This window comes from Vulpes lagopus, chromosome 1 (assembly GCF_018345385.1).
Source record: "Vulpes lagopus strain Blue_001 chromosome 1, ASM1834538v1, whole genome shotgun sequence".
In the NCBI taxonomy this organism is placed as follows: Eukaryota; Metazoa; Chordata; class Mammalia; order Carnivora; family Canidae; genus Vulpes; species Vulpes lagopus.
The window spans coordinates 67910009-68131465 of NC_054824.1; the positions used below are offsets into that span (position 1 = coordinate 67910009).

At 41.1% G+C, this 221457-nt stretch overlaps 3 protein-coding genes and 1 pseudogene across 12 annotated transcripts; 2 read left to right on the forward strand and 2 right to left on the reverse strand.

Annotated features, from left to right (window-relative positions):
- Positions 1 to 22531: 22531 nt before the first annotated feature.
- On the reverse strand, positions 22532 to 30954 carry MAPK13 (mitogen-activated protein kinase 13). 2 transcript variants are annotated; one of them, XM_041746753.1, is made up of 12 exons: positions 30752 to 30954; positions 29940 to 30069; positions 28681 to 28739; positions 25602 to 25710; positions 25391 to 25420; positions 24961 to 25008; positions 24731 to 24845; positions 24528 to 24599; positions 23720 to 23799; positions 23369 to 23447; positions 23080 to 23275; positions 22532 to 22868 (listed from the first exon to the last, which is right to left on the reverse strand). In XM_041746753.1, the coding sequence occupies exons 1-12, from the start codon at positions 30868 to 30870 to the stop codon at positions 22574 to 22576; spliced, it is 1332 nt and encodes a 443-aa protein (XP_041602687.1). In that variant the 5' UTR covers positions 30871 to 30954; the 3' UTR covers positions 22532 to 22573. The 2 variants fall into 2 exon arrangements, with proteins under 2 accessions (XP_041602687.1, XP_041602718.1); XM_041746784.1 differs by having other exon boundaries at positions 22644 to 22868; positions 23099 to 23275.
- Positions 30955 to 49217: 18263 nt separating this feature from the next.
- On the reverse strand, positions 49218 to 124892 carry MAPK14 (mitogen-activated protein kinase 14). Of its 3 annotated transcripts, none has more exons than XM_041739947.1 (12): positions 124360 to 124887; positions 99566 to 99695; positions 92311 to 92369; positions 77636 to 77747; positions 76694 to 76723; positions 76309 to 76356; positions 75045 to 75159; positions 74408 to 74479; positions 58367 to 58446; positions 55951 to 56029; positions 52608 to 52781; positions 49218 to 51584 (listed from the first exon to the last, which is right to left on the reverse strand). In XM_041739947.1, the coding sequence occupies exons 1-12, from the start codon at positions 124473 to 124475 to the stop codon at positions 51517 to 51519; spliced, it is 1083 nt and encodes a 360-aa protein (XP_041595881.1). In that variant the 5' UTR covers positions 124476 to 124887; the 3' UTR covers positions 49218 to 51516. The 3 variants fall into 3 exon arrangements, with proteins under 3 accessions (XP_041595881.1, XP_041595800.1, XP_041595937.1); XM_041739866.1 differs by lacking the exon at positions 58367 to 58446 and adding an exon at positions 62457 to 62536 and having other exon boundaries at positions 124360 to 124885; XM_041740003.1 differs by lacking the exons at positions 49218 to 51584; positions 55951 to 56029; positions 58367 to 58446 and adding an exon at positions 62457 to 62536 and having other exon boundaries at positions 52620 to 52781; positions 124360 to 124892.
- A 2324-nt stretch (positions 124893 to 127216) lies between these two features.
- On the forward strand, positions 127217 to 211450 carry SLC26A8 (solute carrier family 26 member 8). Of its 7 annotated transcripts, XM_041760009.1 has the most exons (20): positions 127217 to 127600; positions 134506 to 134692; positions 140424 to 140563; positions 152638 to 152754; positions 154191 to 154372; positions 162194 to 162358; positions 163252 to 163401; positions 169026 to 169108; positions 185827 to 185974; positions 187605 to 187718; positions 193400 to 193477; positions 196157 to 196252; positions 197386 to 197492; positions 197574 to 197643; positions 198063 to 198155; positions 198304 to 198435; positions 201264 to 201635; positions 204554 to 204608; positions 204702 to 204886; positions 210009 to 211450. In XM_041760009.1, the coding sequence occupies exons 2-20, from the start codon at positions 134508 to 134510 to the stop codon at positions 210435 to 210437; spliced, it is 2901 nt and encodes a 966-aa protein (XP_041615943.1). In that variant the 5' UTR covers positions 127217 to 127600; positions 134506 to 134507; the 3' UTR covers positions 210438 to 211450. The 7 variants fall into 7 exon arrangements, with proteins under 7 accessions (XP_041615943.1, XP_041615903.1, XP_041615928.1 ...); XM_041759969.1 differs by lacking the exon at positions 152638 to 152754; XM_041759994.1 differs by lacking the exons at positions 152638 to 152754; positions 201264 to 201635.
- LOC121471834 lies at positions 176701 to 182970 on the forward strand (annotated as a pseudogene).
- Positions 211451 to 221457: the final 10007 nt, after the last annotated feature.

Below are 221457 nucleotides of genomic sequence, written 5' to 3' on the forward strand. Positions count from 1 at the left end.
AGGGCATGATCCTGGAGTCCCGGGATCGAGTCCCACTTTGGGCTCTTGGCATGGAGCCTGCTTCTCCCTCTGCCTGTGTCTCTTCCTCTTTCTCTCTCTCTCTCTCTCTCTCTCTCTCTCTTTCATGAATAAATAAAATCTTTTAAAAATAATAAAAGAAGATAAAAGACACTAAAATAAAATAAAATATGCCATTAAAAAACCCTAAATCAGAATTACAAAAACTCAGAATAAAGTGACAGAGTTCAAGAAGTAATTAAAAATAATTAAGATGTAATTAAAAGAAACACCAGAGCATAAAAACACAACAAATGAAGCTTTAATAGTGGTAAAAGGTGAAATGAGACAAAATTTTAGTATTGAAATAAATGAAAAAAAGTTAAAAAATATTTAAGAGAAAATAGCAAATATTGAGGATAGGCAAAGAAGAACCAACATATGTGTAATAGGGTTCAGGAATTTTTTTTTATTAGAGAATAAAGCAAATACTAAAACTATAATTCAACAAAATATCTTTGATATTATTTTTTAAAGATTTAAAACTATATATTGAAAAAGCCAACTTCTCCACATCATCTTGTACCTCTTCCAACCTTATGTTCTACATTGCAGCTTACCATGTCTTTGGAAATTCCTGAGGCATGCTTTATTCTCATGCCTCTGCCATTTCTTGGACCAGTCCTATGCCTAAAATGTCTTTCTCTATTTTTTCACCTGACACACTCCAATGTGTCCTTTAAGACTCAATTCTAAAATCCCTGTCTCCATAATGTACTACCTGAATCCCCTTTTCCTACCCCATCTCCAGTTCTCAGTTATAACAACCTGTAGATATGTTTTCAGGTCTGTGTCCACCATATTTTAACCCACACAAAAAAACTGTAATCGTGTCTGCATTGACTGTGTCCATTCCCTGTCCTCTGACTGTAAGTATTCCAGGGCACAAACATGTCATTTTTTAAAAAGATTTTATGTATTTATTTGACAGAGAGAGAGACAGCACAAGCAGGGGGAGCAGGCAGAGGGAGAGGGAGAAGCAGGATTCCTGCTGAGCAGAGTCCAATGTCCAGCTCAGTCCCAGGATGCTGGGATTATGATCTGAGCTGAAGGTGGATGCTTAACCAACTGAGCCACCCAGGTGCCTCACCAACATGTCATTTTTGTCTTTAGATCCTCTTTATCTGGCACAGTATAAGACAGTCTTTCATATACATACAAAATTCAAGGATGAATTTTATATAAGTTACTATTAGAGAGAAGAAATAGCTTAACTACACCTTTCATTAATTTAAAGAGGTATGAGAGAAGAAAGCATCAGCCTATTATATTTTCAAGGCCACTATCATTATACTAGGAACATTTTTTTGCTCTAATTTAGCAAGTAGTAATGCCATGATAGCATCTTATCAGAAAAAAAAAGTCTTAAGTAAAAAGACAAACTTATGATTATAAATATGAAATTTCAAACAATAGTGAAGTAAGAAGTACGCATAAACCAAAAGAATGGATATTTCATTTTAAAAAGTATTTTATTTATTTATTCATGAGCGACACACAGAGAGAGGCAGGGACATGGGCAGAGGGAGGAGCAGGCTCCCTGTGGGGAGCCTGATGTGGAACTCAATCCCAGGACCCTGGGATCACACCCTGAACTGAAGGCAGACGCTCAACCATTGAGCCACCCAGGCATCCCAAGAATGGATATTTTAAAAAAATATTTGGCATTGATGTTTTATCAAAGGTCTCTACTCTCTGTGTTGGAAGTGTGAGAGAAGAAGAAAGCATCAGCCTCTGACTGACTCTATCCTGTGACACTTGAAAAGGAGCTGATCAGGTGAGCCACAGGCAACATGGATAACTCTCTTCCAGTTAGTCAGTTATAGTTCACCTCAAAAATGGCAGAAAGACTCTCATGTCCCATGTCTTTGTATTGTGAGTGACCTTGTCAAATGCCTCTTAACAAAGAAGGAGCTAGATGTTGATGTTTGTAGTCATTTAGGTACAGACCAAGTCATGAAGCAGACAGATCTATTGTCTGTGTTTGTTTGTTTCTATAAGTGTCACCTGGGGTATACACAAGAGTCTGGGGAAGCTGGAAACCCTTATTTGTAATCCATACTAATGTACTTACATTTTTTCATCAAGAATTTGTGTTTGTGGCTGCTGGGAAAAAAATGACTGATGCTCAGCAAGGTTGAAATCAGTAAAAAGATAAAAATAAAGTTATATATCTTTGTACACCTGAGTCATGACTATAATTTTCTCTTTTTTTAAAGACTTATTTATTTATTCATGAGAGACACACAGAGAGAGGCAGAGACACAGGCAGAGGGAGAAGCAGACTCCTTGCAGAGAGCCCGATGTGGGACTCAATCCCAGGATCCCGGGATCACGCCCTGAGCCGAAGGCAAATGCTCAACCACTGAGCCACCCAGGCATCCCCATGATTATAAGTTTCAAACATGGTACAGTAGGACAATGTTTTCTTTTGTCCAGGATTCTTCTTGGTCATTCACAATAATGTATATCTCACTAAAGTGATTTCTTTTTTTTTTTTTTTTAAGATTTTATTTATTTATTCATGAGAGAAACAGAGAGAGAGGTAGAGACATAGGCAGAGGGAGAAGCAGGCTCCCCACAGGGAGTCTGGTGCTGGACTCAATCCCAGGACCCCAGGATCACAACCTGAGCCAAAGGCAGATGCTCAAACACTAAGCCACTCAGGTGCCCCACTAAAATGATTTCTTAATAAAATAATCAGTTATGACTGCAAGCTGTTTTCTCATCATTAGTAGTAGCTTGGGATCATAATTCTCACACTTCATTGATACTATTTCCCTCACTTTGTATTTGCTCATTTTATAGTTCATTTACTAACATTCTGGCCAATTATACAGCTTCATGACACTTTCCTATAGTCTGTCCCCTCTTGCTTGACACATGATTTAATGTTATCTCTAAACTCACTTAACTTTTCACTCTTTCCCCAAGATTTATGAAAAATAATATGATTATATCTGCATTAATTCCTAGGAAACAACACTGAAACGTCTCCATTCACTCCTGCCTACTCTCTCCTCTCCTGTACTCTACACTGGCTCTCCCATAATTTGAGTCAAAGTGCCTTTACATTTTAACTCTTACAGCTTGGCATTTCCTTATAAAGTTAAACATAGAACTACCATATGATCCAGAATTCTACCCCTAGTTATATACCCCAACGAATTGAAAGCAGATACTCAAAACAAATCTTTGTACGCCAATGTTCATAGCAGCACTATTCACAACAATTGAAAAGTAGAAATAACTCAGATGTCCATCAATTGATAAATGGATAAACAAATTGTAGTATATCCATATGATGGAATATTGTTCAGTCATAAACAAAGAAATGAAGTATTGACACATGCTACAATATAGATGAATCTTAAAAGCATTATGCTAAGTAAATGAAGCCAGACACAAAAGGTCACATATTGTAAGATTTTATTTATCTGAAATATTTAGAATAGAAAGCTTGGGTTTGCCAGGGGCTAGAGTTAAGAAAGAATGAGGAGTGATTGCTCAGTGGGCATGAGGTTTATTTTGGGGTGGTGATTTTGGACCTTGATAGAAGTAGTGGTAGCACAGCACTGAGTATGCTAAATGTCACTGAATTATTTACTTTAAAATGGTTAATTTTATGTTATGTGAATTTTATCTAAAAAAGAACCCTTCTTTGCATAGCTTACCTCTATCTCAAAGATGTTCTCTAAAATTTCAACAAAGAATATTCTTTTTCTTTTCTTTTTTTTTTTTAAGATTTTATTCATTTATTCGTGAGAGACACACAGAGAGAGACAGAGACATAGGCAGACGGAGAAGCAAGCTCCCTACAGGGTCCCAGGTGTGGGACTCAATCCCAGGACCCTAGGATCACGACCTGAGCCAAAGGCAGACGCTCAACCACTGAACCACCCAGGTGCCCCAAGAATATTCTTTTTCAAGGTAATCATGAGGGAAGGTCCAAAATGGAAAGGATACAAAATATTTTGCTGAGTAATAAACAAGACCTTCATGAGAACATGGATTCCATTTCTGAGTAATTCTACTGTATCCATTAAACAACAATAAGAGAGAAAACTAAGGAGTATAAATCCTGGGAAAGAAGGAAACTTTATCATTATTCATAAATGGTATAATTATTCAACTGGAAAGCTTAAGAATAACAATTTAAAACTACCCTCAATAATAAGAGACTTTAGACAGGTGACTAGATACAAAATTAATATTCAGGAATCAGTAGGTTAATGGAAGAAGAGTTTTTTTTTTTTTTTTTTTTTTTGGAAGAAGAGTTTTACTTACAACTGTAACCAAAAAGATAAAAATTTCAGGAGTAAGTTTAACAAGAAATGGGCAACTTACTGAGCAACAGAAAATACTTGAACAAATGAAAAGTCATGCCTATCACGTCATTTGGATTTGATTTATTCAAAAATAAAAATACACAATATTTTGGTGAGGATTTAAAGTTCAAGGCACTTGGCAAAGCATATCGAGGTGTGATATGATATATACTTTCCTATGTTTGGATTAGCAGTATGAGTCAGTGGATGAACTAAACATTTTGTGTAACAAAGGGGAGAGTAAGCATTGGGGAGGATTGCATTGGGAAACAGGAAATCTTCACAATAAAATGATAGGTAAGGAATGGATGAAAAAAAATCTCTACTAGAGCTGATAAGTAAATTTGAAAAATCTGTCAATTCAAGAGATGATATTTTATTGATATTGTAGTTGCTTAATAGCATTTGACATTTAAAACCACACTCACTGTAATCCCCAACCCTGTAAGAGTTGAGACACCACAAGACCAGAGGGTTTCAGCCTCAGCTTGTCGATCACACTCAGAAGTCACAATATGCTCATGCAGGCTGAAGGTGATTAGCTTTAGGACAAGATACAGAGCAAAGAAGGCAGCACTATGCACACCATGCCTTCACAGACACTGGTGACACCAGAGGGGGATCCTAATGGCTCCGATTGCTGCACGGCATGTGTCATAGTCATAAGGAATGACAAGAAAAAAAAAAAAAAAAGGAATGACAAGAGCTATATGCATATGGGTCACAGTTGATCAGGGAAGCCATGGTTCTATAGTCCCTGAGCATATAGAGCCTTCTGGTCACCTAGCACCTGGAAGGAGTGTATGCAGTTCCCATTCCTTAGTGCACTGCAGCTGCTGTCTTCAATTAACAGTGTGATATGAACCAACAACCAAAGACTGTGTGTCACTGGGGTGTCCTTGGATTAGCAGTCTGTACATAGCAACTCCAGCTAAACTATTTTTTTCTCTTTCCTGGGTAATCACTTTGCTTGCAAATGTAAGAAGTTCCTCTCGAGGTCAATCAAATTCATCCCTCAGCTGGAGGAAAAGATTCGTAGTCTGGCTCACCCTTTCCCTCCAGATAATTCTCAACAGACTCTGAGTTCTTTCTCCCTTGGTCTACCAGGTATTTTGAGTGACATGATAACACAGCCAATGCTATTTGAGACTTGAGCCTATGGTTGAGGGAAATGCCAATCTACAACAGAGATGAGAAATGTCTACCAGACTCTTGAGCAATCCATCATGAAGCAAACCAAAAACAAGGAAAAAATGAAACAAAAATTAAAGTATGGTGGTTATGTTGCCTTTTATAACTTGGTCAGTGGCCAGTTTTGAGACCTAGTCTCTTGTGTCCTACTCATGTTGAGGTGTGATTGGTTTGGATTTAGCTTTTACTGCCTTACTCCCTCTATTTTCCTTGTTATTCTTTTCAGGACTGAAGTCAAACATATTTAGATCCTGTTTCTCTTAGGAGGTTTAGAATAGACATCTTTTCCTGGAGTAGCCCTTCTTCTAAACTGTAACCACACCCCTACCTACCCATTGTTCTCCTAAGGCAGGTTTTTGTCTTGTGTGTTCTTTCTCTTCAGGGTATCTCCTCCGAAATTGATGTTTATAGCCTAGGCCTACAGCATGAACTCTGGTGTGGATTAAATTGTGTTCTTCAGAATGATATGTTGGCATCTAATCCCTGATACCCGTAACTGTGGCTTTATGTGGGAAAAGTTATTTGCAGATGTAATTAGTAAGATGAGGTTATGTTGGAATAGGGTAGGCCCTAAATCTGATGACTGGTATCCTCACAAGGAGGATTTGGGGAGACACACAGGGGGAAGATGGTCATGTGAGGATGGAGGCAGAAGCCAAAGTGATGTGCCTGTAAGCCAAGGAGTGATATGGATTCCCAGCAACCCCTAGAAGCTAGGAAGAGGCCAGGAAGGATTCTTCTTCCCCCAGAGTCTTCAGAGGGAGGATGACCCTGCTAACATCTTGATTTCAGACGTCTGGTCTCCAGAAGTGTGAGAAAACAAATTTTGATTGTTTAAACTCACTCGGTTTGTGGAAACTTGTCACAACAGCCCTTGAAAACTAACACAAACTCTTTGTCTCAGTTTGGTTAAATTAAACATGTAAGACAGGCATCCTGGGAATGGTTTCGTGGGTTAACTATATAAGAAGCATGCCTAATCAGAACGGGCAGTCATTTATAAAATCACTTACCTAACAAGTCCCTCGAACACGTTTCTTCTTACTGTTTCTGAATAAAATAAAGGTATGATCGTTAGAAACTTTAGGAACTTAGGTTATTCAATCATGAAAGAAAAAGGCAAGTAAGAAACGAGCTAGTTTTTCCTTTCTGATATAAGAGATATTATCAGTGTAAATTCTGTCACTGAAACCTTTTCTTCTAGGAGTTTTCTTGCTAAAGCTGTAAGGAAAATCAATAAAGAAGGCTGTTAATTAACAAGTGAGCACTGCATATAAATTTAGATCAAACAGGCTGGAATTACAAAGTTTGGGAAGTGTTTTCTTTTTTATCTCCTGAGGCTGGTTCTGGAAAGGAGTAAATGCTACTACCTCTTTATCATTTGCTTCCCCCTCCTCCCCCTTTTTTTTGACCTTGGTGGCAATGTTTTGAGGATTAAAGAGTGGAGTGATCACTCTCCAGAAGTGAAAGAACACAGCTTTGTGACCAGAGACACTGGAAAACTGAAAAAATAGTGAACCTTTATTGACCCAGGGAAGAAAACTGGTCTCTGAGAAATGAGGGATTCAGCAACGGGATTGCTAAAATAGAAACAGCTAGAATGAAGGGCTCAGAGACTTCTGAATCAAAGGCAAAAGAGAATTATACCATGAAGAAGAATGAAAAGCCAAACATTTCAGATCAGACAAGCATAAAACATAAGAGAAAATCTAGGTGGCCTTGGGTTTGGCAATGAAGTTTTGGTGTTTGTTTGTTTTTTAACATTTTATTTATTTATTTATTTATTTATTTATTTATTTATTTGAGAGAGAGAAAGAAAGCAGGAGGGAGAGGGAGAGAGTCTCCAAACTGAGCACAGAGCCCAATGTCAGGTTCCATCTCACAACCACAGGATCATGACCTGAGCCAAAACCAAGAGTCAGGTGCTCAACTAACTGAAACACCCTAGTGCCCTGGCAATGAATTTTTAATACAGCAAAACAACACCCAAAGCATAATCCACGAAAGAAAGAACTAGTCAGTTGGACTTCATTAAAATTAAAAACGTGCTCTGCAAGAGATACTATTAGGGGGATGTCTGGGTGGCTCAGCAGGCAGTTAAAGTGCTTGCCTTCGGCCCAGGGTGTGATCCTGGAGTCCAGGGATCGAGTCCCATATCAGGCTCCCTGCATGGAGCCTGCTTCTCCCTCTGCCTGTGTCTCTGCCTCTCTCTCTCTCTCTGTGTCTCTCATGAATAAAGAAATAAAATCTCTAAAAAAAAGAGAGAGAGATACTATTAGGAGAATGAAAGGGAAGTCACAGAAGAGGAGAAAATATTTGCAAAACACATATCTGACAAAAGACACACATCTATAATATACAAAGAGCTCTTAAAACTCATAGAATAATAAAACAAACAACCCAGTTGTGTGTGTGTGTGTGTGTGTGTGTGTGTGTGTGTGTTTTAGGATTTTATTTATTTATTCATGAGAGACACAAAGAGAGAGGCAGAGACACAGGTAGAGGGAGAAGCAAGCTCCCTTCAGAGAGCCTGATACAGGACCTGATCCTCAGACCCTAGGATCATGCCCTGAGCTGAAGGCAGATGCCCAACTGCTGAGCCACCCAGGTGTCCTGTAACCCAGTTTTTTAAATGGACAAAAATCTGAACAGACATCTCACCAAAAAAGATACCTCGTGGAAAATAAGCATATGAAAAGATGATCAACATAATGAGTCATTAGGGAATTACAAATGAAAACAACAAGATATCATTACACAACTATTGGATTGGCTAACATCCAAAATACAAACAACACCAAATGCTGGTGAGGATGTGGAGCAACAAGAACTCTCATTTATTGCTGGTAGGAACGCAAAATGATGCAGCCACTTTGGAGAACAGTTTGGTAATTTCTTTTGAGGTTAAATAGAGGCTTACCCTACAATCCAGCAATCGTGCTTCTGAATATTTAAAGATCTGAGTTAAAAACTCATGCTCATACAAAAGCTCAGATGGATTTATAGCAGATTGATTCATAATTGCCCCAAGCAGGAAGTAAGAAGATGTCCTTCAGTAGGTAAACAGATAAACACACTGGTGCATCCAGACAATGGAATATTATTCAGTGCCCAAAAGAATGACCTATCGAGCCACAAAAAGACATGGAAGAACTTTAAATGCATATTGCTACATGAAAAAACTAGTGTGAAAAGGCGACCAACTGTATGACTCCAACTATACAACATTCTGGAAAGGGCAAGACTACAGAAGCAGTAAAAAGATCAGTGATTACCAGAGGTGCAGCAGGAGGGTAAGAGGAATGAATAGATGGAGCACAGAGGGCAGTGCAACTCTTCTGTATAATCCTGTAATGGGGGATTATATATGGCATTAGGCATTTATCAAAATACACAGAACTGAACAGCATGAACAACGAACCCTAATGTAAACTATGTACTTTAGTTAATAAGAGAATATCAATATTGGCTCATTGAATGTAACAAATGTGCTACAAGATGTTAATAATAATATAGAAGGGCACCTGGGTGGCTCCATCAGTTGAGCAAGGGACTCTTGATTTCCGCACCAGTTGTGATCTCAGTGTCATGAGATGGAGCCTCACGTTGGGCTCCGTGCTCAGCAGAGATTCTGCTGGAGATTCTCTGTCTCCTTCTCCCTACGCCCCTCCCCTGACTCACACACTCTAAATAAATGAAATCTTTAAAAAAATATCAATAGGGGAAACTGTTGAGAGGGAGAGAGCAAGTGTATGGAAGTCTCTGTACTTGAGGCTCAACTACACTATAACCCAAAACTCTCTAAAATGTAGACTCTATTTTAAGGAATCATTAGCACCCATATCATGTTCTCTCACATAATGCAATTGAGTTAGAAATGCATAACAAAAAGATACTTTTTAAATCTCAGAGGTTGGGGATGTAAAAACTTATTATAAATAACTTACTGACCCAAGAAGAAATCATAATGAAGATTTGAAAAAAATGTTTAAAACTAAATAGTAATTAAGTTAAGATAATTAACATGTCGAATCTTATGGGAGGCAGCTGAGAAGTAAATTATGGCCTTAAATGTATGTATTAGAAAAGGAGAAAAATTGAAAATTAATGAGCTGAGCATCCAACTTAACAAGTTAGAAAAAAGAACAGTAAGATAAACCTAAAAGAAGAATGAAAGCCGAGAGCAGAAATGAATTTGTTTAAAAGAAAATACAAAATAAATATATAAATATATCAACGAAACCAAAAGTTTCAAAAAACTAATAAAGTAAAAAAGCTCTGGCAAAACTGAGAGACAGAGAATGCCAAGTGCAATATTAAGAAAGAAAAGAGAGACATAACACAAATCTGAAAATCCTTCGAGAATACTATGACAATCTTTGTACTGATATATTAAAATCTTAGATGGTATATATAACTTCTTATGAAATACATAGTATAATTTCCTACAAAATTGTACTTTACCAAAACGAATTGACAAACACTATCCTTTGTTCCCTCTTCAACAACCATGTTTACAGATACAGACATGCACGTGCATATGCGTGCACACAGAACTCCAATTTAATTAAATAGCAGGTAAAAAATCTTTGATCTCAGAAAGGATCAGTCCCAACTCGGACTGCTGTCCCAAATGAAAAGCCAAAGTTTCCCAGGTTGTCCCTGTTTGGATCCACATGGTGCCCAGAGATGCTGTAGCCAACTGGAGAACATGAAGTGATAAGCTAGCAGCTGAAGATAAGGGAGTGAGGACATTGAAGGAGCCTGTGTCCTTGAATATGTTCTCCAGCCTTGGAACACCTCCTCTTCTCTCTGGTTGTGTGAAAGAGGAGGATGAGAGGACTTGTTACTTAGGCCACTGTTACATTTTTGGTCACTTTCTGCCAAAAGTACCCTAATGCTTTGACACAATGTGAAACAGAAAATTTGAAGAATGGGACACCTGGGTGGCTCAGTGGTTGAGCATCTGCCTTTGGCTCAGGTCATGATCCCGGGGTGCTGGGATTGAGTCCTGCATGGACTCAATAAAATCTTTAAAAAAAAAATTTTTTTAATAGACCTACAACCAATAAAATCAAATCAGTTATTAAATACCTATACACACACAACCAGTAGGCACAAAGGGTTTAAATGTTTCGAACATTTAAATATCATTTCATTCTAATACAAATATAGAAACTCTTCTAGGGAAGAAGAGAGAGAGAGAATTCCCAAAGTCATTTCATAGATTAAAATAAACTTATCATTAATCAAAGGAAACTAGTGGGAGAGAGAAAAATTGCACACCAACCTCACTGATAAACATAGCACCTGTGTGTGTGTATGTGTTACGACCAAGAAGGATCTACCGTGGGACTCTAAAGATAGTTTAACCTTGGAAAACCTGCTAATATATACAGCATATTAACAAATTTAAAGAGGAAAAAATATATAAATATATTTTTTTAATTTTATTTATTTACTCATGAGAGACACAGAGAAAGACAGAGACATAGAGGGAGAAGCAGGCTCCCCTCCAGCGGGGATCCCGGGGAACTGGCATCCAGCCCTGCTAGGGCTCCCTGCTCATGAAGAGTCGGCTTCTCCCTCTCCCTCTGCCTGCCACTCCCCTGGCTTGTGCTCTCTGTCAAATAAATAAAACCCGAGGGCAGCCCGGGGGGCTCAGCGGTTCAGCGCTGCCTTCAGCCCAGGGTGTGATCCTGGAGTCCCGGAATCGAGTCCCACATCAAGCTCCCTGCATGGAGCCTGCTTCTCTCTCTGCCTGTGTCTCTGCCTCTCTCGCTCTCTGTGCCTCTCATGAATAAATAAAGTCTTTTAAAATTTTTTTTTAAAATCCTTAAAAATAAATAAATAAATAAATAAATAAATAAATAAATAAATAAATAATAGCAAGCCTCTTTGAATCCTTCCTTTCTTGGATTTCTCTTCCTTCCCATTCTCTAACTTGTCAAACCAGTAAGACTAGTAGATTTACACTTGAATTATGGCCATCACATGCTACATATTCTACATAATGCCTTCAGGCAAAATTTTTATAATCACAAATTTTACGCACTGCACTGCCCTTCTACCAATGATTGACTGCCCTCCACTTTCTGCCTGCTTTTCTCTCTAGTCTCTTTAAATTATGTGTATGTGTGTGTATGTGTTTAAAGATTTTATTTATTCATCTGAGAGAGAGAACGAAAGCACAAGCAAGTGGAGAGTCAGCAGGAGAGGGAGAAGCAGACTCCCCACTGACCCAGGAGCCTAATGTGGGATCATAACCTGAGTCAGAGGCAGATGCTTAACCAACTGAGACACCCAGGTGCCCAAAATTGTGTGTTTTTAAAATTTTTGTCCAGAGTCCAACCACTACTGAAAAGAAAAAAAAAACCTCCCATTTTTGTTTTAAGACACATAAGTGAAGATGTTGCCTTGTCTGAAATTCTCAGGGAAGATCAAAGATCACAGGGAAGGGGATCCCTGGGTGGCTCAGCGGTTTAGCGCCTGCCTTTGGCCCAGGGCGCGGTCCTGGGGTCCAGGAATCTTCCCGCGTCGGGCTCCCGGCATGGAGCCTGCTTCTCCCTCCTCCTGTGTTTCTGCCTCCCTCTCTCTCTCTCTTTCTCTCTGTGTCTATCATAGATAAATAAATAAATCTTTAAAAAGAAAAGATCACAGGGAAGATCATAGCAATATGCATGTGGTATTCATTGTTGTCTTGGTGATAGTTAAAGCCATGAGAAGAGATGAGACCACTAACAGATGAAGATAAACAGAAGAGGACCCAAGAACAGAAAGAGAGAGGTTTTTTTTATTAAGTTAACATAATCCTGTTGAAATTAACAGTAATTACAGATGCCACTTATTGAACCTGGTTCCATGGATCTCCCTGAATTCATCCAACAGGATCACAAGAAAACTGAGGCCCAGAGCAAGTGGTTTGCTCATGGTCACAGGGAAGTGAATGAAGAGAGGAACTTTAGGAAGAGATGGGAAGAGGTGAATGCTCAGGGTGGTTGAGATGAGAGAAACTAGTGAAGGAAACTACTGAAAAGGAGCACGGTTTGCACGTAGAGGAAAACCTTGAGGAGACTTTTTTCAATTCTCACTCAGTTTCCACATCTGTAAGATAGGAATAATAATTGCTTTATCATTAGTGTGAAGATTAGAGATAATGTATTTATAGTACCCAAAATAGTGCACCTAGAAAACTAGCAATCGAAGGAAAGCTATAATGCCTGTGAATGTTATTTATTATACTTAGTCCTCTTCTCTCTCTCTCTCTCTTTTGAACATTTTATTTATTTATTTATTCATGAGAGACACAGAGAGAGAGGTAGAGACACAGACAGAGGGAGAAGCAGGCTCCCTGTGGGGACCCCAGGATCATGACCTGAGCTGAAGGCAGATGCTCAACCACTGAGCCACCTAGGCCCCCCAGAATTTAGCCCTATTTTGTCATGCAAATAAAATGAAAGTCCCCTCCCTCCTCCAAATCCTTACTAGGCATAGGTGGACAGAGGGATGGAAAAGATTAGGAGGAGCAATGAGAGTGAAGATGTATAAGAGAGGAAGTGCCTGCAGGATGTCCGCCATCCAAGATGAACTTTATGGGTGACCAGCGAAAGGAAGAAGCGAAAAATGTTTTCCATGATCCCTAGGACCTCACATGTTTGCACGCTTGTTGAGTGGGCTCTCCTCCTGGCTGCAAGCAGTATCTCCAGATCCTTTTAAGGATATGGGCTCAATCCCCATGGAAGGAAGAAAACCCATAATGAAGTCAAAAGTAAAGCTTTTGTTATCTATTCTTAATTATTTTTATTTTATTATTTATTATGTGAAGTATAAAAATATAGCAATGAGTCCACGCTGATGTAAATAAATGGAACACATCTCTCATACAGAAGAACTCCAAATCATTTTTTTAGGTATTCTCTCGTCAAGGAAGTGAAGCATAACTGCCCCTCCTTAAGTGTGGGGTATTCTTAGTGATTTGCTGCCAAAAGGAATATGAAAAGGGGGTAAATGTAGTTTTACAGTGGAGAAATCTGGCAAACACAACTTCAGCTAGGCTCTCAAGGTTGACATCGACAGAGAGAAATCATGTTGATAGTATGTATGTTGATACAACACAATAAGAACGGCATTTTGCCCCTGTGGCCTTCATCCCCCAAACACATGATCCCATTAGAAGAACAGCAGACAAATCCCAACCAACAGACATTTTGCAAACCACCAGCATTCTTCCCAACTGCTCAAGTCACTGGAAACAAGAAAAATTTGAGAAATTGTCACAGCCAAGAGGAGCCTCAGAAGACACGTGAACATCCCAAATGGGATCCTGGGACAGCAAAGAGCATTAGGTAAAAACGAAGGAAACCTGTATGAAGTATAGACTTTAGTTAAGAATAATATATCGATATTAGGGGTGCCTGGCTGGCTCAGTTAGAAGAGCATGTGACTGTCGATCTCGGGGTTGTAAGTTTGAGCCCCATGTTGAGTGTTAGAGGTTACTTAAAACATAAAAATCTTTCACAAAACAAAACAAAGCAAGAACAATATATCGATATTGGTTGATGAGTTTTAACAAATGCACCATACTCATGTAGGATAATAACAGGAAAACTGGATTCCAGGTATATGGGAGTTCTCTGTATTCTCTCTGCAGCTTTTTTCTGTAAATCTGAAACTATTCTGTAAGTAAAAGTTTATTTTATAATTATGTGTATACATATTTTTACAGGTAAAATACATGTATAGAGAGACAAAGCACACACACACACACACATATGTATGGATGTATATATGTATATATCCCCCCCGCCCAGCTACAGCTTGATACTGGACATAGAGAATGTTTTTATTCCTGAATCTGAGGGAGGTGGCTGAAGTCATGTTTTCACTGTAAAAGAGCGAAGGAAACAGTGGAGGACCGGCATGGACAAAGGCATGCGGTTCCTGGACAAGCAGAGGAGGGTGCCAGTTAGTGGGAACAAGGGAGAGGTGTCAGAGAGAGGCAGAGAGACCCATGTCTCATCTCACCTACTTTTAAAAACTCATGCCTAGCCTGAACATACTAGAAGTAGTGCAACAGTGGGCAGCACTAGCTTAAAAAATGAAGGAAGGGAGGGAGAGAGGGGGAGAACAATCGAGAAAAAGGAGAGAGGGAGAGAGAGAGAGAGACAGAAAGAATTTCCTTTTTAAAAATAACTCTCACTTAAGACAACTTTCTGGAATGTTAGCAGTATTTCACAATGCAGACATCTCAGTTGGCAGCTTGATTGATTTCCTGATTTCCAGGAAAACTGAGCTGTCATCTGGTTCCAACTAGGCTATGTAGCCTCATGAATATGCAGTTCTTACGAAATGTGAGCTGGTTGCTGAAGAAAAGAAATTGAATGCTTCTTGACGTATTGCTTCAAGCCCTCCACGGTCTCAAAGATGAAGAAAACTGGTGGGAAAACTTGCCTCCTTTCCACATAAACAAGAGAGCAAAGAAGTCCTGAAGATCCATTTCTGGGGGAGTTTTCACATCACAGAAGGTTCTGGACCCGCCTGCTGGGTGAGGAGTCAGATGGGCATAGCGCACCTCCGTGGTTTTGTATGATACCTACGCAACCTACCTACCAATATACCTACTGCGGCTTGTAGTTCCTGGGGTCCCCAAGAGTATTGCCATCATCAACATGCGTTTTTGAGCCCAGGTCAAACAGTGAAGAAGACTAACAGTTACTGTGCACCCTGTGAGCACTTAGCCCTCACCGGTCCTACACGTTAGGCTCACTCTCTTATTTTTTTAAAGATTTTTTAAAAGCTTATTTATTCATGAGAGACACAGAGAGAGAAAGGCAGAGACATAGGCAGAGGGAAAGCAGGCTCCCTGTGGGGAGCCTGATGTGGGACTCGATCCCAGGACCCCAGGATCATGACCTGAGCCAAAGGCAGATGCTCAACCACTGAGCCACCCAGGCATCCCTAGGCTCTTCTCTCATTCCACTTTAGACAAAGGAAAATGAGGCTCGGGTGCCCCCGACACCCTGTATGATGGCTAATTTTGTCTTTCAACTTGACCAACGTATATGCTCAGTTGTTTGGTTAAATACTAGTCTAGATGATGCTCTGAAGAATTTGTAATTTTTTAAATTACATTTTTGCTTATTTACTTATTAGTTTTCTAAGTAGCCTTTACACCCGATGTGGGACTCGAACTCATGACCCCAAGATCAAGTCTCATGCTCTCCGACTGAGCCAGCCGGGTGGCTTTGCCCCTGCTTGGAGGACTTTTTAGATGTGGTTAACATTTATTATCAGTTGGCTTGAAGTAAAGCAGATTTCCCTCTGTAATGTAGGTGGGCCTCATCCAATCAGTTGAAGGTCTTCAGAGCCAAAATGAGTTTTTTTATTCCAGACTTGCCGACACTACTCCCTCCCCATCAAGTGAACCAATCCCTGAAATGCTCCTTTCTCTTAACCCCAGGGTTTTTTGTGTGCAAAGCCCCTGTTCTCACTTCCACGCTCTATGCCTTCCAGACCCCAGAGTCATATTAAAGCCAGGTGTCACTGGGGCCTGGTCTCTTGAGGACCTACTGAGGGACAATCTGATGTGGGGGAGACCAGGTGAGCCAAGAAAAGTGCTGTTGAGGAGGAAGGGAAGATGTCAGGAAGATGGAGTCAGCAAGGAAGAAGGAAGACGTGGTAGGAAAATATACTAAAAATAATGCTTAATGCTCCACGAGTGCCTCCTATGTGTCAGGCACTGTTCTGAGTGCTTTACTTATATTAACCTCATTTCACAGGGGAGGAAACTGAGGCCCAAGCTCACCTGGCTGGTTCGTGGCAGAGCAGCAGGCAGTGTTGCCTCCAGCGCCCAGTGCTTAGCTCCTGTTGGGCACAGGGAAAGGACAGCGTTCGAAAGAGGTGCTGCTCCTCTGATGGAGGATAAGAAGGAGGGGCTGGATGGAGCTGGGGCTTCTAGAGCCAAGGCCCTAAACCTACCGGGCTGGAGGAAATCCAACTGTAGTCTTTATTGGGCTCCTCCTTAGAATTACACAGTAGTTCTAGGATCTTATGGATCCCAAGACACAAGGAAAACACCTCTGCTCATCAGTCCATGCTGAAAACCACTGAGATGTTGCATTAGGTAAAAATGTGCAGCCTATACATAGGAGAGTGTCTGAGTGATAGTGCCCTGGGCTATTTCATGTTTCATGTGAGAAGAAGCCTGGAGGTGGGCAGTCCCTGGAGTGGTTTCACAGCCTCCTGGTGTCTCCAAGAAATCTGGATCTTGTTATTCTTATATTTTATCATCCCCAGTGTGTGGACTTTTTACCCTTAAGCTTGTTTCCTCATAGTCACAGAATGGCTGCCAGAGCTCACAAAACCATCTTCAGGGCAGAGTAGGTACAGGCCACCTGGATCTCCTTCCCAGACCTCCCCTAGGTCCTCTTGGTCGGAACTGAGTCCTAAACCAGTAAGTAGCAAAGAGAACATCAGCTCACTTGGTGCAGAACAATCATGGGTCACCCCCTGGGCTGGAGAAGAGGACCACTTTCTGGGGCAAGTTGCAGTCTGAATAAAATATGGGTTCTTCAAGGAAGAAGTAGGAAACCAACTGTGTCTGTAACAGAAGAACTCTGTCCCAGTTCGCTGGGCTCTTTCGGGTCCATGATTCTGATGCCACAGGACACACTCGGGACACAGCCAAGATGAGGAGCCCTGTGTCTAGGGTCCAGGCACCCTGAGCACACTCAGCAGCCTCCTCCTGAGCTTAAGCAGGGTGTTGATAGGGAGCTGGTCATAGTCTCCAAAGAATATGGGGACTAACAGGCCTCTACCTCTTTCTGTTCAGGAGAAGCCACACCACTTCGCAGGTATACTTCCCTCCCAACATTTTCTCTTCCCAGAATCCTAGCAAACTGTTCTCAAAGATGAGTCCTTTGGGGGAAAAAAGAGAAAAACAAACATTTTTCCGGTAGCTTCTTCTCTTGACCAATGAACACAAACCTGCCTCTAGCCCAAGCTGTCTTTATGCCTGTGGTGGCTGGGTGGACAGGGATGGTTAATGCAGACGTCAGCAAATCATCATGCCTCTTTCGCAGTGGTGGGTAGGAGGCCTGGGCCCCGATCTCTCCTCTGGGCCCCAATGTCTTCATCAGTAAAATGGTTTAGAGCAAATGCTGTGGAGCGAGGTTGTGTAAACTCCATGCAGTCCGAGAGGTATATAGCGAGGCCTCTGCAAATCCCCTAGCAGAATGCCCCGGGGAGACCCATTCCTACCCGGACGCTGCGGTTGGGAGACACAGGGAAATGGGGCAGGGGATATGTATTGTAGGCTATCAGGTGAGGATGTGGGTGTTTTAGACCTGGCTCTGTGACTATGCAAGAGGGAGGATGGGGTGCCGGGGAGCGGGCAGGGGAGGGCTGGGGGTTGGTTAAGGGATAACAGAAGGCACCCAAAGTCACATTTTCATATTGAGAACAAGGGTTCTTCCCTGGGGTGCACCCACCACAGACTGTGCACGGTCATTCAAAGCCCAAGAAGTTGGGCTGAAAAAATATTACCACTTTCCTTCCAGTTGCGGCCTCCCCGGTTCTGAGCCAAGGCCGCAGACAATGGCTGTAGCAGCAGCGCCAACAGGGAGCACGGAGCTTTTCCACTTCCCTTTACGGTCGCTGTAGTTATCTTGAAACATCGTTTTTGCTCATTTCTACTTCAGATCTGTAGTTTCTCAGGCTCCGAGCCTGACCCTGGTATTTAACGCGTTCATGCAGAACCCTGTGAATCGCAACATCACACACTTCAGTGTTTTCACAACGGTATTTCAACATCACTAGCTTCCTTTGTAATCCTGTGCGTTTCATTATATGCCCAGGAAAATATTGTTCTGAGACATGATCCGAGGCACAGAAAATGGTGAGGAGCCGCCTGCCCAGAGGGTCCTCATTGACACTGGCCCAGAACAAGAGCAGACAGTCAGCTCCTGCAGGAGGGAGCAGATGAGAATCCCACCAGGCACTGCCCCTGCTCCGAGAAAGCTCACGAGGACCTCTCACTGAGATCTTCAATTTGACTGAAAGGTGTTGGGCCTCTGCTGCCCAGAGTGGAAAAGGAGGAAGTCCTGGGATCCCTGGGTGGCGCAGCGGTTTGGCGCCTGCCTTTGGCCCAGGGCGCGATCCTGGAGACCCAGGATCGAATCCCACGTCGGGCTCCCGGTGCATGGAGCCTGCTTCTCCCTCTGCCTGTGTCTCTGCCTCTCTCTCTCTCTCACTGTGTGCCTATCATAAATAAATAAAATTAAAAAAAAAATTAAAAAAAAAAAAAAAGGAGGAAGTCCTTTGCTTCTTTCCTTAAATCACAGGAGGATTTGGGAGGATGAGGACAGAGCCCCAAGCTCACTGTGGCATGAAGGGAGGGGGAGCATCCCAGCCTTGGTTCTTAGGGAGTCTTTTCAACTGGATTTAAGGACACAAAAGCCAAGAGTGGGAAGAAGAGGCGGGAAGAGAATCCTCCCTCCTCCGTAGCCGGTTTTCCCACACCCTGGTGGAGAACAAGCGGTAGGTCACTGTGCCAGGCAAAAGTTGAGCCATTCCCCCTTTCAAAGAAGCCTCCAGGCTGGCAGGCAGTGGGGCAACTGTGCCCACCAGACTCTTCCTTGCAAGGACAGTTCCTCTGTCTCTGCTTCCCATGAGCTGTCACCCCTAAGGCACCAGGCAAGCCCCGCTCAGGTGACATGGGTGGCCAGGCCCCAGTGTAGACCCCAGTGGTCTTGGGAGAAGAGCTACACCATTGTACAAGGACATCGTTTATTTCACAAAGGAGGAAATCCAGGACACAGATGCTGTTACTCAACTGTCCCCAGGCCCAGTTTAGCTTCCTCGTCTCTGTGAAGACCTTCCAAGCTTCCTCACCTGTCGCAGGACCAATCCCACCCTTGTTCACCAACGGGAAGGTGGGACACAGGACTCACTTGTTAGAGGTCCCCCAGGCCGACTCTGAGAGTAGCCGAGCCCAGATCCCCCAGGCAGCCTATAATTGGACTCAGTTCCTGTCACTCTGGACGTGTGCCCATCGGGTGAGGCCAGAATGCACAGACTCCCTCCCACTGCTTGGCAGCTTCACCTCCCTATGCAGAAACTTCCCGGGCTTGAGAGAATTATAGGGAAAGGGCTGTAATGACACATAGAAGTTTAATTCTGGGATGGGAGATGGGCTAGAGGACACTGCGGGGTGTTGGGGGAAAGGCCTGGGAGTCTGAAACCCTAGACATTTTCATGGGAGCCACTCAAAGATACAGGCCCGGGCCACCCGCCTTCTGCTTCCTGCTGGGTTCCCCCCTGCCCTCAATACCATGCAGTCTGGTCAGGGCGGAGACATGATCACCAGGACCCCAGGACATCATCCATTCATGCACTCATTCTTCCATTCACAGAGATTTCTTCCAAGCAGGGGCTCACAGTGTGCAGTGGGGGAGGGGAGCAGAACCACACACCCTGTAAATGCTGTCCACAGGGGCCTTGGGGCAGAGGGAGGGAAATACCCATTCTCAGGAGGAGGATTGTGGAGAACTGCTTCCTCCATGGAGGCCTGAGGCAAAGTCTTGAGGGATGAGGAGGCTTTTCCTACGTGAGGAGGGGGATGAAGGGCCTCCTTAGACCTGGAGGGCTCTGAAAAGAAGCTCCAGGCAAACCTGGAGAGTCCTGGGACTTGTGCCCTGGGCTGCACTGGGCAAAGAGAGCTCTGTGTGTGATGGCTCTCAGGAGGAAATGGGGTCCCGTGGTTAGGTACACTTGGGAAGTTCTGCATTAAACAATGTCGAACAGGGATCCCTGGGTGGCGCAGCGGTTTGGCGCCTGCCTTTGGCCCAGGGCGCGATCCTGGAGACCCGGGATCGAATCCCACGTCGGGATCCCGGTGCATGGAGCCTGCTTCTCCCTCTGCCTGTGTCTCTGCCTCTCTCTCTCTCTCTCTCTGTGACTATCATAAATAATTTAAAAAAAAAAATGTCGAACAGACCTCTTTATGGCAGGACTTGTCAGAATCTTTAACTTATTCATGTGCAGAGTAAGCCTTGTGGTGTATCCCAGGACCAGCATTCTGGTAGACCATGCTGGGATCAGGAACATGGGAGGTAGTGGGGGTGTATGACGTTAGATCAGAGGCAAGGGGCTTTGAGTGCCAGGCCAGCGAGACTGGACTTTTTTCTTGGAACCAGTGAGTAATCTCAGAAGGCTGAAGGATTTCACTGAGGGATTTGGACTCGGCTTGGGCAAATTGGTAACCAGCAAGGACAGGGCTATGGTAGGACATGGCTGGCCCCTCCCTCCTTGACAACAGGGTCACTTGGTGGGAGAGGAAGCAGGATCCATGGACATAGGCAGCAAAGGAGCTCAGTGAGGCAGGATAGAAGGCACAGAAGGCGGGGCCACCGCTGAATCCAAGTTGGTCAAGGCTGCTAGGTTCAAATCTGGCTTCCACCACTTCCTAACTGTGGGTATCTGACCCCATCTTCCTGGGGCCTCCTTAAGCTTTTCTAAAAAATAGACATTCTTTTTTAGAGCAATTTCAGGTTTGTGCCAAAGGACAGAAGGTTCCATATGCTCCCTCCCCAACACAGCTCCCACCCCCAGACTCATAGTTCCCCCATTGACATGTTACAAGTGCTGAACCGATACTGATACATTATTAGTAACTAAAGCCCGTGGTTAACTAGCGCCTAATGTCATGTAGTCACCATTAAGGTGTCATACAGCAGAGTTTCACTGCCCTCAGAGTGCCCATGTGAGCCTCAGTTCTAACATCTGTAAAACGTGTGAAGCCCATGTGGGCCCCCCAGACTTCCGTCGTCAGCTGCTGATTTTGGCCTCTTGGCAAATAGGACTGACATCAGCCGAATGTTTTTCTAAATATGGTCCGATATCCATCAGAGTCCCTGGGCTTGGGTGAGCGGGTCTTCATTCAAATGTTCTCAGGCCTCGCCCCCGTACCCTGCTAAATCAGAATCTCTGGGGTAGTGCCCAGGAACCTGCATTTTTGAGCCAGGCCCCCGGTGCCCAGGGCTGGAACAATGGCGGGGGGAGAGCCGGGGGCAGGTTCCTGGCTCCTTCCCTGTACCTGGGAATTGGTGCTACTGAAGCTTTTTGAATGCAAACAGAAAAATCCTAGCCCTTGTCAGGTTAAAGCCCAGGAGAGACATGCCATTCCTGAGAGGAGGGAGGAGTAGAGCCATTTTTCCATAAAGCCTGGAAAAAGCCCATTTCTGCCTTCCGCAGCTCCCAGCCCACAAGCCTGCTATTGTTTCGTATCCTGATTGCTTATCACTCACCCAAAATACCCTGCGTGTAACGTCTCACCAGCTGCAGCTCTCTCTGCAATTCCCTTAATTTAGCAGCCAAACACGTTTGGTTCTGCAGCAGAGCCCAGGGCCCCGGAAGGGGCCCCTCCCTCGTGGCCATCTGTAGGGGGTTAAATGGTGTCCTCCCCAAATTTGTGTCTGCCCAGAACCTCAGAATGTGACCTCATTTGAAAATAGGGTCTTTGCGGATGTAATAAGTAAGGACTGAGATGAGGTCATACAGGATGCGACGAGCCCTAAATTCAATCTCTGGTGTTCCTATAAGGACAGGCGAGGACGGACACAGCTGCACGGAGGCCAGAGGGCCATGGAGAGCCAGCGACCGGCCCAGGCACACCAAAGGGGCCAGGGGCCACCAGAAGCTACACAGAAGCCAGGAAGGATTCTGCTCTAGAACCTTCAGAGGGAACATGGATGGCCCTGCCGACGCCTTGATTTCGGACATCTGACTTTCGGGACTGTGAGAGAACACAGTTCTGTTGTTTCAAGTCATCTGGTTTGTGGTGATTTGTCGCAGCAGCCTTAACAAACCAATCTGCCATCAGTGCACAGACCCCTGGCCCGGCTCGGCCCACCCCTCAGCCCCGCTGTGGCCCCAAAGGAAGGACCCCACACGTGGGCAAGCCTCCAGATGTTTTAATGTGGCTCGTTCGTTGCTATCAGTTACTTTGTCCCACCAACATCTCTGAATTCTGCAGCTACGAGGCCTGTTTCCTGCCCCAGGACAAAGCCCCTCTTCTCCTCCGCCTGAAAGGCTAAAATCCCAGAAGGACTGGGCCTGTCGTGACAAGCAGATCTCATCCTGGGGGCAGTGTATCTGGCAGGGGGTGCCTCGAGGGGGTCCCTGGGCTCAGCCAGGGTTCTGGCTAGATAGATCACTGCAGCTTCATGCCGCTCCGGCGCCGTGAGTCCTTCCGGGCAATGGGGCTGAAGTTCACGATCTCCTTGTAGATGTGCTCTGCAAAACACAGGCTGGCTCGAGGCGGGTAGGGGCTGCGGAGCGCGGAATACGGCCTCCCTCCCCCGAAGGAAAGCGGAGCAGGAGTGGGCACAGGGAGAGAGAAATGCACGCAGGAGACAGTGTCTGCTCCAAGAGGAGCTCCGGGAGGGCAGCGGGCAGGCTGAGGGCGGGCACAGAAGCAGGGCGAGCAAAGGAGGGAGGCCCGTACCCAGGCCTCCAGCTCTTACGCTTCCATTCATCCACCGTGAGTTTCTCATGTTCTAAGGAATCATTAAAGGGCTGCGAGGCCTCTGTCTCCTCCTCAGGGTCTCGGAAGGGTTCAAAGAAAGGGTGGGCGAGGGCCTGCGAGGCCGTCAGGCGCTTGTCCACGTCCAGCTCCAGCATCTTCTCCAGCAGGTCTGTAGCTGCAGCGACAGAGAGCACCTCACATCCCAGGCCTGGGAGAGCCGCCCGCGGGGACGAGGGCGGGTGCCCGGAGGGGCAGCCCCAGGACTCACCCTGGGGGCTGGCGCGTGGGAAGAGCTGAGAAAAGTCCTTCTTGGGGCTCTGTGGCAGGGCCTGGATGTAGGATTTGGCCTGGAAGACAGAAGAGTTGTGAGTGATCCCCAAGTGTCAGCCCCTCAGGCCTCAGGCCTCAGGCCTCAGGGTATAGGGCAGGGACTCCAGAAAAGCCCCAGAGCTGGGCTGATGGCTCAGGTCAAAGTCCAAAATGGGATGAAGGCCAGAGCACCTGCCAGGGCAAAAAGGAAAGGATGGGTAAACCCTCCCTCCCAAAGGCCCAGAGCCTGCGTGACCCCTGGTTAGCCAAGTGCACAGCCGAGCCTGGTCTAGACCCATCTGCCACTCACTGCTTTGTCGTTCAACTTCTGCACAAATTCTGCACCCGGGACCCCGGTCACTTTGAGGATCTGGGACAGCTGGTCTAGGTCTTGGCAGCAGGTTAAGGCTCGGCCTCATTCTCTGCTGGTGGATCGGGGCTGCCCTTCCTGGTGCCCTTCCATCACTCCCACCCAGGCACTGGGGCAACCATCCAGGCACCAGACATGCTCCCAGGAGGGGGTGCAGGTCTCTGGGAGGCTTCCCACCTGCCAGGCTGGGTTAGGGTCCTCCCCACAGATGCTCCCGGACAGGCCGCCTTCCCAGCTCCCATCCCAGCTGGCCTCCATCTCTTTGTCACCTTCCCCCACCCTCAGGCCAAGGTGGGCAGCGCAGATCCCACATATGCCCCTCAACGCCCACACAGCACACGCGGCCGCTCAATTAGTACGTGTGGTGCCAAAATGTGAAGTATTTTCTACATGGTGGTAGAATGGCAGGTGACTGCTTTCCAGCAATTCCCTTATCTGCATTTTAAAATTGTTCTACAGTGAGGGGCGCCTGGGCGGCTCAGTCATTTGACTGTCTGACTCTTGGTCTCAGCTCAGGTCTCATCCCGGGGTCGTAAGTTCAAGCCTCACATTGGGCTCCATGCTGGGCGTGGAGCCTACTTAAAAAAAAAAAAGTAATCAAATAAAATAAATAAATAAAATTGTTCTACAGCGAGCGTGTATCACTTTCCCATTAACAAAGAAAACGAAAGAAAGAGTGAGATTTAATAAGGTGTCTGTTGAAGGAGTGAATCCCCAGATAGAGTCTGGCTTTTCCAGCAAAGGATACAATCTTTCCCCTTGAACAGAGTTTTTCCTGTCAGCATCTCTGCCATGATGCAGCCCACAGACCAGATGTCCACTGCAGAGGGAGGGGGGAAGCATCACCTGGACCAGCTGACCTCGCAGGCAGTCAGCCCAGAGGAACCACAATGGCCTTTGAGGGGCTGTCAGGGAAGGCCCCTGGCCCTCCCTGGGTGGCTGGCCACTGACCAGTCTGGTTGTAGTGCATCCAGCTGAGGATCACCTCGGGGGCCCGGTACCAGCGGGTCACCACATAGCCGGTCATTTCAGCATCCGCATGCCGGGCCAGCCCAAAATCCAAGATCTGTGACTCAGGGGACACAGGGAGAGAGTTGCTGCGGACAGAAGCAGCTTCTGGGGGCTTCCAGGGGACGGGGGCCCACCCTGTGCCCAGGCTGACCCTGCCCGCGCCCACTCACCTTCAGCTCGCAGTCCTCGTTCACGGCCAGGTTGCCCGGCTTCAGGTCCTACATGAGGGAGAGAGTGAGCACTGGGCTGAGAGGCTGAGATGGGAGCTTGTCCCCCTCCTCTTTCTGGGTGTCAGTCTCCTCGTGTGTAAAATGAGGGCTGGACCGGGTGTCCTGTTGGGCCTGTCCAGCTCTAAAATATCTTTGATTCTTGGAGCTGAAACACCTAGCTCAAGGCTCGCTTTGTTTGTAGCATCCAGAAAGTTCCCCAGAACACAGCATTCTTCTGAGCAGGGCCTTTCTAGGCCAAGGCTGGGTCTGAAAAATCCATATTCCAGGCTCCAGAGGATTTTCGCCTCCCACTCCTTTCCTCCTTCCTGACTGTGGAGAATCCCTTCAGGGTGGAGGAGCCTCGGAGGACCATAGAAGACAAAGCACTCACCCTGTGGACGACCCCAGCTGAGTGGATGTACTGAGAGAGAGAGAGAGAGAGAGAGAGAGATGAGTCCAGCGGCCAGCTTTGATCCCGAGTGCTTCAGGCTGGCTCCAGACTCCTCCACCCTGTCCCACTGTGCTCTCCCAGCCCCCATGGCCTCAGTTCTCCACACCAAGGCACCACCCACCCCCCAGCCACCTTCCCAGCCCCCATGCACCTTGAGACCCTTGAGCATCTGATACACCAGGTACTGGATCTTGTCTTCACTGAACTCCATCCCCATGATCTTCTGCAGGTCTGTCTGCATGAAGGGCATCACCAGGTAGCTGCAAAGCACAGGAGCTTTGTGACAGTCCCCAGGCCCACCCAGCCCCGGTCTGAGCTCAGAGGAGGCACAGGGGCTGGGGCAGAACAGACAGGCCTCAGGGGCAGCCTCTGCCTGCAGTCACCAGCCCCTCCAGGGCCACGGCCAGCCAGACCCCCACACGGGCCCCCTGGCTTCTGGCTTCCAGCCTGGCTACGCTGGCTGCCCCATTGGCAGCACTCTGGGCAAGCATTTCAGCTGGAGCGTGCCCAGGAAAACCAAATGGAGCTGTGCTCCCTCTCTTCAAAGGTGCCCTCTCCTCGCCCTCCTCCGCGCCCCACAGAAAGCTGGAGCTGTGACTTAGAAACACCTGCCAGCATTTCCTTCTGCTTCCGTCCAAACGTTTTCTCCCCCAGAGGGTCATGCCCAGGCTGGGAGAGCTCCACAAACAGCGAAGAACGTCTGCCCTTCCGAGAAGGCGGTAATCAAACAACTTCCAGGAGGACAGGAGGAAGGAGTAGCTGAGCCACTGCGCTCTCCGAAGGGATTGCAAAACAGGTCAAGGTCAGCAAAATATAGCTGTTCCCGAAAGTAGTAATAGCAAAGTCCAGAACAAAAGACGATAGACTTAGAAAGGACTATTTACCAAAAAAGAAAAAAGAAAGGATATGGTGGAGGCCGTCTATATGAGGCTGTGATTTCCTTTTTTTTTTTTTTTTTTTAAGATTTTATTTATTTACTTGAGAGAGAGAGAGAGAGAGAACACGCTGGAGAGAGAGCACTAGGGAGAGGGAAAAGCAGCCTCCCCGCTGAGCAGAGAGCAAGACTGACATTGTAGTGACTCAACCCCAGGACCAGGGATCATGACCTGAGCGAAGGCAGACGCTTAACCCACTGAGCCACCTGGGCACCCCACACCTGTGATTTTCTGAAGCTTTCTTCTCTCTGATCATCCCCTCTCCCCCACAGGGACCTTGCTCCATGCACAGCCCTCCCCAGTGTCGTCCTTCACCTCCACATGGACCCTGGTTCCTTCTTCTCTGCTGACAAATTTGCTGAAGTGTTGCTGTGCTTGAACCGCCTTGCCTTGACTTGTTTGTTTGAATAACCACCCCTTTTACCTCTTTCCCTCCCCAACCGAACTTCTAGAGAGAGTAGTCCATACCTCCCAACGCACTGCCTTAACTTCCAATCCCCGGACAACCTGATGCCTGCTCCCACCCCTTCAAACTGCTCGGATCAAGGTCACTGAGGGCTGCCCAATATACACACCCGTGCCTCCCTTGCTTCCTATGGGACCTCTAGCAAAATCGGACACTCCCTCAAGATTCTCTGTTGACCTCTTAGCAGCAGCACATCATGTTCCACCCAAGCTCAGATCCCCCGGAGCTCCACATTTATTTGCAACTGCTGATTAAATACCTCAACACTGATAAGCTCCTCAAAAGTCATGTCCCAAATGGAATTTGTTATGTGCCTCCCAAGATCTGTTCTTCCTCTACCTTGTATTCCAGGCCCGAGCCTGGCTTCCTGACCTATGCCCCCCTCCTGGCCACTGCATCTCCCAACAGATATGACCTTTAGATGGTCCTATCTCCTGATGGGCCTCAAGTCTGCTCTCGGCCTCCCATCACCCCTGCCTTAGTTAGCTCAAGGTCTGGGTCTGGGACACCACTCACCAGGCTTTCTCTGCTCCTGGAGCTGCTCCCTGCTATTTCCCTCCTGCCAAAGTATACCCCCAAATCTGATCTGTCCACATCACCCCAATGTTCGAAACCACCATGGACTCAAGGCTGCCTATGGATTAAGTCTGAACTCTTCCAATGACCAAACCAGCCGCTGGTCTTCACTAGCCACATTGAACCCACCAATATTCCCCTAACAGTCCCGGCTCATGCACTGTGGCCTTTCCTTTGTCCACACAGTTCCTTCTACCTGAGATGCTTCCCGCACCTTTACCTCCAGCAAACCCCTCCTCATCCTTTGGGGGCTGAGCCCCCCGAGGCAGCAGGCAGTCCCCAGCACCAACCACACTACTGTGACTATGCATTTAGAAGCTGTACTCCCACCCTGTCTGGGGCCGGGGGGAGGGGGAGGGCTGGTCCACTTTAAATTCCCAATGCTGGGGCTCCCTGGGTGGCTGAGCGGTTTAGCACCTCCCTTCCACCCAGGGAGTGGGTGATCCTGGAGTCCTGGGATCAAGTACCACGTTGGGCTCCCTGCATGGAGCCTGCTTCTCCCTCTGCCTCTCACCCTCTCTGTGTCTCTCATGAACAAATAAATAAAATCTTTAAAAAAAAAAAAATTAATTCCCAATGCTAAGCCCCATAGCTGGCTTTAGAGGAAAAAAAACAAAACAAAACAAAACCTTCCTTCAAAATCACCCCATTAAATTTAAAACAAAAGCATCCTAAGCAGGGACCTTCGGCTGCATCTGAAATAAGGATGGGGGAACAAAAGGAAAACGAATCCACCTTCCCAAAGGTTTCCTACGTTTTAAGACCAGGCACTTGGGGAGCAAAGCCATGCATTTAACAACTATAATCAACTACTGATTTCTGGTTCTGTGTGACTCTGTCAAATACCCCACCAGCCAGAGGTGGCCGGGACTTCCTGATCCTTGCTTCCTGCCAGGAAGAGCCCCAAGGTCCAGACCCACACCGGGGACCCTGCAGAGTTACGAGGTAAGTTGGTACAGATGCTGTGAGGACTGCCAGTGAGGTCCTGGCTGGGATGACAGAGGGCAGTTAAGTGCAGCAGCTGAACAGACAGTTCTGGTCAGGCAAGCACCCCACAAAGCCCCCCTGCCTGCCTGCCTTTCTCTCCATCCCCAGCTGAAAGAATCTCCAGAGAGCATCACACATGGGGGGCAGGTACAGCCGGAACAGGAGGCCCTGCCCAGAGAGAGAGTCTGGGCTCGCCCCACTGGCTCCCAAGCAGAGCAGCGAGTGAGGCCTGCGAACGCCCTGGAACCCAGTGCAGCCCGACTCACAAGTCATGGAAGTTGCGCAGGGAGGAGGCTGGGGTGAAGACATCCAGGAGCCCGATGACCTGGGAGAGAAGGTTGCCAGTGAGGCTGGGCAGCACCACAGCCCTCTCCCCCTGTCCCTTGCAGCCCCAGCTGCACCCACCACCACCCACACTCTCTGAATAACCATCCCGGCAGAAGGTAGGTTCCCAGCCTTCTGGGGAGCAGAGAAAAGGGCAGAGGCAGAAGAGGAATCCCCTTAACTGGGAGGGAGCTTGCAGGGCACAGTGATGGAATGTCAGGCTGGGGAAAAGGGGAGGGGCCATCCCTGTGTCTACCACCCCCAAGTCTGGGGTTCAAGGTAGGCCTGCAAATTCACCCTCCACTCAAGCAGGGAACCACAAGTGGTGAAGGGAATCAAGGAGGGAACAAGGCCTGGTTCGGAGCCAGGGGCAATGTCACCCTGGTGGGGGGTGGGGGCTATGGGGAGGGGTTTGCTGAAGAGGGACAGGGCTTCCTACTTGCCTACCATATTTTGGAATCATTATTTTACCAATCTACGTATCCTGGAGCAAAGCCCAGTTGTTAGGCCCAGCCCTGGGGCGCTAGTCTTCCCAGGGGTTTCTAACAGACAGGATCTCCAGTGGTTATGCACTAAGGCCTGGTGCCAGGCTGCCTAGGTTCACATCTCAGCTCTGCCACTGACTAACCATATAACCCATTAGTCTTTCTGTGCCTCAGTTTCCCCTCCTGTACATGGAAGTAATAGTACTCCACTCCCGTGATATTGTGAGGATTCACAAGTTAGTTTACGCAAAGCTCCGAGGACAGCACTTGGCACATAGAGGGCTCAAGGAACCCTGGTTGTCGTTAGCAGAGCCATGTGTGGAAGCCACAGTAACCAGGATGCTGGGCACCCTAGCTCTGAGAGCTAGAACGAACTACGAGGTTCCTCTGTGTGCATTTCCTTGTAATGTGAAACAGTAAGTTTGCACCTCACAAAGTTCATTTTGCTCCACTGCCAAAAACACATTTTGCACCCTTCCTGGAAGTAGGCAGGGCAGGTCCTGGCACCTCATTTTAATGAAGTGAGGAACAGGGGTGGGAGGGGCAGGAGGAGATTCCCCTTCCCCTGTTCCCCTCCTGAGCCATCTGTACTCTCACGGCCTTCTTGCCATCTCCCCTACACTCAAAAGTGGGGGAGGAAGGGTGCACCTAGTCAGGACGCTTGGGGGCCCCGCCCCCACCCACTCCCACCCGCCGGTCCCCCAGGCCCAGCCTACGTTTTCATGCTGCATGTGCTTCAGCAGCTGCAGCTCTCGGTAGGCACGTTTGGCAAAGATCTCAGACTGGAAGGGCCGGCTCAGCTTCTTGATGGCCACCTTCTCCCCGGACCGCTTGTCGATGGCACAGCTGCAGGGCACGGGCAGAGGTCCCGGGGGCTGTGGCTTTCTTTCCACGCCAGCAGCCCCCACACCACATCCTGGATGGCATCTCCCAGGCCACTGCGGGGAGCCCAGGCCATCCTCACCAAAATCCCTCCTGGCCAGCAGGCTGGGCTGCGCCCACGAGCTGCGAGGTGAGGGGGCAGCCCCCAGTGCCCTCGGGGGCGGCAGTGACTGAGAGGGGTGCACTGCGCCGGGGCAGACCCAAGTTCATGAACCGGATCCAGAGCCCGGAGGGAAGCTCACTCTTTGCACCTTGGCAAGTCGCGCTTCTCCCTCTTTGGGTCTCGGTGTACCCACTTGTAACCCGGATGAACTCTGGGGTCCCTTGTGGGATTCAAGCGCTGGGGACCCAGACCCCCAGTCCTAATTGAGCCCCGGAGACCCCACAAAGCCGGTGAGAACAGTGAGGGGGCGCCTGGAGTGGCCGAGGCCAGCTCCTGCCCCAGCCTGAGGCCCGTGGCCTCCTCCCGGCTCCAAGCGCCGCAGGCACAGCCCGCAGGACCCTGGGCCTGCCCCCCCCCAGGTGCGCGCGCGGCCCCGAGCGCCCAGCAGGGGCGGGGGCGCCCCGAGGCGGTCCGGGAGGGGGGGCGCGGGCCCGGCTGGTCGGGAGGCTCCACCCGCCCCCGCCCCCGCGCCCGGGGTCTCACCACACGGCGCCGTAGGCCCCGCTGCCTACGTGCGTGGGCGACACGTAGGTCTTGGGCAGCTCCCAGGCGGTCCCGTGCACGTCCTGCCTGTAGAAGCCCTTTTTCCGGGTGAAGCTCATCCCGGGCGCCCGACGTCCGCGGCCCCAGCGCGGCGCCTGCGATCGCCGCCCGCCGGCTCCCTGCCCGGTGCCGCCCGCCGCCCGCGCGAGGGCGGGGCCCGGGCCCGCGGCGCGTCCCACCTGCCGGCTCGCCCAGGTGCGCGGGGCGCGGCCACGCCGGACCTGCCCACAGCCCCCGCGCGTGGGGCCCCGCGGGAGCCCGGCCGGCAGGTGAGCAGCGCGGCGGGAGCGGGTGCTGGGGAGGCCCGGGGGGCTCCGGCCGGGGGCGGAGGCGGGGAGACAGGGCTCCGGGGCCGCGGCCCGAGACGGGGGGGGGGCTTGCGCGGGGTTGGTGCTGGAGCTGGTGGACACGATCTTGGAGAAACAAAACCCACAACTTTTGATTATGGCAAGTTGCGAAAAGGTACGAAAGTAGACAGACGAGACCGGTGATTCCCACGTTTGAACGTGCCCTGAATCCCCTGGGACTTGTGTTTGCTTAGAAAGACCGGGGGGATCCCGGGGGGATCCCGGGGCGGGTCCCGGGGCGGCTCCGCGGTTTAGCGCCGCCTTCGGCCCAGGGCGGGATCCCGGATCCAGTCCCGCGTCGGGCTGCCTGCATGGAGCCTGCTTCTCCCTCTGCCTGTGTCTCTGCCTCTCTTTGTGTCTCTCTTGAATAAATAAATAAAATCTTAAAAACAAAAACAAAAACAAAAACAAAAGAATGCAGACTCTGGCCCAGTTGATCTGGGGCGGAGCCAAGATTGTGCATTTCGAACCCGCTCCGGGTCAGAGACTCTCGGGACCTCACTTTCTGGCGATCGTGACCCCAGCCCCGCAGCTTCAACAGTTTTATCAACCCTTAGCTGATTTTTTTTTTTTTTAATTTCTTTCTTTCTTCATGAGAGAGACACAGAGAGAGAGGCAGAGACACAGGCAGAGCGAGAAGCAGGCTCCATGCGGGGCGCAGACGCGGGACTCCACCTCGGATCTCGGGATCCCATCCCAAGCCTAAGGCAGACGCTCACCCGCTGAGCCACCCAGGCGTCCCTACTCTCAGCCAGTTTTGTTTCCATCATTTTGAAGCAACACCAGGCATCATAAAATTTCATCCATAAATATTTTTTGTGTCTCTAAAAGCTAAGGACTGCTTTTAAGACATAACCACAATGTCATTTTTACATCAAAATTACCAACAGTGATTCTATAGCACCAACTTTCCAGTCCAGGCCCAGATTTCCAGTTTTGAACGTTTTTTTGCTGGCATCCTAATGCCCCATGAGGGCAATGACGGGCCAGGGCCTTCTGCCACCTGTGTCTGGTGGCTGATTCTGTGCTCATATTAAATCACGGAGGCCTCCCAGAAAGGGGGGTGGGGTGGGACAGAGAATGGCCACAAGAGGTCCTCATGCCTGGCCTGCCCTATCTGACCCTTCACTGGCCCAGGGAAGGGGTCGTGGAAGGGGTGGGGACCACTCACTTCACTTAGTCAAAGGGAGAGAAGAGATCTTGAAGAAGGCAAGGAACTTGCTTGTGGCCCAAGCCCTGGGGCCTGTGGCCCAAGTGTTGTTCAGCATCAGGCACAGTCTGGAGACCACTGCAGGACGGGGGCGGTGCGGGGATCCCACAGAAATGCCCAGCAGGCATTACATTCCGGGACCCTGCCTTATTCATATCTGGCACACAGTAGGATGTCAAAAACTGTATTGAGAATGAATGGAAGAGTCGGCCCATCCAAAGTGGCGAACTATTTACTGAACACTTGTGTTTGCCATGTGCCAGTCATTATTCCAAGTGTTTTACATATACAACTCCCTTACTCCTGGTGAGAGATCTATGAGTCAGTACTATTATTATCCTCATTTTAGAAATGAGGAACCTGGGGTAGGGAGAGGTTAAGTAACTTGCTGCAAGTTGCATGGCTGCTAAAGGGCAGAGCTGGGTTAAAAATGGGAGCATAGCCTGGCTCTAGAGGCTGTGTTCTCAGCTGCAAGCCTATGCGATGTCTCTGGATTGAAAGGCCTTAATTCTTAAAGGAAATGGTCTGTATTTCAAACCAGCCCCCTTCCTCACATCATGAGGACATGTCTACTGATCAAATCGTGTCTCCCTCTGCACATCCTACACTAGGGCATCTGGCATCTTCCCTGCCCCATCCTCTACTCCAATCCTAGGACCCTGTGGGAGGAAAAGTGAAGGGGCTATGTGCCTGCAAGGGCTGCAGGAGATTTGGACCTTTGGGGTTGGTGGTGCCAGGGGAAGGCATCCTAATTCTGAAGCTGGGGTGAGGTCCTGGGAGCCGGAGTTCAGGACCAGGTGCAAGGCAAGATAGAATGGTCCAGAGACCTCGGGTTGAATATCCAGTTCCCCAAGGCAGGGACAGGGCTTCTGCATCTTTGTCGTATGTCTCAATAACCTGAGCATGGGCAGAGGTGAGCCCAGAAAGCACCTGTCCAAGTCCTGTGAGGGCATGAGCTGGCCACTCAGGCTGTGGCGCTGGATGCCTCTTAAGCAATGGTCAGGAAGTGACTCAGGCCTCAGTCTGATGACACTGACCCCGCCTTCTCGGGCCTCAGCTGGTCCTGTGTTTACTCAGAAGCCACACATCCTCAGAGAAGAATCCCTTGGAGGATCCAGTCGGGGAAGTCACGGTTGGGAGAGGAAGCATAGGAAAGCATAGGGGGTCCCTGAGGACGTCCTGGGTGTGCCCCTTCTGTAGCCCGAGGCTTCTCTTTCAGCTCCAAGACCCTCTGCTCTTCTCCCAGATGCTGGCCCAATGTTGTCATGTTGGCTTCTGCCCTGGAGGCAAGGTGGAGGCAAGAGGGTTAGGAAACCAACTTTGGAAGGGGGCCGAGTTGCCACCCTGACTCTGCACCACTCGCTGTGTGGCCCTGAACAAAGCTACTGCCCTTCTCTGCAGAAGTCTCAGTGACACCTTTGTAAAGTGGAAGTGATAGGAAAGCAGGGCAGATGTAACTAAAGAGTCCTGGGAATGTGTCATCCCTAGGGTAGTACAGCAACAACCCCACGAGGTAGGGCCTGTCAGTGCCTCCAGCCAAAGGTAATGTGAAGCACACCTGTGAGTGAACAAGAAGGGTTCATTGTTCCTTGCAGCCAGGAATGTGCATGAGGGGGATCCACAGGCGTCTTGGTAACAGGGTGCTAGAAAGGACTTGCTCTAATGTCTGCATTTGTGTTAGGTGATCGGCGAAGGGTTTAAGGAAGCAAGATTTTGATCTGGATTAGATGCTGTCAGGAAGTAGAGGCGAGGCCGGGCTGGGTATCTTAACTCTTACCTAGAAGGAGGGCCAGCTGGAGAAAGGAGAAGCCGTAATTGGTAGAGAAGCAGCCTTTACTCAGATTAGCTCTGCAGGGGATGATTGGTCATTTTTGTGGTCTGGACAAGATTCATGTTTTGTCTGTTTCCAGACGTGATTATGGAATGGTCTTGTTTTTATCTTGATCTATCACGGTCACAGATGGCCTTATCTGTGTGCAACAGGAGCACACCAAGGGGGAGCTGTGCCAGGCCAGCTCTGAGCAACACCAAGGCCTGGCTGAGAGGGCCAGGCAGCTCCGGGATGTCAGAGCTGCTTTGTTTTGTACGGAGGCTATTGTTCCCCTAGGACAGATGGAGAGACCATAGCCCAGAGGTGTTAGGTGATTTGCCCAAAGTCACACGAGACCAAGAAGTTGGTGGATGTGATTTTCCAGCCTGTTGTCCTGCTCCAGAATCTGCACTTTTAACCAAGTAGGCAGCCCAGCACCCAGCAACCTCTGGGAGGTGACTATTGTCGTGTTGTCTTGCTAGTGATATCAGAGGGCAAGGGCATGGGTTTTGAGGGTACTGATGACTGGTTTCTTAGGACAGAGACAAAAGCCTCACAAAACAACGAGGCTGGCTGCCCATGCCCTCCACCCTGGCCACCCAGACTCCAACTTGCCTCAGGAATCTGACCACTTTTCAAACACTACAGCTCTCCCTGTCCCAAGCGCAGGGCCAGCCACTCACATCCTCACCACAATTGGCCAGGAGGCCGCTACAAAGGCAGAAAGCATGATGTGCCTGGGGTCTCGTCAGGACAAAATGGAAAGAGAGCTCTGGTTCCAGCTCTGAGAGACTTCCCTGCTCCTTAAGGGCTTTCAAAACTCCACAAAACAGTCAAAATTGAGAGGAGGTAGGGAAGTGCAGAGGGAAGACCGCGCCACGTGTGGTGGCTGCCCTGTGCCTTGTTAACTAGGGGGGGAGACCACACTCCCTGCAAGGAGCTTGATGCAGGACCCTGGGATCATGACCTGAGCCGAAGGCAGATGCTCCATCACTGAGCCATCCAGGTGCCGCACTCTTAAAACATTTTTTAAGTTTTCATTTAAATTCCTGTTAGTTAACATAGAGTGCAGTATTAGTTGCAGGTGTACGATAGAGTGATTCATCACTTCCACACATCACCTGGTGCTCATCACGGCCAGTGCCCTCCTTAATCCCCATCGCCTGTTTCCCCCATCCCCCCACACCCCCTCCGGTCACCATCAGTGTGTACTCTGGAGTTAAGAGTCTGTTTCTTAGTTTCCACCCCGCCACCCCCAACCTTTAACCCAGCATTGCGCCCATCCACTCACTGTTTATTGAGGGTCTACTGCACGCCAGGGACTGGGCCAGGTGCTGGGGATGTAACTGAAATGTGGCAGATAAAGACCCCACCCACCCACCCCCATCCCTTCATGGAGCTGACCTTCCTGCTGCGGAGGCAGCTGGAGAACCACTGAACAAATCGGTGGCGTTAGGTTGAGCCACATGAAATTGCTGATTTCAGATGATTCAAGCAAATGTCAGTCAGGCAGGGTTAAGCACTGAAGAAAATACTGCCAGGTAAGGCGACGAAGGACGAGGAGTGCTCCTTCAGACAGCCAGGGCAGGCCTGTGCGTGGAGACAGATCTGTGAGCAGCACCTCACTGCACAGGGGTGGGAGCCGTGCAGGTGTGCCCGGGGCGGGGGTGGGGGGAGCAGTGTCTGCCTTCCCAACTTTTCCACTGGGTCCCCCCATCTGGGCCTACCCCTCCCCCCCACCCCACCCCCACCTCATTCTTCACTCCAGCCAGCTCTGCTCAGCCCCACAGAAGAGCAGCTCACCAGCCTCTGGGTACTGGGCCCTGTTCCCCAGCACCTCTTCCCCTTCTAGGGAGGCTGGGGCCAGTCCACAGACTCGGTCTGAGCAGAACATCCATCCCAAGAACAGAATATCGGGCTCCCCCTTCTCACAGGTGCCCCTCAACTGCATGAGCTTTCTCTCTCCTTTCCTCCTTCTGCCCAGGTCCTCTCCCTGCCCTCAGCTGGGGCACCCTCTGGTGGAGGACGGGGTTGGGGACAGCTCTGCCGGAGTGGTCGCTCCCAGCTGGCTTTCGGGGACCCAGAGGTAAACTTCCCCTCCTCACACCATATAGGTTCTATTCCTTGCTCTGCCCTGCATCCACCCCAACACCCACCTGTCTTTGCCGGGCCTGCAGAGACGGGCCCCTTGGCCCAGTCCTGTGAAAATGTGGCCTGAGGTGAGTCTGGTGAGCTACTCCAGGGATAGCGCGGACGCTGCTCCATTTGATCTGCTTTGTCCTCTGTGGCATTTCCTCAGAATCATAATTAATCTGCACTGTCCTCCATGAAATGTCTGCCTCCACCACTGGACAAATGACTCAGTGGTCCTTGGTCACTGCTGAGGCCCCCCACCCCGCCGCCTCCCCCATCCCCCGCCCCTGGCACTGTGCGTGGCCCACAGTAAGTGCTCAACAAATACTTAGTGAATGAATGAACCAAAGATTTTTGTCTGTTGTTGGTTCAAGAGGCAATGAGAGGTATGGGATTTGAAGAGCCAAATGGTTGAGCTGAGGGAGCAGGGTGGGGGGTGGGGGGCACGTGTGGTCTCTGGTTGGACACAGTCTATCCTGGAGGCTGTTTAGTCTTGTACTGTTCCATTGCTCTCTGAGGCAGGGCCTATGGGCGTCATGCTCCTCTGTGTGATGGTAAAAGGCTTTTGATTAAGAACCGGGCACGCGACCTGAATTTGAGGACCTCTTCTCTCACTGAGAATTTGCACTGAACTTCCATCGTAAAGCGGGTGCCTCCCTGCCTACGCCTTCACTGTTCCCACTGACCCTGTGGATAAGCCAGACCCTCCAGCTTTAGAATTGCCCTTCCTTCCGGATCTTGAAAATTCAGCTCTTAACCCAGCTCTTCAAGGAGGTGTTCCAGAGTGAACTTCAGACCTGCTCACCTCAGTCGCCCAGGATATACCCTCCCAGCCCCGTGACCCTGGCTGCCCCCACCCAACACACACACCCAGGCTTTGTGATGACCCCAGTGTCCTTGGGCTACTCTGGGGAGTAACAAGGACTGGGAGGCAGAGCTGGGTTTGAATCTCGTGCCAACACTTATGGGCCGTGTGACCTCGAGCAGGTGAATGCATGCCTCTGAGCTTCCTCATCAGTAGATGAGGGAGCAGGAGGGTTTCATGAAACTATGGACGCATGGTTGCTCACTCACATCCTTCAGGACTGCTCATATATCACCTCCTCTGAGTGTCCTTCCTGACCCCATCGCCAGCCATGCCCCACCTGCTTCTCCCGGCCCCCTCTTCCTTTAAGACCCTCAGTTTACTTGTTTGTCATCTGTCTGTCTCTCCTGGAACATCGGGTCTACAGGAAGAGGGGCTTTGACTACTTTGTTCATTGCTGAATCTCAAGTGCCTAGAACAGTGCCTGCGTGTGGTGACTGACCGAGCTGCCGGTATGTAGAGGGAGCACTCAACAAAAGCATCTCTGTCTTGTTTGCAACTCATAGGTTGGCCAACTCCCTTCAGGCCCGGGGCCATCCCAGCTCAATGACCTGCCAAAGTGCAGTAATAGGTCAGTGTCCTGCCTGGGATCCTGGGTGCCCCAGTCCAGGCCAAGGAGGCTGTGCACCCCAGAGGGCATCTCAACAACCTGCCCTTCCAGGGCAGAGGCCACTGCCTGTTCCACCCTTTCTATGTAAACATCCAACACCAGACACATGAATCATCATCCCCAGGAGCCCCACAATCTTTATGCGGGCCAAAGAAAGCCAGGTAAGACTAGTAGGACCATCCGCCATGGCAGACGTTTGGGCTCTGATGCCAGCTCTGCTGCTCATTTTCTGTGTGACCTTAGGTAAGTCACACTGCCTCTCTGTGTACTTCTGTTTTCTCTTTTGTGTATTTCACAAATATTGGTAAAGCACTGATTTCTTGCCAAAAATTGTTCTAAGAGCTTTATGTCCATCTAAGTCATTTCATCCTCTTAAGGACCCTATGAGATGCGTTAATAATACACTCCATTTTTCATATGACAAACATGAGGCACAGAGAGGCAAAGTGACTTGCCCAAGGTCACACAGCTAGTGCGGAGCAGAGCCAGGATTCAAGCTCGTGCAGTCTCAGGTGCACTCAGTGCTGGCGACCACTACGCTCAGCTGCATGGACCGCGCCCCTGGAGGCCCAGCCTTTGCCTTCCAGGAATCAGAGTTCACTTCTCCGGATGGTGCCTCCATTATTTGGCCACACACTTATCTTCCTAAAGTTTCCATCTGGCTTCCCTAAACAAGAATCTCCCTTCCCATCTTTCCCCAAATCTAACTGCAGAATCCATTTCTAGAAGGAAATAGCCATTGGTGCGTTGGAAAACTAGCGCTGGGGGACAGAGAGTCCCCATGTGTAGTGCATAGCGATTTCCATGGTGCAAATACTTCCACCGGGGCCAAGTTCAAGCTTCCAGCTTGTTGTCACTGAACATGCAGTTGAGGAGAGAGGCACAAAGTCAGCTGTCAAGAGTCACCGCGAGTGGGCTCCGGCGCTGTCAGCCCACGCCTGGATATGGCAACAGGGATCAGCGGGTTACTTGGTGCAGGTGCCAGCGGGTCCTCTGGGCCCCGGGGACTGTGCCTCTCCCCGCCTCACAGGCCCCCCTGGCTCTCCTCTCCTGTCCCTCCCGGGGGGCCACCCTTCCTCACCCAGGGCTGGATCTAGCTTTGGGTGCCTGCAGAGGGGGGCCTGGCGGGGCAGCTGGCCAGCGAGCCCAGTGCAGGTGCACCTGCCCAGCGGCCCAGCTGTGACAGATCTGCCCGGTTAGAGTGGCCTTTCTTCCTCTACCTCCCCATCCCTGTTAGCTCCCTTGTGCCTCCAGGAAAAAGCTCAAACTTCTTAACCTGTTGGATAAGGCTTGCCCCCGACCAGGCACCACCTTCCGTGCTAATCAGATCCTCCTCAGGCGTCTGTGTACCAATGACCTCCGTCCTGTCTCACAAACATGCCTTACTCATCCCTGGCACCACCCCTTTGCTTGAGCTGTTGCCCTTCTGGAATGCCATTCCTCTGCTTTTCCAAGGATGGGGAGGCCCCTTGTGCCTCAAGACCTGGCTCAGTAGCACTTCCTAGACCACTCCTACCCCTGTGGCCTCTCTCTTCTCTGATGCCCGTAGGACACAGCAGACCCTCACACTGGAATTGTCGGTTGACACACAAACAAAACTACTCTGGGAGTTTCTTGAGGATATGAGTGACAATCTGTCCTCTGAACCGATTTCACAATGTAAACCAAAGCCTTAGTCCTTTTGACCAGATTGTAGGTTGAAGCACCAATCAAGACATGGAAGACACACAGACCAGGGTCGCCAGCCCTGTCCTCGAGAGGCTCATACCCGAGTGAAGGAGGCAGAGCAAAAAAGGAAATGACAACTGTCACCTGCAGGTGGGAATGGAAATTGGCACAAGCTTTTAGGAGAACCGTTTTAACAATATGTTATCACAACGGTGAAAACGCGCACCTCGTTTATCCTGAGAATTGCATTGCTATCAATTTAGTCGACATAAAACAGACAAGGGGGCACACACCTGTCACTACTGTTTATCCTCTATGTCAGTAAAGAGACCTTTCCGGCATCATGAGAAAAAAATAAAAGAAAAAAAAAACAGGTCTGGATGGATCGTTCCAGATTTGCAGAGTGGGTGTGCATTATTCCCATATGTGATTTTTACTTGTGCTATATATGTATCTGTAAAAATATCAAACTGGATCATTCTGCAACTTCCTTTTTTCACTCAAGATTGCTGGTGGGATCTGCCCCTGTCAATTCAGGCTCACTCGAGATTTTTCAACCTTAGCACCGAGACACTCAGGGCCTAATAATTCTTGGGGTTGGGAGGCTGTCCTGTGTATCATAGCAGCAGCCCTGGCCTTTACCCACCAGATGCCACACCTCAGCCCTCACCCTCCGAGTTGTGACAATGAAAAATGCCTCTAGACATCGCTCCTTGTCTCTGGGACACAGACTGAACCTGGAGGGGAGGTGAGTCCTTCCAGATCGTGTGTCCTCACTGCTGTGTCGGATTTTGTAGTCGCAATGCACTACAGCTATCTTCCTATCCTCCTATTGATGGACTTGGAGGTGTGCCTCAGTTTTTCTTCTCTTTTAAAATTTTTTTATTTTTAAGTGACCTCTCTCCCCAGCGTGGGGCTCGAACTCAGAACCTGAGATCAAGGGTTTGATGGACACTTTACCAATGGAGCCAGCCGGGTGCCCCTCAGGTTTTTTCTGCTCTTACAAGTAATGCTGAGTGAAAAGTCCCCGGCGTTTATTCCCTTGAGCCCAGTGGGAAAGTTTCTGGAGAATGTGGAGTCGTGAGGTGCATGCAGCTTCCCCCCACGCTAAATCCTGCCAAACTGCTTCTAATGTACGAAGTTTTACGGTCTCTATGTAGTCCAATTAGCCTTTTCCTTTATGGTTTCTGGATTTTGTGACATACTTCGGAAGCCCTTCTCCTTTTAAATCTTTGCTTTATCTGGAAATGATTGTGCCTAAGGAGGAAAGTAACTGTCCAGCTGTTTCAGTGCCATTTATTGACACAGACGGCAGGTTAATGCACATTCGTTTCAATGGAAGTTAACGTATTTTTGCAGATTTCGAAAATCTAGGGGTTGAGCCACCCTGTCAACAGCTATTATTTCTAGGGAGTGGGTTAATGGATGTTACCTTGCTACACCGAAATTTTTTTCAACAATAAACATGTTTTGTGCTGTGGAGGAGTAATAGTAGTTAGAAAAAGCAACCCGGTCGGTGCTTTGATGCTGGAAAGCCTGGTGCAAGTTACAGAAACACCTGCAGTGGGGGCCACCTGGGTGGCTCAGTCGGTTAAGCACCTGCCTTTGGCTCGGGTCATGATCTTGAGATCCTGGGATCGAGCCCCACATCAGGCTCCCTGCTCAGTGGGGGGCTCTGCTTCTCCCTCTCCTTCTGCTTCCCCTGCTCCTGCTCTCTCTCAAATAAAATCATAAAAACAAAACACACACCTGCAGCAGGCAGGTGAAAACTGGGAGAAGCTCGGTGCGGTGGCTGTGGTGTTTCCTAGCTGGGGAGCGGGTGGGGTTTGTTAGTGGCAGGACAGCCTCCAGATGGGGACACTCCCCACCACAAGCATTTGTCAGCACCCATCATCAGATAGTCACTGCCTCTTCACTGGACGGAGCCATGGGTGTGAGGTTTTGCTACAGGGCCTCGATCATCAGCTGTGTCATACCTGAGCAATGGCCCAGGGGAAATGGATCTTTGTGTAATGGCAGCAGGTGACGACTTTACACCTCAGAACCAGAAACAGGTGACTACATTGGCAGCCCTGCAAGTGGAGCCAGCTGATCAGGTCAAGGACACAAGGGCCTAGGACTCCAATGACAAAATCCCAGTCTGGCAGCTGAGTGCCAGGGAGGTGTATCCAAGGTACCCTTGGCCCTGAAATGGACCCCAACAATGAGCACTCAGAGCTTCTGTTCTAGGAGTGCCAGGGAAATGGTACAGTCATTGTTTGCTACTATCTTCCCCATTAAGAATGTTAACTCAGAGAGGGCAGACATCTTCTTTTCCCTCCATGTTCCCAGTGCCTGACACAGAAGTTACCCAACAGGTGTTTGTGCAATGGTTGAATGAGGGAGCAAAAATATCATAATGACTTCCAGTTTCCCCTTCTTTTTCCCTGGGATTTTCATTTTCAAGTGGCAGATGGATGGGGAAACAGTAGGCATTACCTGGATCGTGGCCATCAGCCACCTTCAATAATCTTTTGATTCTTGTTCCAAGTCATTAAATTGCTGTGCATCCAACTCAAATTACACAGCAAGATGTAGCCAAGAGAATCAGAATCCAATTGTCCTAACGCTTGTCTCAAACTGGCGACTTCTGCACAGCACCAATTCTTTGGGCAGATAATCTGTACATATTTGGTTTCTTTCTTTAGAGGGCCTTTGCTTTTAAAGATCGTTGATTATAAAAACAGGAAGCAGAGGACAAGATGGTCTGCAAGTGATTAAAAGATGATAGTCATTCACTTACTCAGTCAACAAAGGTTGGCTGCCTACTGTGTGCCAGGTCCCATGCTGGGTGTTGGGACACAGTCGTGAATAAGACAGTCTGTGCCCTCAAGGACGTACAGCCCTGAACTGACATTTATTGAGTATTTAATGTATGCCACTGGCTTTACCTGCCTTGACGCATATAATCCCCGCAACAACCCTATGAGGTAGATTCAGAAAGATAAAGTAATTTGCTCAGGATTGTACCACTTGGAGCTAGAGGGGTTAAGACTTGGACCCAGGCACACTGTTTCCGGGGCCTGCATCCTTAACCTTTGTATGTTTTTCTCTTGAGCAGGTGATAAACACCAGGCAATGACAAAATAGTAATGACAAAGTGCTGAGAGCGTCACCACCGATGGATGCAGACAAGTACAAGAGGTACACAGAAGGGACCCTGAATCCCAGCTTGGGGATGGCCAGGGAAGGTTTACAGAGGGGGGACAGAGCTGGTTAGCCTTGAGGAGTGAGGAAGAAGGCAGGGGCTTCTGCACAGAGGGAATGCCCCACACAAAGACCAGAAGAGAGAAGGCTAAAACACATGGTGGCATTCTGCACATAGAGCCTGCCAGAGGGTGCGAGCTGTGAAGAGAAGCATTGGAGGAGGACATGGGTAGCTGCTTCTCTCCTGAGGACTGGGGGTGCATCTCCATCCCTGGTGAGCAAGGAGGCAAGAGAGAGGGGCTGGGACCTGGGTGTGGCCCTGCACCTAGTTAGGGCTAGAAACAGCCGGCAAGGCCTTAGGGAAACTATGCAGAATAAATACATTTTTCTTGATTTTCTTTCAAAAACCAAGAAAGGCGTGTCTAACATCAATGCGGTAAACCTCCATGGAACTAGAAGTCCTTCAGTGTCGATTCCAGGATGGTCTGTCGATTCCAGTCTTGGTTATGTGACTCTGGACGAGAACTTGAGCCATGACTTGTAGAGCATACGTAGGGGTTCAATAAAATAACTACTTTTTGGTAGGGAAGGAGGGAAAAGGAGGAAGGGGTGGGGGAAGAGGAAATCAGATCTGTCCTTCAGTTTGGAGGCTTCAGTCCACAGCCCCCTGGGCCATTTCTGTCTACGTCAGCAGTTCTCCAAGGGTGAACTTGGGAAGTCATGGGGTCATTTATGGTTGTCGCCATGACCAGGGTTTTCTGATATTTTGCATGCAAGGGGCATGGTGCAGAGTGAGATTCTCAACAAGAATTGCTTCATTTAACAAAATACGTCCTGCTGGACATACACGTAGGTGGAAAAACCTGTTTATCGTTATCCGAGCCTAGACTATAACTTGATTTTATGTATAAAACACAGGTTGGTATTTTTGTTGTGTATATACTTAAAATTTCCAGGATCACAACTGAGTAAATAAAAAGAAGATGATACTGTTTCATTTGAAATTTATTGTGCTGTCTGAGCTGCCAAGACAACATGATGCCGTGGTCACATTCAAGACAATTCTGTTTAGGTGCAAGCATCTAACTCCTTCACTATGTCTTTTGTGTATTTATGCTTGAGCATTTACATATTGAAATGTATCTTTTTTCTTTATCCATCATTTATATTAGATCATTTATCTCCTTTGGAATCCTGTGAGTCCATGTATGCTATCTATGAATTTCACTTCAGGATCCTAAAGTGGATGTTTTGAAATATTAGTTACACAAAAGCATGTTGGATCTGATAGATTTGAGAACTCTATCAGAGTTCTCGGTCAAGGGGATAGGCTACATTTTTTTTTTTTTTTGTCCTCCTTCTCCAAAGGTCGTGGTATATATAGATTTTCTTCATTCCAAAACTGGATTTAAGGTTACTTCCTCACTTGACTTCTTAGTGACTTCTAGATAAAGTACATTCTCTAAACTGAATGAATCAAGCTTTGCAGTAAGGGCACCTGGGTGGCTCAGTCTGTTAAGCATCTGCCTTTAGCTCAGAGATCATCTCAGGGTCCTGGGATCAAGCCCCACATTGAGCCCCACATCAGGCTTCCTGTTCAGCTTCTTTCTCTCTACCCTTCCCCTTGCTTGTGCTCTCTTTCTCAAGTAAATAAAATCTTTAAAAAGTCCCTCTGGCTGTGCATACTCAGACCACAGACTCTGGCCTTGATAATGGAAGTTGTCCAGAAACTGCACTGGAGCTCGGTCCTGGACTATCTTGTCCTGGGAGCTCTCCTTCCACATGGTTTTAGAGGCTCACACTGGAGGGAGGACACTCCACACTCACCCTGATAGCAAAGCCTCAACCCCCAGGGTCAGCCCCAGTGAGATACAAACTAACCAGTGCCTCGGGTGCCCACAACATACGAGGCACACAGAGGTTTATTTCATTTAATCTTTATAATCACTTGGAAACCAATAAACTATCCCAGTGTCACATGCCTGACAAAGCTTGAGTCAGGATTTGAACCCGGGATTTATTATGACTTCAAAACCCAGTATTCTTTCCACAGTTACCCATCACCTGCCTAAGAAAATCTTGCAGTCATACCCCGGCTTAATTACTAAATGTTCTGGCTGTGGCAATGGCCCATACGCTTCTGAACAAAGAATAATTTTATTCATTTGACACCCACTTCCTTTTTCTTTTTTTGAGAAATGGAATAGCCTCAATCCAGTATCAAGCATACTTTCTTCTGAACTAACATCTTTTCTCCAAAGAAGATATAGTCCCACCTTTAAAAAGGCCTTTCCTATTTCTTTAAGTGAGAACAGGTTAGTAGGTGTTAGTCTTCAATTATTTCTTCAATTCTTTGCTATTCTTCAAGACTACAAGTGTCTCCACTTTATTATTTAAAAAAAAAAAAAGAAAACAAAACTTCTTTAAACAGCAGTTCTATGCCCAACGTGGGGCTTGAATTCATGACTCCAAGATCAAAGAGTCACACGTTCTACTGTTGGAGCCAGTAGGGCCCCCTGAGGGGTCTCAGCTTTAGACCAGTGATTTTCACTCAACTAGGGACAGTTTTGCAGCAGGGCACATTTGGCAATGTCTGGAGACATTTTTGGCAACCAGAACTGGGAGAAGGGAGTATGTATGCCACTGTCATCTTGTGAGTAGAAGTCGGGGTGCTGCGTAACAACCCCATGCAGGTCAGCCTCCACATGTGACCCCCCCAGCCCAAGATGTCAAGAGTGCCAAAAGTTGAAAAATCCAGCTTCAGATCCCTCAAATACACTCTTCTGGGGAAGAAACTACCAAGCCCTCCCAGCTGCGGGGAGAATCCTGCTACAAAGGAGTGATGGTGTTCTGCTTTTCAGAGGCCCAATAGCTAGGTGCAACAACCCCTTTCCAGCATGTGTTCTCCCGTCTTGGAAAGTTGCACTCTAACACTAGCAAAACTGAAATTGGGGAATGGTTCCCCCAACTTCATCTGGACAAAATAATCTTACTAAAATTTTTTTAAAGCTTTCAGATTACAAAAGAAATTATTCAGTGTTTTTTGTTGTTGTTTTACAAAACACAACAAATCACACAAATTAGAGCCTTCTATAATTCTACCTCTCAGATACAATTGCTGAGTTTGGTGTGGGTTCTTCTAGGGTCTTCCTGGCCATATCTTTCTATCAGTAAAAAGGGAGGACGGCATATGATACTTTGCCACTCACTTTCTCTCCCTCCTATCTTGCACATGTATCCATGCCTAGATATATGGTAGTCCACTGTAACATGACCATGGTATTTAATCAAGTTCTCATTGACAGATATGTGGGTTACTTCCAATATTTTGCTATTATAAAGAACAAGACCTTGGGGTACCTGGGTGCCTCAGATAGTTAAGTGACCGACTCTTGATTTCAGCTCAGGTCATGATCTCAGGGTTTTGAGATCACCCCATCAGGCTCTGTGTTCAGCCAGGAATCCGCTGGAGATTCTCTCTCCCTCTGCCCCTCCCCTTACCCACACTCATGCATGCTCTCTCAAAAAACAAATTAAAAACAAAATAATAAAAAGGGGCGTCTGCATGGCTCAGTCAGTTAAGTGTCTGACTCTTGATTTTGGCTCAGATAATGATCTCAGGGTGGTGGGACTGAGCCCCACGTTAGGCTCTGCACTCAGCACAGAGTCTGCTTGTCCCTCTCCCTGTTCATGCTTGTTCTGTCTCTCCCAAAAACAAATAAAATCTTAAAGAACAAGACCCTGAATAACCTTTTTACTTTTCCATTCATGTACTTGTGAGGTCTCTAAGTCCTGAAAAATGTAAATGCTAAGTTCAAAGTATATGTGTATTAAAACATATCTGTATTGGGATGCCTGCGTGACTCAGCGGTTGAGCATCTGCCTTTGGGTCAGGGTATGATCCCAGGTCTGGGGCTTGAGTCCCGCATGAAGCCTGCTTCTCCCTCTGCCTGTGTCTCTGCCTCTCTCTCTGTGTGTGTCTCTCATGAATAAATAATATCTTAAAAAAGAAAAATCTGTACTATAAATTAAAAAGGTCTTCATTTGCATATTTGTTGGCCAAGTCCTCTTAGCTATTAGATCGTGCAGAAAAGTGAAAGTTGTCACACAAAAACATTCACTAATGAATGGACATTAGTCCCTCCTAGCTTTATTAGTATCTGAACCCAGAGCATCTATTCTATACATTCTAGTCCTCTGTTGGTCTCTGTATTATAGGCATAGGACCAATGACACAAATATAGTGCAGATTAACTGCAATAATCGCAAATCTTGCAAAAGATGGTCAGTTTGATGAACTTGATAAATAATGCTAGAAAACTGCTTAGCTCTCAAAAATGTGGATCTGGCAGGCTCAGACCAGACACCAAAAGGGAAAGGTTGATAAAGTGATCACCAAGATAACTTGTAAAAAAGAACAATGGAATTATCAAAAGATTGAGGCCCTTAGGAAAATGCAGGAAGACCTCAAATATTTTTGCAAAGATTTCCTCTATGATGATGCTACAAAAATCAAAACGGGAAGGATATTGCAGCCTATGAGACATGGTGTCACTTGAGAAACACAGCATTTGCTCTTTCTTCATTACAAAAGTGGATCTGAAATTATGAATATGCTTTTATCATTTTTTTCAGTTTTTACAGTAGTCCCAGTCAGACTTCCTCTAACCTCCAACCCCCAAAACATACTATTCAATTCTGGTCCCCATTTTTTAGTGGATTCACTTAAGGTGAGCTTTTTTCTGGTGTCAATTCTCCTTGAGCTAGTAAACAGGGCCTCCACTCAGAAGCCCGGAAGGTTGTGTCACAGCACTCATGCCTGGTATGTGAAGGCAAAATATTTCCTACAACTCTCTGATCCTTACAGGGGCTGATAGATCATGTGTGACAACTGGGTCCCTTTTCTTTTACTCTCTGAAGATAATGAGGACAGGATGAAGAAAAGAGTCTGTGCTTAGTTTGCCTTCTGCCATTATTCCCAGCTGCCAGCCTGGGACCAGACACCACAGGACAAAACACCCAGCTGCACACTCTCCGTATCCTCACAGGCTGGGCCTCACAATCCACCTGGGACACCTGTTAGCGTTCTGAGGCCACTGAGAAAGGAAGCACACCAACATAGGCCCTGAAAACAGCCATGAGACCTTGTGGCCCTTTAATCTTGTGGTGTAATTCAGTAGTTTTGAAGAATATTGTTGGGCAGCCCTAGTGGCCTAGTGGTTTAGTGCCGCCTTCCGCCCAGGGTGTGATCCTGGAGACCCGGGATCAGGTCCCACGTCGGGCTCCCTGCGTGGAGCCTGCTTCTCCCTCTGCCTGTGTCTCTGCCTCTCTCTCTCTGTGTCTCTCATGAATAAATAAATAAAATATTTAAAAAAAAAAGAATATTGTCAAGGGCGGTAAGATAAAAGAGTAATGAAACACATTTGCTTAAAGGTCTACAAACAATGTACATATGTATGCATACAACCTTCTCTCTGGCAATTTTCAAATAAAAATATACTTTCTACAGATAGCTTAAGATGTCAAAGCTGAAAAGAATCCAAACAACTATTTAAACAAACTTTATCTTAGGGGTGCCTGTGTGGCTCGGTCGGATAAGTGTCTACCTTTGGCTCAGGTCATGATCTCAGGGTCCTGGGATCAAGCCCTGTGTTGGGTTCCCTACTCGGTAGGGAGTCTGCTTCTCCCTCTCCCTCTGCAGCTCCCCACCGTTCATGGTCTCTGTCAAATACATAAAATTTTTAGGGATGCCTGAGTGGCTCAGTGGTTGAGCCTTTGGCTCAGGGTGTGATCCCAGAGTCTAGGGATTGAGTCCCACATTGGGTTCCCCAAAGGGAGCCTGCTTCTCCCTCTGTCTGTGTCTCTGCCCCTCTCTTTGTGTCTCTCATAAACAAATAAAATCTTTAAAATAAATAAATAAAATCTTAAAAAACAAAACTTCATTTTACAAAAGGAAACTGAAGTCCCGGGCCAGGAGTCGGCAAACTTTTCCTGTAAAAGGCCAGAGAGTGCAATAGATTAGATTTTGTAAGCCACATGGTCTCTGCTGCAACTATTTAACTTTGTCACTAGCACAAAAGCAGCCATAGACAATACATAAACAAACGTGTGGTTGTGTTCCCATAAAACTTTATTTATAGACATTGAAATCTGAATTTTACATTATTTTTCACATGCTACAAAAATACTGTTCTTTTGATTTCAACCATTTAAAAATGTAAAAACCATTTTTAGCAGGCTATACAAAAACAGATGGTAGACGGGATCTGGCTCATGGGCCATAGTTTGCTGACCCCTGCCCCAGGCCACTCTGACATCCAAGTGTCGTGATACTTTGCAAGCTATGTTTATGCCTTACTTGCTATTTACTCTACCCATCTACATCAAAGACTCAGATCTGCTTCACCATAAAGTGTACAATTAAAGAGCTCTGTTAAAAGTGTTTTCTAAATTTTAGGAGCAACATTAAGGTCTACCAGAAAACATATGCCAGGCCACAATTGAAAAAATGCCATATTGTGCACTAAGTAAAAAACAACCAACATAAAAATATAATAAATTTGAGAAACTCACTAAATTTGAAAAATAGGCTTTATTTTAACCAGTGGTATTGTATGACATCCTATATGGCATAACTGATTACAGCCAAGTTCATGAATACAAATAAAATAGCAATTTCCCTCATTCTCTCTTTTGCTAGTTCTGTTCAGAGAAATCAGGAGATGGGAGCACAATGCTCAGAAACCAAGGAGCTCTTACATGGGCTCCAGCTGAGTCCAGGCTCCAAGAGCATTCAGCCTCCTAACGCATATACAATCACATGTGCAAAGACCTTTATGAAAAAATATTCAGAGCAGTATTTCTGTAGGAAATCATACTAGCATTTACAACCAAACGGCTGATGAAATTCATCTTGCTGTGGATGGTGAGGATTTGAACTGCATATAAAGGAGATGAAGCTTTTGCGTTCATTTTCCTTTAAAGAGGGGTAGGATCCCGGGTGAGGTGCAATCACCATCAGCCTGCCTCCTCCCTTCTTGCTCCAGCTGGCTCAGGGGTCCCACCCTGTCCCTCCAGAATTCAGGTACCACTGCGCTGTGATAGAGAAATGGATACGCCTTGTCCCAAATACAAGATTCTATCACACAGCCAATAGTAGAAGCGGCTTCACACTTGCTTATTTCACAGGGGGTTCAAACACATGGGCCCTTTTGTAGCACAAGACACCTGAAATTCAGAAAATTATGAAAACAATTCTTCTCCACCCCTGAGGATATTTCATCTTTATAAAGTTGAGAATACAAAATATCAGAATAATTTGCCCTTTCTCCCCATCAAAAGGAATCACATTCTCAAAGGACTCCTGCAATATACAAAATTCTGAAACAAAATTTATTTCTCCCTGAACCAAGACCAAGAAGTCAATGTTAAGCTGCCAAGAAGACCCTCTTCCAAAGAAGAGTGGAAAAGACACCTCATTACTTTTTTTAATAACCATGTTTAGACAAAGATAGCAAAAGGAGTTTCTGGCCTCATGAGCAATTTTTATTGTTCTTAGCATTTGATTTTAAGCATTTCTTAGCATTAGCTACTGGGAGTGAAGAGAACAATTGTTTTCCAAAGTCTGAGATATTCCCGAGAAAAGCCCTGATCTTTCCCATGATGGCTCCCCAAAAATAGTTTGTCGAAAACCAGATGGCAAGAATGAAAATGCTATACACTCATCTGTTCCATTTCTTCATAGTTTTCACATCAAAGCACCTAGAGTATCAATTGTGTTCAACACAAAATAGCACTGGGGCTGGAGAGAGGATGAGGTCACCTTCCCGTGGCATCAGCCGAGGTGACATGGGCTCTGAACTACCCAAGAAGTCTTCACTGGCAAACCTGCCTGGCACCAGGGCCTCCCAAAGAGAACAGACAAGCAGCTGTGCATGCTCAAATAGCAAGACATGCAAAACACATCGTCACTCTGCTGGGAATAAAGAGCACACAGAAAGTACAATGACAGCAAGAACTGGCTTCTGCCTGCTGGGGCTAATACACAAGAAACCTCTGCACTGTAGGTGGGGGGCGAGCAGAGAAATAGCAACCCCTGCGGTGTGGGGGGTGTGAAGAGAAGCACACATATGCATGCGCACACATGCACACACAATGCCTCCAGGGCTCCCTGGTTACTTCAGGTTCATGAGCAGCCTTCCAACAACCTGACTACTTGCCTGGCTCGGCACTTGGTCTGCTGTGCTATCTCACCTATCTACGCTTTCTTCTCTCCTCTTAAGGCACAAGCATATTTACAGTTTCGGACACACCTGCAGAGTTCTGAGAATCGTACTAAACAAGTCAGTCACAGACTAGTGCACAGAAGCCAGTTGGTCCTTCTTGGCTGCGAGCGATGCTGAGGGACAGCTTCTGAAACAGCCAGAAAGTGTGAGCCATCTCTGTGCTGCTACAGGATGTAGGCGACTCTCCCCCCTCCCACCCCAAGCCAGGGCCATGGGAGAGGCCAAAAGGGCAAAAGCATGACTGGGATCTGGGCCGTTTAATATTTTTTACTTTGCATTTAACAAACCCTAACAAGATGGCAGCTCTTGCCTGCCTGAGCTGACTCTCACAAAGAGCAAACAGAGGCTGCCACAGGGCTTCTGTAATTCCACGTAAAGTCACTGTGATCAGAGTTTGCTCATATTCTCTTACCCTCCCACACAGACAGACACATGCACAGGAGCACACACATACACACACACACACACAAACCCCTTCCACCATGGAGGAAATCTTTGCAACAAGAGGCACTTGAATGATATTTGGAGAGTTCCCATGAAAAGGCCTTCCCCTCACAGTGAAGTGGGATCAACAAAACAGAAACCAGGTGCTCAGGACTCCATCTCTTCTTGGTCAAGGGGTGGCGGCACAAAGCTGACGACTTCATCATAGGTCAGGCCTAAAAATCAGAAGAGAGAAAAGTCGGATGTGAGAGTTGAGACTATTCTTGTAGGTGGACATTCTTAACTTCGAAGCTCAAGATCCTTCCCTCCTGTCCAGGCCAGTGATTGGTTGGACGACTTCAAATAACCACTCCATTGCTTACATGTTATAACCTAAAGGAACATGTGATTACACAGAAGTTCAAGGATACACAAAAAGAACTATTTTTACTTATTTGTTTCATTCCACCGTGCCTCCTCTTTTAAGCTCTCCGGAGAAGATGCTCGAGAATAGCAGAGCACTTCTACAAGCTACGGAACAGATCATTTTGCCTTTGGGGATCTACCTGGAGTTCAGAATGTGTTTTTATGGAAATAATTTGAAGTTGGGATATAGGGGAGACCTAGGTTTCATTTCTGGCTGTGTCCCTAAGTAGGTCCAAGGTAACAGACAAGATACAGACTGTCTATCGATTATAAAACTATAGGGGCACCTAGACGGCTCAGTGGTTGGGCATCTGCCTTTGGCTCACGTTGTGATCCCGGGGTCCTGGGATCGAGTTCCACCTTGGGCTCCCTGCAGGGAGCCTGCTTCTCCCTCTGCCTTTGTCTCTGCCTCTCTGTGTCTCTCATGAATAAATAAATAAAATCTTCCTAAAAATTATAAAACTATAATTCTAGAGTTTTATCAATCGTAAAACTACAAAAATACCTTATTCCCTACTTCTCTCAGACAGACATTGTAAACGCAGATTCTGAGAACCTTGAAGCTCTATACAGATGTAAGGGGGGGGGGGGTTGCACAAAATCAGACCAGACACAAGCACCTCAAAGGTCCAGAGAGTGTCATCATCTACAACAGACAGTTTCCATCAGAAGAACATATCCATCCTGCATCAGACACACTAGTTACAAGTTTTAACAAATTGATTATAACCAGAAATTTTATTTTCCCACAGCTTTTGGTTAGTGGCTCACCTAAGAAACATTTTAAAATCTAAGTTCCCACACTAGATGTTAATCCTGCTCTTATGACTTACTTTTCCATTCATCTATAAGGAGGTCCCTGCTTTCAAAGGACTGATCGTAAGGATCAGCCACTGGTTCATCATCTGGATCATGGTACTGAGCAAAGTAGGCATGTGCGAGGGCTTGGGCTGCTGTAATTCTCTTGTCTGAGTCCAATACAAGCATCTTCTCCAGCAAGTCGACAGCTATCAGCCCCACAGATTGGAAGGAAAAAAAAAAGTTTTTAACATGTCACCAAAAAAATCAGGCCTTATTAAGCAAATACACAGTATTGAGTCTTCATATGGAACAAAGAATTCTCCCCCCATGTGTCTGTTCTAAGGAACATGATCTCTTTTCTTCTTTATGTGTAGGTATGTCTAGGGATGTTTTGTATTAAGAATACGTTACTAAAGAACAAGTTTTAAAAATAACCGAGACTCTGTATGAACAAACTTTTGTAGAATGTCAGTGTCAAACAGCTACGACTGTACTCAAACTGTGTCAAAAGGAAAACTTATAACCAAACTAATCTAGAAAAGGTAAGCAGGGATTTTTTGATTTTTCACTTTTTTGTCTCCCTGTGCTGTTTATTTACTAACATAAGGCAATGAATATTCATCAAACGGATCTTCCAACAATGAACAAACTGAGGGTTTTACATGGGTAGTGTGGGTGAGACATGGTATTTGGATAAAAGAAATATAAAATTTTCACTATGACAAATTTCAATATACAAAACAATAGTATACTGATTACTCATATGCCTACCACCCATATCCAACAATTAACATTATTTCTTTTTTTTACCTATCTATTTGGATCTTTTGCTGGACCATTTTAAAATAAAATGATAGACATGACACTTTACCTCTAAATATTTCAGCATAAATACATCTTTCTATATAATCACAAAACCATTATATATGACAAATAATTCTCAAATATCATCTAAAAATCCAGTTTATGTTAAAACTTCTCCAATTATCCCAAAGTTGTCTTTTACACCTGGTTTGTTCAAACCGGGATCCAATTAAGAACCACACATTACATCTGACTGAGGTTCGTAGGGTGAAAAGAACCATGTCCTGATAACCAATACCTTGATGAGGAATAAGGTCAGGGGTAAGGAAAAGGTTCCTCTAAGATCTTGACAGATACAAACACACACTATATCAAAGGTCAATTCAACTTTTAATTCGTGTTTTGAGAATAATAGTTGAACATGAAGTCAGTGACTGACAAAATACAGCTGTCATTATTTACATCATCGGTGTGTTCCTGCTCAGTTAATATGCTGGGCACAAGTTCGTGGTCAGTAACACCATGTTCTGTCTGCAAGAAGAGACTCTTTGTATGACGTCACTATTTGGCAATGAGCTATCAGGCATGTTTAGATTCTGAGAACTGCCGTGCTGAGCACCAGATGGCCCAAAGCCTCCATTCAACTCATTGGCAGTCTGTATTGCTAAGTGGTATCCAGTTCTTTTGAATGTTTAAATGTCATGATTCCAGAGAAAGATGGATGTGACCTAAATAAGCTGTGGGGACACACACATACTCCCCACCCCCTTCTCTCCCTTCTCTAGAAAAATGAGTTAACAAATCCCTTGGAGTTGGCTAATAGGAAGTCAAACAGTGAGCACTGCCAGGTCTGAAACATGAACTGATAGGATGAAAATACATTCAAAACAGAATGACAGACAAGAAAGCTACCAGCATCCAGCATAATTTCCCAACATCCTGGAGTCTTTATTACTTGAATAGAGCTTCTCATAGATCCTTGAACTTGATAATATAACTCAAATAAATCCTACAGAGCCAAGGGGAGCAGATCGGGGCAGATGCAAACCTGAACCAATGGCATAGAATTCTGTATATAGCCCTGACGAGTTTGTGGGCTCATTTTTGGATGGGAGAGTAGCCCCGCTGAGATCTCATATACTTACAATCTCCAAGGTTGACACAGACTCACCCAGAACTGCCCAACATTTCGAAGAATGTAAGCATCTCTGCTATTGTAAAAATTATCACAGGAACACTGAAATCACTCTCAACGAGCACTGTGGACAAAGTACTTAAAAAGGGGAAACCACTTAGCCTTCACGACAACTTCTGAAGAGGGTGTCATGACTATCAGCTCTCAAAGGGCAAAACAACCTGAAGTACAGCTGCTGGGACCAAGCAGAGGGATGACCCACTGAGAGATTTTTTTTAACATGCCAATATAACACAATCTTCAGGAAAGTGAGAAGGTCACTTATACTATTATCATGGCATGGCTCCCTTCCCTGTCACAGGAAGGCCTGGTCTGATTTTTCCCTGTCTCCTGTTAAATGGCACTGTCCACTGCACAATCCTTGATTCAGGGAGGTAGGGTCTCAGGCAATGCCACTTTTAGGAGCCAACCAAAGCACATAATAACGCCAACTTCAAGGAAGAAATCAACTTTCATTTTAGCCAAGGCAGTACATATCCTGCAGCTACCACTGTTACTTCCCTCTGCAAAGGATCCTGGAAGTGATAGTGGCAGGAAGGAATGTGGAGCCATTCCTTAAAGTCTGAGGTGGCAAATTATCTCCACAAAGAAGACAGAATGGGGGGGGGGGGCGGCGGGGGGGGGGCAGGGAGGGGCATATAGAAGAAGAGAAGAAAGGAAAAGTGCACAAGGATAGCAGGACCTGTAGCACTGGGAAGCTACAGGCAGTGCAGGGCAGTCTGCAGGGAGCTCCTGGGGCTCCTCTAAACACCTATCTGTGCTTCAGCTGTTTTCACCCTTGGTTTGGGACACCACACAATGGCAGCAGTTGCGAAGTCATAGGCTTTCCTCTGTACCTCCTTCTTCCTGCACCTCTCATCTCTCCTCTCAACATCCCCACTATTTGCTCTCCTGTCTTCACCATACAAGCCCATTCCTCCTACCACATTCTAGGATCATATAAACATATAAGCATATCATGTGATTAAAAAACCTAACAACAACAACAACAAAAAAAAAAAAAAAAAAAAAAAACCTAACAACACGAACATAGATAACAAATGGCCTGGATGCCTGGGTGGCTTAGTTTGTTAGGTGTCTGGTCTTCGGCTCAGGTCATGATCCTGGGGTCCTGGGATTGAGCCCTGCATCAGGGCTCCCTCCTCAGTGAGGAGCCTGCTTCTCTCTCTGCCCCTCCCCCCGCTTGTGTTCTCTCTCTCTCTCTGTAAAATAAATAAAATTCCCTCCCCAAAAAACCCAAACAGCATTACTTACCACCTTCCAGGATTTAATTAATGGTACCCTGTTTAATCAAAAGGGGAAAAACTCTCCTTTAAATCCTTAATTTATGTCATTAACAATTCAATATTCATGAGGTAAGGATATGATCAACTTACCCAAGGGATTGGCACCAATAAATACATTTGCAAAGTTCATTTTCGGCATCTGGGTCAAAGACTGAATGTAGTTTCTTGCCTGTAAAAATAAGAGGTTTTCAAAATGGCTTTGTTCAGTAATGTTACTGCTCCCAGAGAGTCTCGATCCTGCCAAAGAACAAGTGTTAACTGACAAAGTGTGCTAGCTTCAATGTTTACGACTGTCTTTGATAGTCAGTTAAAGATTTCTCTTACTGGCATCCTAACGCCCTTATATGTGATCAGCACCTTTGTTTATTTCAGTTATCTCTCACAGTTCCATTTCCAGTGAAGGAGAATGCTAAGCAACTAAGTCCCCTTTTATTAGCTTTCTAATCAAAGGATCACAAGTAAAATAAAAAAGGAGGCCAAGATATCTAAGAAGCTCTCCTTTCTGAGATAGCCTTTCTAGAAACCTATAATTAGCACAGGGATATGTACTCCTAAAGTTGAGGACCAGCAATCCTCTGATGGTGCTGATCTCAGTACGTACTCCTAGTTCATAAAAAGGGCATCAGTGTTAAACCTTGCTAACAAAGTAATGTTGGTAACAAGGAAGTAAACATAAGCTTACTGTATTATTCTAAAAGTCCTGAACACATTTTAGAAATACTAAAGCAACTTAGAGAAATGAAGAAGAGTGGATTATAAGTTACATGGCCTACACAGAAATCTTTCCCCTACCACTTAGATGCTACATCTTCTTTCATAAGTCTCAACTGACATATCGGTGACCTCTTCTGCAAAATATTAGTATTAGATATTAGTATTTGGCTTGCCTTTATCATACAGTTATTGTGATATTCAAATTAGATAAAACTTATGAAAGAGCTTTAAACTAAAATTCTGACACAAACAACATTTATATTACCAATATAGTTTTAGAAGTTTGGTCCCTATGGTGGAACGGGCTTGAATCTTGACTTTATCACTTTGGGCAAGTTACTTATTCTCTTTAAGGCTTGAGTTCCTTTTCTATAAAAAGAGATTAACAATGTCTACCACACAAGGCTGCAGTGAGAATTGGAGATAACAAACCAGTACTTCCTTAGCACAGTACTTGGTGCAGAGTGAGAGCTCAACAAACATGAGCTGTTCTCCCTGTTGCCTTTAGAAAGTTTGCTCTCATTCTCTAAGGGTGTTTCAACTTCACAATTTCCAAACTCCACTGGAAGGAACTTTCGGTGCCGGATACTTTTAAGGACTGATAGCTCTATGAAGGCAAACCAAAAACTGGTCTTGAGATTAATCATGTAAATATAAATGTAACTCATAAATGTGTGCTTTAGATATTAGGTATTAAGCTGTGTCTGTGACCTTCCCAGTTTCAAAAAAATAAATCCCACTCTCAGTCCATCTGAAAAGATGAGATAAAACTTCTTTGAATCTAAACCACTTCCTTAAAATTGCTATTTTAATACAGCTCAACAGTAAAGGTGTGTGTGTGTGTATTTCCACACACAAGCTTAGAAAAAGTTCTGGTTACTAGGGCAACTTCACCTTCTTAGTCATTGTACGTGGACCAAGTAGAAGAGGTCCACTTTGCAAAGCTGTTGGGAATCTTTCCAATTTGAAAAGAGAGTTCCAGGAATTGAATATCCATATGTCTGTAATCCCTTCCTACTTGAGGATGAAGGGAAGACAGAGGTAAGAGAGACCTGTCTTAAGCAGAGAACAGTCATCCCTCTAATAAGTTACATAAAGGTAAATTTAAAAACTACCTGCATATAACTGAAATAGAAACACTGCTGCTGCAAAGGGCCTCTGTGATGCCAACCTGGCTCCCAAAAACATTAAAGACATCTTAGAAAGAAGTGCCTCAACCATCTCTGATAATAAAACTAGCATTAAAGATTAAGTAGTAAGAATGGTAAAGAAGACACCTAACCCTATAGAAGTGTTCATATTTATCCCATGTTATTTGTATATTTCCTTTTAAATATAGTACTTATCAGTGTTGGATATTTTATAGATTTGGTTTTTAACTTAAGGGAAGAATCTTCTTTTGGTCATTATAAAAAACTGATGAATAGGAAAGCATCCTAATGGCCCTCAGTTAAATACACTTCCAGGCTACAGTCATCAGATGCTAACGTACCCTAACTAGGAAAACATAATGGCTTCTCGAGCACTAAATTTATAAAACCCAAATATAAAAGTAACATCATTTTCTATTTACAAGCCTATAAATTATATTCTCAACCCATAGGATTGGATGACATTTTATCCCAAATGTCAGCATCCTGCCATAGCACATACGCACTCATCACCTTAGTAGCCCCTCAAGGCACATGCAAGCACTCAGTGATATTAAAAACTGTGTTGGTTATACAGTGGCAATAAAATGAGAATGTGGCCTTCTGAATTGGCTATTCCTATACAGTCTGTTTGTTCTCACCTCATGGCTTGGCATCCTGTTAATGAGATAAGCAGGGGGGGTCCCCGTCAGACGCATAATCTGCTGAAGCTGGTTAATATCTTAGATGCCTAGTCAAGGGCATTGTTAAACATACAGTGCAAAAAAATAACTTTCAACTCAAGTTCTCAAGAAGGCCAAAAAAGCCACCCCAAATGAACAAAAAATCAATTTCCCACCCATCCCATCCATCCCAGGCCAGAGCCCAAGGCTGCATGTGAACGCACGCTTCTATGGAATGGCATGAGAATTATTAGGCATGCAGCCAGGAACTGGCCATGCAGATAAGAAAAATTACTTCTCTTTTATTTTAGCATCATCTTTAACATGAAATATTTTAGGCTCCCTGGAAAGGGACTGCCCCTTGATCCAGGATGCCAGCCGGAGAATGGTTTTCAAATATTGATGGCCAAAACCTGTTTGCTTGGGGGGGGGGGGGGGGGGGGGGGGGGGTAAATGGAGATGATTCAGAAAATTTTGATTCAGCTTTGGACAAAACAAAATTTTCAATATATCCATTCAAGGAAGTGGTTAAATTTTTGTGGCACAGGTTCTGGTAACTCTCCAAGGCACCACCCCTCCAAATGTAAGACATTGGTGGTGTGCGAGCTGATAAGCAATGCCAAGTTTCAAAGACATTAGTAGTGGTACATTTATAAAACATGCCAAACACACAATGGTGATGAAGAAAGAGGACATACAGGGCAAAGTTAGAAGCTAATGGCAAAGACAAAATAGAAGTCACAGGCTGCTGATGGTATTATAGCATGCCACAGTGATTTCCTCCACAAGTTTCTAACAGGTGAATAGGCTGACTTCACTTGGTAAACAGCTGGGAAGAAGTCTGCAAAATGTTCTGCAATGATCTGACAAGGACGAAACTAGTAGGTCTTCCATATGCACAAGCACACATGGAAGTGGCATGTCAAACTTCGCTTTTCTTGCTGCCCCATCAACTTTAACACAAGTCCCCCTCCTCCAAAATGTTACATGAACTGTTAGTTTATCACATGTTCCTATTAAAGGAGTAGTGATGGGATTTTTAAAAATCAACTGCAATTCAATAAAAATCTTTGTCTATTCTTTCTTTGTAAACTATTAATTCCCCCATCCCCACCCCTGGTTATAGCAGCATCTTCAATAAGCACTCTGGTCAGGCAATTACACTTCTTTGTGGCTTCCTTCACTAATTTTTCACATTACCTCATCCTCAGAACTCAAATTCCCTAGTGGTCAAGGGACTGCAAATATATGATAAGGAGAGAGCTGGGACATGTGCTGCATCCTGCCTTTCATACTCCTTATACCCAAGGACAGAGGCCAGCAAATTTAAAAGGTGGCATGAAGCCCTTTTAACATTCTCTCAACAAAGTTTAGATTTGCCTTTAAACAAATGACATACTAACAGTACTTTGCATGTGAAGAAATACAATAAAAATGGCTCATTAAGTAAACCAGGAATAGTAGAATACCAATTGGGTTTTAAAATCTTTGAATCTTGCCACCTCTCTCTTCTTTCTTAGGAACAATACTTGGCCTGTGCAATTTCTATTTTTGTCTCCTTTAGTCAAATGCATTATTATATCCCCTTCCTGTCAGGAGGTTAGCAAGAATATATTTCTAGGGAAAAATGGGAGTCAGTGAAAGGGCTTTGGTTTCTTTATATGACTTTTTGTTCTTTCACTGATTACTATAGGTACTGGGTCACTAAGCAAAACACTCCTCTCTCCTTAGCTGCCATGACCCATTTATCTCCTTTCTTACAGCACATCCCAACTTGTTCTCAATCAGCCCATCCATTATTGCATTATCTTACAATGTCCTAATATCCGTTGATTGGATTTCTACATAAATGATGGTATCTGTATGTTAACTAACTAATTTAAATAAAGACTTGAAAAGAAAAAAATATGGCATCACCACCTTACTACTTTGCAGGAGTAACGAAAATAGCTATTGGCTTTCTTTTATTACATGCCTTCACTAATGAACTTTTCCTTCAATTTTTAAAATTCTTAAAACAATTTTACTCACCTGGCTTTGTTATTTACACACCATGCGTCTCACACACATCATGTGCTTTTAAGATAAACTGGTACTTGGGGCATTATTACTAACGTCAAATTAATCTTGTCTACCCTTTTGAATGTTTAAACCCTTTTTATCCATTCATCATAACCATGTGGGGGGAAAAAAAGCCTCTCTTATTCCCATACTCAACACACTATTATTGGAGTACGTTCTGCATTCTGGTAGATAATTTTATTATGTCCAACTCTAGAGCTGTTTAAATGTATGATGTGCCCTATTTCACATAAGATAAAGACATCTCATTATTAGGTTGAGCACTTGATTTTGTTTCTTTCTTAACAGTAAATGATGGATTAATAATAGGTAAATATGATATTACCCATGCTTTTTCTTTTAAAAATCTTGTGACTAGCTACACATATCTATAGGGCAGATTAGGGACTGAGAAAGAGCTGCTAGTGACCATTCCCAGACAGAGAATGAATTTACTATCTTAGTCTCATTAGTACTATTGGTAAATAAACTGAACTTTCTCCCACCCCCACTCCCTTGCCCCCATGTCTTCTCTATTACCAGTCTTTCTAAGTACATGCATTTAAAACAAGAAAGCACCATTTCTTATCTTCTTTGATTCACTCTATCCAGCTTCCCCACTCCTTTGGGTTGACACAGTGGTCAGTCACTTTGACAAATGACTTTCAAAATAGTGTGCAATTGCATGAGATTAAAGTTTAAAGATGAGGTTATCAAAAAATAAAAAATAAAAAAATAAAGATGATGTTATCAGAACATCTGAGATCTATGCTCAGCTCTGCCAAGTGACTCAGTGCATGACTCAGGCAAGTCACAGCTTTTCTGTGCTTTTCCTTCTTCATCTTAAATAAATAAATGAAACCAAATAATAGAGCCAGCACAGTATCTTACATCTCTCAGAGTGGAAATTCATAAATACACTGGACTTTGTGGTCTGTTAGTAGAATGTACCAGAAACATACCAGATGACAATATTCTTTATTTTGTAAGAGAGATGATGCACCATTCAAACTCACCTGCTCAAGCCTGCCTCAAGCCACCCAGCATTCCTTCCAGTTGGGCAAAGGGACCCCTTTAGTCAGAATGCTGGGAGGAGAATTCAGGAAGGCACAATTGGAGCTTGGCTCCACAGTTCTTTTTCCCTTTTAGTCAACTGCCTGGCAGCAGACAGAGGAGAAAAGGGAGAAAGGCTGAGCTTTCATGATTTCTCTCTTGCCTCTGGTCCCAGAAAATGACCAACAGCAGGAAATTGAAGCCAAAGTAAGCCAGAGTCACATTCCCATGGCTTCTCTCTAAATCCCTGCTTAGAGGCAGGAAAGCATTAGCGCCAAAGCTTTTTCTCAGGTTATTGACTTGTAATTACAAAGGGAGGCTGTGGGAGGAAGGATTTACAAGTCTACTCCAGAGGATGTGAGTTACCAGGACTGGTCTGGAAACAGGGTGGAGAGGTGCCCTTGTTGGGAACAGACAACTTATACAAGATATGCGAGTTGTCTATTCTAAAGCAGTAAAAGGCAGTAACTTCTGGAAAAGGGCAGTAGTGTGAACACAATGCACACTTCATTCTTGTAGTGAAGCTACACTAATATGTGGTAAAGCTCACGCTCTGAGAACAAACACTAACCAAAACATAAAAAGAGCTTAAGTGCATGTAAACTTCTGAGAAAGATGATGTCAGGGCTTGATAATGGAGACAAATTTTCTTTAATTTCATGGAATGAGTTACAATCTCAAATCATGGATACTACTGCCCAATACAAGCTCTCATGATCTAAGTACATACTCCAACAGAGAATAAAACACACTCATGCATGGGGGCAGATGAGTGCATGTACACACAGACAGACAGACACACACACACACACACACACACACCCCTCATCCTGAAAGTCAGCACAAAAGGGCACACATGCTTACAAACATACTCAGGGCAAAGTACAGACTGATGGAAGGCAAGTGGCAGAGGCTCCCAAAAGGGCAGATAATTACAATCAAAGCATCAACTCACAGACTCTGAGGAGATTTTCTTCAAAAGATCAGCCCCTGGGGTTCCAACGAGTCTTAAAATGAGCTTCAACTGATCAATATCTAATGGTGGACTATAAAGGAAAATGTTGGGACAAAATAAAAATAAAAAACAAACAACAACAAACAAAACAAAACAAACAAAATACCCCAATAACAAAAATTTAAAACCCCAAACCAAGCCAGAATGGTGAATTCATCTGGATCAAGGCTTCTGCACGATGGTCACTTCAAGTAGAACATGCTCCTCCTGTACAAAGACTCAGAACGCTGCCACACACATCACCAATTTATATTCATTTTGTGTATCTGTCAACGTCACTTATCAGTAAAGCAAAGTGACATTAGCTGGGTACTTAGCTGCTAAAGACAGCCCATGAAAACACAAAAGCTTCACTCTGTCCACACCCACCTCTTCACCTTCTACCAAAGCATGAGTAGCCAGTTAAACGAAGAGCACTGGTAAGCAGAGTGCTACAGATACAAAAAAAGCAGCAGAGCATAGGAGCTAGAGCTAGCTGTGGCCACCTGTGAATATTCCCCCCGAAGGCTTATCCCAAGGGGCTTGTAATACGACAGGGGCCTTCAAGCCTCTGCCTGGACGCAGGCTATGGCAGGCGGACAAGAGTGGTGAGTGACAGTCGACCAGCAGAGGGCCCCACTCCCTCACCGCATCCACATGTTCTTCAGGAGCGCCATAGTGTAGCAGAACGCCAGAGGTTACCACCTCACAAAAGCAGTGACAAACCTCACACACCCCAGAGGCTCTGAACAATAGGCTACAATGTCCAAACCTTAATTCTGGTAGCCAACTCTTCCATGCACACTCAGAATGTATGCGCATGTGTTAACCAGAAGACAAAAAATTTTCAGTTGTTCTTATTGCCTCTAGCCTTGCCTTAAAAAGGGAAGTTAAAAGGGGAGAGGAAAAAAAATCATATAAAATAGCTTTTAATATTCTCTACGAAAGTGTGAATAGAAAAAAAAAAAAGAAAGTGTGAATAGTTTATCTGTGTCTACACTGACATTGAGGGGATAAAGGAGGGGAGGATGACCATCTTCTGATGCTAATACATGAAAAACCTGACAAATCCCGTCAGGTTTTTCACATATTAGGTCCTTCTCAACTTCAGGTCTCAGCTTAAACTCACTTCCTCAGAGAGGCCGTCCCCAACATAAAGAAGCCCCCTCTTCCCTGTATTCTCTACCTCAGCACAATGCTTGCAAACATTAAAGTGCTTATCACAATCTAGAATTATTTTGTTTGCTTCCCGTCTGTCACCTCTGCTGACCTGTGGCTCTATGAGAGCAGGAGCCACCCTGACTGTGCCACCTATTCCCAGCACCTAGCCTGCCATCTGCTCCATGGTGGGCTCTCAGAATATTTGAGGGGTAGAGAGAGCAGGATGGAAAGGAGGACAGAAGAAAATATTTCTGCCTATGATTACACATATGAAGGTAATATGGTGTAACTTAAAAATAATGGCCTCTGCAAACCATAGTTGCCCAAGTTACAGGAATTACTTATGCAATAACACTGGCATCTTGCCCTGTTCTTTTTTTTTTTTTCTCCTCCAGATATGAAATTGGCTTAAATGAAGAAAATTCTAGATAGGAGTCAGCAAAGACCAGCCTGCTGCCTGTTTTGAAAATAAAGTTTTGTTGGAACACAGCCATGCCTGTTCGTTTATGTACAGCTTTCACCCTATACAGCAGAACTGAGTGAGTACTTACTACAGAAACCATACGATCCCCAAACCCTAGAATATTTATTATCTGGCTCTTTAAGTAAAGGTTTGCTGAACCCTATTCCAGACCTAAACAACTTGTGTTCCATAGAAAACAAGGATAAATTAGAAACAGGTCCACTCACACAAATTACTTCTAAATTAAGAATTAGTAGAAAATTTTGTCATCTGCAAATGGCAAAAATCAATGTATTCTGGAAATTAAAATTTCAATACTGATTCTCAGTTCAAAATGCCGACAAGAAAAAAATCTAAAGTATGCATTAATGGGGACAGAGTGGGGAGGGCAGATGATTACTGTCTTGCTCTAAAATAATCAAATTAACTATACAACAGTAGAATTTGTAGAGCATCCCCCTTTGCTCATGTAAAATGATTCAGGATTCAGTTTACAAGTGTTACTTCCCCTCACACTCTTCTGGAACAAATTCAAGTGGGTAGCTACCCCACCTCACAAAGCATATCATGTATGGAAACCAACTAAACTACTTCAACTCTCAAGCAGGTAGTTTTACAATATATGTATCAAAACTACTCTCTAGAAATAAAGCTGTTGAGATTGGTACTGTCCTTTAAGAGACTTCTGACTACTAAAAGGAGTCAAGTTGTATAGTCTCTCCAGGGACGGCAGCAGACTCTGGGCTGAGCTGCTTAACTGCCCTAACTTCACTTTAACATACCTGAAGACTGTGCCACCCCCACTGGCCACGGTGGCTCACTACACCCATGAGTGGGGGATCCCATGTGCCTCTCTCCTGCTTTTGCAGGTACGAATCAATCACAGGCCTGATGTATAAAGCCCCAAGTCCTCAGCCCCTCATGGCCCTCCCTGGTTTGGCATCAAGCTTCTTTCCTGACTCTGTCTCAAACTATTACTCCTTAATGTACTCAATGCTTCAATGCATGCCAAATCTTTTAGGCACTGTAAAGCTTCTAGCTTTTCATTTATCCAAGTCAAACAGAAATACCCTCTACTCTCCCCTCCTACCAAGCTTGTTCTTATTTTTTTTTCCAGAGTCCAACTCAAACCATGAATCTTAGGCTCAAATTAATCTCTACTTCTTCTCAATAACTTAGTTATACCTCTGTTATAGCATTATTATCACTGTCTTATTTTATAATCAGAGAGTAGACATTTGTTCCAGTAACTCCTGTAACTTACTTTCCACTGATTATGATCATTCTGTTTTTGGCGATAGCTGCTCCTATCTCTAGCACCTTCCACGGAGTAGTCTGATAAATGTTGGTTGGCTTAAAAAGACTTGCTGTAATATGCTTTTAAACTCAGCTCTATCCCCTCCACCTTGCTCTCAAAACCTATAATGACCATACTCTATGGGAAGTCTCAATACAAAAAAGTTAAGAAAAGTCATTTCATTTAATATCAGGCCTAACAAAGTTCTCAAACACTCCATCTGAAGCATTTACACCATAGAGAGTATACAAATATAGTGCCAAGAGTGTGTAAGGGCCATGGACAAAGAGAGTTGGTACAGCACAGTAGCCAATGCTTAGGAGATTAGTAAACACACAATGCAAAATAAAAACCTACTTAGTAGCGAAAAGCACTTGCATGAAAGAAGTCAAAGCATGCAGACCTCAGAAGAAATCACCATACGTTCTCCAACAACTGGCAAATCCATAGAAATACAGGTCAGTCTTCCAATAGTACCAGCTACTAGAATTTGTCCAGGCAGTTAAGGCCAGAGGGCGCTTCAAGTAGCTACATAAGCAGAGCAAAGCAAAATTTACCACATTATGACAATTAGTTATTTCCACAACAAGCCATCCTTCATAACTGGTTTAACCCCTTTTTCCCCCTAGATAGAAGAAATTTTTACTATTAGGTAGAAACATATTTTAACAGTCCTGATCAAATCATCAAAATTTATTTTTTTTTAAATTTTTTATTTATTTATGATAGTCACACAGAGAGAGAGAGAGAGGCAGAGACATAGGCAGAGGGAGAAGCAGGCTCCATACACAGGGAACCCGACGTGGGATTCGATCCCGGGTCTCCAGGATCGCGCCCTGGGCCAAAGGCAGGCGCTAAACTGCTGCGCCACCCAGGGATCCCCAAATCGTCAAAATTTAAATCATAGATCTCCTGGTTCTTTCTAAAACAACCACTGAGGGCTAAGATTATTCTTTAGGTAACATAAGTAAAAGGTAGAATGAACAGATAAGGAAATCAATCTAAGGATTCTCTGTAACATAAGTAAAAGGTAGAATGAACAGATAAGGAAATCAATCTAAGGATACTGGATCATAGGGAAATGAAGAGAGGAATATTCTATTCATTTCTAAGTGTTTAGGCAACTCCTAGAAGGTGTCCACAGGCCAGAGAATTGAAGATGAGGAAGGGAACAGGTGCAGGATATCCCTGCAACTAACTGCTGCATGTGACCCACAGTTTTCAATGAAACAAAATCCAGAATATTAATGTTTGGAGGGTAGGAAATCCTCCTGGTGACAGTATTGACAGTATTGGCTATGAGAAGACCTACCCTACTTTCTTCTCTTTTTGGTTGTCAGAACAGTCATTTTCACTGTCACACACACACAAATTCTTAAGGTATTCTAGGTTTGTGGATACAGATGAAAATTCCAAACTTTTCTGGGAGAAAAAAAAATCTGTATTTTCAAGTTGGAGAAGAAAAGGCAAATAGTCTAGTGAAATATTCTTCTTCTTCAACATTTATTAGGAAAACTGCTTTTTTTAAAAAATAAGAGAGAACAGGCGTACCTGGGTGGCTCAGTTGGTTGAGTGCCCAACTCTTGGTTTTGGCTCAGGTCATGATCTCAGGGTTGTGAGATTGAGCCCCGCATCAGGCTCTGTGCTCGGCAGGGAGTCTACTTGAGATTCTCCCTCCTAAGCAAATAAATAAATTCTAAAATGAGAGAGAACAAGGGTGCCTGGCTTGCTCAGCTGGTAGAGCATGCAACTCTCGGTCTCAGGGTTGTGAGTTTGAGCCCCCTGCTGGGAGTAGAGCTTACTTTTAAAAATTTTTTTAAATTCAGGACAGCCCGGGTGGCTCAACAGTTTAGCACCACCTTCAGCCCAGGGCCTGATCCTAGGGTCCTGGGATAGAGTCTCGCGTCAGGCTCCCTACATGGAGCCTGCTTCTCCCTCTGCCTTGTGTCTCTGCCTCTCTCTCTCTCTGTCTCTCATGAATAAATAAATAAAATCTAAAAATATTTTTTTTTAATTCAAAAAAATAGAATAAGAGAATATTTGAAACTAGTGACTACAAGTGAGGGGTAAATGTGACAGGAAGGGGTACACCAAAAATTTTTAGCTCTATTGTCATGTTTTATCTCATAACCTGAGAGCTATAAACATAACCTGAGAGCATATAAACATAGAGCTATAAACAATGTAATGTATAAATATTACATTATTCTTTGCCTTTTTGTAGTATTTCATAAAATGTTTGAAAAAAAGGAAAAAAATGAATAAAGAAGAATTAAGGAGCAAATTTAATATACTAAGGAAATTCATACAGAGTAAGGCAGCAGCTAATGGCAAGTGGGTTATAACTCAACAGCTCCATTATCCTCTAGTTAATATCTTAAGAGTACCACTTCTATTAAAATAAAAGAAGGAAAAAAAGTTTTACACATTTAGGAAATTCATTTGATTACTTAGGAAAAGAAAACCACAGCAAGCAAATGCTGTGACCTCTGGAAGAGAACACAGTATTTGGCGTGTACAGGGCTGGGAAACTTACCTCCTCTCTTCCTTAGGCTACCGACTATTAAGTGTTAATAAAACCATTTTCTAACTGGTCACTCTTCTCAAAACGATTGGCATTTGAAATAAGTTAGCACTAGACCTAAAGAGACATTCTATATCCTCACTCTCTCCTAAATATGAAGTTCCACCAGCCATGTCCACTTGATATACCTAGTCAACTGGACTTGGAAGGCAGTGCTTCATTCCTTAAAAAAATAATACTGCTTTTGATCTACCTGGAAGAGGGGTTCTACATAGTCATAAATGAAAATAAAAAGCTAATAATGTATAATTACCTTTAAGAAAAATTAGTATTTCTTACACCTTTAGGGAAACTCCAAGGATTATTAACAACCAGTACTAAAAGAATCTTTCAAGGAGACTGACAAAAAAAAAAAAAAAGAGAGAGAAAAAAGCAGAATAGGAACAAGAATTGTAGAGATCTAAAACTTCCCAATGCAATACCGGTAATCACATGTGATTAATTAAATTTATATGTAATCTATATAAAATCTAATACATTTTAAAATTCAAATTAAAAACACTCATAAAACTATGAAGACACAGGAATTTTTGACATGATGTTTCATTGACATGATAAAGAGCATTTATGAAAAACACAAAGCTAAAATCATAGTCAATGAAGACTGAAAACTTTCCCTCTGATAACGAAACAAGGATGCCCACTTCACCACTGTCATTCATCACTGTACTGGAAGTTCTAGCCAGAACAACTGGAAAGAGAGAAGTAAAACCATCTCTATTTGCAGATGACATGATCCTATGTATAGAAAATACCAAAGAACCTACAAGAAATCTACCAGCGCTAATAAACAAATTGAGTAAAGATGCACGGTACAAAATCAACAAAAATCAGTTGTGTTTCCACACACCAATAATAAACAACCTGAAAAGGAAATTAAGAAAGCAATTCCATTTACAATAGCATCTAAAAGAATAAAATGCCTAGGAATATATTTAAGCATGAAGGTGAAAGTTTTGTCCAATGAAAATTATAAAACATTGTTCAAAGAAATTAAGAAGTAAAAAATGGAAAGACATCTTGTGCTCATAGATAGAAGACTCCATACTGTTAAGATGTCACTATTACCCAAAGTGAACTAAAACATCAACACAATCTCTACCAAAATTCCAATAGCCTTTTTGGCAGAAATGTAAAAGTCCATCCTCAAATCTATATGGGATTACAAAAGACCTTGAAAAGAAAAGAAAAAATACTCCTAAAAAAACAAACAAACAAAAAAAAAAAACAAAACAAAAAACACTTGATAATGAGAACAAAGTTGAAGGACTCACACTTCCTGAATTCAAAAACTTAGAGGAATCAAAGTTGCCCGAATCAAAACAGTGTGGGACTGCTATAAAGATAGATATGCAGATCAGTGGAATAGAATTACCTTTGCCAGAAGTGCCAGCCCCATTCAGTGGGGAAAGGACAGTCTCTCCAACAATTGGTGCTGAGACAACTAGATTTCCACATGCAAAAGAATAAAGTTGGACTACTAATCTGACATCATATACAAAAATTAACTCAAAATGGATCAAAGATCTAAGAGATAAACCCTTACAATTCTTAGTAGAAAACACAGTAAATCTTCACGACCGCAAATTTGATAATATATTCTTAGATATGACAAGAGCAACAAAAGAAAAAAACCAATACATTGGAACTTCATTAAATTCAAAACCTTTTCAAAGGACATTATCAAGAAAGTGAACAGCCCACAGAATGGGAGATAATATTTGCAAATCATGTATCTAATGAAGGTTTAATATCCATAATATATAAAGAACTAAAAACTCAACAAAAAGACAATCTAATTAAAAAGATGGATAATCAACTTGAACAGATATTCCTCCACTGAAGATATACAAATAGCCAATATACACAGGAAAAGATGCTTAACATTATTGGTCATTAGGGAAATACAAATTAAAACTACAAAGAGATACCACTTCATACTCATGAGGATGAATTAAACAAACAAAAAAAAGAAGATAATTTAAAGAAAAGAAAAAATCAGAACAAGTGTTGGTGAAGATGTGGAAAAATTACGCATACATCATTGGTGGGCAAAAACGGTGTAACTGCTGTGGAAAATAGTTTGGTGGCTCCTCAGAAAGCTAAACAAAGAATTACCACATGACTCAACAATTCCACTCCTAGACATACACCACAAAGAACTGAAAGCAGAGATTCAAACAAATAGCTGTATGCCAATATTCATTGTAGCACTAATCACAATTGCCAAAGGTGAAAATAACCCAAATGTCAATGAACAGATGAGTGCATAAACAAAATGTGGCATACACATGCAATGGAATAGTATTCAGCCATAAAAAGGAATGAAGTTCTGGAAACAAGGATGAACTTGGATGAACCTTGAAAACATTATGGTTAAGGAAAATAATCAAGAAACAAAAGAACAAATATTATGGGATTCTACTTACAAGAAATTTCTAGAATAAGCAAATTCAGAAAATAGAAGAAAGGAAATCAGAGGCTATAGGAAAGAAGAATGGAGAGGTACTGTTCGATGGGCACAGAGTTTTGGTTTGGGGTGATAAAAATGTTTTGGAAATACAATAGTGGTGATGGTTGCACAATTTTGTTAATGTAATTAGTGCCCATGAACTGTATATTTTAAAAAGGTTAAAATGGGAAGTTCTGTTAGGCATATTTTACCACAATAAGAAAAAGTTAAAACGGCAAATTTTATGTTAATACATTTCACCACAGAAATATTTTTAATCAGCTCCCAAGTTTCACTAGCCATATTTTAAGTGCTCAGTAGCCACATGTGGCTGTGGCTACCAACCACCACAGTGCATAGCACAAATAGAGAACATTTGCAACACCACAGAAAATTCTATTAGATAGCACTTATCTAGAAGCTAAAACCACAAGTATCTCTAAATACAAGATAGTTAATAAATGAGAAAAATAGGGAGAAAAAGGCACTCAAATAAAGAGCATGCTCTAGAGGTTGCCGCAGCATTCAGTTGCATTTAAAAATCACAAATAAGCAGTAGCTGCATGCTTTTCTGGGCAAAGAAAGACTGTGCGGGGACGGAGGAGGAGGAGGAGGAGGAGGAGGAGGAGGAGGAGTTGTTCTAGAAATAAGAGGAATAGGCAACAAATAAAATAATGCTAAGAAACTGTGACCTGAGTCATAAATAACAGTTCTGGATCTATCGTCTCTGGGTCTTGGTTTCCTCTCATCTATAAAAAACAGGGAGTTCAATTAGAGGTTTTCTAATATCCTTCTCGACCTCTTAGGTAAATAAGTCTCAATTCTAAACTTTCTGATCTCCTTGGCATGGAAAGGAAAGAGAAGAAAGATAAGAAAGATGAAAAGAAAGAAAGGAAGAAAAAGAAAGAAAGAAAGAAAGAAAGAAAGAAAGAAAGAAAGAAAGAAAGAAAGAAAGGAAGGAAGAAAGAAAGATTGCCTAATTAAATGTTTTTTTAGGATCAGCCTAAAAAGTTAAAAGTAAGACTCAACTGAGTTAAACTCTAGTTGTGCTTAACAACTATTATACACTAGAATCAACTGGGTACTTAAAAAATATGCCAAAGCCTGTGCTTTCACCCCACATAAAGTGTGGGGTTGAGTCTCTGGGGTGGTGTCCCAGAGTATTTTGCTCCCCTAAGTATTTTGATGAAAAATGAGAGTTAAGAACCATTATGGTAGACTATAAGCAATTGCACACTTCAGGCAAGAAAAAAATAATAGACAACACTTTCCTCTTTCCTTGTCAGGCCACCAAAGCTACATCTACACAGATGGCAACTGACAAGATGGGGGTTATGTATATTAAAAATACAAATCTTCTGAATTTGATTTTTATGATCCAGGAGAATATCTGTCTCAAAAAAGAGCCAAGTAGAAAAGAAATGGTGCTTTACTAAAATAAGAATTTTGTGGATTTTTTTTTTAATAAAGATTTTATTTATTCACAAGAGACACAGAGAAAGAGGCAGAGAGAGGCAGAGACATAGGCAGAGGGAGAAGTAGGCTCCAGGCAGGGAGCCTGATGTGGGACCCAATCCCAGGACTCCAGGATCACGACCTGAGCCAAAGGAAGATGCTCAACCTCTGAGCCACCCAGATGCCCCTAAAATAAGAATTTTGAAATGAATTTTCATGTATTAAAAAAAAGCCCATTGTAAAAAGTCTAAATGCTAGGTTTTCTACCTAAAGTTCACAAAAGGAAAAAAAGGAAGACTTCTTACAGGTTTAAAGTTAGCTTTATTTTATTTTATTTTATTTTATTTATTTCTCAAGAGAGAGTATGTGCATGTGCAAGAGTAAGGGAGGGCAGAGGGAGAGGAAGAAGGAGAGGGGGGAGAGAGGGAGAGGAAAAGAGAAAGGGAGGAAGGGAGGGAGGGAGAGGGAGAGAGAGAAGGGGAAGGAGAGGGAGAAGGGGAGGGAGAGGGAAAGGGAGAGAGAGAAAGAAAGAGAATCTTAAGCAGGTTCCATGCCCAGCAGAGAGCCCAATGTAGGGCTCAATATTACAACCCTGAGATCATGACCTGAGCCGAAATCAAGACTCAGATGCTTCACCGACTAAGCCACCCAGGTGCTCCTGAAAGTTAGCATTCTAAAAGAGTCAAGCCATCAGGGAGTAGACAGCCATCTGTGAGATAAAACCATAATGATTCATAGGTAGACAAAAGAGTGGGAAGGTAAAGGGAATAACTGTTTCCCAAAAGTCACTAATGAAGATGATGTCTAACATTTCCTGGCAGGCTCTAAGTACTTTCCAGATACTATCTCACTGAATTCTCACAGTCACTTTGTGAGGTATTTACCATTAGCATTTTATGTTTAAGGAAACCAGGAGATAGAAGTTAGAAAACGTACTCAAAGTCACACAGCTGGGAGTAAAAGAGGTAGGACCTATAAACCCAAGTAGTCTGATTCCAGAGTATTTGCTCTCCACGAGTATACCCTGCTGTCTGTCTGTCTCTCTCTCCACCACTCTGGTTATCTCTGTAGGCATGAGTGTCTGCTGCTGACCGAAGACAGATAAAGATAGAGAAGAGACGAAAGGAAGAGGGAAATAGAGAAATGCATCACAGTAGTGTGCTTGGGAAGACAGGCTAGAGGATGAGACTCTGAGACATGTAACTGAGGAAAATGGGAAATAACACATTTTCCCTCATTTTCTTAGCCTCAACTGTAATGTATATACCACATTTCTAAGACGCAGACATAAGGTGAATGAAACAAAGGACAAAGGAAAAACACTAGTTTTTTAAGAATCTGGGAATGAAGAGCAGTAAATATAGGGAGACAGAACTCTGTACCAATGCAGAAATATTCAGAGGGAAAGAAACAGCTTTGCCTCAGGGGCAGACGTTTTTCAGTTCAGTAGGAAAGTACTTTTTCTCTAGCAGAAGATAGTTCGAACATGTGGATAGACAACATGAACATCACAGTCACCATGGAAGTATACCCCAAACTGTTAGCAGTAAACTAATTATAAACTCAATGAGAGTTTGCCTAGGTGAAGGGCTGAAACAGCTTTTAGGTCTCTAAGCATGATAGAACACATTCACAGCATAACTGCAGCATCTCTAAAGCTCAACCAAACCCACTATAGGCTAGTCAGATGAATTTTACAAAAATCTTCAAACCTAATCCTAGACACGTAAGTCAACATTCTTTCCCACCTGAATGTTTTCCCCAAGTGCAAGTAATGGGACTTCCAACAAAAACCACATTTTGCTGATATTATTTCTAAACCATGAAATGGGCATGCAGCGGATAGGAAAGGACCTAAAATAAAAGGGCTGTGATAAGCCGTAAACTAGATAACAAATCTGGAAGTAAATTAAGGTTTGGCTACATTCTAGGATAAAAACAAAATTGTGCTGGAAAAAAAAAAAGGCACACATCAGGATGACCTTATCATTTCTTGTTTTTATTACTTGTTAAACAACAAATATAAAGACAGTCAGCAGGTACATCATTATAGGGACCAAATATAATCTTTTAAACATCCAAACCAAACATGTAAGCTAAAGATACCCCTGGTTTATAAATGGGTACCTTGTGCTCATTAAGCGTTGTACAAGCAGACTAACCCAGTCATTGAGATCTGGAGCTTCTCGGGAATATGCTCAGGTTGCAGAACTGCTGTGGGAAGATTAATATAATAAGGGACTCAGTGCAAAAGGATGACATGTGAAAGATGTAAAGAGTTCTCTAGCTTATGAAGAATTTTTCTAATTCCCACAAGGAAATTGAAGCCTCTCTCTTGACAAGGCAAGGTACTCAGCCAGAGGGTAGATCTCGTAACACATATCTGAACCATATAAGCAAGTAACTGAGAGCCTTTCCTAGAGACAGATAAAAGTAATATACTTCCATGGACACTGGAATACAGATAAGAAACAAGAATCCAAAACTTTTTAAAGGATACGGTCTGTACCAGGAAACAACGTTCTTCCAGTCAACAGTTCGGCCATTATGCATCCCACTGACCAAATATCAACTGGTAAAATTAAACAGAAAAGGCATACAATGTCACTACTAACATACTTGACCTGAAAGAAGCTATAACTAGAGGTGAAAAATTATAATATACAATATATTTGAGGTGCAACAATTATACTCTTCTTTATAGAAGTAAGCTTATTAAGACATGTACCCCACTAAAGGGCTCCATAGGTGGGATGTCAAAACATAGCTAAGGCAAGAGAAACAAGCTGTCTATAAAGGGGCAGAGATCCTTATTGGTAGAAATGGTAGATTCTCCCAAGTATTGTTGAGAGGTTGAAATTATGAACCCATTGTCTTCAGATAGAAGTACTCACAGAATATGTTGGAAATCTAAATAAATAAGAACCCAACTACTAAATCACAAAGTTTGAAAGCTGGGTATAAAAACACTACTTTCTCTATCTGAGCAAGTGAAATATTTCCTGTCAATTTTAAAAGGATCACTGAGGGGGGAAAAAAGATGTTTCCTCCCATTCCCACCATCTCCACTCCTAAGAATCCCAAATACACCCAACATGGTGACTAATAAGGTGCTCAAAAACCAATAAAAGCAATACCTGTCTGGTTGTAATGCATCCAGTTCAGCATGATCTCAGGAGCCCTGTACCACCTGGTGGCCACATAGCCTGTCATTTCATCATCTGTATGTCGGGCCAGTCCAAAGTCCAAGATCTAAGGAGAGAAGAAAAATCAGGCACTGGAATAGTCAAACTCCTAAGACTTATAAAGCAGGAGGGGAAAAAACTCAGTGCCTTAGAAAAAGGCAAAACAATATAGCACTTTCATAAACATACTTTCTAGTCCATGCTAAGAACACACGATAAACACAGCAGGAACTTTAAGAGTGAAATTACAAAAAGCACAACAAAAAATGCTATTCCTAGGCATTTACCCAAGAGCAATGGAAACATACATCCACACCAAGGCTTGCATGTGAATATTCATAGCAACTATACATAGCCCCAAACCAGAATGGAAGCAAATGTCTATCAACATGTAGATGGATAAACAAATTGTGGCATATTCGTAAAATGAATACTACTCAGCAATAAAAAGAAATGAACTACTGATATGGCACAGAGCTTAAAATATTATATTAAGCATAAGTTAGACACACACATACAGAAATACTGTATGATTCCATTAATACAAAATTCCAGAAAAAATAAATCTATTCTATAGAGTCAGTAAGCAGATCAGTGGTTGTCTGAAGCCAGGATTAGGGGTAGAGGGGTGGGGACTGGCTAGGAAGGACCACAAGCCAACTTTCTGAAGTGATAAAGTGTTCTTTATTTTTACTGTGTTTGTGCTTAAATGGATATAAAAATTTTGTCAAGAGTACACTTGAAATGAAACATTTTACTGTATTTAAGTTTAAAAGACAGTAAAAATGAAAAAAAAAAAAAAAAAAAAGACAGTAAAAATGAGAAAAAGAATACTAGAGCTGCTTACTCTCTATAAACTACTTATCTCCTATTTGAATTATTTTCTCTAAGGAAACTAATTTAGTAATTATCTCTTCAGGATTGCTTATTTGATATTCAGACTAGAATTTTCCTTTATTATAACTAATAAATTAAATATCTATTTTAACTTTATTTAAAAATGCAAACAAGACCCCTGATGCCACCTTCAATATCCTTTAAACTAAAACTTACATAAGTCTGTGGTTCAAGTTTCAAAATCTGATATTCCTAAGAAAATGAATTTTCAGATAAAAAGTTATGGTTTTACAAATCCATCTGTTCATTAGTCTGCTTGGTTAGTCAAACGTATAATTACACGTTGAAACAAACAATTACCAGTGTCTCTTCATCTCACCTTCAGCTCACAGTCTTCATTCACAGCTAGATTGCTAGGTTTTAGGTCCTAGGAAGTAAGTACAGAGGGGACATGATCAATTTCATGATGCATGGTACATTGTCTCCCCACAGGTAATGATGAAGATCCAAATATAAAGGTAAGATTTTATCCAGTTATCAGTGATCTCCATCTATAGTCACTATCTATCCTAATTAGCTTTAAATAACTAAAAACTATGTATCTTCTTTCTTTAATCAGTTTAAACTTAGAGCAAAGTTACAATCAATCAATAGTTCAACAGCTAAAGTAAGTGTAGATTAGGATCTTGGCTGAATTCCAGTCCTCTCCACTTTAGTATCCCGCCTCCTCCCCAAATAATTTAATCAAAATCACAATACATTACCCTGTGAATTATGTCAGCTGAATGTATATACTGTGAAAGAGAAAAAAGTCAATTAAATGAAAAAGTCATCTCCAACCTCTATGATCATATGACATAGTTGAAGTATATTTTTATGAACCAGTAAGAACTGTTAGTATTATATAGTGGGATTAAAAGTGAGAACAAGTAATTAACAGTAATCTGTACATTTATCATAACTATGATTTCTATACCATCAACTCTACTCAGAGTTGAGCTATGAGTTAAACAGAGCTTTCAACTTGTTTTCTGATTGGTTTTGTGGAGTTCAATAAGGACTCAAAGCTGCTAAATGTCAAAGGTGTTTTAATTTTAAAACATTACTTATCTGCCCCTCCCACAAATAAATTAGGCTCCTTGAGGAGGTTTTTAAAATTTCAACATGACACTAACCAGATATTAGATTATATCAAGAAATTATTACTACTCTTCAGATGTAAGAGTGAAGAATCTTGAGCTCTTAGAAATACATACTGAAATATCTATGAGTGGAACAACATTACATCTAGACTTGCTTTAAAATAATCCAGGGCTTGGGGAATACAAAGGAAAGATTGGTCCTATGTTGGAAATTGTGGTCACTGTGTAAACGTAGGGGTTCATTACACTATGATTGTATTTGTGATTCTGTGAGTGTTCGAAATTTTCCATAAGAAAGGTTTTTTCGGGATCCCTGGGTGGCGCAGCGGTTTGGCGCCTGCCTTTGGCCCAGGGCGCGATCCTGGAGACCTGGGATCGAATCCCACATCAGGCTCCCGGAGCATGGAGCCTGCTTCTCCCTCTGCCTGTGTCTCTGCCTCTCTCTCTTTCTCTCTGTATGACTATCATAAATAAAATAAAATTTAAAAAAAAAACCTAAAAGAAAGGTTTTTTCTTTTTTTTTCCTCTTCCTTTTCTTAAGCTTTGGAAAGAGGAAGAATATACCTTGAGACCTCGGAGAATTTGGTAGATAAGGAACTGAACATGGTCATCCGTAAGCTTCTGACATTTCACAATGTTGTTCAGATCTGCTCCCATAAGATGGGTCACCAGATACCTAGAAATTAATGGGAGAGTTACACGATAATCCAGGGTCCCTATGAAAGCTCTTATTTTCATAAGGCTTCTAAAAGTTGTTTTTTTTTTTAAGATTTTATTTATTTACTCATGTGAGACAGAAAGAGAGAGAAATGCAGACACAGGCAGAGGGAGAAGCAGACTCCATGCAGGGAGCCCGATGTGGGACTCGATCCTGGGTCTCCAGGACCACGCCCTGGACTGAAGGCAGGCACTAAACCGCTGAGCCACCCAGGCTGCCCTAAAAGATTTAAGAAAAGGCCATCCCTAAAAGGCAACCTACTAAATAGAAGATATTTGCAAACAACATATCTGATAAAGAGTTAGTATCCAAAATATATAAAGAACTGATACAACTCAATACCCAAAAAAACAAATAATCCAATTAAGAAATGGGCAGAAGAGGGGATCCCTGGATAGCTCAGCAGTTAAGTGCCTGCCTTCAGCCCAGGGCAGGGTCCTGGAGTCCCGGGATCAAGTCCCACATCAAGCTCCCTGCATGGAGCCTGCTTCTTCCTCTACCTGTGTCTCTATCTTTCTCTGTGTGTGTCTCTCATGAATAAATAAATAAAATCTTAAAAAAAAAAAAAAAGAAATGGGCAGAAGAGATGAACAGACATTTCTCCAAAGAAGACACACAGATGGCCAACAGACACATGAAAAGATGCTTAATATCACTCATCATTAGGGAAATGCAAATCAAAACTACAATGAGGTATCACCTCACACCAGTCAGAATGGCTACAATGAAAACAACCAGTGTCGGTGAGGATGTGGAGAAAAACAAACCCTCTTGCACTAATGGTGGGAATGCAAAATGGTGCAGCCACTGTGGAAAATGGTATGGAGGTTCCTCAAAAAATTGAAAATAGAACTACTCTACAACCCAGTAATCACACTATTGGGTATTTACCCCAAAATAAAAAAACACTAATTCAAAGGGATACATGTAGTACCCCTATGTTTTTTGTAGCCCTAGTTACAATAGCCAAACTGTGGAAGCAGCCTAAGTGTCCATTGATAAATGAATGGATGAAGATAAAGTATATATGTATATACAATGATATATTACTCAGCCATAAAAAGAACGCAATCTTGCCATTTGCAACAACATGGATGAAGCTAGAGAGTATAATGCTAAGTGACATAAAGGCAAATATCATATGATCGCACTCATATGTACAACTTAAAAAAGAAAAAATTGAACAAAGGGGGAAAAAAACAGAAAGAGAGAGACAAACCAAGAAACAGATTCTTAACTATGGAGAACAAGCCAAACTATACAAACCAGGTAGGAGGTCAGTGGAGTGATGGGTGAAATAGGTGATGGGGATTAAAGAGTACAGTTATCATGATACACAAAAGAAAAAAAGAAAAGGCCACCCAGTAAGTACCACAGTGATAACTAAACACCTAATAACTACACATGGGAGGCTCATTTGCAACACCCCTATTGTAATTTTACAACCTCCCATCTATTTTTCGAAAAATTTCTATACTCGTTCCTACTTGATGTATCTTTTCCTAAATTTTCTAAAGAAAAAAAAGTAAAGATGAAGATTAGAATGATGTATGTGTTCATATCAGTTCTTTAAAAAAATTCTGTTGCATGTGAAATACACAGTGCAACTAAATGCACTGCCAAAATAAAGTATCTTGGATTTTCCAATCTATTATTATATTTTCACCTTATTATAAACCAAGTTGTAGAATCTAAAATAGGATTGTCTTTAAATTTTCAAATTATAATCTCCTTTGTCAGGTTTCACTGGTAAAAGGATATTGTTCACTGACAATATTCCTGCATTTAGTATAAAGGAAGGAGGAACATAAGTAAGTAAGATGGGGCATTCCAGAACCTCTCCTCACAGGTGTGGTGAGATTAGGAATGATTACATTCAAGTCCAACAGGTTCACCATAGATATTCTAGATGCAATGCCTTACCCATTCATTACTGTGTTACACACAGTTATGGGAACATAAAAACCAGATCAGTACTAAAAAGGCTGAATTTAAAAAAGCAGGTTAGGTTTTATCTATTGTAAAAGAATCACTATTCATTCCTGATGCTGAATAATAATGTATACCAGTTGAGCTATAAAGAATGCTGATTTTATTTCATTTCTATTTTTATTTTTTTATAAATTTGGAGGGAAAGAAGCCAGGCCAGTAAATTTAAATCTACTATTAATGTATTGTATAAATAAATATGTGTATGACCTCTCTTCACACACTCTTACACACATAAACACACACTATTATTACTTTCTTTCCTTAAGGAGGAATTGAATTTTTTTTCTGTTTCATAATTTCCCTGTTGGGATGATATCATCAATTCCCAATTTCACAAAGATCAACAGAACTTGGCCTACATGTAAAATTAAGATTTTTAGCATTTCATTTTTTTTTTTTTTTTTTAGCATTTCATGTTTTTAAAAGCTTGCACAATTATACTGCCTTAAGGAAAGGACAGACTCTAACCTAACTTAAAGAATAAATTGGATTTTTTGAAATGTTTCATAAAGATAATTCTCTTTTAAGAGATGTTCCAAACTCAATATAACATAACCAAATGCAGTCAGTGCTTATTTTGTGCCAAGCACTCTTTGTTATGCCTGTGTCTCATGTACTCTTCCTGACAATTCTGTAACGTAAGTCCCATTAGTTTTCCCATTTCACTGATGAGGAAACAGAGGCAGAACAAGGATATGTAACCTGCTCAAGGTTAAAGGAGTGGTAAAGTCAGGGGTTGAATCAGAAAACTGCTCTCAGGACCATGCATGATCTTAATCACGGCACACATTGTCTCCAATTCTTCTAGTTGACTTCAAATTTAAGTCAAGAGAATGCGGGATCGAATCCCACTTCAGGCTCCCGGTGCATGGAGCCTGCTTCTCCCTCTGCCTGTGTCTCTGCCTCTCTCTCTATCTCTCTGTGACTATCATAAATAAATAAAAATTTAAAAAAATTAAAAAAAAAAAAAAGAAAAGGGATCCCTGGGTGGCGCAGCGGTTTGGCGCCTGCCTTTGGCCCAGGGCGCGATCCTGGAGACCCGGGATCGAATCCCACGTCGGGCTCCCGGTGCATGGAGCCTGCTTCTCCCTCTGCCTGTGTCTCTGCCTCTCTCTCTATCTCTCTGTGACTACCATAAATAAATAAAAATTAAAAAAAAGAAAAGTCAAGAGAATGATCTTTTTTTTTTTTTTTTTTTTTTTTTTTTTTGAGAATGATCTTTTTAAAAAAGTTTCATAAGCATCACAATAACCAGGGAAGCAGCATCTCCAGATAATTTCCATAATAATTCTCAATACTTACTATCAAAGTTAATCTTTAATGAAAGAAGAAAGCTGGCAAAAGCCTAACAATATTCCATCTTAATCACAGTCACTGAATTTTTTAATACCAACTGACACATATTCTAACAAATATGAGAATGTTGTCAATATTTTGAAATCAGGATTTCTCCCAGAAGATCTAGTGTAATGGTTGCTATATCCATAATATCAATTATGATAAATTGCAAGGCTCAGGTTGAGGAAGAGAGAATCCAATTTCTATTTTGTCAGTTTGTTTTGCAAATAATTACATTTTATGACTTTAAAAAATAATTTTAAAGAGAAAAAGAGAAAAAATTTTAAAGAGAAAAATAATTTTAAAGAGAAAATTTCTCTTTTAAATTTAAAAGAGAAAGAAAACATTATTCTAGATGATTCCACATAGAATCTATCTTAATTTGTCATGAAATAAAACCAAAAAATCAAAACTAATATGTCTGTGCTAGTTTACAAAGATGTTAAGCGGGATTACCAATGCAACCATAGTAATTTCCAGTATAGCTATTGTGTTTAAATGGTTACCAGTGACTTAAGAAATCCTACACAAACAGAAGGCCACTGACTCCCAATCTGAGAGAGAAAGAGCTTATGCTTTGAATTAGGATATTCCACTACTGTCCTCATCAGAGACCACATCCATTTTATCACTAAAATTTCCAGACAGAAGGTGAAACTCAAAACATTATGTAAATATATAAGATTAATTAGTCTAAGTAGTAATAACTAACAAGCATTGATGCCAGGCTACAATTAGGTAAACTGAAAAGCATTATTTGTGGCAGAAGTGTCTTGCAGAAACTAACCTCATCACTGTGTATTGTTTCCATGAACCTCAAAGACCAATCTACAACAACCAATTGTCAAATTCCAATTCATGGTATAAAGGAAGGTTTCCAAAAATAAGTCTTCCAACAGTGGACAAAAGCAAGCATCATGCAAAGCTACTGAATGTTTATGGAAATGGTATAAACTTTTAAATAAACAAGAGAGTGAAAGGAAAATGTAGATGAGCACATTTTAAATAAGTCAATTCCAAAAGGAGCATTCATGGATAACTACATAATTTCTACAGCATTTGTCCTTGCACATTTAATTACATTTTAGTAAAGATACAACTACTATTGTCAGTGTTCCTAACACCTCAAATAAATTAATGGAGGTTTGGCTTGGGAACAGCTGGAATGCTATCTAGTTCCCCAATCTTCTTTTTCCTCCTTGTTTATTTTTAAGCTAGAAAGAAAAATCAAATGTTGAACAATTATGATGGACTTTTTGAATACCACAGATTTGGGACCCAAGCCTAGTCATGATTCTAAAATATCTAGTTTCTTCAACTCTAGTTGGACAAAGAAATATATTGAAAGTTTTCTTCCAGAAAAGGAACATTTGATAATATTAAAAAAAACATTTATTGGGGGGTAAGAGAGAGGTTTTTCTCAAATAACAAGATGAGTTATAGCTACCCTATTTCAATAATTTATAATTTAGCCAGTCACAAAGAATGAGGACTATAATAACCATTTCTCTAAGTGAGAAGCTGGGACACAAGTGGTATGGAGTAGAAAAAATATGATAAATCTTAAAAATTCAAATGACGAGTTCCTTTTGGCTAGAGAGTGAGAAAAGAGATACTACACAAACTCCAATTGTGCAGTCTGTAAAGACAGTGATAAAGTGACTACTTCACAGATGAAGATAGACAACGTGCTCTTGGACCAATACAAGGGAACCTCCTGCATGTAAGAGGGAAAGGAAAGAACATATTTTTAGCATAATATGTAGTTGCATTTACACCTAAAGAAAGGCTCTCAAAATGAATATTTGAGCAGTTCACCATGGTAACTTTAACGAGTCTACATTTCAGCTTTGTGTCCTCAACACCCTCTATCTACAGCTATCACGCACACAGCGCTGCCAGCCATGTCCACAAATTCCTGATGTCCCAGCTGAGTGCAAAACACCCCCAGCTTGACAGTGATTAACCATATCCAGAAGCCTCTGGATGAGGTCTGAAAGGCAACAGGACTGATGCTGCTGATAAGAGGCCTCTTGTTGGACTGGAGACCAGGAGCCCAAATAATGTCCAGAAGAAAAAATCCACTGGTGTGTCAGCCAAGCAGGATGCTTGGCCATTCAGCTTCATCCTTCCTCCCCGCTGAATTGTTCTGAGGGCTTCCCACCACAGCTGCAGGCCACTAGACCAGAGAGATGATGTAGGACAGAATGACCAGGCTAATGATGGCAAAAATATCAGAATGAAAATATCCAGCATAATGGGGTCCTTAGCTGAGGAGGTCTCTGGATTCTGGGCAAATGTGAGCTGTGAACACAGAGGCTGCAGCCAATGGAAACAAATGACTCCCTCTTTTCCCTGCCCTAGTTCTCTTATCTTTAAAAATATATTAAGTAGGGGCCCCTGAGTGGCACAGTCGGTTAAGTGTTGGACTCTTGGTTTCAGCTCAGGTCTTGATCTCAGAATCCTGAGGTGGAGCCCCATGTCAGGCTCTGCACTCATGAGAAAAGAATAACTGCTTTAGATATTCTCTGCCCTTCTCCTTTCGCCCTCCATCTCAATTAATTAATTAATTAATTAAAAATTAATTAAGTATGTAGGACTTTATTAGTCTAAAACTGAAAAGACAATTACATGGCCTAATACAAATCTCGCTTTTCACTTTTCTTGTGAAGACAGTCTCCTTTAAATTTAATCAAATGTAAGGAGCATAAATCATTTCTCAAAGTGATTCATAAGTAAAATCTACTGTACAAGCAAAAAAGGCACAATTCTACAATAAATGGTTTCAGTACTCTAGACAGCACTCCATCCTAGAGCTTCGTTTATTAAGCACTTCTTGGACAACACCCAATTGTCAAGATTCTTTCCCTACCACCTTTCTTTTTAAAGCATTATACAGAAAAAAAAAAAACCAATGTAGGAAAAAAAGTCTTTTCTACGTCTATAGATTGACATGTTTACTACTGTCACCTCTATTTGATCAAGCAATGATCAAAAGACAAAAACATTTCCATATTTAAACAAAGTATTTAAAATAATCACAGAGATTAACAGTTTGTAACCACAAGCCTCTGAAATGCATCCAATGATCCTTGGGACTTTGCTACAGTCTATTTGCAACACAGCAGCAGAGTAATTCTTTAAAAATAAATAAAATTCTTTAAAGAAAATCAGATCGTGTCACTTCTCTCCTCAAAAAACTTCCCTTTTCATTTAGAATAAAGATAAAAATCCCTTCAACGGCCAATAAAGCCTTATTACATAATCCAGTACCCTGTCCCCAGTTATCTCTCTGATATCATCATCCACTTCTCTCCCCGCTCCATTCTCATTTAGCTCCATACTGGCCTCCATGTTCCAGGCACACAGACCCCCTGCTGCCATTCCAATTCAGCAGTCTTCCACCTCAGGACTTTTGCATTCCTCGTTTCTTCTGCTTGGAATGCACTTCTGCCTAGAATGCTCTTCCCCCCAGATATCTGTGGGTCTAATTCTTCTATTCCTTCAAATGTCTACTCCAAAATTCACCTTCTCAATGAGGCCAATCCTTGGCCACCCATTTAAAACTGCATCTCACCCCCTGCTCTCACACTCCTAATTCCCCTTCCTTACTTTACCTTTTCTTTTTTCATCCATAGCATTATTGCCTGCTAATATACTATCTAACTTTTTAAATGCTCAATGCTTATTGTTATCTATCTGTACAATGCTCAAGGGGACAAAATTCTTTGTCCTTTAAAGGAACTAGAATGGTGTCTGGTAGATAGTAACCACTCAATTACTACTGAATGTAATCGAATGACCCAGGACAATTCAAATAGAATTACTAGTAAGACCGAGCAAGAGAATTTTATTGAAATATACCAACGAGAGATCCCTGGGTGGCTCAGCAGTTTGGTGCCTGCGTTTGGTCCAGGGCGTGATGCTGGAGACCCGGGATCAAGTCCCACATCAGGCTCCTGCATGGGGCCTGCTTCTCCCTCTGCCTGTGTCTCTGCCTCTCTCTCTCTCGCTGTGTCTCTGCCTCTCTCTCTTGCTGTGTCTGTCATGATAAATAAATAAAATCTTAAAAAAAAAAAAAAAAAAGAAATATACCAACGATCTCATCTGGTCAGCAGACCAGAAAGTTCTAATGTAAGAAGTAAAGGCACCATTTAGCACCCAGGTAGACATATTATTTCACAACAAACTATTCTCATTTGAAACAAAGATTACTGAGAGGTGGTGCCCTCTAAATTACCTGCATTAACCAAACTAGACTCAATCTTCTACCATATGGTCTACATTACAGGATAAAAACAAAAAAGCTAGTTGAAAGAGAATGCACTGAGTGTACTACAGAAAAATTAGGTCATCAACCAGTTATAAACAAGACAGCACAAGGTCATTTCTTCAATCACTCCACCAACAAATATTACCTGTTGAGCACTGGGGATGCCATGACGAAAAAGATGAAAGGAAGACATATACAAATAGAAAATCATAATACAGCATGATTAGAACTATTAAAGGGAACATCAAGGTGCTAGAGAACATAGAGGAGAGGGCCCCAACCCAGACTTAGGAAGGAGTTAATGAGGGAAAGATGGCTTGAAATCACCTCATCTGACAAAAAAGAGGCATCTTACTGACATGTCAGACAAAAACTCAATGGTATTTTCTTAAAGGATTTGTAATTTATTCAGTTTTCAAGTGTAAGCCAGGGAAGGCATCTACAAGGAGCCTCACCTCCTTCATCTTTCTCCTAGACTACTTCTCTTCTATTACCTATCTTGGGCACTCAGCCTATTTTCAAAGAATGAAAGTATTTCTATAAGCCCAAACAACAAGACTGGGTATTTCTTTCACAGCTATGGAAGAAAGCATTATTTCCAAGTAGATAATGCTTATTTGCTAATTTAGTACACACTTTTTATCCAAATATAAAAGAAAAATCAATGATTATCTACTCCTTTAATATTCTCCATTCAATTCTAATCTCTTTTTCTGTACACTTTACACATTTCCTTCATTTCTTTGGGATAAATTTCAACTATGCCCCATCCATAGTTATCTGTTTCTTCAAATATAGTTATTACCTTCTACAGAGGCTTTCCTCCACTAAGTTTCCTTCGTATTCTGATATCACTGAATACCCTATGTGTTGCCTCAACATTACAAATTTGACTTGATCGTTAGTTGTTTTAGGCAAACAATTATGCTTTCTCTCATGAAAAACAGGTACCACATTGCAACTGGAATGCCTTTCGTTTTGACAGCTTACATAGAATCGATCACAGTATTTACTCAATAAGAAGTGTTAGCAGACTTTCAAATAATAATCGTAGCCCTGGATCAAGGAAAATGTGATCAGAAATAGATTTAGCCAAAGACACAGTAACAAACATAGGATGTTAAAATCTGCTAAGAACAGAATGGAGTGAGGAGCAGACACTGACAGTGGAGGCAGATTGCAGCTATGGTGGTGAGGGGGAAAGAGCTTGTGGTAAAGAGACCTTTGAGGAGAGTCCTGAAAGAAATGGAGGAGCCAGTCAAATGGATATGGCAGGGAGTGTTCAGACCCATGTTTGAAACCGGGGCAAAGGTCCTACTGAAAATGTAGATGTCTGTACTCAAGGAAGAACAAAGCGGCCAGAGTGGCTAGAATGTAGAGAACGAGTGGAAAGAACATAGATGAGATCAGAGAGTGCACAGGAACAAATCATGTAGGATCTTCCAGAACTGACCACCCCGTCTTTTGTTTGGTTATTTAAAATATTCTTTTCTCTCATTAGGAGTCTCACCTCTATTATTAGGGATCATGTTTACATCCCCCAGAGACTAGTCCTATGCCCAGTATAGGATGAGTATTCAAATATTGAATGAAGTCAGGTTAAATGTAAATCCAGAAACTCCCTTTACCTATTTGGTATGCTTAGCAACTTTTATACTGACAAAAAAAGGCTGCTTATTGGTTAGACGATCATTTTTATCAATTGTAACCCTAAACTAGGTGATAATCTGCCCACTGGTTTCCACTAAAACAATGGCTGCTGACCAACCATATTGTAAGGTCTTCTGCTAGATCATAGAAGAATCTAAAACCACATTTTCGTTTCCTTCTTCAAGAACTAAGGAGAGATAAGCAACTCAGGTATGAGAAACCTGCAATATGAAATTGTTAAAAAAAAAAAAAAAAAAAGGAAAAAGGGGTAAATAGGGACTGCTTTCCGCTTACCATGACAATTCAGCTTTCCTGAAATTTGAGGAAATTGCTCCAAGCCCAAAAACTCTTCACTACCTAAGCTTGATCAGAGAACCACTATAACTAAGAAAAGGCAATACTGTTCCACAAAGGTGCAGCTTACAATAGGGGTTAGGTTCTAATACTGGCCATTTAAAATTTTTGGACTTCTACTGGTAACTAAATATTTACAGCATGAGTGTGCATATGTATATGCCACTTCCTGTCAATAGCATCAAGAAACCAATAGGAATGTCCAAATGATTTCCAATCATTTAAAAGGTCTAGATATATCTCTATAAAATTTTGCCATCTGTGCAACCACATCATATGGCAGTCAAGAACAACTTGATATACTCATCTTTTAATTCCACATTTTCCAAAGAATATCTCTGTTAGAGTCAGTAACTGCACATTGTTCCTAATGACCAAAACTCACTATCATTCTTCTCTCAAAAGTAAGAGTCTTACAAATGAAGTATGCACAATGCTTATTAACCAAGAGGTTAAAAATTCAGTAAAAATTTTAATTGTATGATAAAAGTGCTAACTAAAACCTAAAGGCACAAATACACATAACACATGATTAAAAGCTGACTGTTAATATGAAAAGTAACTAGAGATTTTATTAATTAGCACGAAAAATTCATGTTCAAAATTATAGCCGGCTCTAGACCTGCTAACCTGTAGAACCACTCTAGCCTTCAGCGTGTTGGATTTGGCCAGAATACTGGGGTTTTTGTTTGTTTGGTTGTTTTGTTTTAATGTGAATTTGATTGCTTTAAGAAAGTACGAGTATTCTGTTTTACCACAGATCCTACCACTCCCAGTTGTAGAATACTGAGCCTCATTTATGTTATTTATCTGGCCCAAAAGTTATTTAAATTAGCAAACCTTGCAATTGTAAGTGAAGATGTCTGGTCTCTTATGCAAAGTCTGAAATGACTTTGGAAAACACTGAAATAACCACAGTCCTGGACAAGTACTATTTTTTTTTTTCAGTAATACAAACATCATAGAAAAACAAACAATGAAACATTTTCCAAAGGCAAACTTAGGTTCATCATTCTATCTTCAGAGGTTCTTCAGTATTAAAATCACTTCAGAAATCTACCACCCCAATTTTCATCATTTGCCTATGAGGCTTGATTAGAGAACCACTGGAGTCCAGAGAGGCAAAGTGGCTTGTCCAAGGTCTTACACCCAATTGGTAACTCGGTTACAAAAGCGTTTTGAATTTACTTCCTTCCCCAGTAAGATTTTGATTTCATTAAGGGGAAAGAGTGGTGTTTCCCATTATCTGGAGGCTTTTTCTAACACTTTGTTCAGCAAACATTCAACAAGTGGTACTGAGATTTGCTCCCAAGAGATGAACTCAGTTCTTGTTTTGTAAATAATCAGAACCCAACTTACACAATGTTCTATGTAACTATATCAATAAAGTTGGAAATAGGGATCCCTGGGTGGCGCAGCGGTTTGGCGCCTGCCTTTGGCCCAGGGTCAGATCCTGGAGACCCAGGATCAAATCCCACGTCGGGCTCCCGGTGCATGGAGCCTGCTTCTCCCTCTGCCTATGTCTCTGCCTCTCTCTCTCTCTCTCTGTGTGACTATCATAAATAAAATAAAATTTAAAAAAATAAATAAATAAAATAAAGTTGGAAATAAATAAACAAATGGCCAAAACCCAGGTACAGTTAAGTAGAAAGAACAGATTCCTACTCCGCAGCAACAATACCTGCTGAGTGGATGAAGAAATAAATGCGACTTTAGTTCAGTGAGTATGCTTGTAGTCAGTGGGCCTTCAAATGGATAAAGGACCCAAAGGCACAACAATGGATAAAACTTCACCTTTCAAATAGACACTAGCCTTAAATAAGATCTTTTCACATGGAAAAAAAAACACAGGTTCATAATCCAGTTCCAGAATGCCTGATTAAACTAAAATACAGCATTTTCCCAGGTTGGCAATTCACCAACTCCTTTGTTAAATAAATCCATCCTCATGAGACCCAAAATTTTAGAGTATAGCTCAGACTTGATTTAAATGTTTTCCAGAGGTATTCACGAATACATTACTTCAGCTTCAGCTTTTCTTCCACATCTAGGGAAAATACCAGAACCCATCATTCTTAGGGCAGTGAAAATACACTGTACAATATTAAATGTTAACATGTCATTACATGTTTGTCCAAATCCATAGAATTACAGCACTAAGGTGAGCCACATGACATATCACGAAAGAAAGAAAGAAAGAAAGAAAGAAAGAAAGAAAGAAAGAAAGAAAGAAGAAAGAAAGAAGAAAGAAAGAAAGGAAAAAGAAAGAAAGGAGAAAAGAAAAGAAAGGAGAAAAGAAAAGAAAAAAGAAAAGAAAGAGAAAGAAAGAAAGAAAAGAAAAGAAAAGAAAAGAAAAGAAAAGAAAAGAAAGAACAAACGAACCATTCTGAGGAGTGATATTGACAAGGGGGGAGTCTATGCATGTGGGGGGCAGGGGTGTATACAGGAAATCTGCATTCCCTCTAAATTCTGTTGTAAAGCTAAAGATGCTCTAAAAAAATAATTTTCTTTTTTTTAAAGATTTTATTTATTCATGAGAGACACAGAATGAGAGGGAGAGGCAGACACATTCATGAGAGAGAGAGGCAGAGACACAGGCAGAGAGAGTAGCAGGGTCCATGCAGGGAGCCCGATGAAGGACTCAATCCTGAGACTCCAGGATCATGCCCTGAGCCAAAGGCAGATGCTCAACCCAGGGAGGCTGCTTTTCCCTCTGCCTGTGTCTCTGCCTCTCTCTCTGTGTCTCTCATGAATAAATAAATAAAATCTTAAAAAGAAGGAAAAGAAAGAAAGAAAAGAAAAGAAAGAAAAGAAAAGAAAAGAAAAGAAAAGAAAAGAAAAGAAAAGAAAGGAAAGGAAAGAAAAGAAAAGGAAAGAAAAGAAAGAAAAGAAAAGAAAGAAAAGAAAAGAAAGAAAAGAAAAGAAAAGAAAAGAAAAGAAAAGAAAAGAAAAGAAAGAAAAGAAAAAAAGAAAGAAAAGAAAAGAAAAGAAAAGAAGCAGTCATGATCTGCAATTCTGTTTTGTTTTTCACAACAGTAACCCTTTCCAGGTAGGAATTCCAAAATATCAACCCAGGCGTCCCTAAAAAATAATTTTAAAGGAAAAAAAAAAACCATTATTCTGCAATATTCTTTTCCAAATATAGCCTGCAGCAGGGCTCAACAATCTGCAACCATGTGCCCTGGCTGGGTAGCATCTGATAATCTTTGGAAGCCTCTATATTCCAGGGCCAAGCAGAGCTCTATGTTCTTGGTTATTACCTATTTTTCCCTTTTAAACTTCATTAGCAGGATCAAGGTTAATGTGGATAGAAATTCTCATACTTGGGCTAGATTCTGCACTTTCATCTTCTACTCTCAGCCATATTATCTTCCAACTAAGTTCACAAGACGGGGAAAAAATTTTGCTACCTTTCCTGCTTCTTTTTACATTTCATATTCTACATTTCTTTTCATCTTTTTTCTTTCACCTTTTCATTAGACAAAACACACAAGCTCAAACATATCCTGCTTGTTCTCTGTGAAAAGAGCAAATGATGCTTGCACTCAGCCTGGGACAAATAAAGGTAGGAGAACTGGACACAGGATAAGGGTAGGGAGAAGCCAGTTAAGTTCAGGACTGGAGACAACAGTGGGGCGGGGGTAGAGGTTAAGAAAGAAGCAGCTATGGGACGCCTGGGTCAGTGGTTGAGCATCTGCCTTTAGCTCAGGGTGTGATTCTGGAATCCCAGGATTAAGTCCCACAACCGGTCCCCGAAGGGAGGCTGCTTCTCCTTCTGCCTGTGTCTCTGCCTCTCTCTCTGTGTCTCTCATGAATAAATAAATAAAATCTTTAAAAAATAAAAGAAAAAGAAAGAAAGAAGCAGTCATGATCTGCAGCTCTGTTTTGGTTTTCACAACAGTAACCCTTTCCAGGTAGGAATTCCAAAATGTCAATGTACAACTCTGAATTTAAGCTATTCCTTCTCTGTTATGGTAGAGTATATCTGATGGGAGGGAGGCCTGCTAATTCAGATACTGGGAAAGCTACAGTGATGGCTCCTACATGCATGAGAGCATCTGCTGGAATCTATCTTGTACTCACACATCTCACACATGTGCAACCTGGGCATGAGATGGCATTAATGCCCGCTGGAGCAAACCCTTGCCAGTGGGGTCAGGGTCAAGGGATAAATGCTCCCTATCTGAGGTGCATTCACACTGTTTCCTACAAGATCCTGGTAGTTTTCAGCAGTCACCCACAATGGTTACCTACTAAATAAACATCCTCATAGCTGCTTTCTCTCCTGTTTCATTTTCCCAAACCTCCACTACTGGTTCCTAAGACTCTCAGGTTAGCACTGGGAGAACTAGCACTATGTAAGTAGCTTTCTTAATACATGAGACCTGCCCTTTGTCTCAAAACAGAAATCTATTACTTCAAGGAAGAGCATGCAGGTCTAGTACCATTTCCACACATAACTAGGACAAAAGAGAGAGATGAATTTATATGGAACCAGGGCGTGGCTATATTTCTTGATGTGAATATAATGATGTGAAGTGTGAAAGTGTCTCTTTAAAAATGGGGACAGGCAACTTGAGGACAAAAATCATAATCAACACTCCCTACGCTCCTTTCCATGGAACCCCTGCAAGGACTCACCGCTGAATCTTCACAATGTGCCTGAAATGATGAAAATACTAATACATAGTTGAGCCTTGAACAATGCAGGGGTTTGGGCGGCCACCCCTCCCATGTGGATTTACACCACACATAATATAGATCTCTGTATCCATCCCCATTCCCTAGGAGAGTTGGATGGTAGGAATAAAGAATTTTTTCAAGTCTGTATACTGCAAAATAGTGCAGGAATAAAAGTGGGCTGCTAATCTTCATTATCCAGCTGAGGAAGGCAAATACAAAAGATTCACTCACACATCATTGAATTCCTCCAGAGACCTTGCAGGTGTAAAAACATCCAAGAGACCAATCACCTGTGAGAAAATAGAAAAACAGTAAATAAATACAGAACTGTAGTACCCATCAGGTCTTAGCCGTTTTAATAGGAAATAATTTCAAATTCTACAATCTCAGTTCAATGACATCACAGCATCATACACTTAACTATAACTTACTCTTTTATCTAAATTATGCTTTTGACTTTTACTTGTTAACATCAATTCCCATAATAACATATTTTACTTTTAAAGACATCATCTCTTTAGAATTTGCTCACATATAGCCATTTATCAGGAAGCAGGAAGATTTAGGGCTCTTGACTTACATAATGTACCAACAGTCTAATGATTAACAAGCAGGAAAAAGTCACACTTCTACAGCTACTACTATAGTATCATTTTTCTTTCTTAAGTAATATTATTATTCCATGAAAATTTTTCCATATGTAGTCTTCAAGATTGATATTTTTTTGGTCCCAAAACGTTCTCTTAGTTTATTCTTGGTGTTATTCTTATAATATTCTTTCTTTTTAAAGATTTTATTTATTTATTCATAAGAGTCACAGAAAGAGAGGCAGAGACATAGGCTGCAGGAGAAGCAGGCTCCTTGTGAGGAGCCAGATGTGGAACTCGATCCCAGGACCCTGGGATCATGACCTGAGCCAAAGGCAGATGCTCAACCACTGAACCACAAGGCATCCCTTCATGTAATATTCTTAATATTCACTTTTCTTAATCATTATCAGGTATTTAGATCAGACTATTTAAAAATGAAAAGATAAAGGCTATGCTTATACAAGGAGAAAGCAAAAACTATTTAATACTCAGTTATCCATGATATTTGAGCAGTTTTTCTGATCATGGATAAATACTGGATAATCCATATATACACTACCATTCCTCAACCACTGCCAGTAACTCCTAAAACCAGACTTAAAATATCTGGAAATGATGGGGTGCCTGGTGGCTCTGGATTTCAGCTCAGCTCATGATCTCGAGGTGGTGGGATCAAGCCCCGCATCTGGCTCTGTGCTCAGCATGGAGTCAGCTTCAGATTCACTCTCCCTCTCATTCACTTTCTCTCCCTCTCTTTTTCAAATAAATAAATAAAATCTTAAAAAAAAAAAAAGAATATCTAGAAATGAAACCAAAGCTAAATGGCCTTCATGAACACCAATCCATGACTGGGCCTCATCAGCATGCTGCTCTAACCTAGCAAGTTAAACCACCTGAAAGTAAAATATACCACTGCTCAAAACATTATCATGAAAAAGAACACTCTTAGTTAGAATGTTACTCCATTTATCTATCAGACTTTTATTTATTTTTTAATAAAGATTTTATTTGTCCATTCCCGAGAGACACAGAGAGAGAGAGAGAGAGAGGCAGAGACGGAGGCAGAGGGAGAAGCAGACTCCATGCAGGAAGCCCGATGCGTAACTCGACCCCAGGACTCCAGGATCATGCCCTAGGCTGCAGGCAGGCACTAAACCGCTGAGCCACTCAGGGATCCCCTATCAGACTTTTAAAAGCAATTTCAATTATACAGCCTGAACCCAAAAGGCAAACAAGACCCAAAAAAGGCCTTGGAAGTCAAAGAGAATAGCTTTTCAAGACTTTGCATCTTATTCCAAAAGAAAAATACAGTTACCCATAAGATTATTACCCAGACAACTGTATACAAGAAAATCAAAATTACTTATAATTGCGCTAACCTATTATAACTATCATTAACATTTTGAGATATTTCCTTTGATTTTTCTGATGTACATAAGTTAAAGTTGGGGTTATTCTCTGCACACAGTTTTGTATCCTGCCTTGTCACTTACTATAGAATGACTATATCTTCAAATATTTTTCATGCTCTACCACTTATATATACCCTAATTTAACCAATTTCCTATCTTTGGACATTTAAGGAACACTGCAAGTGTGTATGCATACAAGTGTGCATATGTGTATATATGTATATGTAATACATATTTTGCACATCTTGTATTTCCTTTCAGAAAATAAATTTGAAGAAATAGAACTACAGGGCACCTGGGTGGCTCAGTTGGTTAAGCATCTGCCTTTGGCTCAGGTCATGACCCCAGGATCCTGAGATCAAGTTCTGCTGGCATCAGGCTCCCTGCTGCTTCCTCTCCCTCTGCCTTCCTCTCTCCTTGCTTGTGCCCTCTCTGTCAAATAAATAAATAAAATCTTAAAAAAAAAATAGAATTATAGCATCAAAAGACACCAATATATTTAAGGATCTTAATATTGTCAAATTGTTCTACATAAAGGTGAGGTCAACTTACATTCCTACCAACAGTGTATCCCTGACTTTAGAACAGGTCTGTATAGTGCTTTAAACTTAAGTCAAATCATTTTCTTTTACCTTCCCCATCTAAACCATAATTATTTTCACTGAGTTTGATATAATTCTGGCTTAAGGCCTCTGTTCTTTTTATTACTATCCCCATCCCCACTTGTACTTTAGGTAACTGAGATCCAGAAACCAATTTTTTTCTACTGTTCCAATATTTTCTAACCATTGGTTCTTATTATGTGCGATGCTGCAACTCCCCAAATACAATAGGAGTTTAAAGCAATATACATTGTTTTATGTTATTTCCATTGTGCTGTGAAAATTCTCAGATAAAAGTAAGAGTAAATCACTAGATATCAATTTACACAGGATTCTTCATGTAAGAGTTACCTTGAAGACAAAATAAAGTAAAACAAAGTAAGTCCAGAACATCTTCAAATAACAGCTCCAACTTCAATGTGAAAACATAAGCATTTTGGAATCAAACAGCTTTAAGTCTGGACTCTACAGTCAGTTTGTGATTTCCTGGACCCATGAACTTACATTCCAATAATCCAGCACTTGAAATATGCCTGGCATACAGTACCTCAATTATTAAGTAAATGAAAGAAACACATCTTCTTTGAGCCTCACGTCCTTATATGAAATAAAGGAAGATGCTTATTTTTATCGCATTGTGGGGAATACTGAGTAGACAATATAACTGAAGGTGCCCAGTCCAAAGGACTGACCCTCTGTTGATGACCAAAATAAGTGGTGATCACAATCCTTAGAGTTTTATAAAGAATTACAGAATACAAATCACAGAAACAAACTCTCTGAAGCAGCTACCTCCAGTAACAAAATTTGAGATACAAAGCTAAGCTAAATTATTAAGATGATTAAGAAGCATGACTGCAAGCAGCACAATAAACTAATTTGGAAAATAATAATAGAACCAGCACGTTAGTAAATAGCCTATCAAATTTTAATTTCCTAAAAAAGGACACATTGTATGAGATTAAAACTACCCATGTTACATCAAGCATCTTTAATTTTTTGTGGCCTTTTACAAATATCCCTTCTCCATCAATTGTATTTATAGAGTATTCATCAAAAGGAAAATACTGTAAAAATAAAAGTTTCCCACCATTAAAATAGGTCTGGGAACTTTTAGGAATATTCCGTAATCTACTCATTTCTCATTTCTTAAATGGAATTTTCCTTCTAATTCAAGTTATGTGCTAACCTATTTCTTTATTTCTTTCGCTTCCATTATATGCTTTTAGACACCCCAAAGTAACCCAGGAGTCAGTTATTTAGATAAGACATTTAGATGTCTCTGATGACTATCCTATAATGGTCCAAAAACCGACAGACATAAAAGTCATATGATTTTACTAATTTGGCACTTATTCAAGAAAAAAACCCACTTTAGCTCAGTCACCAAAGACAAGTGCACCAAAACATTGACTTAGTTTGGTTAGTACAGATCTCCAGGCCCTTAACTCCGGGCAATTTTTGCAGTACCTACCGAGAAAGCAAAAGGATGTAGCTGGCAAGATGCTTCCCTTTCATCTTTCCTTAGAGCAGGTGTTAATAAGATCAAGGTCACAAATCCAATCAAGAATGCACTAGCTAACTCTGTTCAGAGAATAACTCTTACATCCACAGAGGGACATACCTTAGTTCCTATTACTCATCTGGTAAATGTGTGTCTGTCATTCATTATCACTAATGAAATAATTTAAGATGAGCCATTGATTCTGAGTCAGGCATTTTTGTGTAAAACATGACATGTGCATTTGGCACCCAGAAATCATATTTGTTTCCAGTACTTAATATTGTCAAGAGTTTTAAGCTGCTATTTTTGGAGGCCTCATGGCTAGTTAAAAATTGTACAGTGGCCCAAAAGAGTCACTCATTCATTCATTCGTTTTAAAGATTTTATTTTTAAGTAATCTCTACACCCAACATGGGGCTCAAACTCACAACCCTGAGATCAAGAGTCATATACTCTACTGACTGGGCCAGCCAGGCGCCCCTCCCCTCCCCGCCCCAACAGAGTCATTTTAAAAAAAGAGGAAGAGAAAAAGGAAAATGAAGGAGAGGAATTCCTCTTAAAATCCTCAATTAAATTTGTTTGGAAGTCTTGGATCTTCCCTAGGTAAAACCACCTTGACATGGAGAGCTCCTAAAAAATGTTTGTGGAATATGCTGACATTCAGGAATTTTCCTATATTGAGTCAAAGTCTGTTAGCCCCTAACAGAACAGAGAACTATAAAACATTCAGCCATATGCCTTCTTTTGTTCAAAACCAAATCACCAATATTTAAGTACAGATGACCCTCTACACTGATACTGCTAAAATCTAACTTTTTCATGTTAACATGAAAAGACCAACTGCTATTAATATTAAGCAAGCTGCTTATGAAACAACTTATGTAAGTTAAAATCCTGTTTTCCTAATACTATCAGCCCTCTTTAAAAAAAAAAAAAAAGACTTAACCATTCATTTGAGTGAGAGAGACAGAGAGAACAAGCGCGATGGGATGGGGCAGGAGGAGAGGGAGAGACAGTTCCAAGCAGACTCCACTAAGCACAGAGCTCAATCCCATGACCCCAAGATCATGACCTGAACCAAAACCAAGAGTCGGATACTCTACTGACTGTGCCACCCAGGCACCCCATCAGCCTGCCTTTTTTTTTTTTTTTTTTTTAAGATTATTGTATGGGACACCTGGGTGGCTCGGTGGTTGAACATCTCCCTTCAGCCCAGGTCGTGATCCCAGAGTCCCTGGATGGAGTCCCACATCGGGATCCCTGCATGGAGCCTGCTTCTCCCTCTGCCTGTGTCTCTGCCTCTCTCTCTCTGTGTGTGTCTCTCATGTATAAATAAATCTTTAAAAAATAAAGATTCTTGTAGCCCTTCCTAAATTAGAACAATTGTATCCCATCAGTGTGGCATCTTCATTTCTACAAATAGAGAGTGACCCACACGTAACCAACCTAATACCACAGAAGGCACATTTTGAAGTTATCTCATTACAGAAAATTAGAGCATAATAAACTAAATAAGGTTGTTTCTTATGATCACTAGAAAAGCCAAGGCATGGATTCAGATAACCCAAAATAATCTTTGCCCTAAACATTGGCTTAAATGGTCTATGAAGAAAAGCAGAACAATAAAGTATAGTGCTGGTAATCTAAACCAGATGTTTGTAAATGAGCACTGGCAACATCAGTGGGAACCCAGGGCCTCCTGAAAGTGCTTTGGGGTTCCATAAATGTTTCGCTTGCATTCCATTTTCAAAGTTTTCTGTATTTAAAAAGCTATGATAATGTCTTTGTCACATTTATTAATGTGTAATGAAAAACAGCATACACACTCAACTGTGTTAAAAACCAAATGTAAACACATCAGTTAAGCTACCAGGCCACCTTGATTGTATGCAGACCTTGGAATAAAGCTTCTCCTGCTAGCTTTTACCATATATCTCAACTTCTTGTAAACATGTCACTGATTAGGAAGGCTGCAGCTCTACTGAACTTTTTAAAAACTCAGCTTTGCACATGAATGCACATAAAAATTATACCTAGGTATAAAGGTTACCTGTGAAAAACAGAATTTGCTCAATAGTATGCAATTAAAATAAACCATGAAAATAAAAAAGGTACTCCTGTGATTACAACACCATTTCTGTAATCCAATTCTAAATTCAAGTCTCAAGGGGCAGCCCGGATTGCTCAGCAGTCTGGCACCGCCTTCAGCCCAGAGCCTGATCCTGTAGACCCAGGATCAAGTCCCACGTTGGGCTTCCTGCATGGAGCCTGCTTCTCCCTCTGCCTATGTCTCTGCCTCTGTGTGTGTGTGTGTGTCTTTCATGAATAAATAAAATCTTTAAAAATAATAAATAAATAAGTAAATAAATAAACAAATAAATAAATAAATTCAAGTCTCAATGCTCCCAATTTAGAAAAAATTTGTACCTTGTGAAACAACTGTATATTAATAAAGTATCATTTATCTATAATTTAAAGATATTCTTAAAAGTTTAATTATTAAAACAGAAAAGATCTGAATAGCCAAGTAATAAATTTACACATTTTGAATATTTTTTCTATACAGTAACAATCAATAGGGTCAAATGACTCTAAAATCTCTATGGTCATTGTTTCTACAATGCTACAAATTTTACAGTTTCTTTCATACAGCAATCAAATAAATTCTTTTTAACTTGATTTTGAAATTTAGGAAAGTAAGTATCCTTTGTCAACTGTCTTTTCACTTTCAGCTATTATTCCAATTGCATCCCTTTATATACTGTATTAGGGTTTTTTTGCAGGATGGCATTGCTCTCAAATTTTCAAATTGACAGAAAAGAAAAGGTTATATTTAACTTAAACAATGTCTTTGTCACAGTTATTAAAATACCTGACTCTGGAAAAGCTATACTGCAAAAGATTAAAAAGGAAAATTATATCAAATCATCCATAAATTAATAATTACCTTTGATAGGGCATTCAGTGGGCCTAAGGCAAGTTGTCTCAAACTTCTCTACTGAAATAACCCATTAAAACACAAAACAACCTTAGACTTCCATATTTGGACACTACAACATTAAGTAAATCTGGTAAAGAATGCAAAATTATTTTTGTAATATTTTCTCTTAAAAATGCTTTTATTTTAAAAAGTTGGCTAATGCTTTCCCTCTAAAACTGTCCTAGTAAAACTCAAACTCCAGGAAGATGTACCCATGAACTCCCAAGGCTTTGGATGGCTACCTGGCATAACACAGTGGCCACAAACACCCTGGTACCAGAAGAATGGTCCAAAGTTCGATGCATTCTCATGTATTCTCATTTGCAGTAATCAGAACACATTTTTTCCCCCAGTCTATTCAAGAGCAGCATTTATTCTTCCTTGTATGAATAACTTACATTTTCATGTTTCATATGTTTCAGTAACCGCAGTTCTCTGTAGGTCCTTTTGGCATGAATAATGGACTGAAATGGTCTGGAGAGCTTCTTCACTGCCACACGTAACCCAGTTTTTGTGTCAAAAGCAGCACTAAGGAAAAAAAAGCACATATAAAGAATTCATCAAGGAATGTGCTCTAAATACCTCAAAATTAGTATTTATAAGGAAGGCTATTTTGTTTCCAAGTGAAATGGGTATACAATAAAATACAAAGTATAAAATAAATAAATAAATAAATAAATAAATAAAATAAAATACAAAGTATAAAGATTAAAAACTAAAATGACCTATAATCCTGCTATCCAAAGTAACCATCTGTTGTTTTTGGTGTTTCCTTCTCATTTTCTTTTCGAGGTGCCTAAATCAGGGGTCAGAAAATTTTTTCCACAAAGGGCCAGAGAGTAAAATATTTCAAACTTTGTGAGGCATAGGGTCTTCAGCACAACCACTCAACTCTGTGGTTATAGCCAGAAAGCAGCCAGACAATAAATTTTAAAAATGGATGTAGCTGTGTCCCAGCAAACACAAAAACATGCGGCCACTTGATTTACAGGAGCCAACAGACCAATATACAAAGACCTGGATTCTGTCTGCCTCAGGCCTATCACCTTGCCACCAAATGTTGATCAGAATGGAGGGCTTGGAATGGTTTCAGGACAACAAGGTGGCACAAAAACTTCTTGAGCGCCTACAAAGTATCTGCCACTCTTCAGAAGCTAAAAATCTAATAAGGAACAAGTCAACAAATCCCTCAGGGGATGGGGGAGAGGGAATGAGCTGAATAATACAATAATTTCAAATAGTGATGAACACTATGATGAAATAAAACAGAATAATGGGACAAATGAGAGAAAGCCAATGGGGTTTTGCTACTTTAGCTAGGATGTCTGAGCAAATAGGTTCAAGCTGACAACTGAATGATGAGAACGTAGCAACCATGTAGAGGTATAGGGAAAAAGAGCTTCAAACAGAAGAAAAAAATTGTATTAACATTTATTGAGTCTTTATTGCATACCAGAAGCTGTTCCAGGCCCTAACTGTTAATTTTTTTAATTAAAATAAATTTTAATCCCCAACACCCCTATGAAGTAAATGCTATCATTCCCCCACTCAGAAATGAGGAAACCAAAGCACAGACAAGTTAAATAACTTGCCCACAATCACAAGACTTGAAAGTGTCAGGAGGAGGGAATCTGGATCCACAGCTCATGCTATTAACCATTTTGCCATGCCACCTCTCAGAAGAGCAAGTACAAACAAAGCAAAGAAGAAACAGGTAGAGAAAAAATATGGCATGCTGGGGGGTATAAAGATGGCCTGTGTAGGTGGAACACTGGGAGCACGGGGAGAGTAGAAAAGAATGAGGTCAGAGGTATGGGCAGAGGCTAGATGCTGTAGGACAACTGCAGCAAGAAACCTGATGTGTATTTTAATTATTTTTAGAGACTGGGCTAATCTGATCATGCCTCATCCTCCTGTTTATCTCAGTCTCGAATGGGCATCCAAGACTTCTGGATCATCTATCATGACCAAACTCTTTTCCCATGTGACTCTGTACTTCCAGAAGTTCCCCTCCTTTCCCTCACAAATCCTTAGACTAAGTCCTTGCTCTTCAACTTCCAATTTGTTACAAATTCCTATAAATCTCCAACCCCCTTTCTGAGCCTCACCTCCACCTCTTTAATTGAAACTAGGCTCTACCCTGAAGACACTACTCTTACAGCCCTGCCCTTAGAGGGGATTCTCTCTATTCTAGGTACCTCGTGGCTAGCAGGTGGGGCAAATGTCCTCCTCGCCAACCATTCCTACTTCCAGACTATAATTCTTCATTTGTTTTACAAAAGCCCCTGCTCACAGCTATCACTACCTCTCTGCTGCTGTAACCCACTGACCTGGAATTTTCCATTATTCACTGAAAAGTTAGTTCCTATCTCAAAGTCTCTCTCCACTCCCAATTTCTGTCATCATTCTTGGCAAGTTCAACACCCAGGTGGAGGACACATCCAACATCCTGGCCTCTCAATTTCCTGACCTCTCCAGGAAACTCCACCTTACCCAGCCACCTCCATGGTCACACCCTGGACCTCTATCACCATCAAAAGCTGCCCCACCTACACAGTTTTGAATGCCAGCACCCATTTTCCATCACAAACCTGTGCCTTTTAGTTTATTTCTAGTTTACTTCCAAGTATGTATGACTACAACGATTTGTGGACCTCATCATCATTGGCTAATCCTATCCATCCTTCATGCCCTCTCCCATCTTCATTTATTTCCCTTCTTGCCTGGCTCAGATTATATGCTCTCTTGCGTCTCTGTCTTTGCCTCTGCCTCCTACACCCACCTAATAAAGTCTAACTTTGGGTGATCTCAACTATTTAATTCTCCTTGTCTGAATCCAAAAACTAATTCAGGTTGAAGAAAAACTAATGTGCAACCATACAGACTGGTTTCACTCTTAATTCCTGACCTTAACCTCAAATACAGCTCTTAAAACTACCGCTTTTTTCTAGGAAGCTCATTTTCTTACTCAAAATCATCATTTGACATGGTCTTTCTCCTCAAACCTCCAATTCACCCTCTTCTTTCCAAAGCTGCCCTTGCCTTCATTGAGAAAATAGAAACCAGCAAAAGGAAGCTCCATTTATCTACCAGTAAATGTACAAACCCGTCCACACTTGATTCTATCTTTTCTGCTTCCTCTCTCACTATAACTAAGGACACATGCCCTTTCTTACAAAAATCAAGACCTTGGGCAGCCCGGGTGGCTCAGCGGTTTAGCGCTGCCTTCAGCAGGGTGTGATCCTGGAGTCCTGGGATTGAGTCCCGCATCAGGCTCCCTGCATGGAACCTGCTTCTGCCTCTGCCTGTGGCTCTGCATCTCTCTCTTTCTCTCTCTCTCTCTCTCTCTCTCTCTGTCTCTCTGTCTCTCATGAATAAATGAATAAAATCTTTAAAAAAAAAATCAAGACCTCAATTCATGCTCTGGAGCCACCTCCCTCATCCTCTCAAGGACTTCTCTCCTTCATTCTCTTTCTCTCTCTACCTTCTGAGTTTCTCCATATCTTCTGGATCGATCATTCTCATCAACATAAATAAGCTAGAGTTAGTTATTTCCCAACCTCAACAAACAAACAAATCTCCCCTGAAAGCTCCCCACTACAGTTAAAATTCTCCAATGGTCCTCAAAGTATGGTTCCTAGACCAGCAGCATTGGTGTTACCTGGGAACTTGTAAGAAATGCAAATTCTCAGGTGCCACCCCAGACCTACTGAATTGAAAACTGAAGTGCGTCCAGTAATCTGTATTTTATCAAGCCTGCCACATAATTCTAACACATGGTGAAGTCTAAAAACCTCTCTTCTACCTGTTACTCCATGAACCAGCAGCACTGGCATTATCAGAAGCTCCTGAGAAATGCAGAATCTCAGGCCTTAAAGTAGAACCTACATTTTGACCAGACCTCCAGGTAATTCATATGTATCTTAAGGTGTGACTCATTTCCTCAGCTCCAATTCGTTCCTCAATCCATTATACTGAAACTGCTCTTCTCAGGTCATTAATTACCTGTTACTAAATCCAGTGGCCACTTTTCTGAATTACCAACTGACATGGTTAACATTTCCCCTTTCTCTAAACACTCTCCATTCTGGAGTCCATATCACACATTCTACTGCTTTTCTGTGACCTCTAGGGAAGCTCCCTCTCTGACCCCACTGTATGTGGTTCCTCTGCTGGAACAGTTCCTCAGGGCATGACACTGGGTGGGCCCTCTTCTCTCCCACATTTTCCAGATCATCTCATCTATAACCAAGACTTTAAATTAAATGCCATCTTATATGGAAAACTTGTAAATATGTATCTCTCACTGAAATCTCTTCTCTGAGCCTGACTGCCCACCCAACAATCTCCATGTAAAAACCACATAAGCACCTTAAAACTTAGCAAGTTCAAAACACCTAGAACTATTCCTCTCCCTGTCTCTTGTATCTCAGGAGACGGACTTTCCATCCGATTGCTCAAGCCAGGCATTTGGGTATCATCCTTGATTTTTCCCTTTCCTCCAGCCTCCTGGCCCCCATCCAAATCTATCAGCAAGTCTATAATTTCCATTTCCAAAATACATCTCTAATTCAACTTCTCTTCATTTCACTACTACCATACTAGTCCAAACCATCCTCATCATCAGCCTGCCTTCTTAGACTGGTCTCCCTGCCTCTTGTTTTGTTCCCTTCTCATATACTCTCCACAAGCATCCAATTCAATCTTTTAAAAATATGTTAGGGGCAGCCTGGGCGGCTCAGCGGTTTAATGCCGCTTTCGGCCCAGGGCGTGATCTTGGGAGACCCGGGATCGAGTCCCGCTTCGGGCTCCCTGCATGGAGCCTGCTTCTCCCTCTGCCTGTGTCTCTGCCTCTCTCTCTCTCTCTCTCTCTCTCTCTTCTCTGTGTCTCTCATGAATAAACAAAATCTTAAAAAATAATAATAAATAAATAATAAAAAATGTTAGATGACAAAACCCACTGCCTCAAATCCTTCAAGTAAATTTCCATAGCATATAAAATAAGATGCAAATTTCCTATCACAGTCTACAAGGCTCAGGTGATCTGATCACCAATGACCGCTCACCCTGCTCTTGTGTCCTTCCTTCCTTTCCTGCAGCCACTACGTTTTGAACATGCTGGCTCCTTTTAGCTCTTCAGCAGGCTGTTTCTGATTCCTCAGCTGCTCTTCTATTTCATCTCCACTCCATGCCAAGCTGAATCCTCATCCTTCAAGCACTGGCTTAAATAACCATCCCTCTCAGAAATTATCAGCAAGTCTCAGTAGTTGTCACAACATCCTTGTTTCCTTCCTTATCCTACATAAAGGGAGGAGGAGGTGTTCTCTTCTCTCCCACTGCTGTTCCCACAAACCCATAAAATAATAACCTCTTCCCTCTTGGAAGTACCCAGTAAATGTATATTATTCTCTAAACCCATCAATGGCTCTAGTGAGACAGAAAATGGCCATTGCCCTGTGACCCATCCTCCTCAACTCTCCACTTCAGTTTGCTCTGCCCACCTGCATGCAGGCTAAGCATGTTCTCCTTTCCTCCACCAGTAAGCCCTTTGCGATCTCCTGGAGCAAGGAATGCCATCAGGTTTCTAGCTGACCTGCCCGTGACTGAATGTGCAAGTTCATTTCAGTGGGGAAGAAATAAGAAGTCCGCTTGAGATGCCTGTCCACGCCATTCTCCATGCCAGCTTTGCAGTAATAAAGTAGATATTTTTATCTCTGACTCCTATTAGCAAAAGGTAGGCTAGGATTAATCAGTACCCTACCTCAATAATCACAATTTATTACTCTGTTTACTTACCACCCAGCAAAGTGGTTAAATGAAGGCTGGGGCTTTGGTATTAGTCTATCTGGATTTTAATTTCAGTTCTGCCACTTAGTAGCTGTATAATCTTAAGAAAGTTAATTAAATTCTCTCAGCCTTATATATAAAATGAGGATAAAGTATGTATCTAATAAGGGGAAAGTTAGAAATAAATGTGATAACTTTTGTGGGTAGTTTTAGCAAAAGGGCTCAGCCCATAGTAAAGCTTAATTATTAGACATTAATAATGTCTGTCTTTCCCACTCATCATGAGCACCTTGAGGACAGTTAGTGTTTTCTGTTTTATTCACTACTATATTCCACAGGACTTAGCATAATGCCTGGCACATGCACATTCTCAAAAAATGGTTAACGAGTATTTTGTGATGTGTTATCTGAAACATGAAAGAAAAAACAATTTTATTATTTGGCTCTCAATTCTTATAAATTCAAGGGCATGCAGGGGTGCCCAGCTGGTCAGTGGAGCATCCAGCTCCTGATCCTGGGGTTGTAAGTTGAAGCCTCGTATTGGGTATAGATGTTATTTAAAAATAAAATATTTTAGGGATGCCTGGGTGGCTTAGCGGTTGAGCACCTGCCTTCAGCTCAGGGCGTGATCCTGGAGTCCAGGGATCGAGTCCCACATCGGGCTCCCTGTACGGAGCCTGCTTCTCCCTCTGCCTATGTCTCTGCCTCTCTGTGTCTCTCATTAATAAATAAATATCTAAAAAATAAATAAATAAATAAAAATAAAAAATAAAATATTTTAGGAAGGCTTGGGTGGCTCAGCAATTGAGTGTCTGCCTTTGGCTCAGGGCCTGATCCCAGATTCCCGGGATCAAATCCTGCATCAGGCTCCTTGCAGGGAGCCTGCTTCTCCTCCCTCTGCCTGTGTCTTTGCCTCTCTTTGTGTCTGTTATGAATAAATAAAATCTTAAAAAAATAAAATAAAAAATAAAATCTTTTTAAAAATAAATTCAACAGCATCCAAGAAGAAACTAACATTAATGTTAAAAACTATAATAATTGAGTGCTTACTATTATAAGGCACTGTTTTTTAGATCTTTTCATGAATGAGCATCTTTATCACAACTTTATAAAAAGACATGATTTCCATTTTACAGATGAGAAAACTGAGGCACAAAGAAGTAATATGCCCATGATATAGAAAGAAAATCACAAAACGGAGAGTCAGATTCAACTGGTGTGTTTTCAAGCATTAACTCTTAATGGATGCCATTAAATGTATCCTCAATAGATCTCTAAATAGAACTCTTAATGGATAATCAAGTCTAACTTTACAAAAAGTTCTGCCCATTTTAAATATATTCTAACTGTATGAACTCTGGTTTTCTAAAAGGCTTCTCACTATAATTAATTGCATTTCATATGGGAAAAGTTTTTCTTGTAATTTTATATTGAACTCAGGATTGTATTAATGAAAAGTATTTCATAAGAAATAACTTTCACTCTATATGCATTACTTTATTTAGGGGAAGTTTTTCTTTTCTTTTTTTTTTAAGATTTTATTTATTCATTCACAAGAGAGACAGAGAGAGAGAGGGAGAGACATGGGCAGAGGGAGAAGCAGGCTCCCTGTGGGGCCTGATGCGGGACTCGATCCCAGGATCACGGCGTCCCCGGCCTGAGCCAAAAGCAGATGCTCAACTACTGAGCCACTCAGGCGCCCCAAGGGGAAGTTTTTCAATCCTTAAAGTTCTACTACTCTCTGTGAATCTAGAACACTGGAGGAGGCAATGATGTGATGACCTTACAAAGACCAAAATACCATTTCTGAGTATTTACTGAAATAATATCCTTTATAAGATCCTTTGTGAATATAAAAGAAACATTAAACATCGCACCTGATGTCCTAGAACCTACCATCTAACTGAGATGATGAAAATACACATGAAAGCAAAGAATGCCTAATAATATAGTGCAACTATATACAATTGACTACTTTTTAAAAAGCTAAGTTCAAAAATATGTAAATTGTGTTTAAAAATTTACATATAAAATATGTAACTTGGGTTCAAATATATATCTACATATATATATATATGTTTATTGCAGTCTGTTCATAAGAACAAAATCAGAAATGACCTTAATGTCCAAGGGGAGAATTTAGATTATGGTACATTCCCCCATATATATTGAAGCCATTAACAAGAACCTCCATATAGTACTAATATGAGAACAAGTTTCAGAAATAATGATCCTATCTGTGTGGAAAAATGTATATTCATACATGTATATATAAACATACACAGAAAATACTTAATATATTAAGAATTCTAACATTTTTATTTTATATTTTTCTATCCTCTGATTTTTCAAAAAATGAGCTTGTATCTTTTAATAAGGTTATTGGTAAAATAAAAGCATAAATCATCTATATTGTTACGTTTAAACAAAAAATAGGTACTAACTTTAATAAAACAATTAACATTTTCTTCAAATAATACTTACATAGCTATACTCATAGTACATAAATTTGTATCCTCTATCCTTAAGCCATAAGCATTTTCCATTTTATTAAGCATTTACAGTAATTTCATTAAATATCTGCATCAATCTACTCAACTATTCTCTTTATTGATGGACATTATAGCCATTCCATTTATTCATACATACAAATACAATAAATACTAATACAATGGACATCTTAATTCACACTGCTTCTCCAATAATTGCACAACTTCCTGAGAACAAATAATCTTTACTTCAAAGGATATGCACTTTCACTTTTTAAAACATATTTTGGGGGCACCTGGGTGGCTCAGTTGGTTAAGCATCTACCTTTCGCTCAGCTCATGATCCCAGGGATGGAGTCCTGCATGGGACTCCCTGCTCAGCGGGGAGCCTGCTTCTCCCTCTTCCTCTGCCACTCTCCCTGCTTGTGCTCTCTCATTGTCTGTCAAATAAAATCTTTTTTAAAAACAACAACATATTTTGCTTACAAAAGGGAGCTAGCAGGAATTGTTCAGAGAAACTGTTTTCTGCTTATCAGTTAATGATCCCTCTAGCAAAGCTGCTGAAGCAAGGAATATAGGATCCATCCCCAACACTACGTTTTTAAGCATTTAACTGCTCTGACCTGGCCTCCTGTTACTATCATTAATCAAAGCAGTTTTTGGAGAGAGGAGAAACTATGCATTTCATCCGAAATTGGACATTGTGATTACCAAAAGCAGAAGTTAATAATAATTTTTAAAATCACCTGATAAAACCAATTAAATATTCAGAGGAGAAGAAATTCAAATTTACTGAATACTTGATAATGCCACATATCATTTGGGAAATGTTTAATGTAATCTTTAAAATAACTTTTTGAGATAGTTATATTGACTTTCCAAGATAAGAAACAAATGGTCAGAAACATTAACAACTCATTCAAGGTCATATAACTCCTATTCAGTGGGATTCAAAAACACAAATTGGTCTAATTTCAATGTTCACTCTTTTTCCAGAATGCCAAACTGCCCAGGATAAGGGCAACACTAGGAGCAGCTATTGACTTTGCCTTTATTATAATGATTCACTTACTAGTATTACCAGTTGGGCTTCTTAATCACATTTTTTAAATTATAGCTACAAATAAAACCTTGTTTTCATGAACAGCATCATAAAATGGAATTATCTCTACAATGATTAAGTTCTCCAAACTGAAATTCAGGATACATTAATAAGGTTTTCTTCCAATTGTAAACTCACATGAAGTTTCCCAAAGTTATAAAATTAACTCACATTTTATAAAATCACTGATATGGTAAAGAAAAAAATTAAAGGAAAAATATAAAATTCATTAAAAGTAGTGATTATAATACAGGATGTTGCAGTCACTCATCTACTGCTATGAATCCAGTGCGTAGGAGACAAGAGTCACTAAATAAAACTGAATGTTTTGTTACACATTCAAACTTGCCCCTTCTTTCCCTCCAAAAAATTGGCTTATTAGATTCTTAATATATCCTAATATAATTCTGCTTAACTTCTAAAATTTATCCCACTTTATTCCATAATAGATTTAAAGCAGTCTGGAACTATATATAACTTGAAGTAAGAGTGATTATGGGAAAATAAGAAATTCCATATGGGTGAGGTTAATGTACAAAGGATTATGATGAGGTCCTTCTAAATACCCATTAGAGGTGGGCCTCAAATTTGGCTCTGAGCACTAAAGCCATCACGTGACAGGAGAACACAACCAGTTAAGACATAAGTCACAAGAACCATATAATAAAAACAAACTAGGCACTCAGGAGAACTGAAGAGAAGCATAATTATTACTGTAATAAAACAAGAGAAGAGTTCCTCCTGTGTATGTTTATGAAGGAGACACTGTATAACATGGTAAAAATGTCCTAATCAACATTCTTACACAAACATAATTGTGGGTTTCAGTTGATTCTTTTCTTCAGAGTATCCATCAGCGGAGACTGTTTCATAAAACTAAAATACAGATCATTATTAGCAAAGGTGAGGAGGAGAGTACATAATAGCATAGCATGCTGCTGCTCTCTGACAATCTAAGAGGAAATCTTAAGTGTGTTGAGAAAAAAAGATAAGCTCCATGTTCCTCACATTATCCTCCAAAGACAGATTTCTATCAACTGAGCTTTTGATAAGTATCAGGACACAGAGGCTTTGTATTTCTGCTCCATGGCTGGCACCTGGCTTGCAGATTTTCTGTGCAGCAAGATAGAGACAGATCGATATGCTGTAACAGTCAGGTGAGTTGCCAGGTAGAGGAAAAGAGACAACCTTTTAAGAAAGGTGAGGTGCTGCCTACCCAGGACAAGTGCTCACAACCACAGAGCATGGGAGGACAAATGATTGCACCAGGTTTTTCCTCAAAAAAGAATTTGGGTTTTCCCCAACAGAATGAAGAATGACCAATCACCTGACAAGTCTCTGAGTAATTTGTGGGGATCAGAGACAGTTTTACAATTTCTTTCAATAGTCACAGATGACTTCTCTAATCCCCGAATGATGTTAATGAGAAAAAAAATGAACCCTCAATAATGGTTAAAACAATAATTTATTTTGGAAATTAATGGAAAATTTTAACTATATTAAAATTTGTAGTTACACTGAATTAACAAATTCTCATTAATACATCAAATTAATTAAAATATCTAAGGCGAAGAAAAAATTTGCAAAAACAGGACATCTCTTCTCCAGATCATACAATTTGAGGCTTTTTTCCAACTGAGTTCAGGTTAACTGATAAGAGCCTTTAAAATGTACCTTCTAAATAAGTAATTTATACTACTAACTTGGAACTTTCTCTTTACCTATAACACCTGATACAAATTTCAATAAAGATCATACTAAAAACATTTTTCAGCACATATCTCCCTCTACTACAGAAACCTACTTTTTCTTCCTTCTAAATCCAGACAAATGTGTAACCATAACTGTAGTTTTTAAATTTATTTTTATGGTCTACCCCTCCATTTTGGAAATAATGTCATGAAAATAAGGCAAACTTATGCAAAAACTAGAACTCGAGTTTTGATTTTAGAAACCTCAAAAAATAGTCTTCAGAGCAGTAAGGGACTTAAAACTGACTTTAAAAACTCATCATGGGCAGCCCGGGTGGCTCAGCGGTTTAGCACCGCCTTCAGCCTAGGGTGTGATCCTGGAGTTCCAGGATCGGGTCCACGTCGGGCTCCCTGCATGGAGGCTGCTTCTCCCTCTGCCTGTGTCTCTGCCTCTCTCTCTCTTTCTCTCTGTCTCGAATGAATGAATGAATGAATGAATGAATAAATAAATAAATAAATAAATAAAACTCATTTGAAACATTGTTAGCTTTCTTTTAATATCTTCACTAACTCTCAAATACTTTGTTTCAATGTTTACATAACACTTTTAAAGAATCACAAAATGATTTGACTACTGCAATTATATATAGTATTTTTTAAATATTTATTTATTTATGAGAGTGAGTGGGAACATGAGTGGGGGGTGGGGAGAGGAAAAAGCTGGCTCCTCCTGAGCAGGGAGCCAGTCAGGAAGGAGGCTTGATCTCAAAAAAAAAAAAAAAGGCTGAATCTCAGGGCTCTGAGACCACCACCCGAGTCTAAGGCAGATGCCCAACCAACTGAGCCACCCAGGCGCCCCTATATAGTATTTTTATGTGGACTTTCATTTCATACTTATGGGAAGAACATCAGATGTCATTAACATAACTGTTACAAGTGTGTACAATACAACGGATCCTCAACTTTTCAGTTTTTAAATATTCCTTTCAAAGAGGCTCAAAACACAAATGCATATAAAAAGCTCTAACAGTAGATTAGAATGGAAAGAGAGTCATTTAATTGACTGCATATTGTCTTAACACAACTTAATAGTTCAATAACTTTTATGTAAATTGAATATTTTCAAGAAAATCTCAGATAGGAAAATGTATTTGTGACAGGATTAATTAGGGACTCTAGCTATATGGCTGGAATTCAAGGCACACCAACACATATGCTAGATATTTGCCATTCCGATTGATCCAATTCCTGCTGCAAAACGTCTAAGCTACTGGAGAAAAATGTGTTTCACAATTGCTTTAATTTTTATTAGCTTGATGAAAACTAAAATTCACACAATGTAGAAATTCATTTAGACATGCAATCTAAAAATCTAAACTAATTCACAATTAAAATGTGAAATGCAATTAATCTTCAATTGCTGTAAGCTCTATTTGAAAATAGAATGATTTTTATATTTCTTCACTGAAGCTTTAAAAGCCAGTGGTGTCAGTTAACATATTTCTTTGATTGCAAATGCAGTTGATACATCTGTGTCAAGAGCAATAGTTATCTCCTATTGATTACAAAAACATTACATGTGGGTTATTTTACTACATGGAATTATTTTCCCAATCTTCATTAGAATGTTGTCACCATGGGTTTATCTTCTCTACTTTTGTGTTTGAAAATTTCAATAACAAATGTTTTTGAAGTTACCATTTACTAATTTTTAACTCTTTTCAAGCAAATATGAAATAAACTAATCTTATATTTCTATTGTAACTATTTATTATTACCATCAATCAACTTTGCCTTGCTGCTACAATTAAAAGGCTTATACAGTAACAGTGTTTATAGGCTTCATATCCAGAAAAACACCCTACAAATATATGCTATGAATATGATGATAGATGCATATAACAGGCATGAGTGTGTCTTCACAGTTTTTGGTCTGCTCAATCTGTGACTCCATCTTATATGACATACACATATATTTTACAGTAACATTTAGTGTATTATATATAATAAATTACCTCCAAGTTTGGTGGCTTAAACAAGGTTTGTCATCTCACAGTTTTTGTGAGTCAGGAATTGGGGGATAGTTGAGTTGTCTGGCTTACAGGATCTCATGAGGGTGCAGTCCAGATATTGGCCTTCTCCTACAGTCACCTGAAGGCTTGAGTGAGGCTGGAAGACCCACTTCTAGGGTGGCTGCCTCACATGGCTTTGGCAGGCCTCAATTCTTCGTAATGTGGGCTTCTCTGTAAGGCTGCTTTGGAATCTTCTCAACATAGCTATTGGCTGTCCCTAAAGCAGTGGTTCTCAACAGAGGGCAGTTTTCCACCCAGTGGGTATCTGACAATGTCTGAGTCATTTTTGGCTGTTACACCCAGGGTGTGTGTTGGGAGTGGTGGCAGTAGGGGCATCTAGTGGGTAGTGGACCAGGGTTACTGCTACACATCCTTCACAACAAAGAATTATCTGGCCCAAAATGTCAATGGTGCTGAGGTTAAAAAACTTGCTCTAGAGCAAGTGATTTCAGAGAAACATTCAGAGAAAGAACAAGACAGGAGCCACATATCTTTTATGACCTATCCTCAGAAATCACACTCCATCATTACTACCAGATTCCGTATGTTAGAGAAGTGAGTCATTAGGTACAGCCTTTACTGAAGGTGAGGAATATTAGCTACACCTCTTTAAAGGAAAAGTATCAAAAAACTTACGGCCATATTTTTAAATCATTACACTTAGCAATGGTTTTTTCTTAACAAAATGCTAGAATTTTCAAGATATCTCACATTTGGGAGTACTATTTAAGAATCCTTTTACTGCTCTAGAAAAATCACTGGAATTCCATTTAACAAAACTACTTTTGCTTCCCAGTGAATGGTCTCTGCAGTATTTTGATGACTTAATCTCAAAAAATTCCACTAAGCATAAACATATGCAGACTGATACAGAGAAAAATAAACTAGTAGTCAAAAGATTTGAGTTCTAGTTTTGGTTCTGGCACTTCCCTGTAGGTGATCTGGGGCAAAGCTTCTATAAGCCTGTTTCCAAATAAATACAATGAGGATGTCACCAGCTCTGCTTATCTCAATAATGCTGTTTTGAATCTCAAATAAGATAATAATGTGATAGCACTTTAAGAACTATAAAAGGCAGGTTGTTTTAAATGTTCTAAGTTGAAATAACATGCTATTATAAAATAGTTTCAAGATCAGCTTCTAGCATGGGGTTTATCACATAGGAGATTCTCACTACATATTTTTAGATCTCTTATTCTCAAATTGGAGGTTGAGTAAACCTCTAAAATAACAGTAAAATAGAGAAATTAAAATATAAATGAAGGACAAAATCCTTCATCATTTGTTATCATGCTATGGATAACTAAAATATAATTTCCAAAAGTTAAAATGTACATTATTCAGCAATTATTAGATAGGATCTAAGACTACAATCAGCAACATAATGTAGCCAAGACTTCAGATATTGAACTAGAAAAAGAAAATCCCTTATTATTTGTTTCCAAATTCAAACTTTGAGGGAGAGTAGAGGCTCTAAGTGATCTGCGTATCATCAGAATCTAGCCCAGTGTTTGGAATATAACACAAGATTAATTAATACATACCAAAACAGACAGTTCTTAACCTCAAGGAGTGGAGAAATCTAGTTGGAGAGTCAGAATAAACAGACAGTCACATAAACAAATCACTTAAGGCCTTTAAAAGCAACACATTTGTTTCCTCTAATCCATTCTATACGCTCCGGTCAGATCAGTTTTAAAATACTTTTCCGGGGGATCCCTGCGTGGCGCAGCGGTTTAGCGCCTGCCTTTGGCCCAGGGCGCAATCCTGGATCAAGTCCCACGTCGGGCTCTCTGTATGATGCCTGCTTCTCCCTCTGTCTCTCTCTCTCTCTGTCTCTATGAATAAATAAATAAAATCTTTAAAAAAAATAATAAATAAAATAAAATACTTTTCCTCAATACTTTACAACCTCAAGAAACAACTTTCCATGGCCTAGAAAAATGCAATGCCTTAGCCCTACTCCAGACCTAGTCCTTCATTTCTGGGTGTATTTAAAAACACCACAACTGATTCTGAAGCACAACCAGAATGAGAACCACAACGGGGTTCATGCTACCTGAGATATTCTTGCTGTCAGGCCAATCCACCTCACAACTAATTCTCTTGGTTGTGTTTTCTCCTGTTACCTAAAAATGTTTCCTTTCCTTCTCTCCAATTATTCTTTCAAAATAAACTTCTAATCCTTTTTCTTCCATGATACCATTTTAACTACTAAAGCCCACAATGCCCCCACATGTCTATACACATCAATACCTTTTTATATAAACAATTCACTTATTTTTTCTTTTTCTTTTTTTTCTTTTTCTCTTTCTTTCTTTCTTTCATTAGTAGGCTCCATGGAGCCCAATGTAGGGCTTGAACTCATGAGCCTGAGATTAAGACCTGAGCTGAAAAAAAAAAAAAAAAGGAAGAAAAAGAGACCTGAGCTGAAATCAAAAGCTGGATGCTTAACCAAATGGGCCACCCAAGTGCCCCTTATGTCTATTTCTTTTAATACTGATGACATTTAACAATGACAGATAACCAACAGATTTTCTTCACTACAGTATATTTCAAACATAAGCAAATAGATATACACATGCATTTCAAACTTCAAAATCACGTTGCCTTAATACCTAAAGAAATCTTCAGGTAATTCACTCATCCCCTCATTGTAATTTTCATGACCACTGTCATTCATCAGTGCTAATGAAAGCTTTCTTCAAATATCACACCACTACATCTCTAAGGCTGAATCATACAAGTTTATAAGATCAATCTATTTCTAGAGTAGTTAGTGCTACATCTGAGATCATCCTCAAACAATTGAGGAAAAGTATGAAATGTTACATTTCAATAGACTTGAAATCCAAAGAGCTAGATATTCTTGAGATAAGGTTTGGAAGTACAAATTTGGACACACAATGTATGAATGAAGCCACTGTTAAGACTGTATCATATGATGAACTGAAAAAGAATATGCACACAGATAAGGCACATGGGTGGCACGGTTGGCTAAGTGTCTAACTCATGGTTTCAGCTCAGGTAATGATCTCAGGGTCCTGGGATCGAGCCCTGCATCAGGCGCTGTACTCAGCATGGAGTCTGCCTGAGATTCTCTCTCTCCCTCTGCCCCTGCTGTCTCTCTTTCTCGAAAATAAATAAAATCAAGAAAGAAAAAGAAGAACAAGAACAACAACAACAACAACAACCACAGAAAGTATAGATTTTCTATCTTTTTGGCGGTGGAAGGTTCAAGTTATCCTATCTAGTTTTTCCTCAGGGCCAATCAACCCAAATATATATAAGACTATATAAGTAGTTCTCAACAAGGGTGATTTTGTCCCTAGGGGCATATGGCAATGTCTAGAAACATTTTTGGTTGTCACAAATTGTCATTTTTGGTTGGTTTCTACTGGCATCTTGCAAGTAGGGTACAGGATACTGCTAAATATCCTACAATGCACAAGACAGCAAGCTCCCCACAACAACAACAACAAAAATCATCCCACCCAAAATGTCAATAGGTTGAGTAACCCTAGGTTATATTTGAAAATGTAAACACAGCTTGATAGATATTCATAATACGGTTTTCTTAATTTGCTGTTTTCCCTTTCTGCCCCCTTTAGCATTTACAGCATTTAACTTACTCAGATTGCTAATTTCAAAGCAGATCATTCAAAGCATAGGGCACTTAGCACACTAAACTAGGAACAGAAAACGAAGGAAGACAAACTTATAATATCCAAATGAGAAAATTATTAGAAATTTATCAATATAAGATGCTAACATCAATACTTCAATTTAATATGAATATCATTACGGAGCTGAGTTTTATTATACCAAATGAGGAAGATAACTAAGATTTTCCCAGCATTTGGTAGCCTGGAGAAGAAAATGTAAATAGAAACTTATTATGCAAAAGTCTAAATTCAAGAAAGCACAAGCTACCTAAAGCCCTAGGTAGATTTGACAGAAGAGGGGGGAAAAAAGAAATATCTCTTGGGGATATTGAGAATAAAGCAATTATTTCTGGGAATAAAGTTATATCTACTACAAGGATGAGGAAATAACAAGAATTCAGTAACACTTGCATAAACCAGACACTTCAAGCTAAGTGTCCCAGGACACACATGATTAAGGGCACTTAATGTGTAGGTGAAGACTATCACTGCAGAGACACCACCCCACGTGGAAGACAGGGCTGGATTAGGGACCCTTGCCCTCACAGCTCCCTGCTTCCCCTAACACACCAGCCTCCCTGAGCCCTGGGCAGATCAAAAGAAGAAGTTCTGACCTGTTGTGGGCACATGGTAATGTCATCACTTTCTAGATCTGAATCATCAGATGGAAAGGTTTCTCTGACACAGATTTCCAACACATATCCTTGCATAAAGTTGCCCTAGATATAAAAAGTGACCAGTATGTTGACAGAGTCAAAGGAGACAAAAAAATCTAAAAGAAAATTTCAAAGGAAGTATTAGAAACATAAAGGTAGAACTAAAATGGCAAGTTAAGTGAAAGAAGGCAGAAAAGAAAAGCTATAGAGGACCTCCCTCCAAAGTGATCTCTGAGGAAACAAAGTAACATGTCCCTTCTAGACTGGTATTTTTCAAAAGCAGTCTGCTTTTTTTGTTTTTTGTTTTTTTTATTTTTATAAACATAACATCTAGTACAGTGCTTAATATGGCAATACTGAATTAATGAATATAAGAAAACAAAAGGGATAACTGATATGTTTTTTGCTTTTTTTTGGGGGGGGCATGGTTGTGTTGCGTGATGCCCCCACTCTGGAGCATAAGCTTGGAAAAGTAATGAATGCATACTTGTGGGTAGACTGACAGTAAGATACACATATTCACATACCTTCCTTCATGTCACAGGCACAGTGACAATACCACCAAGGCCTAGAGGTTTTGAGGAAAACAAGGAAAGCTGTAACAACATCATTCAAAGTAACAGGAGCCAATGTGTTCAGGGTCTGAAGTTACTCAGACAGCAGCTAGACAAAATAAACATTTGTTCTATTACCTTTTTGTTATGTTGCCATGGGAATCTGTGTTTAGGAACACTTATTTTCCCCAACTAGATGATAGAGCAGTAAAAGGGGGGAGAGCTTCCATGAAAGAGGAGAGAAGCCTGTATCTATAAAGGCAGGGAGGACAATAAACCCTATGGGTATTTATAGGGTCACATATGTGTATAATCGTTCAGTCTGTAAGACTTATTCAAGTTAACAGAGAAGTCTCTGAGGCTTCACAGCCAAAACATTAGTAACAGGTAACAATAATCAGACCTCTACTAAAATTATTATAAGGGGGGTAAAGTAAAGGAATGTAAAGCAGATACACGGCCAAATAAAACAGAAAATAAATGAGATCTTAAATGTTGAAGGAAGGTAAAAATGTCTTTTAAAATATGATCCAATCATTAGAAAAAAAACTAGAAGCCCAAAAAAGTTAGAAAACATTCAACCTGTCAGCAGGCTAATCTTTTGTCAGCAGAAGTCTAGAGCTAATCTCTTTGCTCCCTTCCTTTTGGCAACAGAAACCTGAAAAACTAAAGTAAGCCCATGTTATTTAAAGAGCTAGACTGGAATACCCTGATTTCTAGGGCCCTACAAAAGTACCAGCTCTGGTACTTTGAGTCTTCTGGAAGGAGAATTGTGTGCATGGGTTTGGGGCTGTGCACCAATTCATGGGACTCTCCCATTCTACCCTAAACTACAATTAGCACCTCTAATGGGTAGGGAATAGAATGAAAAAATAGAGACCCCAGAGCAGAGTGATCTGTTAAAACATAAATTAGATCATGTTTCTCCTCTGGTCAGAACCCTCCGTGGCTTCCCCTCTCATGCAGAGTAAAAGGCACAGTTCTTATAAAGGCAAGTAAGACCCTTCATTGACCTCTGCACATCTGCAGCCCCTCCACCCTCTTCTACTACTACTTGGCCCCTGGATCACTCAGCGCTAGCCAGACTGGTCTCCTAGCTATTCCAGGGAAAGAGGCCTTTGCCTCAGGGCCTTTGTACTTCCTGATCCCTCAGCCTGGAATGTTCGTCCCTCCCCACCCAGGTCCAATCAGTGTTCTACATCACCTCCTGCTGGTCTTTGCTCAGCTGTCACTTCATCATTGAGGTGAAGTGACTACCCTACTTAAAAGTGCAACACAGCCATCCCAGGATTCCCTCTCCTTTCCTTGCTTCATTTCCCCATAGCACCAATCATCTGACATACTATAAATTTTTATTTGTTATCTATTTCTACTTTTATCCCCCTTAGAATATAGTTTCTTATGGGCAGAAACTTTTGTCTGTTTGTTCATACACCATCTCCAACACCTGAAGAATGACTCATACATAGTAGGTCCTCAAAGTATCAGTATAATACACAGTCCTGTCCTCAAAGACAATAGCATGAGCCTAACTTTCTCTCCCTTTGCTTCCACATTACTTACAATACTTTATTTTTTTTTTAAGATTTTATTTATTTATTCATGAGAGACAGAGAGAGAAAGAGGCAGAGACACAGGCAGAGGGAGAAACAGGCTCCATGCAGGGAGCCCGACGTGGGATTCGATCCCAGGACTCCAGGATCATGCCCTGGGCCCAAGGCAGGCGCCAAACCGCTGAGCCACCCAGGGATCCCTACTTACAATACTTTAAAGTTCAGATAATGGTGTTACAATCTACTAGCCATTTGTCCCAAACCAAAACTTAGGGGTCATCCTAGATTCCTCTCTTTTGTGTACTTTCTCCCCTGACCTTCAGTCTAGGAGCCAAGATGTCAGAATATGGGACCTATTTATCAAAAGTGCAGAATTTATAGACCATGATTTTCCTCTTTCCTGGAATAAACTCTTAACAGGCTGAAATGCTGGAAAAGTGTTTCATTTTATAAATCTTTAACACACATGAACTTAATTTATGCACACCCTGTGCAAAGACAAACTTCTAAATACTGACAGCTTTATTTACATAAACATTTCAAGTTTAAAGAGTTCTTTTTTTTTTCTTCTGTGCATTGACTTCCAAGTACATAGCGACCATGAGACCAAATCCCTAGGTTCTGAAGTCAGGGAAACCCACTTTACAATGAAGTTTTCATTAAACATTACAGTACTGATACCTCCTGGATAGGAACAAATCAATATCGAATTTCACAGTAAAGAGCAAAAATCTAATGTATTTTTTTCAAAGGCCTGGAGAGGCAGTTATTTTCATTAATATCCTATACTTACATAATACAAACATGTATAGATAGTCCCAACTCTACTAAATGCAGATTAAAGAATTTCAAACCACCAGGATTCACAAATTCAGGAATTAAGTATTTGTACTTCCTAATAATTACTTGGGAAAAGAATCTGATGCGCAATGAGTTCATTTTTTGGTCTATCAATTCTGAGGAAGAGGTGTGACTTTAATAAGTTACGTAATTACCCCACAGATAAGCTAGGCAATGACACTAGTGGGATTGGTTCTGTACAGTCACAGCTCTATTGCAAGTGACCCAGCAACCTCTTTCTTCACAAAAAGTGGGAGAAGGAACAAACAGTACAAAAGAAGGCACTATCACACAAACTCAGCAGCCTATAGGTAGAGAAAAGATGACTTGTAAAGTGTTGAAAACCTAAAACCAAATCCAGAGTACCACTGACGAATAAGCCATTCTTTCAATGAATGAGTCCAGTTCTTCACCTATATAACTGGGTTAATAAGAGAGTCAGTGAATTAAAAAAAAAAAAAAAAGAGTGAAGACTGAATGATAATGCTTTCAATGAAAATATTTTATAGTATAAAATCCCATAAAAATGCCAATTTATACTAAACTGAGAGTGATCTAGCCCAGTGAATTCCTCTACCTTTGAATTCAAAGCCTCAAGGGCTCAGCGCCATCTGCACCATTGCCCATGAAAGGCAAAGTCAACATACACATCATCTCTGAGGCTGAGTTAGAGAGAAATCAAAAACAGAGTACTCTTCAATATCAAGAAATTAAGCTGGCAGAACTGAAAAGCCAGAGGTTCAGGATACCCTCATTTTAAAATGGGAGCCAGAAGAAAAGCATCAGAATCCATCAAAATGGGATTCAATTAGAAAAATTACTTTATAACAAATTTGACTGAATTATTTTTTTTAATTCTTTATGTTTATATATCAATAACATAAATATTTGCTATTATCTTTAAATATCTATTTGTTGTTGGTACTGGCAACATGCAGTGAACCATCTTGCTTTCGATTACAAAGAAAAGCAAATGGGAAGAAAGTTCAGTAAGGGCCTACTATCGTCACCAGAAAAGTAAAGGGCAGAATATTAGATATTCTAATATCTAAATTATTTGAATTCAGCTTGATTTTCTTATTCCCTAAAATCAAATCTGTTCTTAAAGGATGATGGCAGTGAAAAATAACACAGGCTCCAGAATGCTCCTCTTACTGATTAGGAGTCAAGAAAGTCATCTTTGCATAGTCAATAATGATGTATTTTCATTTATCTGTGCCCTGGCTCATCCTAAAAGAAAAAAATAAAAGATTTAAAACAGTGAATGGCTATTAACACTAAAACTTAGCTTTGTTTATTATATTCATGTATATACAGTCTTATTCCACAGAGCATTTAGGAAGCTGGATTTGATTTCTTAGTAAGTTTTGCCATCCTCTCACTAAAAAAATCTTGCATAGGCTAAATACACTCGTGATAAATATAAACTACACAGCAAAATGCCTAGAACAGTAAGCAATCCATAAAATGTAGTTTTTTATTCACATTAGACTTAGCTTGACGAGGGAATGGATTATCTCACCGTCTTGCTCAGCACTCTATCTCATGAAACCTAGCCCATTATCTAGTCCATAGCTGGTATTCAGTGTTGTTGAATCAACAAAGGACTATGACTTAAGAGTATTTTTTATTTTATGGCTACCTATTTTATGGCTACCAGGGCCCCACCTCCCCTAATCAACAGAAAGGGTCTGGAAAAACCATACCCAGAGGAAAGGCATTTAAGTTCCTGTTTATATTTCCTTAAACTCACCGCAAAGAGTCCCTCCTTCTGTCCCAAAACCAGAAAATCAATGCTTTGCAACAAAGTATTCTTAAACAATTTTGCTTCATTTCCCCTCACAGACAATGCAACAAAGTTCCTTAAAACTGCAAGACTTATTTAGTTCCCTTTACCTTTTAAAAAGGAAAGGTATATTATAAAACCTTATCAATTTTTAAAAAATTGAAAAATTAAAAAAATAAAATAAAACCTTATCAATTTTCAATTTCTAGTCTGATTCCTTGATCTTGGATTCATAGCATACAGGCTGCTGCTTGCCTTTTTACTGGAGACTTAGTGAAAATTAAAATGAGAAAATAGGCTTAACATAAGAAACTTTTAATTTCCATCAAAGTATATCACACTTAGGAGCAATCAAATTAGGAAACTGACACATATTTGCGTGAGACTGCATTCCTTAAAATGCTTTCAGAGATTCTTTTTCGGAACAGACTTCAGATCCAGTTCTACAAGTCACACAAGAAATTCTATCATTACTTTATAGTTATAACTCCTATTTGACCTAAAACAAGACCAACCTGAATGCCTAATCTTTCTCGCCAGACTTGAGTACAAATTCTCTAAATTATTGAATTCAGCTTGATTTTCTTATTCCCTAAAATCAAATCTGTTCTTAAAGGATGATGGCAGTGAAAAATAACACAGGCTCCAGAATGCTGTAAGAGAAATAAAAAAAAAAAAAAAAAAAAAAAAAGTTTGCTGCAACACCCAAAACACTGCTAAGAATCTGAAAGAACTGAAAGAATAACTTCAAATAATTCTGAATGAGATGCCACTTACTTATGTATATCTAAATTCTGATATTTTCAATCCAAAATCAATTACATTTGCCATAGTCAACTGACACACATAAGATGCATTTTCTTCCACCAATATACCATATGTCACACTTTAAATCCCTCAGCAGAAATACTACTAAAAACAAGTGAATGGGCTCTGCCTCCTTGTAAAGACACATAAGAAACTTAACAGGGGCTGTCTCAGAGGGAAGGAATAGCACAGTTGGAGAACAAGAAGGGAAAGGATACCTTTCGTTAAATATCCTTTTACGCCTTTTGAATTTTATACAATGTGTATGTAACTTTATACATATTTTTAAAAATATGTTTAACAAAATTACTTCCAAGTGTCAGATATTTCTGGCTTCTGTAAGCCAAAAAAGTAAAGTACTAAGGAAATGTAAAGGTCATTTTAATGATACTTCACTCTAAATCTGCAGTTCCAGGACAGAGCTATTCATACCAACGGTAGGAAGACCTTGCAAGCAGTTGTTTTCAGGTTCACTAAACTCCCCATAGTTGAGCTATTCTGCTGTATCATTTCATTAAAGTTTAAACATCACTGGAAACAGAAACTTGGTACTACAAAAATTAATGTCAATTATGACATAACAGAATGAAAAAGAGTGGTAAAATAATAAGCTATTAAAGGAGCCATGATCCAAATATATCTCTGAAAATGTGCAAATCAATCACACATATAGATGGATACAGTGAAATGTTGCAAATTCCCTTAAAACGTAAACTGCCGTGTTATAAAAATGAGGAAAAGATGTCAAGCACGGGACCATCAGCAATATGAACTCACGCAGCTTGAACTAGAAAATGCAATATGATCTGTTGCTTGACACAATTGCACAATCTCAATTACCCAGAAGATTCTAGCAAACAGGAAATTCATGATGTGACTTTAAGAAACACAGGAATTATAAAGATTAACACATCCAAAAGTCTGGAATTCGTTTCCCCCACCCCCACCTCCACCCCCCAAAAATCTTACGGAGCCCTTTTCAAATGATTCCCATGAATACAGGAATTAGTTTCAGATCAGCAGCTCTCAAGTTACAGTAACTCTAAAATATGGTGTGTAATACCTAAACTAGTGAAATATTTTAGATCCAAGAATTTTATTGGATCGATTTAATTTAAAACACGGTGTGAATTAAAGCTGAGAAGTGTCTCTCCCTTCCTTTGCTACATATTCCCTATCCTTATGAAAACCAGCGTGTACCTCAGGCTACAAATGTAGATCAGTTCCCTGCGAACTCTCTAAAGAACTTTAAAAACACAATATTCACAAGACGTACTGCAATTAAGAAATACTTACAATACCTCCCCAGATTGCTCATGATTTTTTGATCCTGAGCGCGTCCAACGGATCTGAATCTCACTTGCTCCAAGTGAAAAAACTGTTTTTGCCAAACAATACTTAAATGAGCAGTGGTATGTGACTAATCAGTGAAGCCGCCAGTTTCTCAAGCTGCAGTGTTCTTGCAGGCACTACCACCCGCCCCCACTCAGCGAAAAGGAAATACGCTTTCAACAGAATCGGAAACACACAACTCAAGCTGGCACTAGGCTGGCCGAGATAAAGTCGGTATTTTCGGTTCTTCGGGTCGCTGCTAATGCAAGTGCGAATTCGAAAAGAATGCCTCTCGAAATGAGATTTCGAAAGAGGTCTGCAAAAAAAAAAAAAAAAAAAAAAGGCCAGGGCTGAAAGCCCTAGGTCGTCAGTTTTGTTCCGACGCTCGCAGTCTCCGTAGAGCTTCGCCCTTCTGCTTCTCCCTGCAGCCCCCCACCCCCACCCCGGCTTGTCTGCTCGGAGGGCAGGCTCCCGCGCGCCCAGAGTGGCTGCACCTCCGGAGAGGCTCCTTCGGCTCGAGGCTGGCAGGGAGACACCCCGGCCTCTGTGCCACCCCCCCCCCCCGAGCAGCGACCCCCCCAAGAAGGGCTTGCGCAGGGTGCGAGGCAGGGCCGAGCTCCAGCACCACCGCCCACCGTGGACCTGCATCCTGCACGCAGCCGACCACCTCCCTAGGGGTGCGGAGTGCGGGGTGCAGAGGGGTCCCGGGCGTGCAGCACAGGGGTCGAATGGCAACGATGCCCTCCCCCAAAGAAAATTCCTACCGCTTGGTGCATCGCTGAGCGGTGTGGGCAGGCCTGGCTCTGGGGTACTGAGGGCCACCAAGCCCACCGCAGACCCAAGCCCGGTGACACTCACCACACGGAGCCATAGGCACCGGAGCCCACCGGGGACAGGTTCTGGTAACGCTCGGGCACCTCCCAGATTGTCTTATTCAGCTCCTGCCGGTAGAACGTGGGCCTCTCCTGAGACATCTTCCAGCGGCGGCCGCGGGGCTAGGAGGTGGCCCTGAGGGGCCCCGCCTGCGCCCGCACCCGCACCCGCACCCGCACCCGCTCCCGGGCCCTCGCTGCCCGCCCGGCCGGGCGGGGACCCGGAGCTGGCAGTCGGCGCAGGTGCGGCAGACGCGACCCCGCCGACTCCCGCGCGCGCGGCCCCTGTCAGCCGCAGCTGCCGGACGCGCCTCAGCGACGCGGGCGGGCCCGGTGAAGGGCAAGGGCAGGCTGCGGGGCTCAGGGCTGCGCCCACCACGCTCTCCCTGCACCCTCTCCCCGACCAGGCCGACTCCGGGCTGCGCCGCGGAACCGCGGCTCCAGCTGCAGCGCCCGCTCAAGTTCCAGTGATCGCCGTTCCAGAGCCAGCGAACAGGAGTCTCTTGCCGTACTCTCGCGAGACCAGCTCCCGGGACTCTCCGCGAGCCGAGATTTTACCCAATATGGAACCTGCCCACGGGAGGGGGTGGACTACCGGAGAGGATGGGAGGAGCACTTCTCGCGAGAAAAGAGCAACAGCTGGAGACCAGAGGCAGGAACTCTCGGGGACTGTTCTTAAGGGCGCGAAGGCGGACCCGGGAAAGGGAGGGACGGGCAGGCAACGTATGCCGCGTGCGCCCCACCGTGGTCGGCGGGGCAAACGCCCGGCTCCGTGGCGGGAGGCGACAGCGACTAACAGGGTGTCGGGAGAAGAGCCAAAAGATCTTTGAACTGCCGGTAGTCACCAGCAGCCGAGCATCTGCTCAGCAGAACCTCCAACTTCCAAGAAATACTTACATTTGGAAAAGGAAGGTTCCAGCCAGAAAGCCGTTGTATTCCATCTGTTCGGGGACATATGGCTTAATCTTCGGAGCTGTGACGAACCCTATCCCGAAAGCAAATATTAGCTCTACGTTAAGTCTGAGGTTTTCCACCCAAACTCTCCTGACGGTCTTTAAACGTTTATGTGCAGAAGAATCACTTGGAGTGTTAAAAAAAAAAAAAAAAAAAAAAAAAAGCCAAGTCCCAGGACCCACAGGGAGTCTAAGTGGATAGGTCGGTGATAGGCGCCAAGGACGCGCATTTTTATAATATGCTCCAGGCAGTTCTGATTCAGGAAAGTCTCCCGCATCCCCCTTGGAGAAGGATTTTTGAAAAGAGTACTTCTGAGGGTTTCACACTGAATCCTGCTCTGAAGCTTCCGGTGAAGATTTTAAGCATTTGATTCTTGCCTCGGGTTAAGGAGAGCAAGGCAGAGGGTGTCCTCTTCAGGCAAGTCAATTGACCTCTCTTAGACTCTAGTTCCAGCTTCTGCAAAAGTAATTCCTGCCTTACATCCGCGCCTAATAGGGTTACTTGTAAAGCTGAACAAGATAGTGTGAGTGAGCAAGATACTATATAACCATACCTACAGCCACTGTAACCAACTTATCCCTTTGTTAAAGTTTGTTACAATGTCTCTTAGAAGTAACTGGGTCCAAGCCAGGACACTTCTCAACCCTTCCCATGATTATTCTCTTTCGTGTCGTGCATCCTTTAGAATGCTCGGATTTTGCATATCGTGTCCCAGCACCTAGCACAGTGCCTAGAGTATAATAGGTACCCCATAAATATTTATTGAACAAATTATGAATAATGACCATGATCTCAACTTAGGAGGTAGTGCAGGATCCTCAGTTCTCCTCAAGGAAAAACAAAAATAAAAACCAGAGTCATGGGTCATTCCTGGAAAGCTTTTCTTGGAGGATCCGATGTGGCTTAGTCTGGATTCTCTCGCCTATGAAGACATGCTGCTTGAAAATGTTCCAAGGCTACCTGCAGGTTAGGGAGCCCTCCAAGAAGTAATGAAGGTTGAAGGAAGAGGCGAGAAGCAAAAATGTGATTGGAAAGAAATGGCGGGTGGGAGTGGGGAATCAAGGTGATGAGTGGATGGATACAAGGGAGGAAACTCGGAAGTAGGAATGAACCTAAGGAATTCATGATTATCCACCAAATTGGGATAGTGAAGTGGGAGTGACTGAAAGGGTAAAAATGAACTAAACACTACATTCAGTCACTCTTTCAACAAACATGTACCACATGCCTACTCTGTGCCAGGCACTTCTGATTGATAAAAGGCAATTTAAAAATAGACACAGTTGGGCAGCCTGGGTGGCTCAGCGGTTTAGCGCCGCCTTCAGCCCAGGGCATGGTCCTGGAGACCCGGGATCGAGTCCCGCGTCGGGCTCCCTGCATGGAGCCTGCTTCTCCCTCTGCCTGTGTCTCTGTCTCTCTCTCTGTCTCTCATGAATAAATAAAACCTTTAAAAAAATAGACACAGTTGCTGCCTACATGGAATTTACACCTGACTGAGCGCTTACTATATCTACCACATTGTTTAGGCACTGATAATACAGCCATTAGAAAAATCCCTGCCAATAAATAAATAAATAAATAAAAATTAAAAAAAGAAAAAAAATCCCTGCCTTATGGGGGGCGGGGTGGGGCGATGGGTGACAATCTACAAAAAAGGAACGAATAGGTAAAGTGAATGTGTTAGATTTTAACACAGTAATCGAGCAAGTGTAAAACTGCAGCTGGGCCAAGCAGGAATCCAGGGCGTAGTCACATAGTGACAGGGACTGAGTAAACTTCCAAAGGTTAAAGGGCGGGGCGCTGGGGGAGCCCAGCGAGAGACCCGGGCAGAAGACTGTCCTTCGGTGGGAGGAGCCGGGCTTGGGGGCCAGAGAGCTGGGGTTGCAGACTTGAGTGACCTTCCAGCCTCCAGGTGCTCCTGCGTCTTCCGACCTGACAAAGCCGAGGGTGCTTTGGGTGAATTGCTGAGCGTGAAGTGCAGGGCGGAGGCCTGGCATTAAGAAGGCCCCCCGGTCAGGAGTGGAGCAAACCCCAAAGCAAGTGGAGGCCTGGGTGGCACAGGTTAAGGGGCCTCCCCACCCCCAGCCCGGGCCCCACCGCAGGTGCGGGTGCTCGCGTCCCCCGCCCGCCGGAACGCCCGCGGGTTCGGGCGCAACGGCTCGGGAACCGCCGGCGGCCGCGTCCACAGCGCCGCCAGCCCGGCCGGAGCAGCGTGGGACCCCGGCGCTGGCACTCGCGCCCCCGCCGGGCCCCGGGTGGAGCCGCGGCCGCAGGTTAGAGCGGGGCGTCCGTAGCCCGCCAGCCCAGGCGCTTCGAGAGCGCTCGAAGTGTGTGAAATGAATGAATGACCCTAGTCCGGGGAAAGCCCATTTCTCGGGGGCATCGTCTCTACTAGTCAAAGGACTAGAGGCAATGCTTGCGATTTGCAACCGAATCCTTTCAGACGCATTGGTCTGCATTGTACTGGGGCTGCAGCCCGAGCCTCTCCTTACCACCCCGCCGTCTCCTCCTGAAGCCCGACTGCCCAGGCCCGCCTTCTACTTCCAGACCTCACTGCTCTGTTCATTTTCTTCCTTCGGATTGAGCCTCCCACTCCCACCTGCCTCGGCTCCTATCTCTTCCTCTTGACTCCTATCAATGTATCAGTGGCCCCCTTGGAAGCCTTTCCAACATCCCTACCCCAGAAATGAGTTTATCTCCAACACACCCCACTGATAATAGTCTCACCAAGTCGCATTAAAAGTAGTTGTTTATGTGTCTGATGGTCAGCTCCTTGGGGGCTGTCAACTTATTATTCATCCCCAGCCACCAGATAGAGAGACTGAAGGATATTTGAAAGCATGCACCTCGCTTGTGCCTTTGCTGTATTCCAAATACATTCCCTATAAGAACATGAGGTGGTAACAGGCAAATGGCTGTTGTTTCTGATGGAATTACAAATGCTTATTTGAAATTTTGGAAGCGAATTTTACCTTACCATGATTGTAGAGGATAGAGGAAAGATGATGATATGAGGGAAAAGATGTTATTGCAACTAAACTGAGGTTCAGGATTTCATATCTATCAGGTCAATAATCAGAAAATTGGGTTCTGCTTAAGTGTTTTATTCTTGGCTTTTTAAGATACTTTTAACACATTATGTAAATGAATAGAGGGATGGCTAGATAAGCATGGGTAGTGTGGGGGACATAGGGGATAGGTCAAAAGTGCCTGTTTTAAACAATGCCACCAAATTTAGCACAGAAAGACTGACCAAGTAAAGATAATTGGCTACATTTAGAGTGGTCCTCATATTTTACTGCCAGAATCACCAGGAGGACTTTTTAAACCAACTGCTGGCCCATCCTCAGAGTCTCTGACAAATTAGGTCTTGCTAGGTGGGGCCTGAGAATCTGAATTTCTAACATGTTCCCAGATGATGCTGATGCTATTTGCATGGGCACCAAGTGTGGACTACAAAGATTAAAATAACTTGTTAGTAGTGAAGCCTGATGCCCAAAATCACATTTGTAGAATATGAAAATGAAATCTTAAAAACTTCAGACCCACCGAAATATTTTGTAATGTCAGGAAGCATCAGAGAATTGTTTTATTTTATGTTATGTTGTTTTATTGTAAGAGATAGAGAGTACACTCACACCGGACAGATAGGGTCAGAGAAGGAATCTCAAGCAGGCTTCATGCCCAGCAGGAGCCCAACAGGTGGAGCTGAAATCAAGAGTCAGAGTCTTAACCAACTGAGCTACCCAGGGGCCCCCAGGGAATTGTTTTCTAAGTGGACACTTACCTTCAAGATTTTAGGTAGAGCTTAGCATGTTGTTTATCATGCTATATACAGAGGCCCATCACACTGATACCTTCAGGAGTCAGTAACAGACACCCCCTCGAATTGTGTCTCAGCCAAAAGGTCATTATCCCGTCAGTGTAGTTTGATAACTTTTTCTAAAATGCACTGCCTTCTCCACACCAAACTGCATCTGCCTCCTGTAAATAGGAGTTTCCTATCATACTTTGTCACAAGTGCCCTGCTAGTAAATGAAAATGAAGCACTAGGGATTCTAGGAAATCCACAAAGACATAATAGAACTGGACAAACTCCAGAAATGACATGCTCCAGACAATAACCACCACCACCACCACAACAAAAAAAAAAACAACCCATAAGGAAATCATGTGTTTTACCTCGCTGCCTTTAGCCAGTCATGTGATGAACCCTGTAAGACAGCTTTCCTGCTGCCCCAGCTCTGCTAACCATCCTCACTGAGGTTCCTCCTACGAGTTATGACTTGATTAGTTTTGCCCTAAACTATAGTAATAGTAGTGGTCTCCAATTAGACTTTTTGCTTCTGTCTCTCCTGTCCAATAGAACTTTTCTGTGATAGTGGAAATGATTTATACCTACACTGTTCAGCATGGTAGCCTCTGCCACATGTGGCTGGTGAGCACTTGATATGTAACTAGCTCAACTGAAGAATTTTTTATTTTATTTTAATGAAATTAAATTTAAATAGCCACAGGTAGCCAGTGGCTACCATACTGGACAGTATACCTTTAGAGCATACCACTGACACAATTCATTTCCCAAAGCACTTCCCTGTGCATATTACTAGTCCTGCTCAAGCACTTTATTTTTTTTTTCATCATGAGAAGTGTACTCTTTAATCCCCACCCCCTATTTCACCTATCTCCCTACTTCCCCCCCCCCAGTAGCCCTCTCCCCCAAGCAGAGGGAGAAGCAGGTTCCCTGCGGGGAACCTGATGTGGGACTTGATTCCAAGACCCCGAGATCCTGAGCCAAAGGCAGATGCTCAACCAATGAGCCACCCAGGCATCCCTGCTCGTATATTTTCTTTCTTAAATTCCACGTATGAGGGCAGCCTGGGTGGCTCAGCAGTTTAGCACTGCCTTCAGCCCAGGGCATGGTCCTGGGGACCCGGGATCAAGTCCCACGTCGGGCTCCCTGCATGGAGCCTGCTTCTCCCTCTGCCTGTGTCTCTGCCTCTCTATATCTGTTTCTCGAATAAATAAATAATATCTTTAAAAAAATTCCACGTATGAGTGAGATATATCGTCTTTCTCTAACTTCTTTCACTTAGCATGATACTCTCTAGCTCCATCCATGTTGTTGCAAATGGTAAGATTCCATTCTTTTTTATGGCTGAGTTATATTCCATTATATATATATACCACATCTTTACCCATTCATCTATTGATGGACAATTGGGCTGCTTCCATAGTTTGGCTATTGTAAATAGTGCTGCAGTAAACATAGGGGTGCATGTATCCCTTTGAATTCTCCCTCTGCCTATGTCTCTGCCTCTCTATGTCTCTCATGAGTAAATAAATAAAACCCTTAAAAAATTAAAAAAACAAACAAAGGAAAAAAGAGAGAGACAACCCAGAAAAAGACTCTTTAACTATAGAGAACAAACGAATGACTACTGGAGGAGGTAGGGAGATAGGTGAAGTAGGGGATGGGGATTAAAGGGATGCATGTTATTCTGTCAGTAAGTACCCAATAACACAATTACTGGATTGTAGCATAGTTTTATTTTTAATTTTCTGAGGAATCTCCATACTGTTTTTCACAGCAGCTGTACCAGTTTGCATTTCTATCAATAGTGCAAGAAGGCTCCTTTTTCTCCACATCCTTACCAACACTTGTTTCTTGTGTTTGTAATTGTAGCCATTCTGACAGGTGTGAGTTGATAACTCATTGTGGTTTGGGTTTGCATTTCTCTGATGATGAGTAATGTGGCCAATGTCTGTTGGCCAACTGAATGTTTTCTTTGGAGAAATATCCATGTCTTCTCATTTTTTAATGATTTATCTTTGGGGTATTGAGTTGTATCTGTTCTTTATATATTTTGGATACTAACCTTTTATTAGATATGTTATTTGCAAATATCTTCTTCCATTCTGTAGGTTGCCTTTTAATTTTGTTGATTGTTTCGCTCACTGTCCAGAAATTTTTTATTTTGATGCAGTCCCAATAATTTACTTTTGCTTTTATTTCCCTTGCCTCAGGAGACATATCCAGAAAAAAATATAAATGATGTAGATTGAAGGTAATAAAATGAAATCTTACTTCCTGTAAGTGAAATAGTGGGATATAATGCCTCCAAAGGTCATGACACCAGAAAATATAAATACCTTAGCCTGGAAAGAAAATTAGAGAAAGTCTTGGGGGATAAACTATAATTTGTGATGGGAGAAGATGGGGGTATTTTGTGTCTTTGACAGCAAGGCTCTTGGTACAGAGATCACACACTGATGGTCCACGGGCTGAATTGGCCTGCAGAGGGGTTTTGTTAGATATGATCTGTGTTAAAAAAAAAAAAAAAAAGAATGGGTAAAGTAATTGGCAACATTTCAAAGTGAGAGGACTTCAGATAAAAATCTGCAATTGTTGCTCACCTTGAAAATGATCAGACCTGGCCAGGCTGAGCCCCACATGACCCATGCCAGCCATTGCTGGAGCCTAGGAACTATCCACACTGCTCCCTCTGTGCCCCGAGGTATATATGCTGCCTGCTTCGTGCCAACCCTGCCTTGGTGCCACTTTCAGAAACAAAATGCTGAATTCCAAACCCTGGATCCAACCCAGGAGGGCTGGGGTTTTTTTTGTTTTTGTTTTTCTTAATAATCTCAGTATAATTGGCAGGTTGATTAGGCTCTCTCAGTTGCCAGGGAAAGATATATTCTTGGGACACCTGTGTGGCTCAGCAGTAGAGTGTCTGCGTTTTGCTCAGGGCATGATCCAGGAGTTCTGGGATCAAGTCCCACATTGGGCTTCCTGCATGAAACCTACTTCTCCTTCTGCCTCTCTCTGTGTCTTTCATGAACAAATAAATAAAATATTTTTTTAAAAAAAAGATATATTCTAGCAAAGGAAGCTTATTGTAGGATTACATGGGGAAAGTAAGGAAGACTGGATGAATATTCCTGTGGGTGGGAGAAGAAAAGGAAAAATATTACTTGTTTTAATGTACAGTTCTGTTTTTCTGAGAAACACAGAAATTACTAATTCTCCTAAGTGATACATTGTAAAATACCTCTTTCATCCTCTTCTACATCCCCCAATCACATTCTCGCTTTATTGAATTTGTGATCTTCAGTTCATAGGTACTATACAACACACGACTACTACTCAGTGCTTTGAGGGTAAAAATACAACCTATGACTATGGCCCAGTTAACTTTTCAAAAACCTTGGTTTTATCACCTATAAAATGGGGGCAATAGCAGCACTAGGATTGTCCTGGAAATTATGTGAAATAACTCATGAAAAAAATCAAGTGCAATGTTTGGTATATAGCAAGTGCTCTATAATTATTGGTGATGATGATGATGACGATAATGATGATACATGATCATTCTGAAGGAAAACAGAGTTGCTGATACATTAAACTTGTTTTCAGCCTCACCTATAAAAGAACTACTTGGGTAATCTACAAATTTTGAGTGTTTACCTAGGTATCTTATAGCTATATAATATATAGATATACTTTTCTGCATTTACGTGGGAGCGGTTTAGAGCTTATGCTTTTTTTATTGTTCAGAAATATAGATGAGGGGCACCTGGATGGCTCCGTCAGTTAAGGGTCTGATTCTTGATTTTGGCTCAGGTCATGACCTCAGGGTCATGGGATCAAGCGCTGAACCAGGCTCACACTCAGCAAGTAGTATGCTTGGGAGTCCTTCTCCCTGTTCTCTCTCTCTCTCTCTCTCTCTCTCTCTCTCTCTCTCTCTCTCAAATAAATAAATATATAAAGAAATAAAGTATTTAAAAAAATACCCATAGGTGATCAAGAATGGTTATACTGGAACACCTGGGTGGCTCAGTGGTTTAGCACCTGCCTTCGGCCCAAGGCGAGATCCTGGAGTCCCGGGATCAAGTCCCATATCGGGCTCCCTGCATGGAGCCTGCTTCCTCTGCCTGTGTCTCTGCCTCTCTCTTTCTGTGACTCTCATGAATAAATAAATAACATCTTTAAAAACATGATTATACTTTCTCCCAGAAATGGATCTATAGCCATCTTCAGTAACTCCTCATTTTCTTAAAAGAGCAGGACAATATAGACTTTTAAAACTTAATGTGAAAAAAAAAAAAAACTTAATGTGACCCTTAGAGGCCATGAGTTCATTCATGTTATTTTATGCATGAAACTGAAGGAAACTGAAACCCAGTTTCTGAGACACTTGCCTCTAATCATATAAACTAGTTAGAAAAACAGCCAGGGCTGGAACTCCAGGCTCCTGATAGCCTGTGCAAAGTTTTCTCTGCTGCGCCCTGGTGCCACTAGCTGGGTACTTGACAATCATTCAAGAAATATTCATTGAGGGCTTGCTATGTGTCAGACAGTATTCTGGCACCTGGGGATACAGCCACGAACAAAGTCCTGCCTCTTGGGAAACAGACAACAGACAGACAAATATTGAATCAGGTCCTGACAGGTGCTATGAAGAAAAGGAAGGGATAAAAGGAAGAAGATACGATATTAACCACTTAATCTTTACTGTTTTCAGTGAAAATTGAAGGTTATACTGACTTTTACCTCTTAAATCATTTCCCCTACAACATAGCAACATAACTGAATATAAAGAAAACTAGATTTCCTAGCAAGACACTTGGGTTCTAGTCCCAACCCTAATTATTAAACAGCCAAGGAAGGCTATTTAAACTTTTGGGTTTCTCCATTTGGAAAACAAGAATAATACACACTTTGCATTTTTTATACAATGGTTTTGAGTATAAAATTGTACAAGAGAAAGTTTTTTAAAACAGTAATGTGTTGAGATGCCTGGATGGCTCAGCGGTTTAGCACCTGCCTTCAGCCCAGGGCATGATCCTGGAGACCCACATCGAGTGGGTCTCACACCAGGATCAAGTCCCACATCGGGCTCCCTGTGTGGAGCCTGCTTCTCCCTCTGCCTGTGTCTCTGCCTCTCTCTCTCTCTTTTTGTGTCTCTGATGAATAAATAAATGAAATCTTATTTTTAAAAAAGTAATGTGTCATGTAAATGTAAGATATCATTATATATGTAAATTTAATTTCCATAAAAATGTACCAAGAAAAAAAAAATGTACCAAGAATCTAGATTTTTTAAATTTGTTTTTTGTTTAAAAAATACATAAAATAAATTGTTTTTTGTTTGATCTGTTCCCACTCAACCAGGAATGATGCAACCAGAGAGGAGTGCCCAGAGTTTTGGCTATAAATATAGGCAAAATTCTTTCACATATGATGTCAAGCGAGATGTGTACAATGAGGAGACCTTTCAACAGGAACACAGAAGGAAGAGTATTTCCTCTGGGAACTTGGACATCGACATTACCACCTTCAGACATCATGTCCAGTGCCGGTGGGTGTGTGGGGGTCATTCAGCTACTTTCATGCTGGCAGCAGCAAAACCCTGCTTTACTCCTTCAGTACCTACTTCTGTCTTCCTCTTTTGAATTCCTGTCATCAGGACCCTTAGTTTCCTGTATAATTTTTTTTCAGTTGTTTGTTTGTTTATGGTTTGTCCTGTAGTATCCTGTTGATTATAAATTTCTTGGGCATAAAGACCTCAGATGTCCCCAACAGCATCTGGGAATAACAATGAATAATACAAATGATAAACTATTGTTGCCAGTCTTCCAACAGCCACAGCCTGTGACAGCCACAGTGACTGGGTAGGTCCCACAGTTCAGGGGCTCTTCACCTGTTTTTGTGCTATGAACCTTTGAGCAGTCTGATAAAGCTTATGAATATCTTTTCAGAAATTCTTTTTTTACTTAAAAAATTGTGGTAAAATAGATATAACCGAAGATTGGCCATTTTAACCGTTTGAAATGTACAAATCTACAGCATTCAGAACATTTCATGATGTTGTGCAACCATCACCACTGCTTTCAAAACTTTTTTCATCACCTCAAACAGAAACTTTGTACCCATTAAGCAATAATTCCCTATTTTCCCCCACCCCTAGCCCCTGGTAACCTCTCCTCTAGGTTCTGTCTCTATGCCTATTGTAGATATTTGTAGATATATCAGGATCACGACCTGAGCAGAAGGCAGACATTCAACCCCTGAGCCACCCAGGCATCCCTTGTCTTTCATATCTGGTTTGTTTTTCACTTAGCATAATGTTTTCAAAGTTCATCTATGCTGTAGCATGGATCAGCTCCTCATTTCATCTTATGGCTGTGATACCCCATTGTATGTATATATCATATTTTGTTTATCCATCTGTTGATTCATCCATGGGTTGTTTCCACTTTTTGGCTACTATGAATAATGCTGCTATTAATACTGGCAAAGAGGAGGGATCCCTGGGTGGCTCAGCGGTTTGGCACCTGCCTTCAGCCCAGGGTGTGATCCTGGAGTCCCGGGATTGTGTCCCACATTGGGCTCCCTGCATGAAGCCTGCTTCTCACTCTGCCTGGGTCTCTGCCTCTCTCTCTCTCTCTCTCTCTCTCTCTCTCTGTGTCATGAATAAATAAATAAAATCTTTTTTAAAATTCTGGAAAAGGAGTATCTAAGAACTTGTTTTCAACACCTTTGGGTTATATACCTGGAAGTGGAATTGTTGGATCATATGGTGATTCTATGTTTAAACTTTTTTAAGATTTTATTTATTTATTTATTCATAAGAGACAGAGACACAGGCAGAGGGAGAAGCAGGATCCTCATAGGGAGCCCAATGTGGGACTCAATCACCAGACCTGGGATCACAACCTGACACTAAAGCAGATGCTCAACTGCTCAGCCACCCAGGCGTCACTTTAATTTTCTGAGGAACTAGCAAACTTTTTCATACAAGCTACAGCATTGTACATTCATACTAGCAATGTACAAGTGTTTTTGCTCCATATCGTCTTCAACTTGTGTTATTTTCCATTTTTTTAAAATTATAGCCATCCTATTAGGCCTGAGGTGGTTATCTCATTGTGGGGTTTAGTTTGTTTGTTTGTTTGTTTTGTTTTGTTTTTGCATTTCCCTAATAACTAAATACGTTGAGCATCTCTTCATGTGCTTTGGTCAGTTTTATGCCTTCTTGGAGGAAATGTCTATTTACTTCCTTTGCCTCTTTTAAAATTAGGTTGTTTTTTTATTGTGGAGTTGTAGTAGTTCTCCATATATCCTGGATATTAAACCTTTATCCAATATATAATTTGCAAATATTTTCTCCACTTCTGTGGACCATCTTTTCTGTGTGCTGATAGTGTCATTTGGTACACAAAAGCTTTTAATTTTCATGAGATCTGATTTATCCATTATTTTGTTTTGTTGCCTGTGGTTTTGATGTCATCTTTAAGAAACTATCATGAAGGGCAGCCCAGGTGGCTCAGCAGTTTAGCACCGCCTTCAGCCCAGGGTGTGATCCTGGAGACCTGGGATCAAGTCCCATGTCAGGCTCCGACATGGAGCCTGCTTCTCCCACTGCCCGTGTTTCTGCCTCTCTCTCTCGCTGAGTGTCTCTCATGAATAAATAAATAAAATCTTTTAAAAAAAAGAAAAAGAAACTATTATGAAATCTAAGATTATGAAGATTTTCCTCTGTTTTCTTTTAAGAGTTTTCTAGATTTAGCTCTTAAATTTAGATTCTTGATTGATTTTGAGTTGATTTTCTATATGGTATAAAGTAAGGGTCTGACTTGATTTTTTCCATATGGAGATCCCATTTTCCCAGCACAATTTGTTGAAGAGACAGTTCTTTCCTCATTAAGTGGTCTTGGCCAGAATATTTTTTAATGCATAAAATACATAGGATTATAAAGGAAACCAGTTAGTTTGAAATATAGTTCTCAAAACATTTTTTAAATATTACAATTATGTTATTTAATAATGTGAATCTAGTAGCTACCATAATTTCAAGGTAATTGAATATAAATGTTATCTTAAGATCTCTGCAACAATCTTAATATAATATGAACATATTGTGATTTCTATTGGTGACAAAGTCAGGTTCTGCTGATACTTTCAGTGGTTTGTTGTAATATTCATCAGTAGTGGAAATGCTAAATTTCACTTAGGGGTAGTGAAAATAAAGATATAATTTTTCCTAAGTTCACATACCTACAAATTCTATCTACAGACCCCATCAGTATCACTAGGGGTCCATAGACCTCATTAAGGACCCTTTGACCTACCTCATTATACAAACCCCTAATTATTCAAGTTGTCCTCACTCACACTTGAGATTAATCAATCTCTCTCATCCCTTAATTTATCACTGTGGTTGGCATGTTTTGGATGACAAGACAAGAAGGCCTCCATACCACCCTATTGTAGACCTTCTGACACGTTCTCCTTTGTCCATATCCTGCCTTTTGTCTTGGAGACCCTCCCCAGTCCTACATCACTACTCTCATTTTCTCTACTCCAGATGGTTCAGAAGTCATATGTCAAAGAGGGGATTTGGGGGCACATTGGCTTTGTCTCTACACAAGAAGAGTCTTTTCCTGACTTTTAATTCATCATAAAAAGGTACTACCAAAGAAATTTTAGTCTAACTCCCCTCCACCTGCCCTATGCTTGGACACTTAAATCTGATCAATTCTGCCTCCTAATGGGCTTTTCTAGCAGTTCTTTTTTTTTTTTTTTAAGATTTTATTTATTCATTCATGAGACACACAGAGAGGCAGAGACCCAGGCAGAGGGAGAAGCAGGCTCCATGCAGGGAGCCCAATGTGGGACTCCATCCTAGAACTCCGGGATCACACCCTGAGCTGAAGGCAGACACTCTACAGCTGAGCCACTCAGGCATCCCTTATTCCTTATTTGTAAAACATACAGTTTTATCCACTTCTGGATTTTTAACATGAAAGGTAGCACAACTCTGTGGCTAAGAACAAGACTCAGAAGCCAGATTACTTGGTCTTGAATCCCAGTTCTGCTGCTTCCCAACTGCGTGACTTGAAGTAAGCTATCCAACCCTACCTTGACTCAGTTTCCTCATCTGTAAAAATGTGGATGATACTAGTATCTACTTGATTGTGAGGATTTAAGGAGTATTTGTAAGGCACCTAGCAAATAAAAAACACTATATACATGAGTGTTTTAGTTAAAAAATCTTTGAACTCCATCTCTTCTTTTTTTTTTTTTTTTAGATTTATTTATTTATTTGAGAGAAAGAGAGCAAGTTGGGGGGAGGGGCCGAGGGAGAGAATCTTCAGGTAGACTCTGCTCTGAGCCTGACAGAGGGCTCCATCTCATGACCCATGGATCATGACCTGAGCTGAAACCAAGAGTCAGACACTCAACTGACTGAGTCACCCAGGTGCCCCCACCACCTCTTCTTTGACAGAAAATCTCATCTCTTTCCTCATTTTCTTCCTTTTCATTAGCAACTACAAATACTCCCTTTCTTATCAGAATGCCCCCTGTATTTCCACATAGACTCTTAGATTCCTTGCTGTTATGATGCTTTGAATAAAATCCAGATTCATGTCAAAATGCTTATACTGTTCCCCCACTGGATTCAATTCCTATTCCGCTAGTTCTTGCCTTAATATTCTTTTACTTCTAGGGCCTCATCATTCCATGTCCACTGTATTTTTTCCATGCTAAAGATCTTTGATGACTCTGCCTAGGGTGACTTCTGCCCAGTGGCACATGGAGAGAAAGAGAGCCTGACCAGATGAAAAACCAAATTGTCCCAGTGACTTGCTCTACTCTCTCCTTTGAGGGTCATAATTGGAGAGACTGTGTACTCACACTGTGTACACCTGCCTAACATTCAGGGACTCTCATAAAATAGCAATGGTCTTTTTCCTGGCTCCCAAACAGAATTTAATAGCTGTCAATATGAACTATGGTGGTAATAGAGTAAATAGAACACTGAAGTAGGCATCAGAAGACCTGGTTTGAAGCCCCAGCTCTGTCAACACTATTATGACCTTGGAAAAATGACATGCTTATTTGGCCTTAATTACCTTAGGGATCATAGTGCTCATAGTTGTGAGAGTCAAACATACGTGAAATTCTTTATGAGCACACTTTTTAGCTTTGGATACACTAAAGTTCTATCTGTTGCTATAGTCAAATCCCAGTTATTCAATTACAGCTCATAGATGAAAAGCCTTCATATTTTTTGCTTTCAGCCCATACTAAATGTAAATAGCAAAAAGCAACTTAAAACCAAATTAGTTTTACTAGTTGATTGATTAACCAATTGACTGATTGATTAACAATGATTCTGCTGTTTTAGATGATTTGAAGGTTAATGTAGGTTTTCTCAATCTCAGCATCATTAACATTTTGGACTAGAAAATTGTTTCTTGTGGGGGCTGGCCTATGTACTATAGAATGTATAGCAACATCCCTGGCCTCCACCCACTAGATACCAGTAGCACCCTCTCCCTCAATTGTGACACCCAAAAATGTCTCCAGACGTTGCCAAATGTCCCCCAGATAACAAATATGATTCTGATTGATGTTCACTGGGTTAAAAAATAATAAAGCTTTATTTTGTTGCTTTTTCTTTATATGGCTAACTCCTAAAGCATAGGATTCCAATATCTACATTTTCTATAAATTTCCACATACTACAGATCAAAGCCACATAAAGTTAATGTTCAGTAAAAAAAAAAAAAATAGTATATGGGAATAATGTGGATGTGTTAATTGCCCCTGTCTCCCAACAATGTCACATCTCAAAACACTGTCCTTCTCAAGAAAAAGCAGTAACAGTCCATTTTTCTACTGGAAAATTGGTAGGTTTAATTCTTTCCAAACATCCTATTTTGTATGCTAGACGATAAGGCTTAGTTCTTGTCATATATACATGAGACTTGGTTCTCAGCCAGAGGTGACTTTGTCCCCCACAGAATATTTGACAATGTTTGGAGACATTTTTGGGTTGTCACAACTAGGGGAGGGAGTGCTATTGACATCTGGTGGGTGAAGGCCAGGGATGCTGCTAAACATCCCACAATGCATAGGACAGCCCCACAACAAAGAATTATCTCATCCACTATGTCAAAATATCAATAGTGCTAACAAGAAACTCTGTTGTATGGGAAGAATTATGCACCGTGCCTTTTCTTGGTATGTGGGGGTTTTTTCTTTGGAAAATCTAATCAAATCTCTGTTCTTCTTTCTCACAGCTGCTCATGGCACAAATTCCTGAGATGCATACTAACGATCTTTCCTTTCCTGGAGTGGGTGTGTTTGTATCGGTTCAAGGATTGGCTTATTGGAGACTTACTTGCTGGTATAAGTGTTGGCTGTGTGCAAGTTCCCCAAGGTAAGGAAGCCTTTTCACCCACAATCTATCAGACATTGTCTGTTTATCCAGAGTAAACAATTACCTGTGTTAGAGGAATAGAAAAAATAGGTGCATTCCAATCACATTACTACCATTTATTCCCTTATCTGCCATATTACTAACTCCTCCAGGGTGGTTCCAAAAGATTCAGTTAGCTTCGGAGCACCCTGATGGCTCAGTTGGTTAAGCATCCAATTCTAGGTTTCAGCTCAGGTCATGATCTCAGGGTCCTGGGATCAATCCCATGTTGGGGCTTTGCTCTCAGTGGAGAGTCTGCTTGAGATTCTCTCTCTCTTTCTCTCCCTCTGCCCCTCCCCTGCTCTCTCTCTCTCTCTCCCTCTCAAATAAATAAAGTAAATCTTTAAAAAAAGACTCAGTTAGTTTACATAGAATACTTTTAAGATACTTGGATTGCCCATTCAAGCATTGGTCTTTTTTTGCTTAATTAGTCATTTAATATTCACACAACTACAATAGTCCTCACTTGGCATTGGTTATACTTAGGTAAAGAATAGGAAACACAGCATGCTAACATCTCTTCAGTAAGTTACACACACAGCAGTCCAGGGGCCACTCTTTGGTCTTCCAAGTGGCAGTTCAGATAGAAGACAACAAAATCAAACAGACAGAGGTACAGGAGCTAATTGGGCTTTAGAAGCCTCATTTCCTGAATAGGAACCAACATCTCTTGTAATTCTCATAACTGTTGTTTTCAGAGTCCCACAAATGGCATGCCCAATTACAAGAGTTATCGTGCTCAGAAAAGCTCAAAGCCAATGATTCCCACTGGATATTTAGCCTTCATTCACAATCTTCTTGGTCCATGTACAGAATAATCAGGCATTTTTACCATAACCAATGTTGGCTGGTAACACAGCTGACATTTCACCGTTACCAGATTCCCAAAGGAAGAGCTAGAAAGTTAATCCAACACCAAATTTATCCACAGAGAAGGAGAAAAGATTTTATTAATCCTTTACTTAGTAGTTCACAATTCCCTACTAGTATTTAAGCACTGTTTCTCTATCCTTCTGGGGCCAGTCAGGCAGGTATGAAACCTGTGATCATATAGGTTGTATAAAGTACAAAAGAGGCCAGAAAAGGGTCAAGTGGTAGCTAACATCAACTCTGGCACAAGGCTGTTAGTTGGAGAAAAGGGATCTCTTTTTAAGAGCTCAGTTGTCCTACAGTAAAAATTGACTTTTTTTTTCTTTTGGCGTTCAATTCTACAAATTTGTACACATGTATGGATTTATGTTACCACCACAAAATGAAGAAACAGAACAGTTCTGTCAGCCCCAAAACACTCTTGTGCCATTCCTTTTAGTCCCATCCTCCCCTGGCAACCACTGATCTGTTCTCTATTACCACAGTTCTGCCTTTTTGAGACTATCATCTGAATGGACTCATATAATATGTAACTGCCAAAGGCTGGCTTCCTCAATTCAGCATGATGTCTTTGAAATTAGTGGAAATTGTAATATGCATCAATAGCTTTATTGCTGAATAGATTGTCCATTGCATGGCTGTGGATGAGAAACCAGAGTTTCTCATTCACATGTTGGTAGACATTTCATGTCTAGTTTTTGTCCCAAATAAAGTTTCTATGAACATTCCAGTACAGGTTTTTATGAAAACATAGTTTTCATTTCTCTAAGGTAAATACCCAGGAGTGGTATTGCTGGTCATACGGTAGGTATGTGTTTAACTTTATAAGAAACTACCAAACTGTTTTCCAGAGTGGCTGTGCCTACCATTGTTCATTCCTACCAACAATGTATGAGGATTTTAGTTCCTCCACACCCTTCGCTTGATGTTGCCTGTATTTTTAAACTAAACTTCCTATTTTGAAATAATTATAGATTCAGAAGAGGTGCCGGGTGGCACTGTCAGTTAAGTGTCTGACTCTTATTTTCAGTGCAGGGCATGATCTCAAGGTCATGAGATAGAGCCTGCATCGGGCTCCAAGCTCAGCAAGGAGTCTGCTTGAGATTACCTCTCTCCCTCTCCTTCTGCCTCCTCTTCTCCCCACTTGTATTCTCTTTCTCTTGCTCACTCTCACTCTCTCTATAAAACAAATCTCTAAACAATATATAGATTCACATGCATTTGAAAGAAACTGCAGAGAGATTCCTTGTATCCTTTCTCCACTTTCCCAAATGGCAACATCTTACAAGACTACAGTTCAATCCCACAATCAGGGTATTAACATTGATATAGTCAAGATATAGAACATTTCCACCACTAAAAGGGATCCCTCATGTCGCCTTTTTATATTACCCCCACTTGCCTCTTGCTCTCATTTCCTCCTTAACCCCGGCAACCACTCACCTGTTCTTCATGTCTAGAATGTTGTCATTTCAAGAAAGTTATATAAAATAGAGTCATATAGTTTGGAACTCTTTGAGATTACCTTTTTTTTTTCCACTCATCTTCATTCTCTGAAGATTCATCTAGGTTTTTGTCTGTATCAATAGTTTTTCCTTTTTATTGCTGAGTGGTATTCCATGCTATGGATACACCATAGTTTATTTAAACATAAACACCCTTAAAGTATGTCTGGATTATTTTCAGGCTTTGGCTATTACAAATATAGCTGCTGGGATCCCTGGGTGGCTCAGCAGTTTAGTGCCTGCCTTCGGCCTAGGGCATGATCCTGGAGTCCCAGGATCGAGTCCCATATCGGGCTCCCTGCATGGAGCCTGCTTCTCCCTCTGTCTGCGTCTCTGCCTCTGTGTGTGTGTGTGTGTGTGTGTGTGTGTGTGTGTGTGCCATGAAAAAATAAATAAAATCTTAAAACAAAAAAAAAACAAATATAGCTGCTATGAACATTTGTGTGTAGGTTAACGAACATAGTATTCATTTCTCTGGGATAAATGTCCAGGAGCACAAGATTATAGAATATAGAATATATTATAGAATAGTTATATCTTTAGATTTTTAAGAAACTGCCAACCTGTGTTCTAGAATGGTTGTATCATTTTATATTCCCACCAGCAATCTATGAGTGATCCAATTGCTCTGCATCCTCACTAACACTTGATAACACTACTTTTTTTTTTCCTTTTTAGCCATTCTAATAAGGATGTCTGAGATCTCATTGTAGTTTCAGTTTGCATTTTCCTAATGCCTAATGATGTTTAAGATCTCCTATGCCATTTCCCCACTTGAATATTTTAATGAAATAGTTCTTCTTGTCTTTTGTTCATGTTCTAATTGGATTATTTACATTTTCACTGTTGAGTTTCAAGAGTTATTCATGTATTCTAGATATTGGTCCTTTATCTTTTGTGTTTTATAAATATTTTCTCCCAATCTGTAGCCTGTCTTTTCATCCTTTTAACAGAGTATATACAGAGCAAAAGTCTTCATTTTGATGAAGGCTAGATTTTATTATCTTTTGTAGCCATTCTAAGAGTTATGTAGTGATGTCTCATTGTGGCTTTAATTTGTATTTCCCTAATGGCTAATGAGATTGAACATCTTTTCATGTTCATATTTGCTATCCTCATAACCTCTTTTTTTTAAGATATTTACTTATTTGTTACTTGAGAGAGAGAGAGAAAGAGCATGAGCTCTTAGTCATGAGCTGGAGAGGGAGAGGACAGACAGGCAGAGAGAATCTCAAGCAGACTCCACACTGAGCATGGAGCCCCACATGGGGCTCAGTCTTGCTATGCTGAGATCATAACCTGAGCCAAAACCAAGAGTCAACCACTCAACTGACTATGCCACCCACGCACCCCTATACTCATCTCACATCCTTTTTAGTGAGATGATTGTTCAACAACTCTGACCAATTTTTTAATTGGAAAAAAATTTTTGCTTTCTACTGTTAATTTTTGAGACTTCTTGATATATTCTGGATACAAGTCCTTTGTCAGATAGGTGGTTTGCAAATATTTTCTCTGAGTCTATAGCTTATCTTTTCACTCTCTTAATAGTGTATTTGACAGAACAAACAGTTTTAATTTTGATGAAGTCCAATTTATCCTTTTTTTTCCTTTTATGAATTGTGCTTTTCCTATTGTATATAAGAACCTTTCTAATCCCATGTCACAAAGATTTTCTTTTATGTTTTCTCCTAAAAGTCCTATAGTTTTATGTTTTACATGTAGATCTATGATCTATTTTGAGTTAATCCTTACATACAGTATGAAGTTTAGGTCAAAGTTTATTTTTTGTTACATATTTAACATCATTTTTAAAGAAGGCTATCACTCACTGAATGTTTTTACACTTTTCTCAAAGATAAAATAGCCATATTTTTGTGGGTCCATTTCTGGACTCTATTCTGTTCCATTGATCTAGTTGTCTATCTCTTTACAAATATCAATGTCTTGATTATTGTATTTTTATAGTGAGTCTTAAAATTGGGTAGTGTGATTTTGTTCTTTTTCAAAATTGTTTTAGCTATTTTTCTATATAAATTTTATCATCAGCTTGTTTATGCCTACAAAAATATCCTACTGAGATATGGATAGCTGTTACATTAACTCCATAGAGCACTTTGGGGATAATTGATATCTTTATGTTGAGTTTCCAACCCATGATCATGGTATATATCTTCATTTACTTTGTCCTTCTTTGATTTCCTTCATTAGCATTTGTATTTCCTTCATTAGCATACAGATCCTGCAAATGTTTTGTTAGAATTCTATCTAAGCATTTCATTTTGGAGGAGATACTGATTGTGGTAATTAAAAACAGTTTGGGTTTCCAATTATTCATTGTTTACATATAGAAATACAATTGATCTGTGTGTTCACCTTGCATCCTGCAACTCATTTATTAGTTCTAAGAATCTTCTGTAGATTCCTTGGTATTTACTCCATTGATAATCATGTCACCTGCTAATAGGGACAGTTGTGCTTCTTTCTAATCTGAATGACTTTTATGACTTTATCTTGCTTATTGTGTTGGCTAAGACTTCCATTACTATGCTGAATAAGAGTGGTGAGAATAGACATTTTTACCTTGTTCCTGATCTTAGGAGGGAAAGGATTCAATTTTTCACAGTTAAGTATGATGTTAGCTGTAGGATTTTTGTAGATGCTCTTTATTAGGTGGAGGAACTTTCCATCTATTCTAGCTTGCTGAGAATTTTTATCATGAATGGATATTGTATTTTGTCCAATGATTTTTCTATAATATTGACGTGACCATGTATTTTTCTATTTAGATTGTTAATATGGTAGATTACATTAATTAATTTTTAAATATTGAGCCAGCTTTGCATTCCCAAAATAAAGGAGTACCTTTTAAAATTTCTATATGGTAGGATAAATCAAAATGTTCCATTTGTATGAGTACATTTACTTCCAGAAAAGTATCAGAAAGTCTCTAGAGGGCTACAATGAGGGACCTGAACTCTTGGTACTGATGCTTTAACTGTGAGTCCTCTACTGACTCCCACTTATCAAAGGTCCTTCATTTATGGTCAAAGTTGAGGACATCTCATTACTAAATTATCAAATCATCAGTATAATTTCACACCAAAAGAAGAATGGCATTAGGGTGTAAAGGTTTACCCAGCATCCAGCATACTATCTAGCACATAGTGGGTAGTTAAGTTCTTTGGTGAATAATAATGATCACATAACTACATGAATGAATGAATCTGAGCAACATTTGCTGACTAAGGGATTCTATATTATTTTAAGTAGTGTGAATAATGAAATAATTTGTAGTATAAATAATTCAAAAGTTTTATTTGTATTTGAATAGGTAGTACCCAACAACTTAATACTATCCTTCAAATGAAACAAAAATACTACAGGTGAAGAACTTATTTAAAAAGTGCTAGATCTTCCTGACAGTAGAATTTCAATTTATAAACATAAAAGAAAATAGAAAATCACCATTAGGGAAACACCAGAGTAATAATTGCCATAGATAAAATCCACTAACAGATGTTAAAATTAGTGGGTGGAAGTTTGCAAACTATTTAAGGAGATTTTCATAGTTTCAGAGTTTCTTCCTCAAAATATTTGCTACCTACTTCACTACTCTATAGTAGAGAACTTGGGAAAAACAGCCTGAACCAAGTGATCAATGCTATGTCATTACCAGCAGTAAGATATACAGAGACTTCTGAATCCTGTGATATGAAGGACACAACATCATATCTGTAGCATTCTTGCCAAAGACATTTAACTTTAGTATAATTGTGCAGACACCTAAGACTAACCCCAAAATGAGGGGCATTTGACAAAATAACTGATCTGTTAATACTCCTTCAAAGTGTCAAAGTCAAGAAAAACAAGTATTCTAAAACAAAAAAAAAAAAAGAAAAAAGAAAAAAACAAGTAAAGGCTGAGGAACTATTATAGTTTGCAGGGTTCAGGAGAAATAACTAAATGGAATGTGGAATTCTGGATAGAGTCCAGGTACAGAAAAAGAAAATTAATGGGAAAACTAATGAGATTCAAATAAAGTCTTTAGTTATTTTATAAGGTTAATTTTCTGATTCTGATCATTATACTCTATGTGAAATGTTAACATTAGGAGAAGCTAAGTAAAGGATATACAAGAAGCTATTATTTTTGTAACTTTTCTATAGATCTAAAATTAGTTCAAATTAAAATTTTTTTTAAGTAGTGGAAAGTTTGGAAATTAGTTTTCCCTTTATTTTTCCAAAGCCTAATCTTAACTGAGATTAGACCACTTAGTTCTCAGGCTCTTACCAAGTAATTCTCTTACTTTTCTGTATGGGGAAGTTATTTGAAACCCTACATTTCAGAGCACTTGGGTGGCTCAATCATTTGGGCAGCCAGCTCTTGATTTCAAATCAGGTCATGGTCTCGGGGTCCTGAGATAGAGCCCTGCATCAGGATCTGTACTCAGCAGGGAGTCTGCTTGAAGATACTCTCTCCCTCTCCTTCGGCCCCTCCCCCTGCTTACTGTCTCTCAAAAATAAACAAATAAATCTTTAAAAAAAAGAAACCTTACATTTCAAAATGTATGTTGCATATCACAAGTAAATAAGGGTTGGGGCACCTGACTGGCTCAGTTGGTGGAACATGAAACCTGATCTCAGGGTCATGAGTTCAACCCCATGTTGAGTGTAGAGCTTACTTAAAAAATAAATAAACAAAATATATTTTTAAAAAAGAGTAAATCGGGGCTATTTAACATTATACTGGAATTCATAAGCAGTATAACAAGGTGAGAAAAAGAAATATAAGGTATAAGAATTATAAAGGAAGAAAAAAATTTCATTATTTATAGGTGATTTTTTAATGAAGAAAATAATCTACCAATACATTAATAAAATGAATACGATTTTATCAAGTTTGCTGGATACAAGATCAATATATAAAAATCAAGTATATTCTTATGTACCTGCAGGAAACAGAAAGTGAAATTTTTTAAAAGATACCATTTACCAAAGCATAATAAATATGAAATAAGTTGTAATGAAACTAAGAAAAGGTAGGTAAGTTTTCTTTAGAAAAATTATACAACTTTACTGAGTACTATTAATTAAATTAATTGAAAACTAGCACGTTCATGAGTTAGAAGACTCAATATTTAAAGATCTCAGTCTCTCAAAATAAACTTTATAGATTCATTATAATTTTAATGTAAATCTCAACAGGATTTTTTTTCAACAGGATTTTTTTAATGGAACATTATAAACAGATTCTAAAATGTATGTGTAAATGCAAAAAGCCAAGAATGCCATATTCTTTTGAAGCAGCGCACAAGAAGGCTTACTTCTCCAATTATCAAAATTTAATATAAAGTTGTAATATTTAAGATACTGGCCAACAAAAGTAAACAGAATAAGTAAACATTCATATATGCATATATTGGAATACATGGAAGGAACATGAGCAATCTCAAGCAACTTACCACCACATGGAGGACTGTTATATACATGATATTGAACAAAAGAAGCAGAAATAAAATTTTCATACAGTGTAACTCCATCAATATAAAATCCAAACTGAAAATTCAAACTGAACTAAACTGTATTGTTTAGAAATATGTACATTACTGATAAAACTATAAAGCAAAGCAAAGAAATTATTATCATAAAAAGTCAAAATAATGAATACCTTTGTGGAAATAGGTGGAATTATAATCAAAGACCTGGATGGTGGTAACAAAGATGTTTGTTTTATAAGTATTTATTCAGCTCAGCATCTATTTTTTTTAAGATTTTATTTGTTATTTGACAGAGAGAGAGTACACAAGCATGGGGAGAAGCAGAGGGAGAGGGAGAAGCAGACTCCCTGCTGAGCAGAGAGCTCAACGTGGGCTCAGTCCCAAGACCCCAAGAATCATGACCTGAGCTGAAGGCAGACGCTTAACCAACTGAGCCACCCAGACCTCCAACATCTAGTTTTTAAAGATTTATCTATTTATTTATTTGAGAGAGTGTGTGTGTGCATGAGAGAGGGCATAAGTTGAGAGAGGGGCAGAAGGGGAGAATCCCAAGCAGACTCCTTATTGAGCACAAAGCCCAATCCAGGGCTTAATCCCACATCCTGAAATCATGACCTGAGCCGAAACCAAGAGTCAGTCAGTCAACCAACTGAGCCAGCTAGGCACCCCATCAAGATCTATTTTAATGCACTTTCTATATGTATGTTATATTTCACAATAAAAATGGGCATTTTTTGACTAACATCAAAACTGTTACTAAACTAATTACTACAAAATAGCAAGACAGTATGGTATTACAGAGATATACAATTAGACCAATGAAAGAGAAAAGAGATACACAGATATATGTTGCACAGTTTATATCAGATGTGTCACTATAGAAACAAACTTTTTAATGAATGATATGAAACAACTGGATACTTACTTAAAAAATTTTAGGGGCACCTGGGTGGCTCTTGATCTCAGCTCAGATCTTGATCTCAGGGCTCCATGCTGGGTGTAGAACTTATTAAAACAATAACAACAAGAAAAAACAATTTTTAGACCTCTACCTAATGCCATACACAAAAATCTATTCCTGGTAGATTAAAGACCTAAATGTGAAAGGTAAAACCATAAAAATTTTTAAGAATTATGTAGGGCAATATTTTCATGATCTTGAGGTAAAAAAAATGATTTCTCAAGACATAAGAAGTACTAGCCTGCCTAAGAGGAAAAGACTAATAAATTAATAAAGTAAAAGTCTTGTTCATTCAAAGACACACAAAGATTGAAAAGCAAACCACAGAAAGGGAGAGATATTTGTAATACACACACTCAGCAAAGGACTTAAATCTGCAATATATATACTCCTACAAATCCATAAGGAAACAACTCAATGAGATTGATCAAGATTATTGAAGTGAAAAGTGAAATTTGAGTTACATGCTAACTCACACACACTAAAATGGAACTTGTACAATGATGCACCAAGAGGCATGTACAAAAATATTCCTGGCAATGTTGTTCCCAGTAGCCCCGAACTGGAAACAAAAACAGGAGCCTGTGCAAGCCTAGAGACCAAGAAAATAGGGAGATTGCTGCCTTGGATCCTGATGGTTTTTTAGTTACTGTTCCAGTCTCTGCTGAGGCCTAACTGCCTTTTATACTCTTTTAGTAAATTTCCTGTTTTGCTTAAGCTAATTTAAGCAATTTCTCTGTGTGTGTGTTTTCTTGGTTTTTTGCTTTTGCAATCATTAGAGGTTTGCTTTGAAAAGAAATGCAGAAGGAGAAACTATAAATTATAAAGATTTAAGAGACCCATCAACTGATATGAAAGCTTCATTTAGGTCCTGATATGAACACAAAGATTGTAAAAAATAGTACAACATATAATAGCAAATAATATTTTTTAAAGATCACTCCAAAACCCACCATATCTTTGGCTGAAGGTTTCTCATATGGTTGTAGTCAAGCTGTCAGTCATCTCAAGGCTCTACTGAAGCTGGAGATCAGCCTTTAGGCTCACTCATGCATTTGCTGCCAGGCCTGGGTTTCTCACCTTGTGGGCCTCTCCAACAGTGCTTGAGTATCCTCCTAATATGGTAGCTGGGACCAGCTGCATGCAGAATTCCTACTTTAAGAACTATTCAGAATTTCAAGATGGTCAGAGTAGAGCATTAAGGCAAGTGTGGAACCTTCTAAGCCCTGTTTAATTGCATAGGTCACACACTCTTGAAGCCAAGTCTTGCAGCTGGTGAGAGATAGTCAGAGAGCAACCAGGACAGAAGCATCGTACAACCTACTCTCAAAAGTGACATCCTATCATTTTTGTTGTACTCTCACTTATTAGATATGAGTTACTAGGTCCATCCCCCACTAAAGGGGTAGGGATCACACAGAGGCATGAATACCAATCAGCCATTGCAGATCATCTTAGAGGCCCTCTAAGGCCACAACAACCATCTATGAGATAAGCAGGGAAATTTGAGCATTGACTGAATATTTGATAAAGAACCATTATTAATTTCTTAAATATAATGATGGTATTGTAGTTAAATTAAAAAGAGGGTCTCCTTCTGGGGCACCTGGTTGGCTTAGTCAATAGAGCATGAGACTTTGATCTCAGGGTTGTGAGTTTGAGCCCCACATTGGGCACACAGATTACTTAAAAAAAAAAGAGGGTCTTCTTTTAAATATCTACAGATGAAATAATTTCATTTTTTGAATTTGCTTAAAAATAATATGAATTGAGAGAGGAGTGAGCATTGAATAGATGAGATAAGATTGGCCATGAGTTGACTACTGTTAAAGCAGGTTATAAATACATGGGAGGTCATTATACTCTAGTTTTGTATGTGTTTGAACCTCAAACACACACACACACACACACACAACACACACACACACAAAGCCTTGCTTATCTAAGACACTAACTTGACTCACTGAACTTATAACTGAATTCAGATGAGCACACGTTATGATGTAAGTTGAAGATAGGTCCTCAGGAGAGCCCAGTGGATCACTGGGCTCTTGATTTTGGCTCAGGTCATGACCTCAGGATCATGAGATTGAGCCATTTATAGGGCTCCATGCTGGATGTAGAGCCTGCTCAAGATTCTCTCTTTCCTCTCCTTCTCCCATCCCCCCATCACCCCTGTGCATGTGCACGCATGCACTCTCTCTTTCTCTCAAAAAAAAAAAAAAAAAAGATAGGCTGTCAGGGCAGGAGCTGCAGGCTTGAGACATCAAAGGATGACACCATGCATGTTAATCTATTTGCTTCAAAATTTACAAATTCTCATGGTATTCTTGGAAAAGAAAGTAAGTATTGAAGGAGTTGTTGAAGAAAGAGACTGAAATGATTGGTATATGGAAGAGAGACAACACATACCAATGTGGAAATCAAGCCAGCTAAGTACGGTTCTTGCCTTGTTCTCCAGCTTTATTTCCAGTACTGGAGGATTCCCAGGACCTTCTGCTACTAGACTAGGGGTGAAATGGGACTACCTCTGTGCTGTTGGAATCAGAAGTTTTATTGTGACGTCTGTTTTCCATGATTAGCAGGAAGACCTTGAAGTGAAAGGTGTTTAAGCCTGTGATTTATAACTGAGGTGTAAAAGCATGTGGTAAAGTAGGAGAAGCTACATACTAAAGGAGGTAATAAAAGGGACTAATGGAGGGCTATGTGTCAAGAGCTGCTATTACCATGCTCAGTCAGTTACACACAGGGATCATTATTTTAAATATTCTTTACAGTATTTTTGAAAGTGACGTTTAAAAGTTAGCCTACCGGGGGGTGGGGGATGGGGTAACTGGGTGATGGGCACTAAGGAGGGCATGTGATGTAATGAGCGCTGGGTGTTATAAGACTGATGAGGGCAGCTCCGGTGGCTCAGAGGTTTAGTGCTGCCTTCAGCCCAGTGTGTGATCCTGGAGACCTGGGATTGAGTCCCATGTCAGGCTCCCTGCATGGAGCCTGCTTCTCCCTCTGCCTGTGTCTCTGCCTCTCTCTCTCTGTGTCTCTCATGAATAAATAAATAAAAATCTTTAAAAAAAAAAAAAAAGACTGATGAATCACTGAGCTCTACCTCTGAAACTAATAATATATTAATTAATTGAATTTAAATTTTTTAAAAAGCCAGCCTACCTCTTCTTACTTAAATTATCTTGTTTTTCAGTCCTGACATTTAGTTTGCTGACCAGGCAACTGATTCCTCCTCTCAATGTCTGTTATGCAGCTTTCTGTTCTTCATTAATTTATGTCATTTTTGGATCATGTCATCAAATGTCCATTGGTGAGTCCAGCACTGGAACCCCAGGAGGTGGATGGAGTCTCTGCCTCAATCATTTCCTTATTGCTAAGAACCCAAACTGAAGCTATACTTAAGGTAGAAAAAAAGGAGGCAGAAAATGGACATTCCATCCATAGGGTGAGGGTTCAGATTTGAGAGACTGTGCCATTATTAAGGTCACTGCCAGACAACTCGGCCAGCCACCTGGTTTCCAAAAGAATTAAACAGCATTGGTACTTTTCTTGGTGAAATTACCACTGGTTGAAATCTGCCCTCAATCCAGAAGATCCAGAGGCAATTTTGCCAATATTCCTAGAGTGGGTCCATCTTTCAGCTAGACCTGCAGTAACCCAAGACCATGGGCCTACTTTATAATCATCATGCCAGCTTATTAATCTACAATGAGAAAATGCTGTCATGGTAACAAAGCACTCAAATCCATAGGATAAGCACTTTCCTTACCTGAGTCAAAAGTCCACCTACTAATTTATAGTCAGAAATAACTGTTACAGGGATCAAACTAGTTGAAGGTCATATAAGCAGCACATTTTCTTCACATAGGTAAACTGGCATAGAAATCAAACCACAAAAATACTCAGTAATCTTGGCATTGCCAACATCTACTTAGTAAAATACCTTTTTCTGGGCTTCCCTACTGAACAACTGACCACCCAAACAACACTGATCATTTTGACTGACACATGCTTTCTCCAGATATGTTTGTGCATTCAATCTGGTTACCCTCTCATTATTCTAGAGGCAGCGTGATATCCTGCCTTTTTTAAGGACAATATCATATGTCTCCACTAAAACCCATTATATGTTGATATTACATTCAGACACTGAGAGAACAATTATATTCGCATATTTCCAAGTTCCTGGGGCACATCATAATCATTTCCAAATACTGATAATAAGGTTACTAGAGTTTTGTTTCTGTTAGGTAATTTAAAAGTAGGGTTTGCCTTTGCTCCCATATGTGACTATGTGGATAGGAGGACTGAATGAAATCATGTTTGAAACAGGTTTAGCTCAGTGTCATTTTGCACCTAGTTAATCCTTCATAAATGATAAGTGTTGTCTTATTATTATTATTGATTAGCTTTGTTTTCTTATCCCCTCCCCCATCATCTCATTCACCATCTCTAAGAGCAGGTAAGTGGCTGAGCCTGATATGCACTTCCAGCCAATTTCTCTTTGAGTCCCACTCCATACACCCATACCTGGACCACAAAGATCTAAATTCTGGGAATTGGTCATGGCATGTGGAACCAGAGTTCTTTTCTTCACTCATTCTTAACTTCTCCAAAGGCCACTTTCAAAAAAGAAAAGTTATTCAGATCAAAGACAAAACAACATCAGACCATGCCTTGCTTTTGTCAAATATATCAGGTTCCCTGGTTTTAAAACCTCACTTTCCGCCTCAACATCTTTCATAGGTTCCTTCTTCCTTGTGAGTGCTCTGATGATCAATGTCCTGAGATTGTACCCATTCAACAGTGGCCACCTGGTTCTGGGAACTTTCATCAAGGAAGACTTTTCTGCACCCTCCTTCCTTGTGGATTATAACAGATCCTTGAGTGTGGTGGCATCCACAACTTTTCTGACTGGGATTATTCAGGTAGGATCTGAGTCTCTGAACCCCCGAAGAAGAAATAAATAAATAAAGGAGCTACAAAGGGACCCTTTCCTTTTGTTACTCCTGTTACCCATGGTAATATATCTAAAACTTCGATGATTTATTTTTGGAAAACTTACAGGATGTGTGGATAGGCTCTCCTCAGTGATAAAACTTTTTCCTCCTCAGAAATCATTCACCATTGGTTTAGGATGAGATATGGAACATTTTCATCAGTCTCTTCTCTAAAACTAAAGAAGGGCCCTAGGGACTATGGTCTAGAGTTCTTTTTTTTTTATTTTTTATTTTTTTATTTTTATTTATTTATGATAGTCACAGAGAGAGAGAGAGAGAGGCAGAGCACAGGCAGAGGGAGAAGCAGGCTCCATGCACTGGGAGCCCAACGTGGGATTCAATTCTGGGTCTCCAGGATCGCGCCCTGGGCCAAAGGCAGGCGCTAAACTGCTGCGCCACCCAGGGATCCCTGATCTAGAGTTCTATTCATGATTTCACGTGTTGTTTTTTTAAAACTCTTTATATTCTTTCAACAAGAATAGCACTCATAGGTTCACATACTATATTTTGAGTTAAGTAAGCATAATAGTCAGACCTGGAACCCTTTTTCTAGAATTTCAGGAGCATAGCTAAAGGACAATAATATCAATGACTTGTTAAAATATCAAAACTTATTTTTGGTGTGTCTTTGATTTTCTCTGAGAGTCTACCATCTGAAGCTTCATTGTTGAACTAAAGTCACATATGCTAGCTTTCTCTTTTTCCACAATTAATCTACTCTTTAGCTAATTTTTGCTGATCTCTCCTGGGACCATCTTTTATTAGGTATAGATTTATTGGAAGCCTGCAAAGTCAGGTTATCCTAGTGAGCAGGCTCCAGCCCTGATACCAGCTATATGACCTACTTAAATCACTTTACCTTTATGGGCCTCAGTTTCCTTGTATGTAAAATGGGAATAATAATGTTTGTTTTGCAGGGTTCTCATGATTAAGTGAGAAAATACATGTAAAGCGCTCAACCCAGAGTCTGTCACATAGTAAGCATCAATATGTTATAATTATGGTACAGAAAATATGAATTTGGTACTTTGATAGAGACCAAAAATTAAAAAAAGAAGATGTAATTCCTGTGGTTAAAAAATCCAGTCTTTTAGAAAAAGACAAAATAACAGGCAATGTAAGTTAGCAACCTATGAATTATCTACAAGGTCCTGGGCATGTTCTCTTGCCTCCTTTGAGCCTCGGGGTTTTGATTGTTTGTTTGTCTAATAAAGGAGGAGACATTCCATTTCCAGGAAGATAAAATAGATGCTTTTCCCTGTTCCTCCTGCTAAATACAATTAAAAACCTTAGAATGTTATTTACAAAACAAACATAAGAAAATGCTGAAAAGTGGAGAGAAGAAAGCAAACTAGCTCAGAATCTCAGGCCCCAAGGAACAACACAGTGGTGAGTTTCCAGGGTTTTCTTTTTGCCTCTTCTATTTCAAACTTGACGCTGAAGAAGCCAGAAACCCACAACTCTAATGCCTGTGCACATGTACACACACATGTACAACCCTAACAGAAGTCTGTTCTTTATAGCCACAGCACCAAAAAAGGCTAGTGAGGCTGAAAACTTTTACATAATAACTACTATGCTCCAGACAAACATCAAGGGAAAACAAAACAAAACTGTGGTATCAAACCCCCTCATGCCAACCAAGGCCAACCAAGGAGCCAGACTTTCACCCTTACCCACCTGTAATGAGATGCCCACCCACCCCAAAACTGGAATGTTGTCAGAGAAGGCCAAACAGAGAGTCAAGACTTTCATTTCTACTGTGCAGTAATGAGATCCCCCTTCCTACTCCTCAATTGGGTGATGTCAGACATGGTCTAGTGAAGAGGACAGCCCCCTCTGTTGGGTCAATGGAGGCCAAAAGGGAAGAAGTAAGTTAATAGCAGCAGAGGACTACTGGGGAGCCAGAACTCCTACCCCTGCTCAGCAATAATGAAGAATCCTTACTGCCTCAGCTGTTGGTGGAAGCTTAGGGAAGAACTGGGCTTCTACAACTATAGGTAACAATGAGGTGGCACCTGGCCCCTCTCCTGCCATCACTTTGTCAAAATAAGCTAGGTAGAACAGAAGGGTTAAATAAGATCCAATGTCTCATAGCATAGTGCCCAAAATGTTTGTAATTGAACTGAAAATTACTTGTCATAGTAAGAGCCAGAAAAATCTCAACTTGAATGAGAAAAGACAATAAAAAGATGACAACATTGAGATGACAGAGATGTTAGGATTATCTGGCAAAGATTTTAAAGCAGCCATCCTAAACATACTTCAGCAAGCAATAATGAACATGTTTGAAACAAGTGAGAAAATAGAAAGTCTCAGCAAGTAAACAGAAAATATGAAGAAGCAAATGGAAATTTTATTTTATTTTTTTTTAATTTTTATTTATTTATGATAGTCGCAGAGAGAGAGAGAGAGACAGAGACACAGGCAGAGGGAGAAGCAGGCTCCATGCACCGGGAGCCTGACGTGGGATTCGATCCCGGGTCTCCAGGATCGTGCCCTGGGCCAAAGGCAGGCGCCAAACCGCTGCGCCACCCAGGGATCCTGCAAATGGAAATTTTAGAACCAAAAAGTACAATAAAATTAAAATTAAATTAAAAATTCAAAGGATGAGCTCAATAGCAGAATAGAGGAGACAGGGAAGAATGAATGAACTCAAAGAACAATAGAAATTGCTTAATCTGAACAACAGAGAGGAAACAGACTGGAAAAAAATAAAGCCCCAGGGACAAGTAGGGTAATAACAAAATATCTAATATTTGTATCATAAGAGTCCCAGAAAGAGAGGAGAAAAAAGATGGGGCTGAATTACTTGAAGAAGTAATAGCTGAAAACTCCCCAAATTTGGCAAAAGATATAATCCTATGGATTCAAGAAGCTGAGAAAATTTCAAACAAGATAAATCCATAGAAATCCACCCTAAGGGGATCCCTGGGTGGCGCAGCGGTTTGGCGCCTGCCTTTGGCCCAGGGCGCGATCCTGGAGACCCGGGATTGAATCCCACATCAGGCTCCCGGTGCATGGAGCCTGCTTCTCCCTCCGCCTGTGTCTCTGCCTCTCTCTCTCTCTCTCTCTCTCTCTCTCTCTCTCTCTCTCTGTGACTATCATAAATAAATAAAAATTAAAAAAAAATCCACCCTAAGACAAATTATAGCCAATCATCTGAAAACTAAAGACAAAAAGATCTTGAAAACAGTGAGAGAAACACTTTTTCTATGGCGTGAGAGGGGTGAGCAACTCAAATGACAGCAGATTTCTTATCAGAAATTATAGAGTCCAGCATAAGTTGCACAATATTTTGTTTGCTAACAGCAAAGAACTGTCAATCCAAAATCATATACCCAGTGAAAATATCCTTCAAGAATAAAAGGAAAATCAAGACCTTCTGAGATGAGGGAAAACTAAAAGAATTCGCTACCAGCAGACCTTACCCTAATAGAATGGTGAATGGAAGTTCTCTAAACAGAAAGGAAGTAATAAAAGAAAGAATCTTGGGACATCTCTAAGAAAGAACAATGGAAAGAGTAAAAATATGGATAAATATGATAGATTTTCCTTGTCTTCTTGTGCCTTCTAAATTATGTTTGATGGTTGAAATGAAATGATAACATTGTGATGTGGTTCAAAATGTATGTAGAAGAAATATTTAAAACAATTATTATGGGCCCCTGAACAACCCCCTTAAAAATCTGAACATTTATATGCAGATTTTTAAAAATACAATTCAGTATTGTAAATGTATTTTCTCTTCCTTACGATTGTCTTGATAACATTTTCCTTTCTCTATCCTACTTCATTATAATAACATAGTATGTAATACATATACCAAATATATTTCAATCATCTGGTTTGTATTGGTAAGGCTTCCAGTCAACATTAGGCTAATAGGAATTAAGTTTTTGAGGAATCAGAAGTTATATATGGGGGGTGCCTGGGTGGCTCAAGTAAGTTAAGCATCTGCCTTCAGCTCAGGGTCATAATCTCACAGTCCTGGGATCAAGCCCAGCATTGGACTTCCTGCTCAGGAGGGAGCCTGCTTCTCCCTCTCCCTTTGCCCCTCCCCCTGCTCATACTTTCCCTCTCTCAAATAAATAAATAATACCTTTTAAAAAAGTTATACATGGATTTTCAACTGTTGGGGGGTGCCCCTAACCCCTGTGGTATTCAAGGGTCAACTATAGTTTTGCAAGATGTTACCATTGGGGGAAACAGTAAAGAGGATACTAGATCTCTCTGTATTGTTTCTTACAACAGCATATCAATTTACAGTTATCAAAAATAAAAAGGTTAAAGTTAAAAAGAAGTCTGTACTAGATAATAATGTCTAACATTTATTGCTATATGTTAGTCACTGTTAAAAAACACTTTACCTGTATCCAACTCATTTGATCCTTACAACCTATGAGGATAGGTGTTACTATGAGCCTTATTTTAAGGAAAAAAATGTTACAGAGAAGTTAAATGAATTGCCCAAGGTCACACAGCCAGTAAGATCTCAAACTGGGAATTAGGCTCAGAGTTGTCTACCTCTAGAATCTGCACTTTAGATAATTTTAAAGTGCAAACTAATATTAATAAAGTGAAATGTTCAGTGTCAGAAGAATGTAAAGCATAGGAATGATCTTTAGTTGGTTGGAGTTGTCTGTAAAGGAAACAACCATGTATTGAGACTTTTCTTCATTCACTGAATATTGCGTACTGGCTTTCTCTAAGAATGGCAGGTAGGTTTCATGACATAGGCCAAGTCTGACTGATTGACATTGGCTGCCTAGAAAATTAGGTTAACACAGATACTGATGCCACATCACAGCTGAACAAGAAAGAGTTTTATGGCTATAGATATTTGCCATTTACAAGGTGGAAGGAAAAGATGAAGAATGAGTGATAATGTGTTTGCATCTGTCACTATTCTCAGATTTGAGCTTAGTGTTTTACATGTATTATACAATGTAATCCATACAAAACACTGTGTTGAGTATTATCCACTTTTCATAGATGAGGAAACACGTTCATCGAGTTTAGTTAACTGGTCCAAGTTCACACAGCCAGTGAGTGGCAGAGCCAGGATTGAAGAGAAGTTCTTCATCCCTAGGAATCATGCTCTTTTCACCACATCTGCTGAAGAAGAAGAATTTTATTGAGTTCTTGAAAGAAATTATGGACATGGATTGGCAGAAATGGCAACATATATATATATATATATATATATATATATATATATATATATATACACATATATATATATTTCTGCATAAATACAGAAATAGAAATCAACCAATCCCTCAAAAGACAGGAAGCTGACTGGCCCAATTAGAGTCCTAGAGTATATTGGAGAGTAATGACTAGAGATTATAGGGACCCAGTGCCCAACTGACTGAAAGCTTGGAAACAAAAAAGCTTTTAAACCCCAAAGATTTACTCTCCCAAGTTTATTTTCTGCGGGCTTCTAGTGCAGTGGAATATGAAGGGCTAACAATAATAGTAGGCTTCAAGACTTGTCTATTTTTCCCCATCTTCTTTTTTTTTTCTTTTTTTTTTTAATTTTTATTTATTTATGATAGTCACAGAGAGAGAGAGAGAGGCAGACACAGGCAGAGGGAGAAGCAGGCTCCATGCACCGGGAGCCTGACGTGGGATTCGATCCCGGGTCTCCAGGATTGCGCCCTGGGCCAAAGGCAGGCGCCAAACCGCTGGGCCACCCAGGGACCCCCCCATCTTCTTTATTAGGCTGTGCAAGTATTCTTAACCTACTTTCTTAAGGGGAATAGGACTCACCCTGTATCCATTAATTTTCTTATTGTTTTTTAATTATAAAAGATGGCTGGCTCAGTCAGTAGAGCAGGCAACTCTTGACTTCAGCGTTACGAGTTCAATCCCCATGGTGGGCATGGAGCCTACTTGAAAAAAGAAAGATGGACATGTATATATATTGCAAGAGTCTCAAATAACAAAATTAAATAAATAAATTTTAAAGTATTGCCCCAACCTTTAATCTTTAATCCCATTCCTCAAAAGTAACTTCTGTTAATAGTTTGGGGTCTACACTTTTAGATCCTTTGTATATTTAAATATATATATAGGGAAGCCCGGGTGGCTCGCCGTTTAGTGGCACCTTCAGCCCAGGGTGTGATCCTGGAGACCTGGGATCGAGTCCCACGTAGGGCCCCCTGCATGGAGCCTGTTTCTCCCTCTGCCCGTGTCTCTGCCTCTCTCTCTCTGTGAGAGAGAGTAAATAAATAAAATATTTTCAAAAATAAAAAAATATATATAATATATGTCTATAATTTTTATATTATATATGCATGTGTACATACAAAATACTATTTTGTACCATTATATTTAATGTATAATTTATAATATATGTAATTATATATAAATATAGAATTGTTCTATGTAATTATATATAAATATAGAATTGGAAAAATTATATCAAGTACACAAATAAGTAATTATATATATTCATGAATTTATACATTTATGTAACATATAAATATATGTAAACAACTATATATTTATATAAATATATAAATTATATATTTATTGTAATATAGTATTTTGTGTGTAATTATGTGTACATTTATAGTATTTTACATGCACATATGTATATATAATATACAAATTATATTTATTATATATACTGAATATATGGAAACAGAATTTATGTCTTATATGTTATATAATATATACATATTATAATATATAACCCTGAAGACATAAATTTAGGTTAATCATTCTTAGTAAAGATATAAGTCAAAGGCTGAGAAGTTTGAGCTGGAATCCGGGTTTTTAACTTTCCTTTTTTTTAAGATTTTATTTATTCATGAGTGACATAGAGAGGCAGAGAGAGTGGCAGGGAGAAGCAGGCTCCATGCCAAGCGCCTGGCGGGACTCGATCCCGGGACTGCAGGACTGCGCCCTGGACCAAAGGCAGGTGCCAAACCGCTGAGCCACCCAGGGATCCCTCCTCTGGGCTTTTTTTAATTTATCTTTTCCTTTGTGAACTTCTCGTTCCTCACGGGGATATTAACATCTGAAAAGGGTTGTCAAAGCTTCTAACAAAAGGGCCCTCAGAAAGGCAAAAGTTTGTCCTGATTACACTGGGTCACTGTTAACCTCACATTAATAAGGTCAGTAGAGAGGGACGCCTGGGTGGCTCAGTGGTTGAGCGTCTGCCTTCGGCTCAGATGGAAATTCCAGGCTGGGATCCATCCAGTCCCACATGGGGCTCCCCGTGGGGAGCCTGTTTTTCCCTCTGCCTATGTTTCTGTGTCTCTCATAAATAAAAAGATCTTTAAAAAGGAATAATACCATCAGTAGATCCTAGAGCAAGAACTTACGCTTAAGTGCTCCTGAAGCGAGAAGCGTGGTCTAGTGCCTATCGGGAGCTTCTGAATCAACACCAAGGATTTAGATCGTCAATTTCAGTTGCTGAGAAAAAGAAGAGTTATCAAAGGGTCTAACAACTTTCTGCTGGATAGCGCCTAGTCGACGCCTCTGCGGATTTGATGACATTCTTTTTTTTTTTTTTTTTTAAGATTTTATTTATTCATGAGAGACAGAAAGAGGCAGAGACACAGGCAGAGGGAGAAGCAGGCTCCGTGCAGGGAGCCCGACGTGGGACTCGGTCCCAGGACTCCGGGGTCACGCCCTGGGCTGCAGGCGGCGCTAAACCGCTGAGCCGCCCATGCGTCCCGGGTTTGACGACGTTCTGTTTCACTCTGATTTTCTTTATGCCTGAACCTCCTGCAGCTATCGATGGGCTTGTTGGGTTTTGGCTTCCTTGCTACGTACCTTCCGGAGGCTGCAATCAGCGCTTACCTGGCTGCCGTGGCGCTACACGTTATTCTGTCCCAGCTGACTTGCATCTTTGGCATTATGATCGGTTTCCACTCTGGTCCCATCTCCTTCTTCTATGTAAGTAATTTCTACCCTCACCCAGAGATACAAGTGCCCCTCCCCTCACCTCTAAAAGGAAGTGGACCCTCCTGGAGAGACTGCTGCCTAGGCGGCTGGGTCAACAGAGTCTTAGAAATAATTGCATCTGTTCTAGATTTACGATCTTAATTGCAGATGCCAGTAGGATCATGTCCTCAGTTGCATTAACTATTTGGCCCACGCTTTTTAAACAAACATTAAATCTAGGCTTTTAAAATACAGGAATCTATCATAATTCTTCCCATTACATGCCTCATAGCAGACTTGTATCCTAAAACATTAAAGAATATAAAATGCCACATAGTCCCTTAATGCAACAATGGCATAGAAGCCATGCTAAAGAACATCAATGGTTTAAAAAAATTAGTAAAGGAGCAGGCTGGTAAACAGAACTCCTGGGTTCTTTTTTTATATATATTTTATTTATTCATGAGAGATACAGAGAGAGGGAGAGGCAGAGACACAGGCAGAGGGAGAAGCAGGCTCTATGCAGGGAGCCCAATATGGGACTCAGTCCCAGGTCTCCAGGATCACACCTCAGGCTGCAGGCGGCGCTAAGCCGCTGCGCCACCGGGGCCGCCCAGAACTCCTAGGTTCTTTCCATTGCACTGAAACAGGTGTATTCTCTCCTATTGGGCATTATTATCTTTTGATATCTCTTTATCAACTTAGATATATATGGATATATATCCTCCCCTTTGCCTTCACTGTGCTAGTAATGCTCATAAAGACATTTGTGCCCAGAGACACTGCTTAGGGATTTCTTTTTTTTTTTTTTTTCTTTTTGAACTAATGTAGAGAGAGTGTCATTTTCTAGCCATAGGCGATTATCAAACCCCTTTCTAAGCCTCTGTAATTTTGTTTTCTTTCAGAACATAGTTAACTACTGTGCAACTCTCCCAAAAGCTAATTCTACCAGCATCCTGCTATTTCTAACTGCTGTTGTTGCGCTGAGAATCAACAAATGTATCAGAATTTCTTTCAATCGGTACCCAATTGAGTTTCCCATGGAAGTTTTACTGGTAGGTGTTATAATGCCCCAAATTCATGCTTTAGATCATTTAAAATGCCTACTTTTTAAAAATAAAAATAAAAACAAGAAAGCAAGCAAACTAGGAAGGAAAAGGATTAGAGGAGACTATAAAAATAATAATTTTTAAATGTATGTTAAATTGTGACAAAGTGGAATACATTTAAATTTTTTTTGGAATACATTTAATTTTTAAATAATAGCTTATGTTTGTAAAACATGCTTTTTTTTATTAAATTTTTTTATGATAGTCACACACACACACAGAGAGAGAGAGGCAGAGACACAGGCAGAGGGAGAAGCAGGCCCCATGCACCGGGAGCCTGATGTGGGATTCAATCCCGGGTCTCCAGGATCGCGCCCTGGGCCAAAGGCAGGCGCCAAACCGCTGTGCTACCCACGGATCCCCAAAACATGCTTATTTTTAAAGTATTTTCTCTATTTCCTCTTTCATACTATTTCAGAAATAAGTCCCGCTCCCCCTTATGAAAGTAATCCAGGCTCATTCTAGCAATTTTTTTTTTTTTTTTTTTTTTGGGAGAGAGAGAGAGAGAGAGAGAGAGAGAATGGGCAGGCGCAGAGGGAGAGGGAGAAGCAAACTCCCCAGTGAGCAGGGAGCCTGCTGTGGGGCTTGATCCCAGGACTCTGAGATCATGACCTGAGCTAAAGGCATATGCTTAACCAGCTGAGCCACCCAGGTGCCCCTCATTCTAACAACTTTGAAAAACATAAGGAAAAAATGGAAGAAAAGAAATTTCTGCACCTGTAATGTCAATTACAATTGATAATTTTGGATTTTCAGCTATTACTGTTTTCTTCCTTCAAATATATTTATTTGACAGGCCTATGCTCAGTGTTGGTGAATTTCCATCTTCTTCTGTATAGAACTTTGATCCTACCTTTTTTTTTTTTTTAAGATTTTATTTTTAAGTAATCTCTACCCCTAACGTGGAGCTTGAACTCACAAGATCGAGTCGCATGCTCTACCAGCCAAGCCAGTCTGGTGTCCCCAAGCCAGTCTGGTGTCCCTGTTTCTATTTTAATAGTGTTGTAATCATACTGTTATTTAGCCTCCTTTCATTCTCACTATGCTGCAGTAGAGAAATTGAAGGAGATGAGATGTTAAATGGATTGCCTAATCTATGTCATTTGTAAGTGGCAGAGCTGGGGCTCACCACTAACAATAACATTTCTTCTTTCTTTAAAAAAAAAATCTACCGATAAAACTTATCTTTTGGAGTTAAAATTAACATTTTTACAGTGACAAAGACATTCTCATAAATAAAGCTCAGGTTTTTATTTTTATTTTTTTAAAAAGATTTTATTTACTTATTCATGAGAGACACAGAAAGAGAGCGAGAGAGGCAGAGACACAGGCAGAGGGAGAAGCAGGCTCCATGCAGGGAGCCCAATGCAGGGACCCTGATCACACCCCGGGCCGAAGGCAGGTGCTAAACCGCTGAGCCACCCAGGTTGTCCTAAAGTCAGCATTTTTTATATAGGATCACTGAATGCTTGGATGTCCATGAGAATTAATTTCCCCTTAAGAAGTGTTCTGTTCGGGTTGGAGGCAAAAAAAAAAAAAAGTGTTCTGTTGTTGCAGAGATGCTTCAACTTCACCAAATGTCCATGTGTTGCCCTGTATTTTCCAGCTTCCCTGTAGTTAGGCAGAACCATGTGACTTTGGGGCCAAAGCATAGGAGAAAGCATGTGAGTCTCCATGTTCTTTCTCTCCCTGCTGTGGTAATCATAGGGCTGTATGGTGAAATAACTGGGTCCCCACGTGGAATTAGCCTGGATCCCTGAGGCACTATTTGCAAAGAAGTTGCCTCAAAGAGACACTGACCCACAATAGACTCTGTGTGGGCAAAAAAAAATAACACTAAGGTCTCATTATTTGTATGTTGCCACAGTATAACCTATACTAGATAATATAGGTCTATACTTTGCACGATTAAAAGAGTATACGAATTGCGTTGGAAGTTGAGACCAAGCTCTGTCTTATAACTGTTGTCTACTTCCTATGGAGATGGATATTCTTTTTTCCTTGGAGTAGTTGAAAAGCTATTAATTCATAAAGGGCAGAAACTGAAAGACTAATTTTATCAAAGACTTCCCAAATCACTGTACATACGTAATGGTGCCCTAGAACCCAGGGGACCAGGTACAGATGGAGTTTGGGGAGTGGAGTCAGGGCTAACCTCTCCTTTTCATGGAACCCAGCTCAGCTCTGACATCTTGGGAAGCTGAAGCTTTGGAGTCACCAGCAGATGGCATCGGTGACACAGATATTCGTTCTCTCTCTCTCTCTAATTTCAGCCTTATTGAGGTGTAATTGACATAAAAGGTATACATCATGATGATTTCATATGCAAATACATCGAAAAAGAATTCACCCATCGAGGTAATTAACACTTCCATCACCTCACATATTTATCTTTTGTGTATGTACGAGTATGAGAGAACATTTAAGTTTTACTCTTCGCAAATTTCAATTATACAATGCAATGGTATCAGCTATAGTCACCATGAGTAGCATTAGATCCTCAGAACTTATTCATCTTAAATGTGAATGTTTGTACATTTTGATCAAACTTTCCCTGTTTCCTCCAACTTCCGGCTCCTGGCAACCACTTTTCTACTCTGTTGCCATAAGTTTGACTGTTTTGTATTTGTTTTTGCTTTTAGATTCCACATGGCAGTAATACCATACAGTATTTGTCTTTCTCTGGCTTTTTTCACTTAGCATATTGCCCTCAAAATCCAGCCACGTTGTGGCAAATCAGCCCTCTCTTAAGAGACAGCAGCAGGAATCATAGGGATATTCCTTTAAGCAACCTCAAAGGCAATGAACATTAACCAGGGTTATTAGGAAAGGTGAGAAGTAAAAGTATAGAGGATGCTGTGGTTGACAGATTGGTTTGTGAGCTACAGTTAAGACATTCCTTTGGGGGGCAGCCCTGGTGGCTCAGCAGTTAAGCGCCCCCTTCAGCCCAGGGCCTGATTCTGGAGACCCAGGATCAAGTCCCATGTCAGGATCCCTGCATGGAGCCTGCTTCTCCCTCTGCCTGTATCTCTCTGTCTCTCTGTCTCTCTCTCTGCCTCTCATGAATAAATAAATAAAATCTTAAAAAAAAAAAAAAGACATTCCTTTGGGGAGTGCTATAAATAGGGTGTACCGTGGAGCAAAGCGGGGGAGGAAACCCAGATCCAGCAACAAAAGTCAGTGGAGACTTTGAATTATTGCAGTTTAGGAATTAAACATTTTTGTGTCCTAATTTATACTCAAAGGTTATCAAAGCCTGCAATACATTACTTAAATACATGTCAAGTCAAGTGATTGGGATCACTGTCCACCAAGTAACAAGGATTAGAGATGTTTAGAACTGGGAAAAGACTTGCATGTTTCCCCTGGCAGTGAGGGAAATGGGAGAGGGAGGATGAGAGCTGCTATGCCCTAGGGTGTAAAAAGCTTCTCACAGCACTCACCAAGACAGTACCGTGTACACATGCTGCAGGAAACTACACACACCCACCAATCTGTCCTTAACACTCTAGTGTCAAATAGTAAGGGGAAGTTTCAAGGCAATATCTGGGATCCAGATAGACTATACAGGCAAATAATTCAAGAATCCTATAGCTCTGGGGCACCTGGGTGGCTCAGTGGTTGAGCATCTGCTGTTGGCACAGGTCCTGATCCCAGGGTCCTGGGATCAAGTCCTACATTGGACTCCCCGTGGGGAACCTGCTTCTCCCTCTGCCTATGCTGCCTTTCTCTCTGTGTCTCTCATGAATAAATAAATTAAATATTTTTATTTTTATTTTTTTAAGATTTACTTATTTATTTATTCATGAGAGACAGAGAGAGAAAGAGAGAGGCAGAAGGAGAAGCAGGCTCCATGCAGGGAGCCCGACGCGGGACTCGATCCCGGGACCCCAGGATCACACCCCGGGCCGAAGGCAGGGGCTAAACCACTGAGCCACCCAGGGATACCCTAAATATTTTTAAAAACAAAAAAGAATCCTATAGCTCTAAGAAATTATACATATTATATGTTCATAATTTATATATATATGTATATGAGTGTGTATTTGTGTATGTGTTTATTTAAGTTGTATATCAAACACCAAACAAGCATCAAAATATTTGTCTTTCGGTGATTTCCTTCTGCTTTTTAATTTTTCATATTTTCACTATGTTCCTTTGTGAGCAAGCATTACCTTCATATTGGAAATAAAAAGGGTTCCTTGGCTAGTTTCCATACTTCTTGTCCTTTTGTTTTGTTTTGTTTTGTTTTGTTTTTTTGTTTTTTTGTTTTTACTTCTTGTCCTTTAACTATAAAAAGAACCAAACCTTTCTCTGACTCAAGCTATGATCCAGATTTTTCTTTCCCTTCTGACCTGTAAGGTTCCCAGCTGTCTTCATCAGATCACAGCATCCCAGGTAAACCAATTGCTATCCTGCTCAGTATCTGAACTCTCAGCGGAGACTGGGAAAAGATTTATATGTTAGTAGGGAGAATGGGGTAAAGCAGCTACATAATAATTATTTTTATTTATTTATGATAGTCACAGAGAGAGAGAGAGAGACATAGGCAGAGGGAGAAGCAGGCTCCATGCGCCGGGAGCCTGATGTGGGATTCGATCTCGGGTCTCCCGGATCGTGCCCTGGGCCAAAGGCAGGCGCTAAACCGCTGCGCCACCCAGGGATCCCAATAATTATTTTAATACCTGGGCATCCAGTTATTTTGTCTCTAGCTTAATTTGCTTGGTGTCAGGTCTCTATAAGGTGTAACAATTGGCTAGGTTGTCTATTTTCCCACAAGTTGAAATGGAAAGGAGACTTGTTATTTTAGGAGTAAATAAAAGGTAGATAAAAAAGCAAGTCATTGCTTTGCTGAGGACTTTTTCTTTGTGCTATCGAATGCTGCTCCGTATTTACTATTGAGGGTTAGTCAGTAATAGGATTCTCAGTATATCTCAACAATCCCCAAGGGTTTATTTATATTAGTACAGTATACCTAGATCTAAAAACTTTTACAACTGAGGCTTTTATGTAGCCATAACCTGAAAACATCTTTATATTTGGTCCAGATGTTTCAAGTTGGGGAGGATATCCATTTGTTCCCATTGTTATGTCAGAGGCTGAGAATGAAGTTGCTTTTCATTCTGGCTACAATGCTAAAAAGAACTCAGTGGGGGTACCTGGGTGGCTCAGTCCATCAAGCTTCCAACTTTTGGTTTTACTCAGGTAAAAGTCTCCCTGAAATTGAGTCCTCAGCTGGGCTCTGCACTTGGGGCGGGGGCTGGGGGAGGAGTCTGCTTGAGATGCTCTCTCTCCCTCTCCCTCTGTCCCTCCCCATCATGTTCCCTCTCTCTCTCAAACTAAATCTTAAAAAAAATTAAACAAATAAAAAGAGCTTAGGGAATCAAGAGTCAGAGGGGATTTCTGCTTTCTTGCTCCACTGAATAGGCCCTGCCTCTCTCTCCAACTTTCCTGCATAGGGACTGCCACATATTTCAATCCCTGTCTTGCTAAGGCTATAAGCGCCTCTGCTCCTGGAAGCAATCTATAATTTTTAGATGATCATATGCCTTTTTTTTTAACCCCTACAGATTCTTGGCTTTGCTGCTTTTGCAAACAAGATAACCATGGCAACAGAAACCAGCAAGATGCTCATTGATATGATTCCTTATAGGTCAGTAACCACTTTTCAGGATTACTCTTCCCATTCTGTTACCCTCACTTAGCCTCTGACCACATAGCCTGACTGCTATTCTGTACCAGCAGTCTGGCCACAGACAAATTTGGGAAGTGGGCTTAAATTCATTTTAGAATATAGAAGTTCCCAAAAGAAGAGAGGCTAGGATAACCCTTTGTTTCTTCATTGGTCAGCCTCTTAATCTCTTCCCATAGTTGAGTCAGGTCCTCTCACACAAATAAACTGGGTACCAGAGAGATTCACACAGTTTTTTCATGGTACATCATGGGTCTTCTCAACCTCCATACCCATCTGACTAACTCCCAAGGGTGGAACAAGAGATGCCTCTGTTTTCCTGGCCTCTCTCCTGGAGCTCAGTGCTCAGGAGATGAGTGTTCCTCTGTCTTCACCCAGTTAGACTGAATCAGTGTCCTCAAGAAACATTATTTCATCACTCTGAGTAGAAAGCTATCTTCAAACAGTCTGGCATGTGGAGCTCTTAAGTTCTATCAATTAATTTACAATTTACATTATAATTCCTAACCAGTGACTTTGGGTCACTCTTGCTTCTGTTAGGAAATTTGAGTTCCTATAATCTTGATCAGATGAATCACTTTAGATAAGAAAGGCAATATATTGCAGTTTCTTGACTCACAGGCAGGCTTTTGAAGAGCATCATTCATTTCCTTATGCTGTTCATACTGCAGAGTCAGTGATACTGGCCACCTCCCAAATAATACAACATAGGCTACTTTGATGACAGCAGATCAGATTAGTCTCATGTCCTACAAGTTTTCCATGAAATCTAATGATGACTAAATCGTTTAAAATTCTGTTCAATTAAAAAAAAAATGTAAGCAGACCACCTAGGAACCAGGGAATGCAGTGGTAAATAAGACTGACTCTTTGCTCTCAGGAAAAAATAACAACAATGAGATCGGTGATAATTATTTCATTTCATTTGAACCTCACTCCTTCTTAAGGCTGAAGAAACTGAGGTTTACCAAATTTAAATTACTTGCCCATGATCACACAGTTGGTTAGGGGCAGAGCTCCTTTTGAACCTATTTCTATTTAATTCCAAAATCTATAATTATAATCACTATATTATATTTACTCAATATGATTCTGTTATTGATGAATGAAAAACCATACAGTCAACTTTTGCTTATGTTTTATCATAAGATTCAGGGTTTAGATAGGTAAACATTTCAAAAATCTAATTTTAGGTATTGGTTTGAACTACCTGTTTTGTTATGTGTTTATTCAAGGTTGCTAAAGATTAAAAAATAGAACAATTTAAGTTAGTTCTTTCTGTATCCATGTCTCCTTGTAACCAAAACTGCTAACAAAGAATTAAATGTTAAAGAACAGCAGAAAGGAAAAACAGTGGTTTATGTTACCATATTAAATACTTAAGGTTTACTAATGTAGATTTGGGCAGTAAATTCCATTGATTGTAACCTCTTTGGGATAGCCACATTCTTCTCTAACTTCTTGAAAGTACATAAAAGGGAAATTTAACAAAAGGCTTAATATCTGCCTTTAAGTATTCAGTTTTATTTCTATGCAGCTCACTACCTGGAAAACACAAAGATTGCTTGTAAGTTTAAGTATACTATAAATAGAGAACTAAAACAGACATAGTTATTTTTTTTTAAATTTTTTATTTATTTATGATAGTCACAGAGAGAGAGAGAGAGGCAGAGACACAGGCGGAGGGAGAAGCAGGCTCCATGCACCGGGAGCCTGATGTGGGATTCGATCCCGGGTCTCCAGGATCGCGCCCTGGGCCAAAGGCAGGCGCCAAACCGCTGCGCCACCCAGGGATCCCTAAAACAGACATAGTTAGATGGTGAAAGAAAAGATATTCAAAAATAGGAATTTAGATTTCTGCATAATAATGATGAGAAATAGGAAGACAAGAGGAGATAGTACTTTGTGGTGCTAAAAGGGATAGTTCCTATTCTAAAGAAAATAAAATTGAAAATGCATAAACTAATAACATTTAATTAGATAAGGGATCAAAAATAAACACATCACAACATTTATTTTTTAAAAATTCTTCCAGGGCGCCTGGGTGGCTCAGCGGTTTAGCGCCGCCTTCAGCACAGGGTATTCCCGGGTCTCCAGGAATCCAGTACCACATCGGGCTCCCTGCATGGAGCCTGCTTCTCCCTCTGCCTGTGTCTCTGCCTCTCTTTCTGTGTGTGTGTGTGTGTGTGTGTGTGTGTGTGTGTCTCATGAATAAATAAATAAAATCTTAAAAATAAATAAATAAATAAATCCTTCCAAGTGATATTTAATACATTGTTCATTTTACCGAATTTGGATTTTACACAAAATTTTGGAAGTTAGTTATTGAGTCCTATATGTGGGTCTTGATGATATGATAAAAATAATCAGAAGAAAAAACATTTCAAATAGCAAACTTCATCTAAAACATTTTGAAGATTTTTTTTTCTTACTTAGAAAAGAAACTTAGAGATACAGAAACCAAAGCACATTTGTGCTTCCAAATTCAGTTTGAGGATTATTCTATGGATCTGTGGGGAAACAACACCGCCCCCCAAATCATGAAGATTTCTTTTCCTTTTTTAGTATGTTTATATCATGATTGATTTTTGAATTTTAACCAACATTGCATCCTCTGATAAACCTCACTTAGTAATAATGTATTATTATCATTTTATATATTGATTTGTTAAAATGATGTTAAGAATTTTTATATTTATGTATATGAAGGATAATGGCCTGAGAGTTTCTTTTCTTGTAATATCTGTGTCTGGCTTTAGTTTCAGAGTATTGTAGACATTGTAAAAGGATTTGGGATGTATTCTCTTGTCTTTAATTTCTGGAAGAGTTTCTACAGAAGTGGCTTTCTTTCTTTCTTGGAAGATTTTATTTATTTATTCGTGAAAGACACACACACAGAGGCAGAGACACAGGCAGAGGGACAGGTAGGCTCCCCTCAAGGAGCCTGATGTGGAACTCCATCCTGGCCCCTGGGATCATGCCCTGAGCCAAAGGCAGACACTCAACCGCTGAGCCCCGCAGGTGTCCTGGCATTTATTTCTTAATGGTAGAATTCATCAGTGAATGAATGATATTTAGGCCTGAAGTTTTCATTGTGGGAAGGTTCTTTTTTTTTTTTTTTAAGATTTTATTTATTTATTCATGAGAGACACAGAGAGAGAGGCAGAGACACAGGCAGAGGGAGAAGCAGGCTCCATGCAGGGAGCCCATGTGGGACATGATCTGGAGACTCGAAGATCATGCCCTGAGCCAAAGGCAGATGCTTAACCACTGAGCCACCCAGGCGTCCCATTGGAGGAAGGTTCTTAACTACAAATTCAATTTTTAATAGCCCTCACTCTATAAACACTCTCTATAAGTCACGTTATCTATCTTCTTGAGAGTACTCTGTTAGTTTGGTGATTCAAAGAATTTTCCCATTTAATCTAAGTTGTCAAGTATATTGGCAAAATGTTATTTATAATATTCTCTTATTATCTTGTTTTACTAACAGCTTTATTAATATACAATTCCTATACCATAAAATTCACCATTTTAAAGTGTACATTTCAGGGACGCCTAGATAGCTTAGCAGTTAAGCTCCTGCCTTCGGCCCAGTGCATGATCCTGAAGTCCCGAGATCGAGTCCTAGGATGGAGTCCCACATTGGGCTCCCTGCATGGAGCCTGCTTCTCTCTCTGCCTGTGTCTCTGCCTCTGTCTCTGTGTCTTTCATGAATAAATAAATAAAAACTTTTTTTTAAGTGTACATTTCACTCACTTTTAGTATATTCTCAAAGTTGTACAGCCATCATTGTTATCTAATTTTAAAATATTTTATCACCCTCAAAAAAGAAGCCTTATCCCATTTGTCCCCTTCCACAGCCCTTGGCTACCACTTAACGTACTTTTTTTTTTAAGATTTTATTTATTTTTTTGACAGACACAAAATAAGAGAGCACAAGCAGAAGGAATAGCAGGCAGAGAGAGAGGGAGAAGCAGGCTCCCCACAGAGCAGGGACCCTAATGCAGGACTCGATCCCAGGACCCTGGGATCACGACCCAAGATGAAAGCAGATGTTTGACTAACTGAGCCACCCAGGCACCCTAATGTTTTAGTTTAAGTAAACTTTACACCACACATGGGACTTGAACTCATAGCCCCAAGATCAGGAGTCACACATTCTACTTTCTAACTCTAGAGATGTGCATATTCTGCAATAGAATCATAAAATGTGTGGTCTTTTGACTCCAGTTTCTTTCACTTAGCATAATGTTTTCAAGATTCATCCATATTATACCATGGATCATTCCTGTTTATGGCTGAATAATATTCCATTATATGGATATACCACCTTTTGTTAATCCATTCATCAGTTGAAAGACATTTCAGTTATTTCCAACTTTTGGTCATAGTGCTACTATGAACATTCATGTGCAAGGTTTTCTTTTGAGTACCTGTTATCATTCCTTTGGTGTTTATACTTAGGAGTAGATTTGCTGAGTCATATGGTAATTCTATGTTGAACTTATTAAGGAGCTGCCAGAAATTTTCTACAGCAGCTGCACCATTTTGCATTCCCACCAGTAACACACAAAGTTCCAACTTCTTCATACACTCACCAACATTTGTTATTTTTTGTTATTATTGTTGTTATTACCCTCTTAGTGAGAATGAAGTGATATATCACTCTGGCTTTGATTTGCATTTGAGGGCGAATGATGTTGAGCATCTTGACCCAGGAACTCTCTAAAATGAGAGTGCTTCCTGGTCATTTGTATATCTTTTTAGAGAAATAAATATTTAAGTCCTAAGACTACTTTTAGTTGGGTTATTTATCCTTTTGTTGTTGAGTTGTAGGAATTCTGGATACTAGACCTTCTCAGATATACAATTTGCAAGTATTTTCTCCTATGCTATCAGTTATCTTTTTTTTATTTTTATTTATTTATGATAGTCATACAGGGAGAGAGAGAGAGAGGCAGAGACACAGGCAGAGGGAGAAGCAGGCTCCATGCAGGGAGCCCGTCGCGGGACTCGATCCCAGGTCTCCAGGATCAGGCCCTGGACCGAAGGCAGCGCTAAACCGCCAAGCCACCCGGGCCACTGGTATACACCCTGTATACCAGTCTTAATTACTATAGCTTTGTGCTAAGTTTTGAAATGGAGAACCCTGTGCCCTCCAACTTTATTCATCTTTTTCAGGATCGTTTTTGGCTATTAGGGGTCCTTTGCAATTCCATTTAAATTTTAGGATCAGCTTTTCAATTTCTGCAAAAAGGGTCGTTGATATTTTGATAGGGATTGCATTGAATCTATATATCACTTTGAGACTTTTTTTGGCCAAACACATAAAATATGGTTAAATCTGTGAATGTAAACCTTCTAAAAGAGCAAATTCATTTTTTCACCCCTCTAAGATGCTATAGAACCAACGTGTTTTTTTTTTTTTTTTTCATGGAGACAGTGCTTTATTCAGCCTTCATACATTGAACTAAGCATCCAGCCACCAGCACAGAGATGGGTCTAGATGCACAGTCTGGCGGGACGTAAGGGCCCATGTCACAGAGCCAGGGGGCACCTGAGGCCAGAGCTTGAGCTCTGGAAGGCCCATGTCCATGTGGAAGCTGGCCTCACAGTGACACCACCACACCCACAGTCCACCCTTCTGCTGCAAAGGTAGAAGCAGACCTCAAAGCAATGGCAGACGCTCCAGCAATTGAAGACCTCAAAGCAGACCTCAAAGCAATGGCAGACGCTCCAACGTGTTATAAAAAGAACAAATTAAGTATTTATCATGCCTTTCCTATAAAAACTGCTCTTTAGGGTATCCAAATCATTGATAACAAGACATTTCACTTTATAAAAGTATTATAGCTGTTTAAGGGAGAAGGAATTCTAGAATTAAGACATCACCATTAAGGGATATTAGTGTATCATCTGTTAACATCACAAAAAGACATAATAACAAACTATTAGAAAGAGAAATTAAGAAAACAATCCCATTTACAATTGCATGAAAAAAAATTGCATAAATTTAACCAAGGAGGTGAAAGATATGTACCCTGAAAACTATAAGACATTGATGAAAAATTTAAAAAGACACAAATGGAAAAATATTCCATTCTTATGGATTGGAAGAATTAATATTGTTAAAGTGTTCATACTACTCAGAGCAATCTACAGATTCAATGCAATTCTATCAAAATCCCAATAGTATTTTTCACAGAAATAGAAAAATCTTTTATTTTAGATTTGTTTATTTATTCTAGAGAGAGAGCACAAGCACAAGTAGGGGTAGAGACAGAGGGAAAGAACCCTAAGTAGACTCCCCACAAAGTGCAGAACCCAACATAGGGCTCAATCCCAACCCTGAGATCATGACCTGAGCAGAAGGCAGATGCTTAACCAACTGAGCCACCCAGGCACTCTCTAAAATGAGAGTCATTATAGTTTTTTAAAAAGACAATTAGACATTGTGTGCCTCCTGACAAAAGTATACACCACCACCTGTGAACTATTTTTGCCCAAAAAAAACCTATCCTGGGCAGCCCGGGTGGCTCAGTGGTTTAGTGCTGACTTCCGCCCAGGGCGATCCTGGAGACCCCGGATCAAGTGCGGGGTGGGGCTCCCTGCATGGAGCCTGTTTCTCCCTCTGCCTGTGTCTCTGCCTCTCTCTCTGTGTTTCTCATGAATAAATAAATACAATCTTTAAAAACAATAGCAACAGCTTTTGTTGCAGGGTAGAAAAATAAGAATATGGAACAAGAACCTACAACTTGAAAGAGATTTAAAAGACCTTAGCAACCAACTGTAACATATAGGCCTTATTTGGATTCTAATTTGAACAAACTGTAAAACATATGTTTATGAGACATTTGGGAAATTTTGAACATTAATTGTATATTTGATAATATTGATAAACTGGTAATAATCTTTTGGTGTATATCTTTTGGATGGGTACACTAAATGTTTACAATTAAAAATACATAATGCCTTGTATTCACTTCAAAATAATCTTGAAATAGACAGTGGGTAGGAGTACAAATGAAATAAGATTGATTATAAATTAAGTGTTGAAAGTGAATGATGGGTACCTAAGAACTCTATACCATCCTTTCTTCTTTTGTAAGTATTTGGAAATTTCCCATTTTATTTTATTTTATTTTATTTTAAATTTCCCATTTTAAAAATAAATTACCAAATATTTGTGAGTGGTATTCAATGATGTGTCCATATGAAGGGAACCAAAAACGGTCTCTGACTCCTAAGAAGTCAGCCTAAAACTGACCATACAAGAAGCTGACTTCTATACTCTGGACAACAGAGTGAAATTCCTAAACCCATACACAAACAAACATCCATTCCTACAAGATAATGTTTAATTCTCCGAGCAGCAATCTGATAGTAATACTGACAAAAAAGAAAATATATTGTCTTAACGAGAGTTTCTTAGTTAACAATATGGTGGGAGATATACCTGGGAAGAAGTTCTAGTCATGGTTATGAGATTGGCAGTGTTTTACATGGTGTGATCTTAGTAGAAATTGTATGTATTGACTTAATAGAATTAGATGGCCACGACTACGAGAAATATGGACAAGTCTCAACATTCTGATGACCTCATAACAACGGGAGGTTAGAGAGGATTTGAGGAGATGGTGGAATAGGAAGCATGAGGAATCTCTCTCCCTACCTAGACAAAAATTGCACCTGCAGAATGTGTCTGATATAACTATTTTGTAACTCTGTAGCCTATTGAATCAGGCCTGTAACTTCCAGGGGAAGGCATAGATGATAATTGTAATTAATTTCAGTAAATTTCAGCATGTAGCACAATGCAGCTACCATCCCCAAACCCAGCCTTATGGCAGGCAACTGTGCAGATGTTTCCTGGAGCAACTTGTACACTGCTCGCGGGAGCAAACATGGGCAAAGAAGACCCTGTCCTCCAAATTTTGGGGATCTTTGCTCTCATTGCTGATTGCTGCTTCTGATCACAGGGATGCAGACAAAAAAGCAAACAGCCATTGTCGTTGCACCTCACTCCCATTGTTGCAAGTCCCTCCCCCTCTGGCAAAAGTGAATTCCAAGGGTTTTTAAGGTCTAGCACCTCTTTTTTTTCTTCTTTGTTTCTCTCTTCCCCCCTCCCCTTTGGAAGTCATACACTAAAGATCAGGACATTAAAAAATAATTGCATATATAGGAAAATTAGAAAGTAACCACACATGCAGAGAAAAGCATAGAAGAGCCCTGAGAAAAACTTAAGTGTATACATCAGGCTTATCCTTGGCACAAAAACAACCTACAATAACAACAACGATAGGGCAGCCCTGGTGGCACAGCGGTTTGGCGCCACCTGCAGCCTGGGGTATGATCCTGGAGATCCGAGATCGAGTCCCACATCGGGCTCCCTGCATGGAGCCTGCTTCTCCCTCTGCCTGTGTCTCTGCCTCTGTGTGTGTGTGTGTGTGTGTGTGTGTGTGTGTGTGTGTGTGTCTATGAATAAATAAATAAAATCTTAAAAAAAATAAAATAAACCTTAAAAAAAACAACGATAAAACAATTACCAAAAAAAAGCAAACCCTGGGAATGAGAAGAATCTGATTTCCAGAGTTACCACATTATTAGATTCAAATATACAACGTTCAACAAAAATCTGAAGGTATATAAAGGAACAGGAAGTATGGCTCACTCAAAAGAAAAAAGAAACAGCAGCAGCAACAATTGCCCTGAAAAAAGACCTGATGGCCAACCTACTAGACCAAGACCACTTGTATTTAAAATACTTAAAGACCTAAAGGAAAATGTGGAAAAAAATCAAGAAAACAATGTATGACCAAAATGGAAATACTGAAATAGAGATAGAAAACTGAAAAAGAAACTAAAAAGAAGTTATGGAGCTAAGAAGTACAATAACTGAAAGGAAAATTTACTAGAGGAATTCAAAACCATATTTGAGCACTCAGAAGAAAGAAACAGTGAACTTGAAGATAAGATAATGGAAATTACTGAGTCTGAGGAACGGGAGGAAAAAGATTAGAGAAACGTGAACAGAGTCTTAAGGACCTATGGGATGCCATCAAACAGAGCAACATAAATTTTATGTGAGTCTCAGAAGAAGAGAAAAAGAAAGGGATGGGAACAAATGTGAGAAAAAATGGCTGAAAAGTTCCCAAATTTGATGAAAGACATGTATGTAAACGTCTAAGTCCAACAAATTCCTTGTAAGAGAAACTCAAAGAGACCCATACCTAGATACATAACCAAACTTCAAAAAGAAAGAGAATCTTGAAAGCCAAAACAGAGGTGACTCATCATACACAAGGGCTTATCGATAAAGTAACAAACAGATTTCTCATCAGAAACTTTAAGGCCAGAATTCAATAGACCAACATATTCAAAGTGCAAGAGGGGCTCCTGGGTGACTCAGCAGTTGAGCATCTTCCTCCAGCTCAGAGCATGATCCTGGGGTCCCAGTATCAAGCCCCATATCAGGCTCCTCCTGGGGAGCCTGCTTCTCCCTCTGCCTATGTCTCTGCCTCTGTTTCTGTTTCTCATGAATAAATAAATAAAATCTTAAAAACAGGGCAGCCCAGGTGGCTCAGCGGTTTAGCGCCGCCTTTAGCCCAGGGCCTGATCCTGGAGACTGGGGATCGAGTCCCATGTTGGGCTCCCTGTATGGAGCCTGCTTCTCATTCTGCCTGTGTCTCTGCCTCTCTTTCTCTCTGTGTCTCTCATGAATAAATAAATAAATAAAACAAAATCTTTAAAAAAACAAAAAAACAAAGTGCTAAAAGAAAAACACTGTCAACCAAGCATCCTATATCCAGCAAAATTTTCCTTCAAAAGTGAAGGAGAAATTAAAGCATTCCCAGATAAACAAAAGCTGAGGGAGCTTATTACCACTGGATATGCCCTGCAAGACATGCTCAAGGGAGTTTTGAAGCATGAAATAAAAGGACATGAGAGAGTAGCTTAAAGCTGTATGAAGAAATAAATACCTCAATAAAGGTAAATACTGGTAAATTTATTTATTCTTTTTAAAGATTTTTATTTATTTATTCATGAGACACACACACACACACCCACACAGAGAGAGAGAGAGAGGCAGAAACACAGGCAGAGGGAGAAGCAGGATCCATGCAGGGAGCATGACATGGGACTCAGTCCCGAGTCTCCAGGATCATGGCCTGGGCTGAAGGCAGTGCTAAACCGCTGAGCCATCCGGGCTGCCCAATACTGGTAAGTTTAAAAAGCTAGTATTGTTAACAATGGTTTTTAATTCCATATTTTATTTTTTACGTAATTTAAGAGACCAATGCATTTTTTTAAATTACTAGTTTGGGGGCACCTGAGTGGTTCAGTTGATTAAGTGTCTGCCTTCAGCTCAGGTCATGATCCTAGGGTCCTAGGATTGAGCTCTCTGTTTGGTGGGGAGTATGTCTTTCCCTCTCCCTCTTCTCCTCTTGCTTTTAGTCTCTCTCTTGCTCTCTCTCTCTCTCTCTCAAATAAATAAATAAAATCTTTTTTTAAAAAAAATTACTAGATTTTGTTTTGAGGTACACAGTGTATTAAGGATATAATTTTGTGATATCAACAACCAAAAGGAGTGGGGATAGAGCCGTAAAGGAGCAGAGATTTTGTACCTTATTGAAGTTAAGCTAGTATAAATTCAAACTAGTGTTATAACTCTAGGATGTTAAATGCAATACCCATGGTAACCACAAAGAAAATAACTATAGAATATACACAAAAGGAAATTAGAAAAGAATTTAAACATTTCACTATTAAAAAAATCAACTAAACACAAAAGAAGATTGTAATGGGAAATGAAGGTAATATAAAACTATAAGGCTTATAGAACACAAAGAGCAAAATAATAAGAGTAAGTTCCTCTGATTGGTAATTACGTTAGATGTAAATAGATTAAGCTATCCAATCAAAAGACAGAGATTGGCAAATTGGATAAAACACATGATCCAACTATATGCTGTCTGTAAGAGACACACTTTAGATCCAAAGACACAAGTAGGTTAAAAGTGAAAGAATGGGAAAAGATATTCCAAAAAAAAGGGGGGGGGGAGATATTTCATGCAAATAGTAACCAAAAGAAAGCAGGACTGCTTATTCCAATATACCAATATTAGACAAAATCAATTTTAAATTTAAAAAGTTTACAAGAGACAAAGAAGGACATTGTATGTTATAAAAGGTCCAATACACCAAGAAATTAAAACAATTATGAGCATTTACACACCTAATGACAAACCATAAAAATACATGAAGCAAAAAAGGACAGAATCAAAGAAAGAAATAGAAAGTTCTACCAGAACGGTTGATGACTTTAATAACACACTTTTGTAATGGATAGAACAACCAGGCAGAAGATAAGAAAGGAGACAGAGGACTTAACCATTATGATAAGACCAACTAGATCTAACACACATATACAGAACACTCTACTCAACAACAATAACATACACATTCTTCTCAAGGGCACACAGGACATTTTCCAGGATAGACCACATGTTAGGTGACTAATTAAGTCTCAAAAGATTATAAAAGATAGATATCATGCAAAGTATCTTCTCTCACAACAATGAGATGAAGTCAGATCAATAATAAAAGTAAAATAAAAATTCACAAGTTTCTGGAAATTAACACACTCTTAAACAACAAATGGATCAAAGAAGTTACAGGAAAAATTAGAATGAAACAAACACACAATATACCACAATATATGGTACACAGAAAAAGCAGTGCCAAAGGGTAAATTCATAGCCAAAAACACTTATATTAAAAAAAAAAACAACAACAACGGGCAGCCCAAGTGGCTCAGCAGTTTAGTGCCACCTTCAGCCCAGGGCCTGATCCTGAAGACCCGGGATCGAGTCCCACATTGGGCTACCTGCATGGAGCCTGCTTCTCCCTCTGCCTGTGTCTCTGCCTCTGTGTGTGTGTGTGTGTCTCTCATGAATAAATAAAATCCTTTTTTAAAAAATTAAAAATTAACAACAAGGAAGACCTCAAATCTACAACCTAACTTTACAACTTAAGGAAGTAGAAAACAGGAGAACAAACTAAACCCAAAGCTAGCAGAGGGAGGAAATAAAGATTAGAGCAAAGATATATGAAATAGAGAATAGAAAAACAATAGAGGAAATCAGTGAAACCAAAAGTTGGTTCATTAAAAAGATCAACAAAACTGACAAATATTTAGCTAGATGTACTAAGACAAAAAGGGAGACATATTAGAAATTAAAATGAGGATATCACTACCAATCCTACAGAAATAAAGAGTATTATAACAGAGTACTATAAACAACTATGGGCCAACAAATTTGATAACATAGATGAAATGGAAAATTTCTAGAAATACAAAGTCTACCAAGACAAAATCATGAAGAAACAAAATCCAAATAGACCTATAACTAGTAAGGAGATTGAATCAGTAATCAAAAATATCAGGTGCCTTCGTGGCTTAATTGGTTAAGTGTCTGCCTTTGGCTCAGGTCATGGTCCTGGGGTCCTGGGATAGAGTCCCACATTTGGGCTCCCTGCTCATCAGGGAGTCTGCTTCTCTCTCTCTGCCCTTCCCCCTGCTTGTTCTCTCTCTCTGTCTCTCTCTCTCTATCTCTCTCTCTCTCCCCTCTCATTTTCTCTCAAATAAATCTTTCTTAAATAGTAATCAAAAATATCCTCACAAAGAAAAGCCTTAAACATGATGGCTTCATAGGTGAATTCTACAGGCATCTAAAGAACTAATACTCCTTTTCAAAATTTTCCAAAATATTGAAGAGTAGGAAACGCCTCCCAACTTATTCTATAAGGCCAGCATTACCCAGATACCAAAGCCAGACAAAGACACTACAAGAAAAGAAAACTTATGAACATTGATTAACAGTGATTACTAAAATCCTCAAAAAATAGCTAGCAAACCAAACTTAGCAGCATATTAAAAGGATTATACACCATGAACAAGTGAAATTTATTTCTAGAATGCAAGATGGTTCAACACACAAAACTAGATCAATATAATACACAACATTAACAGAATGAAAGAATTAAAAGACTTAATTATGTCCCTTTGGCAAAATTCCAACACTCTTTCAAAATAAAAGCATGCAACAAACTAGGAATAGAAGGAAACTGATACAACATAACAAAAGCCATATGAAAAATCCACAGCATCTCTCTTTCCAGACCTGGCTGAGCAGGAGGCGCCATCCTGGGAATCGACATCCGCCACAACAGGACCGAAAGGTTGGGCGCAAGGAGCCCAAGAGCCAGGACATCTACCTGAGACTGTTGGTCAGGCTGTACAGGTTTCTGGCCAGATGAACCAACTCTACCTTTAACCAGGTTGTGTTGAAGAGGTTGTTCATGAGTCGCACCAACCAGCCACCTCTGTCCCTTTCCCGGATGATCCAGAAGATGAAACTGCCTGGCCGGGAAAACAAAACAGCTGTGGTTGTAGGAACCATAACGGATGATGTGCGTGTCCAGGAGGTGCCCAAGCTGAAGGTGTGTGCACTGCGCGTGAGTAGCCGTGCCCGGAGCCGCATCCTCAAAGCTGGAGGCAAGATCATCACCTTCGATCAGTTGGCCCTGGGCTCCCCTAAGGGTTGTGGCACCGTCTTACTCTCTGGTCAACACAAGGGCCGAGAGGTGTACACTTTGGCAAGGCCCCAGGAACCCCACACAGCCACACCAAACCCTACGTGAGATCCAAGGGCCGGAAGTTCGAGCGTGCCAGAGGCCGCAGGGCCAGCCGAGGCTACAAAAACTAACCCCAGATCCTGCCTTGTTATTAAAAAGATTTTGAATGCTAAAAAAAAAAAGAAAAGAAAAAAGAAAAAAGAAAAATCCACAGCAAACATCATATTCAATGGTAAAAGACTGAAAGCTTTTCCTCCAAGATCAGGACTAAGGCAAGGATGCCCATTATTACCACAACAATTCAATATAGGAGCAGCAATTCTAGCCAGAGCAATTAATCATGAAAAAGAAATAAGACATCCAAAATAGAAAGGAGGAAGTAAAATTATCTGTTTGCAGACAATATGATTTTATATGTAGAAACTCCTAAGATTCCCCACAAAAAAAATATTAGAACTATAATTAGAATTACAAATTTCACAAAGTAGGAGGATACAAAGTCAAAACACTAAAGTCAGTAGCTATTCCATACACAGATAGTGAACAATCTGAGAAAAAAATATGAAAACAGTTCCATTTACAATAGCATCAAATAATGAAAATACTTAGGAATTAACCAAGTAGATAAAAATTTTCTACAATGACAACTACAAAACACTGATGAAAGGAATTAAAGAGGACATAAATAAATGGAAATATACCCCATGTTCACACATTGGAAGACTTAATATTGTTAAGGTATCAATAATACCAAAAGCAGAATACTGACTCAATTCAATCCTTATCAGAATCCCAGTGATGTTCTTCACAGAAATAAATTAAGCCCATCCTAAAATTCACATAGACTTTCAAGGAACCTTGAATAGCCAACGAAATCCTGAAAAAGAAGAACAAGCTGGAGGATGCACATTTCCTAATTTCAAAACTTACTACAAAACGATGGTGATCAAAACAGTGTGGTACCAACATAAAGACAGACATAGATCAATGGAATGGAATGGAGAGCCCAGAAATGAACCCTTGTATGTATACTCAAATGGCAAGCCTGCCAGGACCATTCAATGGGGAAATGACAATCTTTCAAATGATGCTGGGAAAACTGGATATCCACACACAAAAAAATTAAGTGGGATTCCTACCTGATCCTGTATGCAAAAATCAATTCAAAATATATCAAAGACCAGGCAGCCCGGGTGGCTCAGCAGTTTAGCGCCACCTTCAGCCAAGGGTGTGTGATCCTGTCCCATGTCGGGCTCCCTGTATGGAGCCTGCTTCTCCCTCTGCCTGTGTCTCTGCCTCTCTCTCTCTCTGTCTCTCATGAATAAATAAATAAAATCTTTAAAAATATATATCTATCAAAAACCTAAATGTAAAACCTAAAACTATAAAACTTTTAGAAGAAAACATAGAGCAAAAGCTTCATAACATTGGATTTGGCAATGATTAGATATGACATCAAAAGCACAGGAAATAAAAGAAAAAATAGACAAAAGAAAAACAGACAAAAATTCAAAATATGAATTGGATTTCATAAAAATTAAAAACTTGTATGCATCAAAGACACTACTGATAGAGTAAAAACACAAGCCACAGAATACGAGAAAATACTTGTAAATCATATGTCTGATAACAGATTAATATCCAAAGTATATAGAGAACTTCTAAAATCCAACAACAATGTGCTCGCTTCGGCAGCACATATACTAAAATCCAACAACAAAAAAGCAAACAACCTGTCTCAAAACATGGGGATAGGACTTGAATAGACATTTTCCCAAAGATATACAAATGGCCTATAAGCACATGATAAGATGTTCAATATCACGAATCATATGAGAAATGCAAATCAAAACTATAATGAGATACCACCTCATACCCATTTTGATGGCTACATATGCATATATACATATACATATATATGTGTATATATATATATACATATTTACAAAAGACAGAAAATAATCAGTGTTGATGAGGCAATAGATTTCTTTGTACGCTATTAGTATAAATGTGAAATGGTACAGCCACTATGGAAAGCAGTATGGCTTTTCCTCAAAAAATTAAAAATAGAATTACAATTCTATTTCTGGATATATACCCTCCTAATTTGAAAGCAGGGTCTTGAGTAGATATTTATGCACCCATGCTCATAATGCTCATAGCAGCATCATTCACAATAGCTAAAATGTGGAAGAAACCATAAGTGTCCATGAATGGATGTCCTCAAGGACATTATGCTAAGTGGACTAAGACAGTCACAAAAAACAGTGTATGATTCCACTTATACGCCTAGAGTACCAAATCATGGAGACAGGAAGGAGAATGGCTGTTGCCAAGGTCAGGGAAAGTGGAGACAGAGAGTTATTGGTTAATTGGATTAATAGAGTTTCAGTTTTAAAGAGTGAAAGACTGATGGGCGTGGATGATAGAGATGGTTGCACATTTATGAATGTACTTACCATCACTGAATGGCACACTTAAAAATAATTAAGATGATAGATTCCATGTTACGCATATTTACCACAGTACAAAGAAGTTGGGGGAACTTCTGTACAAAGAAGTACAAAGCTACAGGAGGGAAGGTATGGGTAGAATTGGAAGTAATTTGTACAAAGGAAAGCGACTAAAATTATATCCTGAAGGATTTGAGTGTGACAAGAATGGAGTCCATTGAGCTTTTTAGCTCTAAAGCATCTCAGACATGCTATTTGCCCATTGTTTATCCACTGGTACAGTCTCTGACAGCGTAAATGAGCCATTTTCTATCAATCTCTATGGCTTGCCTGTCCTGTTTGTTGCTATTGCTACATGGCAAAAATTGACCTGGAAAATAGCAGAGATATTCTCACGATAGCTTTTGTAACCTGGTTGGGTTTGCTTGCAGTTTCCGCAGGCTGCTGCCTCAGTTGCCTTTCTTATCTCTTATTGTTATTTTTGAAAAAGGATAGGGCCGCCCACCCCACATGATAAGGCTGGAGTGGGGAAGGGGCCAACCAGCTGTTCTGCTATCTAGGAATGATTCCATCATTTTATTCCAGCTTCCTGTTTCCTGTGACGCCAGATTTGAACATTCTTCATGAACTTATTTTAGAAGCTTTCTCCTTAGCTCTAGTGAGCTCCTCTCTGCTCATATTTTTGGGCAAGAAGATTGCCAGTTACCATAACTACCATGTGAATTCCAACCAGGTGAGATGACAGGCCTTCCTATTATTTCCTCTGACCCTTAAGGGTTTGTTCCCTGATCTGAGCCTCCTAACACGAAGACTGCATTCTTTGTAATCAGAGAGTCAGTGGGACCATAATCTGAATTATAATTACCAAAGGATTTTTGAGGAGTGTGGCATGCTTAACTTTGAAGTCACTTAAATTAACATGAGTGTTATTCCCCCAAAACAGCTATGATGTAGGGAGGCAAGACGATAACATATGGTATCGTGTCGTTAAGCTAGCAGAACTCTTCTCCTCTTAATTTTATCTTTCTTTCCAAGTCCTCAGGAGTCAACCACATACTGAGGCGCAATAAGAAATGTTAGGGAAAGTAAAAAACAGGCTACTAACATAATTACATTGCTCTCCCAGAAACAGTCCTACTTTGTTTGTTTAATCTCCCCACTATTCTAAGTAAGGCCCTTTTCCTAGTACTCCAAAGAGAGTACGGAAGCCAGAGGTGTCCCACTTTGATTTTGAGATAGTATAGAAGGGAGAGCGAAAAAATAGTACTGTTTCCCTCTGCTGTTCTAAGTTCCGTAATCATGTGAAAGGGAATAATACGACAAAAAGTGATGAAGTTTTGGAATACAGGTGAGGTCCGGAGCCGACGACCAAGAAAGAATTGTTGAGAGATCTTTGGTGCAAAATGATGGTTTTATTAAAGCAGGGAGACAGGGGGCATCCCGGGTGGCTCAGTAGTTTAGCGCCACCTTCAGCCCAGGGTGTGATCCTGGAGACCTGGGATAGAGTCCCAGGTCGGGCTCCCTGCATGGAGCCTGCTTCTCTGTCTACCTGGGTCTCTCTCTCTCTCTCTCTCTCTCTCTCTCTCTCTCTCTGTGTCTCTTATGAATAAATAAATAAAATCTTAAAAATATATATTAAAAAGCAGGGGAAAGGACTGGTGGGCAGGAAGAGAGCTGCTGCCCCAGGCCTGTGAGAAGTGGCTAATTATATACGTGGGAGTTGGGAGGTGGTTAGGGATAGGGTAAGTGTCTAAGGGATTTTGGAAGCAAGGTTTCCAGGACCTTGAGGGGGCCAGCTGTTGTTGGGAAAAGGTCACTTATTAGTCTAATAAATCCTGAGTCATGAGACCCTTCAGATGTGTATGAGTGGGCCATGTGCTTGGGGGGTGGTTGCCAACATGTATCCTGGGGGTTTAGAGATAAAGGAAATTTCTAAAGGAATTTTTATATGTTAAAGTAGGCTTACAGGATCCTGGGGGTCAGGCTAAGGTTGCCTTATGCCTTTAGCAAAGTACGAACATTGAGGCTGTTGGGTCCATAGAGGAATGTCCCTTTCCCTATTTCAGGGACTTGTCAATGTGCTTTGTCCTCAGCTAATCCTCTGTTGCCTCATCAAAAAGTTCATTCCTTACTTTGAAAAAGTACTTTTCTTATGATGGCTAGCTAAAATGAAGATTCAAGTTAATCGAGGAATCAGATTCACTCTCCTTTTGTTCTTTCTAAGAATATTTCAGTGTGGTCTGAAGTGATGGAAACAATTTTATCATCATACATAAAGAAATAGACAGTATACCTTGAGTTCCAACTCAAACCTGCACTCTTGAACAACCAGTGTGCCAAATGTGTTCACCATTTCTTTACAGGATTTAATAGCCATCGGCCTTTGCAATGTCGTCAGCTCATTTTTCAGATCTTGTGTGTTTACTGGTGCTATTGTCAGGACTATTATCCAAGATAAGTCTGGAGGAAGACAACAGGTATGTTAGAATAGAATTTTCTCTCTAATATAAAAACGTATCTATTCATAACCTTCTATCTATAATACCCTTCACAAGGGCAGCCCAGGTGGCTCAGCAGTTTAGCGTCACCTTCAGTCCAGGGCGTGATCCCGGAGATTCGGGATCGAGTCCTGTGTTGGGCTCCCTGCATGGAGCCTGTTTCTCCCTCTGCCTGTGTCTCTGCCTCTCTCGCTCTCTCTGTCTCTATGAATAAATATATAATACCCTTCACAGAAGAGTATTTTATTAATTTGATCCAGTTGCTGCTTTATTTTTTTTTAAGATTTATTTATTTGAGAGAGAGAACGAGAGAGAGCATGAGCAGAGGGGAGGGGCAAAGGGAGAGGGAGAAGTCAATTCCCTGCTGAGCAAGGAGCCCAACCAGGGGTGGGGGTGGAGGCGAGGGCTCAATTCCAGGATCCTGAGATCATGACCTGAGCCAAAGGCAGACACTTAACTGACTGAGCCACCCAGGCGCCCCATGTTGCTGCTTTAATGTTATGTTTGTTAGGGAAGATCTCTTGGAAGAACTTGGATTTCACGCTTGCCTAAATTTTTGCTTAGACTTTTGTCTTAAAAGCCATTTGTCAACGTAGGACTTGAAAGTCATTTTCTATAGAAATATTATTCTACATGAAAATTGTCTATGTATTAGTCTGTAAAAAAACATTTCCGTGTAACATCCTGCAAATAATAATATTCAGGTAAACTAACCATCACCTCTTAACATTGTTTTCTGTGGAAGGATATATAGCCAGTTCTTGTCTGGGAAAGCCATAATACAACTGTCTCCATCCTTGCTGCAGAACTAGGAAATTTCCTAGCTTCCTTAAGGGGCATGGTAAGAGGCTTTCATGATGGAGAGTAAGTCCTTTGTCTAGATGAGCCTAGGGAATTTATGACCATTCTTCCTGTGAATGTAAGCAAATTATCTAGGTCAGATTCTCTTCAGGTATGCTGAATTAATAAACTAAATGTGTGGGTCAGAGGGGAGAGAGAATTGGAGGATGATGACAGAGAAGGCTCTGAAGGCCAACTGTCTGTCTGATTGCAAGCATGAGATTTTTCTAAGTCCAGTGTCCACAGGTTCTGAACTGACTGGATACAAATTCCAGCTCTACCACATGGGAGGTGCCCCTGCTCAGCTACGCAGCATGATGAAATGTCAGAGATCTGTCAGAATCAAAACTGGAGTGAGCCCAGAGGATGGGTCAGGATTCAGAGGGCAAAGAAACATTGATAGAAGTCAACAACGAGCCTAGGCCACAGATACGTGGTAGAAATTGAAGTGTCAGACGAAGTCACTACACTTTAATGGCAGAAGAGAAATTGTCTCCGTCTTTGGGTAAATGGAGGTAAAATGTAAGGTGAAAGCCAATAAAAGTCAGAAGGGATAAGAGCTTGGGTCTAGAGTAAGACCCTGTCATGTCACTTCACGTGGACCATTTTGTCATAGAGCTTCAGCCAGACACGCTGGCCTGTAAGGTGTAGTAGTCCTTTTCCACCACCATTTGACAGAAAGAAAGAAGATGGGCTATGTTAAAAAGAAGGCTGTTCTCTGTACGTGTACACAAATGTTGAAGTCAAAACAAGAGGATTTCATGATAAGAAGTAGAAATGGACAGGGCACCTGGGTGGCTCAGTTGGTTAGGCATGTGCTTTTGGGTCAGTCATGATCTCAGGGTCCTAGGATGGAGCCCTCCATCAGGGTCCCTGCTCAGCAAGGAGCCTGCGTCTCCTTCTCCTTCTACCCCTCCCCCCTGCTCTCTCAAATAAAATAATTAAATCTTTTTTCAAAACTTTATTTATTTATTTTTAAAGATTTTATTTTTTTGTTTAAGATTTTATTTATTCATTAGAGACAGAGAGAGAGAGAGAGAGAGAGAGAGAGGCAGAGACACAGGCAGAGGGAGAAGCAGGCTCCACACAGGGAGCCCGATGTGGGACTCAATCCCAGGACTGCAGGATCACGCCCTGGGCTGAAGGCAGGCACTAAACTGCTGAGCCACCCAGGGATCCCCCTGTTTTCAAAAATTTAAAAAAAGAAGGGGAAATGGCCATCCCAGACACTAGTCCCCACTAACTTTTAACAACATGCTTTGTTTATTCAGTAGGTAAGTGTAACATAAATTTAGGAAGAAATGGTGCACACAGTTGGAAAAAAACTAAATCACAGGGCAAGTAACATTAAGTGCAGAATAAGTCTTATAATTTCAAGTGCCATAAATACTACAAAAAGGAGAAGGATGGAGGAAGTGGACTTCTGTGGATCATTGAAAGAAGGTTAGGATATGTATAGATGGCAGGAAGGAAGAAGCCTGAGTTGTGTTTAGCCTGTCAGACAAAGTGCCGGCTTCAAAGACAGCCTATGGCTCTCATTCTATTTTCTGCTCCTACATTGTTCTCCTGGGGTAGCACATTCCCCTAATCAATGACTCTCCCTGGGGGGCCACGACACTTCACGGAGGGGCCCGGCGTTCTCCTAGGGATGCTGGTCAACCCTTCCCTGAAACCCTGATTTGCCTGATAAATCGCTGATTGGAGCAGAGAATGCTGCTGCCCCCTGGCCCTGGAGGCAGGCACTGGAGCTCACCAGCCTCCACTCAGAGTTTCTGATCTGGACAACTAAAGGCCTCTGAGACTCACTTGGCCTTCTTCATCCCACAGCAGTGGGGTACTCTCTCTATCCCTTCTCTTTGGGGACTTTTGAATCACTTTGCCTGAGAACACTCTCAGTTCTCTGAAGTTCCTCAGGACTATAGGAAAGAGAAGCTAGGAGCTGGCTCTGTACCTCTCAGACCTGACTTGCCACCAAAGACTCCTTTACTTTTTTAATCTGGCGTTAATACAAACTGTGTATATGTATCTGTTTGCTTGTCTAGAACCCTTTGTCTTCACTGGTTGCAGCAAAACCTACTGGCTTCTTCCAGCCATGGTCTGGGCCTATAGTGTTGGTAGGCCATGGCAGAGGGGATATGAAGAGCCCTAGACCTGTGGCCAGGTCTGTCCCCCACTCCATCTTCCAGCTCATCTCGTTCTGACCACTGGGTTTCCCTGTTCTGCATGATTCTGTTCCTTTTGTTCCCTGCTTTCCGAGGACTGGCCTTCTTGCCATGTCCCCAGGTTCTCAAAACTGCTTTAAAGATTATTATAAAAGAAAGAGATTATAAAAGAAAGAAGTGTGCCTATCTTTTTAGAGGAAGCAAATGGGCCAGTTGGAGAAAGCCTAGATCTTGGAACCAGCCAGCCAGTCAGGTAGATTGAAACCTGACTCAGTGGTTACTAGATGTGTGGCCTTGGGCAAGTTACTTTGGTTTTTGAGGCTCTAGTCCTCATCTATACAATGGGGATAAAGATATCTTTTCAGTTATGAGAATTAAATTAGGTGATAATAATGCCTATCGCAGTGCCTGTCACTTAAGAGGTTCAAAAATCATAGCTTCTACCCCAGGTCTCTAGGGTCCTGGCCAGTGCTTGGCAATCTACTTTTTGACTTCATAGAACCTACTCTGTATGGAGTAATTGGTGTCTGAGGGTCTGCGTGTCAATCGTGGCTGTGGCTTGTGGGAATTCACAGTACCTTGAATTCCCAAGGAGAAGGCAGGGTCAGTTTTGGTCAAGAAAACCTGGGAAAATGATGGAAAATGAGAGCAGAAGAGCAAAATATACATGAGATGTAAAGTTCTACATGCTTGCTGTCTTTAGATCTTGTTCAGACACTGAGTATGAGGTTCTGAGAGCCATCAAGCATCCTCCTAAAGGCCCAATGCCACCAGGATGGCCCTCTGATCCCAAAGCCCACTCCTTTGCCTGCACAGCCAAGGAAGACATAGTTAATTGGCAGGCCTCCCAACCCTCTCTCGGGAGCAAATTTTATGGGATTCAGTGTCTGATTTGTATTCATTTAAATCTAGGTTTTATGCAGCTTTTTTTTTTTTTTTTAGCATTTGCATATCTTTGTTTCCTTCAATCAGAAGAACTTGGAGAAAAGAGGTGTTAGGTAGGTCAAGCCTAGCGAGGGACACCAAAAAAAAAAAAAAAAAAAAAAAAAAAAAACTAAACCAGACAAAAACAAAACAAATAACAACAAAAAAGAAGTGTTAGAAGGGAAAAGTCCTGATATATTTTCCTATGCTAATTAAAGTAGTTTTTCTATAGTGCCAACAAAGACCATCCAAAGGGAGACACTTACACTAGATCCAGCCACAGGCTGATGTGTACATTGGCTGGAGGAGCTTATGGTCTCAATTACCTGTTTCAGTTCTACAGGGTATAAAATGTTTGTCCTTAGAACTTCCTGAGTTTCCATTGTAGTGGTCCATTTTCCCAAATCCTTTCAACACTACCATCACACGGTGTCATTTACAAAGCAGCCAGGATGAGAAGGAAGGAAGTAGGAAATTGCTTTCCTTGCTCACTCTCAGTGATTCATTTGTATGCAGACAGCAGTGAGCTGCAAGAGGGAATGGTTTAGTTTGAGGGACTCCCATAGTTCTTGCTTATATATGCCATCGTTCCAATATGTGGTTTGTTTTATTCTCCCCCACATTCATCCCTCAACGCAATGGGACATTATACTGTGTTGTATCAGTATATGTTCTAAGGGGCTTAAATGATGGAAATTTATCCATAGAGGACATAGTAAATTCAAGACTATATCCAGAGAGCCTTGAGACTTTACAGGGAACTATGTCACCCAGCTTGCCATCTGTAGTTGCCAATCAGAACCACTCTTTACCAAGCACCCCTGAGCCCAGTCATCCACCCAGCTAGAATAGGACCCAGAATTGCATTCTGCAGCTCCAACTCACATTCGTAAATTTTTTTTTATGGCAATGAAGCAGAGAAAAACTGAAGTAGGAACATCAGAAATGATTATCATTGCATTTTTAAGGTGAAACGCTACTGACGCTTTAAGGAAGCTATCCAAGCTCCAACAAGGAAGTGAGGGGTGAGGTATTTACTGATAGGGGAAGTGGGACAGTTTGGATTTGGAGGCTGACAGTGTTGAGTCTACTGAGGTTTTTCTAGAGTGTTCCAGGAGGAGTTAAAAGTTGGGAAGAAAAAAAAAAAATAAATAAAAATAAAAAAAAATAAAATAAAATAAAAAAAGTTGGGAAGAAATGGGGGATCCCTGGGTGGCGCAGCGGTTTGGCGCCTGCCTTTGGCCCAGGGCGCGATCCTGGAGACCCGGGATCGAATCCCACGTCGGGCTCCCGGTGCATGGAGCCTGCTTCTCCCTCTGCCTGTGTCTCTGCCTCTCTCTCTCTCTCTCTGTGACTATCATAAATAAATAAAAATTAAAAAAAAAAATTAAAAAAAAAAAAGTTGGGAAGAAATGCAAGCCTGACCTTAGGAGACTCCAGATTCACAGCACAAAGCGAGGGCAATAAAGATTCAAATACCCAAGACAATTTTGCACTTTTCGGAAAACTTTCACGCATTCATTCAACCAGCATTTCTTGAGTACCTAGTGTATGTTTAGCACTTTGACAATACCTGAAAATGTCAGTTCAACAAAAATGCACTTATGCTGGATGGTTACATGCAACTCCTTTTAAGACAAAAATAACATGCTTCTCACCAAGCAGAGGCCTCAGTTGCAGACAGGGACCAATACGTTCCTGATGGTCTCTCTCCAACTGGCTCTGTCTCCTCAGTTTGCATCTCTGGTAGGCGCAGGTGTGATGCTGCTCCTCATGGTGAAGGTGGGACGCTTTTTCAACGAACTGCCAAATGTAAGTAGAATTAATAAATAACTGAGTGAAGAAAGATCCGATCTCCAGATTGCATCCTGGTGGGGCATTCACCTTGTCCCCAGTGGTCACCCTGTCCTCCCATTCCTTTCCTTTAAAATAATAGCATCTACTTCACAGGATTGGGAGTTAAATAAGGTAACGTTTATAATATAGAGAGAATAGTGTTGCACTAATCATCAGTGCTCAAAAAATATTAGGTATTATAGTTACTATTCTCATTCTCATTAATCTTCTTTTTATTGCATAAGCTATAAAGTAAGTTTTATAAGTAGGGATTCAGTTAAAGATGACCAAAATAGACTTCAGATGCCAGAACGCCCCTCACCGACTCAGGCTTGGAAACTCATTCTGTATTCATGCCATCTGTTTTCCTAAGATGTTTCCAGAAGGCCTTGTTCTGCATTCATATGAACTCAATCCCCTATTACTGCCTCTCTGCCTTGTGATCAGTTTACATTAGAAAGCAGGCTCTCAAAGTTGAGTTTTAACTCTGTTCAGCTGAGACACCTCTATAGACTTATGTGCCATTCCTTCCCTTTGTGAGAGACTGATCACCTTGCATTTAGAGATGCCAGGTATGTTGATTATCGGCTGTAATCAATTTGTTCTTTGTTACAATACAGATCAAAGCTCAGTGGGTATAATTTCCTTTTAAATTTCTTTAATGTTCCTGTTAGCCACTTTTAGATAGTACGAAGGGAGGTGGGAGGAGGTTTCATGACTGGTGGAACAGCTTGGTTACACACTGAGGTGGCAATCCCTGAAGCCGGAGTGTTTGCCAATGTTATCCCCATCCTTTTGAACACCTCTCCCACCTGGTGAATATCAGGTTTCAGAAGAGCAGGACCACCTCAAGGCTCCTGCTGCCTTCAGCTCTTGTGATTCAGAGCTCTTGGAACTCTGCCCCAGAATCTATGCATAGAAGGTGGGATTAAGCTTGTATGTATCACACAAGCTGTCCTCTGATTCCCAGCAGAAGTCATCTCCAGAATTTAGCTTATTTAGCACCTTTGGTGCTATAATTCTTAGTGTCTATTTTAGGAGGGCCACTCACTAGTTTACTTTGAACAGTGATATTTTTTCTTTAGAAGAATCAGAATTTTTTAAAATTGCAAACAAAAATCTGTCAGAATTCACTAAGGGCACTCCTTTATTTTATATATATATATATATTTTTTTTTACACTCCTTTATTATAAATATGTTGGGGACAGAACAACGCTTGCTTTTGGCTCACCATGTTATGTCACATTATTTTTATAGCATCTAGTTAGGATGTTTCTGGGTGAGAAGATGTGAACACCATCTGATCAGTGGAATATCTGAATTGCTATAATAATGGGACTCTATGAATATTAAACTATGAATGATCCTTTCCTTCCTTGAGAGATTATGGATAGCTTGTGATAAAATTCTTATTGGAGAAATCAGTGGAGCATCCTGGCTAGGATCTCAACTGGTTAGAAAGGGTACCAACACATTTAAAAACAAAACGAGGGATCCCTGGGTGGCGCAGCGGTTTGGCGCCTGCCTTTGGCCCAGGGCGTGATCCTGGAGTCCCGGGATCGAATCCCACGTCGGGCTCCTGGTGCTTGGAGCCTGCTTCTCCCTCTGCCTGGGTCTCTGCCTCTCTCTCTCCTTCTCTGTATGTGATTATAGTAAATAAATAAATTTTTAAAAATTAAAAAAAAAAATAAAAACAAAACAAAACGAAACATAATACACAATAGTACCTTCACTATTGTTTCAATTTTGTGTGAAAAAATATATAGCAGGAACCAAAATGTTAACAATAGTTATCTCTTGGATGATAGAAATGATATATAAGTTAAAAAAATTTTTTTTAAGATTTATTTATGATAGACATAGAGAGAGAGAGAGAGGCAGAGACACAGGAGGAGGGAGAAGCAGGCTCCATGCTGGGAGCCCGAAGTGGGACTCGATCCTGGAGTCCCGGGATGGCGCCCTGGGCCAAAGGCAGGCGCTAAACCACTGAGCCACCCAGGGATCCCCCTATATATAAGTTTACTTCTTTCTTTATACATGGGCATATTTTACCTTAATGTTCAGAAAGGTAAAATTTTTATTATATATTGTTTTATGAAAAGATTTGTTTCCTCTTCATATTCCCTGTTCAAGCCAAAGATCTTGCAAAATCTCTATGAGATTGCGTTTTTTTTCCTTCCCACCACATCTCCCTGCAAATTGCAGAACACTTAGAGATTCTTGACTGAGAAGAAGATGAAGATGGGAAAGAAGTGATTTCTGCTGACTTCATCTTTGCCCTTCCCTCCTCTGCTGACCTACTGAGTCCACTGGTCACTGAGTAACCTCAGAAAACCAGAGTAAGCTTGGACCCAACCATCCCTGGTAATAGGATCAGTTCTAATTCCCAGTCAGAGCATACAGTAGAGAGATGGCTAGGAAAAGGCTAAGAAATGTTAAGCTAGTGCAGGGACTTCATGAAAACAAGAAAGTGTTTCTTCAAGTAGGTTAGATTTTGCTTTGAGGTCCTGATGATTTTTACATTTCTGAGTGGCATGGCTGACTTGTGTGTGTGTGTGTGTGTGTGTGTGTGTGTGTGTGTGATTCCTTTGTGAAGATTTGGGAGTTTTATCCCTGAAGGGAAAATGAAGTAGGGTTTACCTTTATCCCATAGGCTGTGCTGGCTGGTATTATTCTGAGCAACATCCTACCGTACCTTGAAATCATTTACAACCTACCCAGTCTGTGGAGGCAGAACCAATATGATTGTGTAAGTATAGATGCCCTTGCTGAGATAGGGGAAGACAGAAAGGAATATTGGAAAGAGGGGATGAGAACAAACAAAAGAGATCAGGGTAAAGATCACTAGAAATTCTTTGATAACTAGTACTCTTTAAAAAAAAAAAAAGGTAGTCAAGGTTGTTGGTACATGGAGATACTGAGACCTCATCCCAGAGGAATGAAAAAATTAAATAAAAAGGAGTTAGTGGCTAGAGTTAGATGCAAATCTACTAAAAAGGGTTTGTCATACATGACATAGTTGAATGACTTTTATTCCAGTTAGTGTGAACATATTCCAGGATAGGAGGCACAAATCGTACTAAAAGAAGGCAGTATCTTGCCAGGCAGAATAACCTGTGGAGCACCCTTTCCGTCCAGAGTATATAACTGGGGACATAGAGGGGAAAGAGCAAAAAGATGAGGAACATAATATAATGAGAGGAGATGGACCCAGTAGAGGCAAAGAGACATGAAAGGGGATAGTTTTTGGATCCAGGTCCCTAAAGAGCTAAGAGAAGATGTGGTACAGTACACCAGTGCCACTTCTAGTCTCAGTAGGAGGGGTAGCATTTCCAACAGGATCAGATTGAAGGGGGGAAAGTTAATGCAGATACTAACAAGTAGCAGGTGAAGGGGTAAGTGAATATATAAGTGAGTTTCAGCCTATCTGCTCTGTGAAGATGAGTCAGGTCATCTGCTGAGACTGATGGAGAAGGTAGTGGGGTAAGGGCCTGGAAAGGTTGCTAAAGGTTCACCATAACCAAGCTAGGCCTCAAAATAGCAACTACCGTTCATTGGGTGAGTGTTCTGGGTTGCTTTAGGATGAGTATTTTTAATCTTAACAGAGCCTATAAAGTAGATATTGTCATCCTTATTTTGCACCTGAGGTTTCAAGAGAGAATTGAAGAGAGAAATGACCAAGGATGCCTACAAGAATTGCTAGACAGACTTGGAGCCCAATTATTTATGATGGTGTCAGTCCATATGGCCATAGAATTTGTAAATTCTAGGCATTGGGAGGGAGGGGGAGGGGGAAGGTGAGCTGAGAGATAGAACTGGTGATTTTCTCAATTCTGCTTGTTGTCATGGTCTTCCCCTGCCTTTCTTCCTCTTTTCCATAAGATCATTTGGTTGGTGACATTCACATCTGCCATCTTCCTGGGACTGGATGTTGGACTACTTGTTTCAATAGCTTTTGCCTTCTTCATCATCACTGTTCGGTCACACAGGTACTTTGTCTCAGGTAATAGGAGGTTGGCCACGGTGAGATAAGGCAACTATGACCTAAAAGCAAATACCTTTCCTTTCAGAACTAAGATTCTCCTCCTGGGTCAGATCCCTAACACTAACATTTATAGAAGCTTCAATGACTATCGGGAGGTAAGATTCCAAATAAGTCCATTCCTTTGCTGAGAGGATGAGCAGGCCCAGGCTCGATGCTTAGTTTTTCTATAAAATCCCTTTGCTGTTGTTGGCTGCACTACAGATACACATCTGCAAAAGCAGGGAAAGTGAAGCAGGAAGGCAGAGGTGGGTGACTTAAGTAGGTTGACCCGTAGAGTACAGTAGCCAGTTAAGGATCATATTAGGGGGAGGGAGGCTAAGAAAAAGAAAGAACAAATAGAGGGGGAAGAAGAAAGCAGGAAAAGCAGGGGGTGAAAATGAGAGCAAAGAACTTGCTAATTCTGGCCTCTTATAAGAAGGAATACAGATTCTCCTGGGATTCTAGAGATTCTTTTTTTTTCTCACTCCATAAAAGAGCTGAGAAATTGCCCTTCCCTTTACATTTTGTCTTGCAGGTTACAAACCTTCCTGGTCTGAAAATCTTCCAGTGCTGCAACTCCATCACATTTGTCAATGTTGATCACCTAAAGCACAAGCTGTTGAAAGAGGTAATGGCTTCCTTCCCTGCCTTTCTCCACCTGCTCCCCTCCCTGCTGCCCTGCCCCCCGCTCCCTCCCTACCCCCCCATTCCCTCCCCCAGGTGCCCCTCTCTCTCCCCACTCACCATCTGTGTGAGACCTCTCTTATATTTCTCAGGTCGAAATGGTAAGGGTGCCTCTTAAAGAAGAAGAAATGTTCCGCCTATTTAATCAAAGTGAAGAAGGCTCACAGGAAGAAAGGATTTGTCAGTGTTTCTGCAACTGTGACGAGCTAGAGCCACCACCCAGGGTTAGAGATGTCTTTTTCGTTCTGCATAACTTTCTCCACATTTTATAAGGAAGTACACTAGTCATTTAAAAAGAAGAAGTGAAGAAAGAAAATCAAAACTCCCTTAGGGACTTTGACTCTTTAAGTGGGCTCTGAGTAATTGAAAGTCAAAGATTTCTACCCGAGATTTAGATCTTGACCCCCTTCTAAGTAGGTAGGAGGAGATGTTTGAGTCCCTACTCCATGGCCAGTGACTCATCCGAGCACAAAGAGTACACTTTCCCTATTGAGATCGACAGTAATAGCCTAGTTATGCCTATTTCCCTGACTTTTACATGCCTGGCTTTAGGTTTCTGAAAATAAGTGACTTAAAGATTATTTTCTAGGAGCACTTGGTTGGTTCAGTTACTTAAGCATCCCACTCTTGATTCCAGCTCAGGTCATGATCTCAGCATTGTGGGATCGAGCCCTGTGTCAAGCTCTAAGCTGGGTGTGGAGCCTGCTTGGGATTCTCTCCCTCTCTCTCTGCTCTTCACACCGCCCCCCCCACCACCACCACCCCCTGCCAAAAAAAGATTACTTCTAATTCCAACCAGGACAGCAGAGTCAAGTTGGCTGGGGTTCTTTTTTTTTTTTTTTTTTTTTAAAGATTTTATTTATTTATTCTTGAGAGATAGAAGGAGTTGGCTGGGGTTCTTAAGGATGTGCCAGGGTCTCCTGATGTCTGCCTGTGACCAAAGAAATGATGATGGGAGTGGAGGGTAGATAAGCACAGATGTAAATTTTATACCATTTGAAGGGTATTTTAGGATGAATTACAAAGTGTTCATTATTTTCTAATTGGATTTGATCTAAATTAATTCCCTTCATCTAATAGTTATTTCTTTTCCACACAGCTCATTTCTAGCATTGGAGACTTTCACTCAGTCTATACCTATACCCTGGAGGAGCACTTCTATTTACACACACACACACACACACACACACACACTTATTCCCCCAACACAAAATCCTCCTGTCCCCCTACTCATGCAGGCACTTGCAAACACCAGGCACCCACTCTCACTCCCATATATCCTAATGGAGCATAAATTCTACTGAACTCCCTAAGAACACCAACTTCCCTTCACAGTTGCAGAAACACTGAACAGAATTAACACTCTAACTTTTGTTTTGTATCCACACTGCACTGAGCATCATAGAGGGTGTTTACAGGACATCAGCAAAAACACTTTAGAGTAGAATAGGATCACCTAGTATTTTTTTTAAAGATTTTATTTATTTATTCATGAGAGACAGAGAGACAGAGAGAGAGAGAGAGAGAGAGAGAGAGAGGCAGAGGGAGAAGCAGACTCCATGCAGGGACCCTGACATGGGACTTGATCCTGGGCCTCCAGCATCAGGCCCTGGGCTGAAGGTGGCACTAAACCACTGAGCCACCCGGGCTGCCCCACTGAGCTTCTACTCTGAACCCAGAACTGAGAAAGGAAAATGAATTTTAATGATCTCTGTCCTCAGGTAGTTCTTTTTCCTTTTCTTGTTTTCTTTCTTTTTTATTGTGGTAAAAAACATATAACATAAAATTTAACATCTCAACCGTTTTTAAGTGTACAGTTCAGTAGTTAAATATATTCACATTTTTGTGCAACCATTACTCTACAGATTTTCTTCATCTTGCAAAACTGGAGCTCTGTCCCCACTAAACAACAGCTCCCCATTTCCTTTTCATCCCAGACCCTGGCTACCACCATTCTCCCTTCTGTCTCTTATGAATTTGCCTATTCCAGATCCCTCATTAACTAGAATCCTATACTATTTATCTTTTTTAACTGGCTTACTTCGCTTAGCATAATGTCCTCAAGGTTCTTCCAAGTTGTTCTTTTTTAAAAATGTTTTTTTTCGTGGAAATTTTGAAGATAAGCAAAAGTAGAGACAAGTATATTGAGTATATAGAGATATACCCACCATCTACTTCAAGATTTATCAACTCGTGGTCAACTTATTTTTTTTTTTATAACTCATGGTCAATTTTGTTTCATCTCTATGCCTACCCATGTATAGCCCCTCAAAATCACAGAATTATTTTGAATCAATTCATAGAATTTTATTTTATTTTAAAGATTTTATTTTTAAGTTATCTCTACACCCAACATGGGGCTTGAACTCATAACCCTGAGATCAAGAGTCACATGCTCCATCAACTGAGCCAGTCAGGGGCACCAATTCATGGAATTTTAAATCAAACTAGGGAGATTCTGGGACTCCAGGATCATGCCCTGAGCCGAAGCAGATGCGCTTAACTGCTGAGCCACCCAGGCATCCCTGAGCATTCACATCTTGCAAGCCATTGTATTCCTGGCACTGGGTGCTGTCCTTATGCTATGGCAGGCACCCTAGGTCTATTAGGATGAAAGAAGCAAAAGGTAAAAAACTGCCTTGCTCCAGTAATTTCTGTCTTCTTAAAGAAGGCTGATGAAGGATGGAGGGGTTGAGAAAGGGACCAGTGGAAGAAACACTTCAAACACCATATTAGGAGGTGCTGGAGACAAATTAGAACCCAGGGATGAGGGGAGAGAATAAGTCAAAGGTGATTTTAAGTCTGGCTCACAGGACAATGGAAACATCACTGGTACATAGAGGGAAGTTGGAATGAAGATGCTAGTGAATGTGGCTTCAGTCATGACCTCAAAGGGACAGTGAGTTATCCAAGCAACATCCAAGCACTAGTCCATGGGAGCTTTCCTGCAAGGGAGGGAGATGAATCCGTAGACAGAAATGGCATAGTTGCAAGTACCTGTAGCCCTCCTCTGAGCCTCCTCATGGTCCTCCCCTTACTTTTTTTGTCCCAGATTGTCTACACGGACAGATTTGAAAGTAGACGGGACCATGACTCTTCCTCCATTAACCTGATCCGCTGCTCACGTTTTGAGAGCATGAACATGAGCCAGTCCATTTCCGATGACCAAGGACCATACACCCTATCTTCAATGCCTCACAGAAATCACGGTCAAAACTACGAGGACATGGACAAAGCTTGGCTTTCTAATAACCCCTCTAGAAACAACTCGATGCCACTGCCTGGCACTGCTGAAAACCAGGAGAGGAGGAGATCATTCCTTCCCCACTCAGATAGCTCTCTTCTACCCAGCATCCACACCATTATCCTGGATTTCTCCATGGTACATTTTGTGGATTCACGGGCTTCGGTGTCGTTAAGACAAGTAAGTACCGAGGAGGCTTTCACAAGGGCTCTGATGCCCTCCTACCTGTGCCCCCGCCTGCCCCGATCATGATTGAGTCCTGTCAGCCACTAATCAGCTGCTGTGTGACTCCGGGGCCACCAGAAATCTGGCCACTAAAGTCAGTTTAAGGTCAACCAGAGTAAAAAGGAAACAAACCACCCTGATTTATTGAACTGGGGTTAGTTCTCTAAGCATGGCAGATTATTTCTCAGAAACTCAAAAACAGGACATTTTAATACCATGGAGGCAGCAATCTGTGCCACACACCCAGCAACTCCCAGTATATCCTAGGAGTTCACTGCAGATCTTTTCAAGGAACAGGTCTGAATACTACAGAAAAAAAAACATGCCAAGAAACCTCCACTATGCAGCTGCTCTGAGGTAGACATTGCAAAATGCACTGAGAGGTGAGGACATGTGGTAAGATGACGCTGCAAGCCTGGGGCTTCCTAGTCCAGGCCCTGTAGGATCTCCCCAGATCTCTCCTCACTGCCTGCATCTTTGGATAAAAAGGGCAGGGACAACTGTTCCTTTCACAGCTGTGTCCCTGAGTCCTGGCTTCTCTCCAACTCTCTGGTTTCTCAGTTTTAATTCCTCTCATTCTTACACAGTGTGGACAGACAGTTAGATGCACAACTAACCATATTGGCTTTATTGTTAATGCCTTGTAACTACAATATCCACTTTTCAGCCAGCTTATCTCCCTTTACAGCTCTCTGTCTCACTCTTGTTCCTGTTGATGATGGCTCAGGTTTAAATAACCTGAACACTCACTCCCCAGATCTGGATGCATCCACCTTTTTTTTTTTTTTTTTTTTTGAGATCTACTCTTTTGCTTGATTTTCCTTCTTTTATCCTCTGATCCTATCTTATCAAACGTTCTTACTCCTAAAGAAATATGATTCTCTTTTAAGTGAGTCCAGCCCCTGTTTGGTCTTAGGCAACAGGAAACTTCTCATAGCAGAAAGAACTCTGCTTGGCCGTCTGTGGATGTGTGCACTGTCCTGGCTTTGCTACTGTTGGCCATCCATCTGACCCAAGATGGTTTTGTAAATTTTACTGGGTCTTCATTTCCTCATCTAAAAATTAAGAGGCTTGAAAGAGGTTAATGTTAAAGGCTCTTCAATCTACGACATCTTTTTTCTCTATCCCATTTTGAGATTCCATTATACTTGATTATGTCTTAACTTTGGGGCTTTTCCATCAGTTTTCACTGCTGGGCTGTGTTCTCTTCTCCCACTCTTGTACACTAGTTACCACTTCAGATTTCATTAAACTTACATTATCAAATGCCTACTACATGCCAGACCGTGTTGGACACATTCATATACACTCTCTCATTTAATTCTCCCAATATCCTGAGAGGTAAGCCATATTTCATCTGAAGAGTTCTAGGCTCACAGCTAATAAGTGGCCTGTCCAGCATGGGAACTCAAAGCGTTCAGCTTTATACCACTCTTCTCTCTGCTCTGAAGTACACTTGTGCTGTCCTGTCCTCTCCTTTCTCTTTCCTCTTCCCTGCCTTTTTTGCGGAGGCACCATATGTTCTAGTCCTTGGCATAACCTATCCACACCTGGCCTACATTGATGACTTTCAGCTCCAGCCCCAACATGAAGGCAATGTAGACACTTTACTTGACAGCCTTTGGAAATTCATGGTACACTTTCTCACCTTAAAGATACAGGTTTCTTCATTCCTTCTATAATCATTCTTTACTGCCTTATAGGAGGAAATCATTATTTTTTGTTTACTTCATCATTGAAAATTTAAATTTGCCAAGAAAAATCCCAAAAGTCATTCTTTAAAAAAAAAAAAAAAAAGAGGGAGAAGGAGAGGCAGAGGGAGAGAAAGAATCTCAAGCAGACTCCCTGCTGAGCTTGGAGCCCAATGCAGGGCACAAGATCAAACCTGAGATCATGACCTGAGCTGAAATCAAGAGTCGGATACTTAACTGACTGAGCCCCCCAGATGCCCACCAGCAGTCATTCTTATTAGAGACAATCACTCAATATAAGCTTCTCCCTAATTCATAGAATGTCACTCATGTTGTTTGTCATTTAGAGTATGTCCACAGTGTCTCTTTATGAAATGACTTTATGATTTACTGTATGATCAAGAATGGTTTTCTTGTTTCTTCTTGGTAGTGAAAGAAGTAGAGTCTGTTTTTTTGTGTCTTTTGATATTTTAACAGTGCTCAGGGTTGGAGTCCAATCAATCCAAGAGTATTAAGGTTAATACGAACTTTAAGAGTTATTGCTCTAGAGCACATATATTGGCTGAAGTAAACTTGAAATCAGTATCTGATATTTAGTAACCTGATACTAATAAATACCTGATGTTTCACTAAAGTCAAATGCAATTTTGCAGAGCAGTTCTGAATATGAGTCTCAGGATTCCTGAATTCCATCCTCTACTATGTCATTTGACCATCTCTGGGCCATATTTTGTTTGTTTTGTTTTTCCTCCTCTGCTCAGTGAACTCCAGAGAGAAGGAGGTCATACGCATACACTAAGCAATAATACCATGATATGGCTGTTCTTGAGGGCTATCCAGTGTGTTCCCATCACATCTGTACCTGTCTCTCTCTGAGTGCTATCTTCAGGAGCATTATCTCTTTACATGAACTGTTTCCCACCTGAGACCATGGGCAACACTCCGTCTCACTCCCCACCCTCCATGAGAACATCTGATTCTTTTTCGTATTCCCAGCACTTTAGATATTTCCTGGCATATGGAAATCCACTCATCAAAAGTTTATAGAGCTAAATTGGAATGCAGAGGTACATATACTCCAGACAAGTGAATGACCAAAGGGGTATTAAAACTTAGATAATTAGAAGGATCTTTCCTAGTGAGTGTGAAGATCACTAATACTGGTTTACTCTCTCCTCACAGATGTGCAATGCTTTCAAAAATGCCAACATTTTGGTACTCATTTCAGGGTGTCATTGTGAGTATCCTTTACCCTATGAGAGTGCTGTTTGCACCCTGTGTGCTCTCCCCAGGTGTCTGACCCTGTGTATGTTCTGGGTTTGGTTTGTAGCTTCTGTGGTCAGGGCATTTGAGAGGAATGATTTCTTTGACACTGGCATCACCAAGGCCCAGCTGTTCCTCACCCTCCACGACGCTGTGCTGTTTGCCTTGTCAAGGAAGTTTCCAGAGTCATCCGAGTTAAGCATGGACGAATCTGAGACAGTGATACAGGAAACCTTCTCAGAAACAGACAAGGTTGGATGATGTGAAGCATCATGGGGGGGGGGGGTGAGCAGGGGGAGATATCTGGTTAACTAGAGATGAGAATGTCCAGAAAAGGTTTTTGAGTATGGCTGTGCCAGACTTTGGGATGTTGGAGTGCTCCCTTAGCAGAGGGTAAATAGCAGTAGAACTGAGTCCCATGTTCCCCATACTGTCATGGTATCTGGACCCCATTCAGGACCCTTTCCCAACTGAAGAGAGTGTTACCCAACCCAGCAGAGGTCTCAAGGATCCTTTTACAGCAAGCTTGGTTAGTGCCAGTGCCATCCCAATTACTGAATATTTTAAATATCTCCCCTAGCTATACCTTTAGAATCCATCCCTACACCACCCTTGACATGAATAATAGAACTGATGAACTAGCAGAGGTAAAGACTTGCCAATCTAACACTCTGTCTCTTATCTCCATCGGGAATAATATAAGATTTACTCAACCTGACCAAAGCCAGAACTTTTAACCATTTATTAACACTAAATAAAGACTTTGGGCCTACTTCAGTGTTTTTTTTTTTTTAAGATTTTATTTATTTATTCATGAGAGACACAGAGACAGAGAGAGAGGCAGAGACACAGGCAGACGGAGAAGCAGGCTCCATCCGTGCAGGGAGCCTGAGTGGGACTTGATTCTGGGTCTCCAGGATCATGCCCTGGGCTGAAGCTGGCGCCAAACCACTGAGCCACCTGGGCTGCCCTATTTCAATGTTTTTAAATCAGTGTCTAGGGGATCCCTGGGTGGCTCAGTGGTTTAGCGCCTGCCTTTGGTCCAGGGCACTAATCCTGGAGTCCCGGGATTGAGTCCCGCGTTGGGTTCCCAGCATAGCATGGAACCTGCTTCTCTCTCTCTCTCTATCATGAATAAATAAAATCTTAAAAAAAAAATCAGTGTCTATAAAGGTTAAAGATATCCCCTTGTCTTATCACAAAGCAAGGGAAATTAAAATACAGATGGACACCAAATATTATCTAATGACTAGAAAATGTTTTTTATTAAACCCCTGACTCTTTGACTTAATTCATTTTAATAATGTTTGAATTTTCTATGACAAGAGAAGTATTACCAGAGTAATAAGTCTTTTTGAACACTTTAAAAAGTAAAAGCTATCCAAGCTTGTAAAACATGGCCTTTTTATTTCTTGTTCTTTTAAGTAAACTCTATGCCAATGTGGGATTTAAACTCACAACCTCGGGATCCCTGGGTGGCGCAGCGGTTTGGCGCCTGCCTTTGGCCCGGGGCGCGATCCTGGAGACCCGGGATCGAATCCCACATCAGGCTCCCGGTGCATGGAGCCTGCTTCTCCCTCCGCCTGTGTCTCTGCCTCTCTCTCTCTCTGTGACTATCATAAATAAATAAAAATTAAAAAATTTATTAAAAAAAATAAAATAAAATAAACTCACAACCTCAATATCAAGAGTCACATCCTCCACAGAGTGTGTCAGCCAGGCACCCCACTTTCTTTTTCTTTTAAACAATTTTTTTTTTAATTTTTATTTATTTATGATAGTCACAGAGAGAGAGAGAGGCAGAGACACAGGCAGAGGGAGAAGGCAGGCTCCATGCACCGGGAACCTGATGTGGGATTCGATCCAGGGTCTCCAGGATCGCGCCCTGGGCCAAAGGCAGGCGCCAAACCGCTGCGCCACCCAGGGATCCCTCTTTTTCTTTTTAAAGTAATGGATTTCCCTGGCTTACTGAGAATTCTCACAGGTTATGTGCCTCTTTTTATCCAGAACTTTTTCCTGAATGGACATATTCTTTCTATTTTGCTCTATACTCCACTCCCATCTGTAAGATCATAGAAACACAAAATCTTTCAGTTGGATGAAACCTTGGTTTCTCAGGTTCATCCCTACCTAGAGCAATAATTCTCTTAACAACATTTCTGACCAGAGGTCCTCCTGCTTATGCTTGGTGATTTCCTGTCGTTCTCAAACTTTAGTATGCATCAGAATCACCAAAATATGCTTTTAAAACAGACTACTGGGCCCCTCTGTGCCCCATATCTCCTGAATTTCTGATTCAATAGGGTTGGTGTAGGGCCTGAGAATTTGCATTGCTAGCAAGTACTGAGTAATGCTGATACTACTGCTGTAGAACCCACACTTTGAGAACTACTATCTTAGAGATTCAATGTCCATCTTTCACTATCAAAGTCTAACATACCTGGTAATCTTTGGGTGTGTGCCAGACATTGTATTTAGAAAATGTTTATAAAAATAATTTGAGGCCCAGGATGATATTTTTCTTCTGGAAAAAAATTTATTGTTTTGTCAAGTACCTAGAGGCACTAGGAATCCAAAAATAACTGACCTGATTTTATGACTTGAGGTGTTCTAGGCCATCCAGATGACCCACAGTCCAGCCACAGTCTGTGGGAAGGCATGCCACAGGCTCCCCCTTGGCAGGCCCTGGAATGCAATTTTGGCAACCCTTAAGGTCTAAAAGGTGTCAAAAGCACTGTTCTGCATATATGTGTCACTTCAAGATCATCAAATACCTTCACAAAAGTGGTCCCAAATGCCAGACTCACCTCTATAGATTTTTCACCTTTTCCAAATCTTGGCCTGGTAGATCTTCATGATCTTGTTAGCTTTATAGTGTGTTCAAGCAGAAGTCTTAAAATATTTTACCCAGCTCTTGTGGCTGTCCTCAGTAGGAGGTCTGAATTATGTAGTCTGCCTTTACTATAAGTGGAATTTTCTCTATTTTATTTATAATGATGATATACTTGGCAGATTTGCTTTACATATTACATTGTCTTTCCTATATTAGCCTTTTCTTATTTTCCATTTGCCTTTTGTTTAGAATGTCATTCTCAGGAAGTAAATTAATCATTTATATTTTCTTCTAGATTTTTATGTTTAAGTGTTTATATATTATACTCTTTAATCTAGTTAGAATGTATTTCAGTATATGGTGTTAAAGAGTAATCTTTATTTTTTATCTGTACAGCTAACCATTCTGAGCTAACTCATTTATTTTTTTTTAAGATTTTATTTATTTATTCATGAGAGACAGAGAGAGAGAGGCAGAGACACAGGCAGAGGGAGAAGGAGGCTCCATGCAGGGAGCCCGATATGGGACTCAATCCTGGGACTCCAGGATCACGCCTTGGGCTGAAGGCAGGCACTAAACTGCTGAGCCACCCAGGGATCATCCTCTTCCAAACTTTTAAATCTTTTTTCAGGACCCTACCTCCCCCAAAAAAGAATCCCATTGGAATTCTCATTAGAACTGCATTAAAAATATAAAATAATTTGACAATCTATATCCTTACAATATTTGTTCTTCCTATATGGGAACATGGGCTGTCTTTACATTTATTTAGTCTGTTTAAATGTTGCATTCATAGTAAGGTTTTGTGGTTTTATTTATATAGACAAATCCTAAATACTTCATACTTTGTTTTATACTTTTATTGCTTTTTAAGATGAACATTCTTTTTCATTATATTTTCTACCTGGCAATTGCTAGCCCATAGGAAACCTATTGATGTGTATTATTTAGCCAACTTTGTGGTCCTTTTATTAGATCTAAGAGGTTTCATTGTTAATTCTCTTGTGTTTTCTAGCTAGAAAACTATTTTCTGGAAGTAATATAAATACCTTATTTTCCAGTTGTCAAAATTCTTATTTCAGTATCATATATTATGGCATTAGCTAGATCTCCCAGAACAATTTCAGTTATAGTACGCTGTCTTGTCTTACTCCCGAATTTTATGAGAAAAACTTCTTGTGTATCTCTATTAAGGATAATGGTTAACAGTTGGGTTAAGATAGACATTATATTTACTCTGTTTTTAAAAAGTACTTTTCTGGTTTACTAACATTCTTATTAGGACTTATATTAAGACTGGATATTGAATATGTCAAAAAACTTTTCTGGCATTTAAGCTAGGGGACTGAAGAGAGGAAAAAGTTCTACTTTGGATGTATTAAACTCAAGATGCCTGTTAAACATCCAAGTGGAGATGTCAGAATGAAAATGGGTATATGAGCGAGCAGATAAGGGGAAGGATTATAGCCAAAAAAATCACTGGCACATAGATGATGATGAAAATTATGAGACTAAATAAAATTGCCTATGGAAGGAGTATAGGTGCAGTAGAGAAGTTCCCAGAATTGAGGCCTGGGTCTTGCCAACATTTAGAAGTCCAAAAGAAGTAGAGGAGACAACAAATAGACCAGAAAGGAGCAACCAGAAAGGAAGGAGGGAAAGCAAAGAATATCGTGTGGTGGAAGAGAAAAACTTATTTCAGGAGAGGTGAAAGTTGTGAATTCTGTGGAATGCTGCTGTAAAGCTGATTCACCAAGCTTTACTGTGGGGCTTGCTATGGGGGGCATCTGCTATGTGGTGCATCTGCTATGTGACATACTCAATGTCTGGTACTGGGGATATCTAAAGGCAGGCACTACCTCAAGGAGCTTAAGACGAATAGGGGAAATAAGTGTGTAAATAAATGAGGTAATACATTGTTGGCGCTATGATAGAGGTGTGAGTGAGGTATAGTTGAAACACAAAGGAAGCTATGATCCTGGTTGGTCATCTTTGATCTGAATTTGGAATATGAATAAGTGTATATGGACAAGATGGAGAAGGACAAGCCAGGGACAGGGAGCAGCATGAGCAAAGGTAAGCAAAGTCTGACATCTTTGGTTAACTTAAGGCTGGAGCAAAGGGTGAGGACTACAGATGTGGATAAAGCTAAAGATGGCAACAGGCTAGGTCACAAAGGGCTTTCTGTGTCCTACCAAAATTACACTGGGGGTTGGGAAGACAAGTAAGATCAAGAAGACAGGTTGTTTCAGGATGCTGCCAAGACCACTGCAGTTTTAATGGTTGACCATAAAATCCAGGCTAGCTAGAAAAGCCAAAGAAATCACAAGTTATGGATTGATAGAGCCTGAAGAATAGTGAGTAAACAAGGAACAGGAGGGTACAAAGATGAAAAGCAGATATAAGCCAGAAATAGTTTCAACTTTACCAGGAACATATGATTTCTTATATCTTAAGTCCTATTGTATTCTGAGAGTCCTTGACTGTTCAAAAGTTAAATTTAATTGGAAATTTTAACCCATCTAATTGTGTGTATTTTAGAATGAAGAGTCAGAACATAAAATGAGCAGCGGTCTTCTAGAAGTCTCCAAAAACATAAATCCAGATTACACCATGATGCAGAGACCAATAACAGAGGAGGACTTGGAGCTAGACCTGGAGCTGGAGCCCACACTGGAGTCAGAACAAGAAACTGGGCTAGATCTAGATCTAGACCTGGATCATGAGATGGAGCCTGAGTCAGAGCTAGAGCTAGAGCCTGAACCAGAGCTAGAGCCTAGATTGGAGATGGAGCCTGAGTCTGAGTCCATGCCCAGACCAAGGGCTCAGACTTTTCCTCGGCAGCAGTACTGGCCTCTGTATCAGTCTATGCCTCCTGGCTCCCCAAGTCAGGCTCGGCCTAGGACACAGTCATTGGAGAGGAGGCATCAGGGTCTGAATTCATATTCACCCAAGGGCAATAACACTTAGGAAATGAACTGGGAGTAATAAGGAGTAAGATTCCCTTGGCAAATCCTCCTTCCCTTCCCAATGGCTTCACTTGGTCAGAAGACCTAGACGAATTACAAACTAGCAATCCTTGTTTTGGGACTCCTCTACCTGCTGGGTTCAGCACTGGGATCTTACTCCCAGATCACAATGCTAAATACCAAGAATTATCTCTGAATTCCCTACCTAGGCTTACCTTATTTCACCTTCAGCAGATATTCTAGTGAAAGATTTTCTTCTTTGCACTCCCCATACTTCTGAGGATATTGTCCAACCATCTCTAACTTACTCCTCTCATCTCTGTTTCCCTTTCTCCAAAGAGATGAGGTTCAAATAAAATATATAACTCTTGTTATATTTGGACCCCTCCTGCATCTTTTCCCTTCTCTGTATTCTGTATTCCTAAGGAAATGTTGGGTGGGAGAAATTCCAGAAGTGGGTGGACATGGTGAAGAAGAGATGAGCAAGAAAAGGAAAACCCAGATAGCATTTGTATTTTATATGCAAGGTATCTTCACTGTGCTGATGGTAGAAATAGGGGGAAAAAAAGTAGGTTAAGCTAGACCAGCCTATGAGGCTTGTAGCACAAGGAATTGTTAGGCTGAAAACACTTTTGCCATCACTCCAAGGTCAGGATCTTACCCTACCACTGTTTCAGAAGACCAGTCAGCTATACCAATTGATGAGAATGTTAGCTCTATAGAGCTCTCTTTGGTATTCATATTCACATTCACCACTGCTGCTTTCTTACAAGTTTTTAACATACAAGCAGTCTAGAATCTTTATTCTTAGTGGACCAAACTTAATGTCTGTGACAGACATAACCTCTTAGAAACTGAAAAAGTCCATCATTACTAGTTTGGTCCAAATCCATAGAAAAAAATCCCACTTTCCTATTTAAAAATTCTAGTATTAAGCTGTAAGCAAAAGAGAAATATGGGCCCCTGGGCAAAGATACATGTAATCCTGAATTTTATTTTCCACTCAATAAACAAGATTCCTAAAAATAAATAAATAAACACGATTCCTCTTGTTTGGGTACTAAATTTCTCTCATATGTTGGTGAAATTCTTGTTAAAATATAGGTGTCTCCTATCACAGAGATGACATGTGCAATCACTCATTCTACATACATCTACTAAGCATCTGCTCCATGTACACCTTAAACTGGGGGGTAGATAGAACAATATTAGCCCTACTTTAAATGCATACACTGCAATTCAGATAAGTTTTGTAATTAGCTCAAGGTCATAAACAACTGTACCCTAGGGACACCTGGGTGGCACAGGTTGTGATACTGGGATCCAGAACTGAGTCCTTCATTAGGCCCCTTCAGGGAGCCTGCTTCTCCCTCTGCCTATGTCTCTGCCTGTCTCTCTCTGTGTCTCTCATGAATGAATAAATACAATCTTTAAAAAAAAAAACCAACAACTGTAACCTAAAAGAGGTGGGAACACACATCACAAGCTTCATCTGTTCATGTTTGCTCAATACATTATTGAACTACTACCATATGCCAGGTACTGTCCCAGGTGCTGAAGATACAAAATGAACAGAATAGATGACAAAATTATAAATTGTGATAAGTACCTTGAAGGTAAAATACAGGAAAATCTGAGGGCATACATCAGGAAGGTCTGAACTTATCTTGGGTGTCAAGGAAGTCCTCCTTATGGCAATGACCTACGACCTGGCACCTGAAGAATGAGTAGGAGTTAAACTAAACCAAGCTCCAATGACTACTAGGAGGGCAGAGCCAAATGGGGAACCAAGGGTGGTGACCATGGGGAAATACAAAAGCTAGGCACCCAGGAACACAGCCTGATGAAGCCTAATGGTAATTGCTATGGCACCAAGGACTTAACCAGAAACTGGGTCAAACTCTGAATTGTCAAGGCAGTGACAGGCCAGAAATTTGTCAAGACCAAGAAAATATTTCACACAAAACAGGAGACTAGGGATCCCTGGGTGGCGCAGCGGTTTGGCGCCTGCCTTTGGCCCAGGGCGCGATCCTGGAGACCCGGGATCGAATCCCACATCAGGCTCCCGGTGCATGGAGCCTGCTTCTCCCTCCGCCTGTGTCTCTGCCTCTCTCTCTCTCTCTGTGACTATCATAAATAAATAAAAAAATTAAAAAAAAAAAACAGGAGACTAGAAAATACATGGAGAGCCTAGTTTCTGTGGGCTGCTGAACTCTCACACCAGCTGCCTTGTATTGCCACATTTCCATCAGAGGAAGGTCTTTAAACATGAAATCAACAGCTTCTGGCACTTGGGCAGCAAGTGGTAGAGTTTAGACTCTCTTTCTGCTGCAACTTCAACATAGCCAAATCTTGGCTTTGGTGCATGACCTCAGAAAGACCTAACTAGGTGCTTGGATTACCATCTATCTTTAACATCCAGCCTTTCCCAAAGTAGTAAGATAAAAATGGTTAATTGATTATAAAAAGTACAGCATTAAAAGAAAATGTAAACTCAACAATTCAAAGGTTGAGTCTTTTTCCAAAATGCAAATCACCTGAAATTCTAAGACATTTCAAACCTTATAAATTACTATGGTTTGTTTTCTTAGTTTGCTTTTCCTAGCCTGGTCATCATTGCAGCTTTTATCTTCAGTGAGAGACTAGAGAAAAATGCTAAAGACTGAAAAGCTAGTACAGACTGGATCTGAAAGTGTGCCTTAGCACAAATTTTTCTCCGTTACTGAAAAAAAAATACCTCAAAACAGTTACATTAAATATGGAGTGGGGTATGATTTTTATTTTTATTTTTTTAATTTTTATTTATTTATGATAGTCACAGAGAGAGAGAGAGAGGCAGAGACACAGGCAGAGGGAGAAGCAGGCTCCATGCACCGGGAGCCCGACGTGGGATTCGATCCCGGGTCTCCAGGATCGCGCCCCGGGCCAAAGGCAAGCGCCAAACCAGTGCGCCACCCAGGGATCCCTGATTTTTATTTTTTTAAACAGACTACCTATTGAGGAGGGAGCCTGACATGGAGCTCAATCCCAGGAACCCAAGATCATGGCCTGAACTGAAGGTTGACACTAACTGGGCCACTCAGGTGCTCCCTCACCCTTTTTTTAAGCAGACTGCCTGCTGAGCAGGGAGCCCCGACACAAGTGGGATTCAATTTTTTTTTTAAGCATGAGGTGTGATTTCTAAATGTGAAAAACTAAGTGGAATCACTAGACCTACAAGGTAAGTCTGGGGTAGCCCGGGTGGCTCAACAGTTTAGTGCCACCTTCAGCCCAGGGCGTGATCCCAGAGAGCCGGGATGGAGTCCCACATCAGGCTCCCTGCATGGAGCCTGCTTCTCCCTCTGCCTGTGTCTCTGCCTCTCTCTGTGTGTCTCTCATGAATAAATAAATAAAACCTTGGGGATCCCTGGGTGGCTCAGTGGATTAGCGCCTGTCTTTGGCCCAAGGCGTAATCTTAGAGTCCCGGGACCGAATCCCGTGTTAGGCTCCGGGTATGGAGCCTGCTTCTCCCTCTGCCTGTGTCTCTGCCTCTCTCTCTCTCTCTCTCTCGTGAATAAATAAATAAAATCTAAAAAAAAAATAAAAAAATAAAAAATAAAACCTTAAAAAAAAAGAAAGAAAGAAAGAAAGAAGAAAAAAAAAAGAAAAGAAAGAAAGAAGAAAGGTAAATCTGGAAAAGAAACCGGTCAAAAGAAACTAGGTAGCTGTGTCTAAATATGTTAAATATCATAAAGCCTAGTGAATTGTACAGGAAGTCTCACCCATATCTGACTTAGATGATATTTAGATGAGACTTTGGACTTAGACCTTTGAGTTGATGACATGAGAAGGACATGAATTTTGGGGGCGGAAGCAGAATGTTATGGTCTGAATGTATCCTCTCAAAATCATGTGTTTAAATCTTTTTTTTTTTTTTTTTAAGATTTCATCTATGTATTCATGAGAGACAGGCAGAGACATAAGCAGAGGGAGAACCAGGCTCCCCTCCGGGAGCCCAGTGGGGGACTTGATCCCAGGACCACGCCCCGAGCAGAAGGCAGACGCCCAACCACTGAGCCACCCAGGCATTCCCATACGTTTAAATCTTAACCCCCAAGGTGGTGGTTGTAGAGGGTGGGGCCATTGGGAGGTGATTAGATCACCCTAATAATTGTTAATAGGATTAGTGTCCTTATAAAAAGAGGCCTCAGGGGATCCCTGGGTGGCTCAGCGGTTTAGCACCTGCCTTTGGCCCAGGGCGCGATCCTGGAGTCCTGGAATCGAGTCCCGCGTCGGGCTCCGGAGCCTGCTTCTCCTTCCTCCTGTGTCTCTGCCTCTCTCTCTCTCTCTCTCTATCATAAATAAATAAATAATTCTTTAAATAAAAATCATAAATAAATAAATAAATAAATAAATAAATAAATAAATAGAGGCCTCAGAGAGATTCCCTCCTACTTTCCACCACCATCTCCCTTCCACAACAAGAAGAGGGCCATCTATGAATCAGGAAGTGGGTTCTCACCAGACACCAAATCTGCCAGCACTCTGGTCTTGGACCTCCTAGCCTCCAGAACTAGAAGAAAAATTTCTGTTGTTTATAAACTGGCAGTTTGTGGTACTTTGTTATAACTACCCAAATAGATGAAACACCATGGCATGAGGATAAAAGAATGAATAAAGTATGATTTCTGCCTCAAGGAGCTCCCAAACTACAAACAGTCATTGTGGGAGGGAGTGTCATGAACTCCTAAATGAAAAGATGATGATGAGAGGTAAAGTAGTATGGAAATAGAGATGACAGGAGGGGTTAGAAAGAATACAGATCAAATAAAACTATTGAGAAGAGATGACATTTGAGCTGGGCATTAAGAATATGTAGGAACTGGCAACTATACTTCAATTAAAATTTTTCTTTGAGGGCCACCTGGGTGGCTCAGTCAGCTAGGCCTCTGACTCTTGGTTTTGGCTCAGGTCATAATCTCATGGGTTGTGGGATTGAGCCCCAAGATGGGCTCAATACACAGCACGGAGTCTGCTTGTCCCCCCTCTTTCTGCCCCTTCCCCTTCATAAATAAATATATATTTTTTTAAATAAGGGGTTTTTATGAAAAAAGAATATATAAGAACTATGTGATAAAAGAAGTACACAGTATAACCTATGAAATAATCTTGCCAAAAATATTAAACCTGAATCTTATCAATACTGCAGATCTAACTACCAGATTATAGGAAATACAGGGGACAGAGGAATATGTTAAATGATACAAAGTAGAGTCAATCAGTGGAATCCAAAAAACTCAACAGGGCAATTGAGCCAGTTTTTTCAACAAATAAATTGAAAAACAAAAAGAAGAATGGAAAATATATAATTTCAGAGTCTTAAGGATGGAATATGTGGACCTTGTTCAAACCTCAATTTGAACTAATTGGAAAAGAACATGAGACAAAGTCCACTAAAGGAAGGCGACTTTAATAAGCATACAAAAGATCTTGCCCTTGAGACATTTGAAGTCAGAGGTGGGCTGAGTCTAAGTAAATCCACAACACAACTCAGTTTCTGATACAATTAGGATGATCAGTCCCTCACTTTTTTGCCTAATAAGTATGTATCATATGTGGGAAGAAATAACATTGACTTCAGTCTCTTTTTTACACAACTTCCAACATATAGTTTTTAAAAACCACAAGGAATTTGAAGAAGTAGGGAAAATGTCTGACAATTAAGGGAAAAAAGGTATAGAGATGCCTAAGTAACTCAGTCAGTTAAGTATCTGACTATTGATCTCAGCTCAGGTCTTGATCTCAGGGTTGTAAGTTCAAGCCCTGCATTAGACTTTATGCTGGGCATAGAACATACAAGAAAGAGAGAAAGAAAGAGAAGAAAGAAAGAAAGAAAGAAAGAAAGAAAGAAAGAAAGAAAGAAAGAAGAAGAGAAGAGAGAGAGAGAGAAAGAAAGAAAGAAAGAAAGAAAGAAAGAAAGAAAGAAAGAAAGAAAGAAAAAAGAAAGAAAGAAGAAAGAAAGTGTATACAATAGAAGCAATCCCACAGATGACCCAGGTGTCATAGTTAGCAGTAAAAGACTTCAAAATAACTATTATATTTAAGAAAGTGGAGTAAAATATGGACAAAATGAATGAAAAAATGAGTAATTTCAAAAGAGAATTATAATTGACAGAAAAAGAATCAAATGGACATTCTAAGACTGGAAAATGAACATTCATTGGACATGCTTAACAACAGACTGGACACAGCACAAGATAGGACTATATCACTCAAAGACAATGAACATAAGATATTCAGGATGAAGTACATAAAGAAAAACAAGGTAAGGGATCCCTGGGTGGCGCAGCGGTTTGGCGCCTGCCTTTGGCCCAGGGCGCGATCCTGGAGCCCCGGGATCGAATCCCACGTCGGGCTCCCGGTGCGTGGAGCCTGCTTCTCCCTCTGCCTGTGTCTCTGCCTCTCTCTCTCTCTCTCTCTCTCTGTGACTATCATAAATAAATAAAAATTTAAAAAAAAAAAAAAAGAAAAACAAGGTAAAAACAAGAGAGAGCATTCAAGACATGTAACACATAATCAAATGACCTAATGTATGTGTTTTTGGAGTCCAAGAAAGAGAGAAGAGAATGGGGGAAATAATATTTGAAGATATAATGACTGAGAATTTGCCAAAACATGAAAGATAGCAAACTCAAAGATTCAAGAAGTTTAGCAAACCCTAAGCAAAATAAAAAGAAAACCAAGCACAGGTATATCATAGTCAAATTGCTGAAAACCAAAGATAAAGTCTTAAAAGCAGTTAGAAAAAAAGGCACGTATTTGCAGAAGAACAATAACAATACTTACTGATGACTTTATTTTTTAAAATATTTTAATTATTTACTCATGAGAAACAGAGAGAGAGGCAGAGACACAGGCAGAGGGAGAAGCAGGCTCCATGCAGGGAGCCCGACGCGATCCCTGATACCAGACTGGATCCCAGGAATCCAGGATCACACCCTGGGCTGAAGGCGGCGCTAAACAGCTGAGCCACGCAGGGATCCCCTACTGCTGACTTTTTAACAAAACCTATGGGGAGCCAGAAGACTAAAGAGTAACATCTTTTAAGTTCTGAAAGAAATGAAAAATCTGCAGACCTAAAATTCTGTACCCAGTGAAAATATCCTCTGAAAATAAAGATGAAATAAAGATTTTATTAGACAAAGAAATTGACAGAGTTCATTACCTACAGGTTCACTCTACAAGAAGTCTTAGAGAAAGTTCTTCAGGCTGGGGCACCTGACTGGCTCAGTTGGTAGAGCTTGCAACTCTTGATCTCAGGGTCACGAGTTCCAAAGCCACTGCTGCGTGTAAAGATTACTTAAAAATAAGATCTTAAAAGAGAGAGAGAATGTGCTTTAGGATGAATGAAAATTACTGCAGGGGGAAGCTCAGAACTATAAAAAAGGAATGAAGAGCATTGGAAGGGCTAAATATATGGATACGTATAAAAGAATATAGCTTGTAATTGTTTAAAGCAATAATAATAACTATCATGTGCAGTTTATGATGCATAAAAGTATGTTATATGACTACAAAAATACAAAAGACAAGATAGTAAATGGAGGTAAACTATTCACAAAGTAGCAAAGAACTAATTTAAGGTAGATTATAATAAGTTAAAGATGCATATTATTATGTCCAGGGAAACTATTAAAATAATAGTGCAAAAAAGGTATAATTAAAAATTAATAGAGAAGGGATACCTGGGTGGCTCAGTGGTTGAGCGTCTGCCTTTGGCTCAGGGCGTGATCCCGGAGTTCTGGGATCGAGTCCTACATCGGGCTCCCTGCGTGGAGCCTGCTTCTCCCTCTGCCTGTGTCTCTGCCTCTCTCTCTGTGTGTCTCTCAGGAATAAATAAGTAAAATCTTAAAAAAAAAATTAATAAGGATCCCTGAATGGCTCAGCGGTTTACCGCCTGCCTTCCGCCCAGGGTGTGATCCTGGAGTCCTGGGATGGAGTCCCACATCAGGCTCCACGCATGAAGCCTGCTTCTCCCTCTGCCTCTCTCTCTCTCTCTCTCTCTCTCTCTCTCTTTCTCTCTCTCTCTCTCCCTTATGAATAAATAAATAAAATCTTTAAAAAAATTAATAGAGAAAAGGGGTATCTGGATGGTTCAGTCAATTGGGCAGCCAGCTGTAGATTTTGGCTCAGGTCATGATCTCAGGGTCCTGGGATCCAGCCCCCTGTCAGGCTGCATGCTCAGCAGGGAGCCTGCTTGAGGATTCTTTCTGTCCCTCTCCCTTTGCCCCTCCTCCCTCTCACATTCTCTCTCATTCTCTGTAAAATAGAATAAGTAAATCTTTTTTTTTTTTTTTTTTTTAAGATTTTATTTGTAGGGACGCCTGGGTAGCTCAGTGATTTAGCGCCTGCCTTCGGCCCAAGGCGTGATCCTGGAGTCCCGGGATCGAGTCCCACATCGGACTTCCTGCATGGAGCCTGCTCCTCCCTCTGCCTGTGTCTCTGCCATTCTCTCTCTCTCTGTGTCTCTCAAGAATAAGTAAGTAAATAAATAAATAAATAAATAATCTTTTAAAAAATTTTTATTTGTATCTTGGAGATTCTTAATATCAATACTGATCCAAAGGAGGGTTTTTTAATTTGTTTGATTGATCAATTGATTTTTTTTGTTCCAGATTTCAGGTTAGTTTTTATTTTAAACAGCTTTATTGAATCATAACTGACATACAATAAATGACACATATTTTAATTGCCCAATTTGATATTTTGACCTATGTATACACTCATGAAACCATCACCACAATCAAGATGAGCATATCAGTCACCCCCAAAAGTTTCCTCGTACCCATTGATAAGTCCATGCTCCTGGCCCTACCCAACTAAGTTCCCACTCCCAGACAACCACTGATCTGCTTGCTATTACTATACATTGGTTATTTTCTGGACTTTTACATAAATGGAATGATACAGTATGTGCTGTCTCTGGCAAGGCGGGGGAGCTGGCTTCTTTCAGCATAATTACTTTAAGATTCATGCATGCTGCTTCATGTACCAAGAATTCATTCCTTTTTTTTTTTTAATTCATTCCTTTTTATTCCTAATTTTCCATCGTATAACTATCTCACGATCTGTTTATCCATTCATCTGCTTATGGACATGAGTTGTTTCCAGTTGGGGGCTATTATAAATAAAGTTGCTATAAGCAATAATGCAAAAGTCTTTGGATGAACATATTTCATTTCCCTTAGGAATAGAATGGCTGAGTGTGTGATCAACATTTTAAGAATTTTCTGAAATGTTTGAACTATTTCATTTTTTTAAAGATTTATTTATGGGCAGCCCGGGTGGCTCAGCGATTTAGCGCCGCCTTCAGCCCAGGGCCTGATCCTGGAGACCCGGGATCGAGTCCCACATCGGCTCCCTGCGTGGAGCTTGCTTCTCCCTCTCCTGGGTCTCTGCCTCTCTCTCTCTCTCTCTCTCATGAGTAAATAAATAAAATCTTTTAAAAATGTTTTTAAAAAAATAATAAATAAAGATTGATTGATTCATGAGAGAGAGAAAGAGAGAAAGGCAGAGACACAGGCAGAGGAAGAAGCAGGCTCCATGCAGGGAGCCCAATGTGGGACTCGAACCTGAGATTCTGGGATCATGCCCTTAGCCAAAAGCAGACACCCAACTGCTGAGCCACCTAGGTGTCCCATGTTCAGTTTTTTTAATTTAATACTTTCTAATAGCTAGTATTTCTCACCGTGTATGTTTTTAATTTGCCTTTCTCTAATGACCAATAATGTTGAAAATTCTTTCATATGCTTATTTTATATTCATGTATCTTTTAGTTTTATTGATTTGCTCTATGGTTTTTCTGTTTTTTATTTCATTGATTTCTACTCCGATTTTTTTTTTTTTTTTTGCTTTGCTTATTGTGGGTTTCATTTGCCCTTTTTTTTTTTTTTTTAAAGATTTTATTTATTTGTTCATGAGAAACACACACAGAGAGAGAGAGAGAGAGAGAGAGGCAGGCAGAGACACAGGCAGAGGGAGAAGCAGGTTCCCTGCAGGGATCCTGACGTGGGACTCGAGCCAGGGTCTCCAGGATCACACCCTGGGCTGAAGGTGTCGCTAAACCGCTGAGCCATCCGGGCTGCCCTCATTTGCCCGTTTTTATTAGATTCTTAGTGTGAAAGCTGAAGTTATTGACCTGAGACTTTTCTTCTCTTTAATACTGGTGTTATAATGCTATAAATTTTTATCTACTGCTTTAGCAACATTCCACAAATTTTAATATGTTGTTTTTTTATTCAATTCAAAATACTTTATGATTTCACTCTTGATTTCTCTTTTGATCCCCGGATTATTTAGAAGTGTGTTAGTTTCCAGATATCTTAACCTTTGTTATGTGTTCTTGATGAATGGACCCATTCATTCCTTATTCAACATCACTCTTTGTGCCTGGTGATATTTTTGCTCTGAGTTTTACTTTGTCTAATATTATTATTGCCATTATAGCTTTCTTTAGAATAGTGTTACCATGGTAAATCTTTTCTCTGTGCTTTCATTTTTAACATACTTGTATCTTTAAATTTAAAGTGGGTTTCTTGGGATCCCTGGGTGGCGCAGCGGTTTGGCGCCTGCCTTTGGCCCAGGGCACGATCCTGGAGACCCGGGATCGAATCCCACATTGGGCTCCTGGTGCATGGAGCCTGCTTCTCCCTCTGCCTGTGTCTCTGCCTCTCTCTCTCTCTGTGACTATCATAAGTAAATAAAAATAAAAAAGATTAAAAAAATAAATAAATAAAGTGGGTTTCTTGTAGGTGGTATGTAATTTGGTCTTTTTTTTTTTCTCTGAAAATCTCATCTTTATTTGGGATATTTAGACTATTTGCATTTTTTTTTAGATTATTTATTTATTTATTTATTTATTCATTCATTCATTCATGAGAACCACAGAAAGAGAGAGGCAGAGACACAGGCAGAGGGAGAAGCAGGCTCCATGCCCGACATGGACTCGATCCCCAGTCTCCAGGATCAGGCCCTGGGCTGAA

What these genes read in the sequence shown, in the direction of transcription:
- SLC26A8 (XM_041760009.1), top strand. Translation starts at nt 134,508, where the DNA reads ATGATGCAACCAGAGAGGAGTGCCCAGAGTTTTGGCTATAAATATAGG. An exon ending in AGACATCATGTCCAGTGCCG is followed by an intron (nt 134,693 to 140,423) that starts GTGGGTGTGTGG and finishes TCTTTCTCACAG; the next exon opens with CTGCTCATGGCACAAATTCC. An exon ending in TTTTCAACGAACTGCCAAAT is followed by an intron (nt 193,478 to 196,156) that starts GTAAGTAGAATT and finishes TTTATCCCATAG; the next exon opens with GCTGTGCTGGCTGGTATTAT.
- MAPK13 (XM_041746753.1), bottom strand. Translation starts at nt 30,870, where the DNA reads ATGAGCTTCACCCGGAAAAAGGGCTTCTACAGGCAGGACGTGCACGGG. An exon ending in CTGCGCAACTTCCATGACTT is followed by an intron (nt 25,711 to 28,680) that starts GTGAGTCGGGCT and finishes TGTGCTTTGCAG; the next exon opens with CTACCTGGTGATGCCCTTCA. An exon ending in ACGAGGACTGCGAGCTGAAG is followed by an intron (nt 24,846 to 24,960) that starts GTGAGTGGGCGC and finishes CCTGAGTCACAG; the next exon opens with ATCTTGGATTTTGGGCTGGC.
- MAPK14 (XM_041739947.1), bottom strand. Translation starts at nt 124,475, where the DNA reads ATGTCTCAGGAGAGGCCCACGTTCTACCGGCAGGAGCTGAATAAGACA. An exon ending in ATGAAGACTGTGAGCTGAAG is followed by an intron (nt 75,160 to 76,308) that starts GTGAGATGAAGA and finishes TTCTCTCCTTAG; the next exon opens with ATCTTGGACTTTGGACTGGC. An exon ending in TATTGGTGCCAATCCCTTGG is followed by an intron (nt 52,782 to 55,950) that starts GTAAGTTGATCA and finishes TGGGGCTGATAG; the next exon opens with CTGTCGACTTGCTGGAGAAG.